Source organism: Erinaceus europaeus, chromosome 8, assembly GCF_950295315.1.
Source record: "Erinaceus europaeus chromosome 8, mEriEur2.1, whole genome shotgun sequence".
In the NCBI taxonomy this organism is placed as follows: Eukaryota; Metazoa; Chordata; class Mammalia; order Eulipotyphla; family Erinaceidae; genus Erinaceus; species Erinaceus europaeus.
Genome location: NC_080169.1, coordinates 110,069,448 through 110,332,661, shown reverse-complemented (window position 1 = coordinate 110,332,661; position 263,214 = coordinate 110,069,448). Strand labels below are relative to the sequence as shown.

The 263,214-nt window shown below is 42.5% G+C and overlaps 2 protein-coding genes across 4 annotated transcripts in view; both read left to right on the top strand.

The window, feature by feature from the left end:
• Nucleotides 1–29,372: 29,372 nt before the first annotated feature.
• On the top strand, nucleotides 29,373–215,403 carry CREB3L2 (cAMP responsive element binding protein 3 like 2). 2 transcript variants are annotated; one of them, XM_007525164.3, is made up of 12 exons: nucleotides 29,373–29,846; nucleotides 126,219–126,435; nucleotides 156,389–156,564; nucleotides 157,347–157,434; nucleotides 162,526–162,710; nucleotides 164,544–164,690; nucleotides 167,091–167,149; nucleotides 170,475–170,543; nucleotides 194,036–194,135; nucleotides 194,374–194,500; nucleotides 196,460–196,676; nucleotides 208,421–215,403. In XM_007525164.3, exons 1-12 carry the CDS (start codon nucleotides 29,745–29,747, stop codon nucleotides 208,494–208,496), a joined length of 1,563 nt encoding a protein of 520 aa, XP_007525226.1. In that variant the 5' UTR covers nucleotides 29,373–29,744; the 3' UTR covers nucleotides 208,497–215,403. The 2 variants fall into 2 exon arrangements, with proteins under 2 accessions (XP_007525226.1, XP_060052631.1); XM_060196648.1 differs by lacking the exon at nucleotides 29,373–29,846 and adding an exon at nucleotides 113,109–113,235.
• Nucleotides 215,404–259,717: 44,314 nt separating this feature from the next.
• Nucleotides 259,718–263,214, top strand: part of DGKI (diacylglycerol kinase iota) — a 593,672-nt gene continuing 590,175 nt past the window's right edge. For both annotated transcript variants that reach the window (XM_060196647.1, XM_060196646.1), the window contains exon 1: nucleotides 259,718–260,129. In XM_060196647.1, coding sequence (XP_060052630.1) covers nucleotides 259,909–260,129 — 221 coding nt within the window. In that variant the 5' untranslated portion in view covers nucleotides 259,718–259,908. The remainder of the gene's footprint in view (nucleotides 260,130–263,214) is intronic.

Sequence of the window (263,214 nt, the reverse complement as noted above, 5' to 3'; positions counted from 1 at the left end):
AGCTGGTTAAGGGCATGTGGCACAAAGTGCAAGGACCAGCTTAAGGATCCCGGTTCAAGCCCTGGGCTCCCCACCTGCAGGGGAGTCGTTTCACATGCAGTGAAGCAGGTCTACAGGTGTCTGTCTTTCTCTACTCCTCTCTGTCTTTCCCTTCTCTCTATATATCTCTCTGTCCTATCCAACAATGAACGACATCAACAATAATAATAATAACCACAACAAGGCTACAACAACAAGAGCAACAAAAGGGGGGGAAATGGCCTCCAGGAGCAGTAGATTCATGGTGTAGGCAATGAGCCCCAGCAATAACCCTGGAGGCAAAAAAAAAAAAAAAAGAGTGAACACAGGTAATGGTCAACAGACTTTGAGCCTAACATGAAGCCTGCCTAATCTGACATCCCTGAACTATGTCGACATCTCTGGTATAAGGAGAGGGTTGTCAGAGCAAACACAGAATCTGACATAATCACTAGGATTGAAGCTAACAAGTCTGATACAGTGTGAATAATACTACTAGGAGGCAGATTATTCAATTATGTATTGAATAATCCTTCAACTGCTTTATGTATATGTTTAAGATGTGTGTGTATGCCCATAAAATACTCTTGACATTTCTGTATGCACACATACCAAGTATATAGAAAGACAGTAAGCCATAGGGACATTAGAAATATTAGAGAGTGGGAGCTGGGCAGTAGCCCAGCGGGTTAAGTGCACGTGGTGCAAAGCACAAGGACCTGTGTAAGGATCCCGGTTGGAGCCCCTGGCTCCCCACCTGCAGGGGAGTCACTTTACAAGCGGTGAAGCAGGTGTCTTTCTCTCCCTCTCTCTGTCTTCCCTTCCTCTCTCCATTTCTCTCTGCCCTATCCAACAACAATGACATCAATAACAACAACAATAATAACTATAATAAAAAAAAAAACAAGGGCAACAAAAAGGGAAAATAAATAAATAAATATTAAAAAAAATTTTTAAAGAATGAAATACGAGAGAGTGAGAGAAATTAGAGGCACTAATGATTTAGAGATTTAGGAGACAGAGGCAGAAGATGAGAAACACATGTGGGAGAGAGTGCACCAGAACCTCATGGGGCCTGTATAGGAGATACTTAATAGAAAACCTTTTTCCCTCCTCACTACTAAGGGTGTGAGGAAGTTGGAAGTTTCTTTCTCAGCGCTGCAAGTCACACAAAATGCTGCATGTATGTATCCAGACAACTTTCAAAGGACTCCAGAGAATCAGCAGGTGATTTTTTTATATCTGGCACCCAGGTTTCAGCTCAACTTAATCTATGCTTCCCAACTCTCCAGTCCTACAAGGGCTCAGAGTATCCAGAAAGTTTGTTTGTTTTGCCTACAGAGTTATTGCTGGGTCTCATTGTCTGCACTATGAATCCACTGCTCCTGGAGGCTATTTTTTCCCTTTTGTTACCCTAGTTGTTGTTTATTTTTGTTGTTATTGTTGTTCTTGCTGTCATTGCTGTTGGATAGGACAAAGAGAAGAGGAGAAGACAGAGAGGGTGAGAGAAAGACAGATACCTGCAGACCTGCTTCACCACTTGTGAAGCGACCCCCCTGCAAGTGGGGAGCCCAGGGCTCCTACCGGGATCCTTATGTTGGTTCTTGTGCTTTGTGAGGTGTGCTTAACCTGCTGTGCTACCACCACCCCCGGTAAGTTAAATTTTAAAAGTTAGTGGCATTAAACCTTTATACTTCTTGAAGTGTGTGTGTGTGTGTGTGTGTGTGTGTGTGTGTGTGTGTGTGTGTGTGTGTTGGAACCTTATCTAGAGATTGTTTTCTTACTTTCAACCTTAGAATTTCTTCCACTGTACTTCCACTCTCTTTTGTAAACTCTCACTGTGGGAACTTTATCTTTAAATGAGGAAAATTTTGAAGACTTCCAGAGGTGTGGCTATGTAGCAGCAGCTACATATTCATATACCCATATTCAGTAGGGAAGCAATTACAGAAGCCAGACCTTCCACCTTCTGCATCCCATAATGATCCTGGGTCCATACTCCCAGAGGGATAAAGAATAGGGTAGCTACCAAGGGAAGGGATTAGATACAGAAGGGATTGTTGGTGGGAATTGTATGGAATTGTATTCCTCATATCCTATGTTCTTGCCAATGTTTCTATTTTATAAATTAAAATAAAAAAATCACCTAAAATCTCACCAATTTACAACTATGACTTGTTGAGTGTTCAATGCTGTTGACCCACAGAGGATGGAACAGCAGCAGGGAGACCCCATATTGACATCAGGGACATTGACCTGGCCTGGTGACTGCATATAAAATCTCCCCTACCCACCAAGATATATAAACAAGGAAATCAAATCAAACACCTTAGCCACAGTGCCTCCTGCTGGCATAACAACAAAAGAACAGTAAGTGCAGAAACAACAGCAACAGAAAAACCAAATGACCAGTCAGACACAGATCTAGAAAAAACAAAAACAAAACAAACAAACAAACAAAAAACAGAGTTAGGGTTCAGAAAACTCATTATGAAATCACTTCAAGAAACTAAAATTAAGATTTAAGAACTCAATGGTCATTTTACAAAAGAATTACAAAATACAGAAAAACTTTAAACAAAACTTCAGTGCCCAAAGGACACTTTGAAAGCAATTCAGGTTGAAGTAAGAGATCTTGGAAGTAAATTTAATCAGGTAGAGGAGAGAATATCAATACTAGAAGACACAACCACCACACCCTGTGAATTTGAAATGCTTGGAGGGGAAAGGTTAGGAAAAATGAAGCACTTCTGTGCAGGGCTAGCGTGAGGATGCCTCTTCCCCGGGCGCCTACTCTCTGGGTTGGAGAGAACTCGACCAGAGCCAGCCTGGGCTGAGGAGTCTCCTGAGCTCAAACTCACTATTCTTTTTTTCTTCAGAAGGAAGAAGAGAGACAGAGCAGAGATCCACCACCCATGGAGTTCTCTTGAGGCCATCCATGTGGTTCTTATGTGATTCTGGGGTTCAAATTCAGGGCTCCACACATTTTACTGGATAAACAACCTCTCCGTCCCTTTTCATTTAGAAAATTTTAACTTTCTTTACTTTCCCAGCAGGTGGCACTGCATTCAAATATTTTAAATGTTTGTTTTGTTTTCGTCTTCTAAACTGTCTGCCCACTTTGTGAGGTCTGTACAGTCCTGGGGGAAGAGTAGGTGTTGTCTGGAGCACTTTCTCTGATGTCCTCCTTGTCAGGGCTTGCTTGGTATAGAGCATCCATCACCGTCACATGGGCTTCACATTTGGTAAGGGCGTTTCCGTCTCTCCTTTCTCTTTCTTCCTTCCTTCCTTCCTTCCTTCCTTTCTTCTTTTCTTTCTTCTTATTTTATATTTATTTTATTGCCCTTGTTTTACTGTTGTAGTTATTATTATTGTTACTGATGTCGTTGTTGTTGGATAGGACAGAGAGATAATGGAGAGAGGAAGGGAATACAGAGAGGAGAGAGAAAGATAGACACCTGCAGACCTCCTTCACTGCCTGTGAAGCGAACCCCCCACACACACACACAGGTGGGGAGCTCCAACCGGGATTCTTATGTTGGTCCTTGTGCCTTAAGCCACGTGTGCTTAACCCACTGCACTACCACCCGACTCACCCTTCTTTTCTTTTCTTTTCTTTTCTTTTCTTTTCTTTCTTTTTTTCCCTTCCTTCCTTCCTTCCTTCTTTCCTTCCTCTCTTTCTTTTTCCTTGTCTTGTTTTGCTTACCAAAGTACCACTCAGTTCTGGTTTATGGTGGTGCTGGGAATTGAATAAGGAACCTTCGGTGCCTCAGGCATTATACTATCTCCCCAGCCCAGCCCTCTCCTCTTAAGGTCTGCTGTCTGCACCAGCTCTGTATCCCCCAACCTGGACAACAATAGCCTTCATGCTTCTCTCTCTCCCTACCCACCTATTGAGCAACTAAATATGAATTCCCTCCATGCCCTTTTCACGGAAGTCTAGGCTGATCTCTGAGTAAAGAGGGAACCTCAGTCTCATCCCAACTGTAAAATTCTTTGAGGAGCCTGGGTCCTTCTGGTTAACAAACTGTTCCCTTCTCTGGAGTGAAACAAGGAAATTCTCCTCTTGATCTCTAAGAGTAGCAAGGGCTTAATTGCTGGCACCAGAAGTGAGAAAGAGGCCTACTCAGTCTCAGAGGAAGTACACTCGTACTGACATTGTGATTTTGAACTTCTTTCTTTTAGTCCGTTCTGAGGTTTTTGTTTGTTTGTTTGTTTGTTTTGTTTTGTTTTTGCTCATGGTGTGAAAGAGATCCCCTTTCCATTCTCCTCCTCAATTCTTCCAGTCTAAAACTTCTGGTCGGCTAACTGCAATGTGCTTCTACAGTCACACGATGGCAGGATTGTAGAGATTAACTGTGTTTGACTGATGCAAGTTCCTGTTCTTCCCATTGATATTTCAGACATTTCCTTTCAGGTTGTGTCCTCCAGCCAACTCTAAGTGCTGACCTCTAGCAGCCTCACGTGTGACTCAAAGCAAACTGCACGCTCAGATGAGGACCCTGAGCTGATCTGAGAAATCGTTTCAGGGCAAAACATACCCATGTCCTCCATGCTCTCTCCTGGAAACTCCCCAGGGTGCTCCTAGACTATCAAACTCAACAGTCTGGACCTAATCTCCCTTTACTGGGAGGTCACTTATAGAGAAATTCAACTGAGAAAATCACATTATGGGAGCTGGGTGGTAGCACACCAGGTAATGCCCACACAAAGACCTGGGTTTGAGCCCTTGCTGCCCATCTGCAGGGAAGATACTTCACAAACAGTGAAGGAGGGCTCCATGTCCCTATCTATCTCTCTCTTCCTATTCTTCTTCTTCTTCCTCTTCTTCTTCTTCTTCTTCTTCCTCTTCTTCTTCTTCTTCTTCTTCTTCTTCTTCTTCTTCTTCTTCTTCTTCTTCTTCTTCTTCTTCTTCTTCTTCTTCTTCTTCTTCTTCTTCTTCTTCTAGCATTTGCCCTTCTTCCTTAGCCAGTCAACAGCGTCAGGTTGAGCCTGATGTAAAGTTTCGAGACCTCCTTTGAATCTGGAGAGGTGGCAGTCGTTGACTATGTGGGTCACAGTCTGTCTGTATCCGCAGGGGCAGTTCAGGTCATCTCTGGCTCCCCATCTCTCTCTATCTATCTATATCTCCCCCTCCCCTTTCACTTTCTCTCTGTTCTTTCAGAATTAAAAATAAAATCATATTATGCCAACTTCATAAATACTGATATTTCAGAATGTGAAGTCTAGAAACAGAATAAATCCTGATCAGTAATGAGATTAAAAAAATAATAAAGAAACAGAACTGTGTTGTCCTATGAAGAACAAGATTGCAGGCCCACAGTGAAGTCGCTTATCTGGGCTTTAGTTTAATTACATATCTAGGTTTCCTAGGAATGGAATCTGAAACCATTCAGTCAGGGGAGTTCTAATCAGCACCAACTAGGTTGGCTGCCCTCTAGATCTTTCCCTTCCCCTAAAACCAGAGGGGGAGATACCTTTTTCTTCTTCCAATCACCATTTAGATATTTATAAGATTATTCACCGGCCATACAGAATTATCAGCTGAAAAATGAGCACTTAATTTTGCAATCCAAAAAGCTCCTAGGTTTAATGAATTTCCAGTCCCACCTGTTTTTTGCCTTGCCAGGGCCAGACCAAATGATATACAGCTGAACTCAGCCCATTTCTGCCCTAAAGGATAGTAGCCTGACTCTAACTAATCTAACTTTTCTCTCTCTATCTTCCCACTATAAGTTCCTTGTTCTTTCTCCATTGTGTCTATAGGTCTCTCATTTTATACAGCTCCTCTGAGCTCTTTTCTATCTGCTTGGCTGCAAGTTTCTAACTCAAATTAAATTCTATTCAAGTATATGGCTCAAATTTTCCATATGCCTGAGTTTGTCTTGTAACAACCTTTTTCTGGTCAGTCATTAACAAGAATGCATATTGGAAGGTGTGGGGGACCTTCAAGACCTAGTAATGAAGGCAAAATACAGAGAAGTGTGATAATACAATAATAAAACACCCCCCATGTATGTAGATTTGTACACAATTAGTTGAGCCAGAAGTAAAGTGTAGAGATATTACCTACTAAGCTGTTTACACACACACACACACACACACACACACACACACACAAGAGTCCTATTAAAACTGTTCCTGCCTCATGGCTTTTTGCTTGAAGAGTATCTATTCATTTTCTTTCTCCTCTTTTCATACTTTAAAATTATTTCATATTTCTATGGCTTGTGTTCCTGGGTCTGCTTTACTGTGCCTCACCTTGTTGACAGCTAAATGTCCCTTGTTTCGGTCCCTGTGGCACTCCTTTCAGTAACTCTTGCAAGGCAGGTGTTAAAATAGCAAAATCTATTAGGTTTTGTATGCCTGGTGCTATTTTTATCACTTCTTCATATATGAATGATAGTCTTGTGGGCAAAGTATGTATCACTGTTGTTGTATTTTCAAATCTTGAATATACCTCTCCTGGCCTCCATGGCTTCTGTAGAAAAAATATGCTGCAAGTCTGACTATGCTAACTTTATTTACTTCATTTTAATAAATCTTTTAAAACTATTATTAATTTATTTATTTACTGGATAGAGACAGAGATAAACCGAGAGGGAAGGGGGAAATAAGGAGAGATACCTGTAGCACTGCTTTATAACTTGTGAAGTTTCCCCCACAGCAGATAGGGAGGTGGGGTTTGAACCCAGATCCTTGCACATTGTAACATGTGAGTTCAACCATCTGTATCACTACCCAGCCTCACCGTGCTGCTTTTATAAGTTACTTTCTTCTTTTCCCTGGAAACTTGCAAAATGTTTTCTTTTTCTTTGACTTTTGATAATCTTACAATGATGTGTCTTGGTGCAGCTCTATTTGGATTTTAGAAATTTGAGTGTTTTCTCTGCTTCCTGAAAATTTACATCCTCACTAAATCCTATATTTGAAAATTTTTCCACTATTCTTCTTCTGTTTCTTTCTTTCTTTTATTTTTATTTATTGAATAGAGACGGCCAGAGTTCAAGAGGAAGAGGAGAGAGAGGGAAAGAGGCAGAGAGACACCTGCAGTACTGCTTCACTACTCACAAAGCTTTCCCCCTGCAGGTGGGGACCAGGGCTCGAACCAGGGTCATTGTGCACTGTAACATGTGCTCTCAACCAAGTGTGCTACCACTCGCCACCCCCACCCCACCCCCTTTTTTTTTTTACCAGAACACTGCTTAGCTCTGACTTATGGTGGTGCAGGTATAGGGGATTGAACCTGAGACTTTGGAGCCTCAGTCATGAGAGTCTCTTTGCATAACCATTATACTATCTAACCCCACCCACTATTATTTCTTTGAATAGGATTTCTATCCCCTCTTTTCCTTCAGAGACACCCATAATTCTGATATTTGCTTTTCTAGGAGTCTTCAATCTCTTGAAGACTTGCTTCATTTTTCCTCTTTTTTCTCTGTTTACTTTAAAGTGAAAGAGTGTGGCCATTGTGTCTTCTATTTCTGATGTCCTCTCTTCTACAGGGGTAAATCTACTCCCTTGACTTGTTATTTGAGACTGGGGTCCATTCAAAGTGCCTTTCACAACCTGTAACTTGTTTTTAAGCTTTCCAATTTTCTATCAGATAACTCCTTGAGGTTATGAATTTCTTTCTAAACCCATTTCTCCAGGTTAAGTTGAGAGCCTTGTGTTTCCTCAAATTCCCTGACAATGTATACCCCAAATTCTTTAGCTCTTAGATTTTATGGATGAGCATCATTGAATTTCTGGCTGTCCCTTTGGTTTTGAGCACCAGAACCTTCCTAGTTTTACTCACATGTTTTGGCTTTTATTGCTGGCCAGCAGGTTATATTGGGTTCTGCTTTCAGTGGAAGAGGAGGACTTTTGAGGAAGTGATATAGTGTCATGGTTCTTACTGTCCTGTAAGTAAAGTTCTAATCTGGGAGTGAGGTGGAGTAGGGGGAAAGATTGCTGACATTCTTCTCTTCCTAGGCTAAATCCTGAAAAGAGGAACTCTGCTGTGAGGTCAAAGTTACTTTTCTTGCCTGGGGGCAATCTGATCTCACTCACCAGGGTTTCTGTGGCAGCTAGGACACCTTAAGAGTTTGATAGGTAGATTTCCCTGGTGCCACAAAGTTGCAGTGTTATTATTCCCCCAGTAAAGAAATTTTTTTTAAAAAATGCAGTGTTAATTTCCCTGGTTCCTCTGGATGGCTCTCTAGGGTTGAGTCAAGAGTCTTAGGCTTCTACAGCTCTGAACTATAATCCTTGGGCTTGTTTGTTTATTTGTTTGTTTGTTTTGCCACTCAGTGACTCAGTAGTTCTATGCAAACCTTTAAAGTCCACTGAGTGGATCTGAAGATATTGCAAATATGGCACTCACTGGTATTATAGTAAGTAGTGTCACCTTTCTCTCTCTCTCTCTCTCTTTTTCTTTCTCTTTCTTTCTTTCTTTCTTTCTTTCTTTCTTTCTTTCTCTCTTCTTTTACCAGAGGACTGCACAGCTCGGGGTTATGGTGATGCAGGGTATTAAACCTGGAGCTCAAAAGCATCAGGCATGACTCTTTTTGCATAACCATTATGCTAGCTACCCCCACTGTAGTACTATGTTTCTACCTGAGTATTTCTCTCCTTCCTTTCTGCTCCTGATGTCCACTTGCAGTCACCAACCTTAGGATGTTAAGTAATGTTCCTTTATTAACCAGAAATCCAGCTTTTCTCTGATGAAGTTTATTGGGTTACTTTGTTGTAATATGTATTTTCTGGAAGGAGGCAGAGAACCAACTTCTCAAAACTAGGTCACCATACTTCTGCCCTAGAAGTCTTTTACTTATTTTTTTAAAATTTATTTATTTATTGGATACAAACACACACACACACACACACACACACACACACACATATATATATGTAGAGAGAGAGAATACTAAGTAGAGGGAAGATTGCGAGGAAGAGAGAAAGGCAACTTCAGCACTACCCCATGGCTCATGAAGCTCCCCACCCCGCCCACCCACCCACACACACACAGGTGGATAAGGAGGTCTGAACCCTAGTCCTTGAGCATTGTAAAATGTTTGTTTTATCCAATGGCAACTGCCCAGCCCTTGGTGTACTTATTCTAAAGAGCAGAGCTTAAAAAACAACTACCATTGTTTTTAGATGAACAGACTTGGGTTGATAAAGATGCATGGACTTTGAATTGTTTTGAGAACCCCACTTCTGGTCCTGTAAAGATTCCATTGTTAGACAAAGACAGTTTTATCTGATTCTGGAACAATTGAAATTGTAGCCTGCATACCAAAAGGCTTATCTGCCTTTTTCCTTCTGCCTTGTTCTTCTTTTTCCTTCCAATCCACTTTTATATCAGAGAAAAAGATTCCAGGCCTGTGTGGTGGTGCATCTGATTGAATGCACACATTGCAGTGTACAAGGACAGGAACTGAAGCCCCCAGTCCCCGCTTGCAGGTAGGGGACTGTAAAACAGTGCTGCAGGTGTCACTCTCCTTCTCTATCTCCCCTTCCCGCTCAGTTTCTCTCTGTTTCATTCCAAAATGAATAAATAAATATTTTAAAAATCCAGATTTCGGGAGTGGGGTGGTAGCGCAGCGGGTTAAGAACAGGTGGCGCAAAGCACAAGGACCGGCATAAGGATCCCGGTTGGAGCCCCCGGCTCCCCACCTGCAGGGGAGTCGCTTCACAGGCGGTGAAGCAGGTCTGCAGGTGTCTGTCTTTCTCTCTGTCTTCCCCTCCTGTCTGTCTTCCCCTCCTCTCTCCATTTCTCTCTGTCCTATCCAACAACAACTACATCAATCATAACTACAACAATTAAACAACAAGGGCAACAAAAGGGAATAAATAATAAATAAATTAATTTTAAAAAAGAAAAAAAAAGCCAGATTTCTCATTAAAGTAGAAATTATGACTATCAGGACCTGGGAGGTGGCACAGCAGATAAATCACTGGACTCCTAGGCATGAGGTCCTGAGATGTAAAAATTGATTATGTTTATATTTGCATGGATATATGTTGTAATATAAAAATTCTAGTTGCATGAAATTCTCAAAACTGAATGCTTTACTACATTCTTTTAAATGAATTTTTTAATTTAAAAGACTGCTGATGTTTGGGAGTTACTCTGAAGTCTTACTTCTTTTTTAAATAGCATCAAATATAATAAAAAATATAGTAAAGTGGGGGAATATAGTAGTCTTAAATGCAACTTTGAAGTAGGAAACTGCCTTTAAGTTTAAATATATTTGAGTCCTTTTGTAGGATTCCTGTGTGGGTTAGAGAGATAAACATAGACACAGGCAAAGTCTTCATATTGAACATACTTCTAATACTGATTTGTTGGGAAGCAAAGTGAATAAAAATTAATCAAAGAGATTTGTAAAGAAAATTCTTGTTTAAAATCATAGGTTTCTGTCTGTCCATTTGTACCAATGTTTCTAATTCTGTTTTGGTTGAAGCCATTTTCCAGAATGCATAGGGACAGCTAGATGGGAAAGAAAGACTTTATTGAGAAGAAAACAAATTATAAGTTTAGAGGGGCCAGGTTGGTGGCACACCTGGTTGAGCGAACATATTACAATGCATAAGGACACAGTTCGAACCACCTGTCCCTACCTGTAGGGGGAATGCTTTGTGAATGATGAAACGGTGTTGCAGGACTCTCTCTCTCTCTCTCATTCCCCCTTCCCTCTCAATTTCTGGCTGTTTGAAAAAAAAAGTTTAAGTTGGAAAGGTAGTAGGATTAGTCAATGCTAGAGAACAAGTTTTGGAGATAGCTGACTTTATACTGAGTAGAGTTGAGGTAGCATAACAATTTACACATACTTAGGATTTTCCCAATGAAAATCTTGTGTATTTATGAGAGAGAAGAGTGAGCATGTACCCTGGAGTACTAAGGAATATGTGTGTTTTACTGTCACAGTGAAGGAAAAGATGGAGGTTTTACTACAGTCTCCACTGATGAGGGTCTGGAAACCTTATCAGCATAACGGTATTTGTAAGGTTTTGTTTTGGTTCAGTGAATGTCAAAAGAATGTAGCAAAGTAGTTGCTCTGGTGTTTTTTCTTCTTTAGTCTTGGAGGCTCTATATTAGTTTTGATGTGAAAGAGAGGAAACATAAAATTGAAAAAAAAAAAAAGTTGACCGCAAAACTGACTAGAACTAACTTTCATATACAGGTCTGTTTATTTCATATAAACTTTTAGAAACTTAAACTGGTTTCCTTTTCAACTAGCAGAAAATTGTACACTATAAGCTTGTAGACAAAGATGGAGAATCGGGGAGTCGGGCTGTAGCACAGCGGGTTAAGCGCGGGTGGCACAAAGCACAAGGACCGGCATAAGGATCCCGGTTCGAACCCCAGCTCCCCACCTGCAGGGGAGTCGCTGGGATGCATTGGATCGACCATCCCGTGGTGCATCCCGTGAGTACCCATTCATTGGGGAAACTGACGATCCTTCCTAGCCGACTGAATCCACATGGATCCCAGTCACTTTCAAAGCCATTAACTGGCTACGGAAGAAGGGCAAACGCTAGAAGAAGGGGAGTCGCTTCACAGGTGGTGTAGCAGGTCTGCAAGTGTCTATCTTTCTCTCCTCCTCTCTGTCTTCCCCTCCTCTCTCTATTTCTCTCTGTCCTATCCAACAATGACAACAACAATAATAACTACAACAATAAAACAACAAGGGCAACAAAAGGGAATAAATAAATAAAATAAATATTAAAAAAAAATGGAGAATCTTCTCCCTACTCATTTCCTCCAGAATTTGAAACTTAATAATGCTTATTTTTTAAAAAACTTATGTATTCACTTTTTTTATTATGAGAGAGAGAGCAGAATACTACTCAGTTCTGCCATATGGTAGCGCTAGGGGTTGATCTTGTGTTCTGTGCAGCCCCAGGCATACAAACTGGTGTTCCAACAAGCTACGCTCTCTCTCTAGCCCTAAAACTTAATAAATATTATTATTTTTATGACAATACATTTATTTACATGAATTCAACTAGAATTGGCTCTTCTTATAATAGGACACAATTAGAAGCATGTGTTATAGTACCAAGAGTTTAATTGGGGCATCATATTTGAGAATACAAATAAAATGAATGGTGAGCAGACTACTCTAAAGAAAAAAGAATGAGAGTTGGGGAGGTAGCATAATAGTTACACAACAAGCCTTTCATGCCTGAGGCACCAGATTCAAACCCCCTGTCTATTATAAGCCAGGGTTGATAGTGAGGAAATAGAAAAAGACAGAGAGAAGTGGAAAGATATTCCATGTTCATGGGTTGGAAGAATTAACATCATTTATTTTTATTATCTTTATTTGTTGGATAGAAACAGCCAGAAATTGAGAGGGAAAGGGGAGAGAGAGAAGGAAAGAGACAGAGAGACACCTACAGCCTTACTTTACGACTTGTGAAGTTTTCCCCCTGCAGATGGAGACTGGGGGCTTGAACCTGGTTCCTTGAGCACTGTAGTGTGTGCACTCAACCAGGTGTGCCACTGCCAGCCCAAGAATTAACATCATTAAAATGAATATACTACCCAGTATAAATGAATATACTACTACAAATTTAATGCAATCCCCATCAAGAGCCCATCTAATTTTTTTTTTAGTAACTTAGAACAAAAGCTACAAATGTTTATCTGGAACTAGAAAAGACCTAGAATTGCTAAAACAATCTTGAGAAGAAAGAACAGAACGGGAGGCATCACACTCTCAGATCTCAAACTGTAATATAGGACCATTGTAATCAAAACTGCTTGGTACTGAAAGAAAATTAGACAGTTATCAGTGGAATAGAATTGAGATCCTAGGAGTAAGCCCCCACACCTATGGACATCTAATCTGTGACAAATGTGCCCGGACTATTAAATTGGGGAAAGGAGAGTCTCCTCAACAAATGATGTTGGAAAAATTAGGTTGAAACATACAGAATAATGAAACTGAACCACTACATTCACCACACACAAAAGTAAATTCCAAATGGATCAAGGACTTGGACATTAGATCAAAAACTACCACATACTTAGAGGAAAATATTGGCAGAACTCTTTTCCACCTAAATTTTATAGGCATCTTCAATGATACAAGTGCAATTGCAAAGAAGACTAAAACAAAAATAAACCAACAGGACTACATCAAATCAAAAAGCTTTTGCACAGCAAATGAAACCACCACCCAAACAAAGAGAACTCCCACAGAATGAGAGAAGATCTTTACATGCCATACATCAGACAAGAGATTAATAGCCAAAATATATAAATAGCTCACCAAACTCAGCAACAAAAAAGCAAATGACCCCATCCAAAAATAGGGAGAGATTATGAACAATATTCACCAAAGAAGAGATCCAAAAGGCTTACAAACATATGAGCAAGTGCTCCACATCATTGATTGTCAGAGAAATTCAAATAAAGACAACAATGAGATACCACTTCACTCCTGTGAGGATGTCATACATCAGAAAAGGTAGCAGCAACAAATGCTGGAGAGGACAGCAAATGTTGTGGGGACAAAGGAACCCTCCTGCACTGCTGGTGGGAATGTAAATTGGTCTAACCCTATGGGGAGCAGTCTGGAGAACTCTCAGAAGGTTAGAAGTTGACCTACCCTATGACCTTGCAATTCTTTTCCTGGATATATCCCAATGAACCAAATACACCCATCTAAAAAGATATGTCTATACCTATGTTCATAGCAGCACAATCTGTAATAACCAAAACCTGGAAACAACACAGGTGTCCAACAACAGATGAGTGACTGAGCAAGTTGTGGTATATATACACAATGGAATGCTACTTAGCTACCAAAAATGATGAATTCATCTTCTTCCCCTCATTTTGGATGGAGCTTGAAGGCATCATGTTAAGTGAGATAAGCCAGAAGGAGAAGGATGAATATGGGAGTTGAAAAAATAAGAACAGAAGGGAAAACACAAAGCAGAACTTGGACTGGATTTGGTGTATTGCACCAAAGTAAAAGAATCTGAGGTGGGTGGTGGTGGTTCAGGTCCTAGAAAACAGAGGAAGACCTAGTGGGGTTTGAATTGTTATATGGAAAACTGATAAATGTTTCATATGTACACACTATTGTATTTTATTTTACTCTTCCCTGTAAACCATTAATTCCCCAATAAAGAAATTTTAAATATATATATATATATATATATATATATATATATATATATATATATATATCAATAGTGAAAATGTAGCACAGGGGGCCAGCCGGTTTCACATCTGCTTAAGTACACATGTTGCCATGCCCAAGGACCCAGGGTCAAGCCCCCAGTTCCCAATTGCAGGGGAGAAGCTTTACGAGTGGTGAAGCAGTGCTCCAGGTGTTTCTCTTTCACTATCTGCATCTTCCCATTCCTTGCCAATTTCTCTCTGTCTCTATCCAATAAATATAGAAACAAAATATTTTTTTTAAAAAATGTCTCATGTATCTTGAGAGATTTTGAAAAGTCTCATTGTGAATTTTCTTTCTTTTTTTTTTTGTCTCCAGGGTTATTGCTGGGGCTCGGTGCCTGCACTATGAATCCACTGCTCCAAAGGCTATTTTTTCCCTTTTGTTACCCTTGTTGTTTATCATTGTTGTTATTATGTTGTTGTTGTTGTTATTGTTCTTGTTGTTGCTGCTGCTGAATAGGACAGAGAGAAATCCAGAGAGGAGGGGAAGACAGAGGAGAAGAGAAAGACAGACACCTACAGACCTGCTTCACTGCCTGTGAAGCAACCCCTCCCCCTCCTGGAGGTGAGGAGCCAGGCGCTCAAACCTGGATCCTTAGGCCTGCCAGTGCGCTTTGCACCATGTGTGCTTAACCCGCTGCACTACCGCCCAGCCCCCTCAATGTGAATTTTCTTACCAAATGGTCCAGCAAAGTCAATTTCTCTGGTACTGAGGTTTCTGTAGCAATATGCCTGACTACTGCTCACCAATAGAAGTTTTACTCTAAGATTGTAAATGCAGGACTGCCTCGAGGGACAAAACGATTTCACTGGCTGGCTCTGCTTTCAGGACAGGTCTGCAAAATAATCAGTCTACCCACTTGACTAAGCTGGATGATGGCCCATCTGGTAGAGCACACATGTTACAGTGCACAAGGACCCAGGTTCAAGCCTCTGGTCTCCACTTTGGGGAGGGGGATGCTTCACAAGTGGTGAAGCAGTAATACAAGTGTCTCTTTCTCTCTTTCATTATCTCGCCCTTCCCTCTCAATTTCTATTTCTAAAAAAAGAAAAAGAACCAACTCAATTTCTAAATTGTGAAACATCTTGGGGACGTTTCCCAAAGGTAGAAAGTAGGAGAACAAAATTCATCAGTCTAAAATATGTCTCTTCAATGTTGGTTTATTTTCTGGCAGGAGCTCTGAAAGTTGTCTGGAGACTGACCTATGGTAGCAGGCAAGTAACACATTAAAGGGAAATTCAGTGGCTCCAGAGATTTTGCAGTGGCTAAAGCTCCAGATCCATCCTAGTTATTGTACGTGCCAAATTCATGTCCTGGTTCTCTCTCTCTCTCTGCTCTCTCTCATTAATAAACAAATCTGTTTTAAAATCCATGCAATCTGCACTCTTTAAATTTTTTTATATTTATTTATTTTCCCTTTTGTTGCCCTTGTTTTTTATTGTTGTTGTTATTGATGTCGTCACTGCTAGACAGGACAGAGAGAAATGGAGGGAGGAGGGGAAGACAAAGAAGGGGAGAGAAAGGAAAACACCTGTAGACCTGCTTCACCTCCTGTGAAGCAACCCCCCTTAGGCAGGGAGCCTGGGGCTCAAACTCAGATCCTTCAGCAGGCCCTTGCCCTTTGCGCCACGTGCACTTAACCCACCGGCAATCTGCATTCTTTAGAAAGATCCCAATATTTGCATTTCTCTGACAATCAGCGACCTGGAGCAGCTTATCATATGTTTGTTAGCCTTTTGGATCTCCTCTGAAGTGAATGTTTTGTTCATATCCTCTGCCCATTTTTGGATGGGGTCATTTGCTTTTTTGGTGCTAAGTTTGCTGAGCTCTTTGTATATTTTGGTGATTAGTCTCTTGTCTGATGTATGGCATGTGAAGATCTTCTCCCATTCTGTGAGGGGTCTCTTTGTTTGTGTGATAGTTTCTTTGACTGTGCAGAAGCTTTTCAATTTGATGTAGTCCCATTAGTTTATTTTTGCTTTAGTCTTCCTTGCAATTGGGTTTGTTTCATCAAAGATATCCTTGAGGTTTAGGTGGAAAAGTGTTTTATGAATGTTTTCCTCTAAGTATTTGATTGTTTCTGGTCTGACATCCATGTCCTTGATCCATTTAGAGTTGATTTTTGTTTCTGGTAAGATAAAATGGTTCAGTTTCATTCTTCTGCATGTTTCAACCCAGTTTTCAACATTGAGATAACACCTCACTCCTGTGAGAATGGTATACATAAAAAAGGACAGCAGCAACAAATGTTGGAGAGGCTGTGGAGACAGAGGAACCCTTCTGCACTGCTGGTGGGAATGTAAATTGGTCCAGCTACTGTGGAGAGCAGTCTGGAGAACTCTCACAAGGCTAGACATGGACCTTCCATATGACTCAGTAATTCCTCTCCTGGGGATATACCTCAAGGACTCCATAACACCCAACGAAAAAGAGGTGTGTACTCCTATGTTCATAGCAGCACAATTCGTAATAGCTAAAACCTGGAAGCAACCCAGGTGCCCAACAACAGATGAGTGGCTGAGAAAGCTGTGGTATATATACACAATGGAATACTATGCAGCTATTAAGAACAATGAACCTACCTTCTCTGACCCATCTTGGACAGAGCTAGAAGGAATTATGTTAAGTGAGCTAAGTCAGAAAAATAAAGATGAGTATGGGATGATCCCACTCATCAACAGAAGTTGAGAAAGAAGATCAGAAAGAGAAGCTAAAAGCAGGATCTGACTAAATTGAAAGTAGGGCACCAAAGTAAAAACCCTATGGTGAGGAGGAGGGTGGACATGAGGCTTCCTAAGCCAATGGGGGGTTGGGGGTGGGTGGGTGGGATGGGACACAATCTTTTGGTGGTTGGAATGGTGTTTATGTACACACCTATTAAAGTGTAGTCATATAAATCACTAATTAATATGAGAGGGGAAAAACTGATTGTATGTCTCAAACTTTTTAAAACACAGACTGAGTCTTTTTAATATATAGGCTAAGTCTTTGATATGCGGACTCTCTCAAAAGCCTAGACTAGCTAGATCAGAAGCAACCGGTGGCACAGCTATATACAAGATACTGGGTATTATACAGCAAACGCTAACACAGGGACTTTTCAAAGTTAACCCAATTGCCAAATAATGTGATGATAACAATAACCATCCATTGTCTTCTTGAACCCTAAGACAGTAGGAACCTCACATTTCCACTATAGAGCCTATATTTCCCCCAGTCCTGGAACCTTAGGGTAGGGCCCACTTTCCCACATGCTTCTTCCAATTCATATCAAATAATATGGATCCGCTGATCGCAACTTAATCAATGCAATGAGTGCCACCTCAACATGCTTCAGCTCAGACTGTGTCCAGAGACTTCAGTGTGGAATGACAACCCTTCAGCTTCATCACTAGGCCACCAGGTTCCAGATGCCATCTGGATGCCACCCAGGCTTCCCTGGACTGAAGACCCCACCAATGTGTCCTGGAGCTCCACTTCCCCAGAGACCCACCCTACTAGGGAAAGAGAGAGGCAGACTGGGAGTATGGATCCACCAGTCAATGTCCATGTTCAGCAGGGAAGCAATTACAGAAGCCAGACCTTTCACCTTCTGCAACCCACAATGACCCTGGGTCCATACTCCCAGAGGGATAGAGAATGGGAAAGCTATCAGGGGAGGGGGTGGGATATGGAGATTGGGTGGCAGGAATTGTGTGGAGTTGTATCCCTCCTATCCTATGGTTTTGTTAATGTCTCCTTTCTTAAATAATAAATAATAATTAAAAAAAGATCCCAATAATACAGGGAAATCTACATGTGTTGAGGCGTCTCCCACAGTGAGTGAGTTTAATGTTTACCAATGATGTCTGTATAAATCATATCCCTGTGTAGTGTGCCCTTCCTGGCAACTCAGGTACCTTTTGCCTCTCTTCTCCCTTCCCCCCACCCATTGTCTTTGGCTAAAATATGTTTCAGGAGGTGCAAGAGTCATTTTGGTGAGTTTCTCAGTTTCACTTGTTCTCTTTCATGCAGACATGCTACTGGGGCTGGCTAACTGTGGGTGCTTCCCAGGAAATAAAATAACCTGGCCCCAAATTCAGATTATAAGGAGTGAATTTGTTAGAGGCATGGGGTGGGGGCAGGGTACAAAAAAGTAAAGCTAGTGCCTATATCTTTAGATAGAAACAGTTGTGAGCACATGTGTCAGGAGGGCTTAAACAGGGATTTAGAAATAGTTGGATCCCTTTGAACTCTTCTTCCCTCAGCCATAATCATGACATAGTCATGTTCCACAAGGTGGGGAAAGTTTGTGTGGGGCTGGGGAAACATTTGGTTTTTCTAGTTCAACAAGACTTTTGTAAATGCAATAGTTTAATTTCTGTATCTGGAGGAAAACAAGATACATTTTTTAAAGTTTTATTTTATATTTTTATGAGGAGAGAGAGGAAAGAGAGAGATGGAGGGAGAGGAGAGAGAGATGCACTGTTCAGTTCTGGTTTATGATGATACCAGGGTTGAACCCAAGTCCTTTGGGACTTCAGGAATCAATATTAGTGATTTAATACCTTGACCCATCTCCTTGGCTTGGAAAATAAGACCTTTTTTTAAAAATATATATATATTACTTATTAATTATTTATTGCATAGAGACAGAGAGAAATCAAGAGGGAAAGGGGATTTAGGAAGAGAGAGGGAGAGACAGAGAGACACCTGTAGCATTGCTTCATCATTTGTGAAGCTTTCCCCCTGCAGGTGGAGACTGGGAACTTGAACCTAGACCCTTGTACACACCCTTGTAACAGGTATTCTACCCTTGTAACAGGTATTCTACCCTTGCACACACCCTTGTAACAGGTATTCTCAACCAGTGTCCTCACCACTCAGCACCTTGGAAAGGCGTTTATGTTTATGTGATATTTATGTGATGGATCTTCCTGATATTTTTCTTCACTTGAATTTTTCTGTTGTTTCCCCTGCTGCTGATTCCTTTCTGATGGTGCCATTGAAGTCATGGAGTCCCTCACATGGGGTCCCTACTAGGCTCCTGCTCCTTATGTTGTTGTTGCCACTACCAGGGTTATCAGTGGGGTTCAGCACCTATAAGAGAAGCCTCCACTCCCAGTGGCCATTTCCCTCACCCCTCCTTTATTTATTTATTTTTTTATTTTTACAGAGACAGATCAGAAGGAGCTAGAGAGGGAGGGAAACCAAGAGACACCTATAGCATTGCTTCACCACTAGTGAAGTTTCCTCTCTGCAGATGGAGACTAACTGGAGCCTCAAACCCAGGTCCTCACGCATGGTGATATGTGGACTCTACCGCATGTGTCACTGCCCATCTTGGCTCTTGCTCTTCTATTGGAGGTGAAGGGTGAGGGTTAGAATTTTCCATATTCCTGACCTTTTTAAAAAATTTTATTTATTGGGGAATTAATGTTTTACATTCAACAGTAAATACAATAGTTTGTACATGCATAACATTTTCCAATTTTCCATATAACAATACAACCCCCTTTAGGTCCTCTGTCATCCTTCTTGGACCTGTATTCTCACCCCCTCCACCCCAGAGTCTTTTACTTTGGTGCAATATTCCTGGCCTTTACTGATAACTCCCCCCCCACACACATATATTTATTAACACAATTATCCTAAGGTTCCTATCTCTTTAACTTACCTCTTTCTTTTTCTTTTTTTTTTTTAATTTTTTATTATCTTTATTTATTTATTGGATAGGGACAGTCAGAAATCAAGAGGAAGGGGAAGACAGAGAGGAAAAGAGACAGAAAGACACCAGCAACCCTGCTTCACCACTTGCAAAGCTTTCCCCCTTCAGGTGGGGACCGGTGGGCTTGAACCTGGGCCCTTGAGCATTGCAACATGTGCACTCAACCAGGTGCGCCACCACCTGGCCCCTTTCTTTATTTTTCTTCTTATTTTTTTTGGTCATCTATGGTGCTCACTGATCCTGGATGACTTTTTCAAATAAAAAGACAGAGACAGAGAGGAAGATGACACAACACCAGAGCTCACCCCAGTGCAGAGGGGAACAGGCTCAAACCTGGGTGGTGTTTATGGCAAAGCAGAGCTCACTATCCCAGTGAACAAGCTTGCTAGTCCTCGCTCCATTATTGCCTGATTTTCTATCAGTCTGCTGATGCTTGGCTGTCCACCTAGAAGAAAACAACAAAGGAAAGGAGAATTGCTTTCTTCCCATTCCCAAAGAATTAAGGGGAAAAGCAGTTTCACAAGTGGTGAAGTAGGTCTGCAGGGGTCTTTCTCTCCCTCTCTTTGTCTTCCCCTCCTCTCTCCATTTCTCTCTGTCCTATCCAACAATGATGACATCAACAACAACAACAATAATAACTACAACAACAAGAGCAACAAAAGGGAATAAATTTTTTTTTTAATTTTTAAAAAAGAAGTACAATTTATCACCCTTCAAAATGTGTTACCCACACTGCCTACCACTGAAGAACCACTAACTCTCCACCAATGTTTATTGTAACCCTCCACCCTATAAACCCTCTTTGCCCCTCCCTTTGGTGACCTTACTTCTTTAGTTCAAGTCTAAGAATGTTTCATTTGACATTGCCTTGTTCCACTGGCTTTTTTTTCCCTGTATATATCACATGTGAGGGAGATTATTCAGTATTTTCCTTTTATGGATGTCCACTGAGTATTTCTGCACCATGTGCGCTTTACCCCGTTGTGCTACCGCCCAACCCCCTCACTGAGTATTTTTGTACAAGGCCAATTAAATGGTAATGATGCCTTTAACTCTCTGAAAAGTTCCTTATCTTTTAAATCTGAGTGACCCCCTAGTTGTGTAGCATACTGCTGATTAGAGTTTTAGTTCATTCTGCACTTTGAATGTATCATACCTTTTCCCTTCTTTAAAGTTTCTATTGAAAAAAAATCTGCTGTGAAGTGTAGCACTCTTGAGCTCCTACTTCTGGTGACACCTGAGATGCAATTTGAAACTTTAGAATCTCAGGCATGAAAGTCTTTTGCATAATGGCTACCTCCTACACCTGGCTCTGAATTTAAAAAAAAAAAGTGGGAAGGAGAAGTAAAGTCAAGGAGTTTTACCCTTCAGAGAGAGAGAGAGAGAGAAAGAGAGGTGTGTGTGTGTGTGTGTGTGTGTGTGTGTGTGTGTGTGTGTGTGTGTTGGTTTTCAAAGATTCATTGCTATGGTTAATGTCTGTTATCAAATGACCTATAATTCTCTGAAAGACAACTACTGAACAGTTTTGCTGATATATGCAATATAAAGAATTGATATTAATGAACTTTTTTTTTTTAAGTAACCAAACTATTGGTAAGACATTGTGAAAACTATGGGGATTATACTTTTCTTTTTTATTTTGGTGGTAGGTGGGTGTGGTGTATAGTTATACCCCTGTAATCTTATAAACCACTATTGATTATTAATAAAAAAAATTTTAAATCTGCTGGGCTGTAAGGCGGTGTCACGCTCGGCTAAGCACACAAATCATGTGCAGGCAGGATGCTTCAAGAACACTGAAGCAGATCTGCAGGTGTCTTTCTTTTTCCCTGTCTCCCCTTCTCTCTCAATTTCTGTCTTACCAAGTAAAAATAAAGTAGAAAGGGGAAAAAGAAAATAATGACTACCAGGAGCTCAATCCAGACTGCCAGCACAGGACCCTAGCAATACTTTGATGGAAAAAAAAAAAAAGATGGACTGTTAATCTTTTTTTTTAATTAATTAATTTATTTTTAAAAGAAGACATTAACAAAACCATAGGATAGGAGGGGTACAACTCCACACAATGCCCACCACCAGATCTCTATATCCCATCCCATCCCCTGGTAGCTTTCCTATTCTTTATCCCTCTAGGAGTATGGACCCAGGGTCATTGTGGGATGCAGAAGGTGGAAGGTCTGGCTTCTGTCATTGCTGAACACCGGCATTGACTGGTGGATCCATACTCCCAGTCTGCCTCTCTCTTTCCCTAGTAGGGTGGGTCTCTGGGGAAACAGAGCTCCAGGACATACTGGTGGGGTTGTCTGGCATCCTGCTGGCATCTGGAACCTGGTGGCTGAAAAGAGAGTTAACATACAAAGCCAAACAAATTGTTGACCAATCATGGACCTAAAGGCTGGAATAGTGCAGATAAAGTGTTGGGGGGTACTCACTGCAGACTATGGTGTACTTTTGCTTTCAGGTATATATTTTGCCCTAGCTTATGGGACTGTTAATCTTAAAGGGGTTCTCTTATAGGGGACTCTGCTTTTACTTTGAGAATCATCTCTTTATCTTTGAACTTCTCTTTGTTAATAATAATTTGTCTTGGTGAGCTTCTGTTGAGGTTTATTTTGTTTGGAACCTCATTGAGCTTCCTAAGTATTAGTGTCTGTACTTCAGATAAGAATTCCGTCACTTTCTCTATGTCTTCTATTTTAGAATTCCATGATGTGAATACTGCCCTCCTCTATGCTGTCCCATATGTCTGTCTTTGTTTCATTTACACTTATATCCAAAGCAAATATTTTTGCAGCTTGGCACCCTGTCCTATCTAACAAATAATAACAATAATAACTACAACAATAAAAAACAACAAGGGCAACAAAAAGGAAAATAAATATATAAAAGAAGAAAGTAGCCTAGAGAAACTTCACAGCAGTGAAACAGTACTACAGATCTCCCTTTCTCTCCCCCTATCTTCCCTTCACTTCTTAATTTCTCTCTGTCCTATCAAATTACAAAAAATTATAAATAGTAAAAAAAAAAACAAAAAACCCTAGGATCTTCAGAGGCTCATCAGAGACAAATAATCAAAGAAGAAAGGAGAAATTTATTAGTAATATGTGTGCCTTCTGCAAAGATGAGACAGATCCGGCTAAGCAGATTAATTTACCAACCTGGTTTTCAAACACAGCTTAAAACCTCTTAGTTGAAGCAAAGGTCGGGAGAGAAAGGGCAAGGCTAGCTAAGGTAGTTATCATGGAAAGGTAAGCTAAAAACAAAGGTATACAGATTTAAGTTAAGCCCTTTCTTTTGGGGAAAAAAAAAAAACAACAAGGGAATTAGATCTTAAGTACAGTGGGAGAGATAACTCCCCAAAGTAAACTCTTCCTTTGTATATACAGAGAAGCACTTTTCCAAAGACAATCTCCAACCAGGACTCAGAGCCCCTCCTATGAAGTCAGGCTTTAATCAAACACATGGTTTGGGATGGCAGATGTCTGCACCTTTAAAATAACCGACTCTCCAGGTTTTCACAGTGCTGTCTCTCAAATGCACACACACTTGCTGCATTTCTCTATACTGATACCAAACTGTAAAAATAATATAGGGCTGCGGCTGAGGAAATGGTTCAACTGTGAGAGCACGAGACTTTCATAACCAATATTTTTGATTTGGTCTCAGGCCGCACATGTGCCAGACCGGTGCTCCGGCTTTCCCTCTACCTCATGAGAAACTCTCTTCTGCTCACATGCAATAGACTTTTTAAAATCTTTGAAAAACTTGTAGAGTAGGGGATGTAGGTCAGTATGTATGAGGCCCTGAGTTTCACTCCCTTAATGCCCCCTAATAAAGAAATGAAAAGAATCCATTTATAATTACATCAAAAAGAATGAAATACCCAGTAGCTCCAGTGGCACAATCGGTTAGTGCACGGTACTTATAAGAATAAAATACCCGGGCATACATTTTGTAGGAAGTGAAAGGCTGTATGTATACTGAAAACTGCAACACTGATGATAGAACCTGCAAAAAAAAAAAAAAAAACCAGAAAAATATGGAAAGATATTCCATACTCATGAATTGGAAGAATGAATATTGTTAAAACGGTTTAAACTACTTAAAGCAATCTAGAGATATATTGCCATTCTTACTGAAATACCAAATATGACTGGAGAAATAGTGCAGCTGGCAGAGGGCATGATTTGCATTAACTGAAGCTTCTGGTTTAAACTTTGGCATTACGTGAACTGGAGTGGTGCTCTAGATCTTTCTCATTCCCTCTTTGTTTCTCACTCTCTCTTATGTAAAACTCTATCTCATATTGAGTAAATAAAATAAATCTAGATATACCAATAGTATTTTTTCACAAAGAACAAATAATTCTAAACTTTGCATGGAACCACAGACAAGTTTGAATAATCAAAGCAACCTCAAGAAAAAACAAAATAGAGTATTATTCCTTTATTTCAAACTGTAAACTCATAGTAGTGAAAAGTATAAGGATCTGACATAAGACAGAAACATAGATAAGTAGAGTGGAATATAAAAAGCCCAGGGGGCAGGCAGTGGTACACTTGGTGAAGTACATACAATACCATGTACAAGGACCTAGGTTCAAACCCCACCTGCCAGAGAGAAGCTTCACAAAAGATGGAGTAAGTTCTGCAGGCCTCTCTCTCTCTCTCTCTCTCTCTCTCTCTCTCTCTTCCTACCTTCCTTCTCTCTCAATTTCTCTCTGTCCTATCAAACAAAACTCAATCGATAAATATTTTTTTAGAAGAGAGCCTAGAGAGAAAAAAAAGAAGAGAGTCCAGAAATAAACATGTATATGTACATTCAATTTGTAACAAAGAAGCTTAGATAAACAATATAGGAAGTAACAGTCTTCAGTAAATGGTATTTGGAAGCTGGACCGTCACATGACCAAGAATGAAACAGGGAGCCAACAAAAGTGCTCTATTGGATAGTGTGCTTCATGCAGACAGCTCAGGTTTGAGCTTGGCCCCCATCATACTGAAGCAGTGTGTCTCTCTTTATCTCTTTCTTCCTATTTGAAAACAAAACAGAACAAAAGCAAAAACAAAAACAAAAAAACAGAAGTTAGCCTGGAATGGCGAAGCTTGAAAATAGAACAAACTCCCACATGACCTGGCAATTTCACTTCTGGTTGTTTATAAAGGAAATGAAAACACTAATAGAAAAAAGACACATGCATCCCCCATATTCACTGAAGGATTGTTCACAGAAATGAAGGCATGGAAGCAACATAAGGGTTCGCCAGTGGACGAACGCACTGAGAAATTTGAGTTTTACGTAGCATGGTACTTTATTCAGCCATAAAGTCAACATCTTGTCATGAACCCACACATGAAACTTGAGGGCATGTGTCCTACATGAAATGCACCAGAGAGTAGAAGACAAACATTGTGTGATACGGGAATCTTAAAAGAAGAAGCAAAAAAAAAAAAAAAAAAAAACTACAGGTGCAGAGAACAGATTAGTGGTTGCCAGGGAGGAAGGAAGTAGTCGGGCAAAAATGGATGGAGAGGGTCAAAAGGTATGAACCTCCAGCTACAAAATAATTAAATACTGAGAATAGAATAGACAGTCCTGTGACTACAGTTAATAGTATTATACTGCATATTTGAAAGTCACTATGGATCTAGATTTTATTTTAGTTTTCAATATTTTTAGGATCTAGATTTTAGAAGTTCCCCTCGTAGGGGACTTGGAGGTGGTGTAATGTTAGAGCACTGGTAGAGTGAGGTCTGGATTTATTTATTTTAAATATATATTTATTTATTTTCTCTTTGGTTGCCCTTGTTTTTTTACTGTTGTGGTAGTTATTGTTGTTACTGATGTCGTTATTGGATAGGCTAGAGAGAAATGGAGAGAGGATGGAAAGACAGAAAGGGGGAGAGAAAGATAGACACATGCAGACCTGCTTCACTGCCTGTGAAGCGACTTCCCTGTAGGTGGGGAGCCAGAGACATGAATCGGGATCCTTCTGCCTGTCGTGGTGCTTTGCACCACGTGCGCTTAACCTGCTGTGCTACCGCCGGACTCCCGAGGTCCTTGATTTAATACCTAGCTCCATATGTTCCTTAGTGTTGTTCTGGCCTCTTCTCTCCTCCCACCTCTCTCTATTGACTTATCTCTTGTGCCATAAATATTGAAAATATTCCAATCATAAGAAGAAACTGCAACTATGTGATGGACTTTAGCTAATTTAACTATGACAGTCACTTTACAGTATATACAAATATTGAGTCATCATTGCTGTCACCTGAAAATAATACTATATATTAAATATATTTAAAAAAAAAAGGAAGGGAGCGATCCTGGTGGTAGCACAGCGGTTTAAGCACACAAGGAGAAAAGCACAAGAACAGGAGCAATGATCCTGGTTCCAGCCCCTGGCTCCCCTGCGGGGGGTTGGTGTGGGGTGGGGTGGGGTGTGTCTCCTCACAAGTGGTGAAGCAGGTCTGCAGGTGTCTATTTTTCTCTCTCCCCTCTGTCTTCTCCTCTCTCAATTTCTCTCTGTCCTTTCCAACAACAATGACAACAATGATACAATAATAACAATAAGGGCTACAAAAATGGAAAAAATGGTCTCCAGGAGAAGTGGAATTGTATTGTAGGCACATAGCCCCAGTGATAACCCTGGAGGCAAAAAAGAAAAATAAATAAAAGGAAGGGTGGGAGGAATGAAGGAAGTTACTAAAGAAAAAATAGAGAGGGTGCAAATTCTGCTGTTTTTTAAAGGATGTCTGAGATGCTGGTAGAAGAGTCAACAAATTCCCTAAGTCTTAATGAGAGGGGAGTGGGGTGGGGTAGATAGCATAATGGTTATGCAAAGAAACTGTCCTGCTTGAGGCTCCAAAGTTCCAGGTTAAATCCCCTGCACTGCCATAAGCCAGAGCTGATCAACGGCACTGGTAAGGAAAAAAAGAAAACAGAAAACAGAAGGACACTCAGAAGTAGCAGGTGTGACTTAGAAAGGAAGAGAAGAAGGACCATAGGAGAAGTGGGCAGATGTATAGAGAGTCATAGAAATAAAAGTCAGCCCCTATCTGTGGCCTTGGGAGAACTAGTGCAGTTTCCAGTGGAGGAAATGGGGACACAGAACTCTGGTGGTGGGAATGGTGTGGAATTATACCCGTTTTCCTATAATTTTGTAAGACAATATTAAATCACTAAAAATAATAATAATAAAAAGAATGAGAGAAAAAGAGACAGAGCCCATATTCATATTCAAGATAAGGGACAGGACACGAGCTGGGGAATAGTCTTATGAATGTAACAGGAGTGTCCACCAAACAAAGGAATCTGAAAAAAACAAAAACACTACTAGGAACTGTGGCATTATTACAGAATACAGACCTTTGATCAAATACATCAAAATACCTATTACTATATTAATTATTTCATGAAAGAAATAACTTAGTAGTTTAAAACAACATATATTTATTACTTTGACTTTCTGTGGATCCAGAATCTAACTCTAGATTGGACTTTAGGTAGGTCTGATTCCCTGTCCCTCACACGTTATTAGCAGGTGCTCAAAGGTTGTTGTAGGGGCCCTGATTTTGAAATTAATCTCCTTCCTTCCTTCCTTCCTTCCTTCCTTCCTTTCTCTCTTTTTAAAAAAATTTTTTAAATATTTATTTATTTTCCCTTTTGTTGTCCTTGTTTTATGTTTCTATTGTTGTAGTTATTATTGTTGTTATTGATGTCATCATTGTTAGGCAGGACAGAGAGAAATGGAGAGAGGAGGGGAAGACAGAGGGGGGAGAGAAAGAGAGACACCTGTAGACCTGCTTCACTACCTGTGAAGCAATTCCCCCTACAGGTGGGGAGTTGGGGCTGGAACCAGGATCCTTAGCCGGTCCTTGAGCTTTGAGCCACAGTGCAACCCACTGCACTACCACCGACTCCCTGCTTTCTCTCACTTTCCTTTCTTATATCTCCTTCTTCTTCTTTCTTTCTTTCTTTTTCTTTTTTTTAATAAGAGCAGTGCTCAGCTCTGGCTTATAGTGGTGCCAGGGATTGAACCTGGGACTTTGAGTCTCAGATGAATCTTTTTGCATAGCCATTATGCTATCTCCCACCATCTTGTCTTTATTTCTTCAGCTACATACTACCTAAAAACCTGCACTGAAACACATGGTCTATGAATTTAATTATCTTTGGATCACTGCTCCACTGAGCTAAATAAAGAAAACTATTGGAGGGGGCCAGGTGATAGCACCTAATTGAAAGCCTATGCTACTTGCTCTACTTGCATAATGACCTGGGTTCAAGTCCCTTATTCCCACCTGCAGAGAGAAAGCATCATCAGCCATAAAACAGTGCTGCAGGTATCTCTATCTATCTATCTATCTATCTATCTATCATCTATCTATCTATCTAATCTATCTATCTATCATCTATCAACCTGCCATCTATCTCCTACCCCTCTATTTCTCTGCCTCTATACAATAAATATATATATATTTAAAGAAAACTGTTGGGGGAGTCGGGGGGTGGCGCAGTGGGTTAACCACACTTGGCGCGAAGCGCAGGGACCCGCATAAGGATCCCGGTTCGAGCCCCCAGCTCCACACCTGCAGGGGAGTCACTTCACAGGTGGTGAAGGTCTGCAGGTGTCTATCTTTCTCTCCCCGTCTTCCCTCCTCACTCCATTTCTCTCTGTCCTATCTAACAACGACAACAATAATAACTACAACAACAATAAAAACAAGGGCAACTAAAGGGAAAATAAATAAAATTTTAAAAAAAATTAAAAAAGGAAAACTGCTCTCGTCGACAATGCTTATTAAGTGAATGAAAGAAAAAAAATAGAGTAAATGAAGCCCATTCGAATATATCAGGGAATCAACATAACAGAAATTGGGCAGGACATGTGAAGAGAAACAGTGATATTTTGCTAGAACTGAGCAAATCTTGCACTGGGGACTGTTTGTATCTAATACGTAATTTCCTCCTTACAAATTCCGGAAAACTTAAGTGGGTTAATCTAGTTTAAAGTGTCGCATAAGATAGCGCACAAATCTCCCCACGCAGAAGCTCTTTCTCCACAAGCGCTCGCGAATTTCTGTGGATACTCAGGTAGCAGCTCTCCCACCCCTTTTTAGAAAAATGTATTCTTGTCGCTATATAATTGGCTGTGTATCCCAGGAACTCCTTTTTCATTGGCTCTGCGCCACGTCCATCATTCTTGCACTAGCGCGTTCTATTGGTCTGTTGTTCTGGACAGCCGGCGGCTGGCCCTGCTCTGGGCGGGAGGCGGTTCCTGGTGTTGTCCGAGCGCTCCCCGCCCACATTCCAGAGCTTGGGCGGAGACTCCCTGCGGCCCCAGCCTGCGGGGGTGGGACAAAGCGGAGATCTAGACTTCCGATTGGTACAGACAGTAGTCAGCGTGTCTGATTGGCCACTGTCCTGGAAGGGGGTGGAGACGTAGTTTTTTGCAGGAGCCCTACAGAGGAGCTGCAGGGAGGCTCAAAGTTTGTGTCTGTAGCTGCCGTGCGAAGTGGGCTTACCGCTCAGGGATTTCATTTATTTTTTTCTTTCTCCTGGCATGAAAGCTGAACTGCCTTTGTTGGGAAGGCGATCCGCGCTGTAGCCCCTGCCTGCAACCATTGGCCGGATCTGTGCACCGCCTGTCTGCCCAGGGGACCCTGGACGGAGGTGGTGTCCTGGGCGGAGAAGGGAGCGTCTTCCTTACTCTAGTGCACAAGCTCCACACACGCACACAAGCGCGCCCCAAGCCGGGGTCCCCTCCTGGCGGCCCGGCCCTCCGCTCTCCTGTCGCAGCATCCTCGCCCCGCGAACCCAGGCCCGGCATGGAGGTGCTGGAGAGCGGGGAGCAGGGCGTCCTGCAGTGGGACCGCAAGCTGAGCGAGCTGTCAGAGCCCGGGGAAAGCGAGGCGCTCATGTACCCCACGGTGAGCACCGGCGGCCTGGCGGGCGGGGCGGGGCAGTGGAGAAGGCCCAGAGCTGTCACCAGACCTGGGCTCCCGGACCCGGGACAGGTGGCCTACCTGGGCGGCTCAGGTGGCCTACCTGGGCGGCTCAGGTGGGCCGCTGGCGCTTTCTCAGGATGTTTGGTCATGCCACTTTTGTTTTCTTTGTATCAACCTATTCCTGTTTTATCCCCGAGGCTACCTACCTCCCTTCCCTACACATCTGGAACCTCATTTCCTGTTGCTAAAAGTGCTGTAAACGAGGGAGCAAGGATCAGTATTTGGACATAATAGCCTGAATTTTGCTTGCTACTGGTTTGAAGGAGGAGGTTTTCAAACTGGGCGAAAGAAGGTTTTCTCTGTCGCTCTTTCTGTCCCTTGGTCTTTGTGGATCTGTTCTCTTCTCATTTTTTTTCTTTTTAAAATATGTATTTTAGGAAGCACTTCTGTGAGGTGAGAGGAAGAGAGAGAGAGAGAGAGAGAAAGACCCCTTCACTATAGGAAGAAAACTGCTTTATTTGACTTCTTGATACAGTCAAGAAATCCGCTTCCTCCCATCTTGGAGGAAAGACCAGCAGAGGATGGAAAATGTGAGGCAGTTGTATATTTCAGAAAGACTTGATGGGAAGGGGAACAGCTCACCAACTCTTGTCCTTTCCTTCTTCAAGAGACCCCTGAATGGGGTTCAGCTGTCACAGAGCATCCCTGGATCTTTCAAAGTCTTCAGTTCCTTTTTTTTTTTTTCTTTTTCTTTTTTGTTGTTGCTTTTGGCATTCCATGTGCAAAAAAAGGAAATTGTGTTAACAGCCAGCCCTGGGTGATTTGACTTTATGTGAGATCTCTTTGTCTCTTGTTCATAAATGCAGAAGTTTGTAATTAGAGAGGAAGGGAAAGAATGCTCTAATGAGAAAACGAGAGGCTTGGCTCTTTCCTCTTCTTTTAACCGGGTCAGTGCCAGGATATTTGAAACTTTAGCAAGATGGTTTAGCTTGCTGGCTCCACCTCTTTGGCCTTTGCCTTGGACTGACGTTATTTTGGGAAAAGTGCTAAGGGCCTCCCTGTGATTCCCACCAAAAAACTTTTGTGGTGGTTGGAAGTGACATGTTTAAAAAAAAAAAAAAGCGGAATGCAGGGCTGAGAGGGAGTGGTAGTTCAGGCTGGGGCAAAAGCCAGATGTGCAGTGTGATCTTCCAGGCCTTGCTCCCAGAGCCTGCTCAGGGAAACCATGTGGGCTGCATTTGGTGTGGGGGCCCAGATGTGCTTCCTGTCATCAGCATAGGCTTGGGAACCACTAGGTCCTCATATGGCTTTGGAGATTTGGGGTTCTAGATGTTGTAAGTGACCCAGGGTTGGGGGAGGGCAGGACTGGGGGGGTGTTTTAAGCATTTGTCGAAGGGTAGCTTTTCTCTTTGATTCACATTTTTAAATTAATGGTTCATTTGTTTTAATGTGTGTGTGAGATAGATAGATTGATTGATTGGTAGATAGTAGGAGAGATGCCAGATGTAAGGATTGAACTTGGGACCTCAGGCATGCAAGGCCTGTGCTTTGCCTCTGGATGTTCTCTGTGGTTCTACCTCTTTTATCCTTGAACACTGTGTGTGCATTTTAAACTGTGACAATGTCTCACCCAGCAGCTGGAATGCCAGAGAGAGACAGAGAGAGAGAGAGAAGGAGAGAGAGTGAGAGAGAGACATGTCTTTATCTATGACCAGTGGTGTGGGGTCCTTTCTTGAATCCTTGTAGCTTTCCTGGCTAAAAGCTTAGGAAAGGCAAAAAGCCTCCTGTGACTGTGACTGTGACTGTGACATTAATTCCAAGCAGAGCAACTTGGGAAACCTCTAACCATCATCTTTATGCACAGTTCTGGGGCAATAAATCTTACCTTCCTTTTGGTACCGAGGGTTCAGTTTTTCTTTGTTAATGTGATGAAGTAGTGATGCGTGGTTATTTCCCTTCTAATTGTCTTTGTAATACTAGTTCTTTGTCCACCACCTAGGGACATGTCTTTCTGCTGGCCTCACACTCATTTAACATGTCACTCACCATTCCTGTGTGTCATTACCAACAAATCGTGTGTATATGAGTTCTTATTGAAAGAGGTATTGGATTTAGTAGCACAGACGAAGGGATTATAGTCCTTCTAAACAAAGGGGAGTTGGATAGACATTTGAAAATAGATATTTCTCCCATCTGTTTCATGAACTCGGTTGGATATCCAGTTGCAGAACTGGGTATTGCCATTGGATCGTAATATTGAAAGGCCTGACTTCCAAGTGACTCTTCAGGAAAGAAAAGGCTGACGTGATTAAGTATTTTTTCAAAGATTTACTTGTGCCTTCAGTGACTGGTTATTAAATATCTTCTGTGTGCCAAACACTTGGGATAGAACAGTGAACAGAAGTAGACAGAAATTTGTGACCTTGAAAAGATAAACACCAAGTGATAAGCAGAATAAAGAAGTCAGTTATGTTGCAAGTATGTTAGACAGTTTAAGTGCTATGGGAAAAAGTAAAAGCAGAAGTAGGTAAGGGCCTAGAGAAAAACAGGACAGAAGGGCAAAACATGATATTATACTGAGTGGTCAGAAGAAGCCTCCCATAGAAAGTGGATGTGAACAAATGCTGAAGGAAGTAAGAATGTTAGCTTGGTGATCTGGGAGCTAGCAAAGAGGTAGAATTATAGATTTATAAATGTGAGGCCCCATGTTTGATCTAATCTATTTGTTCATTTTTTCTACAGTCTTGCCTTCACTTCCTTTCTAAGTTCCCATAGTGGGCTCAATGGCTTTGCTGCTACCGTGTTGAAATCCTTCATCATGTCTCTACAGGGAGTCCCATATTTCCAGGTTACATTGATCCCTACAGAGTATGAAATTTGTCTTGCTGAGAGGCATTGCTTTGGGCATGGAGACAGCATCATCTGTAGCACAACAGACTTTCATGCCTGAGGCCCCTGAGACCCTAGGTTCAATCCCCAATATTACCATAAGCCAGAGCTGAGCAGTGCTCTGGTGACTGTCTCTCTTTCTTTCTCATTAAAATTAAATAAAATAAATAAAATATTAAAAAATAAACTAAATGTATTGCATTTGCCACATAAAAATTATACTACTGAAAGGAGTTAGTAGGCTGGGGGAGAAGGATGTTACTTCACTGGATGTGGGCTTGATATGGCATAGTAGCAACACAACTTGAAAAAAGGTGAAACTGTAGCCTTCAAACATATCCAGTCTTGTTGGGGGCCAGGTGGTGATGCACCTGGTTGAGCGCACATATTATAATGCGCAAGGACCCAGGTTTGAGCCCCTGGTCTCCACCTGCAGGGGGAAAGCTTTACAAGTGGTGAAGCAGTGCTGCAGGTGTCTCTCTTTCTGTCACTGTCTCTATCCCTCCTTTCCCTCTCTATTTCTGACTGTCTCTATCCAATAAATAAATAAAGATAATAAAAAATTAAAAAAGAAACAAAAAATACATACCCAGTCTTCTCAACCAACATTATCTCAATTAAAAATAAATAGATATGTGGCAGGGGTAGATAGTATAGTGGTTATGCAAAGAGATTGCCATGCCTGAGGCTTCAAAGTCCCAGGTTCAATCCCCTTCCCCACCATCATAGGCCAGAGCTGATCAGTGCTCTGGTGTTTCTCTCTGTGTCTTTCTCTCTCTGCATCTCTCTCAAAAATAAAATAAATAAAATACTTAAAAAAAGAAATATTAAAAAAATAGATATGCTAGAGGCCAGGTATCAAGTGCACAAGGACCCAGGTTCAAGGACCTGCAGGGGGAAAGCTTCATGAATGATGAAGTAGTGCTGCAGGTGTGTGTCTCTCTCTCTCTACTTCTCTCTCCCTCCCAATTTCTCTCTGCCTCTATCCAAAATGAATGAATGAGTAAATAAAAAATGCAATTAAAATGATGTCATATTTTAAAAAGACCCTTAAAATTAGATATGCTGAAGTTATAATCCTTAAAAAGATGTTTGTACAGCCAACAATTTTACTTATTTTGTCTCTTAATTGTCAAACTCAGTGTTCTATTTCATATATATGTGTGTACTTATATTTTATGTATGTATATATATCTGAGACCTTCTAATGATCCAGTGAAGGAGCTATCTGTAGTATTATTTTTAATTCTCATTTTACATATAAGAAAATTGAGAAGGACCCAGGTTTGAGCCCCTAGTCCCCACCTGCAGGGGGAAAACTTCATGAGTATTGAAGCAGTGCTGCAGGTATCTCCCTGTCCCTCTCCCTCTTTACTCCCCACCCCCTGTCTATTTCTGACTGTCTCTATCCAATAAATAAAGATAATGAAAAAAAAAAGAAAGAAAATTGGGGTTGTGGTCCAGGAGTTGGCACATTGCATAAATCACTGGAATCTCAGGCATGAAGTCCTGAGTTCGATCCCTGGTAGCACATGTACCAGAGTGATGTCTGTTTTTTTCTCTTTCTCCTATCTTTCTCATTAGTGAATAAAATCTCTCTCTCTTTTTAAAAATTTTTTAAAAAATATTTATTTATTTATTCCCTTTTGTTGCCCTTGTTGTTTTATTGTTGTAGTTGTTGTTGATCTCGTTGTTGTTGGATAGGACAGAGAGAAATGGAGAGAGGAGGGGAAGACAAAGAAGGGGAGAGAAAGATAGACACCTGCAGTCCTGTTTCACCGCTTGTGAAACGATTCCCCTGCAGGTGGGGAGCCGGGGGCTCGAACCAGGATCCTTACACTGGTCCTTGTGCTTAGCGCCACCTGAGCTTAACCCGCTGTGCTACCTCCTGACTCCCTCTCTCTTTTTTTTTTTTTTTAAAGAAAAGCGGGGTCTAATGAGTTTGAGTAGGTGAATGTTTCACTATTTAGCGATGTAATCCAAATTCAAATGAAGGCCCACCTGGCCTCAAAGTCCAATTTCTTTCTGAGCAGGCTTCATGGATGAAGCATGTAGGTTGAAGAGGCTTGCGAGAAAGAAAGCTCAGCCTACTGGAGGCCCAGCTTGTATGTCTGAGGCTCCAGAGGCCACAGGCTCAACCCCCAGCTCCACCTTATGCCAGAACCACATATAATCTGGTTTGTTCTCTCTCTTCCTTGCCTGTCTCACACGCTTTTTCATATTCATAGGTTAAATGAATCTTGAAAAACAAGGACTGTCGACTTAAAGAGAAGGAACGCGTTAGGGGGATGGATGGCTAGGGAGTCCCAGGCTGCTGAGCCTCACTACAGCTTATGTTTAACAGAGAGGGAGGGTGTGCAGACCATCACCCCTTCCCAGCACTGTCATTCCATTTGCTCTGACTAGGGAGTCAGTTTCCACATGCATATTACTGATGTGCTGCTTTAGCAAACCTGACACCTACCTGGTTTTAAAAACACAGAAGGGTCGGGTTGCTTGAGGCTGGGAATGTGAGGGCTAGCAGGCACTCTCTGTGAGCTGCCAGGAGAGATGCTTTTCTCATTTGCTTAGAAGGGAAGAATTCTTGGTCCAGAAAGACAAAGACTTAGTGGAGACAGCTTCAGAGTCTTCAACAACAATATCACTTGTAGGTCCAGACAAATTCAGACTTGCTGGGTAGACCCGGGGTTCTTATAATTTTGGGCGTTTTTATTTGTTTGCTTGTTTGTTTTTATTTTCTCTTGTATCTTTAAAAATCATTCTCAGATGATGACATGTTCTAAGTCAGTGAGCAGTGCTAGTCTAAATGCTGCTGGACTGGATGAAAGCGAAAAGTAGGCTGAGAAGAGAAGACGCAGCTAAAAATGAGGGGGTGTCTCATGGTTTAAAATCGTCCTGAGAAACCCTTTCCCACTCACCTGCTTAGATCAGGGCGTATCTAACACAGAGGCATCTCTATAAATACTGGGCAAATGACATGTCTAGAAATTCACTGTGGGGCTTTGCAATCAAAAGAACCAAAGAGTCTAGAAATCGTTTTTTGTACATTTATTTTATTGAGTTTCTTAATGTTACTGAGTTCTTGCACTGTCAAATCATGCCTGAGAATTCAAAGGGAGACATGGTACGGGGGACCTGGATGCTGGCACACTTGGTAGAACGTATCCATTACCATGTGTGTAGACCCAGGTTCAAACCTCTAGTCCCCACCTGTGGGGAAGGGGGAGCTTCATGAGTAGTGAAGCAATGCTGCAGGTCTTTCTCTCTTTCCCTCTCTGTCTCCCATTTCCTGCTCAATTTCTCTTTGTATCTATCCCAAATAAATCAATAATACAAAATAAAGAAAGAATGAAATGGCACAGTGAACAGCCTCATCCAGCCATTATACAGTATATTAAATCTTAAATCTTGATCATGTGCATTTTGAGAATTTTACAAAAAAAGCTTTAACAGGAGTTAGACTTTTTTTTTATTATTATTGATTTAATAATGATTGACAAGACCATAGGATATGAGGGGTACATACCCTCCATTGGAAGCTTTCCTGTTCTTTATCCCTTTGGATAAAGACTCAGGATCATTATGGGGTGCAGAAGGTGGAAGTTCTGGCTTCTGTAGTTGTTTCTCCACTGGACATGTGTGTTGACACGTTGATCCATACCCCCAGCCTGTTTCTGTCTTTCCCTAATGGGGTAGGGCTCTGGAGAGATGGGGTTCCAGGATACATTGGTGAGGTCATCTGCCCAGGGAAGTCAGGTTGGCATCATGGTAACATATAGATGAGATTTGGGGTATCCATTTTGGAAAAAGCAAGTAGGTCTATTTTAGGTATTTTCCAAGGGGAGTTAGAATTTTAAATATCCTACAGGCCTTCAGATTTCTAGTACACTGTGCCATTAAATAACACTTCCACCAGTTCAGAAATTCTCTCCCTGGACATTATATATGCATGGGTTGTACCTGTAGGGATGCTTGAGAAATGGATAGTTGATTGTTTCTGTTAATGGGATTTGGGAGACTGGAGGTCAGGAAAAATGTGGGAGTTATTTCTACACTGTCCCTTTCATAGTGTTCACATTTTTACTTCCTGAGTGTATTTATAGAATCAACCATCACAACTTATACTGTAGAGAATTGGATGAGAAGTCTTTGTAGCGTAAGTTTTCTTTTGAGGAAGAGTTATTACAGTGTGACAGCACTTGTATCTGCAGGAGTTCTTAGTGGGAAAGGTCTCTCAGGGTAAAGAACTAACAGAGGGTCTACTGTGTGTAATGGACTTTTCAATCTTGGTATCTTTCTCCTGATCCAGTTTAGTAATGAAAAAGCCTTTATTTTTTTATTTTTTTTTATTTTTACTTATAAAATATTGACAAGACCACAGGATAAGAGTGGTACAATTTCACACAACTCCCACTACCACTTCTTTTTTTTAACACTTTTTTTTTAAATCAATTCTTTTGTGTGTGATGTGGAACCAAGCCTCACATCTAAAATTTTCAATAACTTTTGGGTGAGTTTTTCATTAACACAGAGGAGACAGAGAAAGAGAGAGAGAGAGAGAGGATATCACAGTACCAAAAGGAGAAACATTTATGTGGTTCCAGGGCTTGAACCCAGACCACTCATATGGCCAGACAAATACCCTACCCATTGTAAAATTTCTTCCATCCAGTTTTATTGTTTTTAAAAATTTTTTTCCTTTTTTTTTAAATTTATAAAATGGAAACACTGAAAAGTCCATATGATAAGAGGGATACAATTCCACACAATTCCCACCACCAGAACTCTGTGTCCCATCCCCTCCTTTGATAGTTTCCCTATTCTTTAACCCTCTGGGAGTATGGACCCAGGGTCATTATGGGATGCGGGAGGTGGAAGGTCTGGCTTTGTAATTGCTTCCCCACTGAGTGTGGATGTTGGCAGGTCTCTCTCTTTCCTTAATGGGGCAGGGATATGGGGAATCAGGCCTCCAGGACACATTGGTGGGGTCATCTGCCCAGGGAAGTCTGCCTGGCATCATGGTAGCATCTGGAACCTGGTGGCTGAAAAAGAGTTAAGATATAAAGCAGAACAAATTGTTGACTAATCATGAACCTAAAGGCAAGAATATTGCAGATGAAGATTTGAAGTCTCCATTTTGGAAATAACTAGTAGGTCTATTTTAGGTATATTTCAAGTGGCCCACGACTCTATAGTTTTTGCCTGAGCCTGACATCTGATATGCAGGTGGACCCAAGTTATTGTCTGGGGAGATGATGTCATGGCTGGAAAAAGGGCTAGAAAGCTGGATCAGGGAAGAGAGTAGCTACCAAATATGGGAAAAGTGTATAAATATTGTTAACTGTAAGCCCATCAATTTTATCTGGGGCCCATATGCTGAATATGGGCCCCAGATCAAATCGATGGGGTCTACAGTCAACAATATTTAATTTTTTCTTAACCAGAGCACTAGTCAGTTTTGGCTTATAGTGGTGTGGGGAGTTGACCCTGAAGTTTGGGAACATCAGGTATGAGAATCTCTTTGCATAATAAGCACTATGCTATCTTCCCTGCCCCTGCTATAATTTATTATTATTTTTAAAAATATGTTTTAAAAGCATACACAGGAGCTACAAAGTCTTTGTCAAGATGACAAGGGGGTCTGTTTGATTTGCATGGTAAATTAATGCAAACCCATCTATTTGTAAAAATTGTTTAGTGGTTACACTACTAACGTGTATCTAGTTGGTTCTGAATGTGAATAGACTGATGCCAGGCAGTGGTAGGTCAGCAGACAAGGGACTATTCCACGTGCTTGATGCCCGGATGTGAAGGCCATCTGCCTTGCACATCTAGCACTGATTGCCTGAGTGGAGTTGGCTAATCTCACAGACTAGTGGCTTCCTCTTCCCCTTGGCTGGCTTAGACTCACTGATATGGCTCCAATGGGATCTTGAAGCATTTGGTTTGTTTGATGTTCATTTCCTGTTGTTGGTCCCTGGCCAGGATTTAAGGGGGGGAAATCTGGCTCTTTGTGACAGGGTTGCTCTTCTGGGAGTTACCAACTTTTTCCTGGTAGAAACCCAGGTTCAAGAGAAGGAGTGGAGGGAAGAGCCAGAACATCACTCTGGCACATGTGATACTGGGCTTCGAACCCAGGGCCTCATGCTCTAAAGTCCCATGGTTTATTCACTATACCACCTTCTGGACTGCTACTCTTTTTCTTATAAGAACTCTGAATGATCAAACTCTGTGGAGGCAGGGAGCTCTGATGTCAAGCTTTTTATTTGAACAAGAAGTGAGGCATTGCGTTCAGACTGATGATCGAATGAAGCCCCAGTGCTTATAGTTGCAAGTGCCTGGGGGTTGATTTTGATTGTTTAATCAATAAATTAATGATTATGTCATGTCACAAGCATTCTAGATAGACTGAGCTTGCCTGTTATCATGGACCTAAATCATCTGTGCACTGCTTTTAGCTCTAGGTTGGAGGCAACTCCAACCCAAATGAGTTTCAGATGTTCATGTTTCAAATGACAGCTATGTTATCTTCTGTTAATTAATTGATTAATTAATTAAATTTTTGCCTCCAGGGTTCTTGCTGGAGCTTGGTACTGGCACTACAAATCCACTACTCCTGGAGACCATTTTTCATTTTTATTGGATAGGACAGAGATAAATTGAGAGGGGAGGGAAAGATAGAAGGAGAGAGATAGAGAGATACCTGCAAACCTGCTTAACCACTTGTGAAGCTGCCCCCCTGCAGGTGGGGAGCCTGGGCCTCGAACCTGGATCCTTGCACAGGTGCTTGCCTTTCATACTATTTGCATTTAACCAGATGCATCACTGCTTTCCCCCCTTTTAATTCATTAATTATTTTTTATTACTACCAGGGTTATCTCTGGAGCTTGCTACCTGTATAACAAATCCACTACTCTCAGTGACCTTTTTTTTTTTTTTTTGGTCCCTCTTTCTTTTATATGATAGGACAGAGAGATATTGAGAGGGAGGGGGAAATAGAGGAGAGACACACTTGTAGCACTTCTTCACCACTTGTGAAACTTTCCCCTGCAGGTGGGAAATGGGGGCTTGAACCCTGGCCCTTGAGCATGCTGCTAATGTGTACCTTCTTCATTGTGGTTCTTTTTAAGGGTGTAATACAGAAACCTTTTTCACAACTCCACCAGGTCTTCCATAATTTTTAATTACCAGAGCACTGTTTAGTTCTGCCTTATGGTGGTGCAGGGGATTGAACCTGGTACCTTAGAGCCTCAGGCATAACTATTATGCTGTCACCCCCACTCAGCCCACGTCTTCTTTCTTTAAACTCTATTGGCAAGGATAGGATCATATAACTTTTTTCTATTTTAAAAAATTTTTTAAAAATATTTATTTATTTCCTTTTGTTTTCCTTGTTGTTTTACTGTTGTAGTTATTATTGATGTTGTTGTTGTTGGATAGGACAGAGAGAAATGGAGAGAGGAGGGGAAGACAGAGAGGGGGAGAGAAAGATAGACACCTGCAGACCTGTAGGTGGGGAGCCGGGGGCTCGAACCGGGATCCTTACCTCAGTCCTTGCACTTTGTGCCACCTACTTAACCTGCCGCACTACCACCTGACTCCCCATTTTTTTATTTTTAAAAAGATATTTTATTTTAATGAGAAAGAGTAGATACAGAGGAAAAGATGGCAGGAGAGAGAGAGAGAGCAAGAACACTGCTCAATTCTGGCTTATGGTGGTGCTGGGACCTCAGAGCCTCAGACTTTAAAGGCTTTTGTGTAATTTTATGCTATCTCCCCCACCCCTACTTAACCATTTCTAAAACTGTGGTTGGAAAAGGATTTACACAAATAACCTTGATTATTCCTGTGGGGATGGAGGATACACTAGTTTGACTACTAGTCAGCAGTCTGAGTTGGCAACTCTTTTCTTAACTAGAAGGTGTGTTTGTGTAACCAATGGCTGTTTTTCCTCAAAAAGATGGGTTCAGCAAATAGAAAATGCTTTCAAATCCAGATAATATGTCTTGGGAATTGATGAAACCAACTACCTTGTCACTTGGAAAACTCTAAAAGTCACAGCCTTCAGCTGTGTTAATCAATGGAGAAAGACTGGAGAGACAAGAATAGCCATTTATTTATTGAGGGGGGAAAGGGGCGATAGAGAGGGAGAGAGACAGAAAGACATCTGTAGCCCTGCTTTACCACTCGTGAAGCTTTCCCTCTGCAGGTGGGGTCTGGGGGCTCGAACCCAGGTCCTTGCTCATTGTAACATGTGCACTCAACCAGGTGTGCCACCATCTGGCCCCAAGAATAACCTTTTTGATGTATAGAAAGGCTCTCAAGGAGAGGCAACTGGTGTGTTTCAGCCTGCTAACCAGAACATGTAGAATTCACTGTATTATCTGAGCTCTCTTCACTAGGGTCAAATGTCAGGGCTGGCCCTGAGCTTATAATTATTCTCACCACGCAAGACAAGAATGACTTGTTCTGTCTCAGACCTGCACAATATCACATCAGCAGGTGGAAAGCTAAGTGACATTTTCGAAGAAGCTGTTTTTCCAGTTGCACATGGCTATTCAGATATTGAGAAGGCTACATGTGTGCCTGTTTACAGCTTGAACTGCTTGCCTCAGCTCTGCCTGGCATTCACCCATCTTGGGGCTGGCTGGGCCTTTGGTAAGGTTGAGTGCCTTTCACTTCAGGATGTCAGAATTGTCAGAGTGAATCATCTGATAAAGGAGTAGTGCCCACATTCCTTGTCCTTGTACAATGGACATTAAAAAAAAATGATGAGACCCAACATCATTGGGTCAGAGTCAAGCCCATTCTTCCTTCTCCTTGCCAACTGAGTATTCTTGGATTCTTCCAAATGAAGCTCCAAGTTAACTGGTTTTCTTCTGAATTGTATAGATACTTCTTGAGGTATCTAGAAGCCAATGGCTCATTTCATTTTTGTGGAATCTGACACCTGCAACAGTAAACAGATTTGCTCAGCCAGAACTGAGGCTCTTTGAAGAATAAAGGCAAGGACTGTCTTTCCCACACTCCCGTGGTGTGATGGGATGGAAGCCCCAGATCCAGAGGTGCCGTTGCTGCTCATTGTATAACTACAGGAGATGGTCTTGGAGGTACTTTCAGAAAGTACCCTTTACAAAATCTTTGGCTTCTTTTGTTGATATATATATATTAAATTTTATTTATTTTTCCAATTTTTTATTATCTTTATTTATTGGGTAAAGGCAGCCAGAAACTGAGAAGGTAGAGGGAGATAGAGAGGGAGAAGAGGGAGAGAGAGAGACACCTGTAGGCTTGCGTCATCACTTGTGAAGCCTTCCCCCTGCAGGTGGGGACCAGGGGCTTGATCCTGGGTCCTGTGCACTGTAACATGTGCGCTCAACCAGGTGCACCACCACCCAGCCCCAATATCTATTTTTTAAAGTTTTTTTTTCTCATGCCATGTAGACTTTTCTCGTTTTAAATTATCTTTATTTATTTATTGGATAGAGACAGCCAGAAATCGAGAGGGAAGGGGGTGATAGAGAGTGAGAGAGATAGACACCTGCAATACTGCTTTACCACTTGCAAAGCTTTTCCCCTGCAAGTGGGGACTGGGGGCTTAAACCTGGGTTGTTATGCATTGTTACATGCATGCAACCAGGTGCGCCACCACCCAGCCTCAGTTTATATATTAGCTCTGGGTTATTATAAATGCTTCTGAAAATCAGAAAATTTATTGTGAAAGGGATTTGGCTATTTAGGTATCTGTGTCTCTTCTGGTTTAATTACTAGAATAAGAGGGAACTGTGGGGGGGTCCAGGTGGTGGCACACCAGGCTAAGCACACATAGTACTAAGTTCGAACCCTCATTCCCTACCTGCATCAGAGATGCTTCATGAATGATGAAGCAGGTCTGCAGGTGTCTCTCTCTCTCTCTCTCTCTACTTCTCCATCCTCTCTTAATTCCTCTCTGTCCTATTGAATAAAATGGGGGGGGGAGGAAAAAATGGCTGCCAGGAGCAGTGGATTCATAGTGCTGGCACTGAACCCCAATAAGTGGAGGCAGAGAGAGAGAGGGAGAGGGAGAGAGAGAGAGAAGTGCTAGAGAGATAGTATAATGCTTATTCAAAATACTTTCATGCAAGAGATTCTAAGGTTCCAGATTCAATTATAAGCCAGTGCTGAATGGTGCTCTAGTTTCTCTCTCTCTTTCTATGGTATCTTTCTCTCTGTATCTCTCTTTTATTAAAAATAGATACATAACCAAATGAGAGAGAGGGAGAGGGAGAGGGAAAGAAGGAGGGACCAAGAGGTAGCATACCTGGTTAAGTGCACACACCATAGTGCACAAGGGCCCAGGTTCAAGCCCCTGGTCCCCACCTGCAGGAGGGAAAACTTTAGGAGTGGTGAAGCAGGGCTGCAGGTGTCTCTCTCCCTCTCCCCTTCCCCCTCAATTTATCTCTGTCTCTATCCAATAATAAATAAGAGAGAGAGAGGAGAGAAAGAGAGACCCATTTCCACTAGCGTGGAGTTGAAAGCAGTACTGACCACAGAGTGGGCTTTTGCAAGTTTGGTGTCCTGGGCTACTGATTCTCTGGTGCTTCTGAATCAATTATTTCATTTCTTTGGACCTCAGTTCCTTCACATGTCACTGTCTGATGCAGAGTCGACACACTTTCCCACCCGCTCTCCTGTGTGAAAAGCCATCTCTCCAAGGAAGAGATATCTCAAACTCTGGAGTCTGACATCATTCAGAAAAAAGAGGGAGCCTCTGTCGGGCTAGCTTCGTGGGCGGGAGAGAGATAAGACCAGGGACTCATGGCTGAGTGGTACACAGTTCAGTCTTTATTCATGTGGAACACAGTGCAATCTAAACTATCTCTAACCACAATCTTGTCCTTATATATCCTGAGGCTGAAGAGTGAGGTCCGAAGAGGATGTATGTAGGATAGGGGGTGGGGAGAAGGAAAAAGCATGCAAAACAGTGAGGATTAAACCAATGCCCTGGAGGCAGGGCGGTGCTTACTTAACAGTGGTTATGTAAATAGAATACAGTGTTAAGCAGGGGGGATTAAACCAATGAAACAGAAGGGGTCTTAGAAGCAGAATTTAGAAGCATACCAACAAGCCTCTAATTATTCCCTCTTCTGCATCTTCATTTCCTGTCCTCCACAGCTCTTCCCTTCTCCCATAAACACAGGTTTCTACTTTGAACATGTTTCCCAGACCCTATGGTCTTTCTTGTTTACTGCCAGGTTTTCTCAAGTGAGTGGTCAGTAGTTCTGCCATGTATGTATGAATGTATGTATTTATTTATTTATTTTTCATGATTCCCATATCTGGAATTTATTTTTCATGATTCCCATATCTGGAAATTTATTTTTCATGATTCCCATATTCTGATTATACATGTCTATATCCTAAGGAATCTTTTTTAAAAAAATATTTATTTATTGCATAGAGACCGAGAAATTGAGAGGGGAAGAGAGAGAGAGAAGGAAAGAGACAGAGAGACACTTGCAGCCCTACTTCACCTCTCATGAAGCTTACCCCTTGCTGGTGGGGACCAGGGGTTTGAACCCTGATGTCCTTGCATGCTGTGATGTGTGTGTTTAATCAAGCGGGCTTCTGCCTGGTCCCCTCCATTTTCTCACTTCCTGTTTGCTCCTGCACCCTATGTATTCTGGCTCTTCACCTCTGCTTACAGGTCCTCCATCTCCTCTTGAACCACTGAATCCACTCGTTGAATCCTTCCATCAACTTCAGTACAAGTGACTCTGGGATCCTCTTATTTGTTGTTTGTCTGCTGATGGGAAGTGGAATATCTTTGGAGTATGACCCAAGATTCTTCAGGGCCCTCTTTAGCTGTGGGCCAGTTCTAGTTGGGCTGCCTGTGATACACTTCCAACTGAGAAAAGTGAGGGACACTTTGAGCCTTCTTATCTCTGTGCCTCATTTATCTCAGGAATTGTGTAGTGACTCAGCTCTAAGTGTGGTGTAAACCCACAAAAAGTTCAAAAAGGACACCATTGATTCTAGAATCAATATCACTCATCAGATGCAGGCAATGTTTTGACTGGGTTTATCTTGTTATTATTACTTAGCTTGGAAAGTCCTTTATTGGATGATATGTCTAGCTTTTTCTAGTGAAAGGTCAGTGCAAAAATTAGATGTAATGTCTTAGATCAGGGATTGTTTATTCCTCTGGTGTATATGACTGCTGTCAAGTACATTTACAATTGCCTCATGTTGAATTGCCTTTGGGTTGCTTTATTCTGATGTGATGTATTTGTCTAAATCTTGCTGACATTACTGAAGAGTTTTGAACATGTTTAGAACCAACTTATTAATTGATTAATGAGAGAGTGGGGGCCGGGTAATGGCTTATTTGGATGAGGTCACACATGTTACCAGGAGCAAGGCCTCTGGTTCAAGCCCACAGTCCCCACCGTCAGGTGGGAAAACTTCACAAGTGGTAAAGCAGAGCTGTAGGAGTCGCCCCCCCCCCACACACACTCTATCTCCTTCTCCCCCCTCAGTTTCCCTCTGTACTATCAAATAAAAAAGAAAGGATAAAGAAAAGGGAAAGAAGTCCCCCAGAAATAGTGGATTTGTCATGCAGGCACTGATCCTCAGCAATAACCATGGTAATAAACAAGCTAACAAGAAACAAGCCACCACACATGTGGTGGCAGGAATGGAACCTGGCACCTCTGTGATGCGAATTCTGTGCTCTTCCATTGTTTTACCACTTGGGATGAAAAATTTGCACTGTGTTTTTTTTTTGTTGTTGTTGTTGTTTTCTTTACCAGAACACTGCTCAGCTTTGGCTTATGGTGGTGCAGGGATTGAATCTGGAACTTTTTTTTTTTTTTTTAATTTCTTTATTGGGAAGTTAATATATTTTTTAATATTTTTATTTATTACTGGATAGAGGTAGAGAGAAATTGAAAGGGAGGGGGAAGATAGATAGATAGGATAGAGAGAGAGACAGAGAGACACCTGCAGCCCAGCTTCACCACTCGTGAAGTTTTCCCCCTGCAGGTGGGGACCAGGGGCTTGAACCTGGGTCTTTCCGCTTACATTGTAATGCGAGTACTTAACCAGGTGCACCACGCCTGGCCCTGGGGGATTAATATTTTACAGTGACAGTAAGTACAATAGTTTGTACATGCATAACATTTCCCAGTTTTCCACATAACAATACAACCCCCACTAGGTCCTCTGTCAGAACCTGGAACTCTGGAGCCTCAGGCAGGAGAGTCTCTTTGTATAGCCATTATGCTAATTACTCCTCCCATTTGTTTTTTAAGATTTGAGATGAGTTCTTCTGTGCAGCTCAAATCTCTGCATGCAGTCTTGTCAGAAGTAACACTGGTGACATTTGGAAGAATAAATTCTGGGGGGAGCATAAAGTATGTGGGGGGGCAGGGCGGGGCGGGGATGGACTCTCACTTAAATGATTTCAGCCTCAGTTTCAACAAAAGTAAAATGTTGCCTTTGTCTTACATCACCCCAAGGTTCTTTGGAGCTGCCCAGTTCCACGTGTTTCATGCTTTCCCGTTCCTTTAAAAGTCATAAATCTTTAACAAATCAGTCATGGAAAACAACAATAAGAAGATGGAGCTATTTTCGATTTCATTTGGCAACTCCATTGGCAGGTGTCGTTTTGCATTTTGTAGCCTCTGTTTTCATACTTGAAACAGTGTTTCAGTAAAACCCAGACAAAATAAAGAGTGGGAAAAACAGAGAGGCACAGTGGTAGGGCACATTTTTTTAACATGGGGGGCGGGGGAGAAAGAAACACATGCAACTCTTCAGACTTTTTGGCAAAGAAAATAAGTCTGGGAGGAAAAAAAAAAATCCACAAACAGTTTCCTAGTTGTCTGAGTGGAAAACCCTGGTTTTTAACATTTCATATCTTAGAAATGTCTGAATAGCTTTTGTTTAAAGGGAAATTCCTTTTTGGCTGAGAAAGTGCCTGTAGGATTCAGACTGATAGGGCAGTGTTTTCTTCTTTGAAAAACCTGGAGGAGATAAGGTTTTGTGATGGAAATGTGTTTCTCCCAGGCAAGTTTTGTTAGACAGATATTGAAATTCATGTTTTCCCATCAGTAAGGTTTTATAAGGCTGACCATTAACTTCTTGTTCCCCCCGCCCCCCACTTCCTGTCTGTGCATCCAGAGGAAGCATCTCTCTTAGCTTGTCCTTCCTCCAATTTGAGAGATTTAATGACCTGCATTACCTGGGTATGTTCTAGGCAGGAGGATATACACTTTTAACCTTGGGGTTTTCCCCTACGTACACTAGGAAGCGAGATATGTAAACAGGTTATTGAATTACAAGTCACCAAGAAGCACATTTTTGCACTGGAGCCATGTTCAAAATGTTTCTGGAGCACAGAGGATGGAAACACACCAGAAAAAAAAAAAGTCACGAGTTGGGAACACTTCCCAGAGCAGATTTCATATGCTGTGGGTTCTGAAGCTTAAATAGGAGTTCTCCAATGGGAAGAAGAACTGTACAGGCTAAGGATGTATTGGATGGCTATCAGGGCTGGTTCCTAGGAATCCAAAGAAGTTTTATGTAGTTTGAGGGCGGGGGTGCTCTAAGCTGGGATATCATGTCCTGGTAGAGCTCCAGTCCTGCTGCACTGTGAGGCCTCGCGCTGAGCCCTGCACCATGTGAGACTACCACTGACATCACTGCGGTGGTGAGGGCGTCTCCACAGGTGATGGATTTGTGTTGTGGTGCTCTGCTCTCTCTCGTTCTGCTTCTCTTTTTCTAAAAACTATCGAGTATGGGGGGGTGGATAAAGTATTTCACATGTACTAGTCCTTGGATTTATTCCCAGTTGCTGAGTGAGGGGCTGGTGGGAAAGGGAAAGGGACTCTGTGTGTGTGTGTGTGTGTGTGTGTGTGTGTGTGTGTGTGGTGGTGGGGAGGGGAAGGGAGAAAATACCACAAGATCATTAAAGACTTGTGTGCTTTGCTAGTTATTTGGATACTAATTCATAGGTAGCAGGTTGGGAAGCCTTTAGCAAGAAGGGTAGGGAGTGAAATGTGTTGTAGAAAGGAAACCCTAACACAGTGAGGATGGATTCCAGCACAGAGGTAATGGTGGCCAGAAGATCAGATGATCATTCCCACAATAGAACCAGCCAAGGGGGAGAGCGTGAATGCAAGAAAGGAGCTAGACTTGGTGGCCACGGGGAATGAGAAAGGACTACAAAAGACTTCTGTTGGTCAGTTGACTGGATGGTGCCACCAGGGATCTTTCCTCTAATATTTTATTTTATTATTCTTACTTTTTATTAATTAATTTTATATTAGTGATTTAGTAATGATTGATGAGATTGTGGGATAAGAGGGGGGGTACAATTCCATACAGTTCCCACCACCAGAATTTTATATATCCTCCCCTCCTGACTAGGAAGGGTCCCTAGTCTTTATCCTTCTGGGATGTTAATGAGAGAGAGAGAGACAGAGAGACAGAAAGAGCAGAGTACTGCTCAGTTCTGGGTTACCTTGGTGCTGCAGGTTGAATCTGGGACCTTGGGAACCTCAGGTATGAGAGTCTTTTTTACGTAACCATTATATTGTCTCCCCAAGTTCCATCTTGAGAGGGAATATTGGAGGGAAAAATGAGTTTGGTGAGGAAGATAACGCACTAAGCTTTAGACATAGTTAATTCTAGCTAGAAGACAAGTGGAACTTTGGGTCTGGAGTTCCAGAGAAAGGTCAGGCTTGGTGTAGGATAGGCTTGGGTTTAGGAATCTCATGGGTAATGAGTAGGGAGGGACAATAGCTCCTAGAAGGTAGTCTGGGGAAGTGAGGAGTGTGTGAGGATGGAATCTTGGAGGAGAGCACCTGATGGGTTGGTAGAAGAAAGGTAGATAAGGAGAAAATCCTGGAGAATTTCATCACAGAATCCCAAAGAAGGAGTTGCTAGAATGGTTCCTGTGCATAAGGGCCACGTGTGCTGTTCAGCTGGAAGCTGATGTCTCTGTGGTCTCTCTCTCTCTCACCTCTCTCTCTCTCTCTCTGTTAGCTCAGGCTGTGCCTGAGCCACAGAAGCCTCACTGTGGTCTGCTCGTGGGCAGCTGTATGGCACTGTGCCTGGGGAGCGGAGGTTTGAGTTCCAGGCAAGACTAGAAACTGTGGAAGGGCAGGGAGTGAAAAAAAATATGGAAACTATGGAGCATTCACCACACTGCTTCTTTCTTTCCTTTTTGGGGTACAAGATTGAAAGCTACCTTCAAAACTGGCCTGAGAGAGAGAGGGAGAAGGAGAGAGAGAGGGAGAAGAGAGGCTTTGAGAGTTGCTTACTGGTTTTCCAAAGGTCCTTTCTTCATTCTGTCGGGCCAGAGTCTGTCCCTGGAGGTTCGTCCAATCTGCCAGGAGGAGTTTGCACATGAAGTCCCTTTATATATGTGATATTTTGTGGTTCTTATGCCATGGGGGAATGTGAACGGCGTGGGGCAGGGGTGGGGGGATGTCTGCACTCATTATACCTGTGGAAGAGTGTGGAGATTTTATCAATGGCTACAAGGCTTGAGCCATTTCTTTAATCTCTCTCTCTCTCTCATTTTTTTTTAACTTTTTTTTATATTTATTCCCTTTTGTTTTTGTTGCCCTTGTTGTTTTATTGTTGTAGTTATTGATGTCGTTGTGTTGGATAGGACAGAGAGAAATGGAGAGAGGAGGGAAAGACAGAGAGGAGGGGAGAAAGATAAGGACAGGGTACACATATGGGATATGCATATGGTACACATATGGGATAAGCAGACCTGCTTCACCGCCTGTGAAGCGACTCCCCTGCAGGTGGGGAGCCGGGGGCTCAAACCGGGATCTTTACGGTCCTTGCGCTTTGCGCCATGTGCGCTTAACCCACTGTGCTACTGCCTGACTCCCTCTCTCTAATTTTTTTAAAATCATTTTATTAGGGGGTTAATGGTTTACAGCTGTTGACACATGGGTACAGTTTCTCATCTCCTTGTGACAGGTGTCTTCCGAGCACTCTTACCCCCAGCTTAGTTAAGTCCTTTCCCCCCATTATGCACCAGAACTCCATACTCCTTTCTGCCTCCACCTTCCCCCAAACTCTTTTGCTTTGGTACAAATATACCACAACCAGCCTTAAGTTTTTTAGTTTTCTTTTTTTTTTTCCTTTGTGACTTAGCATTGGTTTATAGAATAACAGGGCTTTAAATGTCTTGTTCCATATCCCATATGTGTACCCTGTCCTTATTTCTTCTATCTCATCCCACTGAGAAAGTATCAGGTGGACCCAGTGGTAGCCTAAGATAGCTCTGATCAGAGAGGCAGTGACAATGTTCAGATGGCAGGAAAGGCAGAAGGGAAAGGGACTCAGTCTGTTTTTGTATGCCCTAGCAACCGGGGCAGGTGAGGACAACAGTTTGGTACTAAGAGTATGAGCCTGAGGGCTTTCCACTGAAAGGAACATGAAAATAAACGACTCAGCTTCAAAGAAAATGCAGCTGCACATGGTGCCCCAGTGCTTGGGTTTTGGACCTGCAAAGGGGACTGTGGATGGACCCTTTGAGGCCTCCCCATGCCCTTTGGGTACCAGGGCTGGCTCTCACATTGTGTGTGGGGGGTGGCTGTGTTGTGCCCAGGCTGCAGTTTTAATGCCTTCTAGAGAGGAGAAGGGATAGAAGAAGAGCTCTGTAGCCTGGAGTGGACTGAACCAAGAAAGAGGAGGGACCCTGTTAGGAGAATTCTTCTTCCAGAAGGGAGTGAGAGAGGGAGGGTGGGAGAGAGAGAGAGAGAGAGAGAGAGAGAGAGAGAGAGAAGAGGAGAGGAGAGGAGAGGAGAGGAGAGAGGAGAGAGGAGAGAGGAGAGAGGAGAGAGGAGAGAGGAGAGAGGAGAGAGGAGAGAGGAGAGAGGAGAGAGGAGAGAGGAGAGAGGAGAGAGGAGAGAGGAGGTTGCCTTGCTTGGTCTGAAGCAGAACAGATGCCACACATTTCACAGGTTCAGTGGATCTGTTGGCTGTCTGCAAAACATAACTTAATAAATGTTATGGGTGCTGGCATATCCTGTGCCCCACTTAAGGTTCAAGCCCTGACATGGACTGAACCAGGGGGAAGCCCCACAGATGGTGAGACTGAGCTGTATGGAGTGCTTCATTTTCTCTTTCTGTCTCTCCCTAACTAAAGCCAGTAAGTTGAAGATTTGTTGGGACAGTGAAATCATGCGTGCAAGAGACCTTAGCATCACCAAAGATCAACAGGTAGAACGTCTTATTTGCCAGTGGACAATGAACTTGAGACCTTAAGATGAATGGTGTCTCTGTATATAAGTGCTCTGGTCCAGTTCCTTCATTTGTATTATTATTATTATTTTATATAGAGAGGTGGGGGGAGCAGGAGGCAGAGAGGAGAAAGGGAGGGACAGAGACATTTCAGCACCACACCATTATCCATGAAGAAGTCCTGCCTCCTCCTTGTGGTATTGGGACTTGAACCCAGGGCTTCACTCAGAGTAAGACACAGACTCTGGTAAGGCATCTCCCAGCCTCCAAACATTACTTTTTTCCTTTAATATATTTTTTTATTGATTTTGGATAGAGAGAGAGATATACCTGTAATACTGTTTCTTCACTTGTGCAGTTTTCCCCCTTCAGGTGGGGGCTGGGGACTTCCACAAGGTAATGTGTGTGCTCAACCAGGTGTGTGCCACCACCTGGCCCCAGAACCATACTTTTTACTATGTGATTTTAATTAGAAAAAGTTATGTAAAAAAAAAAAGGGAATCGGGTGGTAGCACATCGGGTTAAGCGCACGTGGTACAAAGTGCCAAGGACCTAGGTAAGGATCCTAGTTCGAGCTCCCGGCTCCCCACCTGCAGGGGAGTCGCTTCACAAGCAGTGAAGCAGGTCTGCAGGTATCTATCATTCCCCCTCTCTGTCTTCCCCTCCTCTCTCCATTTATCTCTGTCTTATCTACAACAATGACATCAATAATAACTATAATAATAAAACAACAAGGGCAACAAAAGGGAATAAATAAATAAATATTTAAAAAAAGATCTCCTGGTCTGATTTAAAAAAAAAAGAAAGAAAATGTTATGTGAGATTAAAGCAACTTCATTACCACTTTTCTTTAAGATTTATTTACTAATAATAGAGGAAGAGATGGGGGCCCAGGTGGTGGGGTACCTGGTTAAGCACACACACACTACAGTGTGCAAGGACCTGGGTTCAAGCCTCTGGTCCCCACCTGCAGGGGGAAAACTTCAGAAGTGATGAAGCAGAGCTGCAAATGTCTTTGTCTGCCCTCTCACTTTCTCTCTATCTCTATTCAATAACAAATAAATAAAGTTTGAAAAGAGAGAACCAAAGCATCACTGGCACATGTGAAGTCTGAGATAGATTGAACTTTGTACCTCATGCTTAGAAAAAGCACTGTAGTCACTCTGTCCCTTTTTGATTTTCCCTAACTTTTTTTTTAAGATAGACTTGATTTTTTTGTTGTTATTGTTAATTATTTTATATTAATGACAGAGAAATAGAAATAGAGAATACTGCTCTGCTCTGGCTTGTGGTGTTGCCAGGGTTGGAATGGGGACCTTGGAGCCTCAGACATGAGAATCTTTTGCATAAATTATGCTGTGACTTTTTTTTTTTTTTCAAACAGCTTTGGAATCACAGCAAAATCAGGCAAGCTGAACAGAGAGTTCCCACAGGGCCCCACCATCAACTTCCTGCAGTTACAAACTTTTGAAAGATGGATTCATAAGCTGTGGTGACTGTGGCTGCTTTTAATTTTGACTTTGTTTTTTAAGACTGGTCATAGACAGGCTTTCTTTTGTGAGCCAGAGAAGCAGCCAGATTGGCTCACAAGAGCCCTGTGTGTGAGTGTGCATGTGTATGTACATGTGCAAGTGTGTGTGTGTGTGTGTGTGTGCGCGCGCGTGCGCGCGTGTGCACGCAGGATGTTTTGTTTTAATAAAACCTTGCTTTATGGAACTGGGTGGTGGCACTCCTGGATGAACGCACATATTACTGTGCACAAGGACCTGGGTTCAAGTCCCCAGTTTCCTAAAGGTGGGAAGCTTCATGAGGGGTGAAACAGATTTGCATGTGTCACTCTTTCTCTATCTTCCTCTAGATATCCCCCTCCCCTCTCAGTTTCTCTCTGCCTATTTAAAACAGGTAAATAAAATATATTTAAAAAAATCTTATTCCAAACTATTAGAAACCAGATAGGAAGGACTAGAAAAACAGAATGATGGCCCTGAAATGTTGGAGGTAGGTGGGCTGTGTTATACACAATCACAAGGTGTAAAACTGTATTTCTCAAATTTTATAGTATAGCACATCAATAAAAGTGACCCCACCAATGTGTCCCAGAGCCCCGCTTCCCCAGAGCCCTGCCCCACTAGGGAGAGAGACAGACTGGGAATATGGATCGACCTGTTAATGCTCATGTTCAGTGGGGAAGCAATTACAGAAGCCAGACCTTCAACCTTCTGCACCCCATAATGACCCTGGGTCCATATTCCTAGAGGGATAAAGAATAGGAAAGCTATCAGCGGATGGGATGGGATATGGAATTCTGGTGGTGGGAATTGTGTGGAATTATACTCCTCTTATCCTATGGTCTTGTCAGTATTTCCATTTTATAAATACAAATTTTAAAAAAAGTGGGTTTAGGGGTCTGGGTGGTGGTGCACCAGGTTAAGTGCACGTAGTGTGAAGCACAGGGACTTGCTCAAGGATCCCGATTCAAGCCCCCTGCTCCGCACCTGCAGGGAGGTCGCTTCACAAGCTGTCAAGCAGGTCTGTAGTTGTCTGTCTTTCTATCTACTTCTCTGTCTTCTCCTCTCCTCTCAGTTTCACTCTGTCCTATTCAGAAAAAAATAAAATGGGGAGTCGGGCTGTAGTGCAGCGGGTTAAGCGCAGGTGGCGCAAAGCACAAGGACCGGCATAAGGATCCCAGTTCGAACCCCGGCTCCCCACCTGCAGGGGAGTCGCTTCACAGGCGGTGAAGCAGGTCTGCAGGTGTCTATCTTTCTCTCCTCCTCTCTGTCTTCCCCTCCTCTCTCCATTTCTCTCTGTCCTATCCAACAACGACAACAACAATGATAACTACAACAATAAAATAACAAGGGCAACAAAAGGGAATAAATAAATAAATAAAATAAATATTAAAAAATAAATAAAATAAAATAAAATAAAATAGAAAAAAATGGCCGTAGGAGCAGTGGATATTCACAGTGCAGGCACTGAGATCCAGCAATAACCCAGCAAAAAAAGAAAAAAAAAAGAATTAGGACCTGGGGAGTTAGTTCAGCCTGTTGGAGTACCAGCTTGCATACCTGAGGCCCAGAGACCACTGGTTCAATTCCCAGCACCACCTTATGCCAGACTGAGCGGTGCTCTGTTCTCTCTCTTTCTCTCTCGCACTCCTCTCTCATAATAAGTCTTTTAGGAGGCAGGTGGTGGCACACTCTGTTGAACAGATATCTTAACTTGCCTGGGGTTTCCAACCCCCACTCACCACTCACAGCGGGGAAGCTTCACAAATGGTGGGTGAAGCACGTCTGCAGTTGTCCCGCTTCCTGTCTATTTCTGTCTCTCCTCACAATTTTTCTTTGTCCTGTCCAAAAAGATTAAAAGAAAAGACCACCAGAAACAGTGAATTTATCTTGCAGGCACCCAGCCCCAGCAATAACCCTGGTGTCAAAAAAAGAAAAGTTTTCCTTTTTCTTTTCTTGAGAATTAGGATTAGGGGTTGAGCCTGGTGCACCTGGTGGAGTGCCCATGTTACCATGCACCAGGAACTGGGTTCAGTTCCCCCTTTTCTAGTACAGGGGGGAATACTTCACAAGTGAGGAAGCAGTGCTGCAGGTGTCTCTCTCCATCTCTGTCTTCCCTTCTCTTTTTAGTTTCTCTCTGTCCTATCAAAATACAATCAATTGTTTAATTTGAAGAAAATAATTAGGAGCAAGCCTCTGTGCTTCAGTCGAATGCAATTGAGAAAGGAAAATAATGTGTGGTCCCACCCCTTCCCACTTAGAAATGCTGCAGGATGCCAGCCACTGTCCTTTGGGAATGCAGGTGAGATCTGGTGGGGAAAGATTCCTGGTTTCTGCAGAGTCGGTTCCTAACTCTGACTTTTAACTTGCTACCAGGAGATGGAATTTGGTTCTGGGGCACAGCCAAGAGTTGTTTTTCTGGTTCTGCTCTGGATTTGCAAGTTTTTCTTTCAGCTCTCTCCTGTAGTCCCTGACCCACATTTGCAAGCACCTGGGAGACCTGGGGCAGTGGGCAGACACGGCCAAAAAGGAGGCTCGTTCAGAACAGAACAGTGGAGACAGACCAGCTGACTTGGACTCCAGGGTACTTCGCTCTCTTCCAAAGAACCCACTGACCTGGACTGTGAGGAAGAGAGGCAGAAAAGGAGCAGCAAGAAACATTATGCAGCTTTTCAGCTGTGCTTGCATATTGAGGAGCAAAAGGACCCAGCCTCTGTTTTCTTTCCATTGAAATACCAACTGTCCAGAGGGAACTGCAATGTGACCCAGGTGACAGAGGGGCTAGTGGAGTGGCTTGAGCAATCTTTTCTTTCTTTGTCCTGTTTCTTCTGAGGATTCTTCCGGTGGAATCTGAATGTTCAGAGCTCTCTCTGCTCACAGAGGAGGTGGGGGCAGGTGAGGGAAGAAGGGTGGTGAGAACTAGCAGAAATCTGGGGGGGGGGGACTCAGCTCAGACTCCATCGACCTAATCACCACCCTCAAATATTTGTTCCAGAGCTCCTCAACTCTGTGGACAGGACTCTAGAGATCCCATGATTGGGCCTGGCACTCACTGCCCTGGGGACCTTGCTGAGGCTGTATATGACAGTGAGTGCCATGTGACCCCTCCATCCTGGCACTCAGCCACTACTTATGGGGCACTGACTTCCTGTCCTCTACTTGCACCTCTGGCAACTTCAGGAAGGAGAAGGAAGAGTACCTTTGCAGAATTTTAAATTGCAGGAAAACAGCAACAACTGGAATTGTGGGGTGTCCCTGTGTGTGTGTGTGTGTGTGTGTGTGTGTGTGTGTGTGTGTAACTCAGTGGTAGACCACACACTTTGTAGGTATGAGGCCTTATTGTCCATCCTTAACACCCCACTTGCTCCTTAAAAGGGGACAAAAATTATGGTAGGGGAGCTGGCAGAGTAGCTCACTTAGACACTGCACTGCTTTACCATGTGTGCAACCCATGTTCAAGCCCAACCGGACACCTCTTTGAAGGAAACTTTGCTGCTGTGTTCTCTTTCTCTATGTAAATTAGTAATAGTAATAATAATAGCAACTACAACAATAGTAGGATAAAACCTCTCTAAAGTGAATTGGCTGTTTATTAGAACTTTATTGAGATATAGTTGGCATGTGGCATTTTATACAAAATGTACAATGTAATAATTCTCTCTACATATGTATACATATAGCTGATATATGTACACACATGTAATATTCAGTTATATATACTTTAATTACATATTTATATTTAATACTTAGTATATATTAAACCAGTACATTGTGTATTTTAAATATATATATGTATATTTGTCACTACAATAAGTTCAGCTAGCATCATATTTTACATAGTTTTTAAAAAATTTATTTATTTATTTAAGAAAGGAGACATTAACAAAATCATAGGATGGGGGGGTACAACTCCACACAATTCCCGCCACCCAATCTTTTACATAGTTTTTCTCTTATGATGAACCCTAGGCTTACTACCTAAAGTGACCACACACAATATCACATCCTCAGAACTTCTTTTTTTAAAAAAAATATATTTTTTATTTATTTCCTTTTGTTGCCCTTGTTGTTTTATTGTTGTAGTTATTATTGTTGTTGTCGTTGTTGGATAGGACAGAGAGAAATGGAGAGAGGAGGGGAAGACAGAGAGGGGGAGAGAAAGATAGACACCTGCAGACCTGCTTCACCACCTGTGAAGTGACCCCCCTGCAGGTGGGGAGCCGGGGGCTCGAACCGGGATCCTTAAGCTGGTCCTTGCTCTTTGTGCCACCTGCGCTTAACCCACTGCACTACCACCCGATTCCCTGAACTTCTTTTTAAAAGTTTTCTCTCTCTCTCTCTTTCTTTCTTTCTTTCTCTCTCTCTCTCTCTCTCTCTCTTTCTTTCTTTCTTTCTTTCTTTCTTTCTTTCTCCCTTTTACCTTTTAGTGAGAAAGAGAAACAGAAAGAACAAAAGACAACAGAGCAACAGAGTATCATCTATCACATGCAGTGCCAGGGATCGAACACAGGACCTCATGCTGGGGGGTCCAACACTTTATCCACTGCAGTGCTCCTCAGAAAGTATTTGTCTTTATTTTTATTTTTCTAATTGTCACCAGAGTGATTGCTGGAACTCAGTGCCTACATGACAAATCTCCTGTCCCCAGTGACCACCTGCTTTCCTTTTTATTTCTTTTATTTGATAGGACAGTTGGAAGTTGAGAGGAAAGGAGAAGACAGAATAGAGGTTAAGAGAGACACCTGCAGCTCTGCTTCACTGCTCATGAAGCTTCCCCCCTTGCAGGTGGGGACTAGGAACTTGAACTCAGGTCCTTGAGCCTGGTGGTGCATATTCTACCAGGCACTCCTTGGTCTGGCCCCAGAACTTATTTATCTTATATCTGGATGTTTGGGCCTTTGAACCACCTTTCCCTGAATGTGTCCTAACTGTGACTAGACACTTAGGGGAAAACAAAACCCTAAATATTTCCTTGGCTCCAACCTGAACTTTTGTAGCCTATGCTGATTTGCATGACCACATTTGCACCCAGACTTTCCAGACTCTTGCACCTGCAGAACTGAAATTCTTTGTAGATCTTTTTGGAAGGTGGGTGGGTGGCAGGTGTTAAGATTCTTCAAGTCACAAGAGGGGAGAAACAAAGAACCAGCTCCCTCTCTGTACCAGCCATTCCTGAAACTGTTATCTGAGTGTGGACACTGAGAACCCTTGTGTGGTCCTTCTCAGACATAAAGAGCAATTCTGGAGCAGACTATGATGACTAGGGAGGCATGAAGGTGACGAAAGTGGAGAGGGAAAGGCAGGTGTGGTGTAGACCCCCACCCCCAACGGCCCCTCTTCCTGGTGTCAAGGGAAGCCTTGGCGACTCTTCTGTGACTCTGCCTGTTCTCTAGGCCTTCCCAGCGGAGCAACTTTGGGTGCTGTTGATAAACTGCAGCCAGCACTATTGGAGCCGCAAGCTCGCTCTTCTCCCATAGGCTGCACATGGGCTAACCTTCAACCTCTCAAGCACTGATGAAACCAGCATTCCTGGGGAGCAGGGAAATATTACCTCGACTTACAGGTCCGTGGATTCTCTGACCTGAGAATAAACTAGCACTTTATATATTTCAGGAGGACTCTGACAGGGAACTATTAGAAATATGTATTGGGGCTAGGGAGAAAGTATATGATTAATTATATGAAAAGACTTTCATGCCTGAGCCTCCAAGGTCCTAGGTTCAATCCCCAGCACCACCTTAAGCCAGAGCTGGTAAACAAACATAAAAACAAACAAACAGGGGGAGTCGGGCGGAGGCGCAGCGGGTTAAGCGCACGTGGCGCAAATCGCCAGGACCTGCGTAAGGATCCCAGTTCGAGCCCCGGCTTTCCACCTGCAGGGGAGTCGCTTCACAAGCAGTGAAGCAGGTCTGCAGGTGTCTGTCTTTCTCCCCTCCTCTCTGTCTTCCCCTCCTCTCTCCATTTCTCTCCTATCCAACAACAACGACATTAATAACCACAACAATGTTAAACAACAAGGGCAACAAAAAGGAAAATAAATAAATAAATAAAAACTTAAAAAAAAAACAGGAAAAAATCTATGGGTACATCTACTCTGGAAGGAATATATTGTTATTTGATACAAATAAAAAAAATCAAGGGCCAGGTGGTGATGCACCTGGTTAAGCACATACATTACAGTGCACAAGGATGCAGGTTCAATCCCCGGTCCCCACCTGCAGGGAGAAAACTTCATGAGTGGTGAAGCAGGGCTGCAGGTGTCTCTTTCTGTCTGTCTCTCTTTCTCTCCCTCCCCTCTCAATTTGTCTGTCTCTATCCAATAATAAATAAACACAAATTTGAAATATTTAAATAAAAAAAACTTAAAAAAGAGAGTTGGGTGGTAGTGCAGCGGGTTAAGCACAGGTGGCACGAAGCGCAAGGACCAGTGTAAGGATCCTGAGTGGAGCCCCTGGCTCCACTGTGAAGTGTCTTCACAGGCGGTGAAGCAGGTCTGCAGGTGTCTGTCTTTCTCTCCCCCCTCTGTATTCCCCTCCTCTCTCCATTTCTCTCTGTCCTATCCAACAATGACAACATCACTAACAACAACAATAATAACTACAATAACAACAAAAAACAATAAGGGAAACAGAAAATAAATATATAAATATAATTTAAAAATTAGAAAAAAACTTAAAAACTTGGTACTCACAATTGGCTGCATGCCAAAGAGAAAACCCTTAGCCCTACAGGCAAACTAATTTTGAACAGGCACTCTGCTAGCATTCTCTGTGAGGCTACCATGATGCTTTGGAGGCTGGTGAACCCTGCAGCTTTGGTTTCTGATGAAATTCAGATGTCTTGCTCAGAGAAGTTGGTCCTTTGGTAATTTCCATACCAAAGGACAAATGTTCTGGTATAGATATCTCTCTCTCTCTCTCTTTCAACTATTATGTGAGCCAAATTCATTTTCAGAAAAAGAAAGAAAAGTTTCAAGATTGCACACATATAATCACCTAGCTTAATATTAATATATATATATATTATGTGTATGTGTGTGTGTGTGTGTGTGTGTTTGTTTGTGTAGTGAAGAGACTGAGACACTGCCTACTGAACTAAGATAAACCAAAAAGAGAAGGATGAATACTGGATGATTCTATTCATAGGTGGAACTTAAGAAGCAAAGACAGTCAGTGAGAGGATAAGGAACTTAGACTAGGTGTGATGGATTGCACCAAAGCAGAGAACTCTGAGGAAGGAGGGGGAGGGATGGGATGGAGGGGCATTGGGGTCCTAGTCATGATGGTGGAAATGGACCTGCACTGGGGGAAAGAGCAACTAGCCATCTTACAGACACCTATTATAGGGGAGCCGAACTGTAAACCATTAACTCCTTCCCTCCTGTAAAATAGAAAAAATTATGCATAGTGACTTAACCATGAAAAAAAATCTGCATAGTGACTTAAGCCTTCTAGGACTGGCTGAATAGTGTGGAGAGGGTACAACATTTCTCCCCGCTCTCCTTCTATCATCTTCAGCATGTAGCCATGGTTCTTCTAGGCATTATTGCCTCATGACTACAAGATGACTCTTTCTTCCCCGACATGACATCAACCTCCCCTGGCTGGAAGAAAATGCGAGAGCAAAATAGGGTGTAGTGTCTGTGTCAGACAAGCCAAGGTTTGCTTCAGGGTTTTTCCCAGAGTTCCACTTAGCTTTCTGCTGTCCTTAGTGGGCTGCAAAAGAGGCTAAGAACATGAGGGTTTGGGCTGGCTCCTTTGCTGCTGTGTTGGAGTAGGGCATGTGGTGGGGAGGAGGAAGGCAGAGGTAGGGCATGAGGGAGTGGGCCAGGGGCAGGGTCTGCCTCTATATAGGATCACACTTTCCCTCCCTGTATCCTCTGTGGAGTCCTTCAGAAAATCAAAGTGGAAATACCTCAAGATCTAGTAATGCCACTCCTAGGAGGCTTTAAAAACAAACAAGCTTGAAAAAAAAAAACAAAACACTAATTCCAAAGGACATATGCACCTCTGTGTTCACAGCTGGGTTTTTCAGAATAGTCAAAATAAGTATCAACTCCATTGTTAGTGACAGATGACCAAAGAAACTGTATCATCTGTATTTACAAGAACTGTTACTTAGCCATTTACAAAGATGGCATTGTGTCTTTTGGGGGGCAAAAATGGATGGAATCAGAATAGTTATTATGTGAAAAGAAATAAGTGAGGAAGGGGAAAAACAACTCCTGCATAGCTTCACTCACAGGTGGTATATTACTAACTAAAATGAATGACTGGGAGTCAGGTGGTAGTGCTGCGGGTTAAGCGCAGGTGGTGCGAAGCGCGAGGACCAGCGGAAGGATCTGGGTTCGAGCCCCTGGTTCCCCATCTGCAGGGGAATCACTTCACAAGTGGTGAAGCAGGTCTGTAGGTGTCTATCTTTCTCTCCCCCTCTCTGTCTTTTCCCCCTTTCCATTTCTCTCTGTCCTATCCAACAACGATGACATCATCAACAACAATAATAACTACAAGGGCAACAAAAAGGAATAAATAAATAATAAATATTTAATAAAATAAAATAGGGAGTCGGGCGGTAGCGCAGAGGGTTAAGTGCACATGGCGCAAAGTGCAAGGACTGGCATGAGGATCCCGGTTCGAGTACCCGGCTCCCCACGTGCAGGGGAGTCACTTCACAGGTGGTGAATCAGGTCTGCAGGTGTCTGTCTTTCTCTCCCTCCTCTGTCTTCTCCTCCTCTCTCCATTTCTCTCTGTCCTATCCAACAACGACAACATCAATAACAACAACAATAATAACTACAATAACAATAAAAACAATAAGGGCAACAAAAGGGAATAAATAAATATTAAAAAATAAAGTAAAATAAATTAAATGAACGAACTAATCTAAGACCTTGGGAAAACTTTAGTCTTTATTTAAACGAATGAGGGGAGGTGGGGGGAGGGGAAAGGGATCTGTTTGGTGTAATGATACTTGGAACATTGGTGAGTTGTATGTATTTGCATTTGTGAGGAACTATACTCCTGGAATCACATACTATTTTGAATTGAGGTTACATCAGCAGATTTTATTTTTTAATTGAATTGTTTTAATTATCTTTATTTATTTATTGGATAAAGACAGACAGAAATCAAGAGAGAAGGAGAAGATAGGGAGACAGAGAGAAACTTGTATCACTCGTGAAGCTTTCCCCCTGCCAGTGGGAAGCAGGGACTTGAACCCAGGTCCTTATACATTGTAATGTGTGAGCCTAACCACCTAACCCCCCCCCCCCCCAATCTTTATCTTCTTAACCAGAACACTGCTCAACACTGGTTTAGGGTGGCGCCAGGGATTTTGGAAGTTCAGGTATGCAAGTCTTTTACGTAACCATTATAGTACTTCCCCAATCCTTTTGATAAATTTTCTTAAATAAATAAAGTCTCTACATTTATATATAAAATATAAAAAAATTATATACATGTATATATTTCTATACATTTATACATTTCTTAAATGTATAGGATTTTTGTGAAGCCATTTTTTTAAATTAATGATTTATTCAATTATGGTGGTTTACAAGGCTGTCAGATTATGGGGCAGAGCTCCACACTCACCACCAAAAGTTCTGTGTCCTCACCCTCCCAGCAATAACCACCAGGGCTCTCACAGTCTTTTAAAAATACGTTATGTTTATTCATTTTTAATGAGAGAGATACAGAGAGAAAGATGAGAGAGGGATGGAGAGAGAGAGAGAGGCATACCAGAGAACTGCTCGGCTCAGGCTTATGGTGGTGGTAGGGATTGAAGCTGGGACCTTGGTGCCTCAGGTGTGAAAGTCTTTTTGCAGAACCATTTTGCTGTTTCCTCAGCTCCTCACAAAGTCTTAGAGACAGGAACATGTATAGGATCGTAGGTCTGCCAGGGACTTTTTGAAATGGCTGGAACACTACCATTTTGTGTCACCAGTGAAGGAAGCTTTTAGGTTTCTATCCTCTACTTAGAGTGCCAACCCCCCAGTGGCATTCCCCAGTGTGGGGCTCGGGTGGGGCTGCTCTGTGTGCACTGAGGCTGGGATGCGGCATTGCATGAAGAAGTCCCTTTCATGGCAAAGAGGTTGGCGGGGACAGTGTGTGTGTGTGTGTGTGTGTGTGTGTGTGTGTGTGTGTGTGTGTGTGTGTGTGTGTGTGTGTCCTGGAATCAAAAGGTCTGATTATACTTTCTCAGGAAAATCAGGCAGCCAACAATAATTGCAGGGATGCCTCTGAGCACAGAGCCTGGAACCTGGCCCTCTGGAAGGAGCACAAGAGCCACAGACGGCTTAGCCCTGCCCCAGAGGAGCCAGGCATTGCAGAAGCTCCAGGAGACTGAAGACAAAGCAAACATAGGCTTATGGCAAGGGGGTTCTGGGGCAGAGGGAGAGGTGGCAGTGGGCTGGGAAAGCACTGATCTGACAACAGGCAGTTTTGCTTGGTTGGAACCATGGTTTATTTTTAGCTAGAGATAGATGATAGATAGATAGATAGATAGATAGACAGACAGACAGACAGATAACCACAGCACAGAAGCTTCTTTCAATGGAATGAAGACCAGGTTTGAACCTGAGTCATGCACATGACAAAGCAGTGCACTATCCATGTGAGCTATTTCATCAACCCCTTTGGTTGGCCATTTAACAACACTGGTCTGCAGTCTGATGTCACTTCCTTTTATCAGAACAGACTCTGGTCATGTATACAGAGGGAATATTATGTTGACCAGAAGTATTGGGATCAGTCTAAAAGATTACTAGCTCTAGTCCAGTTTTTCCCTTGGCTTGACTTCCTTTCTTCCTGCTTGCTTTTTCTGAAACAACTTGTTTCTTTTTAAAATTTATTTAAGTCGGATAAAGATAGAGAGTACTTGAGAGAGAAGAAAGAGGCAGAGGGAAAGAGAAAGGGAGTCTATGGCCATACCACCCTGAACATGCCCGATCTCGTCTGATCTCGGAAGCTAAGCAGGGTCAGGCCTGCTTAGTATTTGGATGGGAGAAAGAGAGACACTGTAGCTCTGTTTCACCACTCGTGAAGCTTCCCCTCCCCCCCGCAGGGGTTCGAATCCAGTTCCTTGTGCATTCATTGCAGAATGTGTGCCTTCACTTTTTAAAAAAATACATGTATTATTTACGCATTCATATGAGAGAGGAGAACCAGAGCATCACTCTGGCACATGCAATATGGAACTGAGTACAAATTCTGTTGTTGGAATCTCATGGTCTGTTGGCTTGGTTCCAGGGGGTTTTCATTTGTCTGCTTGGCAGGTTTGTCCTGTCCTAACCCTGGGAGGGAGCAGAGGTGGTAGAGGTGGTGGTAGCAGAGTAAAATAGAAAGTTTCATGAAAAGATAATGAATAAAACGTAGAACCAGGAGAGCTGATGGTTGCAAAGCATGGGTCTTCCCTTCCTCTCCCTCTCCACAGACAGCAGAAAGTGCTGCTTATTTTTATTTTATTTTTTAAAATTTTTTAAAGGTTTTATTTATTTATTAATGAGAAAGATAGGAGGAGAGAGAGAAAGAACCAGACATCATTCTGGTACATGTGCTGCTGGGGATCAAACTCAGGACCTCATGCTTGAGAGTCCAATGCCTTATTCACTGCACCGCCTTATTCACTGCACCACCTCCCAGACCACTAAATTTTTATTTATAAGATGGAAATACTGACAAGACAAGACCATAGGTTAAGAAGGATACAGTTCTACACAGTTCCCACCACGAGAACTCCGTATTCAATCCCCTCCCTTGGTAGCTTTCCTATTCTTTATCCCTTTGGAAGTATGAACCCAGGATCATTATGGGGATGCAGAAGGTGGAAGGTCTGGCTTCTGTAATTGCTTCCCCGCTGAACATGGGTGCTGGCAGGTCGATCCATACTCCCAGTCTACCTCTCTCTTTCCCTAGTGGGGCAGGGATCTGAGGAGGTGGGACTCCAGGGCATTATTGGTGGGGTCATCTGCCCAAGGAAGTCATGTTGGCATCATGGTATCATCTGGAACCTGATGGCTGAAAAAGAGTTAAAATATAAAGTAGAATAAATTGTTGATTAATCATGAACCTAAAGGCAAGAATATTGCAGATGAAGATTGGGGTCTCCATTTTGGAAAAACTAGTAGTTCTATTTTAGGTATATTTCAGAGGGTCCATGACTTTACTAGTTAGTTTTTGCCTGAGCCTGACAGCTAATATGCAGGTGGACCCAGGTTATTGTCTGGGGAGATGTTGTCATAGTTGGGAAAAGGGCTAGAAAGCTGGATCAGGGAAGAGAGTAGCTCCCAAATATGGGGAAGGTATATAAATATTGTTGACTGTAAACCCCACTGATTTGATCTGGGGCCCATATTCAGCACAGGAGCCTGTGTAGCCTCTGCATCCCTGTAGGTCTGAGCTTGCATTCTGTGGTCATGGCTAGGAACATATCAGGCTGAACTAATTTAATTTTTTAAATTATTTGTTTTCCCTTTTGTTGCCCTTATTGTTTTTTATTGTTGTTGTTATTATTGTTGTTATTGATGTTGTCATTGTTGGAGAGGACAGAGAGAAATGGAGAGAGGAGGGGAAGACAGAGAGGGGGAGAGAAAGACAGACACCTGCAGACCTGCTTCACCACCTGTGAAGTCACTCCCTTGCAGGTGAGGAGCCGGGGCAGAACTGGGATTCTTATGCCCATCCTTGTGCTTTGTGCCATGTGCGCTTAACCCTCTGCGCTACCGCCCAACCCCCTCAGGATATATATATTTTTAAGCAAATATAGAGTTGGTATGGGGAGAGGGGGAGAGAGAGAACACAGTGGAGCATCCCTCTGGCACATGCAATAGATGCCAGGGAGCGAACTTGAGACCTCAGGCTTCTAACTCTATCCACTGTGCCATCTTCCAGGCTGCTGCTTATTTTGCTCTTATGAAGAGTGTATTGCTTCACCACTGACTTGCAGTTGTGTGCACATTTCCCGAGTAAGTGCCATACCCAGTCCTTTGACCCATGGGCTCACTCTGGACCCTCGCTCTTCTATCAGGAGGAGAGCTCCAGGCAGATGTTGCCAAGTTCTCTGGGTTTGCACTTGAGATCCTGCTGTCTTGAGTTTTCTTCTTCCCAGCACAGCACCATCTACTTCTCACATGGCGACCATTGAGATGTGTTGCACAACTTCTGAGTCTGGGAATGATCTCTGAGAAGCTACCAGTGCCTTTCACCTCATTTTGCCTCTGTGCCTCTGGGCCGTTGGTATTCCACAAACATGGCAGGTCCTTGAATAATGTTGCTTTATTTGGTGTGACTTTGTGGAAATGTTGATGAGAAAATAAACAAGTCAATACCCCTGGTTGGCACTGTACACAATGATGTTATCCCAGGACCTGCATTTGTTCTGTGGCATTTTGTTTCAAGTTTGGGCTTCTGAGAATTCACAGATGATGTGGTGAGGCCTGTTTTGGGAACGGCACTCTGTGCCTAGTACCACAGTGGGTTGGGCCTTGAGGAAGCAGGAATGATGTGGGGACCTTCCAGCCCTTTACTCTTGGTGCCCCCATTTCAGTATCCTTAGTGCTGTGCTTTTCTTTCTTTTCAGTTTCTTCTTTTCATTTTCTTTCATATATATATGGATTAGGACAGAGAGAAATTGAGAGGGGAGGTGAAGATAGACACACATACAGATCTGCATCACTGCTTGTGAAGCGACCCCCCTGCAGATGGGGAGCCAAGGACTTGAACCAGGATCCTTAAGCAGGTCTTTGTGCTTAGAACTATGTGCACTTAACCTGGTGTACCACCACCCAACCCCCAAATTTATATATTTATTTATGAAAGTGAGAAAGAGAGAACCAGAGCATCACTCTGGCATATACAACTCCAGGAATTAAACTCAGAACGTCATGTTTGAGAGTTCAACGCTTTATCCACTGTACTACCTCCTGGGCCATGTCCACTGGGTGAGAACATCAGTAGACAGGGAGGGCCATTTGGTCTCTTGTTCTCCACTGTCACTGCTTGACCACTGGACAACAGGAGGTTGAATTGTGTGCCTCCATTTATGTGTGGGTTTTCTAGTAACCAGACAACATCCATTGGTGATGTCGATTAATACACTCAAGGACTGTAAATATATTTGCTCTTCCTTATGAGTTTCTTAATGATTTTTTTCCCTCTAGCTTACTAGACTAGAATACAGGATATAGTAGATACAGCACATAGAATCTGTGTTCATTCATTGAGTGACAAAATTATCACTAAGGCTTCTCATCAACAGCAGACTGTTAATAGTTATGTTTTGGGAGAGTGAGACGTGATATGAGGATTTCTGATGGTAAAGGGCTTGGCTTGTGCACTGCAGTGTGAGCACTTAACCAGGCACACCACTGCCTGACCTTTCTTACTAGTCTTTCTATAATGCCATGACTGACCATTAGCACCTTCCAGAACTGTCTTATTTCATGTGGACTTGAGCTGGGGAGTCTGGCAGGTGACTAGTCAGGTGATCAGGGAGAGAGTGGGGAGCAGGAGAGACCAAAGAGACAGAGAGAGCTCACCAAGTGTTCTGGGGGAGCAGCAACCCTTCAGCTCCAGCAGTCTGACGCTGAACAGAAATCCAACCTTCTTACAATCTGGCCTTACAAGATAACCAGAAATAGTAGATACTTAGCATATGAACTTCTTGCTTTTTAAATTTTGTACCCCTTACGTCCTTACCCCTCCCCACTAAAATATAAAGGAAAATATTATAAGTAGATACATTACAGACCATACAGAGGTAAATCCTGGCCTCCAGAATTCACAGAAATCTAACAAGTGTTCCAGCCTGGTCCTCCCCTGAGGTTTCCCCACCCAGGGTGGCTCCTGCCAGGATGCAGTTTACACTCCTGTCATGAAGAGCTTGCCCGCTTTGTGCCCCTCTGAGATGCTTCTGCAATCAGGTGCAGAATAGCACCAGGGTGGTTCATTTAGCCCTGAAGCCCTTTCATTCTTTATTGAATGAATTATTTATTTCTTTATTGAAATTTCTTTTAAGAGCAGTCAGTCTGTTTGACCTGGATCATATTTCCTTCCTTCCTTCCTTCCTTCCTTCCTTCCTTCCTTCCTTCCTTCCTTCCTTCCTTTCTCTTCCTTTCTTTCTCTCTCTTTCCTTCTCTACCAGGATTATTGTTGGGGCTAGGTACCAGCGCTATGAATCCATAGCTCCTGGTAGCCATTTTTATTTTCTTTCTCTATTTTATTTGCTAGGACAGAGAGATGTTGAGAGGGGAGAAGGGGAGGGTAAACAGAGAGGGCCAGAGAGAGACACACCTGCAGCCCTGCCTCATTGCTTGTGAAACTCCCAACACACACACACACACACACACACACACACACACACACACAGAGAACAGGGTTCGAACCCAGATCCTTGCACATGGTAAACATGTGCTCAACTGCATGCACTACTGCTTGGCCCCACCCATCCTTGTCTTCCTCCTTTTGCTAGATTTCAAGCAGCCCTGCAGCCCTGTAACCTCCCAGGGTAATTGAGAGATTGTAGGAGGGAAGGGCGGTGGCAGGGAAAGGAGGGCAGCTCTGGAGCACTGTGGGGAGCTCAGGAAATTCCCCCTCTGTTTGCTCAGCATGATAGGAATCTGGGTCAGTCTTTCTCGTCCCTGCCCTGCTTTCTTTATCCTTAGTTTGGGTCTCAGTGCATAAGAATGCTCATTCCACTGAGCACTGACTGGACAGGTTGCACAGTTCATGGTAGTCTTTCTACTTACCCTCTGACCAGTCTCACTAGCCGGGGCTCATGGGAAACAAATCAGTCCTCCTATCCCTTTGTCTATACTAGAGCTCCGCTCAAGTCTTAATCAAGGGCTGGGCAGACAGTGTAATGATTATGCAAAAGACTTTCATGCCTGAGGCTTCGAGGTCTCAGGTTCAATCCCCAGCATCACCATGAGCCAAAACTGAGCAGTGCTCTATCTTTATCTATGTATTTTTTTTTTTAGGATTTTATTTATTTATTCATGAGAAAGATAGGAGGAAAGAGAAAGAACCAGACATCACTCTGGTACATGTGCTGCTGGGGATTGAATTTTAGGACCTCATGCTTGAGAGTCCAATGCTTTATCCACTGTGCCACCTCCCAGACCACTCTATGTATCTTTTTTAAAAAATGCTTTTATTGAAGGCTTTTATTTTTTTAAATTATCTTTATTTATTCATTAGATAGAGACAGCCAGAAATTGAGAGGTGCTGCAGGGAAAAAGAGAGACACCTGCAACACTGCTTCACCACTTGCAAAGTTTTCCCCTGCAGGTGGGTAATGGGGGCTCTAACCTGGGTCCTTGATTATCGTAACATATATGCTCAACCAGGTGTGCCACCACTTGGCCTCTTCTCTATGCATCTTTCATTAAAAGTAAATACATAAAATTTTTTTTCTTTTTTCTTTTTTTTGAAAGTTTTTTTTTTTATTTAAGAAAGGATTAATTAACAAAATCATAAGGTAGGAGGGATACAACTCCACACAATTCCCACCACCCAATCTCCATAACCCACCCCCTACCCTGATAGCTTTCCCATTCTCTATCCCTCTGGAAGCATGGACCCAGGGTCATTGAGGGTTGCAGAAGGTAGAAGGTCTGGCTTCTGTAATTGCTTCCCTGCTGAACATGGGCGTTGACTGGTCGGTCCATACTCCCAGTCTGCCTCTCTCTTTCCCTAGTAGGGTGTGTCTCTGGGGAAGCTGAGCTCCAGGACACATTGGTGGGGTCTTCAATCCAGGGAAGCCTGGCCAGCATCCTGGTGGCATCTGGAACCTGGTGATTGAAAAGAGAGTTAACATATGAAGCCAAACAAATTGTTGAACAAAATACATAAAATATTTTAAAAGAAGACTGAATCAAGTTTCCTGAAACTGGGGCATGTGGTTTTTATCTATTAACTAATATTTTATTTATTTATTGACACTGGGTTTTCACTGGGACTCAGTGCCTGCGAAACGAATCTACTGTTCTCAGTGGCTATTAATTTATTCGTGATAGAGATGGATAAATAAGGTAAGAGACGGGGAGAGAGAGGGAGAAAGAGAGATAAATACCTGCAGCACTGCTCCACCACTCGTGAAGCTTCCTCCTTGCAGGTGGGGACCAGGGGTTTGAACCTCGGTCCTCATGTATGGTAGCTTATGCACTCTACTGGTTATACCACCACTTGTTGCAACACTAGTTTTAGGGTTTTTTTTTTTTTTTGTTGTTGTTGTTTTCCCAGCTAGGGCCTTGTACCAGTATGGTTTTATCTCTCCTGGGTGGCCTTTTCTATTTGGATAGGGAGAGAGAGAGACCCCCCCAGAGCGCAGAAGCATCTTCTGGTGCTGTGGTTTTTCCTTTGTGCTGCCAGGGTTCACATATAGGCCACACATATAGCAAGTACATGCCCCAGCCTGTGAGCTAGCTCTTGGCCCACAGTTTCTCCAGAAGAGTTGTCAGGTATCTGCTTATACTGAGGTTTGAGTCTTCCCAAGTACCACAGAAAGAATAAAGTGGAGTGATGATTAGTAGAATGGTGACTGGATTTGTAATGCAGAGGAAACAGTGGGATGGTAGTGGCTGTACCTCCCTGTAGGCACATAGGATTCCCTTTACTAAGTCTCTGTCTCCTTCCTTCCTTCCTTCCTTCCTTCCTTCCTTCCTTCCTTTCTTTCTCTCTTCTTCTTTTTCTTTTTCTTTTTTTAATATTTATTTATTTATTCCCTTTTATTGCCATTGTTGTTTTATTGTTGTAGTTGTTATTGATGTCACTGTTGTTGGATAGGACAGAGAGAAATGGAGAGAGGAGGGGAAGACAGAGAGGAGATAAAGGAGAGACACCTGCAGACCTGCTTCACTGCCTGTGAAGGGACTCCCCTGCAGGTGGGGAGCCGGGGGCTCGAACCGGATCCTTACGCCAGTCCTTGCGCTTTTACACCACCTGCGCTTAACCCGTTGCGCTACCGCCGACCCCCTCTTCTTCTTCTTCTTCTTCTTCTTCTTCTTCTTCTTCTTCTTCTTCTTCTTCTTCTTCTTCTTCTTCTTCTTCTTCTTCTTCTTCTTCTTCTTCTTCTTTTTCTTCTTCTCCTCCTTCGTCTCCCTCCTCTTCCTATTCTTCTTTTGTCTTGTTGAAGGTTAGTGTGATTTTTAATAGAAGAATTTTATAATTCTTGGGACCCATAAAGTTGGTAACGACACTGTTTGCCCTGATGTCTACATGCAGGTCATACCCACTCAGTGGTCAGTTCCATTCCTGAAACCCAACCCATAAACAAAGTCAGTACTTGAGGAACCATCCCCCCCATAGGATTTCAGGCATGGTGGACTGAACTTGGAGTGCATTTGCCAACCAGTGTTAGGTTGCCTTCACACCACTGATAGTGTTTTGAATATATTTTTAATGCCTTTTCCCTAATGTGCTCTATACTGGGTTATAATAAAAACAGATGAAATGAATTCCACTACGGGGTGCACAGTATATGGTAATAGGGGTTGCACATTAGCTAATGTACACTGACCCACTATAGGGACGAGACTGAAACAGAGAGGGGTTGAGTGATGAGCTGCTTGAAGTTGAGTTCAGTGCACTGCTGTTTTTTCTTTTCTTTTCTCTTTCTTTCTTTCTTTCTTTCTTTCTTTTTTTCTTTCTTACTTTCAGGCTTATGGTGGTGTGGGGGGGTTTGAACCTGGGACTTCAGAACCTTAGGCAGAAGAGTCTCTTTGCATAACCATTATGCCTTCTACCCCTGCCTTGCACTGCTGCCTTCTACCACTGACATTCTCGTTCATTGTGATGGCAACTCACTCATCAGAGGGCTGGTCATCATTCCTAGCAGGCTGACAAGTGAAGACTCACACTGTGTATCTTTTCAGATTAGCATGTTAGAAGTGATCCCTTCCCCACCCTTCCCCCTACTGCCTCCATGCTTCTCCAGCTGAGTAATTTGGGGCTAACGATGGTGGGAGTGAGTGGAGAGAGGTGGCATCTTCTGTGACATGTGTCTGGTTTCTTGGGACCCAGAAAGAGACTCTCAAGATGGCTCCAGAGAGAAAAATAGGATGAGAGAGAACTCTTAACTGCTACGGTTTCCATGCTGAGCACCATGGATGCACCTCCCAGCCTAGAGGAAATAGATGCTTTTGAAAGATGCTGGCTCTCTCAAAGGGACATCTGGTTTTTAGCTAGAGGCCAAGAATCTTGGAGAAGCCATCAAAGGTCCTCTGGTCCAGCTTCTTACTGTGGAGCTAAATTGCATCCCAGCTGTGCAGCTGGACAGAATGATTCCAGTGGTGTTATTTCTAACACCAGCAGAAAGGGGACTGTGTCGAACAGTCTCCCTAAGAAGAAAAAAGAAGCTGTGTTGAGCAAAGCTTGATGACCTCTCTTTTCCCTGCTCCTTTTATTTATGTATTTATTTTACCAGAGCACTGATCAGTTCTAGTTTATGGAGGTGTGGGAATTGAACCTGGGAACCTAGGACTTAGGAACCTAGGGCATAAAAATCTCTTTGCATAACCATTATGCTATCTACTCTGCTGCCCCCCCCCGCTATTTTATTTTTTTTATAATATTTATTTATTTTCCCCTTTGTTGCCCTTGTTGCTTTATTGTTGTAGTTATTATTGTTGTTGTTATTGATGTTGTCGTTGTTGGACAGGACAGAGAAAAATGGAGAGAGGAGGGGAAGACAGAGAGGGAGAAAGATTGACACCTGCAGACCTGCTTCACCACCTGTGAAGCAACTCCCCTGCAGGTGGGGATCCGGGGGCTCGAATTGGGATCCTTATGCCAGTCCTTGCACTTTGTGCCACATGCGCTTAACCCACTGCGCTACCGCCCGATTCCCACTATTTTATTTTTTAAATGTATTTATTGCTTTACAGAGACAGATAAATTGAGAGGGAAGGGAGGAAATAAAGAGGGATAGGGAAAGAAAGACACCTGCAACACTGCTTGTGAAACTTTCCCTCTGCAGAGGGAGATCCGGGGGCTTGAATCTGTGTCCTTGTGTATTGCAATGTGTATGCTCTACCATATGCACCGCTGGCCACCAGCCCCATTTCCTGACATTTTATAATCAGATGCTAAGGCTACAGGAGAAGCAGGGCCTCAAGGAAACGCAGTGTTAGTGGGTGGTAGGGGTGTTGTATGGTGCTCCAGTGTTACTTCTCTGGAGATCAGTCTTTCCTCTCTGTGTGCAGAATGGAGCCTCTCTTTAATTCCCCTGATTCCCAACTTTTGTGGAGCTTTTTCAAAAGAAGTACAGAAAAGCAAAAGCTGGTCTCTCCTGCCTGAGAGGCCAGGGAACAAACGACAAAGGCTCTTTTCGGTAGAGAGGAAGGGAGGGCCCAGCAGATGTGAGGTTACAGTGTGTGTGAGCCAGGCCCCTGAGAGCTGAAACTGATTTGCAGCAGGGCTGTTTGTGGGTTCTAGAAAAGAAAGACCCTGCTGATCCATAGTAACTTGAAGCCCTCTTTCCAAGCCCCTGGGACTCACAGAACATCCAGATAGTCTCTTCTCTTACATTTTTGGGGATTTTTGATCTGAGTTAAACCTCTGTCCTCTTCTGTTTAGACAACTGGTGGCCTTGTTGAGGCCTGTCACCTCTGTTTCTACACCTACCACGCACAGAGAAAGACTTGTCCCCCAGCCTCCTTTCAGCATTCACAGAAGCTCATTTTTCACACTGCTTTGCAGTTTATAAAATTAATTCATGTCCAGAATCTCATTGGAGCCTGATAACCTTCTCAGAGTGTTTTAGCATCCCAGGAGTAGCCAGAAATGTCATCTCTTCTCTGTAATGTTTTTTTTTTTCTTTTCCTGCCACAAGGGTTATCTCTGGGGCTTAGTGCTGGCACTACAAATCCACTATTCCTCATAGCCATTTTTCCCCCTTTTTATTGGATAGGACAGAGAGAAGTTGAGAGAGGAGGGGGAGATAGAGAGGGAGAAAGATGCAGACCTGCTTCATCACTTGTGAAGCTTCCCGACTTCAGGTGGGGAGTGAGGGATTGAACCCAGATCCTTGTGAGGGTCCTTGCACTTAGTATTATGAGTGCTTAACTAGGTGCACCACCTCCCAGTCCCGTAACATATTTTTTTAAGATGAGATAGTGAAGTCAGAGAGCAAGAGGTACCACAGCACCAAAGCTTCTTTCAGTGCCGCGGGGGCCAGGCTTGAACCTGGGTCGTGCACATGGCAAAGTACTCACTGTCCAAGTGAGCTATTTCACTAGCCCAATCTGTAACCTTTTCCCTGTCACATCAGTGATCATCTCCTTTATCATGGGCCTGTAATTTATATCATTAGCCTGGATTTCTCTGAAATCCCTGTAGCCTATCTCTCCACGAGGCTGTCTCAGGGTGTCCTCAGTCTCACTTTCTGCCTGCAGAGAAGAATCACCTGCCCTGGGCCAAGTCTCTGATTCATCACGTGTATCTGATGTGTCTGATGTCATGTGGGCTCTGTGCTGCTACTTCTGGTACTAGGCTTCTGTTGTGGCATCATCTGAAGGGCATATCAACTCAGTTGAATTGTGCTTTTTCTTTCTTTTTCTTTTTCTTTTTCTTTTTCTGTTTCTGTTTCTTCTTCTTCTTCTTCTTTTTCTTCTTCTTCTTCGTCTTCTTCTCCTCCTTCTCCTTCTCCTTCTCCTCCTCCTCCTCTTCCTCTTCTCCTCCTCCTCCTCTTTTCCTCTTTCTCCTCCCTCTTCCCCTTTTACTTCATCTCCTTCTTCTTAGACCACTTTATGTGTGTGTGTGTGTGTGTGTGTGTGTGTTGATTTATGAGACTATTGTTGACACAAGAGTACAAGTTTCACATCTCCCCATGATAGGTATCTACACACCTCACCCTCCACCAAATTATCAGCTTCCTCCCCCACAGGACACAAGGTTCCCAAACCCCCACTCAGCCACTTTTCTCTTCCCCCTTTAGAGCCCTTGCAGCTGCCACAACAGACCGCAGATAAAGTTTTATCCTCTAATTGCTTTGCCTTTGTTTCTTAGGTCCCAACTATGAGTGAGATCATTTTTTTCTTGGTTTATTTCACTTACTGTGACTCCTTCAATTTCCATCCAGGGTGTTATAAAAGAAAATATTACATTATTACTTACAGCTGAGCAGTTTATTTATGAGAGAGAGAGAGAGCCAGAGCACTGCTTAGCTCTGGCTTATGGTGCTCCTGGGGATTGAACCTAGGACCTCAGAGCCCTAAGCATGAGAGTCTTTTGCATCACTGTTATGCTGTCTCCCCAACCTCAGATGATCAGTAGATATACTACAACTCATCTGCCATTGGACATGTGGATTGTTCTAATTTCTTTTTTTTTTTTTTGATGTGGTAGATATGCCATGAACATAGATGTGCTTTGGTCTTAGGATATTTTTGGTGGTTAAGATAATTCAGAGAGGTCTGGGCGATGGTGGTGGTGTGATTGAGCACACACATTACCATGTTAAGGACCCTGGTTTGACCCCCTGCCCCTGACACCCACCCATAGAGGGGATACTTCAAGAGAGTGAAACAGTACTACAGGGGTCTCTTTATCTTCTCACCCCCTTCTCAATTTCTCTCTGCCTTATCAAATTAAAAAAAAAAAAAAAGAACAAATGGCTGCCCGAAGTGGTGGTGGATTCCGTAGTAGTACTGATGATGAGCCCCAGCAACAAACCTGGTGGTAGGGAAAAAACCCAGAGATGTCCATGATTAAGATCAGAAGAATGGAGGATTGTGTGGTCTGCGGTGGGGGGAGATTCTTGGAAAAGAATTTGATTGCATAGAGTAAGCACTTGGATTCAGAGGGGTGCCCTACATCAATCACACCCTTACCCAGAGAGAACCAGAGGATTCTGGGCTATCTGACAGCTCTTTTGAGAGTCCTGTGTGACAACTCATATCTTCCAAGATATGCCTCAACTCTTGGGACTGAATGAGGGCAGGTTTTGGTTTTGTTGTGGCCTGCTGGTGTGTCCTTAGATGTGTGCATATCAGAACCCCTGCTAAAAACTAGTCAGGGGAGGGACCAGGTTCCTCCTGAGGCTGGAAGCCGGCCACACTCCATGCGTGTGTGTGTGTGTGTGTGTGTGTGTGTGTGTGTGTGTGTGTGTGTGAGATTCTGACAGCTTTCCCACTGAGACACAGCTCTAGAAAGTCAGCACGGGGTAGGTGAACGTGCAATGCATGGATAAGGGCCCTTCTATGAGCTGCAGAAATCTGCACGTAGATAGAACAAGGCGTCCGCTGTGGCTCCCAGACATTCATGCTTTTGCTGGAGGAGACAAAAGTGGTGTTTAAAGGCTGCTGGCCCCATGCCCACTCCCCAGCCCTCCGGAATGCTTCCAGTCTGGGCCCTACTCCCAGTCTGCAGGGCGGTTACCATGGGAAGGGGAGAGCCTGTCCCCCAAGTCTTGGGTCTGAGCTTCTCACTGCCTGTTGAAGTAAAAGAGACCAATCAGCTTTAGGTTGGGGCTTCCCACCAAACCCCCACTTTCTTGAAATGCCTGCTTATAGAAGAAGGTGCCCTGTTCTCTCTTACAAGTGCTGTTTCTCTCCTGCCAGGCCTTCACCCTGAACCTCAAGTTTAGGAACAGACACAAGAAGCTTTGATAGACAGACCTCTCCAGTTTCTCTGGCCTCCTTTGAAAGATGCCTGGTGTGGGTGGGTGCCAGTTTCTGTGGGGCTTGGCACGTGCCTGCTGTTCTGAGATGTCTCCTCAGTGTGTTGGGGCCAGAGGAGAGAGTGAAAAAAAGGAAAATTCTGAACTCAAAGAAGGTGATCCTTTAGGATTCTGTGAGGGCGATTTCAGTGGAGGTAGTATAATTCTTTTCTTTCTGGTATAATCAGAACTTTGTCAATGATTTCATTCAATGCCCTTTAGTTAGGCAGGAGTTTTGAACCCATTCTCATGAAGAGAGTAGGTAATTGGTCCTAGTCCTCAGTCATCAGTGGTATCCTCCTACTGGCAACTTGAAACCTGAACTGGATGGGTCTTTAACCTCCACAAACCAGTGCCTTCAAAGTAAGCAGGAGGAGTTTATAGGGCTTGTGCAAAAGGCCTGAGGTCTACACAGGCATTTGCTACTGCTGCCGCCTCCCCCCTTCCTCCTCTTCCTCCTCCTCCTCCTCCTTCTTTTATAGGGTCTGTGCAAATGGCCTAAAGTTTATGCAGGTGTTTGCTGTTGCCTCCCCCTCCTCCCCCTCTGCTGCCTCTCCCTCCTCCCCTTCCTCTCCCTTGTTTTTTGTTTGTTTATTTGCTTTTTGCCTCCAGGGTTATCATTGGGGCTTGGTACCTGCACTGTGAATCCACTGCTCCTAGAGGCCATTTTCCCCCATGTTGTTGCTCTTGTTGTCGTTGTTATTGTTATTGTTGCTATAGCTGTTGTTGGATAGGACAGAGAGGAGAAGAGAAATTGAGAAAGAAGGGAAGGACAGAGAGGAGGAGAGAAAGATAGACAACTGCAGACCTGCTTCATTGCTTGTGAAGCGACCCCCGTGTAGTTGGGGAGCAGTGGGCTCTGACCGGGATCCTTGTGCTACAGTGCTTCTTGCCATGTGCACTTAACCTGCTATGACACCGCCCAGCCCCTTCTCCTTCCTTTTCTGTTGCCACCAGGGTTATCATGGGGGCTCAGTATCTGCATGATGAATCCACCACTCCCAGTGGCTATTCCTCACCTCCTTCCTTCCTATTTATTAGATAGGACAGAGAGACATTGAGGGGGAGGAAGAGATCAAGACTGACACCTACAGACCTGCTTCACCACTAGTGAAGCATCCCCCTTGCTAGTGGGGAGCAGGAGTTTGAACCTAGGTCCTTGTACATGGTTATGTGTGTGTGCTTTTGTGGGTGTGTCACCTACCAAGTGTTTACATAGTCAAGGACTGCCACCTCTCCAGATTCAAAGGAGGTCTCGAAACTTTACATCAGGCTCAACCTGATGCTGTTGACTGGCTACGGAAGAAGGGCAAATGCTAGAAGAAGAAGGTTAGGGTGAATTCATGACACCCTTCCACCCCAATGGCTAGTACCTTGCCCTTTTAACTTATCTCTTTCTGCATGTGTGTATGTCTGCATGCTGCCAGCTTGTTTGGATTTTGCTGGCCCTTTGAGAGTGAGTCGAGGCATAGTGACATTAAACACTTGAGCAGATGTCTGAAGAACAGTTTCCTAAACAACCTTGATGCAAAGCATATCCTTCAAAACCGTTTAGCGTGGAGACACTTCTATTTTCTCAGATGCCCATATTTAAACCACCCCTTGTCCCCCAAATGTCTTTTGTAGCTGTTTTGTTTTGGATTCAGTGCCCAATGAATGGCTATACCTTGCTTGTAAAAATTCTTTTTTTATTTTTTGCTTCCAGCCAACTTTTATTTTTATTTTTTTAATCAATAGGACGGAGAGAAATTGAGAAGGGGAGGGTAGGTAGAGAGAGAAAGATAGACATCTGCAGACCTGCTTCACCACTTGTGAAGTGACCCCCCCCCTGCAGGTGGGGAGCCGGGGACTCGAACCAGGATCTTTGAGTGTACCCTTGTGCTTAACCCAGTGTGCTACTGCCCAACCCCCCAAAAATTGTCAATTGTCTTCTTGATCTCCTGCACTTTCTTTTTTCAGACTAGGAACAATTTGCTTTGGCTAGACTAGGGGATCCAGGGCTATCCTGCAGTGGCAGACCTTCAGCCCCTCCCGCGCAAGCAACCTCACCCGCAGGTATCCTTATTTGAACCATATTGGTTTGCTGGACTTCTTTCTCTCTTTCTTTCTTTCTCTCTCTCTCTCTTTCTTTCTTTCTTTCTTTCTTTCTTTCTTTCTTTCTTTCTTTCTTTCTTCTGCTCTATCCCCCAAATTGCTTCATTCTTTTGTTCTCTTCTCTCTTCCTCACATTCATGTTTCCCATCATCCTCTCCCTCCACCAACCCACTGCAATATAAACAAGACTTATTCATATAATCTGATGATTTTTAGCTTGAACTTAGAAACAGGGTGTGGTAGGTGGCAGCCCCCAAATTGGGTTCACTCATGGGCTGGGACTGAAACCAAATTATGGAGTTGGAAGAGATGGACTGGGAGACTGATCTACCTGTAGAACTTGTTAGAGGAGGCCCAGAACAAGACTAAAGAAAGTCTGTAAGAATAGCCAGAGAAGCATCAACGGTGAGGCTTGGGAAAGGAAGGGGCATAAGTAGGTGGAGTAGAAATGACACTGCGGTGTATTAGAAAGGTTGTTGAGGGACCAGGTGGTGACGCACCTGGGTAAGCGCTGACATTATAGTGCCCGAGGACCAGGTTCAAGCCCTGGTCCCCATCTGAAGGGGAAAAGCTTTGGGAGTGGTGAAACAGGGCTGCAGGTGTCTCTCTGTCTCTCTCCACCTCTATATTCCCCACTCCTCTTGGTTTCTCTCTGCCTCTATCCAACAATAAATAAATAAATAATATATTTTTTAAAAAAGGTAATTGAGGGGGTCAAGTGATGGCACACTTGGTTGAGCACATACAGTATAGTACGCAAGGATTCAGGTTCAAGCTCCTGGTCCCCACCTGCAAGGGGGAAAGCTTCACAAATGGTGAAGCAGGGCTGCAGGTTTTTCCCTGTCTCTTCCCCCTCTCTATCCTCCCCTCTCCTCTCAATTTTGCTCTGTCTCTATTCAATAATAAATACATTTTAGTTTTAAAAAGAAAGATCATTGACTTTAATGCCAGACAAATGGACGGAACAAATCAACCACTGACTTTCAGCATGCTCTTAACATTCTGATATTTTCAAAGATTACATTCTTCACTTACAGATGGGAAGAGTAGTATCTACTTTGCAGGACTATAGTGAGGACTAGGGGTAACGTGTACCAAAGTCAAGATTCTAGTATACAGTTGGTGCTGTGAGATATTTACATGTTGTCACAAAGAATGGAAGGAGACGAGTAGATAGCATAATGGTTATGCAAACAGACTCTCATGCCTGAGGCTCCATAGTCCCAGGGTCAATCCCCCACACTACCATAAGCCAGAGCGGAACAGTGCTCTGGTAAAAAAAAAAAAAAAAAAAAACAAATGGAGCACTGCAGTGAGATGACTCCCAGGTGGATTACCAGCCTGGGTCTAACCCATCAGTAGACTAAAAATCTTTTGGAATCTGGAAGAGTACTCCTTCTGTTCTGAGAAAGCAGCTTATCAGGCAGACTGATAAAGATCAAAACACCAGATGGAAACCAGTTGGGTATCAGAGAGGGAATTCAAGTGCAGAACTAAACTGTCCCACTATGACTTGTCGCTGAAGCAGCTCTTGTTCGGGTTGACATTAGGGAGGAACTAGGGCTGAAGGCTGCAGCCTCTGTGAAAGGTCACTGGGACTCTAAACTTGGCCTTTATTCTCTTCATAGCTCTGTTATGGCATGACAGCATTATTCCATTAAAAAGACCCTTTTAGGGAGTCGGGCTGTAGCACAGCGGGTTAAGCGCAGGTGGCGCTAAGCACAAGGACCCGCATAAGGATCCTGGTTCAAGCCCTGGCTCCCCACCTGCAGGTGTGTCGCTTCACAAGCCGTGAAACAGGTCTGCAGGTGTCTATCTTTCTCTCCCTCTCTCTGTCTTCCCCCTCCCCTCTCCATTTCTCTCTGTCCTATCCAACAACAATGACAACAATAATAACTACAACAATAAAACAACAAGGGCAACAAAAGGGAATAAATAAATAAAAATAAATATAAAAAATTAAAAAAAAAAGACCCTTTTATTCCCGGATACTTGGCCTAGATTTAGTGAAAGTGCCACTAGAAAGACAGTATACCTTGATGATGAGCTCAAAGACCAAACTTGCTGGGCTGGTTTAGAGGCAATCTCCATTTGTCTTAGTCAACTTGAGTTGCGATAACACAGTTCCATTGGTGGGGTGGCTTAAGCTGTAGACATATATATTTTTCCCATTGGAAGCGTGTACAAAGAGGAAGAGAGAGAGAGAGAGAGAGAGAGAGAGAGAGAAAGAGGGAGAGAGAGAACCCTCACCTCTTTTGATAGTGGCATTAATCCTCTTATGGAGACCCCACCCTTGTGTCCTCAGCCTAACCTATTTTCCACCCAAAGTCCCCATCTCTTAATACCTTTCCTTATGTTGAGGCGAGAAATTCAACATATGGAGTTCTGGAAGGTGGCACAGTGGATAAAGCATTGGATTCTCAAGCATGAGGTCCAGAGTTCAATCCCCAGCAACACATGTACAAGAGTGATGTTTGATTCTTCTCTCCCCCTAGCTTTCTCATTACTAAAAAATAAAAAATGAAATCTTATAAAATAAATAAATAAATAAATAAATAAATAAATAGAAATTCAACATATGGCAGTTTGTGTGGGGGTGGGTGATAAACATATATCCAGTCCATTGTACCCTTTCCCCAGATCCCTGAGAACTTGTATGCAATGAGAGATGTTACCTTGAGCAGAGTGTTGCTTCAACGGTTGATCTAGAAGCAGAGAAACATTTCAGAACCGGGAGTCGGGTGGTAGCACAGCGAGTTAATTGCACGTGGTGCCAAGCGCAAGGACTGGCTTAAGGATTCTGGTTCAAGCCCCCGGCTCCCCACCTACAGGGAAGTCGCTTCACAAGCTGTGAAGGAGGTCTGTAGCTGTCTATCTTTCTCTACCCCTCTCTGTCTTCCCCTCCTCTCTCCATTTCTCTCTGGCCTATCCAACAACGATGAAAACAATAATAACTACAACAATAAAACAATTAGGGCAACAAAAAAGAAAAAAATAAATATTAAAAAAAAGAAATATTTCAGAACCATAATTCTTACAGCTTGTCCACAAAAAGCCTTTGCATGGAAGTCATCACGAATGCTCATATCACATATGTGCTTCCTCTTTTACTTGTAGTTTTTCTTTTCTTTTCTTTTCTTTTCTTTTCTTTTCTTTTCTTTTCTTTTCTTTTCTTTTCTTTTCTTTTTTTTTCCTCCAAGGTCATTGCTGGGATCGGTGCCTGCACCATGAATCCACCACTCCTGGAGGCCGGTTTTTCCCCCCTTTTGTTGCCCTTGTTGTTGTAGCCTCGCTGTGGTCATTATTATTGCATTGTTGATATTGTTCGTTGTTGGATAGGACAGAGAGAAATGGAGAGAGGAGGGGAAGACAGAGAGGAGGAGAGAAAGATAGACACCTGCAGACCTGCTTCACCGCCTGTGAAGCGACTCCCCTGCAGGTGGGGAGCCAGGGGCTCCAACCGGGATCCTTATGGTGGTCCTTGTGCTTTGTGCCACATTCGCTCAACCCATTGCACCACCGCCCAACCCCCATAGTTTTTCTTTTGTATAGTTTATTTTTTGTCACTCTAGAGGCACAAAACCAAGACAAAAATATATCATTTCCCCCTGCAAAATCCTCAGATTAATTTTTCTATAGCTAAAAGTAAGGTATTCTACCTTTTTCACTCAAAAGGCCAGCTTGTTCCAAGATTTCCCTCTTCTGTCTGCATCACCACACACTTACCACACACACTTAACACACACACACACACACACACACACACACACACACACACACACACACACACACACACCTCCACCAAGGATAAAGCCACTCCTTTCTCCTAAGAACCAGTATGTCCAGTTTTGTTCTTGCTATGAAATTTTGTCTTTTATGTGCTTTCTGAAAGCACTAAATTAAATTGGAAGCATTTTAGGGCATAGCTTTAAAAGTATTTAATTACGCAAGATAGACAATCAGAATAGCATGCCATTTTTTTTTTCACAAATTATGGTGTAGTCGGCATCAAGGTGTAATTTCAGAAGATGCGACCAGCCCTGTATTTTCACTTTCTAGTAGAATTTCATGGCTCTTCCACTTGCATTTTTCTTTTTAAACATCAAAATTAATTGATTTGCTACTGGTTTGTGATATTACAAGTTTTCAGGAGCATATCTTCACATTTGGGTATGTAGAGAATCCTCACCATACCCAGCACCCCCATACCAGTACCATCCTCGCATCCCAACAGATGAAAACACATACCCCTCCATGCAGCCAGGGTGATGGTGCAGCAGGAGTAGATCACGGAGTTCAAACGCCTGCACTGCACATACTGGATTGGTACCTCTGTCTCTCTCTCTTGCTCTCCCTCCCTCCCTCCCTCCCTCCCTCCCTCCCTCCTTCATGGAATAAATACTTTGCTCGGATCCTTGTGCAGGTCCTTGCACATAGTATTATATGTGCTTAATTGGGTGTGGCACTGTCCCCGGGATGAGAGTTTCTTAACCTGTGTTCCATGGACCAGTGACTAACAGCTGCTCACAAATGACTGTTCCTCAGATACTGAGTTCCAAACTCCAGGGCTGAGAGCCAGCCACCGATGTTTAAATAGACCCTCTAGATGATTCTGATACTTGCTTACAAAGGACTGGATGTTTGTTTGTTTATTTTTTTCATTTTACTGGAGTACTGCTCAGCTCTGGCCAATGAATGGCCATTCTGGGGATTGAACCTGGGACCTTGGAGCCTCAGGCATGAAAATCTTTTTGCATAATCATTATGCTATCTTCCCTGTACTGGACTGAATGTTTATATCCCCCCAGATTCATTCATTCTTTCTTTCTTTCTTTCTTTTTTTTTTGCCACTAGGGGTTTAGTGCCTGCACAACTATTCACTATTCTACCTCTCCTGGTGGCTACTTTCACATCCCCCTCTTTTTTTTTTTCTTTTTATTTGATAGGACAGAAAGAATTTGTGAGGGGAGGGGGAGATAGAGAGGGCTCTATCCAGAAGATAGTGAGGTGGATTATTAAACAAGGGCAGATAAGAAAGCTGCAAGCCAGACTGAGATGCATACCAAGGTGGTGAAGTCTGAGTTACCAGGAAATCTCAAGAAAGGTGAGCACAGCATAGACCTTTGGAAAGCAGAAAGGGTGGCATTACTACCAGTGAGAGACCCAGAGCTGACTATCAGCCAGATCCTTGGTGAAGAGAAAGAGTGGAAGAGAGCAGGTGAGCACATGGATTGCGGAAGCGAATGTAGATTCTGGCTGAAAGCCACAGGAGGGGAGACAGGGAGACTATAGGCAGGCTTTGGCTTATTCTGCAGTTGTTGATAAGAGCTTGTTTATTCCAGGAGGAAAAGAGAGGGAGGGAGGGAGAGAAAGAGAGAACAGAGTACCAATCCAGTATGTGCAGTGCAGGGGTTTGAACCATCAATCTAGTTGCATGGAAGGGTATGCATTTTCATCTATCTTTTGTGGAATTTTAGTTTAGTTTTTTTTTTTTTTTTTTTTTTGCCACTAGCATTATCACTGGGGCTTGGTGCTAGCATTACGAATCCAAATCCACTGCTCCTGGTGGCCATTTCTTTTTATTTATTTATTTATTTATTTATTTCTATTTCATTTGATAGGATAGAGAAATTTAGAGGGGAGAAATAAGGAGAGAGATAAAGATAGATAGATAGATAGACCTGAAGATAGGTGTCTCTGCTCATGAAGTGTTCCCTCCCTGAAGGTGAGAACTAGGGGCTTAACCCCTAACACAAGAAGTTGACCTGATGTTACCCCCAACTGCCCAGCATTCACAATTTTGTTTTTAAATTTAAGCCTCTCTTTCAGGAAGTTTTTGTGTGAACAGGGCTGCAAGCTCTTGCTGCCTAATGAATTCATGCCTTAACATACACAACCATTTTGAGCTGGTTGTCTCAGTGACTGGGAAAAGGTTGGCTTAGGAGGTAAGAATTTTCCAGGTGGAGAAGCTGGAGGCATGGAATTCTGGTTGAGTCATTACCTAGCATCTTATGGAAAAGCCATGTCATTATGTCTGGCTAGACCAGAGCAGGGTCTGCCTAAATGGTCAGAGGCAGGCAGGAAGGAAGACAAAAATTTGAGGAATTTTAATGTGTGTCGCAGAAGAAATTGGATGAAATTCACACACACTCTATTTTGCCAAGTGAAACTCAGTTCAGCTCATAAAACAGTTCTTCAGCAATTGAATAACTGAATTTTAGCTATATCCCTGCAAGAAAAGGGAGGAGCCCTTCTACTAGAAATGGGGGAATAGATTCTAGTCCCAGGTTACAATGCTTCACCTGTTTGATTGATAGTAAGTATTGTGACTGATTGTGTACTTCAGAGCTTGGACTGGGAAATTCAAATAAAAGCAAAATGGTGCTAAGTTATCTGGTGAAATCTTTAATATGGTATTTCTGGGCATTGCCTGCTCAAAAAAAATCCAGCAAGGCACTGATGTGTTGTCAGGAGACAAAAGATCAGATCAATAATGAAGTTGGAATGGCCATCTCAGAGGAGCTGGGGTAAGTTTGAGAGCCTTTGTCAATAAGAGAGAGCTCAATTTTGATTTGGGGGGGAAGTTTTAGAAAATATAGCAAGAAATACTCAATTCTATTTAAATTGTACTCTACTAGTCCTGTCTTATTCATGTCATATAATTACTACTTTTAATTTCCTTTCCACTTAGCTTATAAGCAGTAGATAGCTGGTTTTTTTTTTTTTTTTTTTGCTAATTTTTTAAAAATTTCTTTATTGGGGAATTAATGTTTTACATTCAACAGTAAATACAATAGTTAGTACATGCATAACATTTCCTAGTTTTCCATATAACAATACAACCCCCACTAAGATAGCTGTTTGAGAGTAATCATAATGCCTCTAGAGTCTTTTTTGATAAGAAATTTTATATTTCCTAGGAGAGTTAATTTTTTCTTTGGTCTTGCTACCAGATATTTAGGGATCTGCTAGAAATCTGGGGTGACTGAATCAGAGTCATGGAACTGAACTGTTGGTCCATGTTTTAAAAGACCTGTTTGTTTTATTTTTATGACAGAGATAGAGAATGCCAGTGCGGTAGATAGCATAATGGTTATGGAAAGAGAGTCTCACACCTGAGGCTCTGAAGCCCCAGGTTCAATCCCCCACACCACCATAAGCCAGGTGTATAACTGAAGTTGTATTATTTTCAGAAACACTTCCTGTGTAGTCTTGGAAAAATTATTTAATTTTTGAGTTTCAACTTCCACCTTTGTTTGCTACCTATGTCTTTGAGTGGGATTCTCATTTTATTTGTAGCATTTCCCTTGATTTTTTTTTTTTTTAAGGATGACATCAACACAGGGAAAATAGTTCAATTGGTAGATAACAGACTTGCATGCCTGAGGCTCCTAGTTCCATCCCCAGCACCACATGCTTGCTCTCTATAAAATAAATCTTAAGCAAAAGAAAATTGAGGCCAACCTGGTGGTACCTGTCACACTACTTTCTGACTTGCTCTTTATTTTGAATTATCTTCATGTTAGTACAAAATTTTATTTGAAAATTTTCCCAGTTTATTGTTGTATAACTGACATAACAGTGTATCACTGTAGAAGTTTAAACTGCTTGGCATGATAGCTTGGCTTACATATATTGTGAAATAGTTACCATAGTAAATTAGCATTCATCTCACATAGTGTAAGAACACAGAACTTTAATTATATGCAGTTGTCTTTTTTTAAAATTATCTTTATTTATTTATTGGATTGAGACAACCAGAAATTGAGAGGGAAGGGGGAGATACAGAGGGAGAGAGAGAGAGAGAGAGAGACAGACATGTAGCACTGCTCTACCACTTGCAAAGCTTTTCCCCTACAGGTGGGGGCTGGGGACTGGAACCTGGAACCTGGGTTCTTGCATATATATATATTTTTTCCCTCCAGGGTTATTGCTGGACTCGGTGCCTGCACCATGAATCCACCGCTCCTGGAGGCCATTTTTCCCCCTTTTGTTGCCCTTGTTGTAGCCTCGTTGTGGTTATCATTATTACCATTGTTGATGTTGTTTGTTGTTGGATAGGACAGAGAGAAATGGAGAGAGGAAGGGAAGACAGAGAGGGGAAGAGAAAGACAGACACCTGCAGACCTGCTTCACCGCCTGTGAAGTGACTCCCCTGCAGGTGGGGAGCGGGGGCTCGAACCGGGATCCTTACTCCGGTCCTTGCGCTTTGCGCCACGTGCGCTTAACCCACTGCGCCACCACCCGACCCCCGGTTCTTGCATATTATAACCTGTGCCCTTAACCAGGTGCACCACCACCTGCCCCCCTTTTTTTCCCAGAGCATTGTTCAGCTCTGACTTATTTTGATCAAACATGGGATTTTGGAGCTTCAGGCATGAAAGTCTCTTTGTATAACCATTATGCTATCTACCCCCTGCCCCAAACTTTAATTATAGATAAATATGCAAGCAGCCTGGTATGTGGCAAGTGGATAAAACATTGAACTCCCAAGCATGAGGTCCAGAGTTTGATCCCTGGCATCACATCTTCCAGACTGGTGTTTTTGTCCTCTCAAACAAACAAATAAATGTAAACACTGAACACTGCAATTACACTAGAGGCAAATATGTATGTTAAAAGAATTTTGTAGGTATCTAGGAATTTGTTCATTTCTTCCAAAAAGAAATTAGAGGTGAAAACTCCCAAGTTCCCTTATGTATTTCTACATAAGTATTTTTCTCAATTAGTATTTATTTTTATTGAGGAGATGGCCTTTTAGAAGACTGTTGTCACAGGGGCACAACTTCACACTTCCTCCAAATATGTGTTAAAAAATTTATATTTATTTTCCCTTTTGTTGCCCTTGTTATTTTATTGTTGTTATAGCTATTATTGTTGTTATTGATGTCGTTGTTGGATAGGATAGAGAGAAATGGAGAGAGGAGGGGAAGACAGAGAGGGGGAGAGAAAGATAGATACCTGCAGACCTGCTTCACTGCTTGAGAAGCAACTCCCCTGCAGGTGGCGAGCCGGAGGCTTGAACCGGGATCCTTACACTGGTCCTAGTGCTTCACGCCACCTGGCAAATATCACAGTAATAATTGCCACCTGCGCTTAACCTGCTGTGCTACCGCCTGACTCCCTCCAAATATGTCTGAACACACCTCACCCACCACTGTCCCAGGTGGTGTCCACAGGTCCCCAGGGCCTGTTGTAACCCACCTTCCTCTGTATCTTTTTATAAGCCCTGTTTGTTTTTTGTGAAAGAGAGAGCAGAGCATTGCTCAGCTCTGCCAATATGGTAGTCCTAGGGATTGAACTTGGGTTATCTGGGGCCACAGGCATGAAAGACTATTGCTCTAATTCTGAGCTATTTCTCTAGTTCCCACCTGCCCCTTTAGTGTCCTTGGATCTTCTGAAATTAATCATGGGGTTTTGAATGGTTCACCCTATATTTCCATTTGCTTTGTTTCTTAATGCCCTCTTATGAGTAAGATCATCTGGTGTTTGTCTTTCCCTTTCTGGCTTACTTAGCATGAGCTCAATCTCTATGTTTGACTTGTTGAGGGGTGGAGGGGAGGGAAGTGCGGTGGTAACATTAGCAGGAATCCCATAGCTGCTTTATCTCATATCCTGTGGCTCTTAGCAAACTAGGATGCAGCTTTCTTCTGTTCACCTGGCCTCTGCTGCTGGCTTTGGAAAATAAATTCTGGTGGCTGGGGAGGTGGTTCATCAGCAGAGTTCTGAATTTATAAGAATGACATCCTGAGTTTGGTTCCTGGTACTGCAGGTATCAGAGTAGTGAGGCTTTGGCGTCTCTCTCTCTCCTCCCCCCTCCCTCTTTCCCTTTTTTAATCTATCTCATGAAATAAAATCTTTTTTTTTTTTTTTTTAGTGTCTATGGAGGAAAGCCTTTTTTAAAAAAAATATATATTTATTTTCATGAGACAGTTACACAAAGAGAAAGACACACACTAAGAGAAACCAGAGCGCTGCTCAGTTCTGACTTTTGGTGGAGCTGGGGATTGAATCTAGGACCTTAAAAGATGCAGGCATGAAAGTCTTTTGCATAACCAGTATGCTGTTTCTGCATTTCAAACCTTTTCTGTGCCTGTTTGAATACCTCTTACTCTGAGAAAATGGAAAATGGCTCAGGATTTTGGGAAGTTTTCTAGATGGAGCAATAGCAAAAGTACTTACTGCTTAGAAAAAGCCCAAAGAGCCAGAGCTGGAGGCCTGGGAGTAATTGATGGCTACTGATTATTAACGTGGAATGTAGACTGAAATGTCTGCAGAAGAGTGTTTCTCCCAGTGGCTGTGCCCGAGGAGTTCTATCCTTGAGTTAATTTGATGTTTACAAAGAAGCCAGATACCTGTGGTGTGTGTGTGTGTGTGTGTGTGTGTCTGTGTGTCTGTGTGTGTGTGTGTAGGTTGGGGGTTGGGGAGGGAACAAGAGAAACTCCAGCATTCCATCTGTCAGTGCAAGGTCTGGGTGTCCAGACTGTGTTCTCCATGACTAGGAGAGTTGAATGACTAAGCCCCTCTGAGCTTAGACAATGTCTGTGATTTTTTCCTACTCCAATTGCTCCTTTGTAGGCTGAGTGAGCAGTTGCCTCAGATTGCTAGGGACTGATGACTTCTCAAGATGTTAAAACCCAGAAGGACTGAATGAGTCAAAGTTCAAGGAAGAAGAGGATTATACATTCTCCCTCCCCCTAATGGATCGATGTCACTTTGCATCAAAGACTCCTGGTTGATGCCACCTTAACCAAGCAATCAACTTGTTATTACTATTATTATCCTTAGCCCAGAGCACCATTCAGTTCAGGCTATTGGTGATGCTCTGGGTCAAATCTAGGACCTCTCATGTGTAAGTCCTGTGCTCTATTGCTGTGTTATTTCCCCTCCTGTCAAGGTTAACATGAAGTAATAAAACATTAGCATCAGTGTTCGGTGGTGGTGGCACACTAAGCTCAGTACATGTGTTGTCATGTGTAAGGCCTCAAGTTCAAGGCCCAGGTTTCTACCTGCAGGGGGCAAGCTTCATGAGCTTGTGCAGTGCTTCAGGTGTTTGTCTATCTCTCTATCCCTTTCCTCTCAATTTTTCTCTGTTCTATTAAAATAAAAGAAAAGAAAAGAAAATAGAAAAATGGATGCCAACAGCAGTGGGTTTGTTGTGAAGACATCGAGCTCCAGTGGTAACCCTAAGGGCAAAGAAGAAACAAGATACACAAAATAAAATATCAGTATCATTTACCTTTGGGCAGTTTGAACTGAGGAGGGCTCACCAGTCCTGGTAGTCAATGTTTTTAAATTCTTTAACCTCAATAAAGATGGGAAAGTCCCAGGCAAAGTTGGGACAGTTGGTCATCTTCTCTTCTGGCCTTCCCACCTGCCTCTCCTCTTTCTTGACTTCTCATTTAACCACACAAAGAAGACAGCACTCCAGTCTCCTTTGTTTATTGTTCCCAGTGACTCTTTTTGTAGAGGATGAAGCTGCCCTTTAGTGGCAGAATTCTTTCACTCTTTCTTTCTTTCTTTCTTTCTTTCTTTCTTTCTTTCTTTCTTTCTTTCTTTCTTTCTTTTTTCTTTCTTTCCATCAGGGTTACCGCTGGGGCTCTGTGCCTGCACTATGAATTCATGGGTCCAAGCAGCCATTTTTTTTCTTTCTATTGATATTTGACAGGACAGAGAGAAATTGAAAGGAGAGGAGAGACAGAGAGGAGGAGAGAAAGTCACCTGCAGACCTGCTTCACCACTTGTGAAGCATCTCCTGCTGCAGGTGGGGAGTGGGGGCTCCAGCCCGGGTCCTTGTGCATGGTGATATGTGCATTTCACTGGTGCACTACTGCCCGGTCTCCAGTTATTTCACAGCAGTGTTTTTTCTTTTTCTGACAGTCCACAAAACTAGGAAACTGGAGCCATTTGTTGGTAGAACAGAACTAACTAACCAGTGCCTCCAGGATAACCCCAAGAGCCAGTCCCTTCCTAGTGTCTACTCCTCCTTGTCTTGGTCATCTGCTATTTCCATATGGAAGAGCAGACACATTTGGACATTGTGGGTTATATTTCTAGGACTGATTTTAAGTTTGGCAGGGGTGGAGTGGAGTGGGGAATAATATACAATAAGAATGAAAGGAAGTTAAGCACTAAAACTCTAAGCTTTTGTCTCTCCTTAATGTAAATGCTGCTGGTCATGTCTCCACTTGGGTTGTCACTTAATCTCCCTCCCATGCAAAGGTAGAACAGACATAGTTTACCTTTCAAGGACAATGGACAGGGAATTCTAGTTAAGCTTCCAGGTTTTTAAAATACCAGACAGAAGCTAGTGCATTGGGCCTCACAAAAATTTGATCTGGAGGGACAGGCAGTAGCTCAGCAGGTTAAGTGCACATGGCACAAAGTGCATAGACCAGAGTAAGGATCCCGGTTCGAGCCCCCAGCTCCCCACCTTCAAGGGAGTCGCTTCACAGGAGGTGAAGCAGGTCTGCAGGTGTCTGTCTTTCTCTACCCCTCTCTGTCTTCCCCTCTACTCTCGGTTTCTCTCTGTCCTATCCAACAACAACAACAAACCAGCAATAACAATAATAACAACAACAAGGGCAACTAAAATGAGGAAAAATGGCCTCCAGGAGCAGTGGATTGGTAGTGCAGGCACCAAACCCCAGCAATAATCCTGGAGGCAAAAAAAAAAAAAATTGATCTGGTTTCTGCTGAGTGACTGGAACATTTTTTTTTCTTCTTCATGATTATCAAGCAAGTTTCATTTATTCTCCCATGTGCTTGTTGTGGACAGACCTCTGCTTGGTTTTCCTCCTGGCCAGATTACATGGTGTGTGACGTTACTGGACTGTGTGAAAGCCCATGCTCACTCACATCAAACAGTTGCCTGGAAACAGCCACACAAAGCAGGATTATGAAGAGCTTTCTTTCTTTCTTTCTTTCTTTCTTTCTTTCTTTCTTTCTTTCTTTCTTTCTTCCTTCCTTCCTTCCTTCCTTCCTTTCTTTCTTTCTTCCTTCCTTTCTTTCCTTTTTCTTTTTTTTCTAGATTACAGCTGCTTTCTGATTAACAGGAGATGATAGAAATAGCTCAGTTGATACTCTTCCATGGAGTGAAACACATAGAAGTAGGGGAGAGGGGAGCTGGACAGTGGTGCTCCTGGTTGTTACATGCACACATTACCGTGCACAAGGACCAGGGTTCGAGCCCCTTCCACCTATAAAGGGAAACTTCATGAGCAATGAAGCAGGGCTGCAAGTGTCTTTCTCTCTCCTTCCCTACCTTCCTCCTCTCCTCTCAACGCCTTTCTGCCCTAACAAATAAGATAGAGAGAGAAAGAAAAGGAAAAAAAATGGCCACATGGAGCAGCTGATTTGTCAAGTAGGCACTGAATCCCATCAATAACCCTGGTGGCAATAAAAAAAAGAAAAGAAAAAGAATGGGGTAAGGGCTTTTTTAGCAGAGGTAATATGATTTCTGTCATCATATTTTCTGCAGCCCCCAACTTCAACATCTGTCCATCCATCATCTATCTATCTATCTATCTATCTACTTACCTACCTACCTACCTACCATCTATCTATAGTTATGACTGCAAGCATGCTTGACTTCACTAGTCTGGATAACTTTCCCACACAGATAGGGAGACAGAGGGAAGAGGGACAGAGATAGAAAGAGACACCCCCGCCACGGGGGTTTCTTCTGTTATCACCCAGGTGGTGCCAGGATTTGAACCTGGGCTGTGTGTATATGACAAGGCAGGTATCCTACCAGGTGAATGATCTCTCTGGCTTCCCCACCTCCCTTTCAGAGTTGATTTATAGATTGTTGGTAGTTTTAAAGGAACATTAGCATAATCCAACAGCAGATCTCAGATACTGCTATTCATCCATCAGTCCGTGGGACCTCAGCCAGACTGGAGTGTGTGCTGAGAGGTTCTGCTATTCCCGTCATTTGCTTATTAAGAAGGAATGTGTGATATAGGGTAGTGATTAATCCATGAAGTGATGAGCAGGTTTTCAACAAAGCACCATCAGAGTGTAATCCCACTTCAGACCAACTGCAGTGAGGACACAGTCTTTCCTTCCCAGCCCTGTTGAATCCCCAGAAATAAATCAAGATGTATAAATGGGAAGAATTTAAGCAACGACAGACACAGGGACCAGGCAGTGGTGCCTCTGGTTGAGCACATGTGTTAGCATGCACAAGGATCCTGGTTCAAGCCCCTGGTCCCCACCTGGAGAGGGGAAGCTTCCCAAACAGTCAAGCAGGGCTACAATTATCTCTCTTTCTCTCCCTGTCTCCTCCTTCACTCTCAATTTCTGTCTCTCCTATCAAGAAAAAAAGAAAAGAGAAAAGAAAGAAAGGAAGGAAATAAGAAAGAAAAGAAAAAAGGCACATTCGTAAATTCCTTCTAGAATAAGATAGGCACGTTCATGATGACAGCTGCTTTGGGGTCAAAGGGATAAATGGAAGAAATTGGGAGCATGTGAGAGACCATTAAGTCAGTAAATATTGATTGAGCTCTTACTGTTTTCCACCTGACCCTTCCCTATAGGTGTGGTGATAGGTGGGGTAAACTCTTCTGCAGTAAGCAAGACAGATAGTCCCTGTAACATTCTAAGTGAAGGACAGGGACGAGATAAATCAGTAAGTTAATTTCAGACAATGAATGGCCAATGCTGTGAAGGTGGTAAATCAGGGTCCCTGGCTATTGTGCAATCTATCGGCACTGCTTTTTGTTGAGGGGCTGAGACTCTGAGGGTCTGGAGGGGTCCTAGCTGAGGAGGAACGGAGACAAGCAGAAGTGGAAAGACAAAATAGCACCTTCAGTACTGCTGGGTGAGAAGTCAGCCTCACAGCTGGAAGACCATTTTCAGATTTGATCCAAAACATGAATCAAATCTCACCCATCCTCCAGCTGGTCACAACTGCCTTTTGGGAGGATTTCCTCAGCGTGGTGTTAGTCATACACTTGGCAGCAAGGATGTCTGTATTTTTCTCACAGATATTAAGGGTGGAAGTTATTTTACATTTAAATATTTATATAGTTATTGTCATTCCAGGGGCTTCACCACTCTGGGATGATTGTTTTTTTCAGGTAGAAAGAGAGGAAGACAGAGAGAAAGAGAGGGAAGGAGAGATGCTACAGCACCAAAAATTCACCCTAGAGCTATACCACTCTCATGTGGCATACCAGGGCCTTGTAACTGGGTCACTATAGATCAAAGCAGGCACCCCCACCAGGTGAACTATCTCATCAGACCCTAAATTTTTACTTATTTTGTGTTTTCAAAGTGTTTTAGCTTACTTTAATGAGAGAGAGAGAGTGAGAGAGATCTGAACACTGCTCAGCTCTGGCTTATAATGATGCTGGGGACTGAACCTGGGACCTTGGAGCCTCAGGCATGAATGTCTTCTGTGTAACCTTTATGCTGTCTCCCCAGCCCTATTATTTTTTCCAGCCATGATATCCTTCCCCAATCTCTCTCCCCCCCCTCTTTCTCTCTCTGTGTGTTTTTATTGTTATTATTATTTTAACCAGAGCACTGTTCAGCTCTGGCTTATGGTGGTGTGGGGGGATTGAACCTGGGACTTTGGAGCCTCAGGCATGAGAGTCTTTTTGCATAACCATTATGCCATCTACACTCCGCCTTCTCTTTGTCTTTTTATGTGGCTCTGGGGAATAAGTTAAGGGCTTTGTATGTCCACAATACCACAGAATGCCTCCCGGGATGAGTTTTCTTTTTTAATTTTGTATTAGTATTAAATCGAATCCACTGATGGTGAATCGAGCAGCTTCATCGACTGCTATATGTGTTTCTTGTAGGCAGATAACATCTGCCTGATGCTGTATCGCCAATTGACCAATAATCGATTTAATACGCCTACACTGAACTTCTCTGTTCCAGACTCTTGGAAACAGAGTTGGCAGTCAGCTGAGGTAAAGAACAAACACCTCATCACAGACCCCTGCAAGCGTCAACCCGGCTTTGACCTAGCACGTTATGATCGGGTCCTCCTCAATCGCTATCGAACAGGCCATGGCCGGTGCGCCGCTATGTTCCATCGCTGGGGAGCCAGAGACGACCCGAACTGCCCCTGCGGCTACAGACAGACTATGACCCACATAGTCAATGACTGTCACCTCTCCAGATTCAAAGGAGGTCTCGAAACTTTATATCAGGCTCAACCTGACGCTGTTGACTGGCTACGGAAGAAGGGCAAACGCTAGAAGAAGACAAATTTTGTATTAGTGATTTAATAGTGACTAACAAGATTCTAAGATAACAGGGGTTCAGTTCCACACGGCTCCCACTACCAGAGTTCTGTGTCCCATCCCCTCCATTGGAAGCTTCCCTATTTTTTATATTTTTTAATGTTTGTTTTTTATTATTGGATAGAGATAGAGAGAAATTGAGAGGGGAGGGGTATATAAAGAGGGAGAAAGGTACCTGCAGCCCTGCTCTATCACTTGTGAAGCTTTCTCCTTGCAGGTGGGGACCAGGGCTTAAACTTGGGTCCTTGCACATACTGTAGTGTGTGTGTGCTTAACTAGGTACCCCCCCCCCCCCCCGCCGTCACTTGGCCCTGAAGCTTCCCTATTCTTTATCCCTCTCTGGGAATATGAATCAAAAAATTTTATGGGGTGCAGAAGGTGGAAGACCTGGCTTCTGTAATTGCTTCTCTGCTAATATGGAAGGTTGATCCATACTTTGACCTGTTTCTGTCTTTCCTTAGTGGGGCAGGGCTCTGGAGATATAAGGGCACACTGGTGAGGTCCTTTGCCCAGGGAGGTGAGGATGGTGTCATTGCAGCATCTGTAACTTGGTGGCTGAATGGTAGTAAAATATAAAGCAGGACATATTTTTCAATAAACAGGAACTCAATAGATAGAAATAGAGTAAATGAAACTAGGGGTCTTTGTGTGGCCAGAAGCAAGAAAGTCTATCTGAGATATATTCCAAGGGCCCCGTGACTTTAGTAATTTTTGCTTGAGTTTGATGGCTAACATGCAGGTGGACTAAAAGTATTGTCTGGGATGATGGTGTCAGAGTTGAGAATAGGACTAGAAAGCTGGATTAGGGCAGAGAGTAGCTCCCAAATATGAGGAAAGTAAGCCACTTGGGGAAGACTGGTCCTGGGACCAATTTTACTTGTTTTTAAATTTTATGTCCAGAGAGAGAAAGAGAAAGGTTAATAACAGGAAAAACACCGTAGCACTAGTCCACCATCCATGGACATCCTTTGGTGCTGTGCTTGGTGTTCCTACATGGTGCTGGGGCTCTAGCACAAGACCTGACATGTGGAAAGGCATGTTCTCTGCCAGATGAGCTATCTTCTTGGACTTACAAATATTTATTTATTTATTTATTATTATTATTTTTTTTACAAATGTTGATGATTAAATATGATCCATTTTTATTTGGAGGGGATTTATGTTCTATGGAGTTAATATAAACACTGAATATCAATAAGAGCCACTATCCGGGGCTGGCGAGAGGGACTGGTGGGAGGATTCCTTTGAGCCACTGTGGCTCCAACGTTTCACCTACTGGTCAATTCCAAAACCTTGTGTTATACGTGTTTCTATTTCAAGACAGCTTTTAAAATCCAATTTGTTGATTCATGAATATGGGACTGTGCCAACAGCACTGGTGCTGAGACCCGAACAGCTCTTACCTCATGTGTATTTCTTCCATGGGGCCTATCATAGCCTCCTTGTGCTTGCAAACACTGACCTAAAGTCAGGCACTGTGCACAGAAGGGCACGAGGCCAGCAGAAAAGCACAGAAAGCATGTTAGAAATGCAACCCTCACTCAGCGGTGAAAAGGACCCCTGTCTACAGGCAGAGAGCTGGAACACAAAGAAAGGCTGAGCATGGCCTCACTCAACCTCAGCCAGGAATGTGCACTTCAGGAAACTCAGATGCTGCTGACAAGGCTGACAGGGCTGAGAGTAAGCAAGAAGTCAGAGCAAGTGGGTGAACTTGCACTTGTGGAATCTGCGATATGTTACCCCCCCTCACCCACCTCCCCGGAAGGCCTTTGCCAGGATGAACTGAAATGGCTGACTTTGGAAGGCTGCACAGATAGGCTTTGACTTGGGTGTTTGTGGAGCCTTCATAATTCCTGCATACTTCCTGCTCCCAATAAACAATATTCCAAAGAAAGCTCAAGTAAGAAAGTGCTCGGAAGCAAGGGGTGGGTAAGGAACAGCTGTGTCTCAGTGGGGGACACCCAGTTCATAGGGCTGATAGTGTTCTCCAGGCAATTTGTTGAGCTCTATGTCATTGGGTCTTTACAAAGGCCTATTGGGCAGTTGGGAAAGTCATGACATATTTTTCATTTTTCTTTATGCAGAAATGCTCCATTATTTTTTCCAACAGTCAGGTAGTTAGGTAGATGGAACTAGGACCAGTGTTTTCTCAGAGAAAGGTACCAATCTGTATCAATTTGCAAATACCAGCCCTCACCTATCTTTCTGATTCTCAGCCAGTTTTCCTTCAACAGAGACCCAGAGAATGAGTCCTGGTCCTTTCTTTGACCAATAATTCCTGCTGGGTAAGAAAACAAAAAAATCCTCAGGGACCAGGCACCTGGTTAAATACACATATAATAGTGTTCAAGGACCCAGGTTCAAGCCTCTGGTCCCCACCTACAGGGGGAAAACTTCACAAGTGGTAAAGCAGTGCTGCAGGTGTCTCTCTATTTCTCTGTCTCTATCTCCCCCTCGCCTTTCAATTCCTCTGTCTCTATCCATAAATAAATAAATAAATACACTTAAAAATAAATATAAAAGAAAAAATATATACCATTGGAACACATGGTAATTCACAAAAAAGCCCCCACCTGCAGACACTCTCATTTTGGCCATGAAGAATCAAGAAGCATCAGGTGTAGTGGGGAAAAAAAAAATGTGACTTTTCAGTCAGAGAAGTGCCTTTCAGTTCCTGACTATTTCCTCAGTTGTACAACGTTGATCTCTTGTAAGGAATCTCTCCGAGTTTACTTTGTCCCTCTCCCATTGATAATCTTGTGGATAATAATATGACTTATGTCATATGTTTGTTATGAAGCTATAAAGTACAGTATATGTAGCCACCCCCTCCCTTACACCTTCTGACCTTAAGAACTGTGTTGACAAAGAGCTTATCAGTAGATCCTTGGAGAAAATCAATAAATAATCTCCACCGTGACCTTTGTTTCTTAGCAACTACCTAGGTGACCACCAGCTTCCAAAAGTACCATGATTAAATCCACTCTCTCTATTGGCTTCTGCCTCAGAAGTGTCTCTACTGATAGTTTTCCTCTTCCACACTACATTGTTTCCCACTGATGTACTTAAATGGGGCCTGGGCAGTGGCACACACCGTAGAGCACACACATTACTATGCAAAAGGACCCAGGTTCAAACCTCTAGTCCCCCATGCAGAGTAGAAGCTTCATGTACAGTGAAGCAGTGCTTCAGGTATCTCTCTTACTCTTTCCTTTTCTATTCCTCCTTCCCTTTAAATTTCTCTCTGTTGCTATTCAAAAAGAAAGGAAGGAAGGAAGGAAAAAAGAGAAATAAAGAAGGAAGGAAGGAAATAATGAAAGAAAAAAAAAACCAGGAAAAAAAATATGGCCACTAGAAGTAGTGGATTTGTCTCACAAACACCTTGCCCCAAGGATAACCTTGGTGGAAAAAAAAATATATTAGAAGCCAAGTACTGCAGCCCTTGATTGAGCACACACATTCCCTTGCACAAGGACCCAGGTTCGATCCCCCACTCCCCACCTGCAGGGAGGAAGCTTTACCAGCAGTGAAACAGGTGTATATCTTTTTCCCCTCTTTATCTCCCCTGCCCCTCTCAATTTCTCTCTGCCTTAGTAAATAAAGATATAAAGGAAAAACTGGCTACCAGGAGCAGTGGATTCATAGTGCCAACATCAAACCCCAGCAATAACCTTGGTGGAAAAAAAAAATCAAATTAGATTAAATTAAATTAAAAAGAGAAAGACATGTTTCCAAATAAGCATGAATGAAGTCTCCCATGGATGACTGCTTTTGGTGAAAGGATAATGAAATTTATGTGCATGGTGGCTATTGAGTAAAAAAAATCAAATAGTCTTGTGGGGCTACCTACCACTGTTGTAATTCGTTTCATGAACTGCTTTACTTACTATTGAGGTCATGCTAGTTGACCACACTGCTTAGGCATCTAAGCTCATAGCTTCTCACCTAGTAGTGTAGATGTCGCAGCATGCCCACCAGCAAATGCCCAAGTCACTCACTATCTGCCACCAACCGCTGACCCCTTCTACCTGTTTCCTCCCCACCCTTCTCTTCTTCCAGTAACCACCATTCTGCTCCCAGAGTCCAAGGGCCTGCTTTTGGTTTGTCTGCTGATCTGCTTTTGTTTCTTTCTCTCCCACAAATGAATGAAATCACACAGCATTTGTCTTTCCTTTCCTGACTAATGTCATGTAGCATAATCTGTTCAAGGCTACTTCTTGTTGTTGCCAGGGCAGGATGAAATTTTTTTTTAGCCTCCAGGGTTATACTCCCGGAAGCCAATTTTCCCCTTCCTTCCTTCCTTCCTTCCTTCCTTCCTTCCTTCCTTCCTTCCTTCCTTCCTTCTTTCCTTCCTTCCTTCCTTCTTTCCTTCCTCCCTCCCTCCCTCCCTCCCTCCTTCCTTCCCTCCTTCCCTCCCTTCCTCCTTCCTTCCTTCGTATTTTCTTTTTTTCTCTCCATTTTTATTTAGTAGTATAGAGAGGAATTAAGAGGGAAGGAGAAGCTAGAGAGGCAGCCCTACTTCACTGCTTGTGGCACTTTCCCTTCTGCAAGGGGCTTGGACCTGTGTTCTTGTGCTTTGTAATATGTGCACTAAATCTGGTTTGCCACAACCTGGCCCCTGCAAGATTTCACCTTTGTTATAACTGAATAGCATTCTATTGTGTATATAGGCCACACCATCTTTATTTGCTTGTCCACTATGGGATACTAAGGCTATTTTCATGTTTTGACTATTGTAGACAGTGTTGAAATGAATATAGAAATCCATATATATATATATTTGAGATAGCATTTTCTGACTGAAAGTGGTGCTGGGGATTAAACCTGGGATCTCAGAGCCTCAGGCATGAAAGTCTTTTTGTATAATCATGCTATCTCCTCATCCCAAGTTAGCATTTTCACAGTTCTCCAGATACATATGAAAATGTGGAATCATTAGATCTTATTAATTCTAGTTTTACTTTTTTTTTTTTTTTTAAGATAGGTTGTTGTGGTTCTCATTTTCCTGATGGAAAAAGTGAAATCTAAGGAAATGACTTTCACAATAAGATCCTCCAAGCAGATAAAGCAACTATTGAAATTTGGGGGAATATAAAATCATTCTTTCTTCTATTAATTTTGCTAATTAATGGGAATATGTAGGCCCTTTGTAAGATGCTTTTGACATCTAGTTATGTTCTCTCCAATACAGTTTCTGGTGTTTTGGTATGTTCTTTTTCTTTTTCTTTTCTCTTTTCCTTCCTTTTTCCCTCTCGTCCTCCCTCCCTCTCTCCCTTCCTTTTTTTTTCTCTCTCTCCCTTTCTTTCCTTCCTTCCTTCCTCCCTCCCTACCTCCCTCCCTCCTTTCCTTCCTTCCTCCCTCCCTCCCTCCCTCCCTCCTTTCCTTCCTTCCTCCCTCCCTCCCTCCCTCCCTCCCTCCTTCCTTTCCTTCCTTCCTCCCTTCCTCCCTTCCTTTCTCTCTAACTTCCGTGTGAGTTTAGGAGAAGAGGAATCCCAATGACAGAATACTCTTACAAAGTTCCCATACACCCACAATGACAGGGAGAATGGGGCCAGTATTCTGAGAGCTAAACTCCACGTCCAAGTAACTCTTTCTTTCTGGATTTTGATAGCTGATATCTCCCTAAGGAAAAGACATTATTTCTTTGTTTTTTTTGCTGGCTTGATCTTTGAGATTATCTGGAGACCAGTGAGCTCTGGACTTTGGTGTGTGTTGTAGACACATTTAGAAGTGCCTCTGTGATTACTTGGCTTGGGATTTTTCACATTCTTGTGCAGATATCCCATTACATTTCCAGTGACTCAATCATAGCCATCCTTCAGCTTGAGGCAAGAATGACCAAGTGGACACAGTCAAGTTTCAGTGACCATGCTTGTTTCCACAATCACCACTGAAACTTAATTGAATGACCACCTGCTCGTTCTGCTGTGCAGGTCACAGTACAATAACAACATAATACCCTTGCTGTGTGTTATAAGGGTATGCAGATGAGGACAGATGTATAGATGGGAATGGTCTACTTATTTTTTTTAATATTTTATTATTTATTTATTTATTCCTTTTTGTTGCCCTTGTTGTTTTTTATTGTTGTAGTTATTATTGTTGTTGTCGTCGTTGTTGGATAGGACAGAGAGAAACGGAGAGAGGAGGGGAAGACAGAGAAAGGGAGAGAAAGATAGACACCTGCAGACCTGCTTCACCGCCTGTGAAGCGACTCCCCTGCAGGTGGGGAGTCGGGGTTCGAACCGGGATCCTTATGGTGGTCCTTGTGCTTTGCGCCACCTGCGCTTAACCCGCTGCGCTACAGCCCGACTCCCAGGAATGGTCTACTTATTTTCATGGGGCTTTTCAGTATTAAACTACTGTTCACATTTGTAGGTTCAGTGGGGGAAACGTAACCGATAGAATTCTTGTGTTGAGTCCAGCATGCATCTAAGTAGCCATGGACTCTCTTCAAGGTTTAGATTTACCTCTGTTGATATGCACTAAGGTGAATTTTCACTCAGTTTCTTTCTGCTATAATCAGCAAATATTTGCAGAAAAACAGTCTGACTACTAGAAGTCAAATAGGAAGATAGAACTTAGACACTGAATTTCTGTTCTACTTCCTTTCTTCCATCTTTATAGACTATGCATATAGGAGATGGAGAAGCTTCAGGAAAGTTTTGGCTTCCACTGTGATACTTTTTTTTTTTTTCCCCAGCAGAGCACTGTTCAATTCTAGTGTATAGCTTATGGTGGTGCAGGAGATTGAACCTGGGACTTTGATGCTTCAAACATAGAGTCTCTTTGCATATCCATTATGCTAACTACCTCCACCCTTGATACTTCTTAGGCAGAGTTTAATATAGAAAAATCTGTTGACCGTGGTTGAATTTTCAAAAAACTTTTATTTATTTATTTATTTGATAGAGACAGAGAGAAATTGAAAGTGAGGGGAAAATAGAGAGGGAGAGAGACACAGAGACACCAGCAGCACTGGTTCACCACTTGTGAAGCTTTCCTTCTGCAGATGGGGACTAGGGGCTTGAACCTGGGTCCTTGTGCACTGTAAATGAGCATTTAACCAGGTGCACTACTGCCTGGCCCCTCTCTGAATATTTTTTAAAAATATTTTTAATTTACTTATTTTGGCTAGAAACAGAGAGATATTGAGAGGGAGATAGAAAGGGAGAGTGACACCTGTAGCATTGTTTCACTGCTCATGAAGCTTCCCTCCTACAAGTGGGGACCAGGGACTTGAACCCAGGATCTTGGCCACTGTAATGTGTGTGCTCAATCAGGCATGCTACCACTCAGCCCTTGACCATGATTAGGTTTTGCATAACATGCTTTCTTCCCATCTCAGAATGTAACTCTAACTGTAGCCTTAATCCCTCCCTTTTCTGAACTCATAACCCTAAAACTAGACTGTAATTCTACCCCCACCCTATTTACAGACCAGATTTTAACTCCTAGACTTGAATTCCTAGTCTCTAATCCTAACCCTAACTCCCAACTATGACTCCTAACCCAAACATTGACCCCTAGTCCTAACTTCTGACCCTAATTTAACTCTCACACCACAATGGGAAAATTTGCAGTGGTCCTCCTGGGCCTTAAACTGTAGATTAACATCACCATATCTCCAGGATTTAGTGCCATTGTCAGACACACAATGGAGTCTTCATATATTTGAGCTGAGTTGAAGCCAAGAGGTCAGAAAACAAGGACAGGACAGGAGAGCACAGAAGCTGAAAGACAGTGAGTGATGCATGAGTGTTGTGTTGTAGGGGCCCTACTCTGTGATCTGGGAGAGAATCTGTGGAGTTAGAGAAGAGCCTCCTTCATCCACACAGGCAGAAGCCTGAGAGCCAGAGGATACCGGAGTGTGGCTATGAAGGAAGTCTCTGAGGCGTCAGTGCTGTAAATGCACCAACTCAAACATGGGGCTGGAGAAGGAAGCGGATGTCAATATTCCAGGAGCCACCCTCCCCCAGCCAGACCTTGAGGAACCTTTAGAACAAGAAAGGTGTCTTATGCAAATGTTTCTACTGCTTTCATGGCAAAGATTATTACTCCTTTCTTTTTTTAGTTTTTTGTCCATATTTTCTTTAAAAAAAAAAAGGTTGAAAGATAATTCAAGGCCTGGGTTTGAGAGGCTCTTCCACCATCTGGGAGTACAGTGGGGGTGGGGGATTTCACGGGTGGTGAAACAGTGTTGTGGTATTCCTCCTTCTCTCTTGTCCTTTTTCTTCTGATCTTTTTTTTTTTTAATTAATTATTTTTTATTGGGGGTTAGTGGTTTACAGTAAATACATTTATTGGCACATGTGTAAAAATTTCTTAGTTTTCGGTAAAACACAACAACTCCCAGGCCAGGTCCTCCTCCACCATCACGCACCATCTCCTTCTCTTTTGTCTTCCATCTGGAAGTGTTAGAAGGATTGACAGAAAGAGGAAGAAAGAGGGAGAAAAGGGAAGAAGGAAAGAAGCAAGGAAGGGAGGGAGGGGAAGAGGGAGAGGGAGAGGGAAGAAGAAAGGAAGGGAATAATTAACTAGTGTTGACCAGATTATGATGAATAACAGAATCGGCCATACCAAAGCTGTGCTCTGGGAGGCCAGGTATGAAATCACAGCCACCATCTTAGACCGGCCTCTCAGAGGGGCTGGATGGAGGGAGGAGGGCAAGGCATTAGGTTTCAGAAAAGAGGTGAGTGCTCAGACAAATAGAGGGAAGTTAGGGCCACCACACTCCCCAGTTCTTCACCAAGGATGTATTTAGATAAAGAAGCTTAAGAGACAGGAAGTCCAGAGCAGGACTGTGGCACATGCTGTGCTGAGGACAGAACTGGGAACCTCAGACATACAAGCTCTGCATTTTACTAATTGGGCTATTGGCCTTCTGCTGCCCCAGTGGGTTTTTAAAAAATATTTATTTGCTTATTTATTAAGACCAGAACATTATTTAGGCCTGGCAATTTAGTACTTTGAAATTTTAAAAAATAATAAATATTAATTTACTATTACTGTGATTACTGTTACTATTATTATTTTAATGAAAACTAGCTTTAATGAACATCCCCCACATTCAAATACATTATTTGGGGACCACATGGTGGCAGACTGGGTTAAGTACATAGTGTGAAGTGCAGGGACCGGCACAAGAATTCTGGTTTGAGCCCCCAGCTCCCCACCTGCAGGGAGGTCGCTTCACAAGCACTGAAGCAGGTCTGAAGGTGTCTGTCTTTCTTTGCTTTCTTTTTTAAATATTTATTTATTCTCTTTTGTGTCCCTTGTTGTTTTATTACTGTAGTTATTATTGTTGTCATCGTTGTTCGATAGGACAGAGAAAAATGGAGAGAGGAGGGGAAGATAGAGAGGGGGAGAGATAGACACTTGCAGACCTGCTTCATCACTTGTGAAGCAACCCCCTGCAGGTGGGGAGCCGGGGGCTCGAACTGGGATCTTTCTGGTGGTCCTTGTGCTTTGCGCCACATGCGCTTAACCTGCTGTGCTACCTCCTGACTCCCATGTCTATCTTTTTCTCCCCCCTCTGTCTTCCTCTCTTAATTTCTCTCTGTCTAATCCAACAACAAGAACAGCAACAACAACAATAGAAAAATGGCCACCAGGAGCAGTGGATTTGTTGTGCAGGCACTGAGCCCCAGAAATAACCCTGGAGGCAAAAAAAAAAAAAGATTATTTTGTTTAAGTGCTGGGATAGCCTGAGGGTGCTTCTTCCCCAGCTAGTGCTCTCTGGGTTGGAGAGAACTCAACTGGAGCCGATCTAGGCTGCTGCGTGGGAGAGGGATCAGGAACTCATGCCGCACTAACTTCACAGGAGATACACTCTGGAACTCTCAGAGCCGGAAAGCAATTTCCAAGTGTCTTTAATCAGAAGAGGAGCTGTATTTACACTCTCCAAGTAGGGTAGAAACAGGATGTGACATAGAGAGGGTGGAGTGAAAAGTGATTGGTGGAAGATCAGGGTGTGACAAGGAGAGGGGGCGGAACAGGTGAGAATTCTACCACTGAACCACCAATGCCCTGGAGGGAAGGTGGTGCTTTATGTAAATGTAAAAGTGATTTATGTAAATAGACCGCAGCTTTGAGTGGGATCAAACTAATCTCATATAGATATACTGGTGTTTAAGCCGGGGGGAGCTGGCATACTATCCAACATTTAAGGTGACTTCAAGTTTTGTTTTTTAAAATTATACATCCCTTTATGGGTTTCATGTCCACTAACAAGATTATTGTCACAAGTGTTCAGAAAGAGAGAGATGGAGATGGAGAGGGAGAGGGAGAGGGAGAGAGAGAAAGAGATGAAGAGATAATGAAAGAGATGAAGAGATAATGAAAATGAAAGAGAAAGAGAAGGAGAGACCAGAGTTAACTCAGGATCATGTGGTGCCTGGGATCAGACCTGGGGTCTTACTCCTGCCCCCCACTGCTGTGCTCTATACCTCCTCCCTCATCTAAGGTTTGACTCTACAGAAAGGACTCCAAGTTTCACATTTATTCTCCACCCATCCTGCCGGGATAGCCTGAGGGTGCTTCTTCCTGAGCAAGTGCTCTCTGGGTTAGAGAGAACTCGACTGGAGCCAACCTAGGCTGCTGCGTGGGAGAGGGATCAGGAACTCATGCCAGCTTGCGATGCAGGAGAGACTCTGGGACTCTAGGAGCCAAGGCAATTCCATTAGTGTTTAATCAGAAAAGCAGCTATATTTATACTTGCCAAGAAGGAAATAGAGGGGTGGAGACAGGATGTGAGGGAGAGAGGGTGGAGTGAAAAGAGAGTACAAACTAGTGGTGGAAAACGGTGTGACTAGAAGAGGGGGCGGAGCCAAAAGAGTGCGAACCAGTGAGATTAAACCAGTGCCCTGCAGGCAGAGCGGTTCTCAGGTAACAGTGGTTATGAAAATAGACCACAGTGTTAAGTAGGGGGAAGCTGGCTACTGCCCAAACCATCCTTCCACATAAACATCTTCAAAGGGTGGGAGAGAAGAATCAAGTCCAGGGAATGTGTTAGACTAATATTGGGTAGGTGTGCTAGGTTTTTCTTGTTATGATAAACGTTGTAGCTCAAAACATTTTCTTTCTTTTCTTTAACCAGAGTGCTGCTCAACTCCAGGCTGGGGCTTGTCTCTGTGACTTTGGAGCCTCAGGCTTGAAAGTGTTTTTGTGTAACAATTACGCTATCTCTTTGGTCTTCAAAACAACGTTTGAAGCTTTTCCCCCTGTAGGGGTACTGAGGGATTGAACCTGGGTCCTTGAGCATTTTTTTTTAGAAAGAGGGAGAAAACTTGAAAGAGAAGAAGGACACAGAGAAGGAGAATAAGACACCCCTTCTGCACTGCTTCACCACTAGTGAAGCTCACCCCCCCCAACTCCCTCAAGCAACAGGGAGCAAGGGACTTGAACCCAGGTTCCTGAGCACTGTAACATGTGCATGCACTCAACCATGTGTGCCACCGCCTGGCACCTGGTCCTTGAGCATTGTAACACAGATGCTCTACTAGTTATGCCACCACCCAGCCTCTCAAAACATTTCTTACCTTAGAGTTGCTCTGGGTCACAGTACGCATGTACCACTTAGAGGGTCCTGTGTTTGTGGTGGACCAACCTAGGGTCAGGTGTCAACTGGAACTGTGGTGTCTGATGAGCTGGGGATCCTCTTTCAAACCCACGTGGTTACTGGCAAAAATCACTTTCTGGAATCAATAGAACTCTTTGCAGCTGGCTTCCTGTTAAGTTAGGAGAAGAGGTGAGGTCAGCCCCATGTGGACTTATCTCCGTTTTGATGAACTCAAGAATGAATGGATACTTTAATTCCATCTGCAAAACAGATTTCATCATATAACCTGGCCCTTCTAGGATTACCACCCCTCACATTCCTCAGTCCTCTGGGCCACACTCCAGGGGTATGTTACAGGTGTTTACATGGGGGCGGGGCAAGCCTCTTGGGGTCATCTCAGCTGCAAGGTGCTGCATTCCAAGTGGATAAGAGGTAGTGAGGGAGTGATCAGTGCTCTTTCTCTCCATGTACCATACTGAGATTTGAGAGGGAGAAAATCTAATTGAAGAGCAGGTCAAAAATAGTATTATTATCATCACCATCAGACTGATTTTTAAATTATTTTATTGATTGGATAGAAACAGAGAAGTCAATAGGGAAGAGGAGAGAGATGGAGAAACGCCTGCAGTGCTGTTTCACCTCCTGTGAAGCTTACTCCTGCAGTTGGGGCTTGGAGACTTGAACCCAGGTGCGTGTACATTACAATATGAGAGCTACACCAGATGTGCCACCTCCCAGCCTCCAAGACTGATTATTTATTTTCATTAGACAAAGAAGGAGAGAGTTCTGCTTATTTATGCCATATAGTGGTGCCAAGGATTGAATCTGGGATGTCTGGAGATTTGGGCATAAAACACTGGTGTGTGGGCTGAGTGGTGGCATACTTGATAGAGTGCACATATTACCATATGCCAGGTCCTGGGTTCAATTCCCCAGTTCCCACCTATAAGGAGGAAGCTTCATGAGCAGGAAGCAGTGCTACAGGTATCTCTCTTTCTCCCTCTCTATCTCCTCATTCTGTCTCAAAATTTCCCTCTATCAAAAAGATAAAAGAAAGAGGGGGGGGGAAGAATTAAAAAGCTGAATGCTGGAAATGGTGGGTTCATCATGCAGGCAAGCACTGAGCCCCAGTAATAATCTTGGTGGCAAAACAAATACTGGCATCCTTCCCTTATGTTATCTCCCCTGGCCAAAGTTTATTTTATAAGAATTATTTACTTTATAAAAGAAGGTGGGGTAGGGAGAAAGACTAGAGCAAAAATTCTGGTGAAAATGATAGCAGGCATCAAAGCTGGTGGTCGCAGGTGTGCATGTCCTGTGTCAAATACTGAGCATGTTCTGCAGTCACCTGAAAAGGGTATATAAGATATTTGTGACTAAGGGCTTCATGTGAGAGAACAGAATCCACCACTAAATACAGTCTCTGTGTATAAGACAGTTTGCATTCAGTGAGGTAGAATTCTTTTACTTAAGAAAAAGAACAGTGTGACTTGTAGGGAAATTACTATGAGCTGGTTGGGGGCCCTACCATGGCCAGGAGAGGGGAAAATAAAGAGGTATTCATCTCAGTGTTAGCAATTGTGTTTCAAAGAGAGGTCCAGAGAAAGCTGTTTGTTTGGGAGATAAACCTTCCATGCTCACTTATAGGTAGTTGTACTTGTTGGATAAAGGCCAGTGGCTATAGCTTCTTCATTGCTCTCAACATGGGCACAGTTTAAGAGATTTCTGTCCATTTAACAGTGCAATGTCTGAGAGGAAAAAGAAAACCTTATAATTTGGGGTGTTATTGGCCTATTGGGTAAACTATCTTTTAGCTCACACCTGCCAATTTTCTGTGTCCTTTTTTCCTTCCAGATTTTCCACATTTATTGAGTACAATGGAGAGATAAATTTTAATATATGAGTAGAAAAATATATAATGACGAATAGAGACTTGTTAAATACTATCAGTGATAGTAAGCATTGACAAAACTACACACACACACACAATTAATACTTTCATTTAGCAGGGAAAAGCAAAGCCTTTTGGATACTATCTCTCTCTCTCTTTTTAATCAGTGATGAAATATAGAACATATATTTTCTGGGGAGAAAAATTTTGTCTCTAGTCCACTGTTGTCACTGTTCTTTGTCCCATGAAGACTGTTTAAATTGGTCTGACTTATTTTGATTAAATGAAGTCGATTTTTTAAAGCAAACATGTATTTTCTCCTACTAAAAACTCAAAAGATTTGCACTGTAGTAAGTATAGATAAGAATTAAAAACAGGATCCCAGTTTGGCCTCCAGCTCTCCACCTGCAGGGGAGTCACTTCACAGGTAGTGAAGCAGGTCTGCAGGTGTCTCTCTTCCTCTCCCTCTCTCTGTCTTCCCCTCCTCTCTCCATTGCTCGCTGTCCTATACAACAGTGACATCAACAACAATAACAGCAACAACAAAAATAAAACAACAAGGGCAAACAAAGGGAAAATAAATAATAAAAACACACACACAAAAAGAATTAAAAACAAAAAAATTGCTGCACTGTGTGGAAGTAGTGTTACTAGTTTGCCTATACATTTCTACACTTTAGCTTTTATAGACCATTATCTACTTTATAATTAGAAATATAGGGAATTCAGAGTTTGTAATATACTTTTTGTTTTGATATATAGTCAGCATTATTTTTAACCATTTTACTGGATGAATGGTTTACAGTACAGTTGTTGACACATGGGTCCGGTGTCACATGTGTCCAGAAACACTATATATATATGTATTGTGTTTCACTTATTGATTTATTTCACTTAGCAGAGTCACTTCCAGGTCTATCCATGTTATGGTAGAAGGACAATTCCATATCTCTCTCTGTCTTTCTCCCTCCCCCCTCCCTTTCTCTCATAGCTGGTTCATAGCTGCTTTCCCTGATAACCCATGCTTTATTGAAGCCATCTTGACTGAGCCGTTGTAGGTTTTAGATAGCTAGACAGGGAGTCAGGCTATGCATAGCTGATGGGTGTTTTCCTCAGTCGCCGGGCTTCTTCTGCTTCCAATCCCTGCTCATTTCCCTGGGCTGCCTCTGTTTTGTGCTCTAATGCCATCTTCACAGTGCTTGCAACATGCAAAAGCAAAACTTGCATTTTATATTTGCTTTTCCCCTGGTCTGTCCCCAAGGCTACTTGAAGAAGCATTTTTTAAATACCTCTTTTGTGAGCTAGGAGCCCTATAAACAAACCTGTGTGTTGAGACTGGAGTGTGGGTAGAACTGACTCATTTTACTGCCCGTTATGGACCTCACGAGTTGAAGGTGTTTCAGCCGCACTTCAGTTCACACACAGAGATTCTGTGCACAGCTTTGTGACTTGCTGATTTCCTTCCCCTCTCCTTCTAAATGGGCAGCTGGTGTTTATACAAAGGTGAGAAAAGCCCAGCTCAGTACAAGTGCAGACATTAAAAGCTCCATGAACGTTTAACCCATTAGAGACCCAAGTTTTGCAAATGGTGAGAATATAGAGACTCATGGAGGAAGTGGGGGGTGCTGTTGGATGCTGGGAGTCTGTAGATAGTGGAGCAAAGAAAAGCCAATGACTCTGACAATCATCAGGAGGACTTCTGAGGGACTGAGTGGTGGTGCACCTGACTGAGAACACGTTACCATACACAAGGACCCAGGTTCAAGCCCCTGGTTCCCACCTCCAAGGGGGGGGGGAGGCTTTACAAGCAGTGGAACAGTGCTACAGGTGTCTCTGTTTCTCTCTCCCTCCCTATCATACCCTTCTCTCTCAATTTCTCTCTGTCCTGTCGTAAATAAATAAAATTCAATAAAAACAGAATGTCTGGACACAGTGCTACACTTCATATGAATCATGAAAACAGACTCCAGGAGAGAGCCTGCATTAATATGCAGAATCCTCTCGACCCAGCCAAGTCTGTATATTCAAAGATTGCTTCCTTACCCCTTTACAGGTAGGCTAGTACTTTTGGTTGCAATCATGATGGGGAAGGGAAGCTCCTAGCATTTCTTGCTCAGGGACCATTTCATGTGAAGGACAGAGGCCTCGCAGGTGGCTCAGCAGTCAGATTATAGGACTTTCATGTATGAGGTCCTGAATACAATGTCGGACACTACTGGGCCAGGTGATGATACACTCAGTTGAGTGCACATATTACCATGTGCAAGGACGTGGGTTCAAACCTCCAGTCTCCTTCGACAAGAGGGAAACTTCGCAAATGGTGAAGCTGTGCTTCAAGTTTCTCTCTCTCTCTCTTTTTAAATATTTATTTATTCCCTTTTGTTGCCCTTGTTTTTTATTGTTGTTATTGATGTCATCATTGTTGGACAGGACAGAGAGAAATGGATAAACCTATTATCATTATTTTTTTGTTGTGCTGATACAGATCAGGGAAATAATCTGTCCCAATTTGAGCCAGGCATGCAGTCACAACAGTAATAAAAGCAGATACCATCTAAGTGGATTCTTATTTGTGAAAGGCACTGTTATAAGTCAATAGTGAAAGATCAAATCTTGCTCCATTTGAAGGGTGGGGTTTCCTTAACTTGAACTGCTTCATGGTTAAATGTTGAGCTTTGCATATATATATTCCCTTTTGTTGCCCTTGTTTTTTATTGTTGTTGTAGTTATTGTTGTTATTGATGTCATCATTGTTAGATAGGACAGAGAGAAATGGAGAGAGGAGGGAAAGACAGAGAGGGGTAGAGAAAGAGAGACACCTGCAGACCTGCTTCACTGCCTGTGAAGTGACTTTTCTGCAGGTGGGGAGCCAGGGGCTCGAACTGGGATCTTTCTGCAGGTGCATGTGCTTTGCGCCATGTGTGCTTAACCTGTTGCACTACCGCCTGACTCCCTCTCTGTCTCTTTCTCTCTCTCTCCCCCTCTCAATTTCTTTCTGTCATATCAAATAAAGGAAAGAATGAAAAAACAGAGGAAGAAAGAAAGGAAAGGAGGAAGGAAAGAAGAGAGTGAATTAAAAAAAAAAATAAGAGCTGCTAAAAGTGGTAGATTCATGGCAGTCACCAAGCCCCAGTGATAAACCTGGTGGTAATAAAAAAAAAAACTATTTATGAGAAATAAATATCTTTTTAAAGTAGTACTAAGCAGAACAGTCTCAGTCAAGGAGGATTTTTTTTTTTTTAACCTAGATCCCTGGTAAAAAAAAATAATAAAGTGGTTGGGAATCTCTCACCACTTGGGAACTTTTGGCTAGAAAGGTATCAGTCCATGTGAGTGGGTGTGGGGAAAGCAGTCCAGAGTTTTAGAGTCTGCTTTTTCTCCACCTTCCCTGGGCCTGCAAAAGCTGACTCACATTTCCTGATAGCAGCCTGTCTGCTTGTTTGTCTCATGGACCAGCTGTGTAAAGGCAGACCAGCCTGTTCTTCTGTCCAGTTGTTAGCTCAGCCATCCTCAGGGGAACACATTCTTGGCCAAAAGAGTCTAAAAAGGGGGGTGGGGGGCAGGGGCAGAGAGACAGAATTGCAGGGAACACTGACTCAGGCTCAAGATTTGTTTCCAGGCCTCTGCTCTCCTACTTGAATAGAAACTGAAGCCACCCCCAGAGTAAATGGTTTCAGAATGTCAGAGCTGCTAGGTCCTGGGAGTGGGCCCTGCTCTCTTCCTTTGTAGGTCCAAGAGACCTAGAGAGTTTAAATGAGCATTCCTGGGATCACAGAGCTAGTGACAGAGCTGGGTCTAAATCCAGGTCTTTTTGAATCCACACAGAATTTTTTTTTCTCCTCTGTCATCAGCAGTTACCTATGTGCCTTATGGTATTTTGTTTTTAAATGAATCTCTGCTGATTTTCTTTCTAGAATATTCCCATCAAGATATTGAGTCATTGTTACCATCAGACCTTGTGTAATTTCTGAGACCACTGGCTTTGATGTGGGTAACAGGGGAAAATAATTCTCTTTTTTTTTTAAAAAAAAAAAAACTCTGGCAACTTATATACAGATTTTTTTTTAAACAAGAGCCTTGATTTTTCTTATATTTTGTTTGTTTTAATGAGATAATAGAGAAGAAGAGAGAGATAGAGGTAGATAGATAGATAGATAGAGAGAGAGAGAGAGAATATCCAGAGCCCTGCTCAACTCTGGCTTATGGTGACGATAGGGGTTGAACCTGGGACCTCAGAGCCTCAGGCATGAAAATCCTTTCCAGAACCATTATGCTGTCTCTCAATCACCCAACACCCCCTCCACCTCCCAAAAGAAAATCTCTTAAGACCAGAAAGCAAATATTTCCCATTCATGGTGCAGTAAACAGTTACTCACAACCATCCAATTATGGAACAAAAATGTGAAAGAGCCAGAGAGAAGAGAGGGAGAGAGAGAGAGAGAGAGAAAGAGAGGAAGAGAGAGAGAGAGAGAGAGAGAGAGAGAGGGAGAGAGAGAGAGGAGGAGAAACAGTGTGTTGGAGCATGGGACTTGCACATCTGAAATCCCAGGCACAATCACATGTTAAAGATGAATGCTGTTCTGGCCCCTTCCTCTTTTTCTCATAAATATTGAGAGAGAGAGGGAGGGGGAGAGGGAGAGGGATAGGGAGAGGGAGAGGGAGAGGGAGAAAGAGGTTGGTTTAGGAGGTGGTGTAAACTTGAGGTCTCAAGTTCAACTCTTGGGAGCGCATGTACCAGAATAACGTCTGGTTCTTTCTCTTTCTCCTACTATCTTTCTTATTAATAAATAAAAAATTTAAAAAGAGAAACAGAAATAAAGAAAGAAACAGAGAAAGGAAGAAAGAAAGGAAGGGAGGGAGGGAGGAAGGAAAGAAGGACTAAGAAAGAAAGAAAAGGAAAGGGGGAAAGAAAGGGAAAGAGAAAAGGCAAAAAAAGAAAAAGAAGGGAGGGAAGAGAGGAAGAAAGAGAAAGAAAAAAGGAAGAAAGAGAAAGGAAGGAAGGAAGAAAAGGAAAGAGAGAAAAGAGCATTGCTCATTGTCTTTAGGGAGAAAAATGCCTTTTGGCCGCTAGTTTCACATGTGGTGTTTACACGTGCTCCCCAGAGGGACTGCAGAACCGCTTGGCTTTGCTTGTTTTCACAACAGCCAGGCGGTCTCTGGGTTCCATGTATGGTCTTTCTTAGAAGGGGAATATTGCGGCCCATGTTGTTCGCCTTCCTTGGACAAGTCCCAGCTCTTCCAAAGCCAAGTAAAGAGACAGGTAGGACGATGCAGAAGCTGGAGGACTGGGTCAGTCTGCCTGGTAGCAAAAGCACAGAAGAGGCCTTTATGAGGCCTGCAGCTCCTCTTCTAGAGCAAGACTTGTGAGCCTGACAGTTTTCCTCTTTGGTGGGGTTCTGCAAACTGCTGCTCAGAGTCAGATAATGACGCCTGCTCTAGGGCATTTTCTTACAACCACATCGCTGCTCTCTTTCTCTCCCGCCCTGCTAGAGCTTCCCTGGGTTGTCACTGCCCACTGGGTGAGGAAGTCATGCCTCTGACCAAGCATCTGTGGGCTTTCTTGCCTTTGTCGGCAGCGCCACCAAAGGAGAAATGTGAGAATGTAGTTTGGGTGTGGCCAGTTCTATTTAAGTGAGAGGTTTTGCAGAAAGATTATAGTTGCTAGTTAAAATGAAAGGTTATTAAAGAAGCATATGGCTGTGGTCAGAGTTTGGGGACGGTCTAGGGTGGGATTGCAAGAAATGGAAACTGTGTTTGAGACTGGTGATATAGGCCAGCTTTGATTTTTAGGGTTTTTTTTCTTTCTTTTCATCTCTCTCTCTCTCTTTCTCTCCCTGCTACCAAGGTTGTCACTGATGCTCAGTGTCTGCAAGACTCCACTGTTTCCAGTGACCTTTTTCTTTTCTTTTTCTTTCTTTTTTTTCCCTCCAGGGTTATTGCTGGTGCTCAGTGCCAGCACTACAAATCCACTGCTCCTGGCAGCCATTTTGTCCTTTTTTTTTTCCCTTATATTTTTTACTTGATAGGACAGAGAGAAATTGAGAAGGTGGGAGACACAGAGAGAGGAAAAATAAGATACAGTGGTCTGGGAGATAGAGCAGTGGATAAAGCATTGGATTCTCAACCATGAGGTCCTGAGTTCCATCCCTGGCAGCACATGTACCAGAGTGATGTCTGGTTCTTTCTCTCCTCCTATCTTTCTCATGAATAAATAAATAAATTCTTTAAAAAAAACCTTCCTAACAATAAAAGTCCTGGACCAGATGGTCATTACAAATGAATTCTTCAAAAACCTTCAAGGAAGAGTTAATATCTCTACTTTAAAAAAAAAAAAAGAAAAAAAAAGAAAAATAAGATACCCACAGACCTGCTTCACCACTCAAAGTGTCCCTGCTGCAGATGGGGAGCAGGGACTCAAACCTGGGTCCTTGTGCATAGTACTATGTGTGTTTAACTGTGTGTACCACCACCCAGTGTCCCAGTGGCTATTTTTTATTTCCCTTTTTCTTTCTGATAGAGTGTAAGAGACACAAGGAGATAGAACAGGAGAGAGAGACCAAGATGACAGAAACTGTTCTACTGCTTGTAAAATTTCCCCTTTTCTGGTGGTGCCCAGGAGCTTGAATCCATGCACTAGAGAATGGTAATATGTGTACTCTTACCAGGTGAGTTGCCGCCCCCTCCCAACCTCACTTTCTAAAGGAGAGGGGGAGACTTATTAGTTATGAATTGATGAACTAAATATTGAGCCCCCCTGCTAAGTAAATGGGCCAATTAGAATCTAGTACAAGAGGGGCTGGGTGGTTGCACAGCCTGTTGAGTGACCTATCATGTTACCATGCACAAGTCCCCAGGTTCAAACTTCCAGTCCCTAGCTGTGGGGAAAAGCTTCACAAATGGTACAGGTTTCTTTCTTTCTTTCTTTCTTTCTTTCTTTCTTTCTTTCTTTCTTTCTTTCTTTCTTTCCTTTGTCCTCTCTCTGTCTCTCTGTCATCCTTTCCCATTTAATTTATCTCTGTCCTATCAAATAAATAAATATTGATTTATTTTTTTAAAGACTCTAGTATGAAGTCATTAAGAATGAATGACCCCTCATAAGCCTCTTATCATTATTTTTTTGTTGTGTTAATTGGCTGATACAGATCAGGGAAATAATTTGTCCTAATTTCAGCCAGGCATGCAGTCACAACAATAATAAAAGCAGATATCATCTAAGTGGATTCTTATTTGTGAAAGGCACTGTTATAAGTCAATAGTGAAAGATCAAATCTTTTTTTTTTCATTTTTTATTTATTCCTTTTTGTTGCCCTTGTTTTATTATTGTAGTTATTATTGTCGTTGTTGTGGGTAGGACAGAGAGAAATGGAGAGAGGAGGGGAAGACAAAGAGGAGGAGAGAAAGACAGACACCTGCAGACCTGCTTCACCGCCTGTGAAGTCATTTCACTCCCCTGCAGGTGGGGAGCCCGGGCCCAAACCAAGATCCTTCCGCTGGTCCTTGCGCTTTGCGCCACGTGCGCTTAACCCGCTGCTGCTACCACCCGACTCCCGAAAGATCAGATCTTGCTCCATTTGAAGGGTGGGGTTTCCTTAACTTAAACTGCTTCATGGTTAAATGTTGAGCTTGACATATATATATATATATATATATATATATACACACACACACACACACACATATACATATACATATATATATATATTCCCTTTTGTTGCCCTTGTTTTTTATTGTTGTTGTAGTCATTGTTGTTATTGATGTTGTCTCGTTGTTGGATAGGACAGAGAGAAATGGAGAGAGGAGGGGAAAACAGAGAGGGGTAGAGAAAGAGAGACACCTGCAGACCTGCTTCACTGCCTGTGAAGTGACTCCCCCTGCAGGTGGGGAGCTGGGGCTTGCGCTTTGCTTTGCACCACGTGTGCTTAAACCCCCCCCCCCCCCCCCCCCCCCCCCCCCCCCCGCTACTGCCCAACTCCAGAGCTTGGCTTTTTAATCTCTTGTGCTATCAGGAATGTGACTGGGGTTCACAGCTCAGCTAGGTGCAGGTGGTTAATAGTTGGTGGTGCTTCTCTTTTCATTCTATCAAGACTCCCAACTTGCATAGAACACCTGGATCCTAGTAACTTTTGGAGGAAGAAGCAAAGGGTTCATTACCTCCACTGATTGAGTTTCCCAAGAGAAGGGAACTTACAGACAGGATCAGATAGTCAAGGAGTGCCCTCTCCCCAGCTGGGTCATCAAGATGAGAGAGGGAAGGCTACACAAATGACTGTAAGATCATATTCATGTCATTACCCATGAGTGGTTCTCAACCAGTTTTCACTGAGCAAAGCACCCTATTCCACCTTAATCAGGTGATTTGGATTTTTTTTTTTTAAATCTTCAAGATAGTTTTGAAAGGTAGGTTGTAATTTTTCTCATCTCAGAAGAAGAAAATGAGTGACCTGCCTACAGTCACTGCTAGTAATTGTAGAGTTGATCTAAATACTATGTCCGCTGACTCCTGTGTCCATTGTCTAAAGAGCTCCTTCAGTGGTTTGGGTCCTTCTGTGTGTTTCAACAGACCAGCATTCCAGAGAGGTGGGGCCATACATACATGTGAGATCTGACAGAGCAAGATTCTAATGGCTTGACTCCAAACCTGCCTGCATCTCTGTACGTGGTGATTTGCGAAATTCCTTTAGCTGTTATCAGGAGTGAGGGCATCTCTTTGAGTGACTCACTCCTTGTGCATTTAAACAGCTAGATAGAGGGTGCCTTGTACTTCTGAAGCACTTTCTCTTCTCCAACACAGCATTTGAGGGATGATATTATATAGTAATTTCTATGATGTAGCAGGCTTATAGGTAAATGAGAAGCTTTGAGTAAGCATGCTTTTTTTTTTTTTAATTGAAAACTTTACAGTTCCTCTTAATATTTCAACCCAACACCTTTGGCACTAGATCTTCACTTGGAGACAGTTATCACATGGCCAAACACAAAGCTTCTGGTCTCCACATGCAAGGAGAAAGTTTCACAAGCAGTGACATAGTGCTGTAGGTGTCTCTCTTTCTCTCTTGCCCTCTCACTCTCTCTTCAATTTTCTTTTTTGAAAATATTTTTATTTATTATTATATAGAGACAGAGAGGAATTGAGATGGGAGGGAGAAATAGAGAGGGAGAGAGACAGAGAGACCTCTGCAGCCCTGCTTTACCACTTGTGAAGCTTTCCCCCTACAAGTGGGGACCAGGGGCTTGAACCTGGGTCCTTGTGCATTGTAATGTGATTACTTAACCAGGTGCGCCACCTTCCGGTCCTTCCCTCTTCCTCTCTGTCTCTATCCAATAAAATATATTTTAAAAGAAGCTGGACTTGCTTTTATAATGAAAACAAAAATGGGTTGAAAACTGCAACTTAAAGGGACAGAACAGAGGGTGAGGAGCATCAAGCAGGGGTAAGAAGAAACTTTTAAGGAAGAAAAAAGTCTTTGAAGGCCTTGGGAATGATGGACAACCAATTTAATGCTGTTTTAATTCCAGACTGTGGGAATTTTACACTTAGATTGAGTTACGTGCCAGGTTGTTAGTGTGGATGGCTCAAAGCAAATGTTTTGTTGGCTCTGATGAGTGGGGTGGTCAGCACCCCCACTGAGGGCATGGGGTCCAAACTGGATTTAGGGATTAAGGGGAGAAAGACATGAGGGAAGAGTCAGTTAGCAAGATGGCCCCTCCCACACCTTCCAGTTTTCTGTGCCTCTCCCACTGTAGATGATGAGAACAGAGTGGCAGATTTTCTGCTGCTTTGTGTTGATCAAGATCTTGAAGGGCTCTGTGTAGTAAAAGAGGCAAAATAATAATAATAACTCCAAGGAATGGTTAGGGTTTCTCAAAACAAATCAAAGAGGATTATTCCATCGATAGGAACAAATCATAATCATAGCTCCATTTGCTTAAAAAGGATCCTGAGAATGCCCGCAGATATCACAAAGGGATGTCCCAATCTCAGGTCCGAACTGCAATTCACAAAGCATTTGATACTTAAAAAGTCTGGTGGCTGAGGTTGCTATTAGTACTGGTGTGTGTGTGTGTGTGTGTGTGTGTGTGTGTGTGTGTGTGTGTGTAGCTTTGCTGAAATAAATATTATTGATCTTTTTAAGATCAGTTTCAGTAATTATATGGAAATGTTTTGTCATGCGTACACCTTTAAGGGTTGAATAGGAAAGACACACTTATTGGCCTCACGGTGGAGAAGATGACACTGCTTGATGATGCTTTGTGAGCATATTGATCAACAAAGGGCATGGGACATACATCTCCGACACCATGTGGCTTCAGGACAGTCATATTCTTCTTCTTTTTTTTTTTAAATTAGTGATTTAATAATAATCAACAAGATTGTGGGATAAGAGGGGCACGATTCCATACAGTTCCCACCACAAGAGTTCCATATCCCATCCCTTTCACTGGAAGCTTCCCTATTCTTTATCCCCCTGGGAGTATGGTCCAAAGATGTTTATGGGGTCAGAAGACGGGAGGTCTGGCTTCTGTAATTGCTTCTCTGCTGGACATGGAGATTGACAGTTCAATCCATACCCCCAGCCTGTTTCTATCTTTCCCTAGTGGGTCAGGGTTTGGGAGAGGTGGGATTCCATGACACATAGGTGAGGTCATCTGCCCAAGGAAGTCAGGTTGGTGTCATGGTAGCATCTGCAATTTGGTGGCTGAAAAGCATTAAGATATAAAGCGGAACAGATTGGTTAATAATCAAGAACTTAAAGGTGAGAATATAGCAGGTGGGATGTTAGGGTCTTCATATTGGAAGAAGTTAGGAAGTCTATTTTAGGTATATTCCAAGGGGTTTATTACTAATTTTGCCTAATCTAAACAACTAACATGCAGGTAGGCTGGAAGTATTTTCTGGGAAGATGGTGTCAGAGTTGGGATTAGGACTAGAAAGCTTCATCGGGGCAGAAAGTAGCTCCCAAATATGGGAACTGTATATGTAGACAGTCATCTTCTTAGAAAAGCCTCTTCATTCATCTTCTTGTCCACTACCCTGCCCCATGAAGCACCTTGCTCAGAGCTGTGGTGCACCATTTTATTGAATGAGGAAGCTTCCCTCATGAAGCAGTGTTGTACATGTCTCTCTTTCTCTCTCCCCTCCCTCTCCGTTTGATTTCTCTCTGTCTCCAAATAAACAAACAAGTGAAATAAAATAAAATAAAATAAAGTAACACTGTTCCAACCTGAGCATTCTATCCACCACATCGCTCTACTATTTTATGTGTAAATAATCAGTTTACAAAATTCCTAGAAATTCAGATGTGAAGAGTCATGGATTTGGGGCTGAGTGATGGCACACCTAGTTGAGCACACATGTTACAATGTGCAAGGACTTGGGCTCAAAGCCCTGGCCCCCACTTGTAGGGGGGAGGCTTTGCGAGTGGTGAAGCAGGGCTGCAGGTATCTCTCTGTCTCTTTTATATTTCCCCATCTCGCTCAATTTTTGGCTTTCTCTATCCAATAAATAAAGGTAAAAAAATAAAAATAAACAAAAGAGTCGGATTTCACAGCTGTCATTCAGCTAAACTTCAGTGTGGACAAGGGACACAAAAACAAACATACAAGAAAATAAATAAAATATAAAAATTCTTTATGGTTTAGGCTAAACTCCCCCAACTTTCATGTACCTATGACTCACTGGTCTTTTAAGCCACGGATGGCATTACACAAGTCCAGATGGATCTGAGATTCAGTATTGCTAACCAGTTCCCAGGTGTGCAGCAAGGTCATGGTCACCCTTTACACAACAAGGAACTGTGTGGCTGCCAGGCTAAGCTGAGAACCAGGATTTCCTGATCATAGGAGAACCTGACATCAAGATCTGATTCCCCAGAGTCTTTTAAGAGGAATTTTATAGTTGCCTGCTAGTGAGTGTCCTGCTAGAGTTTTAAGGAATTCTTTTCATAATCAAGAGGAATGTTCAAAACAGATAACTGGACTACATACAATTAAAAAGCTCCTGCACAGCAAACTACCACTCAAACAAAGAGATCCCTTTACAGAATGGGAAAATCTCTTTACATACTATACATCAGACAAGAGGCTAATAATCAACATATATAAAGAACTCACCAAACTCAGTAACAACAAAACAAATGACTCCACCCAAAAATGGGGAGAAGATATGAACAGAATATTCTCCACTGAAGAGATTTGGAAGGCCAACAAACATGAAAAAATTCTCCAAGTCATTGATTTTCAGAGAATTGTAAATAAAGGCAACAGTTAGATACCACTTCACTCCTGTGAGAATGTTAGACATCAGAAACGATAGCAACAAAAATTGCTGGAGAAGTTGTTGGGACAAAGGAACCCTCCTGCACTGCTGGTGGGAATGTCATTGGGTCCAACCCCTGTGGAGAGCAGTCTGGAGAACTCTTAGAAGGCTAGAAGTGGGTCTGCCCTATGACCCTACAATTCCTCTTCTGGGTATATAACCTAAGGAACCCAACACACCCATCCAAAAAAGATCTGTTTATACCTATGTTCATAGCAGCACAATCTATAATAGCCAAAACCTGGAAGCAACCCAGGTGTCCAACAACAGATGAGTGGCTGAGCAAGTTGTGGTATATATACACAATGGAATACTACTCAGCTATTAAAAAGGTGACTTCACTGTTTTCAGCTCATCTTGGATGGAGCTTGAAGAAATCATGTTAAGTGAAATAAGTCAGAAACAGAAGGATGAATATGGGATTATCTCACTTATAGACAGAAGTTTAAAATAAGAACAGAAGGGAAAACACAAAGCAGATCTTGGACTGAAGTTGGTGTGTTGCACCAAAGTAAGAGACTCTGGGTGGGGGTGAGGGGAGTATTCAGTTCCTGGAACATGATGGCACAGGAGGACCTGGGGGGTATTAGAGTGTTATGTGGAAAACTGAGGAGTGTTACACATGTACCCACTGCTATCTTTTACTGTTGACTATAAGCCATTAATCCCCCAATAAAAAAGACAAATAAAAGAATCTCTCTTTAAATTCTCAAAAAACAAAAAAAAAAGAAAGAAGAAAGGAAGGAAGGAAGGAAGGAAGAAAAAAACAAAGAAAGAAAAACATCCCCATAAGAGTTGGGCAGTGATGTACCTGGGCTGGGTGGGAGGGTTCATTTTCTGGAACATGGTGGCAGAGGAGGACCTAGTGGGGGTTGAATTGCTATGTGGAGAACTAAGAAATGTTACACATGTACAAATTATTGTACTTTACAATTGACTGTAAACCATTAATCCCCTAATAAAGAAATAATAATAATAAATAAAAACAAGTAACTGAATTATAGAGGATGTAAAATGCAAAAATAAGAGCTGAATTCAACCTCCCTGAACTTATAAGCTCTGGTTCTGTCTCTTGAGCTACAATGGCAAATCTGGGCAGCCATGTTGGCCCTCTGTCTCTGGAGTCTGTTCTGTCGTGAGGAGAGGCTCTGGGATGGCCCTACTTTCCCATGTAGGTTGTCCACGTTGGGTTACTCTGCTGACTCTGTGTTTTCTTTATCCTGAACAGCACTAATGAATGTTTTCATGAACACTCCCCTGTAACACCCATCATAAACCTTCTCAGCACTGCTAGTGTTCCCTAATCCCCTTCCCCCACCCCGCACTCTGGATTTTGTAGTAATTATCACATTGCCCGGCACTTTAGCCCCAATGCTAGACAGTTCTGGAGAATCTACAGTGGTTATCAAGTGCATTATGATAACCTCCCTCTGTGGGAGAAGAAGGGACTGACCATTCCTAGACATTCCTCATATCTAGGGGCTTAACAAAGTGGTTAGCACTGAATAGATCAGGAGAGGTCTTTGAAATGGAAAAGATCAGTGCAACTTGTCCCAAAGACTTGCAGTGATTCAGCACATTAGCTCCAACTTGGTCTTCTTGGGCAGCTGTGAGCTCAAGCATTCAGCAAACATGTCAACATTTTATGGCTGGTGTAGGGGATAGACTAGGATCAGCCCATATTTAATGTCAGTCATTCTGACCTTGGAAGTAAAATATCTGAGAAAGGGGTCACAAAAAGAGGATCTATGTGAAAAGAAGCAAGCAAACAAAAGATTTTAGCAAATGAACTTTCTCATGTGAACTTGCACATGATAAAGTTTTACTTGATTCTTTCAGAGACATGGCATAATAACATTTTGTTCATATGAAGTTGACTTTAAACCCATTGTCTTAGAGTCTAGTTACCTAGTGCCTGAGCTAGACTTTGAACTACAGTTCTCTTATTTCAGATTGGATGAACTTTTCTCCTATTTTAAGGTGTTCTTCCTATCTGAGAGTCACAATTTAACTGCATGGAGAAGCTGTAATGACTGTACAAAGGTGATGATGATAATTATTACTGATGATACTGATAGAGTAGGTACTAGGCTCTTTGTCTGAAACTAAGTGCTTGCCATGCAGCCAGTTGGTTGTACACCAGGTAGAACACACACCTCACTAAGTTCTTGACATATTTGTATCCCATGAAAAGGAACGGAGAGTATTTTCCCAGAAAATAGACTGGCCCATTATATAGATGAAAAGGTCACCATCCCAACAAAAGAATTATCCAGTTCACAACTACCAGTTGTGTTGAGTATAACAACTTGTTCTACAGGTCCTCATACTGTGAATTGTCCCTCTCAGTGGGTGAGAGTGAATGAGGCTCCAGCCTCTTTATTTCATTCTTGTTTTTTATAGTGTGTGTGTTGGTGGGGGAGAGGGACAGACCAAGACACTTTTTTTTTTTTTTTTTTTGCCATTTATGATATTTTCTCTCATCTTGAACCTTCTCTTCATACATTTTAAATTTAATTTATTAGAAAAAGACAGAAAGAAGTCTGGAATGAAGGGCAAAATAGAAAAGGAGAAAGAACTAAAGACACCTGCAGTACTCATGAAGTTTCCTCCACCCCAGCAAGTGGGGACCAGGGGCTTGAACCCAAGTCCTTACACATTGCACCACTGCCAACTGCCCCCCACCCCTTTAATATGGTACCTAGGGATAGAACCTAGGGCTTTACACATGCAAGACATGCTCTCTACTGCTAAGCCACCTATGATTCTTTTAGAGTGAGAGCAGTGGAACAAGGATGTAGGAATCCCTGTGAATATGTCTATGAATATTCCATTCTTTACAACACCTCCGTGGCATAGTAGGAATAGGGAGTTTTTTTACATTGGAGATAGGAAGATATTAAGGTGATTAGGAAGAAGAAAAATACTAGGGAGAAGCAAAGTCAAATGGTGGGGAGACTAGGAAGAAGTTTCTTCTTTTTAAATATTTTTTATCCCCTTTTGTTGCCCTTGTTGTTTTATTGTTGTAGTTGTTACTGATGTCATTGTTGGATAGGACAGAGAGAAATGGAGAGAGGAGGGAAGACAGAGAGGGGGAAGAGAAAGACAGATACCTGTAGACCTGCTTCACTGCCTGTGAAGCGACTCCCCTGCAGGTGGGGAGCCAGGGGCTCGAACCGGGATCCTTACTCCAGTCCTTGCGCTCTGCGCCACGTGCGCTTAACCTGCTGCACTACCGCCCAACTCCCCAGAAGTGTCTTCTAATGCCTTTGAACTTGACCCCTTACTATAAATACCACCGTCATGCAATAGAAATGCAGGATAGTTTATTTAAAAATATCTTGAATGCAGAGTGGTATTAACAGTTCCAGTGATGACCAACAGTGAACCAGACTTTCCCCTGTCCACTCCTATCTGCACTGCACTGTGATTTTGCCACCCATCTCCTCTAGGGTAGGGCCTGTTTTCATATCCCATGAGGATGAGCTGGCCTTGTTACTTGCCTTGACCAGAAGAATGTGGAGAGACTAGTGATGTGGAACTTCTGAAGTCATTCAATTTTGCTTTTCTCCATCTTATGGGACACTCCTGCCATGCTGGGAGCCTCTTTGAGGAAAAGGCCTCCTAGGAGGGGCAAGAGGGAAGAGTCACTCAGTGGGATCTAACAGACAACAGATGGTGTTTCTATAACACCTGTTGCACCACTGGAAGGGAGGAAATAACCGGTTCTGCTCAGCTGTTTTCACACTTGCCAGACCCTTATGTTGTTGCATCTGGACCCATAGGCAAGAATTATCCAGTTCACAACTGGATAATATAGCCCAGGAAATATAATTTATTGAGGAAATGTGCCCATCTTGCAGTCTACAAAATCCAAAGGAAAAGTGGAATATGGCCCATTCTTTTTTTTTTTTTAAAGATTTTTCATTAGTGATTTAATAATGGATAACAAGAAAGTAAGATAACAGGGAAACAATTCCATATAGTTCCTACCACCAGATTTCTATGTCCCATCCCCTCCATTGGAAACTTCCCTATTCTTTTTTTTTTAAATTTATTTCTTTATTGGGGAATTAATGTTTTACATTCAATAGTAAGTACAATAGTTTGTACATGCATAACATTCCCCAGTTTCCCATTTAACAATACAACCCCCACTATGTCATTTATCATCCTTCATGGACCTGTATTCTCCCCACCCACCCCAGAGTCTTTTACTTTGGTGCGATATACCAATTACATTTCAGGTTCTACTTGTGTTTTCGTTTCTGTTCTTGTTTTTCAACTTCTGCCTGAGAGTGAGATCATCCCATATTAATCCTTCTATTTCTGACTTATTTCATATAACATGAATTTTTCAAGGTCTATCCAAGATCGGCTGAAAATGGTGAAGTCACCATTTTTTACAGCTGAGTAGTATTCCATTGTGTATATATACCACAACTTGCTCAGCCACTCATCTGTTGTTGGACACCTGGGTTGTTTCCAGGTTTTGGATACTACAAATTGTGCTGCCAAGAACATATGTGTACACAGTTGTTTTTGGATGGATGTGTTGGGTTCCTTAGGATATATCCCCAGGAGAGGAATTGCAGGGTCATAGGGTAGGTCCATTTCTAGCCTTCTGAGAGTTCTCCAGACTGTTCTCCACAGAGGTTGGAGCAATTTACATTCCCACCAGCAGTGTAGGAGGGTTTCTTTGACCCCACACCCTCTCCAGCATTTGCTGCTGTTACTTTTTCTGATGTATGACATTCTCACAGGAGTGAGGTGGTATCTCATTGTTGTCTTTATTTGCATTTCTCTGACAATCAGAGACTTGGCTCATTCTTGATAGCGTAGGGGTAGATAGCATAATATTTATATAAAGAGACTTCGTGGCGGCGGGACGCTAAGGAGAGAGAATCCAAGTGCAGAGGGAACACAAATCTTTATTGTTGGGTCAGATGGGTGGTTCAGGCCACGTGGAGCCAGCCAAAAATGGCCGTCCCCTGCTACCTCACAACCAGGAAAGAGAACGAGAGCACAAAAGTGGGAGGGCTTTATAGGGCAACAACCAGGAGTGACGTGTCGGGACAGGATTGGTTGAAAAAGGCACTGCGAGAATATTGCGGGAAGTGGCAAAGACTGCATCTGCATAATTCCCCAGCACTCGTGCCTGAGGCTCCAAAGATCCAGGTTCAATCCCCTGCACCACCATAAGCTGCAGTGAGTAGTTCTCTGGTAAATAATAATGGTAATAATAATAGCCATTATTATTGTTGTTGATGATATGAAACTAAATAAAGAAAAAGAGAAAGATCCATATATTCAAAAACGGGTGGAACTGGAGGTTATTATGCTTAACGAAATAAGTAAAGAGATGAAAGACAACTACCAGATGATTTCACTTATATGTGGAATCTAGAGATCATAAACACATGAACTTGAAAAAAACAAAATCAAACAAAGCAGAAGCAAGCAAGCAAACTATTTCAAAGATTTGTGAGAACTATGGTGCTTATCCTTAGGTGGTGGAAGGATATGGTGGACAGAACTTTGGTGGTGGGTGTGGTGTGGAACTATACATTATTATCATCTGACAACCTTGTAACATGCTATTAATAATAAATGAAAAACAAATCCGAGTATTCAGTCCCGCCAGTTTACCCTGCCATCACACCTTCCAGGCCAGTGTCCTTCCCTCAGTTGAACCCACTTGAGTTCTGCTCACCCTTTCAGCCTACCCCCATGGAGTAGAGGGACACAGTTGGTTGTGGCTGTTGTTGGCTACTAAGCTCTGGGGTGTTTTCCTCCACAACTCCAGGTAAACCAACCCTGAGTGACTTCATTTAAAAACAGTGGATGGTATATTTGTGTTTCTGTGTGTAAACACCATGGTGTGGCAAGAGAAAAGAACTGAGCCCTTCCTCCTTTGGTCCTTGCAGCACTTCTCAGAACTTCTGGATGAGTTTTCCCAGAATGTGTTGGGCCAGCTCCTGAACGACCCTTTCCTCTCAGAGAAGAGCACGTCCATGGAGGTGGAGCCCTCCCCAACATCTCCGGCGCCCCTCATCCAGGCGGAGCACAGCTACTCCCTGAGTGAGGAGCCCAGGGCTCAATCACCCTTCGCCAAGGTCGCCTCCAGTGACAGCTTCAATGACGGTAAACTCGAAGCAGAGGGAATGTGAGGGGAGCGGGGTTGGCACCTTGGACTCTGTGTTCCTCCAGGGTGTGACATGTGTGCTGTATTATTGTCAGCAGCTACTTATGCCACATGGTAATGACTCTGTGTCAAGCCTTATGCCTGGGTTGGGCAGGCAATGTAAAGAGACAGTGGATACATCTCTTCGTGTCCTGCACTGCATACTCTGGGGACCTGCTCTCACTGAGTGACTGAGATTGTTTTCCTTGACTCTGTGAAGCGGGCAGCATCCATTTACCAATGGGTTTGGCCTCTGTGGTTGATAATTTTAATTTGTTTCAAGAGGTCATATCCATTCTCTTTCTTTCTGAGAAAGAACTCTACTGATCACTCTTCCATAGGTTGCTTCTTGGGCAACTTCTGAACCCATGCAGAATGTCCCATTGACAGCATGTACATGAAATCTTGGTGCACATTCCTGGACTTTCTCCTTGGTTATCCTTCACGCCTGTCACGAATGGCACAAATATGGTGTCTGTTCAGGGTCAAGTTTCTCGACCTTGGGAACACTGAGTTGTATGGACTGTTATATTGGCCTTTGACTATTATATGCAGCATTTTCCAAGTCTGTATGCCTTGAGATATGTATAATTTAAAATTTATTTACTTGAAAAGATCTTGTTATTTTTTTTTATTCTAAATGCAGCCTACTCTACAAGGGTTTTTTTCTACTGCTTTTTAGATAGTTACTTTTCCTTCAAATTGAAAGATCTTCTTCTTCTTGGTTGAAGTTACCTCTGACCTCATGTTAAGTGCTGCTCCAAATTGATCTTCCACAATAAAAATGCAAATGAAGTAGCAGTGGAGTTACTCTGTGTGACCCCAGAGGAATATAAAAGCACAATTTAGAGGCTATATTTAAGACAAACCTCTCTCATAATCTTTCCTAGGAATTATAAATATAGGTGGGTGATTTCAGGTTATTAATTAAGAAACCTGAGGAAATTATTATTTCAATAGCCCTTGCCTTCCTTTTGAAAGGGAAAAAAATGGGCCACTTAAGTGAACATAATTGCATTTCTCTAAGCTGTTTAACATATTTTGGGGAGGGGCATAAGGGGACAAGTATAAGTTTCTGTTAATATGAGAAATGAAAGATTGTACATTATGCCAAAGAAGCAAGTGACATGTTAGGAGAAAATGTACTATGGGAAGCTTTATATACATTAGGAGGCTTGCCCTTGAATGGAATTTCTTACAAAGTGAACATCCAACAAATAAATTGGAATAAATTCATTTATTCAGCAAGTATTTTTTACTGTTTTGATTATATTTATTTTAAAATATTAGGTTACAAAACTGTAGCATTACAGGGTATAGTTGCACAGCACACATACCACCAAAGTTCTGTGTTCCCACATTCCCAGCTCCCAAAGATATCCACCATAGTTTTCAAAAGTCTCAAAACAATTTTCTTACTTTTTTTTTTTTTTTGGCAAGTTCATCAGTTCACTAGACTTCACATGAGTGAAACTATTGGTAATTGTTCTTCTTCTTTTTGCTTATTTCTCTAAGTTTAACCACCTCCAATTCCATCCAGCTAAAAAAGATTTAGTTATTTTTAATTAATTAATTTTTTTGCCTCCAGCGTTATTGCTGGGGCTCGGTGCCTGCACTATGAACCCGCTGCTCCTGGAGGCCATTTTTTCCCATTTTGTTGCCCTTGTTGTTGTTATTATTGTTCTTGTTGTTGGATAGGACAGAGAGAAATCAAGAATCAAGAGAGGAAGGGAAAATGGTGGGGGATGGTGAGGAGAGAAAAATAGACACCTGCAGACCTGCTTCACCTCCCATGAAGTGACTCCCTTGCAGGTGGGGAGTGGGGGCTTGAACCGGGATGTTTTCACTGGTCTTTGTACTTTGCATCATGTGCACTTAACCCACTATGCCACTACCTGACCCCCAATTTATTTATTTTTAAAAATTATTATAGAGACAGAGACAGAAAGGGAGAAAGGAAGAGAGAGAAAGATACTTTAAGCCTACTCCACCTCCCCTGAATTTTCTTCCCTACAGATGTGGATTGGGGGCTCAAACCCAGATCCTTTCATATGGTAAATTGTATGGTTTACCAGTTGTGCCACTGCCTGGCTCCTAAATTAAAATCCATCTTTTTCTTAAAATTATCAGGGGTTGTTAATGGTTTACAGTACACTTGTTGATACATGAATATAATTTCTCACCTCCCAGTGATAGATGTCTACAAATAGATGTCTGACCTCAAACAAGTCCTTTTCCCACCATTATGCATGAGGACCCCAGTGCCCTCTCCACCTACACCCCTCCTTCCTCCAGAATCCTTTGCTTTGGTGCAATATACCCAACCCAGTCCAACTTTTACTCAGTGTTTTCCATCCTGAATTGTTTCTTAGATTCCACCTATGGGTGACACCATCCAGTATTTACCTTCTCTTTGTGGCTTCTCTCACTTAACATGATTCCTTCAGGTTCCATCTAAGATGAGGCAAAGGAGAGGACTTCATTACTTTTAGCAGCTGAGTAAGAAGGGCTGGTGAAATAGTTCACTTGAAGTGTGTGCTGTTTGGTCATGTGTGCAACCCAGGATTGGAGGAAACTTAGTGCCATATCTATCTATCTATCTATCTATCTATCTATCTATCTATCATCTATCTATCTCTTTATCTCTAATTTTTTTACTTTTGAAATGTGATTTTCTATTCCTGTTTTTTTGAGATATAATCAGATACTTTAGTATATGATTAAGTATTATAAACTAAATTATATATATATATATATATTATTATATTTCTGGTTCATATAAACTTTCACAAATTTTGAAGAGAAGAATAAGCATGGGGAACAGACACTAACTTGACTTCCTCTGAAATGTCTTCCTCTGGTCCTTCTAATCCTTAACATATAACACCATTTCATTTTTTAAAAGCTATTTATTGTATAAGAAAAAGATCAGAGCATGGCTGTGGCATATGCATTGCTGAGATTTGAACACAGGACTCCGTGTGTGAGAGGAATATACTCTACCAGTTGAATCACCAGTATAATCCCATCAGAATCATTTTAAAAAAATTTTTATTTATAAAAAGGAAACTGACAAAAACCATAGGATAAGAGAGGTACAACTCCACACAATTCCCACTACCAGAACTCCATATCCCTTCCCCTCCCCTGATAGCTTTCCTATTCTTTAACCCTCTGGGAATATGGACCCAGGGTCACTATAGGATGCAGTAGGTGGAAGATCTGGCTTCTGTAATTGCTTCCCCACTGATAAATTTTTAACTTGTAGAATAAACACAACTCCTTTCAAAGAGCAATGAATCCAGGAACACAAAGCAGGGGCTGAGAGACTGTTCTGACCTATTTCTGGAAGCTATTGTGTTAGTCAACCTGGGAAGGTCTGACTCATTGTGGCAGGGACCATAGCCAGATGCAGATACCAGGAAGAGAGGATATTGGTGGGTGTCTGAGAAGTTAACCACACTTCTACCACATGGTAGTACCACTACCACACTCCTTCAGATGGTGACACGTATAAACTGACTTTCCTCAGCACATGTTATCAGTGCTGTTCTGATAGTGTGACTGGAGTTCACATGCAAGAAACTGAGGGAGACATAATGAAACAAAATTCTCAGAACTTAGCAGGTAGGGAACATTAGAAGTGTATACAACTAGGTAGTAGCACACCCCGCTTAAAGCACATGTAACCATGCACAGGGGCTCAAATTCAAGCTCCCCGGTGCTACCTACGGGGAAAAACTTTAGGAGGGATGAAACACTGCTACATGTATCTGTCTCTCTCCCTCTCTATCTCCTCTTCCCCTCTCAAATTCTCTTTGTCCCATCAAATTAAACAAAATAATTTTTTTGAGAAAAAAATGGGGCTAATCAATAGCACACTGGGTTAAGAGCATATGTTACCAATGTGCAAGGACCCAAGTTCAAGCCTCCATCCTCACCTGTGGGGGAAGCTTCACAAGTGGAGAAGCAGTGCTACAGGTGCCTCTCCTTCTCTTTCCCTCTAATTTTCCCCCTTATCTCTCAATTTTTCTGTCTCTACCCCCCCCATAAGTAAATAAATAAACCACCAGAGCTGTGGATTCATTGTGCAACCACTAAGCCCAGCAATAACCCTAGTGACAGTAATAAATAAACAAACAATCATACACAAGTGAGGGTTAAGAGATAGCTTACCCAGTAGAGCACATGTTTTCCCTTGTGAGGTCCTGGGTTTTAGCTCTCAGCACCACTATCCATGAATAACACCAGGGAAACTCCATGGATTTTGGAACAGTGCTGTGGTGTTTGTTGTCTCTGTTTCTCTCTTCCTCTCAAAAAAATTAATAATACAAAATTGGTTCAAGAAAGTCACTCATGTACCAGACTCTGGATTAATTATATTGGTGATCTAATAAAAAAGAAAGAAAGCAGCCCTGGGGCCAGGTGGTGGTGCATGAACAAGGACCCAGGTTCAAGCCACCAGTCCTTGCATGCAGGGAGAAAGCTTCATGAGTGGTGCAGCTGGGTTGCAGGTGTCTTTCTGCCTCTGTCTCCCTCTCTATCTCCCCTCCCCTCTCAGTTTTTATCTGTTCTATAAAGTTAAAAAATTAAAAAATAAAATTAATAAATAAATAAAAAGAAAAAAAGATTTGTTAAATAAAAAATAGCCCTTAAAGTTGTACAGTAAAATTTAAGGTCCTGGGTTCAACCCCTAAGACATTTCATGTGCCAGTTATTCCCCTTCTAAAAAGAGAGAAAGAAAGAAACATATATGGCTAGTTATAGATATAAAAACACACTAAGGGTCATAGAATTATGCAGGTAAAGTTCAAATTACTTCTCACTGCTTAACTATGGGAAAATTGCTCCATTTATCCACATCACATGTTCTTCTTGTATAAAACCATGATAAAAGTCAAATCTATTCTTATCTTGTCATGCCTAGTTCAAGCTCTGATTGGAAGTAAGGATATTATTATTTTTTTAAAAATCTTTATTTATAAAATAGAAACACTGACAAGACCATAAGAAGGATATTATTCTTAGTTGCTATTGCATTTATCATTTTTTAACCAAACTTCCAAGAAGACAGTAGGGATTTGGTGATCAGGAATGTTTTGTGAAAGATTTCTCAACTTTTCAATCTGTGTTCTATATTGAAATGTGATAGTGGCATCCTTACTGTTGGATATACTATAAGGTTATTTTATTATTTATTTTATTATTTTTATTAGTGATTTAATAATGATTGACAAGATTGTGGAGTAAGAGGGGCGCAATATCACACAGTTCCCACCACCTGAGTTCTGTATTCTGTCCCCTCCATTGGAAATTTCCCTATTCTTTATCCCTTCGAGAGTATGGACCAAAGATCTTTATGGGGTCAGAAGATGGGAAGTCTGGCTTCTGTAATTGCTTCTCTGTTGGACATGGACATTGACAGTTCAATCCATACCCCCATCCTATTTTTATCTTTCCCTAGTGGGTCAGGGCTTAGGGGAGGTGGGGTACCAGGACACATTAGTGAGGTCATCTGCCCAAGGAAGTCAGGTTGGTGTCATGGTAGCATCTGCAATTTGGTGGCTGAAAATCATTAAGATATAAAGTGGAACAGATTGGTTAATAATCAAGAACCTAAAGGTGAGAATATAGCAGGTTATTTTATTTTTGTTATTTTGTTCTCTGTTAGATTGCCTTAATTACGATCTTCAAAAGGGAAGAGATTAACTATGAATTCAGTATGAGTAGTTTCATAAGACCAATGAATGGAAATATTTTGGGGATAACAGGGTATTTAAGTCAATACTCTTAAGAAGCTATAGTTTGTAAAGATATAAACAGATTTAAGATGGTTCCTTATAACAATTTCCTACTACAAAAATCTCAGCTAGTTCTCCTTTATATTTTAAACACATGGTACTTATGGAACACACTAGTAAAACTAAGATGCTGCCTACAAGCACTTAAGAGTCTACTGAAACTGCCAATGTGTAAGATGCTTTTTCAGGCAGATTGTGAGCGATGTCCCAAAAGGATGTTGAACTGTAAAGGTTCAGAGGTAAGATAGCATTATGCCCAATGGAGATCACAGAAAGAGTACATGAATGAGGCAGTCTGAAACATTGAGGAGAGTGGAAATAGTGGTGATGATTGGTGAGAAGCAGGTTGGAGGGCAGAGAGGCTAGAATAGAGAGTCTTCTAAAATAAGATCCCTGGGCCAAAGGGATATCTCACCAGGTAGGGTGCCTGTATATCATGCAAATGACTCAGGACTGAGCCCCCGCACCACCATGTAAGGTACTGTGGCAATGAAGGAAGCTAGCATGCTGTGGTGCCTCTGTATGTCTCTGAATGAAAAATAGGCCCAGAGTACTGAAATAATGCATTTGTGAGATCCCTGTTCCACCAAAAAGGATTTACAGAAATGAAAAAATTATTGATTAAGAAAGGCATCCCTTGCTCTCAAAGACTCGCTGGATAGGAAAATGGAAAAGATGAAAATGGTGTTATAGGGTGAAGGGCAGTTTGAATGACTTCCAGTCTAAATAGCAAGTCATGGAAATAGAAGAAGTGAAACACATGAGCTTGTTTAAAAAATGTCAAACTGTCACAAAAACTGTGGAAACTATGCTGGCTATCCTTAGAGGAGAAGGGGGAGAACTAGTGGGGGGGGAGCACAGAACTGTGGTGGTGTGTGTGGTATGAAACTATACCCCTGTAATCTTATGATCCTCTAAACCATGAGAAGGCAAATAGTAAAAAAGAAATACAGAGACCTAAGAGATTAAAATGAGACTTTAAATATATTGACTGCCCATAACTAGGCTTTCAAAAAATTCAGTATCATTAATTAATTAATTAATTAATTTATTTTTTTGCTCTTAGATTCTAGTCAATATAAATGCTACACAAAAAAACTTGTGGACAGCACCTATGCTGAGACCTTATTGTGGGAAGAAAGGACTAGTTAATCTTTTCTAAGAAGCCTTATTTTATCGTTAGGTCAAAGCACACTTCCATTCAGTTCCTTCAGCTGGGCACCTCACTGTATCCTGCTGTTCAATCGGCTGTGCTAATAATTTTCTGAGAGCAAGTATGGCTGGGTCAGATATATTCTGCAAAAACTTTCTGGCTCACAGTTCATCTTTTTTTGACGCCTATTTATTATTATTATTATTTTTTTCTAAGTAAAAACCACCTTCCCGTGACTGTAAAGGAACTTGATTGGTAGGGGATAGTGAATCTGGATCTTAACCATCTGGGAAGTATAGCTTCAGTATATGGTGTACATGTATAGGGAGAGAACTTATCCTGGAGGGCTCTGTCTCCATCTTAGTTTTAATTATTTTGCTGAATTATGTCTGTCATTGTTTGGAAACAAAATTATTCCCTACATTTGAATGTCAGTTTGCTATTCCTGATAAATTCTGTCCTCTTCCTTTTTCTCTGTTGGTAGCAACAGAGGAATAGAGAGTGAGAAAAACAAGAAACAAAGACACCTGGGGCAGGGGAGATAGCATAATGGTTATGCAAAAAGAATTTCATGCCTCAGGCTTCCAAGTCCCAGGTTCCATCCCCTGTACCACCTGAGCAGTGCTCTGGTAAAAATAAAATAAAATAAAATAAAGAAAAATAAAACAAACTGCAGTGCTGTTCCACTGCTCATGAAGCTTACCCTTTGCAAGTAGGAATCTGGGACTAGAACATGGGTCCTTTTGCATGGTCCCACCACCTTAACCCTCACTATAAACTCTTTGGAGAAGAATAAGTTCACAGGTCTGGGACACAAACAGATTATCACCTTTTGAATAGATCATCTCCCTATTGGAAGGAGATGGTGATTCCTTAGGCAATGGCCAATTAGGCAGTGTTTCAAAATTGCAGTTCACTTTAATGTAGTATTATTCTATCTTTTGTATTATTAAAACCTAGGAATCCTTCTTTCTAGTGATGTATAGTGAATGTTCCATTAGACCTGGGGAAGTCAATGGTTGATAGCTCCTTACCCAATTTTACTTAGATTATATGTAGTTCTTTTGAGTTTGCTTCTACATCTGGGGAGGAAAAATTTGAGTAGACTTCTAGTTTATTCAGTTTTTTTCTTTCCTTTCTTCTTCGTCCTCCTCTATCTCTCATCATGACCCTTCTTTCTTTTCCTATTTTCCTGCATTTTCTCCCTCTTCTACCCTCTGGTAACCCCAAGCCAATTTATTTTGGGGCAAAAATATGTATCCCTATGCTGTTATCATGTGATCAACTTCAGATGGGTTGTAGAGCCCTGAAATTGTATATGCAATTTGGAGCTATCAACATGTGGTCAGTTTTTCCTGCTTATGCATTTATAATTTTTTCTTTGATCCTCAAAAGAGTCTGTGACTAGAAAAAAAAAAAAAGATGAAATCTTGGTCTAAGATGGCACAGGAATCATCTGTCTTCAGGGCTGAATTTGATTGTAGACTTCTCTAAAAGGCAGCAGCTACAGAACTTCCTGAGTCACGGTAGCCACAAGAGCCATTCCTGGGAATGTGGGCTCAGCTTCCAAAACCACCAGAAGGACACATGACACCCCCAGCTCAGACATTTTCTCCCATGATTAAGACTTTTGCTAGATGCTAAGTAAGGTTTTCATTTCTATTAAAAAAAAAAAAAAAAGAAAAGGCAGGGTAATGAAAACAGCTATTAAAAGAGATAAGCAGAAACCTTCATGTAAAATGGCTGTTGGTATATTTATGCTTTGACTGAACGATGAGAAGCTTGCATTTGAATGACTATGTCTTGCACCTCACTGCATGAGTTACTCTATTTTAGTTGTGAGTCTTTGTAATGAGGCTGGCATACTAGTCACTCATTTGCTCTGTTATTTCAATTCAGTCTTCTTTATAGAGAAGAGACTAAGTAGTGCTATGCCAGGGCAATTCAGAGAACTAGACAGAGTGCCCCCAATCTTCCAAGGTGATGTAAAAACTTAGAAACTCTAGGGGCCGAGTGGTGGCGCACCTGATTGAGCATACATGTTAAAATGGACAAGGACCTAGGTTCAAGCCCCCAGACCCCCTTGTAGGGGGAAAGCTTTGTAAGTGGTGAAGCAGTGTTGTTGGTCTCTCTTTCTCTTCCTCTTCCTCTATCACCCCCTTCCCTCTTGGTTTCTGACTATGCTTATCCAATAAATAAAGATCATATAATTTTAAAAAAAAAATTAAAAAATAAAAGAAAATCTATATGGGTGGGACTGGCAATGGCTTATTTGGGAGAACACACACATTACAGTGTATGAGGACCCAAGTTCAAGCCCCCAGTCCTCACCTCACTTCATGAGCAGTTCTTCTTCTTCTAGCGTTTGCCCTTCTTCCGTAGCCAGTCAACAGCGTCAGGTTGAGCCTGATGTAAAGTTTCGAGACCTCCTTTGAATCTGGAGAGGTGGCAGTCGTTGACTATGTGGGTCATAGTCTGTCTGGAGCCACAGGGGCAGTTCGGGTCGTCTCTGGCTCCCCAGCGATGGAACATAGCGGCGCACCGGCCATGGCCTGTTTGATAGCGACTGAGGAGGGCCCGATCATAACGTGCCAGGTCAAAGCCGGGTTGATGCTTGCAGGGGTCTGTGATGAGGTGTTTGCAGTAAAACAGTGCTACAGGTTTCTCTTTTTCCCTCTCTCACTCTCTCTCTCTCTCTCACCCATATCTTTCCCTATTTCCTCCTTCCATCTCAATTCCTATCTCCATCATAAATAAATAAAACAAATAACTCTATACTATATGAAAAAACTTAGCAAAGAAACACTCTAGTAATATGCTAGTAATGGGGTGACCTAATACAGCAATTGTGTCCAACACAGATTAAGGTAATTTAATTTTGTGTGCAGGAAGGATCCCCTGTCTATCACTATTCTAGATCTAGAGAGAAAGTAAATGAAATGATATATTAGAAGAAAGCAATCATAAGTGACTGGGAGTTCACCCAGTAGGGTGTGTGCTTTAACCATGTATGAAGCCCCTGGTTCAAGCCCCAACACTGGGGGAAGCTCCACAAGTGGTGGAGCAGTGCTGTGGTGTCTCTCGCTGTTTCTCTCTGTTTTTTCTCTTTCTCTGCCTATTGCCTCTCTATTTGAAATGAAAAAAGCAATTCAGGAGCAGAAGATTCATGCATGTGCCAGTCCCCAACTCTGTGCAGGGCATGGGTAGAAAAAGTATAAGAAAGTATAGTAGAAGAAGGCAGTATTGGAGCTCCAGTGGTGCAATTGGTTAGCATGTGGTACTTCTACAGAAGAAGGCTATATATATATATATATATTTTTTTTTTTTTTCCCTCTAGGGCTATCACTGGGGTTCGATACTGACACTATGCAACCACTGTTCCTGGTGGCCATTTCCCCCCACCACATTTTAGTGGATAGAACAGAGAGAAATTGAGAGAGGAGGGGGGAGATAGAGAGAGAGAAAGATAAACACTGGATGGGCTGGGTGGTGGCACACCTTGTTGAATGCATATGTTACAGTGTATGAAGACTCAGGTTCAAGCCCCCAGTCCCCACCAGCAGGGGCAAAGCTTCATGAGTGGTGAAGCAGAGCTGCAGGTATTTCTCTGTCTCTCTCCCCCTTCCCTTTAGATATCTGGTTATCTCTATCAAATAAAGACAGTAATAGTAATAAAGTTAGAGAAAGACACCTGCTTCACTGCATGTGAAGCGACTCCCCCTGCAGGTAGGAGCCGGGGGCTTAAACCCAGATCCTTGTGTGGGTCCTTGAGCTTCATACTATGGGTGCTTAACCCACTGAGCCATGGCCTGACCCCTGGCAATATTCTGTAACCTGGAAAGTGGCACAGCAGATAAGACCTTTGAACCTCAAGAAGGAGGTCCTGAGTTTAATCCCTGGCATCACGTGTACGAGAGTGAAGATTTGGTTGTCTTTCTCTCTCTCCCCTCTCTCTTATTAATAAATACATTACTCTTTAAGTAAAAGAAATTAATATTTGCACTTATGTAGCAATTAAAAAGACTTGGGCTATTTGCCTGTGAGGGTCATATAGCTCATTTTCCATGGAGGAAAGCAGTGTGTGAGGGTTTTGTATGAGTATGTACTAAATGAGTCTTTTGAAACCAGTCCATTCTTCACTCTGCATTTAAATAACATGCTAGTTACAGTCTCCCAGCAGAGGGCTGAGTATACAGAGCAAAGGGTAGAAATGAGTCAGAGGGTGACTCTGGTTCCTGGTTTGTGGCGTGGAAGAAATCTTGATGTTGACATGCTCCCAGGAGGTAGCACCTAAATTCACAGAGCGTTGAGGACTAGCTGTCCCTTCATCACATGGAGCTGAAACTCCTGACTAGAGTCTGTGTGAGCCAGCTGACAGGGGTGGGGGCCTGGCCTTCTCCCTACAGAGTCTCCCTGCGTGGGTGGAGGAAAGGGAAAGCCAGAGGTGGCTGGCTGGACAGAAGAGAACAGTCTCTTCTGAGGCTGATGCCTGGGCTTGTGCTCTGCTCTCTTTTGCTATTTGTCAGCTTTTGTGAAATTGCCTTTGGATTTTTTTTTAATGCATGTAGAATGTGAATTATACTTCCTCATTAAAAAAAAAATGAAGTAGTAACTTTGCCTAGTCACAGCAATACTAGAATTGCACAAGAAAACAGTAGTTGCATGTATCTATTCAAGTCACTTTGACCATTCATAGGTGAGAATCATAGCCATTCTTTCTTTCTCTCTCTCTCTCTCTTTCTTTCTCTCTCTCTCTCTCTCTCTCTCTTTCTTTCTTTCTTTCTTCCTCTTCCTCCTCCTCTTCTTTTGTTAGAGCATTGCTCAGCTCTGGAATATGGTGGTACAGGGAACTGAACTTAGAATTTTGTAACCTCAGGCATGAAATTCATTTTGCATGCTAGCTCACCCACTCATAAGCTTATATCCTATTATTATTATTATTTGCTGTTATTGTTATTATTAGAGGCAGAGAATCAGAGGGTCTGAAATTGACCACAGCGCCAACATTTCCTTGAATGCATTGGGAGCCAGGCTCAAATCTGGCTTACATGCATGGCAAAGCAATGCACTATCCAAGTGAGCTATTTGCCACTCATCAAAGCTGATTTCTGATGCAGGGAGACTGTTTACAAGGTTTCATTGTTTGATGTGTGTGTGTGTGTGTGTGTGTGTGTGTGTGTGTGTACACTAATTTAGTCCTTTGAAATAAACCTTTCATTCTACAGATTGTTTTTATGATTTTATTTATTACATATGTGTGGAGGAGAGTTTCACATGAGAGAGAGAGAGACAGAGAGAGAAAGAGAAGCTTAAGCACCACTTAATATATGTGGTGCTGTGACCCCAAACCAGAAATCTCAGGCATGGAAGTCAGATGGCCTCTGAGCTGGTTTAACTTCCCAGCTAGCTGCTCTGATGGCCTCTTAGCTGGTCTAACTTTCCAGCTAGCTGCTCTACAGATGTTCTCTAATCTACATGCTGAATGGAATCCACCAGGGGACCTGAGGCTATTGCAGTGTCACCTACCCTGTGGATCTATTTCTACAATCTATAATTTCCTGGGTTTGAATCTGGGCTCTGTTACTGTTTCGAATAGGTTGACCTTGGAGAAATTTGGTGAGCTCCTATGTCTCATTGCCTTGATCTTTAAAATAGGAGTAAAGCCTGCCTAGTAACTAGCTTACCAAGTAGAGTGTGTGCTTACTATGTGCAAGGTCCTGGGTTCAACTCACAGCACCATATGAGAGCACCAGGGGTGGCACCAGAGGAAGCTCCATGGGTGGTGGGGGTGGGGCTGTGTTGTCTTTCTTTTTTTCCTCTCTTGCTCTATCTCTCTAAAGAATAACAACAACAATAATAAAAGGCCTGGGGAGGCCACTTGATAGTAGTATCGTGTATGCCAGAGACCTTGGACTTGTTCCCCAGTGCCACAGAGATAATGGAGTAGAAGAAATAATTGGGAAAACAGTCATTGTTCACACTGTTGGGATTAAATGTATTAGTGCACACAAAGTATTTAAATCTCTGTGTAAACATTAGTTAATATTTTGTATCCATGCAGATATAAATATATAATTGACCAACAGATCAGAGAATGAATGGCAGGAGTGAGGAAGGCATCTCTGTGCCCACAAGCTCAGGAAGCACTAGGAGGCAGGACAAGGCCTGAGGGATGTCACACTCATGACAGAGGCCTTTCTAATACAGAAGCACGTTTAGACCAGAGCCTGGCACTACAAGGTCTTCAACCATTTTAGCTTATTATTACTTTTAACCAGGAATCCCCCCCCCCCGCCTTGTGGGTGTGGTAGAATAATTTATATCAACTCAGGTAAGAAGTATAGAAACACCTGTTGTTTCTACTTTGCAGCACAGCCCTGGGCCAACATTTTCATTTGGAACATTAACGACAGGGAGGGCAAAACACCACAGCTCTGGAGCTTCCTCCAATGCTATGGCACCTTGAATATGGTGCTGGTTTTTTTTTAAATTTAATTTAACTTAATTTATAAAAAGGAAACATTGACAAAACCATAGGATAAGAGGGGTACAACTTCACACAATTCCCATCACCAGATCTCTGTATCCCACCCCTCCCCTGATAGCTTCCCTATTCTTTATCCCTCTGGGAGTATGGACCCAAGGTCATTGTGGGTTGCAGAAGGTGGAAGGTCTGGCTTCTGTAATTGCTTCCCCGCTGAACATGGGCATTGACAGGTTGATCCATACTCCCAGTCTGTCTCTCTCTTTCCCTAGTGGGGCAGGACTCCGGAAAAGCAGAGCTCCAGGACACATTGTTGGGCTTGTCTGTTCAATGAAGTCTGGTTGGCATCATACTAGCATCTGGAACCTGGTGGCTGAAAAGAGAGTTAGCATATAAAGCCAAACAAATTGTTGACTAATCATGACTAATCATGGACATAGTGCAGATGAAGAGTTGGTAGGGGGGTCTGCTTTGTAGATAGCTAGTAGGCCTATTTTAGTTATATTCCAAAGGGCCCATGACTATACTAGTTTTTTTTCCCCTGGGCCTGAAATCTGATATGAGATGGATCCAAGTTATTGTCTAGGGAGATGATGTCATGGTTGGAAAAAGGACCAAAAAGCTGGAGCAAGGAAAAGAGTAGTTCCCAAATATGGGAAAGGTGTAAAAATATTATTGACTGTAAACCCCATCAATTTGATGTGACCTGGGATCCATATTCAGCTCAGGAGCCTGTGTGACCTCTACATCCCTATAGATATAAACTCATGGTGCTAGGGTTTGAACCTGGACCAGGTGCATGGCAAGAGGCATATCCTACCTGGTGAGCTATGTCTGGGGTACCAACACTGCACCATTTGTCCCTGATAATTATGTTCTCATAATATTGATAACATCCAGTAGCCATTCTGGCTACAGCTCCAATAAATCATTAATCTCATGAAAAGCAATTGATGGGGGCTGGGTGGTGGCACACCTGGTTGAGCACACATGTTACAGTGTACAAGGACCCAGGTTCAACCCCTACCCCACCCCTGGTCTCCACATGCAGAGGGAAAGCTTCACAAGTGGTAAAGCAGTGCTGCAGGTGTCTCTCTGTCTCTGTCCCTCTCTGTCTTCCCACTCCTCAATTTCTAGATGTCTCTATCCAATAAATAAAAAAAGTTAAATCAATTGACTAGTGTGGTCAAGTGTATAGACTGTGGAGTTGGCTTGCTTCCATGTGAACACAGGTCTGCCTATAAGCTGTACACCTTTGGGTGAGTTATTTAAGTTCCGAGTTTTTTTTACTTCAAAAACAAGGGTAATAGCAATGCTTGTCTGACTTTTTTTTAAGAAGCACACCCCTCAGGTTTTTATTAGTGATTTAACAGCAATTTACAAGGTTACAAAGTCTTAGGGGTGTAATTCCTCACCACTCCCATGACCAAAGTTTTGTATCCCCCTTACCCCCAAATGATAACCACCAAAGTTCTCCCACTATCTTAGAGATGGATTGGCTACTTATTTATTTTTTTTTCCTGTGGACATGTGTTTCAGTTCTCCACAGTACACACAAAAGTGAAACCATCCATTTCACTTCCTTCCTTTACTAAGCATAATCACCTCCAGTTTTGGTTTTGGGAATTGTGTGGAGTTGTACCCCTTTTAACCTATGGTTTTTGTCAGTGTTTCCTTTTTATAAATAAAATTTTTTTAAAAAATCATCTCCAGTTCCATCCATTTTACCCTTAAGGACAACATATCATCTCTTAATTGCTGAGTAGAACTCCATTGAGTATATGTCCTTTAACTTCTTTATTTAGTCAGGTGTTCATGGTTGCTTCCATACTTTAGCTATTATGTCACAGAGTTCATGTCTATATATACATATATATTCATATATATCGCTTAAATTTTGTGACTGGGGAGATGGCTCATTGGGCAGAGCACAGAACTTATATAACGATGCCCCATTCCTGGCACTGCATATGCCAGACCAGAGCTCTGCTTTGTTTTTCTTTTTCACAAATAAATAAATCTTTCTTTTTTAATGATATAATTAGCACCCTTAGAATAACACCTAGCTCATAACAAATACTCTAGTAGAGTGTTTACTGTCACTAACACCTTCCCAGGCCACTCACGACCTGACATGGTTTCAGGGATAAGGCACTCAAGGAAGGGACGAGGGACAGATGCGCTTCCGCTGGGAAATAGAGCTGGAGCCTGGTATAGGGCTGACAATTTCAGCTAGATTCCTGCTCTTCATCAGGCTTCTAGAACACAGCCTTAGCGTTTTTCCTTTAAGAGAGTTTGACCTCAGAGATTGGTCAGGATTGACCAACCATATTGAAAATGGCAGTGGGCAAACATAGTTATCAGATGTGGGGTGATTTAGGTGAAACACACATAACTGAGTTACAAAAATTTCCCCTTTCACTTCCAATGTGTTATGTAAATTACATGGGTAAAGAAGTGATGTTTGTACCATGCAGTGTCTCATTTTCAGATTTCTAATTATTCAGTGTGGGGGGGGGCAGAGCATCATTCATTCTAACATGTACTGGGGATCAAACTAGGGACCTCACACACATATAACTTCTATACTCTCCTCTGAACAACCCACCTGGCCATCAGTTTCTCTTTTTAAGAGTATATGGGGGCCAGTCGGTGGTATACATATCACCATGTACAAGGATCTGGGTTTGAGTCCCCGCTTCCCCACCTGCAGGGAGGAAACCTCACAAGCCTTGAAATAGGTCTTCAGCTCTCTCTCTCTCTCTCTTTCTCTCTCTCTCACTCTCTCTCTCCCCTCTCTATATACTCTTCCCTCTCAATTTCTCTCTGTCCTGTCAAAATAAATAAATATAAGGAGAAACAAGAGTTTATGCAGGTACTAGGCAGTGAATGCACGTTACTATGTGCAGAGACCTGGGTTCAAGCCTGTCTCCAGCTGCATGGGGGGAGAACCTCACAAGTGGTGAAGAGTGTTTCAGAGGTTTCTCTTTTTCTTTCTTCTGCTCTATCTCCTCTTTTCTTTCAATTTCTTTCTTCTATTAAATACCAATAAAAAGAAAGGGGGGTGGGTGGAGAATGACCACAGGGAGCAGTGAATTTGTTGTGCAGGCACTAAGCCCTAGCTGCTAACTCCCAACGTAGAGCTTAGCTTTTTACTTTTTTCTTCCTTAAAATCAGTTTCTAGTCACTACAATTACTTACATAGTACCTAGGGAAATCACCGATGATCAGTATTTTGGTATTGACTCAACACTGACTTAATTTTGTGTCTGTCTTAGCCCTTCTGTTCAGCCCGCTGTCCCAAATTTGGCCTTGAGCCCTCTTGCTCATAGCTGCTCCATTTCATTCTGCTGTGGACTCATCACCGTGGGATAGTGACTTAGTTTTTATTTTCGTGTTGATAGCTGAGTGGTGATGCTAAGGAAAAGTGCCAGTTGAGTCTGAGCTTCAACAGGAAGCTGTCTAAATAAAATCAGATGACAAGGCGTTGCCCTCCTCACTCCCCACACCACGCACCACTGACCTGGTTGGGTGATGTTTTCCTCCAGTGATGAAACTTCACAGGGCATGCAGACACAATCTAGGGGAAAAGACTCTTTTCCACTCAGTATCTGAGCTTCAAAGTTTAGAAATAAGAGGTTGCAGTATTGACAGAACCAGACATCACTTTGGTACATGTGCTGCCAAGGACTGAACTTAGGACTTTATGCCTGAGAGTCTAGTGCTTTATCTACTGTGCCACCACCCAGACTACCTGACTTGCTTTTGTAGTTTAGCCAATGACTCAGAGATTTAAAGATAATTCCAGTTATAAGTCATAGAGGTCCTGATTTTTTCTTTCCCTTTTTATTACTGATTTAATATTTAATATTTATTTACTAAATTACAAGATAACAGGGGTACAGTTTCACACTATCCCCACCACCGGAGTTCTGGATCCCTAATACCTCCATTGTAAGCTACAGCAGTTCTCCCAAGGTTGCTGATATGGGTCAACTATTATTTCTACAACTATCTGTTTATATTTAACCTTTTTTTGTTTTTGGAGGTGAGGCTCCCATCTTCTCTTCCTTTACAGGTCACACATACACCTATTATTACATCCAAATGTCCCTCCCTTGTTACTCCTTCCTCTCTCTCTCTCTCTCTCTCTCTCTCGTTACTGATGGAGCTGGAGTTCAGTGCCCTCTGTTCATCTTCCCCTTAACTTTTCTCCCCCTCTGGGAGTATGAATCAACATTCTTTCTGAGGGGACTTCTGGGAGGTGTGGCCATGGAATAAATGGGATCCAGTCATCTGTCCTCCCAAAGCAACAAATAGTTACAGCAAAAGACCCAACTGAAGTGATAGTCTACAGCTGAAAGACCTGCAGCTCCAGGTGGGTGCTTGCTCACGTGCATTTGGGGCAAAAGGGGTGCAGGCTGAAGAACAGCAGTCAAATCAGAGCTCCAGGTGGAGCGGACTGTGGGTGGAGCTGACTGCCGCTTCGGTGATTTCACTTTTAAATGCAGCAAGCAGTGAAGGTTGTTTCTAGTGTCGGAAGAAAAGAGAAAAGGGCTTCACGGTCGGTGAAGCAGGTCTGCAGGTGTCTATCTTTCTCTCCCCCTCTCTCTGTCTTCCCCTCCTCTCTCCATTTCTCTCTGTCCTATCCAACAACAAAGCAACGTAAACAATGGCGATAATAACCGCAAAGAGGCTGCAACAACTAGGGCAACAAAAAGGGGGAAAAATGGCCTCCAGGAGCGGTGGATTCATGGTGCAGGCACCGAGCCCAGCAATAACCCTGGAGGAAAAAAAACAAAAACAAAAACAAAAAAAACCTCTCAATCTGGGGGTCAGGTGGTAGCGCAGCAGGTTAAGCACAGGTGGCGCAAAGTGCAAGGACCGACATAAGGATTTTGGTTGGAGCCCCTGGCTCCCCACCTTGGGGGGGGGGGATCGCTTAACAGGCTGTGAAGCAGGTTTACAGGTGTGTATCTTTCTCTCCCCCTCTTTGTCTTCTCCTCCGCTCTCCATTTCTCTCTGTCCTATCCAACAACAACAATAATAACTACAACAACAACAACAATAATAAAACCTCTCAGTCTTTGACTTGGGATAGTTAGCCTTCTGAATTTAAGGCAAGGACATAACATAAAACAGGGCATTTGTAATCACAAGACAGCCCAAAGCAGCTACCTCTACACCCCATCCTACAGAACTCAATAGCACCACCTGCTGGCTATCAGAAAGTAACAGCAGTTGCATCTCCCCACTGCGACACAAGTCAATCCAGATTAAGTGTGATTAGTGGATTGAATGGTACTGAGAGAGAGACCTGCTAACACACCATATACAATGGTTAAACCAAGAAGAAACATTGCAGAAATGAACCAGGACAAAAGTCCAGATTTCCCCCCTCCCCAAAGGGTTTTGAGGACAAGATCCAAACACTAATTGAGCTATTAGTCACAGGAGTGAGGAAACATTTTGAAAGTAAGATAATCAGAAATGGGGAAACAGCAAATGAGACTCCAAAAGAAAACTATCTCCAGATAATCAGAGAGCTGAAAGCTGAAATAGCTGAGCTAAAAGCACAACTAGCTGAACAAGCTAATACAGTATCAGAACAGGGTAACAAAATAGCTGAGTTACATAAGACAACAGAGGGGAGAGACAATAGAATAAGTGAGGCAGAAAACAGAATTAGCAAGACTGAGGACAAATTAGAGAAAACTAAGAAAGAAGTAAGATATCTCAAAAAGAGATCGGGAGATACTGAAAACAACAACAGAGACATATGAAATGACTCCAAAAGAAGTAATATGCACATTATTGGTTTACCAGAGGGAAAAAAGAGAGGGAGGGGAAGAAAGCATTCTTCAGAACATAATAGCTGAGAACTTCTCTAGCCTAGGCAACATCAAAGACATAAAGGTTCAAGAAGCCCAGAGGGTCCCAAACAGAATTAACCTAGACTTAAAGACACCAAGACACATCATGTTTAAAATCAAAAGGAATAAGGATAAAGAAAGGATCTTGAACGCTACAAGAGAAAAACAAAGAGTCACTTACAGAGGGAAACCCATAAGATTAGAAGCATATTTCTCCACACAAACACTAAAGGCAAGATATATATTGAATGCTCAATGAGAAAGACTTTCAACTAAGACTACTGTATCCTGCTGGACTGTAATTCAAACTAGATGGGGCCATAAAAACCTCAGATAAGCAACAGTTGAAGAAATCAACCATCACAAAGCCTGCCCTGAAAGAAGTTCTGAAAGGTCTCCTATAAAGAGTCAGACCACCATAATATGCAATATATTAGAACACTATAAAAATCTACAAGAATGGCATTAAAATATCTTCAGTATCTGATATCAATGAATATCAGTGGCCTGAATTCACCAGTTAAAAGGCACAGAGTAGGAAAATGGATCAGAAAACACAACCCAACCATATATTGTTTGCAGGAATCCCTCCTAACTCAACAAGACAAACACAATCTCAAAGTGAAAGGATGGAAAACTACCACACAAGCCAATGGACCACAAAAAAGGGCAGGAACAGCTATTCTCAATCTGACACAATAGGCTTTAAAACAAAATTTAAAAATATAGGGATGGACATTATTTAATGCTCAGAGGATTAGTCTATCAAGAGGTCTTAATGATTATCAACATCTATGCACCCAATGAGAGGCCATCTAAATACATCAAACATCTACTTAAAGAGCTACAGCAATATATTAACAGCAACACAATAATAGTAGGGGATTTCAACATCCCTTGGATGTTAGACCAGAAACTATCAAATACTTAGAGAATTATTTTGGCAGAACTCTTTTCCATCTAAATTCTAAAGGCACCTTCAATGAAACAAATCCAATTACCAAAAAAAAAAATGTGAACAATAAATACAAAGCAGAACTTGGACTGAATCTGGTGTATTGCGCCAAAGTAAAGAGCTCTGGGTAGTAGGGGGTGGGTTCAGGTCCTGGAACCAATGGCAGAGGAGGACGTAGAGGGGGAGTTGTTATGTGGACAACTGAGAAATGTAAACAGGGGTAGATGGATGGCACAATGGTTATGCAAAGATACTCTTATTCCTGAGGCTCCAGAGTCCCAGGTTCATGATGAATTCACCTTTACCCCATCTTGGATGGAGCTCAAAGACATGTTAAGTGAGATAAATCAGAAACAACAAAAGAATGAATATGAGATGATCTCACTCACAGGCAGAATTTGTAAAACAAGATCAGAAGGGAAAACTCTAAGCAGAACTTGGACTGGAATTGGTGTATTGCACTAAAGTAAAAGACTCTGGGGGTAGGGAGGAGGGTTCAGGTCCTGGAACATGATGGCAGAGGAGGACCTAGTGGGGGTTGTATTGTTGTGTGGAAATGTTATGCATGTATAAACTACTGTATTTTACTGTTGACTGTAAACCATTAATCCCCCATTAAGGAAATATATAAAAAAATTGTTTTTGAGGTGTAGAAGGTGGGACTTCTGGTTTCTGTAATTACTTTTCTGCTGTACATGGTTATTGGCAGGTCAATCCATACCCCACCCTGTTTCTGTCTTTCCCTAGTGGGGCCGGAGTCTATATTGCTAGTAATATAAAACTGTAGAAAGAGGTCATGTGGAAAAATCAGGGTACATGTTCCCTTTCCCATCCACCCTATCCTTTGTGACGCCCCCCACACCTCATAGATTGCATTTGCCATTCTCCCCCTATTTGATATTATTTTCACTGAGGGAGAGAGCACAAGCCAACAACCCAACCGTTTTGAAAGAGGGCTCCTTTCTCTACTTTTGACTATCACTGGAATGCTCTCAGTATACTTGCTGCTAGTTGACTTTCTTTAGCTAATGTCACTGATACATCTAACCACACAGCCTACAAATATTTATTGATACGGTTCACAGCTTACCATTGAGAGGACTTAGGGAAACAAAGTACTGCTTAGCTTGTCACAATTAAGTTCTCATTCATCTGACAATGATTCTAACTTCCTGTATTTGCATTCAGCTTTAGTGCATCAGATAACTTTGTCATTGCCTAGCAAACTACCCACAAGCTCAGATTTAAACACAATCACTTTTATTTTATTTTTATTAGTTATTTATAAAGTTACACAATACCAGGGATAAAATTCCACACTTACCACCATCAGTTCATTGATCCCATTCCCTCCACTGGAAACTGCAGTAATTCTCCCAAGGTCACATATATGGTTTGCTTGGTATTATTATTATTATTTGCCTCCAGGGTTACTATTGGGGCTTGGTGCCTGCACTACAAATCCACTGCTCCTGGAGTCCATTTTTTCCCTTTTGTTGCCCTTGTTGTTTATTGTTGTTGTTACTGTTATTGTTGTTATTGCTGTCATTGTTGTTGGATAGGACAGAGAGAAATTAAGAGAAGAGGGGAAGACAGAGGGGGGAGAGAAAGATAGACACCTGCAGACCTGCTTCACAGCTTGTGAAGCGACCCCCCCCCGCAGGTGGGGAGCTGGGGGGACTCAAACCAGGATCCCTACAATGGTCCTTGCACTTTGTGCCACATGCTCTTAACCCTCTGCGCTATCACCTGGCCTCCTGCCTATTATTTCTATAACTATCTATTTATCTATTTCCCCCATTTTTTCCTATGGTCCCACCTTCTCTTCCTGTTAAGTTATAGCTACACTTGTTAGTACTTCTGAATGGTTTTCCCTTTTTTTTCTCTACTTAGGGTCCTGATGTAATTCTGTTTCAGTCATCTTCCCCTAATATTTCTCTCCCTGTGAAATTATGGATCGAAATTCTTTTTCGGGCACAGAAGGTGGGTGTTCTGCCTTCTATAATTGCTTCTCTGCTGGACATGGGTGTTGGCAGGTTGATCCACAGCCCCAGCCTGTTTCTATCTTTCCCAAGTGCTGTAGGGCTTCGGAGAGGTGAGGTTCCAGGGCACATTGGTGAGGTCATCCACCCAGGCTCTGCAACTTGATGTCTGAAAGGCAGTAAGTTATGAGGCAGGACAAAATGTTTATATATAGGAACCAGAAAGTAGGTATAGAGCAGGTGAGAATAGGGATTTTAGGGTGCTAGGAAAATCTGTTTTAGGTATGCTCCTTGAGGCTCATAATTTTAGTGAGCTTAATAGTTACCATGGAAGTAGGCTAAAAATATTGTCTAGGAAGATGTAGTTAGAGTTGAGAATAGGGCTAGAAAGCTGGATTAGGGCAGGGAGTAGCTCCCAAACTTGAAGAAAATATATAAATACAGTTAATTGTTTTCCACATCAATCTGACCCATGGCCCATGTATATATTCATATTTAGCACAGGAGCCTGTGGAACCTTCAAGTCCCTATCAGTCTGATGTCACAGTCCATGGTCACAGCTGGGAACATTATAGGCTGCACTTATTTCAAATCACTTTTTAAAAAAAGATTTATTTATTTATTTATTTATTTATTATTAAGAGAATGAGAACCAGAGCATCACTCTGACACAAGCAATGCCAGGGATCAAACTCAGGACCTGATACTTGTGAATCCAATGTGTTATCCACCTCCTATACCACCAATGATTTATTTTTATAGCTCATACATCTGTATCTTGACTGGATCTTGACTGGTGTAGGTAGGGGGAAGCTGAGAGATTTTTTCTTTTTTTTTTTCTTCCCTTTTTTCCTTTCTTTCTCCTCCTCCTTTCTAAATTTACTTATGTGTCTAAGACCATGGAGAATTAGAGAATTATCTAGTACAAATTGATCTTAGTGGGGTGACTCTGATGAATGTGTCTACCATCCTTCTCTTGAGATCTGTAGATTTTTCTTGGTATATACTTCTTTTTACAATGGCAAAAGTACAAGAGGTATGTACGTTCAGTCATGGAAGCATATTTTGGGACTTTTCTTGTGAAGCTAACATTCCACTGGTCAAAGGAAATCATATCATCCCCAGGGTGGGGATTAGCCACATTAAGAAGACACTGGAAAAATTACATGACAAGGGAAATAATTGGAAGAAAGAAGAACTGAAGCCAATAATGCAATTAATTATGTGTATTAAAGTGTTCACTGAACCAAGGGACTCTGAATGGTCTTAAACTATTAGGGTTTCTTTGTTTTATTTCTTGTATTTGACAGGACAGAAAGAAATTAAAAGAGTAAGGGGAGATCATAGATAGATAGATAGATAGATAGATAGATAGATGATAGATAGATAGATAGATCACCACTCCACCTGTAGGTGGAGCTGGGGGTCTTGAACCCAGGTCCTTGCACATTGTTACATTTGCATTCAACTGTTATCCTCTGCCCTCCACCCCCATCTACTGAAGCTTCTAGCTAGTATGTAGTATTAGGCAGAAGACTTAAGAGCAGACAGAAGCAAGTTGTTACCACATGTGACCATCCAGAGACAAAATAATCTCAATACAGAAGTTGAAAATTAATACGATACTGAAAGGGGGGAAAGGTCACTTGTGGTCTGAATTACTTTCTACAGATATTTCTACAGATATTTTTGCTAGTTTTGTATATCTACTATTTCAGTTTTTTTCTAACAAATCACCATTTATTATATATAAACTTATACCTAGGGTTTTTTTTTAATTCTATATGAATCTTTGCCCTACTATTACAAAATCTTTAGAGCTGTCTATAATTTCTCCCTAGTCTACCAGTGCACCAAAATTCATTGGTCTTTTCCTTGGTCTTTATATTTTTAGTGTTTAGTGATTGCAAATAATACTTATATAAGCATATCTGTGCACAAAACTTTCTCTGCATGTTTACTTGTTAGAAAGAAGACTGGGTAAGTGTATAGAGAATGAGTTCTGACACTGACTGACCATATGGTTTGTTTGTTTGTGGTTGTTTTGTTTGTTGTTGTTGTTGATATGTTTTTGCCACTGGGGTTTTTATCTCTGGGGCTTGGTGCCAGCACTATGAATTCACCACTTCCAGCAGGCTATTTCTCCATTTTCTTTCCTTTTTTATTTTATTTGATAGGAGAGAAACAAGTTGAGAAAGGAGGGGGAGATAGGGAGAGAGACAGAGAGACACATGCAGACCAACTTCACCACTTGTAAAGCATTCCCCACCTGCAGGTGGGGAACAGGAGCTTGAACCTGGGTCCTTCCTTGTTCATGGTGATGTATGCACTTAACCAGGTGTGCTGCCGCTGAGCCTCACTATGTGGTATTGACCTTGGTCTTGGTCATGGATGTCAGTCTTGTCATATATAAAGTGATGGCTTTGCACTTGGTCACCTTAGATATTTAACTGGGAAAATATACTTCAAGTTGTAGGATTAAATTTCTGTATTGGAGTGGAAGCCCAAAGGCAATTCTGGTGTTTGTCTTCACAAAAGCTTAGGGAAGAGAGGCAACTTCCTTAGGCTTATTTTTTTTATTTTATTTTTTGTTTATTTAAGAAAGGAGACATTAACAAAACTGTAGGATAATCCACACAAATCCCACCACCCGATCTCCATATCCCATCCTCTCCCCTTATAGCTTTCCCATTCTCTATCCCTCTGGGAGTATGGACCCAGGGTCATTGTGGGTTGCTGAAGGTGGAAGGTCTGGCTTCTGTAATTGCTTCCCCGCTGAACATGGGCGTTGACTGGTTGATCCATACTCCCAGTCTGCCTCTCTCTTTCCCTAGCAGCGTGGGTCTCTGGGGAAGCGGGGCTCCAGGACACATTGGTGGGGTCATCAGTCCAGGGAAGTCTGGTTGGCATCATCCTGGCATCCGGAACCTGGTGGCTGAAAAGACAGTTAACATACAAAGCCAAACAAATTGTTGAACGATCATGGACCTAAAGGCTGGAATAGTGCAGATGAAGTGTTGGGGTGGGGGATACTCACTGCAGACTCTTTTGTACTTCAGCTTTCAGGTGTATATTTTGCCCTGGTTTATGGATACGTGTGAACATATGCTCTATCACAGGGGACCTGGTTTATATCTAGGTTTGGGGACTTTATTAGGAAGTGGACCACCTGGAATGGAATTAGAAAATATTGTGAAAGGAAAGGTCTCACCCGAGTGATGAAGCTGAAGGGTTGTCATTTCCGCACCTGAAGTCTCTGGACACAGTCTGAAGTGAAGCATGCTGGGGTGGCACTCGTTGTGTCGATTAAGTTGCGATCGACGGATGAAATATTATTTGACATGAATTGAGAGAAGCATGCGGGAAAGTGGGCCCCACCCTAAGGTTCCAGGACTGGGGGAAATATAGGCTCTATTGTGGAAATGTGAGGTTTCTGCTGTCTTAAGGTTCAAGAAGACATTGGATAGTTATTGTTATCATCACATTATTTGGTAATTGGGTTAACTTTGAAAAATCCCTTTGTTAGGGTTTGCTGCATAATACCCAGCATCTTGTATATAGTTGTGCCACTGGTTGCTTCTGATCTACCTGGTCTAGACTTTTGAGAGAGTCAGCATATCAAAGACTCAGCCTATGTATTAAAAAGACTCAGTCTGTGTTTTTAAAAGTTTGAGACATACAATCAGTTTTTCCCCTCTCATATTAATTAAATAGTGATTTATATGACTACACTTTAATAGGAGTATACATGAACACCATTCCCACCACCAAAAGACTGTGTCCCATCCCACCACCACCACCACCGCCCCCCCTCCGCCCCCGCCGCCCCAGGAAGCCAAATGTTTGCCCTCCCCCTCGACACGGGGTTTTTACTTTGGTGCCCTACTCTCAATTTAATCAGATCCTGCTTTTAGCTTCCTTTTCTGTTCTTCTTTCTCAACTTCTGTTGATGAGTGGGGACATCCCATACTCATCTTTATCTTTCTGACTTAGCTCACTTAACAACATAATTCCTTCTAGCTTTGTCCAAGATGAGTCAGATAAGGTGGGTTCATTGTTCTTAATAGCTGCATAGTATTCATATATATATATATATATATATATATATATATATATATATATACCACAGCTTTCTAAGTCACTCATCTGTTGTTGGGCACCTGGGTTGCTTCCAGGTTTTAGCTATTATGAATTCTGCTGCTATGAACATAGGTGTACACATATCTTTTTGATTGGGCATTATGGAGTCCTTGGGGTATATCCCCAGATGGGAAATTCCTCAAGATAGTGGAATCCATATATAGCAAACCTACAGCCAACACCATACTCAATAGACAGAAGCTGAAAGCATTCCCCCTCAGTTCGGGGACTAGACAGGGCTGTCCACTGTCACCGTTACTCTTCAACATAGTATTGGAAGTTCTTGCCATAGCAATCAGGCAAGAGAAAGAAATCAAAGGAATACAGATTGGAAGGGAAGAAGTCAAGCTCTCACTATTTGCAGATGATATGATAGTATACATAGAAAAACCTAAAGAATCCAGCAGAAAACTACTGGAAGTTATCAGGCAATATAGCAAGGTGTCAGGCTATAAAATCAATGTACAAAAATCAGTGGCATTTCTTCATGCAAACACTATAACTGAAGAAGACATCCAGAAACCACTCCCATTCACTGTTGCAGCAAAATCAATAAAATACCTAGGAATAAAACTGACCAAAGAAGTGAAAGACTTGTATACTGAAAACTGTGAGTCACTATTCAAGGAAATAGAAACTGATACCAAGAAATGGAAAGACATCCCATGCTCATGGATCGGAAGAATAAATATCATCAAAATGAATATTCTCCTAAGAGCCATATGCAAATTTAATGCAATACCCATCAAAGTTCCACCAAGCTTCTTTAAGAGACTAGGCTTCTTGTTTTTTAAGGGTTCATTTGTCCTTCAAAAATGGAGGATTTTCTGTTTATTTGTTTTGTTTTGCCATAGTTCTGGTCTCATCATGGACACTTTAGTGTTCATGCCTGACTCAGCTTTATGATATATTCATTACATGGTATATCTATTAATATTATACTGTAAACAATGTATATATATATATATTTATTTATTTATTTTTTGCCTCCAGGGTTGTCACTGGGGCTGGGTGCCTACACTATAAATCCACTGCTCCTGGAGGCCATTTTTTTTCCCTTTTGTTGCCCCTTTCTTTTGTTGTTGTTGTTATTGCTGTCATTGTTCTTGGATAGGACATAGAGAAATGGCGAGAGAAGGGGAAGCCAGAGGGTGGGAAAGAAAGGTAGACACCTGCAGACCTGCTTCACTGCTTGTGAAGTGACCCGTCTGCAGGTGGGGAGCTGGGGGCTTGATCCGGGATCCTTAAGCTGGTTCTTGCACTTCGGGCCATGTGCACTTAACCCACTGTGCTACCACCTGCCCTTCCCATAAACAATGTATTTTAAAATATTTATTGTAATTTAATGACAGAGAGATACAGAGAGAGAAGAGAGAGACTACAGCCCTGCTCAGTTCTGGCATGTGGTGGTATTAGCAGTTGGACCTGGGACCTCAAAGTCTCAGGCATGAGAATCTGTTAGAATAATCATGATGCTGTCTCTCCAGCCCAAGATACAACTAATACTGTATATATGTGTGTGCACAGTATAGCATATACTGTATATGTAACTATATATTTCTGACAACTCAATGGATAATGTGTTATATAATATATACATTATGCAGTTATACAATATACATATTGTATGACTATTTAATATATTATAATATATTGTATATTTAACTGTATTATTTAACACACTATATGTTATAGATTACACACTATATAATATATATGCTATATATAATTGCATAATAGCTGTTATGTCATGGACTCAAAGTAGAACATATGCAATGTTATAAGAGGGGTATAGGTCACTGAATATGAAGATATCATCCTGGCCTATTTTTATGAATGTGAGTGCTTTGAGAGTGACCTAGCAAGACTGAAAGAGCCCATTTCATCAGCAGTTTTCATTCTGCCCTCCTGTTTTGCATTTGCCTCTGCTGTTTGTTTCTGCCTTCTATTTGGTTTACCTTGTGATTTAACTTCCTTCACAGTAAATCCAACTGCACCGTCCAAGTGAACTGGCCTTCCCTCCTGGTTTCCTGCTAACAGCCTATGGCCTTTTTTTCTTAGGAATGTGTCCTTATTTTAATATATGCACTGAGGCTGTATCTCATCTGACTATTCCTTTCGCAGCCCCTGCCAAGAATAAGTATGGCTCAGTGTGGACAGACCATTAAATGTGGAGTCTAAATAACAAGAAGCTTCACCCTATTGTTGCAGAACAGAGGAAGCATACTCTGTTCTCTCTGTCTCTCTAGCCCTTTCTGCCTTTGCCCAGAGTGTGTCTGTCCTGCAGTTGATGGAATCTTTTAGATTATGAACTCCTTTGGGGAGAGGTGCTAGAAGCTTCTCTGAGCTAAGCTAGAGCAACCAGATGGAACTCTTAACACAGCAGTGTTCTGTGTTAAGTACAAGTGTGGTCTCTTTCCTGGGTTGCTACAGAGGTCATCAAAAGACCCTTTGTTCCTTCCCCTGCCTCCTTAACCAGAATGTAGCCAACACCCCATAAGGGATGGAAACTCCCCCTCACCCCCACTCACTGGCTCTCTCTGACCAGCTCAAAAAGCAAACCACGGTCACCAACAGCAGTCTTCCCCATTTTTGTTGGGTTTCAGTAAAAAAAACTGGGACTGGGCTCGCAAATCAAGTGCATTATAAATTGGATTCTAGGAGTGGTTGTTATTTTCCTTTGTGAATGGAAATCTTTCTCTTTTAAGTGGAACCAGGATCAAACTCAGAGCCTCACATGTTGTAGAGCGTGCACCAACCTGACTCTCTTGCTTATTTTCTTTTCCAGTTAAACTCGTTTATTTTGAGAGAGAGAGAGAGAGAGAAAGGCCAGCCAGAGAACTGTTCAGCTCTTGCATATAGTGGTGCTGGGAACTGAACCTGAGCTGTCTCTGCTCCTTTTTCTTATTTTTAAATGTACTTTAAAATGTATAACACATTCACTTGTCTTGAAAGTGAAGATGTGTAAAACACAACACACTGGAATTCTCCCTCTTTTAAAAGAATTATTTTAATGAGAGAGAGAGAGATACAGAGAAAAAAATAACAGAGAGAAGAATGACCAGAGCACTGCGCAGCTCTGGCTTATGGTGGTGCTGGGCATTGAATTTGTAACCTTGGAGCCTCAGGCATGAAAGGTTTTTAGCAGAACCATTATGCTCTCTCCCCAGTCTGAATTCTCCTTCCTATCCTGTCCCCCCATTTAACCAGTTTCCTTTCCACATTCCTCATGAAACTATTTTGCCACTGAAAGTTCAATGAGCTATCCACTGTACTACAGAGCTACCTATCAGACAACTTTCTTCTTTTATCTAGACCCTCCTGGAGCTTCTTGGGACAGACTTACACTCAAGTGAATGCAAGTCCAGATTCTTGCATCTCCTCTCTTGCACCCTCACTATAGTTCCCTCTATTCTACTCTTACTGAATCTCAGTTGGACCTTTACTTATGGAGAAAGACCTGTGGCCATGTGTTTCCCTCATGCGTGATGCCCTGTTCTCATATGACTTTGTCTGTCCCCACAGAGGAGACAGAGAATGAGAAGTGGTACCTGACGACTGATTTCCCTCCAGCCACCATCAAGACAGAGCCGATTACGGATGAGCTACCCCCAGGGCTGGTTCCCTCCATCACTCTGACCATCACTGCCATCTCCACTCCATTTGAAAAGGAGGAACCCCTGCTGGACGTGCACACTGGGGTACACTCCCTTTACTTCCATTGAAGCAGGTTGGATCAGAATAACAGATCCATGTTGTCCAAGAAGGCAATTCATTTTTTCCTGGAGCTAGTGGTTGCATTTGTTTAAGGGTGTGTGTGTGTGTGTGTGTGTGTGTGTGTGTGTGTGTATACCTGTGTATGTGTTTTCTATGTATGTATCAAAGAAATTTTGTTTGGTGTCAACACTGATTATATCACTTCCTTTGAATATCTAGTCCTGGAGGGGCTGGATGGTGGCACATCTAGTTGAGCACACATATTACAATAACCTGGGTTTAAGCCCCTGGCCTGCAAGGGGAAGCTTCGCAAGTGGTAAAGCTGTGCTGCAGGTGTCTCTTTACTATCCTCTTCTAACTCCCTCTTTCCTCTCCATTTCTCTTGGTTTATATCCAATAAATAAAACTTTTTTTTTTTTTAAAGATATTGTTTAGGACTGGGATGGTGATGCACCAGGTTGAGTGCACACATTACAGTGCACAAGGACTCAGGTTCAAGCTCCTGGCCCCCACCTGCAGAGAGGACACTACATGAGCTGTGAAGTAGTGCTTTGGGGAGGTCTCTCTTTCTCTTACTCTATCTTCCCCCACTGTCCCCTTTTTTCTTTCTCTCTGTCATATCAAAAAAAATAGAAAGAAGAAAAAATGGCTGCAGTGGAGAAGCAGGGCTGTCCCAGGGAGAGGACTGAGGATGAACTGCTGCCCTGGGTATCTCTTCAGGGTTAGTGTGAGTTTTCACAAACAGTGTTTGACATTCTTCCTCTAGGTTGACTCCTCCTGCCAGACGATTATTCCCAAGATAAAACTGGAGCCTCATGAAGTGGATCAGTTCCTCAACTTCTCTCCTAAGGAAGGTTTGTCTGCTCACCCTGGATTCCTTGGGTTCACAGATGTCTAAGGAGAGAGGGAATGTGGTTGAGGGAGCTAGGGCTAATGATTCCTGGAAACAGTTTGCTTGTTTTGGGAACTAGCTCTGTGCTTTGAAATGGCTTCTGTGTGCAGATGCTCCAAGCTGAATGTTACTTTCCTGTTTATCTGCATGCGTAATTTCTAGCTAAATTCTTTTATTCTTTTAAATGATTTTTTATGATTAATAGGTTACAAGATTGTAGGTGACAGGGTATAGTTCCACACCACACCCACTACCAAAGCTTTGTGCTTCCACCCACACTCCCAATGGTAGCCATTATGGTTCACACAAAGTCTGTTTATTAGTAGTAGTATTTTATTTATAAAAAGGAAACATTGACAAAACCATAGGATAAGAGGGGTACAACTCCACACAGTTCCCACTACCAGACCTCCGTATCCCACCCTTCCCCCTGATAGCTCTCCTATTCTTTAACCCTCTGGGAGTATGGACCCAAGGTCATTGTGGGATGTAGAAGGTGGAAGGTCTGGCTTCTGTAATTGCTTCCCTGCTGAACATGGGCGTTGACAGGCCGATCCATACTCCCAGCCTGCCTCCCTCTCTCACAAAGTCTTAGAGACAGTTAGATTCTGGGTTTTTTCCCCCCTCAAGATCATATATTCCTGTTTTCTAGATTCCATGATAAGTGAAACTACCTAATAGCTTTTTTTCATCTCCTATTTTTTAAATTATAAACACGCCCAGTTCCACCCTCTTTGTCCCAAAAGATACAATATCACCTTTTTATCGCAGAGTAGTATTTCATGAAATATATATTCCATAACTTCTTTAACCAGCCACCTGTCAGTCTATCTAGGAATTTAGTTTGGTTCCAGTCTTTGGCTATTTCTAGCCAGAGTTTTAGTGTCCTCCTCACCCTACCCCCCCCCCCCCCCCGGCCTGGATTTGTTTTGCAAAACCCTCTGTATGCTTAGTGCTATGATTTGGGTGCTGAGGGAGAGAATGACTCTCCTACCAGCTTGGTTTGAGCCTGTGAGATAGCCCAACTCTCCCAGCACAGAGGAAAGACACAGACAGAAAGACAGACAGACAGACATCCATGGAAGCTTCATGCCCCTTTGAAATAGGTCAAGCTCAACCTTTTGTAAAGTGAAGGGGAATCTATTGAGACCCTTTTTAGAATGGATTTGTGGCATGATTAACCCAGTATTTCAAAGTAGTAACTGTGAAAAGACAGCAGTGGTCAGGAGGTGCACTCTCAGCTGAGCTGTCGTGATGGTCCTTCTTTGGATTTTTAAAAATTAATCCATCCTATCAAATGAAATTGGAAGAAAGGGGGGTGGGGAGACAGCATAAAATGGTTATGCAAAAGACTTTCATGCCTGAGGCTCCAAGGTCCCTGGTTCAATCCCCAGAACCACCATAAGCCAGAGCTGAGCAGTGCTCTGGTCTTTCTTTCACTGTATCTTTCTCTCTCATTAAAATAAAAGGAAAAAGGAAAAAAATGGCCACCAGGAGCAGTGTGGGTACCAGGATTCATCGTGTAGGAACCACACCCCAGTAATAACCCTGGTGGCAAAAAAAATAAGAGAAAAAATAAATAAGTAAATATTTATTCATTATTTGTGAGCAAGAGACCAGAGAACCTCTGAGCTCTGGCATAAGGTGGTACCAGGCATCAAACTTGGGACCCCAGGCAGTAAGTCCTGTGCTTTACGGTTGAGTTACCTCCTCAGCTCAGACTTCTTTTCATTTTTATAATGCTGGTTATGGCTATCAAAGAAGTCTTTTAATCTAGGCTGCAACATGAAAGGGGAAGTGCTTATGGCTCTAACAGTGTACTGAGGTGGTTTCAAAATCTGGGATCACCAGAGGACAAACAAGTAAACAGTGTCTTTTTTCCTCATCGCCCTGTGGATACAAGAGACCAGGAAATGCAATATTCTTGGTCGCATCTGAGCTGCTGGGTCTAGGAGCAAGTTGTCCCCAGCTCTCCCAGTGACCTCAGAATGGCATCTCAGACCATGCTGAGCTATTGGCTGTGGCTGGGTCAGCTCTTCCTCTGCTTCTCTGGCACTGTGCTGCCATGTTCATGTTCTGCTGAGTGGTGCCCTCTGCTGGGAGGGGAGTCCTAGCGTCATTTGGAATATGCCCAGTGAAAGGGGCCGGTGGCTCTAGTCTTCTCACAGAATCTCACGGGGCTTCATGGCTTTGGGGAAACATTTGTTGATCCTCTCCTCAGTCCTCTTTCAAGCCAAGCACATATTTGAGCCACATATTTACCTTCCTCTGCTGCCTGGGGCTGTTGGCAGAAGAGTTGCAATATGGTCGAGAGGAGTAGTAAGGGTTGAAAGAATCATTTCGGTGAAGCGGGGCTCCAGACCCATTAGGGAAAGAGAGAGACAGGCTGGGAGTATAGATTGACCTACTAGCAGTGCCCATGTTCAGTGGGGGAGTAATTATAGAAGCCAGACCTTCCACCTTCTGCACCCCATAATGACCCTGGGTCCATACTCCCAGAGGAATAAAGAATAGGGAAGCTATGAGGGAGGAGATGGGATACAGAGTTCTGGTGGTGGCAGTTGTATGGAGTTGTACCCCTCTTATCCTATGGTTTTGTCAGTATTTCCTTTTTAAAAATAAAAATTAAAAAAAAAAAAAAAGAATCATTTCGGTCCGGGTGGTGGGTTCACCTGGTTGAATGCACATGTTACCATGCGTTCAGATTGGGTTCAAGGCCCCTGTCCCCACCCTTGGGGTTAGGGATAGGAGGGTCAGAGTTTTATCACTGATGAAGCAGGGTGTAGGTGACTCTCCCTCTCTATCTCCCCCTCAATTTCCCTCTACATCTATCAAGTTTAAGAAAGAAAATCAAGGGGGTCGGGTGGTAGCTCAGCAGGTTAAGCGCACATGGCACAAAGCGCAAGGACCAGACTAAGGATCCCAGTTTGAGCCCCCGGCTCCCCACCTGCAAGGGGGCCACTTCACAAGCTGTGAAGCAGGTCTGCAGGTGTCTATTTTTCTCTCCTCCTCTCTGTCTTCCCCTCCTCTCTCCATTTCTCTCTGTCCTATCCAACAATGACATCAACATCAACAACAACAATAGTAAAAATAATGATAAAAAAAAGGGCAACAAAAAGGGGGGAAGTAGCCTCCAGGAGCAGTGGATTTGTAGTGCAGGCACTGAGCCTCAGCAATAACCCAGGAAGCAAAAGAAAATCAAAAACAAAAAAATAAAACTGGGAGTTTATAAAATAAAACTGGGAGTCACTGGGAGTAATAACACTGGTGTCAGTAAAAAAGTTTGAATAAAAAAAATTCAAACCAGGTTAGAGAGAGGAGAAAATATGGGAGGGAAAATGAGTGTGTGAACGGTGTGCACAAGGTGGGTAGTGCAGGCTCAGTCATCACCAGCCTTACCTCAGACATCTAGGTGTTTCATACAAGAGTGTGTCCCCTCATGGTGGCTTGTCATCTCTGAGGGTAGGTGAGGTGATTTTTCTTGAGTCCATGTGTGTGTCTCAAAAGGCTCTTCCCCCAGAAGGGATGGAAATCCTGATGTCTCACTGGAGGAAGACCTTGGGGACAAGTGCCCAGGTCTTCCACATCCAGAAGCTCTCTGGCTCAGCAAGCCTTCCCCTCCCCCCCCACGCCCAGGTGGTGAGTGAAGAGTGATGGAGGCCCCTGGGCCCTGGGAGAGAGTGGATATGCCTCCCTGTGGACAGGAGAGAGGAGGACTCTTAGTTACAGGGCAGCCTTGCAGAAACACACAACCCCAATACACACACATGCACACACACTTCCTACTGCCCGGGAATCTCGCTACAGAAGGAATTTGAATGATTGACTGACTAATTTTGAATAGAGACAGAGAGAAATTGAGAGGGGGAGAGAGAGATGGAGAAGGGGAGAGGCAAAGAGACACCTGCAGCCCTGCTCCACTGCTGGTGAATCTTCTCCCCTGCAGAGGGGGTTGAGGGGTTTCAACCCGGGTCCTTGCACATGGTCATGTGTGTACTCAATCAGATGTGCCACCTCCCACCCCCTAGAATGTTCTCAGTGAAGAATGCTCAGTATGTCACCTGCCAGCCCTACTGTGAAAATTTCTCTAGCCACAATTGAGTTTTTTTTTTTTTTTCCAAAGTAGTCTTATGGGCCCCCAGAGATTCTCATGTTGTGCTATTTTTCTTTTTAGATTTTTAAAAAATTTTCTTTCTTTCTTTATTGTATAGAGATAACCAGACCTCAAGAGGGAAGGGGGGGATAGAGAGGAAAAGAGACAGACGCCTGCAATGCTGCTTCACCACTTGCGAAACTTTCCCCCTGCAGGTGGGGACTGGGGGCTTGAACCTGGATCTTTGAGCACTGTAACATTAGCACTCCACCAGGTGCGCCACCACCCAGTCCTGCTATTTTTCTTGAATGTATGATATAGTAATGTGGCTTGCAAACTACAAGAACAGTAGGAAATAAAGGTAGTGAAAAGTTGATGCCATCACTAGTGTCAACTTTCTAATTCCTTTTGCTCCTTTGGGGTTATAGTTTTCTTAATTCCTTATGTATTTTCCATTGTTCTTTTATGAGGTTCCAAACCAGCAGGCGACTGTAGTCTCTTTCCTGTTTCTCAAGGAGGGGTAATTTATGTGTGGTTCTGCGCCTTGATTTAATTTTTCCTCAGTCTTCTATTTAATATGGTACTAGTCAGTGAATTTGGGGTTTTTCCTGTGTATAATATTGCTGAGTGGGCTCTCTGAGCCTATTTATTTATTTTATTTATGAAGAGTGAGAGAGAGGAGAAACATATAGGAAGAGAGAAGAGACCCCACAGTGCTGCCAGCACCATCAGTAGTGACCCCATGTGGTGCCAGGGATCAAACCCCAGGTATTATGCTCAGCTAGGTGTGTACTCTGCCAGGTGAGTCATCACTCTATGCCTGGTCTTTGCCTGCTCTTAAGGAGGTCACCTCAGAGATCACACCTTGTCAGCACAAAGAGATCCTTCTCCTTTTGTCTGGGGCCCGGGTTTTGTAGTACAAGGCTCCTCTCTGATGTGAACCCCGTTTCTGTTTTCCAGCCTCCGTGGACCACCTGCACCTGCCACCCACCCCTCCCAGCAGCCACGGCAGTGACTCCGAGGGCAGCCTGAGCCCCAACCCGCGCCTGCATCCCTTCAGTCTGCCCCCCTCCCACAGCCCTCCCAGAGCTGTGGTGCGTACCCCCTCCGCCCTCTCCACCTCTCCACTTCTCACGGCTCCCCACGTAAGTGTTCACCCCCAACTCAGAATCTGAGTCCTTCCCACTCTGCTCCTCAGAGCTTCTCCCAGAGTGAGGCCCTTCTAAGGCTGCTTGATTTTCAGTCTTGTAAAAGAGTTTTCGGTTGAGCGGTGGGGCAGTGGCATACCCAGTTGAGAGCACATGTTACCCTGCTCGAGAACCAGGGATCAAGTCCCAAGTCCCCACCTGCAGTGGGGAAGCTTCATGGACCATGAAGCAGTGGTGCAGGTGTCTCTCTTTTGCTTTCTTTTTTTTAAATAATATTTTATTATCTTTATTTGTTGAATAGAGACAGCCAGAAACTGAGAGGGTAGGGGAAGATAGACGGGGAGAGGAAAAGAGAGACACCTATAGCCCTGCTTCACCACTCGCAAAGCTTTGCCCCTGCAGGTGGGGATGAGGGGCTTGAGCCTGGGTCCTTGTGCATTGTAATATGTGCGCTCAACCAGGTGCACCACTACCCAGCCCTGATAGTCTCTTTTGCTCTCCCCATCTCCCCTCCATTTTCAGTTTTTTTTTCTCAGTCTTATCAAAAATTAAAATAAAAAATAAATACAATTAAGCCTTAGGTTGAATTGCTCAACTGGATAGAATAACAGCCCTATATGCTAGCTCTCTCTCTCTCTTTCTCTCTCTCTGTCTTCTTCCCTTCAGTAACTTTAGTTCTTCTGTCATGTCCCTTAGGATATTTTCTTCATATCAGCTTGTCTGTTCCTCAGTTTTATCTGTGCATCAATTTTAGATCTTGATTTTGTACACATTGGTGAAACCATCCAAATATGTTGCTTTGTCTTCTTGACGTATTTTGTTTCCCAGTATCTTCTAGAGCTGAGCCTTTTCCATTTTGCTATGAATGTCAGACTTTCAGTAGGGACTCAGCTATAAATACCTTGCTCTGATATGAGTTCAGTGAGATGAGTGACCATTATTATCTGTAGGGAAGACAGAGGATGTGGAATTACAACTGACACCCCCCCACACCCCCCATCCATGCTAAGTGCCTGCAGATGGATTCCTAAGGGTCTAACCCTTGGCTGGCAGTGAAAGCAGGCAGCAACAGTGACTCCTAGTATATAGACAACATCTTGCAAATTTCCTTTTTATTTTTTTTTAGGAGAATATCTGTTTGCCACACATAGGACAGCAAACGAATCCCTTATCACCCCAAGTCCAGGGAATCTCTAGAGGTGTATGAAATGCATTCTATGCTTTTAATTTTGATGGTTTTTCTGGGTAAGGGTACTTTTAGGGAGCTTCCATTCCTTTTTGCTTGAGTTTTCCTTTGTTCTTGAGTTTTACATTGACTATAGAGAGTGTCTTCTCCATTTGAAAGGACCCCTTTCCCACCCAGCATAGATGGGCATTGCTATTCATTCATCCATTTGCAAGATATCATCATGGCTTCTCCTCACTCACTCAGAAGGTATTTCTTTGGTATAATGCCTGGCTGGTTTTCGTTTTTAACATTTGTTTATTTTTAATTTGATAGGATAGAGAGAAATTAAGAGGGGGAGGGAGGACTAGAGAAAGAGACACTTGCAACACTGTTTCACTACTCCTGCAGCTGCTGCCCAGCAGGTGGAAACCAGGATTTTGAACCCCTGTCGTAGCTCATGGTAACATGTGTATTCTGCCAGGTGTGCCACCACCTTGACAATGAAAAAGCATGGCTGTTCTTCACTGCTCAGCTCTGGGTTCTGTCGGTTTTGGGAACTGAACCTGGGACTGTGGAGCCTCAGGCATGAGAGCCTCTTTGCATAACCATTATGCTATCTATCCCTGCTGCACTGACGTTTTTCTATTCCTTGTTCTGCACAGAAACTGCAAGGCTCTGGCCCACTGGTCCTGACAGAAGAAGAGAAGAGGACCCTGATTGCTGAGGGCTACCCCATCCCCACCAAATTGCCGCTTACAAAATCTGAGGAGAAAGCCCTAAAGAAAATTCGGAGGAAGATCAAGAATAAGGTGAGTCCATCAAATTGAAACACTTCTGTGGCCCCTTCAGTGAGTGGAACTGAACCCCAATGCCCTCCTCTTAGTGACCATGGTCCACTCATCCTTTAGACTGGAGGACTCCAGGGTGTACACACTGCTTGGTGCCCAAGATACTCATTCCCTGGTGGGAGAAGACTGTTCCAGCTCCCAAGCCCAGTCTTAACATCTCAACCTTTTCATTCTGTGTACAATGTGTCCAGAAGACAGATAGCTCATTTATTAACAAATAAATATAAATACATTGTGGGTGTTTGCTTCATCTTTTCTTTTCTCCCAATAGGAGTTTCATTTTCTTTTTATAAAATCGTTTTATTGAGGGGATCAGGCAGTGGCACACCAGGTTGAACACACATATTAATAACTGTCAGGATCCGAGTTCAAGCCCCTGCTCCCCATTTGTGGGAGTGGGGAAGGGGAGGCTTCACAAGCAGTGAGGCAGGGCTTCAGCTGTCTCTCTTTCTCTTCCCTTCTCTAACTCCCCCTCCCCTCTCAATTTCTCTCTGTCCTAGTAAATAATAATAATGATAATAATAATAAAACATTGCTTTACTGAGGCAATGCTGATTTACAGGACTGTTTTTATCACAGGGGTATGTTTGAACAACTCCCCAAGATGGGTATCAGCACACCTTACCCTGCACCACACTGTCAGTCTCCACTAGAAGCCACAAAAAGTTCTTCACACCATAGCTATACCTCTGTGATCTTGAGAACCCAAGGTTGGGAAGCCCCAGGGCCTTGACTAAGGCCTGGGCAGGGCAAGGGGGAGGAGACAGAGACAAAAGACTGACAGTTTATTGTCGTGGAACAGGATCCCAAAGATTGGCTCAAAGAGACATTAAGTTCTGTGTTCTACTGAGAGGCCTGAAGGCATCTCCATCATATGTGCATCCCTGTAGGAGGGGAAATAAATAATGGAGCACCCCTGTAAGGGCCAGAATCTTTTTATAGCAAGTTTTACATCAAGAATCCTAATCTCATGGGCTGGGAGACAGCATAATGGTTCTGCAAGACTTTCATGCCTGAGGCTCTGAGGTCCCAGGTTCAATCCCAAGCACTACCATAAGCCAGAGCTGAGCTGTGCTCTGGTCTCTCTCTCTTGCTCTCTGTCTCTCTCTCTCTCTACCATCCGCATCCTGGGTGCCTTTGCTCAGTGATCCTTTTATGTCTGAGGAGTCTGCAGATCACTTTACTGGGAACAGAGTCCTCCAGGTGCTGGGTAATGTGTGTGCTGAACGGGGTGCACCATCATCACTTCTCCCTCCCCCTCTCTTTGTTTCTTAAATCTCACCAATGAGTGAGATCATCCACTCAGATTTTTTTCCTTCTTCTGGCTCAGTTCACTTAGTGTGATTCCCTCTAGTTCCATCCAGGTTGTAGCAAAAGAGAAGATCTCCTCTTTTCTCACAGCTGAATAGCATTGCTTTGTGTGTTTGATCACAACTCACCTAGCCACAAATCTATCATTGGGCATGTGGGTTGTGTCCAAATCTTGCTTACTATGTAGCACTTCAGTGAATATACCAACTTCAATCCTCTTATTATTTTTTAAATGACTGTTTTTAAAAATATTTTTATTTATTTTGGATAGAAATAGAAGTTGTGAGGAATTCGGAATAAAAAGAGACACAGAGAGGCACCTACAGCACTGTTTCACTGCTTGAGAAACTTCCCCTAGCAGGTGGGGACCCAGGACTTGAACCTGGGTCCTTGAACACTATGATGTGTATGCTCAACCAGGTACACCACCACCTGGCCCCTACAACTTTCTTATTTAGTGTATATAGTTGAGTCATCTGAGCTGCAGAGAATTGAAATCATTTCTCTAAGGCCATGCAGATGGACTCACTGCCCTGTTTTGACTCTCTGTTCCTCCTTTAGGGGCTCTGTTTTCTGGAATATAGATGATAACAGACTGATTGAGACAAGGAAGGTGAGGAGAGAGAAGGAGACAGAGAGGTGGCTGGATTGTGATGCACCTGGTTGCACATGTTACAGTGCTCTGGGACCTGGGTTCAAGCCGCAGTCCCTATCTGCAGGGAGGAAGCTTCATAAGTGGTAAAGCAGTGCTGCGGGTGTCTGTCTCTTTCCCTCTGTCTTCTCCCAACTTCACAATATTCTGGCTGTTTCTATCCAATTAAATAAAGATAACAAAATTTAAAAGAAAGAGGAGAGAGAGAGAGAAAGAGAGAGAGGACATAAAATACCAAATCAACAGGCTAAACAAATGTGGAGCAGCCACAGGAAATAAAAAAGAGCAGAGTTTTGTCAATTCCTCTGCTAACAGCCTCTTTCTCATCTTGTGTTCACAAGTAGCTGGCTTATTTCTGTTGCTGAACCTTAACCCTGTCTTCTCCCCTTATATATCAGATTTCTGCGCAGGAAAGCAGGAGAAAGAAGAAAGAATACATGGACAGCTTGGAGAAAAAGTAAGCCTCCTGCCAAACTGGCTGTGTTTATTGGGCGTTATGACAGACAAATCCATTGCAAAGAAGGAGTCTGCTTCCCACTAGAAGCAGGAAGTCCTCTGTTGCCTGTGAAGCCCGGGCTTTATCTGTTATGCCTTGCCTGCCCTCTAGTGGGCATTAGAGGGAAAACGTCTAAGTATGGCAAGCATAAAATGCCCCATCTCCAGGGGCATTTGGACTATACTGTTGCCAATCGAGGATCCCTTATGGCTCCAGGGGAGAGAGTACTGTCAGAACACAAGGGAGCAGTGCAACTTGATCATCAGCTACCTGGCCAGGCTTCCTCTACCACAGGGAGGACAAATGAAATGGCGTTAGGCAGAGCTCCACTGTAATTCAGACTAACTTTTCTCAAAAACACTTATTCTTCTGAAATGCCTGGAAGGTCAGGAAAATATGAATCAAACAAACTTTGCACTGGCCCTAGGAAACAAGACTCCAGAAGTAGGAAAAGATGGCCTAGCTAGTAGAACTTAAGATTCTTGTGTGTGAGGAATCAGGTTCTATTCCTAGCACCAAATATGCTAAAATGACTCTCCCTCTCTCTCTCTCTCTCTCTCTCTCTCTCTCTCTCTCTGTCTCCCTCTCTCTGTCTCTCTATCTCTCTGTCTCTATCCTATAATAAATAACTTTCTTTTTTTGGCCTCCAGAGTTATTTCTGGGGTTTCATGGCTGCACTATAAGTTCACCACTCCCATCATCCATTTTTTTTCTCCTTTTTTTCCCCTTTTATTTTATAGGAAAGAGAGAAATTGAGAGGGGTGGGGGAGATAGAGACAGACACAGAAAGACACCTGCAGATCTATTTACTGCTCTCTCTGCAGGTGGGGGCTGGGGACTGGAACTGGGGACCTTGAACATGGTAAACAACTCTTTACACTAAACAACAGAAGAACTTTCCATCTAAAGAAGTTATGTCATTTTATTTATATTTAATTATAATAAAAAACTTCTTGGGGTGGAGCTATATTCTCCTGCAGGTACACTTTTGGTGCTGTGGGCCAGTTTTTAAAATTTTATTTTAGTTTTTATTGTTTTTTAAAATTTTTATTTATAAAAAGGAAACACTGACAAGAACTATAGGATAAGAGGGGTACAATTCCACACAATTCCCACCACCAAAACTCCATATCCCCTCCCTCCCCTGATAGCTTTCCTATTCTTTATCCCTCTGGGACTATGGACCCAGGGACATTATGGGATGCAGAAGGTAGATGGTCTGGCTTCTGTAATTGCTTCCCCACTGAACATGGGCATTGACAGGTTGATCCATACTCCCAGCCTGCCTCTCTCTTTCCCTAGGGGTGGGGCTCTGAGGAAGCGGAGCTCCAGGACATATTGGTGGGGTCGCCTGCCCAGGGAAGTCTGGTTGGCATCATGCTAGCATCTGGAACCTGGTGGCTGAAATAAGAGTTAACATATAAAGCCAAACAGATTGTTGACCTAATGGCTGGGATAGTTCAGATGAAGAGTTGGGGGTTCTCCATTTTGTAGATAGTAAGTAGTTCTATTTTAGTTATATTCCAAAGAGTCTGGGCCACTTTTTAATTCAGATTGGGGTTAGGGAGCAGAAAGAGAGAGAGATAACACAGACCCCAGCTTCCTCCAGTGCCATGTCTCTCCCTTGTGGTGTCAGGGTTTAAACCTGGGCTGCAGGCATGGAAAGGCACATACCCTAGCCAGTGAACTCTCTCTCTCTGGCCTCTGAGTCAGCACCCCAATCCCAAATCACAGAGAAGACTGAAAGCAGGAAGGAAGAAGTGAAAGAAAACAAGGCTGGGGTACCCGAAATAAGTTTATATTTGAGGGGGAGTGTTGAGAGAGAGAGATCACCTGGTAGAGTATAAACTGTCAAGGGGCTGTTTTCAGAACCCTGGTTCTCAACAGGAGAAGCTTCACTAGGGAAGCTTCATGAGTGGTAGGCAGTGCTTTGATGTTTTTCCTCCCTGCCTCTACCTTATGTTGAAAGAAAAAGAAAAAAAAAAAAAGACTTCCTGAGAGCCAGGGAGACAGCATAATGGTTATACAAAAAGACATTCATGCTTAGGTCCTAGGTTCAATTCCCAGCAGCACCATAAGACAGAACTGAGCAGTTCATAAATAATATGTATTTCTTTTTTAAGTATTACTTTTTGATTTTTTTTATTATCTTATTACGTAGAGACAGCTGGAAATCAAGAAGAAAGGGGTGATAGAGAGAGAGAGAGACAGAGAGACACCTGTAACACTGCTTCAGCATTTGCAAAGCTTTCCTTCTGCAGGTGGGGACACAGAGAGGCACCTACAGCACTGTTTCACTGCTTGAGAAACTTCCCCTAGCAGGTGGGGACCCAGGACTTGAACCTGGGTCCTTGAACACTATGATGTGTATGCTCAACCAGGTACACCACCACCTGGCCCCTACAACTTTCTTATTTAGTGTATATAGTTGAGTCATCTGAGCTGCAGAGAATTGAAATCATTTCTCTAAGGCCATGCAGAAGGACTCACTGCCCTGTTTTGACTCTCTGTTCCTCCTTTAGGGGCTCAAACCCCAGTCCTAGCACACTGCAACATGTGCGCTTAATCAGATGTTGTCGTTTTCGACGGGTTAGGTTGTTTTCGCCGGGCTGGCTTCACGGGCGGGTAACAGATGACCAGGGACTCATGTCTGGGTTGTACGCAGTATCTCTTTATTCATGCAGGACGCAGCACAATCTAAGACGAGCTAAGCTAAATTCAAGGTACAGTACTCTAAAACTCACAATGCTGTCTTTATATATACTTGCCAAGTAGGGTGGAAACAGGGTGTGACATAGAGAGGGTGGAGAGAAAAGTGACTGGTGACAATCAGAGTGTGACAAGGAGAGGATCAGGGTGTGACAAGGAGGGGGGGTGGAGCAAAAACATATCATGAAACAGTGGAGATTGAACCAATGCCCTGGAGGGAGGTGCTTGTTAACAGCGGTTATATAAATAGAAAGCAGTGGTTATGTAAATAGAATAGTGTTAAGCAGGGGGGATTTAAACCAAATGAAACAGAAGGGGTCTCATGCATACCAACAAGATGTGCCATCCCCAGCCCCATAAATACATCTATTTCCCAATGCTGAGGTGCATGCTACTCAGTTCTCTTTTCCTTTGTCATTGTGCTTTCTTCCCCACTCTGAATTGTCCAGGCTCTGCGCCTCACCTGCCAGAATCTCTGGCTCTCTCTCCATCCCTGATTCCCTCTTGCTGTTACCCTAGCCTGTCTTAGTGTGTGTTCTGTCTATACAACTCATTTCCTTCACTCTCTCCTCTGCAGGGTAGAGTCTTGTTCCACTGAGAACTTGGAGCTTCGGAAGAAGGTGGAGGCACTGGAGAACACCAACAGGTAAGTGTTTCTGCACAGAGTTGCTGCTTTGTGGGGCTGCCTGGTGGAAGTTGTGTATGTGTGTGTGTTGGGGGAGGGGGGGCGGGTAGGTGCAGGTCATGGCCAGAGCTGAAAAGGAAGGTGGAGGAGAGAACACACAAGGTGCACTGGGATGCTGAGGAGGGCTGAACTTCACCATTTTCTTGTCATTGGATCATAATATCAACCTTGGCTCCCACTTCTTGTATCTTCATGTCTGTTGTCTCTGATGCAGACCACTCTGGTTATAGATTGAACTTAACGTCACTAGGAATATTGGTCTTTATGAGCCTGCTGATTTTCCTCACCTTTTTTAAAAACTGCTTCACCACTCGAAAAGCTTTCCCCCTGTAGGTGGGGACTGGAGGCTTACACCTGGGGCCTTGTGCATTGCAACGTGTGTGCTCAACCAGGTGCACCACCACCCGGCCCTTCCCTCACTTCCTCTAAGGTAGACAAATGAGCGGGGAGGAGGCCGGCCTGGCTTCCCACGAGGAAGAGTACAAGGTTTCCAGCACTAAGTTCAGATTCCAGCTGCAGGGCTGGTCTTAGCCATACCTCTCTGGAAGCTTCATGCCTTCCATTCTTCACTCACTCCTGCCATACTGGTCCCCCTTCTGCTCTCACCCCACTGCCTGTGTCCATTTCCTTAGCATCCTGAGTCCATGAATGCCCCCATGTCCTTGTTGAATGAAAGTTCCATTTCCATGAGTTGGACAAACTCAGGCCTTATAGGGACCTAAAGGGGGAAGAGAAATTAATCAAAGATCCCTGAGGGTTTGGTCCAAGTTGTGTCCTGTCTTGGGACTCCTGGTGCTATATCTTTCTGTGACCACACAGGGGCAGCACAAGCTCAGCATCAGCTAGGTTGCGAGACCTGAATGTGTGTGTGTGTGGGGGGGGGTAGGGTGGGGGAAAAAGCAAGTACTTCTTAGTGTATGTCCACTGTAGGGGAAAAAAAAAAAGGAAAATATGGTGTAAAAAAAAGTTTTAAAAAAGGCTCACATTCTCATTTGAAGTATGTTTCCATCAGGAGATAGCCTACAGGTGTGTGTTTATATTATATATAGTTTTTGTTTGTTTTTTGTGAAGAACTTTTCCCACTGAGCTGGCAGAATAACTCAGTGCAGTGGTTTGTAAGACCAGACTCAAGTCTGGCCCCACTGCACTCAAGGAAGCTTTGGTGCTGCGGTTTCTTTCAGTCTCTGTCTCTTTGCCTTTCTGCCTCTATCTGAAAATAAACACATTTTCCCATTTAACAAAACACACTTAATATATTCCTATATGTATAACTGTATGGCTACAGAATCCTAATTTCTTTAGGGTTTTGAGAAAGAACTCCCCTCTGTGGAACACTGACTCGAGACACATCTTATTCCACAGAACAATCCATGTTTTGACAGTCGTTTTCTCTGTAGATACTGGCTATGTGAATCTGATATTGGTTATTCTGCAAGAGAAGTTATGGAATTATATGTCCATGTGATGTTGGGGCCAGAGTAGCTGCTGTTATCATGCCTGAGAGTCCTGGTCATTATAGTCTCCTAGAAATCTCATTAAAGAAAATCTACTGGATTGGGTGAGGTGGATAGGATTGTTTGCCCTGCATGTGTGATGTCCTGGGGTTTGATCCCCATAACTATATAAAGTGAGCAGAATTCTATTCTTCCTCTCTTCCTTTCTGTATCTCTTTCTTTTAAAACTGGTGTTCTTATTTCTGACAGAGTTATGTGCCAGGACAAGCATGCTTCTTACTCCTTAGAGGTCTAGGGAGAGAGAGAGAGAGAGAGAGAGAGAGAGAGAGAGAGAGAAAACCAGGAGGCCCACATAGAGAACACCTTCAAGTGCCTCCTTCTTAGCCTAGTTCAGGCCAGCAAACTCTGTCCATGTGTGTCCATAGCACCTGCTCCAGAACTCCCTCCATGGCTGGGTCTAGACTGAGGCTTCTTAGATTTCTTAGATTTCCTCACCCAAAAGTGATGGTCCAGGCAGGATGACTCCAGACCACAACCTGCTCCCTTCTCTTCCCATCTCTGGGCCTGCCCTCACACTGATGGGAGACAGTACTTACTCTCTTCTAGCTTCCTGAGCTCAGATAAAAAGGAACCCCTTTCCACCTGGAAGCCAATAGTATCCTAAGTGGCTGATGAATGCAGCACAAATTAAAAGATCTGAATTGGATCGTCAGCTAAGCACTGATGGAAGAAGACTCCCTCACAGGGCCCAGCACAGAGGTTATAATGTAAAGAAGTCTCACTTTTTTCTTTATTAATGCAGCACTGGGGCCTTGGACATATGCTGCTCCCCTGTCAATTTATTCATTCTTTTATTTCCATTTATTTATTTTTGACATTTTAAAAAGATTAATTCATTATTTCATTCTTTTGTTTTTAGAGAGAGAGAGATAGAAAGGAGACACATGGGACTGGGTGGTGGCACACCTGGTTGAGTGCACATGTTACAGTGCACAAGGATCCAGGTTTGATTTCCCCAGTCCCTACCTGCAGGGGGGAATGCTTTGCAAGTGGTGAAACAGTGTTGCAGGTGTCTGTCTCTCCTTCTCTATCACCCCCTTCCCTATCGATTTCTGGCGGTCTTTACCTAGTAAATAAAATAAAGATAATAAAAAAAAGGAGACACTTCAGTACTTCTTCACCATTCATAGGGCTCCCACAGTGATGTTCATGGTGCTGAGAAAGGAGAACCCCAAAGCCCTGCCCACCATCCATGCAACTCCCTGGGTGCTGTCCATGGTGCTGACACGTGATGTTGGGTTCCATCCTAAGGCCTTGAGCATGGTAAGGTGCACACTCTACTGGGTGAGCACTCTCAGGTCCATGATTGTTCTTTAGTGTGGTCAAGGGTCAAACACCTGCTCACCTTTCCTGCCATGGGCTACCCTCTCCAGTCCCTCTAGAGTCTGTTCACAGGCAGCAAGCACACCTGCCCACACCCCCTGTCCAGAGAACAGCGACACATACCAACACAAACACAGGTGTGTTTCTGTCATCTCACCCTGTCCTCAGTCCAAACATTGAGTTACTGACAGTAGAAGAGGTGTGATGGTCCAGAAGCTTCCCTGAACCACAGGTCCCAAATTCCTCAGCATGGCTTAGGTGAGGAGCTGGTCAAAGTTTTGGTCTTGGTCTAGGGCAGCAAGAGAAAAAGAAAGAAGAGAAAGAATGAGGATGAGATATGGAAGTTAGGGATGGGGGGTTGGGGAGGGGTAGGCTTATCTTCCTTGTCACAGTAAGATCAGATTTTCTGTCCATTTCCCTCCTTCTTTTTCTTCTTTAAAAAAAATTATTGGGTGAGATGAATGATTTATAGTAAATTGGGTTGATACTATATGTGTAAAATTTCTCCATTTTCTGTAAAACACTCTCACCCCCAGCCTAGGTCCTCTTCCACCATCAGCACCAGGACCTGGAAGTCCCTGCCCTCAGATTCTTTTACTTTGATGCAATATACAAAACTTAGTCCAAGTTATATCTGTGTTTCCCCTTTCTGTTCTTGTTTCTCAACTTCTGTCTATGAGTGAGATCATCCCGTATTCATTATTGGCTTCCAGGTGGAAAGGGGTTCCTTTTTATCTGAGCTCAGGAAGCTAGAAGAGAGTAAGTACTGTCTCCCATCAGTGTGAGGGCAGGCCCAGAGATGGGAAGAGAAGGGAGCAGGTTGTGGTCTGGAGTCATCCTGCCTGGACCATCACTTTTGGGTGAGGAAATCTAAGAAATCTAAGAAGCCTCAGTCTAGACCCAGCCATGGAGGGAGTTCTGGAGCAGGTGCTATGGACACACATGGACAGAGTTTGCTGGCCTGAACTAGGCTAAGAAGGAGGCACTTGAAGGTGTTCTCTATGTGGGCCTCCTGGTTCTCTGTCTGTCTCTCTCTCCCCCTAGACCTCTAAGGAGTAAGAAGCATGCTTGTCCTGGCACATAACTCTGTCAGAAATAAGAACACTTTACTTACCCTCTTTGACCTTTCTCTAAACTATCATCCACTTCTCTGAGCCTGTTGTGACTTTTTTTTTCTTTGAAATCAAGATCTGGTTTCTGGTAAAGGCCTTGGCAGCTGTGTCCACTGGGCTTTGGCCTCTGGCTCTTCTGGTTTGTTTGTTCAGCCACACAGCTGTGTCACTTGGACCAGCTTATGTGTTCTTTTCTTCTGACGCACTATTATATTCATCTAGGTGTGCTATCAGAGCTTGGCAGTCATAGCATAGTTTAGGCCACCTGTAACTAGGGAGGTCACCCCTAGCTGAGCAGAGAAAGGCCCTTGGACATGAATAGATGACCCACCTTACTTGTGCCTTTGTAGGCCTGACTTTGTTAAACTATGTTTTGATGTCTCCATGACTTTAGTTTCTTTTTTCCTTTGGTGAAAATTCTGTCTAAACCACTTATACTTTCCCCCCATTTTACTTGCATTAACAGCCTTCAGAACTTAAATAAAAAGCTTATAATGAGTATTATTCAAAGTCTAGGGTTTCAGCAGAATGTGATTGTCTTTTGTACGTGTTGTGGTTTAGCATTTAGAAGTATTTGAGGGGGCCAGGGAGATGGTTCAGAGGTAGAGTGCATGCCTTGCGTATATGTGACCTTGGGTTTAATCACAGCTACCACATAGAATGGTGGAGGGATGCTCTAGTCTTTCTGATTCACTATCTCAATTAAAGAGAATACTTTAGTGAGCAGGGAGATAGCTTATCCAATAGAGTGCATGTGTATCCATATATGAGATACTTGGTTCAAGTCCTGGTACCTCAGGGCAACAACATTAACAGCATGTGGAGAATCACATAGTGCCAAAGTTTCTCTTTCTATCCCACTCTATCCTGCTGTCAAATATAAATGGGGAAATGATTGCTTCTGGGGGCTATTCAGTACATATGAGTTCATTCCACAGGACCACATTAAAAATATTAGAACAATTTTTGAGACAATTCACGCACTCCTTCAATATCCTTATGTAGCATCTTGAACTCTTAATTATCTTTTTAATTCTAACATCACTGTATTGAGAAAATGTTAACATGTAGGATTTTGGTTGTCACAAGGGAACATTTTCGTGTTTCCCCAAGACAGGTTCATTTCACCCTCAACCAAGCCATCATATTATTCCACCAGAGAGACTGAGGTCCTCAACCTCCCCCTTAGCATTCCTCCCTTTCTCCTTCTGAGCCCCTGAATCCTCTGTGATGGCCTCTAGTGCATTGAGGTTTGCAGTGTGAGTTGATTGCTCTTTGCTTTGCTTCTTAGAGCCTGTCTGTGAGTGAAATCATCCAGTACCTGTCCTCCTTCTAGTTTATCTCACTCCATACAATCCCTTCTAGCTTCTTCTATGTTGTGGCAAAAAATATTCCACCATTTCTTATAGCTGTGCAGTATTTCATTGTGTGTAGATTTTATCTAGACTTTTTAACCATCTTAATTTATTTATTTGATTTTGTTTTGATAGGGTAGAGGGAAGTTGAGAGGGAAGTTGGCTAGGGAGGGAGAGAAAGATAGAGACAGAGAGACACCTACAGCACTCTTTCATTGCTTATGAAGCCCCTCCCACAGGTGGGTCTTGAACCCCAGTCCTTGTGCATGCACTCCACCAGGTGCACCTCCATCCTGCCCCTTACAACTCCTAATTACCAATATGCTTTCTGACTTCAGAACTTGGAGTGTTTAGCTTTTGGACATTCTTCTCTTAATTCTCAGAAGTTCGTAGGTATTAATTTTATTTATTTATTTATGTAGTTAGTTGATTTTACAGAACTGGTACCTGCACATGTATAATTTTACTACTTTCAAGTCTACTTTTTTCTTCCTCTTTAACTTCAAGTCATAGGATAGGGAGGGAGAGGGGTACCAGAGCACCAGAGTTTCCTCCAGTTCCATGGCATTCCCATGTAGTTCTAGGGCTCAAAACCTTGCCACAGGCGTAGTCAGGTGTGTGCCCTATGGGGAGAGCTGTCTCTGAGAGCTCCAGGCACTCACTCCAGAAGGCTGGAGTGGACTAGGCCTGGGATTTTACTCCAGAAGAACATAGGTCACTAGCTCTCCCTTCGTGAAGTCACCAGTTAGTCATTGAGACGTGTGTGTGTGTGTGTGTGTGTGTGTGTGTGTGTGTGTGTGTGTGTTGGCACTAGATAAGCAGCACTTGATCTTCTGTTTTGTAATCACTTCCCATTTTGTGTAGTGTTCAGATTCCCCACACACAGCTACAGCTCATCCACAGCTCATGCAAATGTTTCCCGCCTGAATACTGCATGACACACTCTGATATTGTGTGTCCTATTTCATTCTGTCTTACTAGGAAATATGCCTGTGACTCTGACATTGTGTGTCCTATTTCACTCTGTCTTATTAGAAAATATGCCTGTGACAGCCCAGTTGTTTTCACGACCCACTAAAAAGTTCATGCTTTGGATTTGGAAAATGTGACTTTAGAGAGTTCTTTCAGGATGTGAGAGAAGTACTTTATCTCTACTGAAGACTGAGTTAGCCAAAGAGCTGTTTATGTTCACTCATCGGAGCACAGCTGAGCTGGGGAGATAGCAAAGCAGCTTATGCAACCGACTCTCATGCCTGAATCCCCAGAGGCCCTCTGTTCAATCCCTAGCACTACCATAAACCAGAGATAAGCAGTGCTTTGATAAAATAGGGGGAAAAAGATGGAAAAAAGAAAGAAAAGAAATAAAGGGGAAAAAGAAAGAATAGAGATGAAGAGGACATAAAAAGAGAAAGGAAGGAAGGAAGGAAGGATTGATGGAAGGAAGGAAAGAAGAAAAAAGAATAAATAAATAACACACACACACACACACACACACACACACACACACACACACACACACACAGCACCACCACCAAGCTTACTGCATTTTCGATGAGGAGTCTTATGAAATTTGATGGACCACTGAACAGCATAACTCTGGGGAGAGCCTGGTTAATGCTCCTGGTGCAGAAGTAATTGGGAACCAACAGTTATTCTCTTGCTTGGATCCTGTCCCCACGTGCATGAAGATTCAAGTACCCAAATGTTCATTGCATAGCATGCAGTGATGCTCATTACCTCATAAAGAAAGGAAACAGAAGGGAACAAAATTAAACCAGCTACAAAGCAAACACATAAGGCTATCAGTGCACTTCCCGATGAAGATAGGATTGAGTCTCACACTCTTAGCTACTCTTGAATGTTTTGTCCAATTTCCTTTGCTACACCTCACTCCCTGGAGACAAGGATGTTGGTGCTTTATTCTGGGCAAGACTGGCAGCTGCTTTCAACTGCTTTTTTGCAAGGAATGGTATGAGGACATCCACGGAATTTATTTTTATATCTCACCACAGGACCAAAAATCTGCATTTTTCAATTGAGTGTTGGGCATTCTGATTGAACAAATAGTGAAAAAATTTCTTGGCCCAGTTAAATGTCTGCTAACTAAGAATATTCTTTCCTCTAAATTAAGACCTTGCTCCTGGTAGCCCAACAGTGCATTAATTCAAAAATAGCCATGGTCACTGATAGTTTAAAACATAGTGATCAAAGAGAAGTCTATACTGAATTTTTGAATTTACAGTTGGATGTGTCCTATGGTTGACTTTTATAGTTGTCATTTTTTTTTCATTTTATTGAGAGGTTAATGGTTTCCAGTACAATTGTTGACAATGGGTAAAATTTCCCATCTTCCCATGTTAGGTATCTGCATGCCATTTTATTTTTTAAGTTTTTGTACCACCACTGTTTTCACTGGAACTTGGTGCCTAAGTATCTCCACCATTTCAGCATTCTTTTTTTTTTTTTTGAGGAGAATTATCATTGTTTTTGTTTTGATACTGGAGCACTGTTCAACTGTGGTATATGATGGTGCCAGAGATTGAATCTGAGACTTTAGAACCTCAGATAAGCATTATTTTTTTTAAAAGAGGGTAAAGGACAGAGGTAGGAATGGAAGGACAAAGAAACAGAGAGAAGAGTCACCTGCAGCACTGCTCCATCGATTGTAAAGCTTTCTTCTTGAAAGAAGGAACCAGGGACTTGGTTTTCCAAGGTTTCTCCCTGTCTTTTTCCCTCTCTATCTATCCCTCCCCTCTCAATTTCTCTCTGTCTCCATACAATAATAAATAAAATAAAAAGATAAAAAATAATAATAAATTCTTCTTTTAAAATTTATTTATAAAATCAAAAATATCGACAAGACCATAGAATAAGAGGGCTAAGAGGGGTACAGTTCCACTCAATTCCTACCACCAGAGTTCTATATCCCATCCCCTCCCTTAAAAGCTTTCCTATTCTTTGTATCTCTGGGAGTATGGACCCAAGATCATTATGGGATGCAGAAGGTTGAAGATCTGGCTTCTGTAATTGCTTCCCTGCTGAACATGGGCATTGACAGGTCGATCCATACTCCCAGCCTGTTTCTATCTTTCCCTAGTGGCGCAGGGGTCTGGAGAGGTGGAGTTCCAGGGTACACTGGTGAGGTTGTCTGCTCGGGGAAATCAGGTTGGCATTGTAGTAGCATCTGCAAATTGGTGTCTGAAAAAACACTAAGATAGTAAAAAGAACAAATTGTTTAATAATCAGGAACCTAAAGGCAAGAATATAAGAGGTGATATTTGGGGTCTCCTTTTTGTAAGAAACTAGTAGATTTATTTTAGGTATATTCCAAGGGGGCCGTGACTTTACTAATTTTTGCCTGCTCCCGACATGCAGGTGGGCCCAAGGTATTGTCTGGGGAGATATTTTCAGAGTTAGAAATAGGACTAGAAAATTATATTATTATTATTATTATTGCCTTTAGGGTTATTGCTAGGACTTCGTGCCTACACCACAAATCCACTGCTCCTGGAAGCTATTTTTTTCCCTTTTTTGCTCGTGTTGTTTTATTGTTTTGTGGTTATTATTATCTTCTGAGTTGCTGAAGATTAAGTCAAGGTCACATTACCTGGCAATGTTTGCATCTAGAGGTTTCTGTGCTGGGCATCACAGACCTTTCTTCTTTGCTCTCTGCTTTCTTTCTTCAACTACACCCTGGTCTATCAGACATGCACACACAGCTAGTAGAAATGTTTCTTTCCTGGTGGTTATAGATAAGTAGAAATATGAAGAGGAATGTAAAAATGAAGGCCAAGGAACTGGTTGCTGTGATGAATTAGAGATAGTAGGGTGAGTCCAAAGTGAAGGTCATGGCTGGTGCAGAGTGGCTAAGTTGTAAATTCTAGTGGAGTCTGCCCTGACTACTTGGTTATATTAGAAACCTGTTCTTCTGTTCCAGTGATTGTGGACCAGCCTAGAAATTCTTATTTTTTAAATATAAAATGGAAATATCGACAAGTATATAGGTTAAGAGGGGTACATTTCCACACAATGCCCACCCCCAGAGCTCCATATCCAATCCCCTCCCTTAATAGGTTCTCTATTCTTTATGGACTCAGGATCATTGTGGGGTGCATAAGGTTGAAGGTCTGGCATCTCTAATTGCTTCTCTGCTGAACATGAACATTGGCAGTTTGATCCATACTCCCAGCCTCTCTCTCTCTTTCCCTAGTGGGGCAAGGATCTGGGGAGGCGGGGCTCCAGGACACATGCTGGGGTCCTCTGCCCAAGGAAGTCAGTTGGCATTGTAGTGTCATCCAGAACTTAGTGGCTGAAAAAGGGTTAAGGTATAATGGAGAGGGGGCTGGGCAGTAGCACAGAGGGTTTAGCACACATGACGCAAAGCGCAAGGACCGGCATAAGGATCCTGGTTCCAGCACCCAGCTCTCCACCTGCAGGGGTGTTGCTTCACAATCAGTGCAGCAGGTCTGCAGGTGTCTATCTTTCCCCCTCTCTGTCTTCCCTTCCTTTCTCTATTTCTCTCTGTCCTGTCCAACAACAACAACAGCAAAGACAACAATAATAACAAGGGCAATAAAATGGATAAATGGCCTCCAGGAGCAGTGGATTCATAGTGCAGGCACCAAGCCCCAGCAATAACCCTGGAGGCAAAAAAGGAAAAAAAAAGGCGGGGGTGGGGGGCATGGTGTATCCAGAACAGCTGCTTGGACACCAGGCCAAGGTTGTTAGCCTTGCTCAACGGTCAGAGTGTTAGATCAATAACAGGCCCAAACTATCTTTGGCCAAAAAAAAAAAAAAAGATATAATTCAGAACAAATTGTTGACTAATCATGAACCTAAAAGCAGGAATATTGCAGATGAAGATTTGGGGTCTCCATTTTGTAAAAAGCTAGTAGGTCTGTTTTCGGTATATTCCAGAGGGCCTGTGATTTCACTCATTTTTGCCTGAGTCTGACATCTAATATGTAGGTGGACCCAGGTTATTGTCTGGAGGGATGGTGTCATAGTTGGAAAAAGGACTCGAAAGCTGGATCAGGGAAGAAAGTAGCTCCGAAATATGGGGACAGTATATAAATACTGTTAACTGTAAACCCATCAGTTTGATCTGGGGCCCACATTCTGCACAGGAGCCTATGTAACCTCTGCATCCCTGTAGGTCTGAGCTCACATTCTGTGGTCACGGCTAGGAACATTCCAGGCTGCACTAATTTCAGGACCCATCTTCCTCAGGTAGTAGGTAGAGAATGAGGCATTCCCTAGCATTATTGATCCACATGTGGGAAAGGTCCTATGGGAGCCCACAAAAGGGTCCATTGTATTGTTCCTTATGGAGATGACCAGTTACAGTGGCAAGAGGGATCTGTTAGAGAACTAGGCCCATTGTGTCTGTGTGGGAACCCCGGGGCTCCCTGACCAGGGCCCCAGGTGATGGGGTGGCCTGATAGTGACTAAAGAGTCATTAAAGTATGCCAGTCTCTTGCCTTTGTCAGGTTTTGTAGTCCTTGCTTTGTCTGACATGGTTAGCTTTGGAGTGGTTGGGGAACATGTAATAGGAGGTAGGTGAGGAGGGTATCTAGGTCCAAGTAGAAACTGTTTCATTAGGTACTTTAAGGTGACTTTTTAGTTATTTATACTTTCTTCATTCATTGTCCCATTGAAAATTATTGTGCACTTTTACTTTAAGGTCTATATTTTCCCCTAACTTAGAGATACATGTACATATGCCCTATCCTATGGACCCTGGTCTATATCTAGGTTTTGAGGTTTTGTTAAGAAGTGTAGTTAAGGAGTCCTATGGAGTTAAGGAGTCCTATGATCTACAGCCTAGCAATTCTAATGCCATCCATTCGCTTTTATGATGTCAGAGAGACAGAATGTGTAGTTTTCACTTCCCCCAAGCGAAGCTCAGGATTGACTTCCTGATATCTGACTGGGTTATTTTACCGATCACTTGCATTTTCTGTTTGATATATTCAGAGAAATGCACTTGTCCTTCTTGGTTGTGGTTGTGCCACTATTATTGAAACCCCTAGATGCATCTCATGGCTATTAAACTGGATTTCACTGTGGCTGTGTCTTCTGTTGCTGTCACCCAGTGTCAAGGTCTAGATGCTTGCTGCACGAAGTGCAGTAAACTGAGACAAGGGTTGTTGTGAGTTTAGGATCTAGCAGCGTGGGAGGGTGACAGACTCATGTTGTGTAAGCTCAGGGTTTCATCTAGGGCCAACTCAGGAAGAAAAAGAGTAGTATAATGAGTCAGTGAGATAAATGAGACCTAGTTACAAATGCACCTGGCTGAATTCAGTGGTTAGATCAATCATCGGTCATAGTTTTTGGGACATGGTGGTCTGGTGTAGAACTTTTAGATATTATCCCGTGGAGAAACAATTACAGAAGCCAGACCTTCCACTTTCTGCACCCCATAATGATCTTGGGTTCATGCTCCCAGAGGGATAAAGAACAGGAAAGCTTTCAATGGAGAGGATGGGTTACGGAACTCTGGTGGTAGGAATTGTGTGGAATTATACCCCTTTTATCCCATGATCTTGCTGATTGTTATTAAATAAATTAGATATGTTGATAAGTGACATCCTCCCCCCAGAGACCTTATATTATACTTTCAAGATCTCTCCAGCAGCCAGGGAGATGGCTCAGCAAGTAGAACACAAGATTTAATGCCTGAGGCTCTGAGTTCAATCTCTGGCACCATCTATGCCAGAATGATGCTCTGGCCTCTCTATTACCAATATATTAATAGATAAATAAAGAAATAAACATTTTGAGATAAATGAACCAGAGAGGGATTCTGGTTTTTTTTTTTTTTTTCTTAATCATTATTAATTTATTTAGGAAACATTGTTCCACAAGATTTTGTCTCAAGGGTAGAGTTCATACCCTGTCCCCCAACAAAATGCCATTTTCCTCCTCTGTAGGGCACTATGCACCCGGGCACCCTCTCCCATAAAGTCCTTCCATCCTTGCCTTTAGTAACCTCAGATCTGATGAAATAGATCCACAGGTTCATTGATGTTTCACCATGTCTGATTCCTTGCATTGCTTCTCCATTTCTACTTGTGAGTGAGATCATCTAGTATTTGTCTTTTCCATCTGATTTATTTCACCCTGGATGATCCCCTTTAGGAAAAAAAAATTCATTAATTTTTTTTTTTTTTTTTTTACTCACAGCTGAATAGTATTGCATTGTGGTATGTAGCACTGCTGGGAGAGCCTGAGGGAGCTTCTTCCCGAGCAAGTGCTCTCTGGGTTGGAGAGAACTCAACTGGAGCCAACCTAGGCTGCTGCATGGGAGAGGGATCAGGAACTTGTGTGGAGCTAGTGTTGCAGGAGAGAGACTCTGGGACTCTTGGAGCCGGAAGGCAATCCCAAGTGTGTTAAAACAAAAGAGCAGCTGTATATATATTCACCAAGTAGGGTGGAAACGGGATGTGACAGAGAGGGTGGAGCGAAAAGAGACTGGTGGAAATCAGGATGTGTCTAGGAGAGGGGGCGGAGCAAAAAGACATGTGAACCAGTGGGGATTAAACCAATGCCCTGCAGGCAAGGTGGTTCCTAGGTAACTGGTTATGTAAATAGATTGCAGGGATAAGCAGGGGGAAGCTGGCGTACTGCCCAACATAGCACAACTTCCTTAGCCACTCATCTGTCATTGGACACTTGGGTTATTTCCAAATCATGATCATTATATATAATATGATGTAATGCACATAGGTGTGCATATACCCCTTTGGATAAATGTTTCTGGATAAATCAATGCATGAGATAGGCATCACTGAATAGGGTGGTAGGTCTATTTGATTTTTGTCTGTTGAATACTTTTTTGGTAAATTTTTTTATTAGTAATGGTTAAATAGTGTTTTGCAAAAATCATACATTTTAGGGATATGGTTAAATATTCATATGTGTGTGTATAAGTCATTGCACTTGCCACCAAAATTCTGTGCCCCCCCCCTATAATCATCATAGTTCTCACAAAGTTCAAGAGACAGTTTGGTTCCATTTTTTTTTCCCTAGTATGCTTGCTTTAGTTATTTATATTCCATGTCTGAGTAAAATCACCTGGTAGATGCCTTTCATTTTTCTACTTATTTCACTATTTTCACCTCCAGTTCCATCCATTTTGTCCCAAATGTTGTAGTATAATACTTTAGCCCCTTGAATAATATACAGTGTGCAAATATTTTCTCCTCTCCAGTGGGATATGGTTTTTTTTTTGGTGATGGATTTTTTTTTATTTCTTTATTGGGGAATTAATGTTTTACATTCAACAGTAAATACAATAGTTTGTACATGCATGACATTTCTCAGTTTTTCATATAACAATACAACCCCCACTAGGTCCTCTGTCATCCTTCTTGGAGCAGTATTCTTGATGGCTTCTTTTTTGTTGTGCAGAAGCATTGCAGTTTGATGTAATCACACTGGTTTATATTAACTTTTGTTTTTCTTGCCATTAGACTTGAGTCTCTGGAGAAATTTCTGAAGTTGACATTGTAGAGTATTCTGCTGATGTTTACCCTATGTCTTTGACAATTTCTGGTATGATAGACAAGTCTTTAATTCATTAAAAAAAAAAAATCACCCCAGTGGGACCTGGTATTTGTTCCTGTTTATTCTTTCCACCCACCCATGACTGACTCTAGCTAAGCAACATTAAACACATAATGCACGGGAACAAACATTCTTTACTGTTAAGAAACAAACACGGGTGAAGCCAAGAGGGAGAGTGAGGGACCATGGGGAAAACAAGACAGACTTTAATGTCTGCTCACTTACACTGCATGGTCCTTGTTGATAAGAACCTTTTCTAGTGGTCCGGGAGGTGGCGCAGTGGATAAAGCATTGGATTCTCAACCATGAGGTCCCGAGTTCGATCCCTGGCAGCACATGTACCAGAGTGATGGCTGGTTCTTTCTCTCCTCCTATCTTTCTCATGAATAAATAAATAAATAATGATAAAAAGAACCTTTTCTATTTAGCAGTAGGCATGACTCTCACTTGAGTTTTTCAATGTGTGGATGTCATTAGATTTAAGACAAGTCTATTTAATTAAGAGATATTTTGCTTATTGACTTAGTTTTATTTTGTTGTTTTTATTTATTGGATATAGACAGTCAGAAATCAAGAAAGAAGGGGTGATAGAGAGGAAGAGAGAAAGAGAGACTCCTGTAGCATGGCTTGACCACTTGCAAAGCTTTCCCCTACAGGTGGGAGCCAGGGGCTCAAACTCTGGTCCTTGGACATTGTAACATGTGCACTCAACCTAGTGTGCCACCACCCGGCCCTTGCTTATTGGTATTATTTTATTTTTTTAACATTTATGTATTCCCTTTTGTTGTCCTTGTTGTTTTATTGTTGTAGTTATTATTGATGTCATTGTTGGATAGGACAGAGAGAAATGGAGAGAGGAGGGGAAGACAGGGGGAGAGAAAGGTAGACAACTGCAGACCTGCTTCACCGCCTGTGAAGCAACTCCCCTGCAGGTGGAGAGCTGGGGCTTGAACTGGGATTCTTACACCAGTGCTTGTGCTTTGCGCCACGTGCGCTTAACCTGCTGCACTACTGCCCGACTCCCGCTTATTGGTTTTATTAAGTGACTGTGATTTACCACGTTAAGCATTATATGAAGCATTATATGAACCTATCTATCAGCTAGATAGGTTCTGGTTTTCCTCCTCTCAAGTCTTCCACTTAATAGATCTATCCCATAGCATCTCACATAGTTCTAAAACTCCATCATGCCCCCTCAATTCCTGCTGATTTTCTTCCTTTATGACAAAAAAACAAAACAAACAAGAACAGTGCTTCTGTTGCATAAGAGTTATAGATTTCCCAAACCTTTTTTTATATTTATTTATTTATTTATTTTCCCTTTTGTTACCCTTGTTTTTATTGTTGTAGTTATTGTTGTTGTTATTGATGTTGTCATTGTTGGATAGGACAGAGAGAAATGGAGAGAGGAGGGAGAGACAGAGGGGGAGAGAAATATAGACACCTGCAGACCTGCTTCACTGCCTGTGAAGTGACTCCCTGGTGGGGTGCCAGGGCTCGAACCAGGATCCTTATGTTGGTCCTTGCGCTTTGGGCCATGTGTGCTTAACCTGCTGCGCTACCGCCGGACTCCGAATTTCCCAAACTTAACTGGATTATAGAAACCTGTTGAGGTACTGGTACGGATGAGCTAATAACGCCCCTCGGGTGAGATCACTTCGGCTTTCTTATGGGAGGAACCCTCAGGAGCCATCATTTCCCCCATCCCTTCAGTTCACCTTCATTAATCTGAGGAGGAGAAGCAGCCACAAACAGCACATTATCAATCATCGCTGCTTCCCATCCAACTTGCGCACTGCAAAAACTGTTTGGAACAAAGTATTTACTCATCTTAAAGAACCAGATTATAAACTGTTAGAAATCAGGGGCCATTAAACAACCATTTTCATTTGCAGTGGATTCAGAATATAATTACTTCTGAGTTTGAGAGGGATGTGCTGATGAATAACAAGTGAAAAGAGCCAGCAGCTAGCGGGCATGAAGCCTTCTCTGTTGTGCCAGCCACGCAGAGATGGTTCTTCCTAATGTATGACACTGATTTCAGCTGGGTTCCCACCGTGAGCCTCCATTACTTCCAATGGGGTTTGGGCAGATCTGGGTCTGCTTTTTGGTGACAGTGGAGAATCATCCTTGGGGGCTTTTCTTCCTAGGGAAGAGGGTTCTAGGTCTAGCCATTTCAATCAGAAGCTAGAAAGGAGTCTTTCTGAGTATTGGATATGATTTCTATTCCTCTGGATTGGACAAACATCCATAAATGGCCTGGAGAGAAATATTTTCTCAAGGGCTTTTTAAAATTTTTATTATTTTTTTGAAAATACCTGGGAGTCAGGTGGTGGTAGCACAGCAGATTAAGCGCACATGATGCCAATCGCAAAGACCGGCGTAAGGATCCCGGTTGGAGCCCCCCAGCTCCTCACCTGCAGGGGAGTCGCTTCACAGGTGGTGACATCTTTCTCTCCCCTTTCTGTCTTCCCTTCCTCTCTCCATTTCTCTCTTTCCTACCTAACAACCAGGTCTATATTATATAATCATGAAACGAATCAATGTGCAACTAAATACCAGCATGAATAATGTAACATATTTGTGTGTTTGTGTTTATTGCCACCAGGGTTATAGCTGAGTCTGGATGCTTGCATGATGAATGCACTCCCCCTGGTGGACTTTTTTTTTTTTTTTCATTTTGTTGATAGAGAGGGAGAGAAATTGAGAGGGGAGGGGAGGATAGTAAGGGGGAGAGAAAGAGAAACACTTGCAGCACCACTTTACATTGCAGGTGGGGACTTGGGGGTTTGAAGCCAGATCCTTGCACATGGCAAGGTGAGCCACCACCTGACCCCTCTTAATAGAATTTAAATTCGTGACACTAATGATACATTGGACTGAGATTATTGCATGGAAAAATCTAGTGTCCATGCTGCCACATGGTGTTTGAGTTCAGACTCATGTGCTATGAGCTACCCTGGTTCTTCCCCACTGGCATTAGTTTAACTGCCAAGAGCAAATATCATTCTTAGGGCCAACCTGTTCTCAGCTGACTTAGGTCAGGGAGAACTGGTTTCATAGACCTTTGTCAGGGAACAACTGACAGTTCTGCCCAACCTTAACCTCCTCCTCCTCCTTCTTTTTCTTATTTTAATTCTTCTTCTTCTTCTTTAACTTTGTATTAGTGATTTAACAAGACTGTAAGATAACAGGGGTACAGCTCTATATAGTTCCCATCACCAGAGTTCTGTGTCCCATCCCCTCCATTGGAAAACTCCTATTCTTTACCCTGTGGGAGTATGGACCAGAATTCTTTCTTTCTTCCTTCCTTCCTTCCTTCTTTCCTTCCTTCCTTCCTTCCTTCCTTCCTTCCTTCCTTCCTTCCTTCCTTCCTTCCTCCATTCCTTCCTTTCTTTCTCCTTCTTCTCCTACTTCCTTTTTGTAAAACTTTATTTTTTTTAATTATCTTTACTTATTGGGAAGAGACAGTCAGAAATCAAGAAGGTAGGGGGAGATAGAGAGAAAGAGAGACACCTGCAGCCCTGTTTCACCATTCACAAAACTTTCCCCCCTGCATGTGGGGACCAGGGGCTCAAACCTGGGGCTTTACACATTGTAACATGCACACAACCAGGTATGCCACTATCCAGCCCCTGAACCTCAGTTCTTTATGGGGTGTAGAAGATGGAAGGTCCCATGGAGAAGCAACCACCTTAACCTTCTTGTTCTTCCTGAGCTCTGAAAGCTATTCAGGAGACAAACTGTGGTGTAGAAGAAATCCAGCTATGAAATCCTAGAATCCCTCTGGAAAGCAAAACAGTGACTAGCTGACATTTTTCTATGAACGAGTCTGGTCTTGTAATGTGATTTCACAGCATGCATTTTCTGAAAAATCCTTTAGACTCAAGGAAAAGGAAAAAAAAAAAAGATCTGCTTGTGAAGCCTTTCCACTTTACTCTATGTGTTGGTCTCGGGACGGGGGGGAGAAAGCTGAAGGCAAGGAAGAATTTCAACTCTGACTGTTCAATAGAAATCTACCCCAAAGGTTCTAATTCAGTGTAGTGGGTAGTAAGAGCTTCCCCAGGTAACTTTCAGTGTCAAGAGTTTACAAAGAATCTCATGGTAGGAAAGGGTAAAAGTGTCTTATAGTCACTCATCACAGAGAGGTTGGATCCATGTGTTAACAACTGTATTAAAACTCATAAACCCCCTAATAAAGAAAGGAAGAAAAAAGAATCCCATTGCCTGCTCTTTCTGTGACCTTGTGTCACCAAGTATATACTCTTTGGCCTTCATATATATATATGAAGAGTATATATACTCTTTTGCCTTCATCCTTTCTCTTTTAAACATGTGCACACATGTCCAAAATCAGGGCTAGAATAGCTAAGCTTTACTTCTCTGTCTTCTGCTGGAGGAAGACCATATTCTGTCACAGGAGTGTTTCCTGGATTTCAGCTCTTAGCAGGTGCCCAGTTGGAAGTCTCTCTCTCTCAATCTCTCTCTCTCTCTCTCATTTTCCCCCCGTTTTTTTAAGTGCCACCAAGTTTATCTCTGGGGCTTGGTACTGGCACTATGAATTCACCTCTCCTGGAAGGCTTTTATTTTTCTATTTTTATTGATAGGGCAAAGAGAAATTGAAAGAGAAGGGGAAGGTAGAGAGGGAGAGAGAAAGAGACACCTGCAGACCTGCTTCACTGCTCCTGAAACTTCCTCCCCCCCACAGGTCTTTGCATATGGTAATATGTATACACATCCAGGTACACCACCACCTGCCCCCTTCCCAGTTTTATTGAAGTAACATTAAAATACAACACTGTATAAGTTTAAGGTGTACAGCATAATGGTTTGACTTATGTGTGTTCTGAAACAGTTGTCTTCTAAGCTAAATCAGTCCATCATTTCATGTAGTTATGAAAAGAAGATAAATAAAGACTGTGGTCTTCTTTCCCTTGGTGATGAGAATTCTTTCAGGACCCACTGTACTAACAACTTTCAAATATACCATACAGCAGGGTTAACATGGGTTTCCAGCCTTGCATAAATTCTAGGTTTATCGTTTTTCCAGTAAGGGGCTGAGGAGATACCATAATGGTTATGCAACAAACTTTTTTTTATTTATTTATAAAAAGGAAACACTGAAAAAACCATAGGATAAGAGGGGCACAACTCCACACAATTCCCACCACCAGATCTCCATATCTCATCCCCTCCCCTGATAGCTTTTCTTTTCTTTATTCTTCTGGGAGTATGGACCCAAGGTCATTGTGGGATGCAGAAGGTGGAAGGTCTGGCTTCTGTAATTGATTTCCAGCTGAACATGGGCATTGACAGGTCGATCCATACTCCCAGGCTGTCTCTCTCCCTAGTGGGACAGGGCTCTGGGGAAGTGGAGCTCCAGGACACATTGGTGGGTCATCTTCTCAGGGGTCAGGTTGGCATCATGTTAGCATCTGGAACCTGGTGCTGAAAAGAGAGTTAACATACAAAACCAAACAAATTGTTGAATAATCATGGATCTAAAGGCTAGAATAGTGCAGATGAAGAGTTGGGGGTTCTCCATTTTGTAGATAGCTAGTAGGCATATTTTGGTTATATTCCAAAGGGCCTGTGTACTAGTTTTTTTTTCTTCTTCCCTGAGCCTGAAATCTGATATGCAGGTGGATTACAACAGACTTTCATGCTTGAGCCTCTAAGATCTTGAGTCCAATCCCCAACAGAAATCAGAGCTGAGCAGTGCTATGGTGGAGGTAAAAAAGCCATTTCTCTTCAGTTGTAAAAGCCATGATGTATTTTTACATAGAAAAACATAGAAAAAAGGGGCCAGGTGGTGGTGCACCTGGTTAAGTGCTCACATTACAGTGCACAAAGACCCAGGTTCAAGCTCCTGATGTTGGCTAGTATGCCAGCTCCCCCTGGCTTCTGCTTAACCATATGCCTATATAGGGATTGATTGATCCCATTCAAAGCTTTGGTCTATTTACATAAATCACTTTTACATTTACATAAAGCACCACACTCCCTCCAGGGCATTGGTGGTTTAGTGATAGAATTCTCACCTGCTCCACCCCCTCTCCTTGTCACACCCTGATCTTCCACCAGTCACCTTTTGCACCACCTCTCTATGTCACATCCTGTTTCTACCCTACTTGGAGAGAAAAGTGACTGGTGAAAATCAGAGTGTGACAAGGAGAGGGGGCGGAGCAAAAACATATCATGAACCAGTGGGGATTGAACCAATGCCCTGCAGTGGTTATGTAAATAGAATACAGTGGTTATGTAAATAGAATGAAGTGGTTATGTAAATAGAATGAAGTGGTTATGTAAACAGAATAGTGTTAATCAGGGGGGATTAAACCAAATGAAACAGAAGAGGTTTTAGAAGCATATCGACAATTCCCCCTTTCTTTTTCCAAAAATGTCCTGTAAAGAGGATTTGTATTTTAATTTAGGAGATGATGAATTGTCACATTGAATATTTAGAGTTTTACCTTAAACACTCAGTTACTTTAATGAATTGTTTTTACCTCTCCTGGTAAGAATGTAGCTTCAAAGTTACACTTTAACCATTAAGTTAATGTTTACCAAACTTGAAACACGCATATTAAACATATAGTTTACAACACACAGGAGGAGATAAACTTGTAACTAAGACATATAATTTCAAATGCAAATTTAGATCTACTGTCATAGTTGAACCATAGTTAAAAAGGAAGGGGGAATTGTCGGTATGCTTCTAAAACCTCTTCTGTTTCATTTGGTTTAATCCCCCCTGCTCAACACTATTCTGTTTACATAACCACTTCATTCTATTTACATAACCACTTCATTCTATTTACATAACCACTGTATTCTATTTACATAACCACTGCAGGGCATTGGTTCAATCCCCACTGGTTCATGATATGTTTTTGCTCCCCCCCTCTCCTTGTCACACTCTGATTTTCACCAGTCACTTTTCTCTCCAAGTAGGGTAGAAACAGGATGTGACATAGAGAGGTGGTGCAAAAGGTGACTGGTGGAAGATCAGGGTGTGACAAGGAGAGGATCAGGGTGTGACAAGGAGAGGGGGTGGAGCAGGTGAGAATTCTACCACTAAACCACCAATGCCCTGGAGGGAGTGTGGTGCTTTATGTAAATGTAAAAGTGATTTATGTAAATAGACCAAAGCTTTGAATGGGATCAGTCAATCCCTATATAGGCATATGGTTAAGCAGAAGCCAGGGGGAGCTGGCATGCTATCCAACACCTGGAACCCACCCACAGAGGGAAAGTTTCACAGTGGTAAAACAGGGCTGTAAGTATGTGTCTCTGTTTCTCTCTCTATCTCCCCTCCCCTCTCAATTTCTCTCTGTCTCTATCCAATAATAAATACATAAAAGTATTTAATAGAAACCTAGAAGGGGCCGGGTGGTGGCGCACCTGGCTGAGTGCACATATTACAATACACAAGGACCCAGGATCAAGCCCTTGGTCCCTCCCTGCAGGGGGAAAGGTATGTGAGTGGTGAAGCAGTGCTGCAGGTGTCTCTCTGTCTCTCTATCACCCTCTTAGTTTCTGGCTGTCTCTATCCAATAAATAAAAGAATATAAAAATATTTTTTAAAAAAAGACTCTCATTAAAAAAGATAGAAAAAGACATCCTGACTTTCCCAATAGCCAAATAATTTCTCTATTCATCTACTCATCTAATTTCTCTATTCACCTGCCACCATCCAACTGACCCCTCTACCTGTTCTAGACCGTCTCCTCTGTCAGGAGAGTTGAAGGGTCTGTTTTCATTTTCTTTTTTCACTTGCCTTGTTTCTTCATAGTTTATAAATCAGTAAAATCTCACACAGAATTTCTCTTTCGCCTTCTGACTTATTTCTCCGTCCCTGCAGGTGCCAGGTTTCATCTTTTCTTGCAGCTGAGCGCCCTAAAGTGCATATGTCCCTCTACAGCTGCATTCACTCTTCAGCCCGCAGACCCTTGGGTCATTCCATATCTTGCCTATTGTGAGTTGTGCTACAATGCAAATAGAGGCACAGATATCTTTTCAGATGAGTGTTTACATATGCTTCAGATAAATTCTCAGAAGTGGGATGATGGCTGGATTGTACACTAGATCTGTTTTTAATTTTTTCTTATATTTTTATTTATTATTTCTTCTTTTTTCCCTTTTACAGCCCTTGTTGTTTATCATCGTTGTTGTTACTATTGTTGTTACTGATGTCATTGTTGTTGGATAGGACAGAGAATAATGGAGAGAGGAGGGGAGGACGGGGAAAGAAAGATAGATACCTGCAGACCTGCTTCATCGCTTGTGAAGCAACTCCCTGCAGGTGAGAGCTGGGGGCTCGAACCGGGATCCTGATGCTGGTCCATGCACTTTCTGCCATATCTGCTTAACCTGCTGTGCCACAGGCCAGCTCCCTAATATTTTTATTTTTATTGGATGGAGACAGAGAGAAATTAAGAACGGAAAGGGAGATACAAAGGGAGGGAGATGGAGAAACACCTGCAGTACTGCTTCACCACTTGTGAAGCTTTCCCTCTGGAAGCGGGGACCAAGGGCTTGAACCCAGGTCCTTTCACACTGTAATGTGAGCACTTAACCAGGTGCTGGCCACGTCTGCTTTTAATTTTTGAACCACCTCCATACTGTTTTCCATACGGACTGTACCACTTGACACTCCTTGGTTTGGCCAGGCAGTGGAGGTGCCATGAGTCTTCAAGAACCACAGACTTGAAGTGCTCCTCACTGCCCTCCTGCCATGCTTACTTCTCTCTTTCACTCTCTTTCTTTCAGTCTATCAGCCATGTGCTGGTGGACACAACCTGTTTTCTCTCTGGACATTTTTCTTCTTTTTAGTTTATCGTTTTTCTAGTAATGGGCTTTTAAAAAATATTTTATTTTTTTTATAAAAGCAGAAATTGAGGGGGGGAAGGAGTGTGTGTGTGTGTGTGTGTGTGTGTGTGTGTGTGTGTGAGAGAGAGAGAGAGAGAGAGAGAGAGAGAGAGAGAGAGAGAGGAGAGAGGAGAGAGGAGGGGCCAGGTAGCAGCACACATTCCAATACACAGGGACTCAGATTCAAGCCTCTGGTCCCCACCTGCAAGGGGGAAAACTTCACAAGTGGTGAAGCAGGGCTGCAGGTATCTCTCTCTCTGTATCTTTCCCTCTCTATCTCCATGTGCAAGGACTCAAGTTCTCTACCTGTAGCGGGGAGGCTTCATTAGCAGTGAAGCAGTGTCGCAGGTGTCTCTGCCTTTCTCCCTCACTATTTTCCCCTCCTCAATTTCTCTCTGTCCTATCAAATAAGATAAAATAAAATAAAATAAATCTCTGTCTGATATACAGGTGTAAGCATGTCAGAGAGAATTTGGGACACTCAGACACAGCTTGGGCACTGGAAAGGCTGTTAAAATAGAATGAATCAGAAGCCCAGGAAGCTCTGCATCCCTTGGTGCTCTTACTCAAATCCAGGCACAAAACCACAGTGGCTTAGCTGGCACTTGGGTCAGACTTGCTCCCACCCCACCCCCACCCCCAGCACACACACAAAGCAGCATCCTTTTCATCCTCAGACTCCCTTCATGGTTGTGGTCTTGCATTTTCAGAACTCTCCTGCAGCAGCTACAGAAACTTCAGGCTTTGGTGATGGGCAAGGTTTCCCGCAGCTGCAAGCTGGCAGGCACACAGACTGGCACCTGCCTCATGGTGAGTTTCCCAAAAGAATGGCACACATCCTCACCACCTTGGGCTCATGCCCCCAGCCTCCGGTCTCTCCCTCACTTGCCGAGTCCAAGTTCTCTTAGTTTGGAAGTGGCATCCAGCTCTCTTCAAAGCTGTTCACCTTCTGTGTCTCACAAACTGAGTCTCTCTGTCCCTTCTAGGTGTTGCAGCCTTGTGGACCTTGGAATTGACAGCTCCCCCACATTCTCTCTTCCTTCTGCAGGTCGTCGTGTTATGCTTTGCCATTGCTTTTGGCAGCTTCTTTCAGGGCTATGGGCCCTATCCTTCCGCCACCAAGATGGCACTGCCCAGCCAGCACTCCATGTCAGAGCCCTACACAGCCTCCATTGGTAAGACAGCACTTGAGAACTTGGGGAATGTCTCCTGCATTTCTAGAGCCTTTGAAAGCCACACTTTCTATATGTTGTCTGAAGAGAATGTCGTTTTATTTTTTTAATTTTTATTCAACTGATGGAAGTGTGACTTCTCTGTTGAATCTACATTCAAGAGGAATGTGGGGGCTTCTGGCTCCCAGTCTGCTGGGTCTCCCTGCTGTGCCTCTCATTTCCAGCTTAAACACCACTGGCAACCTGCAGAATTCAACAGAGCACAGTTTGCAAACTACTGCTCTTGCCTTTATGTTTCCTGGCATATTCTGCTACCTTACTTCTGAGTTCTAAGAGTGGTGTCTATGGCTCTGGGAAGAGGGGCTGTTTAGAAGACTGATCAGCTCTTCATGCCAGTTTTTTAAAAATATTTTATTTATTTATTGAGAGAAAGGGTGAGAGAGAGATATCAGAGCACTGTTCAACTCTGGCTTATGGTGGAGTTGGAGATTGAATCTGGGAACTCTGAGCCTTAGGCAAAGCATGAAAGCCTTTTGCACAATTTCTGTGCTGTCTCTCCTGCCTTTTTCATGCCATTCTAAGGGAACCCATGTTGTTTCTGTTTCTACTGAATGGAGCTGTGTGTTCCAACAGCAAGAATGTATAAAATGAAATGAAAGAATCACTCTGTCTCACAAAGCATTCTGCCCAAGGTTTAGAACATATGGGGACTCTAGCATTAGATAAGAAAGGTGTGATTTTATCACCTAAGTCGACAATCACTTTTAAACATGTAGGAAGTAATAACAGGGTTTGTAGGGACCATGGTATATGTACATAATATAGACAGCAGTAACTATATCTTAAGAACACATGTGGGTAAAGGGGCATTGAATTTGGTGTTGGCACAGTTTAACAGTTTAGAGAGGTCTGTGGGGTGTGTTGTATTTCTACCAGGTAAATTATAGAAATGCTGACAGTTCAAGCAGATAATTCCAATGATCCCTTGAAACACACACACACCTACACACATTGGGGGGGGGCTGGGCTGTGGCACACACAAAGATCTGGGTTCAAGCCCCGGCTCCCCACCTGCAGGGGGGATGCTTCACAATTGTCAAAGCAGGTCTGCAGATGTCTATCTTTCTCTCTCCCTCTCTATCCACCCCCTCCATTTCTCTCTGTCATATCAAAAAAAAAAAAAAATGGAAAATATGGCCACCAGGAGCAGTGGATTTGTAGTGCAGGCACCAAGCCCCAGCGATAACCCTAGAGGCAAACAAACAAACAAACAAACAAAAAACAAGCAGAATACGCATACATGCACACGCACACGCACACACACACACACACACACACACACACATAGCTACATTTGTGTATATATGTTTTGTTTGTTTTGCTATGGCAAGGTCTCTCTAAATTCATATGGAAGCCAAACAGAGCATCCTATGGACATTGCTATAGAGCCATCTAGCACTGCTATGAAACAAAAGAAACTATTTCTGTTGCTTGATTTATAACTTTGGCTTTGTGACTTCAGCTGCTGGGTGGCAACACAGTTTTCTGCCCTTGTACCTTTTCTCCATGTGAGACCTCCTCATTAGGAAGGTTTCCCTTTTAACTGGGTCTTGGAGAGTTCCCAGTCTTTGATTCCTCTCCCCAGTCATTGTTTCCCCCAGATGGTTATGGGTAGGCAAGGAGGGGAGTTTTATTTTCAAAGGCATGGGGGTGGCAGTTTGCTTCCTGTTTATTTGCTTTCCTATTGTTCTTTCAGCGCTGTATAATTGGTATAATTTTTCAATGCACCCAAAACTCCCAAACCCCAAAGCCTTTACAGAAAGCCAACTCCTGTTGGCAGCCTCAGCCCTGGGCAATAACAACCCACAAATTGTTATTTGCCTCCAGCCCCAGGCCTGGTGTGAGGGAAGGGGTATTTCTGGTGAGCCCTCCCTGACACCTGTCACTTCCTGTTGCCCTCAGTGAGATCCAGGAATCTGCTGATCTATGAGGAACATTCTCCCCTGGAGGAACCTTCAGGCCCAGCTGGTGCTGGGGAGTTCGGGCGCTGGGATAGAGGACCCTCCCTGCTCAGGACGTCAGGAAAGGAACCCCTGTCAGATGTGGAGCTTCCTCACTTCCTTCTCTCCAATGAGAGCAGCCTGGACAAGTCAGTGCTCTTGGAGTTGCAGCAGCACTTGTGAGTCAAATAGATCAAAATAAATGGTGGGGGATGGGAGTTGAACAAAGGTCTATTATCTAGGGACACAGAAAGCCAAGCCCTGTTAAACCAACTGTCATATGAATGGGATCATAATCATGTATATATATGATTGTATATATATATTATATATAGACATACATATACATGTGGCTTATGGTGGTGCTGGAGAAATGAAAGCATTTTGCAAAACCAGTATCTTATCTCTCCACAGCTCCATTTAGTATTACTATTTTTTGTCTTTTTAAATTTTTTTTTTATTGGGGAATTAATGCTTTGCATTCGACAGTAAATACAATAGTTTGTTCATGCATAACATTTCCCAGCTTCCCATATAACAGTGTAACCCCCACTAGGTCCTCTGTCATCCTTTGTGTATTCTCTTTTACTTTGTTGCAATACGCCAATTCCAGTTCAGGTTCTATTTGTGTTTTCTCTTCTGATCTTGTTTTTCAACTTCTGTCAGAGAGTGAGATCATCCCATATTCATCCTTCTGTTTCTGACTTATTTCACTTAACATGAAATTTTCAAGGTCCATCCAAGATTGGCTGAAAACAGTGAAATCACCATTTTTTACAGCTAGGTCCTCTGTCATCCTTTTTGGACCTGTATTCCCCCCCTCACCCCCCACCCCAGAGTCTTTTACTTTGGTGCGATACACCAATTCCAGTTCAGGTTCTATTTGTGTTTCCTCTTCAGATCTTGTTTTTCAACTTCTGTCAGAGAGTGAGATCATCCTATATTCATCCTTCTGTTTCTGATTTATTTCACTTAACATGAATTTTTCAAGGTCCATCCAAGATAGGCTAAAAACAGTGAAATCACCTTTTTTTTTTTTTTTTATAGCTGAGCAGTATTCCGTTGTGTATATGTACCACAACTTGCTCAGCCACTCATCTGTTGTTGGACACCTGGGTTGCTTCCAGGTTTTGGCTATTACAAATTGTGCTTCTAAGAACATATGTGTGCACAGATCTTTTTGGATGGGTGTGTTGGTTTCCTTAGGATATATCCCCAGGAGAGGAATTGCAGGGTCATAGGGTAAGTCTATTTCTAGCCTTCTGAGAGTTCTCCAGACTGTTCTCCACAGAGGTTGGAGCAATTTACATTCCCACCAGCAGTGTAGGAGGGTTCCTTTGACCCCACACCCTCTCCAGCATTTGCTGCTGTTACTTTTTCTGATGTATAACATTCTCACAGGAGTGAAGTGGTATCTCATTGTTGTCTTCATTTGCATTTCTCTGACAATCAGAGACTTGGAGCATTTTTTCATGTGTTTCTTGACCTTTTGGATCTCTTGTTTGGTGAATATTCTGTCCATGTCCTCACCCAATTTTTGGATGGGCTTATTTTTTTTTTGTTGTTGAGTTTGGCAAGCTCTTTAGATATTCTTGTTATTAGCCTCTTGTCTGATGTATGGCATGTAAAGATCTTCTCCCATTCTGTGAGGGGTCTCTTGGTTTGGGTAGTGATTTCTTCTACTGTGCAGAAGCTTTTTAATTTGATGTAGTCCCATAGGTGTATGCTTGCCTTAGTCTTCTTTGTAATTGGATTCGTTTCATTGAAGATGTCTTTAAAATTTATGCAGAAAAGAGTTCTGCCAATATTTTCCTCTGATAGTTTTTGATAGTTTGTGGCCTAACATCCAAGTCCTTGATCTACTTGGAATTTACTTTTGTATTTGGTGAAATATAGTGGTTCAGTTTCATTCCAACACCATTTGTTGAAGAGACTCTGCTTTCTCCATTTAATAGTCTGGGCACCTTTGTCAAAAATTAGATGTCCATAGGTGTGGGGGCTTACTTCCATGTTCTCAATTCTATTCCACTGGTCAGTGTGTCTATTCATGTTCCAGTAGCAAGCAGTTTTGAATACAGTGGCCCTATAATACAACTTGAAATCTGGGAGTGTGATGCTTCCAGTTCTGATGTTTCTTCTCAAGATTATTTTGGCAATTCTAGGCCTTTTCTGGTTCCAGATAAACATTTGTAGCATTTATTCTATTCTTCTAAAAAATGTGGTTGGGATCTTGATGATGATAGCATTAAATTTGTAGATGTCTCTGGGTAGTATACTCATTTTGATGATATTAATTCTTCCAACCCATGAACATGGAATATCTTTCTACTTCTTTGTGTCTTTTTCAGTTTCCTTGAGTAGTGACTCATAATTTTCAGTATACAAGTCTTTCACTTCCTTGGTTAGGTTTATTCCTAGATATTTTATTGTTTTTGTTGCTATAGTAAAAGGAATTGATTTCTGGATTTCATGTTCTTCTAACTTAGTGTTTGCATATAGAGGAATGCCACTGACTTTTGAATGCTAATTTTGTAGCCTGACACTTTACTGTATTGCCTGATGATTTCCAAAAGCTTCTTGCTGGATTCCTTAGGTTTTTCTAAATATACTATCATGTCATCTGCAGATAGGGAGAGTTTCACTTCTTCTCTTCCAATCTGTATTCCTTTAATTCTTGCTCCTGTCTGATTGTAATGGCGAGAACTTCCAACATTATGTTGAATAATAATGGTGATAGTGGGCAGTCCTTTCTAGTACCTGATCTAAGGGGAAATACTTAGAATTTTTCACCATTGAGTATGATGTTGGCTGTAGTTTGCTATATATAGACTCTACTATCTTGAGGAATTTTCCATCTATTCCCATTTTTTGTAGTGTTTTGATCTTAAAGGGATGCTGTATTTTGTCAAAGGCTTTCTCTGCATTGACTGATATAACCATGTAGTTTTTGGTCTTGCTTTTATTGATATGGTGGATCACGCTGATTGATTTACATATATTGAACCAACCTTGCATTCCTGGGATAAACCCCACTTGGTCATGAATAATCTTTTTTGTATACTGCTGTATCCAGTTGGCTAGAATTTTTTTCAATATTTTAGCATCTATGTTCATCAGAGATATTGGTTTGTAGTTTTCTTTTTGGTTGAATCCCTATCTGCTTTTGGTATCAAAGTGATCTTGGCTTCATAGAAGCTGAAAGAGAGTATTCCAGTGTCTTCTATCTTCTGGAAGACTTTTTTAGAACTTCTTTTCTATTTATTAATTAATTAATTTATTTTTCCCTTTTGTTGCCCCTCTTGTTTTATTGTTTTAGTTACTATTGTTGTTGCCATTGTTGGATAGGACAGAGAGAAATGGAGAGAGGAGGGGAAGACAGAAAGGGGGAGAGAAAGACAGACACCTGCAGACCTGCTTCACTGCCTATGAAGCGACTCCCCTGCCGGTGGGGATCCCAGGGCTCGAATCAGGATCCTTACACCAGTCCTTGCACTTTGTGCCACCTGCACTTAATCCGCTGTGCTACCGCCTGACTCCCTGACTTTTAAAAATGGAGGTATTAGTTCTTCTTTGAGTGTTTTGTAGAATTTATTTGTAAAACCATCTGGTCCAGGACTTTTATTTTTGGGAAGATTTTTCATAACTGTTTCAATTTCATTAGCTGTGATGGGCCTGTTCATATTATCTAGTTCCTCTTTACTTAATTTTGGAAGTTGGTAGGTATCTAGGAAATCATCCATTTCTTCCAGGTTCTTTAGCTTGGTGGCATATAGTTGTTCATAGAAGCCTTGCATGATATGTTGAATTTCTGCAGTGTCTTTTGTGATATCTCCTCTTTCATTTATGATCCGATTTATATGGGTCTTCTCCCTTTTTTTGTTTTGTGAGTCTGGCTAAAGGTTTATTGATTTTGTTTACTCTTTCATTTTTTGTATGGTTTTCTTATTTTCAATGTTATTTATTTCTGCCCTAACTTTAGTGATTTCCATCTGTCTGTTTGCTTTGTTCTTCTTCTAGGTCTTTAAGATGTGCAATCAGGCTGTTTATTTGTGCTTTTTCTTGTTTCCTAACGTGTGCTTGTATGGCTATGAACTTCCCTCTCAGTACTGCCTTAACTGTGTCCCAAATATTTTGATTGCTTGTGTCTTCATTTTCATTGAGCTCTCAACACATTTTGATTTCTTCCTTGATTTCCTCTTTGACCCAGTAGTTGTTAAGTAGTATACTGTTGAACTTCCACGTTTTGGGACTATTTCTAATATTTTGTTAATTGTTAAGTGTTTTAATTCCACTGTGGTCTCAGAAGATGCTTGGGATGATTTCAGTGCTCTTGAATTTACTGATGCTGTCATTGTGGCCTAACATAATGGTCTATATTTGAGAATGACCCATGTGGACTTGAGTAGATTGTGTATTCCAGTTTCTTGGGATGAGTGACTCTGAAAATGTCCAATAGTTCTAGTTTATCTGTTTCCTCATTAGTTCCCTCATTTCTTTATTGGTTTTCTGCCTAGATAATCTTTCAAGTTGAGAGAGTGGGGTGTTGAAGTCCCCTACTATTACTGTGTTGCTGTTCATATATTTCCATAGCTCTTTCAGAAGATGTTTGATGTATTTAGGTGGCTACTCATTAGGTGCATAGATGTTAATAATTGTTAAGTCCTCTTGATTGAACAATCTACTGAGCATTAGGTAGTGTCCATCCCTATCTTTTTTAATTTTATTTATTTTAAAGTCTATCATGTAAGATATGAGAATAGCTGTCCCTGCCCTTTTTTGTGGGCCACTTGAATAATAGTTTTCAATCCTTTCACTTTGAGTCTGTCTTTGTCTCGTTGACTTAGGTGGGTTTCCTGTAGACAGCATATTGTTGGGTTGTGTTTCCTGATCCATCTTCCTACTATGTGCCTTTTAATAGGTGAAGTCAGTCCATTGACATTTATTGATATCAAATATTGAAGATATTTTAATGCCATTATTGTAGATTTTTAGAGTGTTCTGATATATGACCTATTTATGGTGGTCTAAAGGAGACCTTTCAGATCTTCTTTTAGGGCAGGCCTGGTGATAGTTAATTCTTTCAATTGTTGGTTGTATGAGGTTTTTATGCATCCATATAGTCTGAATGACAGTCTATAGGATATAGTAGTCTTGGTTGAAAGCCTTTCTCATTGAGAGCTTCAGAGATATCTTGCCATTCTCTTCTGGACAGTAGTGTTTGTGTGAAGAAGTCTGCTGCTAATCTTATGGGCTTTCCTCTGTAGGTGACTGTTTTTCTCTTGCAGCCTTCAGTATCCTTTCTTTATCCTTATTCCTTTCTATTCTAAATATGATGTGTCTTGGTGTCTTTAAGACTGGGTTAATTCTGTTTGGGAACCTGTGTGCTTCTTGAACCTTTATGTCTTTTATATTGTGTAAACTAGAGAAGTTCTCAGCTATTATGTCTTGAAGAATGCTTTCTTCTGCTCCCTCTCTTTCTTCCTCTGGTAAGCCAATAAGGTGTATATTATTTCTTTTGAAGTCGTCCCATAGGTCTCTTGTTTTCAGTATCTCTTAATCTCTTTTTGAGATCTTTCACTTCTTTTTTAGTTGTCCCTAATTAGTCCTCACTTTGCTAATTCTGTCTTCAGCCTCATTTATTCTATTCTCTCACCCCTCTACTGTTTTCTGGAGTTCATCTATTTTGTTACCCTGTTCTAATACTGTTTTAGGTTGTTCAGCTAGTTGTGTTCTTTGCTCAGCAGTTTCAGCTTTCAGCTCTTTAATAACATTGAGATAATTAGTGTTCTCTTCCAGGGTCTCATTTGTTGTTTCTGCATTTCTAATGACAATTCTTTCAAATTATTACTCACTCCTATGATTATTTCCTTAACTAATGTTTGGATGTTGACCACATTATTTTGTGCATCCACTTTTTGGGGCTTTTAGCTGGACTTTTGTTCTGGTTCATTTCTCCAATATTTCTTCTTGATGGTTTAACCATTTTATATATTATGTTATGAAGTCCCTCTCTCAGTACTTTTCAAATTACTGATCATTATTGCCTGGATTGACTTGTGTCTAAGTACGGTAATTAAAGTCTTCACAGTTGTGGAAATTGACAGTTGTTTCAATATTATTTTAATCCCTGAGTTGGAGCACAGTGGCTTAAAAGCCTCTTTTGTTCTTTTTCCTCAATGTAGGCTATGGGATCCTGAGGGCTTTTAAACTATAAGTAGGCTTCTTAGCTTAATTACTGACTCCTGACCAATAGATAAAGCAGGGTGGGGCAGAGATAACCCAGTGGTTATGCAAAGAGACTCTCACAGCCCCTATGCTAGTCCACCAAGGTATAGATCTTCTCCTGAGGTTCCTGGTTAGTTCTCTGTCTCCTGGTGTCAGCACAGCCCCCCCCCCCATGCTCCAGATTCTGAGAGCAGTAGCACTGGTGACTCACAGTTGCATTTGGTGACTCTTAAGGCAGTCCTCTCATCCCTTCATCTGTCTTTTTGTTGGTGAAACAGATTGGAGGTGGTGTTTCAACTGGTAAACTGTCGAACTGTTACCAGCCACTTAATCTCTCCCTAGGCTCCTCTCTGTCCATGAGCCACATGTGTTTACAGTCACCGGTGATTTGGTGGGTTCCTGAAGTTGTTCTATTCCTGTATTGTTGCAGTCCCAGGTGGTCTCCTCAGTATTACTATTAAATATTATTATTTGACATTCTTTGGCTTCATACATATGAGATTATACTGTTCCCAGTCAACTTTTTTTTTTACCTTTTAATTTCAGAGAGAGAGAGAGCAAGAGAGAAAGAGAGACAGACATATAGCAGAGAGACACTACAGCATTGTTACATTGTCTGTGGAGCTTCTCTTGTGTCAGGCATGGTGCTCCCACCTGGTAAAGTGTGCTCTCTATCTGGTGAGCTAACTTTCAGCCCACAGAGGGAAATGTCTTATTTAATTTATTGACACCAGGATTATTGCTGGGGCTAGGTGCTTCCACTTGGCAACAGCTTGAATGGAGGTCCTCCACATGGCAACAAGTGTGCTCAACACACCCAGCCTCCAGAAGGAAGCTTATTTATTGCCATTCAAACCTATAATCAGAGGCCAGAGAATATTATCATAAATCTCCCTCCAGAGAGCTTCCTGCCACTCTCTGACTCCAGAGAGTGTTAGTTTTTTTGTTGTTGTTTGTTTTCTCCTTCTCCTTCTCCTCCTCCATCTCCTCCTCCTCCTCCTCCTCCTCCTCCTCCATGTCCTCCTCCATCTCCTTCTCCTCCTCTTCCATCTCCTCCTCCTCCATCTCCTTATCCTTCTCCTCCTCCTCCATCTCTTCTTTCTCCTTCTCCTCCTCCTCCATCTCCTCCTCCACCTTTTCCTCCCCCTCCTCTTTCTCCTCCCCCTCCTCCTTCTTTTTCTACCAGAGCACTGTTCAGCTCTGGCTTGTGGAATCTTAACTTAGGAGCCTCAGGCATTAGAGTCTCTTTGCATAGCCATCATGCTATCTCCCAGCTGGAGTGTTAGCTTTTTTATTTTTAATCTTTATTTATTGGTTAGAGACAGTCAGAAATTGAAAGGGTAGGGGAAGATACAGAGAGATAGAGAGACACCTGCAACACTGCTTCACCACTCACAAAGCTTTCCCCTGCTATTGGGGGCCAGGGGTTTGAACCCAGGTCCTTGCACACTGTAGTATGTGTACTCAACCAGATGTGCCACCACCGAGTCCAGAGTGTTAGCTTTTTATACAAGTAGAAGTAGAGGAAGGCTGGGAATTCAGGGAGTAGATTTCATGGCAGTCAGGGAGGAATCAAAGGTCTCCAGATCTCCCAGCCTCCAGGACCCTAGGATTTATCAGATTTCCATTTAGAATAAAACCTACATTAAGTCATCCCTACTCTGAGCCCTTTAATAGGGCAAACCCAGAAGGAAAGGGATGGAGATAAGTCCCTAAAACTGTCCTTTTTTTCCTCCAGATTTTGAGACATTAATTATCCCTTTGGGGGGAAAATTCTATAAGCAGCTCATGTCTCAAGTCACTTCCTGTCTTTTGGGGGTACACTTTCATTATAAGCCAGCAATCTGGATGGTACAGGCAAAGACTTCCTTAAGTTTGATCCAGTTTCTCTTTCCCAGTTCTGAAAGTCCATCCCTAGCCAAGGAGAGGGAGAGAGACAGAGGAAGGACAGATACCTGCAACACTGCTGCACTGCTTGTGAAGCTTCTTCCCTTGCAAGTAGGGACCAGGAGCATGAATCCTAGCCCTGGTGCATGGTAATGTGTGTGCTCTACTGGGTGAGCCAACACGTAACCCCTGTGTTTTTGTTTGTTTTTTAATCAGAGCACTACTCAGCTCTGACTTATGGTGGTGTGGAGAACTGAACTTAGAACTATGGAGCCTCAAGCATTAGAGTCTTAGCCATTATGTTATCTACCCCTACCCAGGGACACCATCTTGGAGACTGGCTGCATGTACATGTTTCCATCTTGAAAACTGCATCCATGCTGCCTATTTTCCACTTTCTTTCCCTTCCTTCCTTCCTTCCTTCCTTCCTTCCTTCCTTCCTTCCTTCCTTTCTTTTTTAATTTTCTATCATCTTTATTGGGTAGAGATAGCCAGAAATTGAGAGGGTAGGGGGAGACAGAGAGAAAAGACACCTGCAGCACTGCTTCACCACTGGCAAAGCTTTCCCCCTGCAGATGGGTGTTGTTTAGCCCCTGCTAGTTTCACGCTTCCCCTTCTCCCTGCCCCCTATCCTATGTACTTCCAGGATCTGTCCAGACTTCATAGCAGGAGGGCCGGCGGGCTGGCCGTGCAGAAGGCACGGGCCTAGGTGCCCCGAGGTGACGGCCAGGATGGGCTGCAGCCCTGCCCGCCATGCCTGCTGCCCTGCTCTTGGTGGCCAAGCAGTGTGGGGGGAGCCCATGCCCAATGCCCCGCGCCACGCGGCGGAAAGCCGGCTCATGCGGGCTGGCATTGGGCTCCTGCGGGCTGGCATTGGGCGGAAACCACAGAGTGGTCCAGAGATAAATGTTCCAGAAACAGCGAAACAGTCTCGTGAAGAAAGGGCAGAGGCCTTTGGAGATCTCTTCACAAGCAGAAGAGAAGGCCATAGTGCATAGGTAGCCAAATTGTCACTTATCTGGGGGATGGGCAGGTCACGTCCCAACGTTGTAGCCACCATATGTTGTTTTAGCCCGGCTGGCTTCACAGGCAGGTAACAGAGACGACCAGAGACACTCGGCTGAGCTGAGAATGCAGTTTAATCTTTATTCGTGAGCGGGCAAACATGTGTTCCTCCATCTTTCTCCTCCGGCGGCAGAGAGGGACTCCTAAACTAATCACCACACAGATCTGTCCTGCATCTTTCTCCTCCAGCCTCCAGTGGCTGCTGCAGGAACTCAGGAAGTATGTAGGATAGGGGGTGGGGAGAAGGGGAAGCGCAAAACTAGCAGGAGCTAAACCACAATCTCCCAGAGGCGGGGTGGGGGGGGGGGCGTGAGACCAAACCAATGTGAAGCATAGCAACAGATGGGGACTGGGCATCCTTGCACATTGTAACATATGCACTCAACCAGGTATGCTGCTGCCCAGCCTCCCTCCCTCCCTTCCTTCCTTTCTCCCTCCTTCTCTCCTTCCCTCCCTCCCTCTCTCTCTCCCTCCCTTTCTTCTTCCTTCCCCCTCCCACTTTCTCTTTCTTTCTTCCTCTTTCCCTCCCCTCCATTTCTTTCTTTCTTTCTTTCTTTCTTTCTTTCTTTCTTTCTTTCTTTCTTTCTTTCTTTCTTTCTTTCTTTCGGAAAGAAAGACCCAGAGTGTCACTGTGGCACAAGTGAGGCTGAGGATCAAACTCAGAATCTCAAGTCTGAAAGTCTAACATATAGGTGCCAAGTAGTGGTGCACCTGGTTAAGCACATACACTACAATGCGCTAGGACCCAGGTTCAAGCCCCCCCTACCTGCAGGGGGAAAGCTTTACTAGCTGTGAAGCAGGGCTGCAGGTATCTCCCTGTCTCTCTCCCTATGTCCCTGCCCCTCTGTCTCTATCCAATAATAAATACATTTAAAAAAATTAAATTAAAAAAGTCAGGAAGTCTATAAAAAAAAAAAGAAGAAAAGAAAGTCCAACATGTCATCTACTGCACTCCCTACTTAGCCACGGGGGAAGTTCTTTCATAAATATACATGATTAAACAACTACTAGGTCTCTCTGTGTAGTGAGGGGAGCTCCCTGGGAGCATCAAAAGGCAGGGGGAGGAGGGCCCCCAAACGTGCTCCTGCTTGTGTGTAAAGTGACTGAGTCGTGGCATTATTTTGATGAAGTGGTAGAGGCTGTGTTTTAAATTCTTCAGCCCTCTTCCCTTAGTGCTGGGGGCAAGGTTTGTAATTACAGGTACTTACTTGTGTTTGCCTCTTCAATGCATATGTAACATTTACTCATTTTCAGTGTTATGCAGATATGATACAGAAATCCTTTTGAATATTTCCAGAGGTTAGGCATTACCATTTTTTTTCCATGCTGGGGAATTACAGAGCCGCCAGTGGTACGCAGAGAAGACTTGATTCCTTGACTCATGACCCCATTAGCTGTGCTAAGATTGGTCCCATTGACATTCCCTTTGATATAGGCCATTTCCCCTTTACCAAAGCCCCCTTAGCTCTTCTCTAGCTCTGTGGAGACTTTCTAGAGTGCTACTCAACTTAATAGCATATTTATTTTCCCTGTTATACTCATTGCTAATTTGAATTACTTTTTGTTTACTTTTTTAATGATTGAATTTTGATATTTAACTATTGGATTGTTGGAAAAGTCATTTCTGGGGCATCAGGTGGTAGTGCAGTGGGTTAAACGCACATGGCATGAAGTGCAAAGACCCCCTGGGCCCCCACCTGCAGGGGGGTTGCTTCACAAATGGTGGAGCAGATCTGTAGGTGTCTGTCTTTCCCTTCTCCTGTCTTTCCCTCCTCTTAATTTCTCTTTGTCTTATCCAACAACAATAAAAAGGGCAACCAAAAAAAACAAAAGAAAGAAATAAAAGTCATTTCTGCGTGGAAGAAAATATGTCATGACTTTACTGGCAACCCAAAAGTTCTTTTTGAATGTTTTATTTATTTCTTAGATAGAGACAGAGAGAAATCAAAAAGGAAAGGAGGAAATAGCAAAGGAGAGGAAGGAGCCACAGCCCTGCTTTGCTACTCATGAAGCTTCCCCCCTGCAGGTGGGGACCAGAACCTTGAACCTGAGTCCTTGTGCATAGTAATGTGTGTACTCAGCCAGGTGTACCACATCCCAAGCTCCTCAGTTTTATTTTATTTTATTTGTTTATTCTATATACCTAGAATATACAGTAGTGAGAAATGGGGACAGAGGCTGAGGAGAGAGGGAAAAGGCATACAGAGCAAGAAAAGAGACACAGAGAGGCACCATGGCACTAGTCCACTATCTGTGGATTTCTTTTGGGTGCTATCAATGATGCTTTTGTGTGGTGCTGGGGATTGAACCCAGAGCCTCATGCATGCTATGGCTGGCTGAGCTACCCATGAGCCTTGTTTGTTTAAATCTTTATCTGAATGATTATGTAGATCTGGAACCAGCCTTTATCCATTTAGATTTTCCTGCATAGGGTCTAGCCTAGGGCTAACCATCTCAATTGATGTATAATGTGTAGCAATTTATAACAAAGCTGTATTAAACTACCACACTCATCATCAAGGTTGAGATGTCTCCTCTTAGGTGTAGATAAAGGTAGGGAGGTGGCCAGTGGTCAGACTGACAGTAGCCAAACTGACAGCAGGGAGACTGGGAACACTCAGAATACTCCCACTTGGAGGAACAGGAGCAAGAACTCATTTAGTCCAGCCCTCAGCATCACAGCCATGGATGGGGGACCACAGCCACAGGTGACTAAGGTTTCTCTTTCCTCTCGATGTCCTTACAGGGTCAGCACCAAACTGGAGGGCAACGAAAGCCTCAAAGTCGTGGAACTCGACAGGAGAGTGAATGCCACCTTCTGAAGAGGCGAACCCCATGCTCCCCAAACCCCTGCTCTCTACTCTTCCATGTACGCCCCCAACCACCTTTGTCTGAGCTTTTCTTCTTGGCCATCCAGGTTGGTGATGACTAGAACTTGGCGTTGGATGGGAGCACATCCTGGTGTGAGAGCACCTTCCCTGGATCTATATCCCTCTTTGCAGAAGGAACCCACGTCACCTGCTCACCCTCGCTTGCTGCCATAGAAAATAATCAGAGGGCCTCAGGTGGGGCAAGCAGGCACCAAAAAGTTGCCTCTTGGAAGAAGAGATGCCACTTGTCTGTTTGAGAGCCCAGACTCCATTCAAATACACACACACACACACACACACACACACACACACACACACACACAACACACATACCTTCTCTCTCTCTCACTACCCAGATCTGGCAAAGCACTGACTGACAGATGTCCTGCCTTCCTCTCACCTGGGGCTCCTGTGTGTCCATTCCCCACCCCCATCAGTTCTGGAGGTGCCAGGACTTCCTATAAGCAACCCCTCCACACATCTGACTGTGGAGTGAGGGCGCCCCCTTCCCATCTTAGGCCGCAAGTGCAATGCCTGAAGGACTCAGGCTTCTCCAAAACAACCTGCCCCATCTTGTTGCTTGTAGAACTTCTAAACCTTTGGCCCCACAGACCTTTAGTTCTGCCTCCTGGCTTCTCCTCTCCATTTGTAAATAGTATTTATTAGCTTATTGAGGCTTCCCTCTTGCAAACCCTCTGATACTTTCCCCTGACCTAGCAAGGGCTTCTGTTGGCTTTTGGAGCAGTGAGGGGACCCTAGGTTCTGGAGCCCCCAATCTTTCTGGATTATAATGTGTTTGCTTTACTACTGCTGCTACTCCTGCTACAACTACTGCTACTAATTCTCCTCCTCCTTCTCTTTCTTCTTTCTCCTCTCTACCTGTTCCTCCTGCTCTTCTACTCCCTTTTCCTCCTCCTGCTTCTTCTCTGTCTCCTCTTATTCTCCCCTTCCCCTCATTCTCCCCATTCATCAATTCTTCTTCAGTTCTTCTTCTTCTTCAGTTCTTCTTCTTCTTCAGTTCTTCTTCTTCTTCTTCTTCTTCTTCTTCTTCTTCTTCTCCTTCTCCTTCTCCTTCTCCTTCTCCTTCTCCTTCTCCTTCTCCTTCTCCTTCTCCTTCTCCTTCTTCTTCTTCTTCTTCTTCTTCTTCTTCTTCTTCTTCTTCTTCTTCTTCTCCTTCATCTCCTCCTCCTCTTCCTTCTCTTTCTTCTCCTCCTTCTCCTCCTCCCCAACGTTCTTATCTATATTAATCATTGGGGGACCCTCCCTCTTGGAGCACCAAGTCATAGAGAAAGATGGCACAGGGCCTTGCCCAGCACCTGTGTCTTTGCAGTCAGGTGCTCCTCTGTCCTGTGTCCTGGGTAGCAAAGGGAAGCCTTGTCCCTGATAACAGACCACCTTGCTAACTTGTCCCCACACCTGCCCCCTCCCCATTGTGCTTTACCCTCCTCTTCTGCCTTGGCATGGGGGTGGGTGTGAGGCCCATTCCTCAGGAGGAGGTGACATTTATGTCCCCACAGCCTTACCTTTTGTAGTCAGGTTTGGCTATTCTGCAGCTCACCCAAAGAGATACAGCCTAAGCCCCCTGAACCTACCTTCACTGTCTTTTTTAAAAATTTTTATTTTAATCATTAAAGGTAACTTTTATAGTTATAAAAAGAACTTTTATCTTTCCTACAATGAAGAAATGGAAACAATAGCCTTTTTTATTGTATAATGTAGAAGATGTCTCTTCAGTGTTTTTTTTTTTCTCCTGAGTTTGTAAAAGATTTTGTGTAGAGAATTTGCCTACATTTTGTATTTCATTTAAAAGAAGAAGAAGAAAAAAAACTGGCTGACAGGCCACTAGCTTTAACTCTTCTTTCTCTGTGGGTGTGTGTCCCAGCTATACTGTCACTGTGCTTTGAGAGGCTAAGTCCAGACTTGGTCCTTCCATTTCTGCATCAGATGCAGAGTCTGGCCACTGGAGCATTTTCTGTCCTAAGCAGATTGTTGCTTTGTCAGCCTAGTTACAGTTGGGACTCACCATGAGTGATTTTTCTCTTTCCCTGCTATGATGGGCAAAAGCTGGGGTCAGGACTCTATTAGACCCAGAAGTGGTTCTTCTGTCTGCTGGCTCTGTGTTGCCCCAGAGAGAACTGAGACATTACCAGCTGTGCAGAAAGAACAAGGTCCCAGCCTGCTCCCTGCCTCTGATTCTCTCTCCTGGATAGCCCTTCTCTCTCTCTCTCTCTCTCTCTCTCAAATATCATTTGATTACTAGGCACAGGCAGTCTGAGAGCAGGGGAGGCTGAGAAGGTAACATGATAGAATTCCTAGAAGGCACTATTTGGAAGATAAGAAAAGTTTTGCAGTTAAGAGCAGAAGAGTGAGGCTGGGCTGCCCACCTGCCACAGTGGAGTCCCGTGGGTTTTGTTTGTTTGTTTTTCTTTTGAGAGAGGCAGAAAGAGAGTGAAAGAGTCCACAGCTCTGAAGCTTCCTTCAATACAGCAGAGACTGGGCTTGAACCTGGGCTATGTGTGTGGCAAGGCAAAGCACTAGCCTAGTGAGCTACTTCACTGGCCCAGCCCCATTTTTTAAAATAAAGATTGATTTCATAAGAGATAGAGTTTCACATGAGAAAAAGAAAAAGAGAGAAAGAGGAGAGAGAGAGAGAGAGAGAGCGCACCCAGAGTGCCACTCTGCTACATATGCTCCTTGGCATTGAACCAGGAGCCTTAGACATGCAAGCACAGCTAAGCAATTCTCTCACCATGTGAGTGGGGTTTTGTAGACCCCTCCTCACAGACCCAACCTGCACACTTCTAGCTAGTGTCCTCCTCTTACTCAATTTGCCCCCCACCCCACACACCCCTGCTCTAGTCATTCTGGCTAGACTGTTGTAGGCCTTTGTCTCTAAGAAGCTGTTTCTTCCAGAACTGAAACTGTATCCAGACACATGAGTGGCCATCCATCTGCCTAAGAGCTCAGATGGCCATTTGCAGGCAGTTGCTGCTGGTTTGAGAAACCACCATCCTCCATCCTGGATTTGGAGCTAAACATTCTCTCTTTAGGAGGATGCAATGAGTTTAGCAAGTCACCAAACATGTGGAGTGGATGAGACTGGTTCCATGTCATTAGTGGACATACACAGGATTAGGAAGCCCAGGATATTGGTGGGATTTGTGGCATCTACCTACCCCCAGAGTGGTTCTCTAGTTTGAAGGTTATCCTTGAAGATTTCAACCAGGAAGAGGGACTGATGTTGGCATCTGAACTTGAGTTTTCAAAGAACAATAAGCTGGGGCCAGGTGGTGGAGCACCTGGTAGAGTGCATGAATCATAGTGCACAAGGACCCTGGTTCTAGGCCCTGGCCCCCACTTGTGGAGGTGTGTGTGGGGGCTTCATGAGTGGTGAGGTAGTGCTACATCTCTCTCTCTCATTCTCTCTTCTTCCTTTTTTTTCTGTCTCTATCCTAAAAGGTAAAAATAAAATTCAAATAAGTAAGAGACTGTCAGCATGAACTTAAACCATGAAATATGAAGGTGTTCAAAATATACAAGTGAATTTTTTTTCCAGAATGGAAAGAGGTGTTCCTCTTTTTTTTTTTTTTAAAAAAAAAAAACATATTTAATGGAAAAGAGATACAGAGTGAAAGAAAGAGAGAGAGAGACACCAGATCAACTTGGGTTTTTTCACAGCTCTGAAACTTTGCTCTTGGAAACAGACCCTGTAAATGAAATGCCCCACTTGCAACTTCAGAGAAGAATTTCTCTGACATGTTAGGACTCTGGGGTCTTATTCACATGAAGAAGGGCTCATCTGGGAGGGGGATGGGAGGGCAGGGTTGGGGTGAGGTGTGACACAGCATGGGCTGTGTTAGCTCTGAAGCCCTTTGGGTTCTCAGGAAGGATCTTGGCCTGGAAACTTGATGTTAAGATCTGTGAAACAGCTTTCAGCTCAACATATTTAAGAAGCCTTTTTTTTCTTCCTAAATCCCTGGGTCTAATCTGAATGTCAAAAGGGCTGTGAAATTTGTGTGCCCAAGAGTAGGTATGCTGGACTAATTCTGCTTTATTTGGCGGCCTACATCAATGTACAGAATCTTTATCCTCAGCTACTCATTAAAAACTCTCAGTATCCCCACCTGTAGGGGGGTCACTTAACAGGCAGTGAAGCAGGTCTGCAGGTGTCTATCTTTCTCCCTCTCTGTCTTTCCTTCCTCCCTGGACTTCTCTCTGTCCTATCCAACAATAGCAATGACTATAATAGTAATAACAATGGTAAACAACAAGGGCAATGAAAATGGGGGGAAATGGCTTCCAGGAGCAGTGGATTCATAGTGTAGGCACTAGCCCCAGCCCCAGCTCCAGCCCCAGCCCCAACCCCAACCCCAATCCCAGCAATAACCCTGGAGGAAAAAAGAAAAGAAAAGAAAACCCTGTCATTACACCACCCCCTTCCTCCAGTTTTGTCAGACTGAGCCAAAGCAGAACCAGAAGAGATCATATGCATATCATGCACCACTCTGTGCCTAGCACAGTGCAGAACTGGGGGTACTGCACCCCCCACACACACACTAAGAAATGGACCCTACAGGCTGGCCTCACTCAATTGCTTCAGATTGGAGATGGAGGTGAAGACTTTCAACCTCCCGTGGCCAGGCAGTGGCACACTCGGTTAACCATACCTAGTCCCTTGTGCAAGGATCTGGGTGTGAGCTCCTGGCTCCCCACTTGAGGGGGGGGGGGGGCACTGAGGTATGCTTCACAAGCAGTGAAACAGATCTGCAAGTGTCTCTTCTTTCCTTCTCTACCTTCTACTCCTTTCTCAACTTCTCTCTGTTCTATTCAATACAATGGGGGGAAAAAATGACGTCCAGGAGCAGTAGATTCATAACCCTGGAGGCAAAAAAAAAAAAAAAAAGACTCCCAACCTTTTTGCCTGCCAGGAGTCACTTACTCATTTGTCTCTGGGGAAACCCGCCTCCCAGAACAATGTTTATTAAAGCCACCACCACCAGTGCTCTTGCCAGCCCTGCTGGAAGGACCTGTGAAACCATTAGCAGATAGTGCCCTGGTGAGAGTCATTTATTTCAGTGCTTTTCAGCTGAGACAATTAGTAGCAATGTGATAGGATTAGTCCCTCTGGGAGGGCAGATACAGGCAGGAGTAAGAGACAGAGTTTGGTTTATCCACATACCTGTGTTCATTGGTTCGTGGCTGCTTCTCCTAGGACTTTACACTTTGGCAGGAGGCTCTAGAGAATACTGAGGAATAAGAGACCAAGAATGCTCCACTAGTCATTAGCTGTTCACCCAACAGGTTTTCTCTCTCTCTCCTCCCTTTCTGGAGATACTCACTTGTGCCTTAAATGTGTCTTGCATGACAATCCAGGAATGCCTAAGGAATCCTTTGTCTCTGGGAGGTTTTCTGTATAGCCCGGTACTTAGTCTTAGGTCAAAGTGAAAAAAGGAGAAAAGACTGTTTCCGAAGGTTTGAAGCTGGTTTCCTAAAAAGGGAACTGGGGGCCAGGTGGTGGTACACCTGGTTAAGTGCACACACTACAGTGTGCATGGACCCAGGTTCAAATTCCTGGTCCCCACCTGCAGGGGGGAAAGCTTCACGAGTGGCAAAGTAGTGCTGCAGGTGTCTCTCTTTTTCTCTCCCTCTCTAGCACCCCCACCCTTGATTTATGGCTGTCTTTAGTCAATAAATAAAGGTAATTTAAAAAGCAAAATAAAAAATGGAACTGTGATCAGCTTTCCACATTAGGAGGAGGGGAACCAGGCAGTATACATTAGGAAAATTCCATGCTGTAGAATTGCAACCACATCATCAAATGGCCCAACCTGGATTAGAGCTTTGAGCAGTCCTCATAACAGAGAACAATTTGGCTGTGCCATTGGAAGATGTCTCCATGACCAGCACTTATGGCAGGAAAAACTGAGGCAGTACTTCATATTATTATGCTGGAGAGTGTGAAATCCAGAAAGGCTCTGCTTTGGTCTTGGTTTCTACATGTCTTAATCACTCACTAGGTCCTGGTTGCTGGGCTAAAGGCATTTTAGTTGGTTTGTTTTCATTTTGTAGCTACAGAAAAAGAGTGCAATAGAGTTATTACATGATATACCAATAGCTGGTGTCATGGGAGAGTAAGTGTAGCAATTAGTGGGTTAGGTTGGGCAGATTCCTCTCTGTGAGCACACTTTGGGGGCTCTCTGGACAGGAAGCACAAGCGCTGCCCTCTTTGCTGGCCCTGCTGAGCTGTGCAATGCTCATTTTCTTTGCTTCACACTGAGCTGGTTGACCAGATGTTTGTGTCCCTGTCTTGCTCATCCAGTCTTCTGCAAATCCCAGCAAGCAGCCTTTGCTTTCCAGAAAAAGGAAAAACCAGGGGCTTTAGTTCCGTTCCCTTTAGTTCTCTCTGTGTGATCCTCAGCTGGATAAGAACATGAACTTTTTATATGGCTTAGAAAAAATTCTCTATTCCTGATGAAACCCTTTCTGAGTCTGTAGAAAGCACCAGTGTTCACTGACAAATTATGAGTGGCCTTTTAAAAATGATGTTGAGGATACTCTGGATTAAGCAACCCTGAGCTTTAATGCCCAGACTGATGGGGTGGGGGTGGGGGAAACTCTTATTTGTTACAGGTTTGATAAATCAGCAGCTTTGAAATTTAAACACACCTGGAGTCTATTGTATCCACCATAGTGTGCGGTGCTCTTTATGCCTTTGTATTCTTTATCACAGCTATGTAAACACCAAAAAGAAACAAAAATACACTTTGTAGCATACTTGTTCTTAGTCTGAAAAGAAATCATTATTGCTTTTGTATTTCCATTTCTCAAAAATAAAAATATTTTTTCTTAAATAGTAAAATGGTGTTCGGTCTGTGAAGGCCAGCTGATTTAATTTTCAAAACATTCTGCTTTTCCTGTGAGAAGAATTTTACGTCGCTGTGTCTAGTCACACAGAAGGAAGAGTCTCAAACCAGCAATTTGTATGTTATCTAATCCTGAATCCAAGTCTCAGTAGGGAGAATATTGAACAATGTATTTTTACCCCTTTCAGTCAGTCAGAGGAAAATAACAGCACTCTCTTGAGATGTCTGCAGCCTGACGGTTGCTGTTCTCATTGTCTCTCCTACAATGATTTCCTGATGAAATTTCAGAACTCTGTGAATTTGATTTATCTCTCTCAGTCTTAAGATGCTGGAAAGATGTGAGCTTGAGTTGATTGCTAGAGGAGAAGGACCCTTTTTCCTCTGTGTGGCTGCTCAGGATCCCAGATGGTCTCCTGGAATCCCACTGAAAGGACTGACAATGAAAGGATTGCCAATAAAGGTCAATGCACTCAAGCTTCACACTCTTCACTTCATCCCACCCCCAGCATTCAAATGTAATTTCCTCTGCTCAGCTCAAGCAGAGATTCACTTAGCCTCAGAGGATGCGTCCAGGATGACTGAGACCAAAGCTATGGGCTTCCTTTTTTTTTCTTTTTTCTTTTTGGAGGAGGAGGAACTTTTAGGGTTAACTGCTGGGGCTTTGCACCAGGGATTTCCCCAGTCCCATTGGTCTCTTTCCTTCTAGAAAAAAGGTAAGACATACAGAGAGAAAGAGAAGCAATCAAAAGATGGTTCACCCAGTAGACACACACTTTGCGATTTAAGCTCCCAGCCACCACGTGGAAACACCTGCATGGGGCAGCTTTGTGAGCAGTGAGCCATGCTATGATGTCTCACCTTTCTCTGCCCATGGGCTTTCTTGGCAGCCTGCTTGCCTTTGCTGGAAGGCTATAGATGCATTAATAAATTAATCAAATTTATTAAAAAAATAAAACATATTCCTTGAGTACAAAAATAAAATGTCAGCTCAGAGGCTGGTCACAGTGCCTACAGGTGTCATGGATTTCACATCCGGATCTGCTGTGATGGAGGGTAACAGGATGTAGAGTTGTCATCTCATTTCATGCTGTGTGTCATGGCTGTCACAGAGAAGACAAATGAGATCTATGGATAATGGTGGGGCTCATTCCTAAGAACAGAGGTAAATGCAGAAGTGGGTGCTGAAAGCTCTTGTGCTGGGCTCAGCTTCCAGGCAATAGTGTGTCTCAGATCTCTGAAATGGAGAAGTGCAAAGGCAAGAAAACAAGGAGGCAGTGGGAGAAAGAATCATGCTGACATCAGAGGACATGGACTCTTACATAGTTCTAGTATTAATGGACTGGCCTTAAGAAGAAGAAATATGGGGGCCAGGTGTTGCTACACCCAATAGAATGCACATATTACAATATTCAGGGACCCAGGTTCCAGATCCTGGCCTCCACCTGCAGCGAGGAAGCTTTAGGAGTGGTAAAGCAGTGTTGCAGGTGTCTGTCTCTACCTCTCTGTAGCTCCCCTTCCCTTTGGATTTCCCTCTATCCAAACATCCATAAATAAATTAAATAAAATAAACATATTTTTTTAAAGAGGAGACATTTAATGCCTACCTACAGTATTTTTGGACTTGAGCGTTTTCATTGTTTAAAAAAATACTGGGTTTAGATTATACGGGAGACTATAAGCCATCAACTCATGTGCAGATGTTTCTTGTTTTATCTCTAAAGGTTTCAGACATTTTTAAATGACTGGTCACCAGGACCTGGAACTTCTATGACTAGAACCTTTGCTTTTGCCCCATCACTGGAGGGAAGATGATCTGGAGAATATGTGAAAAAATCAGGTGCTGTTTCCCTTATTTGAGAAGGAAGAAGAAAAAGGAAGAAAAAGTTGTAATAGGTGTAGGTGTGCTTTAGAAAGGAAGTGAAGGCAGGGCCTTAGAAGTGAATAAGAATGATCATCAGCTTGCAAAAAAAAAAAAAAAAAAAGCAACAACGACCAACCAAAAATTGGGGCCAGGTGGTGGCACACTTGGTTAAGTATTTACATTAAATGCACAGGACACAGGTTCAAGCCCCTGGTCCCCACCTGCAGGGGGAAAGCCTCATGAGTGGTGAAGCAGGGCTACAGGTGTCTCTCTCTCTCTCCCTACCATCTTCCCCTTCCCTCTCAATTTCTTTCTGTCTCTATTCAATAATAAATAAAGGTATTTAAACAAAAACAACAACAAAAGATTGATGCACATTTCAATATGCAAACATTTCTCACAAAACTCCCATTTACCCTAACAAAGCCACAGAACCTAGATATAAACCAGGGCCCAAGAGATAGAGCACAGGTATACATGTATCCATAATTGGGGGAAAATAGATATCGTAAAGTAAAAGTGCACAATAGTCTGCAGTGACTCAATAAGTGCAACGAGCAAGTAAAATAACCTAAGAAAGACACCATAAAGTACTAAATCATATAGCTTCTTCTTAGACCTAGACACCCTCCTAACCTACTTCCTACTTCACTTCCCTCAGTCACTCTAAAGCTAGCCTTGTCAGATAAAGAAATGACTACAAAAGCTGCATAAGGGCTTACTTCAATGTTGGTCCTTTTGTCTACACCAGCCCATCATGCAGGGCCCTATTTAGGGAATCCTGGGATCCCCACATAGATATTATGCGCCTAGATCTCTAACAGATCCACCTCTCCACCATCGCTAGTCATCTCCATCAGGAACAGCATTGCGGACCTGCTTGTGGGCCTCTACAGGACTTTGCCTTCAATGTGGAATAACAGTGGTAGGGACTGCCCCTCTCTCTGAAGGGAGACTGGGTCAACATACTCTGCCACTAGTGGAACACGGGTCCTGAAATGAGTGCAGCCTAGAATGTTCTTAGCTATGGCCATGGAATGTGAACTCAGACCTACAAGGATGCAGAGATTACACAGACTCCTGTGCTGGATAGGAGACCCAGAACAGCTCAATGAGGTTTGCACTTAATGGTACTTACATACTTCTCTCATATTTGGGAGCAACTCTCTATTTCAAACTCTGACACCATCTCGCTAGACAATACCTTTAGCCCATCTGCATGTGATTTGTCAGATTCAGGCAAAATTAGTAAAGTCGTGGGACCCCTTTGGATATACCTAAAATAGACTTCCTGGCTTCTTCCAAAATTGAGACCCCAAAGATCATCTGCTCTATTCTTATCTTTAGGTTCTTGATTACTAAACAATTTATTCTGCTTTATATCTTACTGCTTTTCATCACTAAGTTGCAGATGCTACCATGACCTGACTTCCATGGGTGGACAACTTCATCAAATGGTCCTGGAACCCCACCTCCCCCAGAGTCCTACCTCAATAGAGAAAGACAGAAATAGGCTGGGAGTATGGATTGACCTGCCAACACCCATGTGCAGCTGAGAAGCAATTACAGAAGCCAGACCTTCCACCTTCTATACCCTATATCATGTATAACATGATCCTAGGTTCATACTCCCAGAGGGATAAAGAATAGGAAAGCTCCCAATGGAGGGGTTGGATTATGGAATTCTGGTGGTAGAAACTGTAGAATTCTACCCCTCTTATCTTACAGTCTTGTTGATCATTATTAAAAAACAAAACAAACAGAAACCACCAATAACTCCTATTTCCATCTTCTCCTGAAAGATGGAAAACTTGGTGACTTCGGAAGCAGAGCCCAGGTGATCTCTTAGCTGGTTTAGGTCACATCTGAATGGCCAGGCTGATTCATCCATTTTTGTCATTTTTAAAACTTATATATATTTTATCTATTTATTATATAGAGACAGACACAAATCAAAAGAGAAGGGGGGCTATAAGGAGAGAAAGACACCTACTGTAGTGATTCACCACTTGGGACGCTTCCCCCTGCAGGTGGAGACAAGGGGCTTGAGTGTATGTCATTGTGCTGTATAACATGTGTATTCATCAGCTGCATCACCTCCCAGAACAAAGGGTGTCAGGCTGCGCCACCATAGAGGAGAGAGAGGAGATCTGGAGTGGAGAGGGAACACAAATCTTTATTCACACAGGCACCTCAGAGTTGGATGAGAGCGTGAGAACACAGCGGTTTGGCCCACGTGGAGCTAGCAAAATGGCCACCTCCCGCTATGCACAGCAACCCTCCTCTGCTGGTGAAGGGGCTAAGAGAGCGAGGGACAGAAGAAAAAGGGCATTTATGGGAGAAAGTCTGGACATGATTGGCTAGGAAACAAGGCACTCGGGAAAGGATCACAGCTCTGGCAGGAATGGGAAGAGGGAGGAGTAAACAAGGCACTCTGGGATTATAATATCAACTCTCTGGGGGGAATTGACAATGCCCTGAGGGGACAACACAGTGGATGTGACCAAATCTGCACAATTTCCCAGCACACAGGTTTTCATGAGGGGAGAAGTTAGGAAGTTTATTTTAGGTATATTCCAAGGGGCCCATGACTTCAGTAAGTTTTGCCTGAGCTCAATAGCTAGCATGCAGCTGGGCTAAAAGTATTTCATCATTCACCTGGTTCTTCTATCATCTGAAAAGATGATCTCTGTACTGGAATGGTGGCTAACTTCCTGGAAAGCACATGGAAGGGAGTAAAAGAAAAGCTAGCTTATTGGTGGTAGGACTAGGAAGTAGGAGGATGGCAACTTTGGGGCTAAGGGACAAGATTTAAGCATCTGAAATAGGGTGGACAACTGGGCTGTGAGAAGGAGATATGTCTACATACCAGTCACCCTCCTTTGAATCACACACACACACACACACACACACACACACACACACACACACACACGTTGTGGATCTATTTTTCATCCCAGGGACAAATCTCCATGAATCTCTAATTGTGTTAAAGATCTTCTCAATGAATCCTCTTGTATAAGGCCTTATGCTTTGTTTAAAGCTCTGTCAGTGATCATCTTACTTACCTGCTGCCCATCAACAAGGACTTTGGAGCATTGATTGCTGCCCCATTGCTCAGCTGAGGTGACTGAGGTTATAGATCCCCGAGGAGCTCCACATTAGGCTACACAGAGAGTGACGCAGAGCAGAATCATGAGCCAAATCTTCTGTCTTCCCAAATAAGGATGAAATATGGTTATCTCAGACCTTGTTTTCCCTTGACTTTTCTCCTCTCCTCTCCTCTCCTCTCCTCTTCTCTCCTCTCCTCTCCTCTCCTCTCCTCTCCTCTCCTCTCCTCTCCTCTCCTCCCCTCTCCTCTCCTCTCAATTCACCCTTTCTCCCTTCTCCTCCTCCTTCCCTTTTTTCTTCCTCCTTCCCTTCCCTTCCTTTCCTTCCCCTTCCCTTCTTTTCCCTTCCCTTCCTTTCATTCCCCTTCCTTTCTTTTTCCTTCCCTTTCCTTCCCATGCCCCTTCCCTTCCCCTTCCCTTTCCTTCCCCTTCCCTTTCCTTCCCCTTCCCTTTCCTTCCCCTTCCCTTTCCTTTCCCTTCCCTTCCCTTCCTTTCCCCTTCCCCTGCCCCTTCCCTTCCCCTTCCCTTCCCCTTCCCTTCCCCTTCCCTTCCTCTTCCCTTCCCTTTCCCTTCCCCTTCCCCTCCCTTCTTTTCCATTCCCCTTCCCCTCCCTTCTTTTCCCTTCCTTTCCTTTCTTTTTGTCACTGGAGTTATCACTTCTTCTAGCGTTTGCCATTCTTCCGTAGCCAGTCAACAGCGTCAGGTTGAAAGCTGTCAGGAGCTGCTTGTTGCTGGCTTTGAAAGTGACTGGGATCCATGTGGATTCAGTCGGCTAGGAAGGATCATCAGTTTCCCCAATGAATGGGTACTCACGGGATGCACCATGAGAAGGTCGATCCAATGCATCCCGGGGTTATCACTGGGGCTTGGTACCTGCATGACTCTACCATTCCTAGAGATCATTTTCTCCTTTCTCTTTCTTTTTGATAGAATGAGTGGCAGACAGATAGAGATAAAGAGACATCTAAAAGGAAAGGCACCTTCAGCATTACTCCAAGGTTCATAAGCTTCTCCTTGTGTAGGTGGGCACTGTGGGGCTTGAACTAGGGTCCCTGAACATGGTAACAAGTGCACTCTGCTGGGTGAGTCACCGCCTAGCTCCATCTCGGTCATTTCATGCTACAGCATACAAATCACCATTTGAGAGAGTCTGACTGCATGGGTCCCTCATCATTAGATGATCCCGGGTACATTGCATGAGTTGATGCTATCTCCCAGTGGGCACAGCACTTGCTGCATCTTCTGGCAATTCCAAAGAAGCATTTTTGGCCCCATGAGAATCCCATGTGTCCTCTTCCTCCTCCCTCTAGGCTGTTGTTTGGAGGTGGAGGGATAAAAATAATCAGGAAGGGATGCCATAAAAGCTGCCAGAGAGGCTGTTGTCATGTTCTACAAGAAGTCTATTTCAAAATGTTTAATGTTTCTTAAGTGAAAGTTATTTGAGAACCAGGGCTACCAGAAGGTTCATAATTAATGTATTCACAGATACTAGTGCAAAAACAGATGGCAAGTTCAAGTTCCTAATGAATGCATGGGGTTCATGTACTTAGGCTGGCGCAAAGACCCCCCTCCAAAAAAAAAAAAAGAGAAAAATGTTAACAGGAATCTACCTACTTAGCAAGTGGTGCCTTTGGCAGAGCAGACATGCTACAATGTGCAACACCCTAGGTGCAAGTCCTTGCTCCCCACACTGCAGGGGAGAGGGAGCATCACAAGTGGTGGAGCAGAGCTGCAGTTGTCTTTTTTTCTCTCTCCAGTCCCCTCTCAATTTCTCTGTCTCTACCAAAAATAAATAAAGTAAATATATGTATATATACATATATATTTTTTAAAACTACTTATTTAGCAATCATCAGGACAGAAAAATGCCCTCTTCCCCATACCTATGGACATCTAATCTTTGATAAGGGGGCCCAAAGTATTAAATGGAGAAAGGAAGCTCTCTTCAATAAATGGTGCTGGGAAAACTGGGTTGAAACATGCAGAAGAATGAAACTGAACCACCTTATCTCACCAGAAACAAAAATAAACTCCGAATGGATAAAGGACCTGGATGTTATACCAGAAACTATCAAATACTTAGAGAAAAACATTGGAGGAACACTTTCCCACCTAAACTTCAAGGGCATCTTTGATGAAACAAACCCAATTGCAAGGAAGACTAAAGCAGAAACAGACCAGTGGGACTACATCAAATTGAAAAGCTTCTGCACAGCCAAAGAAACTATCACAAAAACAAAGAGACCCCTCACAGAATGGGAGAAGATCTTCACATGCCATACATCAGACAAGAGACTAATCACCAAAATATACGAAGAGCTCAGCAAACTTAGCACCAAAAAAGCAAATGACCCCATTCAAAAATGGGCAGAGGGTCTGAACAGAACATGCACTCCAGAGGAGATCCAAAAGGCTAACAAACACATGAAAAATTGCTCCAGGTCGCTGATTATCAGAGAAATGCAAATTAATACAACACTGAGATACCACCTAACTCCTGTGAGAATGGCATACATCAAAAAGGACAGCAGCAACAAATGTTGGAGAGGCTGTGGGGACAGAGGAACCCTTCTGCATTGCTGGTAGGAATGTAAATTGTTCCAGTCTCTGTGGAGAGCAGTCTGGAGAACTCTCACAAGGCTAGACATGGACCTTCCATATGACCCAGTAATTTCTCTGCTGGGGATATACCCCAAGGACTCCATAACACACAGCCAAAAATATTTGTGTATACCTATGTTCATAGCAGCACAGTTCATAATAGCTAAAACCTGGAAGCAGCCCAGGTGCCAAACAACAGATGAGTGACTGAGAAAGCTGTGGTATATATACACAATAGAATACTGCGCAGCTATTAAGAACAATGAACCCACCTTCTCTGACCCATCTTGGACAGAGCTAGAAGGAATTATGTTAAGTGAGCTAAATCAGAAAGATAAAGATCGGTATGGAATGATCCCACTCATCAATAGAAGTTGAGAAGGAAGAACAGAAAGGGAAACTAAAAGCAGGATCTGACTAAATTGAAAGTAGGGCACCAAAGTAAAAACCCTGAGGTGAGGGTGAGGGTGGATATTCGACTTCCAGGGCAACAGGGGTGGGGGGAGGAGGGGATGGGACACAGTCTTTTGGTGGTGGGAATGGTGTTTATGTATACTCCTATTAATTTCTAGTCATATAAATCACTATTTAATTAATATGAGAGGGGAAAAATTGATTGTATGTCTCAAAATTTTTAAAGCACAGACTGAGTCATTTTAATCCATAGGCTGAGTCTTTGATATGTTGACTCTCTCAAAAGCCTAGACCAGGGAGAACAGAAGCAACCGGCAGCACAGCTATATACAAATATACAAATAATGTCAAAGTACATAAATTATGGTCATGTTGGGTATGATACAGCAAATCCTAACAAAGGGATTTTTCAAAGTTAACTCAATTACCAAATAATGTGATTATAACAATAACTATCGTTTTCTTGAACCCGAAGTCATCAGGAACCTCAAATTTCCACTATAGAGTCTATATTTCCCCCAGTCCTGGAACCTTAGGGTGGGGCACACTTTCCTGCATGCTTCTCTCAATTCATACCAAAGAATATTGCATCCACTGTTCCCAACCTATTGAACCAATGAGTACCACCTCAGCATGCTTCACTTCAGACTGTGTCCAGAGACTTCAGGTGTGGAATGACAACCCCTCAGCTTCATTACTAGGGTGAGACCTTTCCATTCATTGTATTCTCTAATTCCATTCCAGGTAGTTCACTTCCTAACAAAGTCCAAAAACCTAGATATAGACTAGGTCCTATGAGATAGAGCATATGTACACAAATATCCATAAACTAGGGAAAAATATATATCTGAAAGCAAAAGTACACAATAGTCTGCAGTGAGTACCCCCCCAACACTTCATCTGCACTATTCCAGCCTTTAGGTCCATGATTGTTCAACAATTCGTTTGGCTTTGTATGTTAACTCTCTTTTCAGCCACCAGGTTCCAGATGCCAACATGATGCTGACCAGATTTCCCTGGACAGATGACCCCACCAATGTGTCCTGGAGCTCCACTACCCCAGAGCCCCACCCTACTAGGGAAAGTGAGAGGCAGACTGGGAGTATGGATCGACCTGTTAACACCCATGTTCAGCAGGGAAGCAATTACAGAAGCCAGACCTTCAACCTTCTGTACCCCACAATAACCTTGGGTCCATATTCCCAGAGGGATAAAGAATGGGAAAACTATCAGGGGAGGGGACGGGATATGGAGCTCTGGTGGTGGGAACTGTGTGGAGTTGTACCCTTCTTATCCTATGGTTTTGTTAATGTCTCTTTTTTAAAATAAAAAAATCAATTTCCCTTTAAAAAAAAAAGAAGAAGCCCTCTCCTCAAAACACTTATGCCACTTTTGGATAGTGGATTGAGATAACTGAAGTTGTAAATAAATGCAGAAAAGAAAATACAGTTGAAGTGGTATCTGCAATGCTGTGCATGCACACACATCCTCCCCCAGGATAGAGCTTGACAGGGGATGTAAGCGCAACCAGGAGGCATTCTAAGGAAAAAGTCAATTCAAGTTAGGAGCTGCATACATGGCACAGCAGGGAAATAAAGGACTAGAAAGAATGTTATTGGAATCACAATTTCCCTATAGTACAATGATCATTTTAAAAAATTGCAGTGAGACTGTTCATTACTAAAAAATGCTATGCTGCTAAAAACCTTTTATTGAAAAATAGCAGGCCACTGAAAGGTTTCTAATACTCTCTTTAAGCTCTATGCAATAACTGCAGTATTTTTTAAAGATGTTTTTGTGTTGAAAATTTTTTTGTTCCAATAGCTCTATCTCATTCTCTTCTCAAACACTTTTATTGAAAAATAGCAGGCAGGGCTGTGAGACAGCTCACCTGGCAAAGAACATGCCTTCCTGGAGTGGGGTGAGAATATGGGTTCCTGGATTGGGGTGGTGGCACCACATGGGAGCACAACGAACAGTACCAAGGGAAGCTTCATGGATGGTGGAGTGGTGCTGTGGTGCCTCTCCTCTTTATCTCCTCCTTCCCTTCTTTCTCTTCTCTTTAAGACATAAAATGAAATATTGGGCTAAGGATACTGTGCATCAGTGATATCATATACACTCAAGTTTCTGGGTTGATTTCCTGGTGTGAAGAAAGAGGAGGAAGAGGAGGAGAAGGAAGTGAAGGAGAAGAAGATGATGATGGAGAAGGAGGAGGAGGAGGAGAAGGTGAAGAAGAACAGGTAGGGGAAGGAGAAGGAGAAGAAGGAGAAGGAAAAAAGAGGAGAAGGAGGGGAGAAGGAGGCAGCAGCCAGGTGGTGGAGTATCTCATTAAGCTCTCACATTACAAGGACCCAGTTTAAAGTCCCTGGTCCCCACATACAGAAGAAAACTTTACAAGTGGTGAAGCAGTGCTGCAGGTGTTTTTCTGTCTCTCTTCATCTTTATCTCTTCCTCCCCTCTCAATTTCTCTGTCTCTATACAGTAATAAATAAAATATTTAAAGAGAAGAAGGAGGATTACTTTTGACAGCAATCTATTTCAATTTATTCTTGCATTTAGCTTTACAGCCCTAAATAATGTATTTATGTGTCGTGCTGCACCATGGAGAAGAGAGAGAGAGAGGAGATTCAGAGCAGAGAGGGAACACAATTCTTTATTTGCGCTGGCACCTCAGAGTTGGGTGCTAGCGCAGCCATTCGGGCCACTTGGAGCTAGCTAAAATGGCCGCCTCGAGCTGCACCCTTCCCTGCATCTAATCACCGAAGTGAAAAGTGGGCAAGAGAGAGAGGGGTGGAAGAAGAAGGGCTTTATAGGGCAAAAACCGGGAGTGACGAGCCAGGACAGGATTGGTTGGGAAGGGCACTTCAAGAATATTGTATTAACTCTTGCAGGAACTGGCACTAGCCTGAGGGGACAACATGGCGGAACAGGCGCTCCGAGAATGTTCCAACTCTCATGAGAACTGGCACTAGCCTGAGGGGACATCTGCACAGCATATCCCCCTTTCTTTTTACCTAATGGCCACAGTATAGGAAATTTAGAGTGGAGCAGGCTTAAATGTTTTTTAAGGAATGCCATGCTCAGGTGGGAAGATGTAGGATGTTTTTGTGGGGGAGGGAAGACTTACATGGCCGCCATCCTTGTGAGATTTATGTGTCCCCCCTGTGCTCAACCCCTCTGTAAAGAAAGACTTACCTGGAAGGACTCATCTCATAGGTTAAGCTCTGCCAGGCTCCACTATCTCCTCACAACATTTCTACATCTTTTCCTATCTTTCTATCTAGTCATTGCATTAAGATGGTTGAATGTCTGTAAAAGACTCCATCTGTCTAGCAGTTGATATGTCAACATTAAACAGTTCCTTCCTTCCTTCCTTCCTTTCTTTCTTTCTTTCTTTCTCTCTTTCTTCTTTCTTTCTTTCTTTCTTTCTTTCTTTCTTTCTTTCTTTCTTTCTTATTTTTTAAATAATTTTTTTCTATTTATTTATTTTCCCTTTTGTTGCCCTGTTGTTTTTCATTGTTGTAGTTATTGTTGTTATTGATGTCATCATTGTTAGGACAGAGAGAAATGGAGAGAGGAGGGGAAGACAAAGGGAGAGAGAAAGATAGACACCTGCAGACCTGCTTCACTGCCTGTGAAGCGACTCCCCTGCAGGTGGGGAGCTGGGGGCTCAAACTGGGTTCCTTACGCCGGTCCTTTTGCTTCATGCCATGTGCTCTTAACCTACTGCACCACTGCCTGACTCTCTTTCTTTCTCTCTTCTCTCTCTCTTTCCCTTTCTTTCTTTCTTCCTTCCTTCCTTCCTTCCTTCCCTTCTCCTCCTCCTCCTCCTCCTCCTCCTTCTTCTCTCTCTCTCTTTCTTTCTGTCTGTCTTTCTCTCATTCTTTTGTTGTTTTACTGTTATTCTTTCTTGGTGTGGAAGAATTCTACCACCTCCAACTGATCCCCAAAGTATATAAGGAAATAAAATAGTCAGCAAATGTAAGTAGGCAAAAACTCAGGCAATTCTTTAGAGGAGACATACAGATAGTCCATAGACACATGAAAACATGTTCAACATCACTTATTAGGGAACTGCAAAATACAGCCATAAAGAAACACCACCTCATACCAGTAAGAATGGCTTACATCAGACAGTTCAGAAACAAGTACTGAAGCTCTGGTACACCATTTAAACTCCATTTCTCTCTTACATTTCTAAGCCTGCAGTAGTCTCTGAGGCTTCCCATAACCACATATATGCCTGGGAATTTTAAAAATATGTTTTATTAATTTATTGAGGAGAGAGAAAACCATAGCATCATTCTGGAACATGTGGTGACAGGGATTGAACTTGATGCTTGCAAGCTCAGTGCTCTAGCCACTGAACTAACTCATGGGCCACAGTCCAAGATTTTACATATAGGTGAAGTATCCCTATATGTCTAAAAGAGTAGAGGCTACTAACTACTGAGAGTTGGAATTTTTGACAGACACTTAACTACAATTTTCTTTTTTTATTCTTTTATTATTAGTGATTTAATAATTATTGACAAGACTGTAGGTTAAGAGGGGTACAATTCCATACAGTTCCCGCCACCAGAGTTCCATATCCCCTCCCCTCCACTGGAAGCTTCCCTATTCTTTATCCATCTAGGAGTATGGTCCCATGATCACTATGGGGTACAGAAGGTGGTCTGACTTCTGTAATTGTTTCTCCACTATACATGGCCATTGGCAGGTGGATCCATACCCCCATGCTATTTCTATGTTTCCCTAGTGGGGTAGAGCTCTGGAGAGGTGAGGTTTGGGCACACATTTGTTGAGGCTGTCTATCCAGGGAAGTCAGGATGGCATCATGATAGTGTCTGCAACTTGGTGGCTGAAAGGCATTAAGATACAAAGCAAAAAAAATATTTTAATAAACAAGAACCTAATTGTAAGAGTAGAACAGATGAAACTAGGGATATTTGCATGGGAAGAAGCTGGGTAGTCTATTTTAGGTGTGTTTCAATGTAGTCAATTATTTCAGTAATTTTTGCCTCAGCCCGATAGCTAATGTGCAGGTGGACTAAAAGTACTTCCTGGGAAGATAGCGTCACAATTGAAAATTGTACTAGATATCTGGATTAAAGCAGACAGTAGCTCCAAAATATAAGGAAAGTATATAAATACCACTAACTGTATACCCCATCCATCTGACCCAGGGCCCACATCTATTCATATTTAGCACAGGAGCCTGTGTAAGCTCTGTATCCCTCTAGGTCTGAGCTTGCCTTCCACAGAAATAGCTAGGAACACTCTAGGCTGAACTCATTTCAGGACCAGTTTTCCTTGAGTGGCATAGTAGGTTGCCCCAGCCTCCCTTCAGAGAGTGGAGCAGTCCCTATCATCGCTGTTATACACTGAGGGAAGGGCATGTAGAAGCCCACAAGAGGGCTTCTTCTTCTAGCGTTTGCCCTTCTTCCGTAGCCAGTCAACAGCGTCAGGTTGAGCCTGATGTCTGCTTGTTGCTGGCTTTGAAAGTGACTGGGATCCATGTGGATTCAGTCGGCTAGGAAGGATCATCAGTTTCCCCAATAAATGGGTACTCACGGGATGCACCATGAGAAGGTCGATCCAATGCATCCCACAAGAGGGCTTATGATGATTAAACACCATTTTCAAACTAGGATCCAAAATATATTAGAGGCTGAACATGTCCTGGGTCAAAGCGGGAGAAGATTACTATCTGGCAAAAAAGAGAGCCTTGTCATCTTCACCAGGGCTTTGGGGCATGTCACAGACCTTCTGTGACTCCCTTGGGCTCACGGATACCTGACTGTCAAAGAGCTAAGAGTGTCAAGTGAGTGGGAACAGATAGAGGCAGAGCACTTGGTGTCTGGAATAACTATTTTTAGGTCCAAAACCTTGTCTCTCCAAGAATAGGTTGAGGAAGCTCTGACTTGGTGATCCATCTGAAAGTTTCTGTCAACACATTGTGATGTGACTATCATGAAGCACGTGCAAAGTTAGGCCCAAGCCAATGGCAACAAGAGAGCTCTCTAATCTGAGTGAGCGGTCACATGCATATAGAATTACTTTCAGTGCTGGGCACCATATTTAAATTTTCTTTGGTATTGACAAACCTTTTAGAAAGCTTTTTATTTATTTATTTTGAATAGAGACAGAGAGAAGTTGAGAGTGAAGTGGTTGGTGGGGGTGGGGTCAAGAGGGAGAAAGAGACACCTGCCGTACTGTTCACTGCTTATGAAGCTTCCTCTCTCTGCAGGTGGACACCGGGAGCTTGAACCCAAGTCCTTCCACACTGTAATGTGTGTGCTGAACCAGGTGGGTGTAGCACTGTCCAGTCCCCAATTGTTTTATTTAATTGATTAAAAAAATATATATGATATCCTTGCCCCAATATTTCTACCAGTGTTATAGGTGCTTCCATTTTCCAATACTTAACCCCAATGTTTGATGTTAATCCAATTTAAATTTTTTTGCCAGCTTACTGAATGTAAGATGACATCATGTAATTACTGTTGTTTAAGATATAATTTTTAAATTCCTTCGAGGTATACTTATTCTTTTAGTGCATATTTTAAACTTAAACCTTTTAAAATCTTAAGTTAGTTTTATTCATGGTAAGTCTACATTACAAGAAAATATTAATTTTTATGGGAAATGAATGTAAAACATGGAGGTAGAAAATTATTTCCTTTTTTATTGGCCATATGCTGTAGAATTGGCTAATATAATTCACAAATATAAAAATACAGTGATACAGAAAGAACAAGAATTTTCCTATGGAAAACCAACATGTGCATGTTCCCCCAAAGAGAGACTGTTTTGATAATTTAATACCAAAACAGAATTAGTCAATATATCTATTCTTTTATTTAAACAGCTTAGGAATCCCCGAGTCTCTTAATTTTGAGCAGCTATTCCATTTTCATGCACTATTCTGGCAATAATTTAGTTTTATACTTAGTACTCAGCATTCAGTTATTTACTACTCAGTCCGTTTGTGAATTTGTCTATTCCCTAACACTTATTTGCAAATTTGAAATCAATTCTCAGTTTCTCTGTCTTCCTTTCTCTTTTCCTCCCACTCTCTCTCCCTTCCTCCTTCTCCTCTCTTTGTACATTCTTTCCTTCTTCTTCTAGCGTTTGCCCTTCTTTCGTAGCCAGTCAACAGCGTCAGGTTGAGCCTGATGTAAAGTTTCCAGACCTCCTTTGAATCTGGAGAGGTGGCAGTCGTTGACTATGTGGGTCAGTCTGTCTGAAGCCGCAGGGGCAGTTCGGGTCGTCTCTGGCTCTCCAGCGATGGAACATAGTGGCGCACCGGCCATGGCCTGTTTGATAGCAATTGAGGAGGGCCCAATCATAATGTGCTAGGTCAAAGCCGGGTTGACGCTTGCAGGGGTCTGTGATGAGGTGTTTGTTCTTTACCTCAGCTGACTGCCAACTCTGTTTCCAAGAGACTGGAACAGAGAAGTTCAATGTAGGCATAGGGCACCAGATTGGGTGACGAGACGTCAAGCGTTGGACAGGGTGGGCGAAGATATCCGCGTATATTGGCAGGTCCGGTCGAGCGTAGACGTGGGAAATGAACTTAGATGATGCCGCATGCCTACGAATATCTGACCCAACACTGGCCGCCAGCTATAGACCAATTTCTCTCCTCTCCGTGTGTTACAAACTCCTTGAGAGGCTGCTTCTGTCACATATTTCTCCTCTTACAGAGAAATTCCTATCACCCGCCCAAGCTGGTTTCCGCCCAGGAAGATCTACCTGCGAACAAGCCCTGGCCCTCTCAACTTACATTGAGAATGGATTCCAGAAGAATTTAAAGATGGGTGCTGTCTTTGTTGATCTCACAGCAGCCTATGACATGGTCTGACACCGTGGTCTCCTAGTCAAGATCTCAAGATGCCTGCCTCCATGGGTGGCCAACACTATATCGTTTCTTCTCCAAAACAGAAGATTCCAGGTGCATCTGGGTGACAAGTCTAGCAGATGGAGACTTGTCTCAAGTGGCCTCCCCCAGGGCTCTGTTCTGGCTTCTATGCTATTTAATATTTACATCAGTGACCTCCCAGAATCTTCTTCAAGGAAGTTCATCTACGCTGATGACATCTGTTGTGCAACTCAGGCATCCAAGTTCGACATCCTCGAGGAAACACTCACAAAAGACATGTCTCTGATATCTGATTACTGTAAAAAATGGCGACTAACCACTAGCACTGCAAAAACGGTATCATCTGTTTTCCATCTACACCATGCCTCGGCCTCGCATGAGCTTAATGTGCAGCTTGGCAATACGAGAATCCGGCATGAAGCCCAGCCAGTCTATCTTGGCGTTACTCTCGATCGCACTCTGTCATTTCACAAACATCTCATAAAAACTGCAGCAAAGGTGGGCGCGAGGAATAACATCATTGCAAGACTGGCCAGCTCCTCATGGGGCGCGAGCGCTCCCACACTACGATCATCATCTCTGGCATTACTTAGCTCTGGCTAACGGTGGTGTGAACTATTGAACCTGGGACCTTTGGTGACTCAGGCATGCGAGTTATTTCACATAACCATTATGCTTTCTCTCCACCCTTATGCTCAGTGCTTTCATGCTAATTCAAGAAGTTTATTCAATCACTTGATATACATATTCCCAGCTAAAGTCGAACAAGGACTCACTGCCTTCTTGTTTCAGCTCTCATACGGGCAAGTGTTCATTTGGTGAACCATTTAATGCCAGGTCTTCTCCATTTTGTGCACCTAACTTTTTTTTTTTTTGCTTACAATGATCCCCAAGCATAGTACATTTCAGTACTAGTTTGTTTATAAAAAGGCTTCAATGTGCTTTGCAGAGGAAAGATTGGTTAGGTGGACTTCATCTGGGTGTGAGTTATTGCTGGTTATAAGTTCAATGTGATGAAATCAGCTATACAGAACCTCCAGAAAAAAAAAAAAAAAAAGGAAGAGGAAATACCAATCCATACACACGATTCCTCTGGACAGTGCTAAAATAATACCTTTCATGAGTAGTGGGACTGTGGAAAAGATGGAAAAGCCACCACAGATTTGGATTCATAAGGATTGATTTTTTAATGGTATAGTGGAAAGCATTGTTACAAAGCTAATAAAATGTACAATTGCCTTATACAGGGTCAGGGAAAAAAAAGTCAATTTATTCTTAGTTCTCCCTGGCTGGATCAAATATTCCAAAAACTATTAAGGTAGAAAAAATGTTTTAAAATGTGCAAGAACCATCATAAGGCTCTAGAAGAAAATTTAAATACCTACTGGTTTTTATCCAGGCAAAGGGTTGTATGTGGGTCTTGCACTCTGTAACTATATTTCAAACTTCCTCATTCTTAAAAAGATCATTTTTCTAGGTATATATCTTTTAGTTGAGTTTTATATTTGAGAGGTAACTTAGACATAATATTGCAAACATTTAGATATAAATTGGGTTGATTTGATGCACTTATGTATTGAAATTTGGTCACTGTAGCATTAACATCTCTATCATTTCACATTATTATCATTGATTTTTGACAATCTTAGATCAACAGATTTCTTACTTACCTGAAAGTAACCTGACTTTTACTTCTGACTATGTCGTGATCCTTTCTTTGTTTTTTCTGTCTTTACTTTAGATTCATTATGTTTTCCCAATTTGAGGATGATGAGTATACTTCATCCATTTTGGAAATCTGTCATCAATATTGGAACTCCAATGGTGCAATCGGTTAGCACACTGTACTTAATGCAGTTTTAAAAATATTTTCTCTTTTTCCTTTATTAACTTTTTTTCCTTCCAGAGCACTGCTCAACTCTGGTTTTAGTGGTGAAAGGGATTAAACCTGGGATTTCAGAGCCTCAGGCATGGAGTATTTTTACGTAACTATTATGCTGCCTCCCCAGCCCTTTCCACCCCCTTTCTTTTTTCTTTCTTTCTTTCTTTCTTTCTTTCTTTCTTTCTTTCTCTCTCTCTCTCTCTCTCTCTCTCTCTCTCTTTCTTTCTTTCTTTCTTTCTTTCTTTCTTTCTCTCCTTCCTCCTTACAGCAATCTAGCTATTCTTATTTCATACTATCTTCTGTCTGCAATACTTTCTTTTTCTTCAAATTGTTTTATCATGAAAATAATGATTTATAGGACAGTTGTTACATGAATACAATTATTTATCTTTCTGTGAAAAGTGTCTTCATACCACTTCCATCACCAACTTAGGTACTCTTTTTTAAAATAAACATTTTAATTGTTTATCTATTTATTGGATAGAGACAGAGAGATTGAGAAAGGAAGGGGAGCTCAAGAGGGAGACAGAGAGACACCTGCAGACCTGCTTCACAAATTGTGAAGCATCTCCCTGCAGATGGGGCTGGGGGCTCAAACCTGGGTCCTTGTGCACTATAAAATGTGCTTGAAACCAGATGCACCACCACCTGTCCCCCTTAGATCCTCTTCCTTCACAATCAAGCACTGTATCTCCCAACTGTTTTTCTACTCACTCTTGCCCCCCCCCCCACAGAAACTCTTAGCTTTGCTGTAGTAGACCACACCTCATTTATTTCACCTTCTGTTTTCCCTTTCCGTGTTTCTTAAATTGTACCATTAAGTGAGAACATCTGTTATCCATCCTTCTCCTTCTTACTTATCTCACTTAACATGATTTCTTCAAGTTCCATTCAAGATGTAGCAAAGAAGATTTCATCATTTCTTATAGTTGAGTAGTGTCCCATTGTGTAATAATTCCACAACTTTATTTTTCTTTTATCATTTTATGGAGGGCAGTTAATGCATTACAGTGCAGTTGATGACACATGGGTACAGCTTCTCATTTCCCTGTAACAGGTATCTGCAAAGCACTCTCACTCCAACTTCGGTGATTTTCCATTGCAATATCTTTGATTGTCATGTTTATTGCTTAGTGGGATAACATTTTAGATCTACTCCTCAGCCTAATGACTCTCACCTAACAATTTAGGTCAAAAACATTGTGTCACATGCTGTGGAGCTCAGAAGCAAATGATGGAATTTAGTTTGCAAGTGAGTATAAGATTAAAAGCTATGAAAGGAAAAGAATCAGAACTGGGAAGAGGGAAAAGAGAAATTATAATGGAGTTTGTTTTTTTTTTAAACCCTGGATAATCCAAAAGAAAATCTGAAGTGAATAGTCCCCATCAGAATTGTTCTGTCTTGGGGGAGTCAGGCAGTAGTAGCTTAGTGTAGTGGGTTAAGTGCATGTGGTACAAAGTGAGGATCCCTGTTCGAGCCCCCTGGCTCCCCACCTGTAGGGGGTCACTTCACAGGAGGTTAAGCAGGTCTGCAGGTGTCTGTCTTTCTCTCCTCCTCTCTGTTTTCCCCTCCTCTCTCCATTTCTCTCTGCCCTACCCAACAACGATGACATCAATAACAACAACAATAATAACTGCAACAATAATAAAAAAAACAACCAAGGGCAACAAAAAGGAAATAAATAAATAGGTAAATATTAAAAAAAAAGAATTATTCCGTCTTGGGAAGAAGCTGTCAGGGTTACCATAACCATTCATTGCTCAATCCCTGAAGCAGTGACCTTGGGCAAAGACTGCCTGATATCAGAAGCAAATTGTAAAGGTGTTGAAATTTTGGGCTGTGTGATTACTACAGACCTTTTAATTGGATAAGTCTTTTCTTCTTTTTTTTTTTCAAAAATGCAAATTTTTTTCAAAGTAACATTGGTTTACATCACTGTATGTGTTTTAGAAGCATAGCCTCACACCTCTATGGAGTCCCTTCCTGAAAGGAACTCTTGACAGCTCATTTTTATCTCAGTTATGTGCTGTTTAATGTGTCCCTTGCTTTTCTAATTTCAATTATCACTTTTTTCTTGAAGCCCACGATGCTTTTATTTTAAAAGAAAATGCCTAGTTGTTTTGATTTACTCTTGATCTTGCATCACACTTTCAGTGTTTCCTTTTCCTTGTTGAGCATATGAACTATAAATTATTTGATATTCTGCCTAAATATTTCCTAGGTCTTAATTTCTTTTCTCAAAATCACTCTATTGACTCCCCTCTCTTTTGCCCCTCCGAGTGTCTTGATCATGGATCCTCCCTACTTTATGGAATCTGTGGCATTTGATTTTGAGCTCCTCTTCTCTCACACTTTATCTGTAGAAAAGGAGACCTACATTGCAGCTATGCTCACCCAACAAGAATCTGCTCTTACTTTGTAATGGATGTCAAGATTCTATCTACCTGACACACACTTAAGTTTCTAGTTTGTGTTCACATAATTATGTGTGCTCATATACTTGTCTTTATATGGTTAGTGTGAATTCTGACTCTAAACCTAGACACATGTGATTAGGAAATTTCTTAAGAAACATTCTTCTACTTTCTCTCCTTGGTCATCTTCTTTTCCATCCTCTTCCACTATTTCTTTTTTCTTCTTTTCCTTTATTTTGGTAGTAGTATTTAACTGCTTACTAAGCTTTCACACTTTTAATCAATTATGAGAGTCTTCTAGATCCCTCACTGTGGATGTTATGCTCCAAAGATTTTGGCTATGTGTTCACTTTCCACTCAACTTGTCATCCTAATTTTAGACTTGACCTCCTGTCTCCCAATTCCATATTCCCTTAAGCATCACTTTGTAGTTAATAAGAGATGATCAAAATACATTCAGTTTTCTCATTATTTCTGCTTGAGTTAGTATTTCCCTTTCAAAAATATCTCAATAAAAGAATCGAATATGTTTTTTTAAATTTATTTATTCCCTTTTGTTGCCCTTGTTGTTTTATTGTTGTAGTTATTATTGTTGTTGTCATTGTTGTTGGGTAGGACAGAGAGAAATGGAGAGAGGAGGGGAAGACAGAGAGGAGGAGAGAAAGATAGACACCTGCAGACCTGCTTCACCGCCTGTGAAGCAACTCCCCTGCAGGTGGGGAGCCGGGGTTCGATCCGGGATCCTTATGCTGGTCCTTGTGCTTTGCACCACCTGCGCTTAACCCGCTGCACTACAGCCCGACTCCCTCGAATATGTTTTTAAAGTTGCTTTCTTTTTTTTTTATTTTTTAAAAATTTTTTATTTAAGAAAGGATTAATGAACAAAACATAAGGTAGGAGGGGTACAACTCCACACAATTCCCACCACCCAATCTCCATAACCCACCCCCTCCCATGATAGTTTTCCCATTCTCTAGCCCTCTGGGAGCATGGACCCAGGGTCGTTGAGGGTTGCAGAAGGTGGAAGGTCTGGCTTCTGTAATTGCTTCCCCGCTGAACATGGGCGTTGACTGGTCGGTCCATACTCCCAGTATGCCTCTATCTTTCCCTAGTAAGGTGTGTCTCTGGGGAAGCTGAGCTCCAGGACACATTGGTGGGGTCTTCAATCCAGGGAAGCCTGGCCAGCATCCTGGTGGCATCTGGAACCTGGTGATTGAAAAGAGAGTTAACATACGAAGCCAAACAATTTGTTGAGCAATCATTTTATCTAGAACTGGATGTGACCCATACTAGGGCAATTTTCTCCTGATACCTAGTCTACCATATTAATTTTAAAAAGATTTAGGTAAAGTGGACCGTGAATAAAAGAGGGGGGAAATCTAGTCAACGAGAAAGCTGAGAGTCCTGTACTGTATATAAAAGTAACAAGTAGGCGCCAAGTGATGGTGCACATGGTTGAGTACATAGCTACAGTGTGAGAGGACCCAGGCTTAAGCCCTTGGGCCCCACGTGTAGGGGGGAAGCTTCACAAGCAGCAGAGCAAGTCTGGAAGTATCTATCTTTCTCCCTCTCTATCTTCCCCTTCCCCTTCTCCTTCTCTTCCTCCTCCTTCTTCTTCTCCTCCTCCCCTCCTCCTCTTTCTTCTCCTTCTCCTCCTACTCCACCTCCCCTGCTCCACCCCCCCCCTTCTTCTTTTTCTTCTGTGAGAGTGGTGGTGCTTGAGACTGCACTCTCCCAGGGCAATTGTGCATGTGCACAGTGCTGCTCCACCATCTTTGGAGCTTCCTTAGAAAAAATATTTGAGAGAGAGAGATTACAGAGAGAAACATCAGAACTCTGTTCAGCTTTGTCTTACAGTGGTGCTAGGGACTGAACCTGGGATCTTGGAGCCTCAGGCATGAACGCTATTTTGCAGAATCATTATGCTGTCTTCCAAGCCCCACATTGGAGCTTCCTATGGTGTCATGGTGCTTCTATTTGGTATTGGTACTCAAGCCCAAGTCTCTCTGTATGGTAAGATGTGCACCCGACAGAGTGGGCTATCTCCCAACCTCAGCATCTCATTTTTGTTCCTCAGTTTTGTGATCTTTAAAATACTTGTTGAGGGGCCTGGCAGTGGTATACCTGAATAAGCTTACATATGACATTTCACAAAGACCCAAGTTTAGCTTCTAGTCTTCACCTGCAGGGGGGACGTTTCACAAATGGTGAAGCAGTGCTGCAGGACTCTCTCTCTCTCTCTATCTCTCTCTCTCTCTCTCTTTCCCTCAGAACTTCCACCTTCTGTACCCCATAATGATCCTGGGGTCCATGCCCCCAGAGGGATAAAGAATAGGAAAGCTTTCAAGGAAGAGGATGGGATACAGAACTCTGATAGTGGGAACTGTGTAGAATTCTACCCCTCTTATCCTATGGTCTTGTTGGTATTTTTATTTTTTGAATAAATATAAAAAAAGAACGTTATGTGGAAAACTGAGAAATTTTACTTATATACCAACTTTTTTTTTTTTTTAAACCAGAGCGCTGTTCAGCTCTGGCTTGTAGTGGTGTGGGGGACTGAACCTGAGACTTTGGAGCCTCAGGCATGAGAGTCTGTTTGCATAACCATTATATTATCTACCCTCCACCATATACCAACTATTTTACCAATATTTTACAGTCAACTGTAAACCATTAATCCCCTAATATAGAAAAATTAAAATATTTCTTTCAGTTAAAAATTATATGTCTCTATCCCAAGCATATAAAACTAAATTCAAAAAAGAACCAATGAAAGACAACGAAGCCTTGAAAAAAAGATACAAGTTGAGAGACAAGGAAGTAGCACAAAAAGTAAAGTGGACAAAGTTATTGTGTTCAAGGACCTGGATGCAAGGATTTGAGGTCCCATCCCAGTTTATTTGTTCTGGGGATAAAAGCTTCACATGTTGGATCAGTAAATTTCTCTCTCTCTCTCTCTCTCTCTGCTTTCTCTCTCTCTCTCCCTCCCTCCCTCCTTCCCCCTTTTCATTTATTTCTCTGTATATAATATTGGGGGAAATTAAAAGAAAAATATAGCTTCCAGGAGTCATGGAGTCGTCATGCTGGCAGATGGCAGAGAACTTTAGCATTAACTCTGGTAGCAATAAAACAAAACACAGGTTGATTTACTAGACCTTTCCATTTTAACATCCTATAATCTTAGCTGTATAAATCTTACACTACACAAAGCAGATTTATCTTTAAAAGGCAAGGTTAGAAACCACAGATAGAAATGGAAAAGTGGAAATGTTTGGTTCTTCACAAGGAAGTCACAGATAACTTTCTATAAATTCACAATGATAGCACAAAATTTTCCTTAACAACCCTATCCACCCCATAAAAGGAGGAGAGGTCACCTCCAGGAAGGACTATAACATCTCCTATTGTTCACAAGAGTCCTGGAACCATGCTACATAGTCAAGTACCAACATTCACTTAATTTATGATAAGTGTTGGGATGATTGTGCCTGGGAGACATCCACAGTCTTTCAGATTAATGGTTCTCAAACCTGACTGGTTATTAGAATGACCTGGGAAGTTTTTTCTTAAAATAGTAATGGCTAGGATCCACTCCATGAGATTCTGGATAATCTGATCTAGGGAGAGAATCAGCCATCCATATTTATTACACATTCCATTGAGACACTTTTTCACATTTGAAATATCTAAATATTCCTTTTCAGCATAAAAACTGAAAAACCTGTGCAGAAAAAAATGAATGGGTATGTTTTTTCTTTCTTTTTTTTTTTGCATGAGAAAATGATATGTTGTATAGACAGTAAGTGTAACAAGACAAGTTCTAGGAAATGAAAATAGGTGTATGAAATTGTGAATGGAAAAGAGAATGAGAAAAGAAATGATAAATTAGAAGTTCCAAGATTTTTTCAAAATTAATATAACATTTTCCTCAGAATTTTCTCAAGCTTCAGGTTAAATACATGTCCTAGGAGATTTGGGAACTGTGATGACTTGAGTGTTATTGTCACCAAATGTTTTTGCTCTGTGAATGGGCAACTCAACCAATAATGTAGCTATGGTCAAACATTGCTACTTGATAGATAGTCCATGTAAGATAACCCCCAAGTCCAGAAACTGATGACCATCCTGGACTATGATACCAGAAAAGATAACTTCCAACTGAGGAAACTGCTAAGGTTCTCTGTTTAGCTTCCTTGGGTAGCTAATTGATTAAGTCAATGGACCATTAGGAAGTAGTGACTGAAGAAATCTGTTGACTAGCACAGAGGCTTCCCTGCTTCTTCTTACAGGAACTAAATGTCAGAAGGACAGTTAGAGTCATTTCTCCACTGACTACAGTCACTGGAAAGAGAAATGTTCAGCCTTGAATTTCTTGAGTCTTTTTCTTTAAAAAAATTAAATTATCTTTATTTATTCACTGGAAAGGGCAGATAGGGAGAAAGAAAGACACTTTCAAAATTGCTTCACCACTTGCAAAGTTTCCCCCATGCAGGAACTCAAACTTGGGTCTTTGCACACTGTAACATGTGTGCTCAACTAGGTGTACCACTACCCAGCCCCACTTCTTGAGTCTTTACTTCTTCTAAGAACCCTTGCAGCCTGACTTCCTTGGTGTCTAAGTGTCAGACAGGTTGACTGGCACAAGAGATAAGGAGCATCTTTAGCCATTTAAGGAGACAAAAATAGAATTTTAAAATCTATTAGAGGAACACAAGAAGTTTACTTTCTTTTCCTTTATTCTCTGACAAATCTACTGGCATTCACACCAGATAATTACTGAGAAAAACATTAGCTGTGTCCTTTTCAACCACAAAAATTCCCAAGCACAAAGCTTTGGTGTTGATTGTGGTGTAGAACTATACCCCTGTAGTTTTTATACTCTTGTAAACCACTACTCGATCATCAATATCAATTTAAGAAAACAAAACATCACTAAATCTTTTCATTTTCCTTGTTATTATTTTAATAGTTATTATTACTTGCCATAGACCTTTTGATATAAGTCTCCATGTCTTCTTTTCAAGAGTTAGAACTCTAACAAATACAGTGGAGCAACTGAGTTCAGGGTGATTATATCATTACAGGAGGACAAAAGCTTTCACTTCATCACCCATGAGATTAACACTCTTAAAAAACAATATTCAAAGATTCAAGGAAAGTCATAAAGTTCATTTGGCAACTCAAGATCTGTTGAGAGCACTTGTTTTTCTTTTTATCTGAGATGCAACTTTTCTCCTAATGTGTTGTCTCTTCTGTCCTACTTCCTTACATCTCCAAGATATCAACCAATGTGATTTTAACAGTGTAGTTTCTGTTAATGCTATTTAATACTTATTGAGTAATGGAACAGGAAGCACATCAGTGAACTCTTGACTGCTGGCTGCAATTACTCATTAGCTTTGATGAAGTGATCTTCTGGAAAAAGTTCAATGTTCAGACTGGCAAACACCCTCACAAAGTTACATTCTGAGACAGAAAAATCATGAAAATTATTCCTATCTATTCCTGAGAGAAAAGGAGCACATCTGTATCTTTAAGAAGTCCTGTAGTTATACTCTTCAAAATAGTTATTTTGTCTTCGTTTTTATCAGAGCACAGCTCAGCTTCAGTTTATTGTGGTACAGGGGATTGAACCTAGGACACTGGAGTCTTAGGTATGAGAGTATCTCTGCATAGCCATAATGCTATCTTCCCCACCCTGAAAATATTCATGACCAGGAAGGATAGATAATAGCATAATGGTTATGCAAAGAGCCTTTCATGCATAAGGCTCCAAAGTCCCAGGTTCAATCACCACCATAAGCCAAAGCTGAGCAGTGCTCTGGTAAAATAAATAAAATAGCATAAAGTAAAATAAAATGCCTATGGACATCTTATTTTTGATAAAGGGACCCAAGATATCAAATGGAGGAAGTTCTCTTCAGTAAATGATGCTGGGAAAACTGGGTTGAAACATGAAGAAGAATGAAACTGAACTACTTTATATTACTAGAAACAAAAGTCAACTCAAAATGGATCAAGGACCTAGATGTTAGACCAGAAACTATCAAATGCTTAGAAGAAAATATTGATGGGACACTTTTCCATCTAAATCTCAAGGACATCTTCAATGGTCAAACCCAAATGCAAGGAAGACTAAAACAAAAATAAACCAATGGGACTAGATCAAATTGAAAATCTTCTACACAGCAAAAGTAACCATCACCCAAACAAAGAGACTCTTCACACAATGGGAGATCTTTATAAGCCATACATTAGATAAGAGGCTAAAAACCAAAATATATAAAGAGCTCACCAAACTTAGCAACAAAAAATCAGATCACCGAATCCAAAAGTGGGGTTAGCAAATGAACAGAATATTCACTACAGAAGAGATAGAGAACATATGAAAAATTGATCCAGGTCACTGTTTGCCAGAGAAATAAAGTCAACAATGAGATGCCACCTCACCCCTGTGAGAATGTCATACATAAGAAATGACAACAACTACAAATGCTGGAGAGGTTGTGGGGACAAAGGAACCCTCTGGCACTACTGGTAGGAATGTAAACTGGCTGTGTTGAGCAGTCTGGAGAACCCTCACAAGGCTAGAAATGGACCTTCCTTATGACCCAATAATTCCTCTCCTATATATATATACCCTAAGAAGTCAATCACACCCATAAAAAAAAGGGTACACCTATGTTCATAGCAACACAACTCGTAATGTCCAAAACCTGGAAACAACCCAGATGCATAATAACATATGAATGGCTGAGAAAGTTGTGGTATATATACACAATGGAATACTACTCAGCTGTTAAAAAATAATGAACCCATTCTCTCCAGCCCATCCTGGATGAAGCTGGAAGGAATTATGTTAAGTAAGATAAGTCAGAAAGAGAAAGATGAGTGTAGGACAATCTCATTCATAAACAGAAGTTGAGAAGGAAGAACAGACAGGGAAAAGCAAAATAGAATTTGACTGAGTTTGGAGTATTTCACCAAAGTAAAAAACTCTGAGTGGAGGGTGAGGGTAGATTTCAGCTTCAGACAATATCTTTAGCCCACTTGCTTGTTAGCTCTTGAACCCAGGCAAAAATTATTAAAGTCATGGACCCCTTGGAATATACCTAAAATAGATTCCTAGCTATTTTCAAAACAGATACCCTAAATCTCATCTGCTCTATTCTTACCTTTAGGTTCCTGATTATTCAACAATTTGTTCTGCTGTATTTGTTGTTACTGTTTTTCAGCCACCAAGTTGCAGATCAACCTGTCTTCCCTGGGAAGACAACCTTACTAGTGTACCCTGGAGCCCCACCTCACCAGAGCCTATCTCTATAGGGAAAGAGAGAGACAGGCTGGGAGTATGGATTTACCTGCCAACACCCATGTTCAGCGAGGAAGCAATCACATAAGCCAGACCATCCACCTTCTTTAGCCCATAATGATCCTGGGTCCATACTCCCAGAAGTATAAAGAATAGGAAAGCTTCCAATGGAGGGATGGAATACAGAACTCTGGTGGTGAGGACTGTGTAGAATAGCCCCCCTCTTACCCTACGGTCTTGCTGATCATTATTACATCAATAATAATAATAAAAAGAATAGGAAAGCTTCAAAGGGAGTGGATGCGATGCAGAACTCTGGTGGTGGGAATTGTGTTGTATTGTACCCCTCTTATGTGATGAACTTGTCGATCATAATTAAATCAATAAAAGATTAAAAAGAAAAAAGAGAAAATATTCTTGATGTCATTCCTTTTTTGTCCTTGGTGTTCGCCATGGTGTTCACCATGGTGGGCGGGTGGGGGAATTAATAGAGGATGAGGGAAGGCAAGAAGGAAATAAAAAATTGGGAAGTATGGTATTATTCAATGTATTTTATACCAACATTCTTAATTTTAATTACTTTTTATTTATCTATTGTATAGATAAAGGAATCAAGAGGGAAGTAAAGGATAGAGAACAAGAGAGACACCTGAAACCTTGCTTCACTACTCATGAAGCTTTCTCTTGCAGGTGGGGACTGGAGGCTTGAACCCAGATCCTTACACATTATAAATATGTGCGTTCAACCAGATGCACCACCACCTGGCCCCAACATCCTTTTTTTTAATGATATTCTACCTTAACTTTTCAGTTTTTATCTAGTTCATTTCTGGAGTGGGGGGGGAAAAACTATGCAAAATGAAACAAGTAAAGAAACACAGGACAGTTTCTGGATAGTTTTGCTCCTCTGTGGACCATAGATGACTAAGTCAAATGAATTAAAAAACAAAAAATAACCAAGCTGCTTCTCAGACTCTGTGAGAACTAAGGTGGTTATTGGAGTAAGACCACATGACTTTGGCAGATGCGATGGTGACTTCCATAAACCAGTATCAATTATGCCTCTAAAATCATGTAATTTTGTAAGGTACTATTAAATTAATAATCAAAATAAAATTTCAAACAAAAATTAGGCAGAGAATTTCTATTTTAACTCTTTCATTGTATAAATAAATGCTAGAGAAGTTAGGTGGCTTGTCTGAAACCACCCACTGTATTTGTGAAAAGACAAAAAAAAAAAATCTCTGGATTTCCTTCTTTTTCCTTTCTTTCTTTCTTTCTTTCTTCCTTTCTTTCTTTCTTTCTTTTCTTCCTTCCTTCTTCCCTTTCTTCTTTCCTTCCTTTCTTATTTCTCTCTTTCTAAGCCATTTTATTGGGGTGGCAGGTGGTTTACAAGTAAAGTTATTGACACTCTGGTGTTCTAACCCAGCATCTTTTTAACTACAAAATCCTGTTAAGCTAGGCTAAGCCTACTGGATGGCAGCTGAGGTTTTACCCTCTTGCCTTTAAAAAAAAAAAAAATCAGTTTCCATGTTTCTAGCTCAGAATTCTGGCTGAAGGAAAGTTACCAAGTTCTAGGGGCATGGTGTTATGGATGATTGGAACTTGTGGTGAATGGAGCACTTACAGGGTTTGAACTATCAGAACTTACTCCATGTCTCAAATGAGTCCATATAGACTGAACCTGCTTCCTGGGTAGCAATGGTATACTCATCATCACCATTACCACCATCAACACCATCACCAGAACCATCATCATCACCATCATCATCATATCTTCTTTAAACTGTGAACTGAGTTCTACAGGCTCTAAAGAAGTCAAGCATTCATGAAACCTTAATCAGTTCAGCAACATTTGAAGCTAGTAATCAACTGGCCAATTATAGTTTTTTGGGTGCTATGGGAGAAGCCATGGAACCAGAGGACTTACTGCCCTTAAGTTCCTTATGCTCTGACTGGAATTCCAATTAGGAGTTCTTTGAACTTCAGTTAGTGTATATAGGAAACATTGGAGGTTTAGTGTTGCTATTCACCTGATTCCAAGAACCTAGAGCTTCCATTGCTTCTCTTCAACATTAAAAATTGGAGTAGTATGAAGACATCTATCACAGGAAGGTCAGAAACTATCCTCATGTGACAACTGTCTTGTAAGTCATTATTCTCCCGAATAAAGCAATTTGAATACAAAAGTATTTTATGGCTGTCTGAAACATTAATTGATACATGTATTCTTCCTTATCTTGATTATCCTCTCAATATTAAATGATCTGTGATTTCAAGAGTCTCATTTACACTGAGAGCCAAGTAGCACTGTTTTATGACTGTGGGTTAGTAGGTGAAGAGTAAAATAATTATTCTGTAAATCATGTCTTTGTGCTAAGAAAAGCTACATGACTGATATTGGTATGGACTATATGAGCAAGGAATTTAGAGTAATTGCAGTATAGAAATATGGCCAGAGGAGCTAGGAAGATAGTATAATGGTTATGCAAAAAGCCTTCCATGTCTGAGGCTTTGAGGTCCCAGATTCAATCTCTAGAACCACCAGAAGCCAGAAATATGACCAGGGAACTGATTCATGTTCAAAGTACCTGTTTTAGAGGAAATAAGACTATATTCTTGATTTAATTAGGAGAAAAGCAGTATTAACCATCTTACATCAAAAGTGTTCTTTTTGAATATTGGCATTGTGTACTTCTGGATTATACTTGAAATCCAGAGATCTATTGTTGTGTAACTAATATAAGGACTTTATGTCTTATTTTGTGAAACTATTAAAATTATAATTGAACAAATTTAATTGAATCTGTGGGAGTCTGTAAGAATGCTTTCTTTTCTTTTCTTCTTTTTTTAAAGAGCTCAGTAGATGAGTGAAGATTGAGAAACAGTAGTATAAATTAGGAGTCAAAGAGTAGTACAAATAAATGTAATAGGGACTGCTTTCAAGCCCCTTGGACAGGAGACACAATGTTGAACTTGGAAGGTTAAATTACCACAATCCAATTAAGGAGCCGATTCACTTCAATCAAAAGGGAGAAATGTAAATGTTCCATGTGTTGTTTCCTAATGGTAGGTTGGCCTTAATGGGAGTTGCAGATTGCATTCTGCTCACCAGTGGGACTGAACAAAAGTAACAAAAGCATACCACTGAGAACTCTTGTTTTTGTTGCAAGCAAATGCTTCTCCTTAAGAGCATGCGCAATTGTCCTCAGGGAACTTTTCTCACTCCAATCAGCATCATCCCAGAGAAGCAGAGAATGGAAAACTCTTTGGCAGGCACTTCCACCCTGTAATTCTGCATTATCTTTGATTAAAGCAGAAGGAAGAGCTGGCTCCAATGTTCTCAACTCTGGTGCTGGAATTGGAATCAAAGTTTCAACGGTTTCATCAAGAAATGATTTCTTTCCTTGTCTTGCAATTGCTCCATACCTGGCTCTTACTCATTTTGGATCCATCTGCATTGGAACTTTTTTTCCTTACTGACAGTCTGAGACCTAAAGTCAAAGACAGCTTTCAATCATTTGTGGTCTCAGCAGAAATTCATTTTTGTTTTCCCCCTGAATTTAGTTCTTTATTCCTAATTTCAAAGTCTTCCCACAGTATTTTTGTTTAATTGTGGTTTTAAAAAGTATTACATAAAATTTGCCATCTTAACCAATTCTAAATGTACAATTCAAGGTTGTAAAGTATGTTTATTTTGTTATGCAATAACCAGAACTTTTCAATCTTGCAAAACATAAACTCTGCTTTTCATGAAATAACCACTTCTCATTTCCCTTTCACCCAGCCTCTGGCAATAACCATTTTTCTTTCTGCTTCTATGTACTTCACTTTTCTGAGTACCTGATATAAGTGGAATCATATAGTATTTGTGTTTTTGTGACTGCTTTATTTTGCTTAAAGTCTCAGCACACCCAGCAACATTAATGTCTTCAGTGTTCATCTATCTTGGAGACTGTATCAGGATTTGCTTATTTTCAGGTTAAATATATTGCAGTATATATGCACCACATGAGTCCACTCATCTATTGATGAGTATATTAATTGCTCCCAGCTCTTTTTTTCTATTGTATATAATGCTGTTATGAATTCAGGTGTGCAAATATTAATTTGAGTCCCTGCTTTCAGTTATTTTTCTTCTATGTCCATAAAAGAATTTTCTTTTTTTTTTATTGATTTAATAATGATTGACAAGACCATAGGATAAGCATGGTACAATTTTACACAATTCCCACCAGCAGAGTTCTATCTCCCATACTTTCCACTGGAAGCTTTCCTATTTTTCATCCCTCTGGGAGCATGAACCCAGGATCATTATGTGGTGCAGAAGGTGGAAGGTCTAGCTTCTGTAATTGCTTCTCTGCTGGACATGGGCATTGGCAGATCAATCCATACTCTGAGCCTGTCTTTCTCTCTCTCTAGTGGGTTAGGGCTCCGGAGAGGCGGGGTTCTAGAACACACTGGTGAGATAATCTGCCCAGAGAAGTCAGGTTGGTGTCATGGTAGCATCTGCAACTTGGTGGCTGAAAAAACATTAAGAGATAAAGCAGAACAAATTGTTGAATAATCAGGAACCTAAAGGCAAGAATAAAGCGGATGAGATTGAGGGTCTCTATTTTGGAAAAAGCTAGGAATCTATTTTAAGTATATTCCAAGGGGTCCATGACTTTACTAATTTTTGTCTGAGTTCCACAGCTAACATGCAGGTAGGCTAATGGTGTTGCCTGGGGAAATGTTTTCAGAGTTGAAAATAGAACTAGAAAGCTGGATGGGGGGTAGGGAAGTAGCTTCCAAATATGGGAAGAGTCATAAGTGGATTTTCTGATTCAGACAGTAGTGTTATTTTTAATACTGTGAGGAACTGTCACATTATTTTCATGGTGTTTGCCTTTTCCTTCCATGTTCTCACTTATAGTGGAAAAGATGTTCAATTTTTCTGTCTTCTCAGTAACTCTCTTGTTATTTTCTGGGTGGTGTGTGTGTGTGTGTGAGCACAATTTGGTAGTAGTTATCCTAATGAGTGTGCCAAGACACCTAACTTCCCTACTGGTTAGTGATAGTGAACTTTATTTCACATGCTTGTTGGTAATGCTATATAATCTTTTGATAAATATCTAGTTAGAGTTAGTGTATATTTAAAAGTCATGTTATTTTATTTTAATTTTTTTGAGTCATAGGCACTCTTTATATATGCTGACTAATAGCCTCTTATGATATATATGATTTGTAAATATTCCCTTTCATTCTTTAGGGTGTCTTTTCTCTTTATTGATTGCATCGCTACACAGAAGTTTTCCATTTTGATATAGTCTAATTTGCCTGATATATATATATATATATATATATATACACTTTTGTTGCTATCTTTTTATTGTCATATCTAAGAAATCCTCAAATTCAATATTATGAAATTTCTCCCTTATCTTCTATTCTAAGAGATTTGTAATTTTAAATATTTATTTATTTATGAGAGAAAAGGAGAGACTGAGAGAATCAGAATATCATTCTAGCATGTGTGATAACAGGGATCAAACTTGAGAGTCTAATAATTTATCTACTGCACCAACTCTCAAGATATTCTAAGAATCTTTACAGATTGTGAGATTCAGTCTTGTTCCTTGGTGCATCTTGAACTTTTTAAAAAGTTAATCAGGGTATAACTTCTATGCAAGCTAGTTATGCTGTATAGTACATGGCTTGAATATTTGTCATTTCTGAAAATTTAAACTTTAAGTCCCTAATCAACAATGTAGTAGTACTAGTAGATAAGACTTTTGGAAGATAATTAGGTTTAGATGAAATCACTAAGATAATCAAAATAATCAAAAATTTTATTGTCCCTGGACTAGCAAAATAGTTCACCTGGATAGTGTGCCTGCCTTGTTAAGTGTAAGATCCAGGTTAGAGCCCTGCTCCACCACTTTGGAAGAAACATGGAGTAGTGACAAGAAGAAAAATTAAATTTGCCCATGATGTGTAAAGAAAACAACCTATTTCTTTACTGCTTTTGGTTTAATACTTCATGTTATTGTGGGAAGGAAGCATCTTAATCTGAATGAGCTTGTCAAAATTTTAGAAGCTAAAGAAACAGTTCAACCACTATAACATTGAACTTTCATTTTTTATATAGTCATAGGTTTATTCATGAATAGAAAGACTACATCGTTTTAAAACTTTTATGCCCATGAATATTCATATTTAGCACGGGAGTTTGTAAAACCTCTGAGTCCCTGTCAATCTGAGCTCCCAGTCTCTGGTCACAGCTGGGAACATTCTAGACTCCATTCATTTCAGAATAGGCTGATCCAGCCTTCCTCCAGAGAGTGGGGCAGTCCCTACCGTTGTTGGTTTATAGTGAGGTTTAAGTCCTGGAGAGACCCACAAAAGGGCTTAGGATGAACATTTCTGATGAGGATATGTTAGAGAGGGATTTTTTTAAATTTTAATTTATTTAAAAAAGGAGACATTAACAAAACCATGGAAGAAGAGGGGTACAACTCCACACAATTCCCACCACCAGATCTTTATATCCCATCCCCTCCCCTGATAGCTTTCCTATTCTTTATCCCTCTGGGAGTATGGACCCAAGGTCATTGTGGGATGCAGAAGGTGGAAGGTCTGACTTCTGTAATTGCTTTCCCGCTGAACATGGGCATTGACTGGTTGATTTATACTCCCAGCCTGCCTAGAGAGGGATCTTTTAGAGATCTGGGCCAATAGTATCCATGAGGGAATCCAAAGATTCCCTGATAAGGACCATAGGTGACCTCATTTTGGCCAAAATCACCTTCATTAAGTGAATCACTCTCTTCCCTTTTTTCCAGTTTTTGTAGTCCCATCTTTGTCTGGTGAGCTTAGACTTTTCTCCCAGTTAAAACCTTGAGTGTCTTTTGTTGTATCCTAGCTGGTTTACAGAGTGTGGCTTCAAGTTAGGGAGGAAATAGACCTAGGTTTTTTGTGTAATCTAAGTTAACCTCAAGTCATTCTTTGCATTTACTTGTGTGATGATTCTAGTCAAGGTTGTCAAAGGGATAACAGTTGTCCTTTACTTGATATGTATTTTTTTTTTTTTTTTGCCAGTATATCTCTTGGCCAACTGTATATGATGGTGCTCCTTCTAAAACTTGTCAAGTGGTTATGATAATGTTGATGCTCTGTCAGAAGAGATTAAAAGAAGGAAAAGTGGATCTTACTAACTTTCTTTTGTATAGTTAGTTGACTAGCTAGAGTGAATGCAGGAAGTGAAGTAGGGAACAGGAGAGGAAGATATCTAGGCCTAGGCAACAAATATTTGATTAGAGAATTTATTGTGCCTCCTTCAGGGCATCCCACTAGATTGCCAAGCTTATTATTTCCAAGTTTAATCACAGAGGACTATTAATCACTTTTATTTGAGGTATATAATTGCCCTAACTTATGAAGACATGGACACCTGCACATGATATCACAGGCCCTAGGCTGTATCTAGGATCTATAACTTTGTTAGAAAACATGGCATCATGGTGCTGCAGGTATCTCTGCTTCTCTCTCTCTGGCTTTGGGAGCTGTGAAATGGTTTCTCAGACACCAATCTTCAGTGATAGCCCTGGCAACCAATAAAAAAAAGTAATATCATTAGTATCATAATTAAAATTTTGATTTTCTTTTTTACAAAAGTGAAGTTTTTAGAGGGATAGAGTCCAAACACCCCACTGATTTCATTAGCTTGCTATGAAAATTTCAATCAATATACTTTTTAAATTTATGAATCTATTTGTGCCAATGAAAAGTTTGATTTTCTCTGGTAATAAAACATCTAGTGTTAGGGAGTCGGCTGGTAGCGCAGCGAGTTAAGCGCAAGTGGTACAAAGCGCAAGGACCAGTGTAAGGATCCTGGTTCGAGCCGCTGGTTCCCTACCTGCAGAGGAGTCGCTTCACAGGCGGTGAAGCAGGTCTGCACGTGTCTATCTTTCTCTCCCCCTCTCTGTCTTCCCTTCCTCTCTCCATTTCTCTCTGTCCTATCCAACAATGATGACATCAGTAACAACAACAACAACAATAACTACAACAATAAAACAACAAGGGCAACAAAAGGGAATAAATAAATAAATTAAAAAAAAACATCTAGTGTTAGACAAGCTTTCTGGGCTGGCAGCTGCTTAAAGTAGTCATCAAGGGCCAAGACCCATGGCAGCTGAATCTTTTATCCTTCGGAAATGGTTTTGTTTTCATGATCGCAAGATGGTTATAACACCCCTAGGCATTGGATCATCTCTCTCAGAATGGACATAGAAGAAGGGCAGAGGTCTAAAGGGGCATATTGCCTTTCTGTACCAATAGAACACTCCCCCAGAAGTCCCATCTAGTTATTTTGGCTTCTATCTCACTGTTTAGAAGCAGGTTATATAGTCACACTTCACTGCAAGACAGTTTGGGAATGAAAGAACTTTGTCTTTTGTATCTACAGTTTAAGAAGATGTTAAAGAAGGGAGCAGGAAGAGATTTTGAGTAAGGAAGTCTGTAGTGTCTGCCATATGATTTTCCTGACCTTATGTGAAAAAGAAAAGCATTGATTTCCACTGGTTAACCATTAAATAGCAACCTCTTTCAAAGCAGCTGTTGAATTGTACCCATCTCTGAATCATGGACATGCACACAGTGATCACATATGTGAAGCTCAAAGAATGTCCATAGCATGTTGAAAAAGTGAATGGCTGGTCCTTAGAAATTAGGATGGGCTGGTTAAAAAGTGAGCTGTATTAAATTTGCCTGATTTTCTTTGATGGAGGCTCTTGTTTGATGCTTTGAGGAAAAAGCTATAAAGTCTTGCTTTATAGAATTCTCTACACACATAGAGAAATGTGGACTCAGTGAAACCTAACTGGACATTTTAGTTTAGGTTTTAACAACTGTACACTAAAGTTACTGATTAATAGAGTGCTAAGATGTTTAGCACCTAGAGAGCAAATTCTGTCATTTTTTTCCCCTGGTAATTTCCTTATGCTTAGAACAATGTATCTAATACATGATACTTAGCTGCCTGTGAACAAAAATCTACCTAAATTGAGGTTTCTAGACAGACCAAACACACTCTGATTCAACCTTATTCTTTTCAGGGAATTTGTTAGTGACTTCACAGTATGAGGCTGAAACTGTATACACAGCAATTCAGCTTTGTTCTTGATAAGAAACCAAGAGGGATTGTGAATGAAATAAATGGTATGCCTCAGATGCCCAAGATTCTTGGATAGATAAATAATGCTCCAAATACAAAAGGAGGAAAATAAATGTTAATTCTTTCCATTTAACCTCCAAACCAGCTGCTTAAGTACAGGAACGTTATAAATGATGTTATTTATTTATGTTGATGCATTAGCAGTTAGAATAAGGTGAAAAATTAAAATATAGGAATATTTTTATGATAAAACCTGTTGAATATGCCTGGTGATCTCAAAGAGTGATGACTTCCTTGTAACTTCAGTTGTTGCTAGCTCTAAATGTTTCACACTGGGGGAATAAGGTGGGAGGAGCATATGTGAATAAAAAACTGAATTGGATGATTTTATATATCCCTTTCCTCTGAAAGCTATGATGACTCTCCTTTGAATTAAATCATGTTTAGAAACCACTTGTGATAATGAATTCTTACAAATTCTTGTCGTCAGTTCTTAAAAGATTTTCTTCATTCTTTTTTTTCTTTTGCCTCCAGGGTTATTGTTGGGGCTTGATGCCTGTACCATGAATCCACTGCTCTTGGAGGCCATTCCCCTCCCCCTTTGTTGCCATTATTGTTGTATTGTTATTGTGTTTATTATTATCGTTTGTTGCTATTGTTGTTGGATAGGACAGAGAGAAATTGAGGGGAAGGGAAGATAGAGAGGGGAGAGAAATATAGACACCTGCAGACCTTTACTGCTTGTGAAGTGACCCAGGTGGGGATCCAGGGGCTCGAACCAGGATCCTTAGGCTGGTCCTTGTGCTTCACACTATGTGCACTTAACCAGTTGTGCCACCACCCGACCTTTTTTTTTTTTCCTCGTTCTCATTCAACAGACTATCATCTTCATAGTTCATGTAACAATGGTGTTAGCCTGAGAATCTTGGGTGTAACATATTCTGTCCTCTTGTAGATGTTGTCTTCCATTACTGGCTAGCAAAGTTTCTATCCCACCACTTTCCCAATGGATCCTTTGCCCTTCATTCTAAATAAATGAGTGTTGGATAGCACTTATTCCATTAGCAAATATTTGTTTTATACCTCTGTATGCCAAGTACAGTTTGGTTGGAACATGTTACACTTAGAATTTACTCTCTAATGAGTTCTTTCTTTCTCTAAAAGGAGAAATACAAAAAGAAAATGGAAAACATAATTTAGAAAGCAGGAAGTGCTATGAGGAAAATAAAAATTTTATATCTGCTTTAGTTGAGAAGGGCATTTTGGGGAGTATGAGGAAGGCTTCTTTACAAAGGTGATATATGAAGTAAGAGTTGAATGATGAAAAGAATGTGTATGACGCAATTTAGGTGCCTCTCTAGAGTGTCTATCTTGCCCACAAAGAACACACCATTATCACCATCCTTGCTATTGCCTCATATTCGACCTCTGCCTGCTCTCTCTCTCTCAGCCTCCCCCAAGGAGAAGGGCTGGACTCCACTATAGCCTCCATTGATATGGTTTTGTCAGATTTAACAGTTCTGTGCTCAAACATCTCCATGTAGAGCCAATCATATTTCTGGAATCCCATCACACCCAAAAAGGAATGAGGTATCCATAATGTTCCCCTGAGGCTGTCATAAAGACCCAGGATCACAAATGTCAAGTGCAGGTCAGATAATAGCCTAAGAAACAAATGTCAACCAGTGAGGAATAGGAGAGAGGAAAAAAAAAAAAAAAACAAAACAAAACAGAAAAACAGGCAGAGAAATTCCTTTTCCTCTTACAGACTGTTTCCAGAGGCAAAGCTATAAGAAATTCTGGCAACCAAGCAGCCAGGGAATGTTTATTTGTGAGGATGTGCCCACTTCCTCACTTACTACTTTAAATTTATTTCCCTACATTCTCTGCCACACTTCTCTCTTCCATTCCTAATTTTCTAAGACCACGCTTTCTCATAAAGTCTTGACTTGTACACTTTGCCACAGGAAGTGATTTGAAGCAACCCCACAAAAGCAAAGGCTGTGGAAAAATTGGGGGAGAACCACAGTTCCTGAACCATGTGTAAGATACTTGGTTCTCTCAAGTTAATGCATAGCAACCTTGTAGGATATTTTAAATTTTTGAAGGAAACTCAGTGATACTTGGCATCTGTTAGACACCATACATGTTATTTATTCAAGGTAGTTGACAGTTTCAATTCTGGACCATACTGTATCTGTGCAGAGATACTATGACTGGTAAAACTGGGTTTGCCATGGTTCCCCTGATAAAAGCAATCCAAGTGAAAAATCAGTGTGGAGAAATAAGGATAGTGCTATCTAATCTGATTCCAGTGTTTGGGAAGTTGCGCCAGGCTCATTATTATCTCATCAAGAGATAGTTGTGCCTACTTAAGAATGAAATGCAAGCATCTTTTTTCTTTAAATGTATGTGTATCATTTTTAAAACATCTCCTGAGGTTGTTAAGGCATAATGCTTATTAAATTGTTAGGATATGACTAGCTAATAAACATTAGCTTCTTTTTTTATGACCTAGAGGGGTCAGGGCAAATAAATATTATAAAGATTCTGGGAACTGAGGTTGCTTGGGAATCTCCAAGACAGAACATTCTAAGCAACAGAAGGAACAAAGGCAAAGGTTTGGAAGCAAAAATAAGCATTTATACACATCAGCTCAGGTCTGGAAACTTCTTTGTTTTTATTTTTTGCCTCTAGGATTATCACCAGGGCTTCGTGTTAGCACTATGAATCCACTGTTCCTGGAAGCCTTTTTTTTTTTTTTTTCTCATTTTATTTGACAGGATGGAGAAAAATTGAGAGGGGAGGGGATATAGATAGATAGATAGATAGATAGAGAGAGAGAGAGAGAGGATAACTGCAGACATGCCACTTGTGAAGTATTCCCCCTGCAGGTGGGGAGCAGGTGGACTTGAACCCAGATTCTTGTGCAGGTCCTGTGCTTAGTACTATCTGGGACCACATCCTGGTCCCTCTCATTTATTTATTTTTTTGAGTGACATTTTTCAAAAGCTCTATTATCCTGATACTGATCTGTAAGTAACTCAGTTCTTAAATATGTGGGTGAACATTTTATGTGCAACTACTTGCTTTAAAAAGAACACAAGATTTTGTGCTATTTTCTGAAACTTTCTGATAACTACATACACTGAAAAAATGAGAAGTACAGTGTTTTCTTCAGTTTGGGTCTTGACTTCCTATCTAAACTCCCCAAATTTTCCTTCTTTATTTGAAACTGCATGCATGAAAACCTTTTATGAGTATACCTAGACTTTATCAGATGCAAGTCTGACATTTAAGCCTGGAATGAGGGTTTGGATGAAAGCTCACCCGGTAGAGTGCACACTTTGCCACACATACCCAAGGACCACCTGGGTTCCAAGAACCTGAAAGGGGGGACGCTTCATGAGCTGTGAAGCAGAGTTGCAGATATTTCTCCTTTTTTTTTTTTTTCTTCACATTCTTCCACTTCTATTGTCTTTTTGTCTGTCACCTCAGTTAAAAAAAAAAAGGACAAGAAAGAAAGCATGAGAGAAAAGAAAGAGGAAAAATTGCTGGATATGGTGGAGTTGTGTAGGCACTGAGATCCTGGTGGGAACTCTGGTGCCTCAGGCATGAAAATCATTTTGCATAACCCTATACTATACTATCTCCCCAGCCCAAATTATGATGATTTTGTTTGAATGTATGTTTATCAGTTCAAAATTTTCTTTTTAAGGTCAAACATTTAATGATGGCAGACAATAGACCATTGTTACACAAATTACTATGAGACATAGTGATGAAAGCACAGGGCTGGGGGTAGATAGCATAATAATTATACAAAGAGACTTTCATGCCTGAGGCTTTGAAGTTCCAGGTTCAATACCCCCACACCACTATAAGCCAAAGATGATCAGTGATCTGGTAAGAAAAAAAAAAAAAAGAAAAAATTCTGAGTGACAAAGAGCATATAGTCTCAAAGGCCAGGTGGTGGTGCATCTGACTGAGCACACACATTGCAGTCTTCAAAGCCAGGCTCAAGCCTCTGGGGAAATGTTTCAAGAGTGGCAAAGCAGTACTGCTGGTGTCTTTCTCTTTCTCCTTGTCTGTCTTCCACTGTCTCTTCAACTTCTCTCTGTCTCTATCCAAAGTAAGTAAATTAAATAAAAATATATAGCTTCTACATATGTGTGAGACAGATGCAGAAGAGATGAGCTGTTACAGTGGTCAATATTTAGTATAATGTTGCTCTGGGACCGTGCTGGAGGTACACACATCAGAGGCCTGAAAGAGAGATCAATAAAGGATTCTAGGAGGGGAAAGATTAGTCTCTCGATGCTTTCTTCTCCTTCTTTTTTTTTAAATATATATTTTAAATATTTATTCATTTTCCCTTTTAGTTGCCCTTTTAATTTTAATATATATTTAATATTTATTCATTTTCCATTTTTGTTGCCCTCTTTCTGCTTTCCTCTTTACACACAGAGATATCATCTGGGATTGCACAGTTTAGTTCAGAAAGGGACTACCCAAATCTATGAAGGGAAAATGATCTGGGCTGGCAAGTCACACAGAAATGTGAGGTTGTGGGGGGAGTGGTGGTGGCGAACCTGGTTAGGCACACATGTTAAAATGTGCAAGGATTTGGGTTCAAGTCCCCTGTCTCCACCTGCACGGGGAGAGTTTTGCAAATGATAAAGCAGTGTTGCAGGTGTCTCTTTCTCTCCTTCTCTGTCTCTCCCTTCCCTCTCAATTTCTGGCTGCTCTATCTACTAAATAAATAAATATAATGATAAAAAGAAATGTGACCTTGAAAATCAGATGAGATTGTATGCAAATTTTGTCCCAATGACAAAAAGACATAATTGGAAGACTTTTTTTTTTTTTTTTGGTAGTGAATAACAAATCTGGAATGTCTTGAGGGTCTACTTTGAGAATTGGTAGGACAGATGTGCAGAACTGTTAGAAAGCTAACTAGAAATTCAGGTAAGGGAAGGTCTTGTTAGTATTAATGATACTTGTGGATATTATTTTATATTACTGTCAGAACACCTAGTGTTTTGTTCCCAATCCCCTCTTAAGATGGGACACACTGTAAGGGGTAAAAAACAAAGACCTACAACTCTGCAGCCTTAGAATGCAACCCTTTCTTTTTTTACTATTGTTTTAATTTTTAAATAATTTTTATTTAGAAAATGGGAACACTGACAAGACCATAGGATAAGAGGGGCACAACTCTACACAAATCCCACCACCAGAACTTCATATCTCATCCCTGCTCCTGATAACTTTCCTATTCTTTATCCCTCTGAGAGTATGGACCCATGATCATCATGGGGTGCAGAAGGTAGAAGGTCTGGCTTCTGTAATTGCTTCCCTGCTGAACATGGACATTGACAGGATGGTCCATATTCCCAGCCTGTCTCTCTCTTTCCCTAGTGGGGTGGGGCTCTGGAGAAGCAGGATTCCAGGACACATTGGGAATTCAGGTTGGCATCATGTTAGCATCTGGAACCTGGTGGCTAAAAGAAGAGTTAACATATAGAGCCAAACAAATTGTTGACTAATCATAAACCTAAAGGGCTAGAATATTTGCAGATGACTATTTTGGATCTCCATTTTGGAAATAACTAGTATGTCTATTTTAGGTATATTCCAAGGGACCTTGACCTCAATGTGAATCAACAATGGTAGAGACTGTTCCATCCTTTGAAGGGAGGTTGGGTAACATACTCTACCTACCACCTGAGGAAGATAGGTCCTGAAATTGGTACAACCTGGAATGTTCCTACTCATGACCACAGAATGCGAGCTCAGACCTACAAGGATGCAGAGGTTACATAGGCTCCTGTGCTGAATATGGGCCCCAGATCAAATCGATGGGGTTTATAGTCAACAATATTCTCACACTTTTCCCATATTTGGGAGCTACTCTCTTCCCTGATCCAGCTTTCTAGCCCTTTTTCCAGCCATGACATCATCTCCCCAGACAATAATTTGGGTCCACCTGCATATCAGATGTCAGGCTCAGGCATTCCTTTCTTTTACCTATCTCTTCTTGCCAGAGCCTGAGCAATTGGGGAATTTGCTCACACTTGCTGGGAGCTGTGAAAATGTAGAGAGAGAGAAGTGTGAAGTTCTTAGTTTTTCATTTAAAAAATGAAAGTTAATACCCACTAGCTGTGTTCTTTAAAATAATTCTGAGGGGCCTAAAGGTGATATATCTGGTTGACATATCTGTTGCCATGCACAAGGACCCCTGGTTTAAGGCCCCAGCCTCCAACTGCATGTGGGGAGTTTTACAAGTGGTGAAATGCTGTAGGTGTCTTTCTCCCTCTCTGTCTTCTCTTCTCTCTCAACTTCTCTCTGCCTTATCAAATTAAAAATAATAAAAATATTAAAATTATATGATTACCTTTTTCTCACTCTGCTCTAAAGAAATGCCCTTATCTTTGACACACTAAAATGTATATCTGAAGAGAATTACAGGGTGTGGGAGTTGGGAGGAAGTTCAAATTAGCTTGTTCAAGTTTTCAATTTTCCTAAGGAAAGAAATCAAGTAGCTTACATGAGGTAGCACACCACCAACCTGAGATCCTTCTCTCTTGTGCTTCTCTCTCCGCAGTCAAGTACAGTGCATATTTTGGTCACAGTTTACACAGCAATCTCCTTCTGTGTTGGTGGATGACAACTTTTACTTGGGTTGGAGCTTTTAGTTTTGGAAACCAATCTGTCTCCTGCACTTTGTAGCACACTATTACCCTTCCCTCTCAGGAGGAGTATTTTAATAGTTTTAGAAACAAAACCTCAGGGTGTGAGGGACAGTTAAGCCTGCAGAGGTTGCAAACTTGGATTCCTCTCACAATGGAGTTAAAATTGGATTGAAACCCTGCCTGGGGCAAGCCCCCTCTATGCCCATAAACTCTGAGAAGGTGGCAGTCTGTGCTTTCTGACCCTCAGTTCTCCTACTGGTTTTACGCTTTGCCAAAGGCTTAGCGATCTGATTCAAGGGAATTGACAACTGGAGAGAGAAGGGAGTGTGGTGGTGGAGGTGGAGTCGGAGAGAAAGAGAAGGTGGGGGGAGAATGTTGGGTTAATCTGGGAGGTGGGGAATTCAGAATGAAGTCTCTCAACCTTTGTCCCCAGGAGGGAGGTAGTATTTTTACCTCAGGCTCACCCCTTCATTTACATTGCGCACGAATTCTCTGCTAGACTTGCACTCACCACGCACCCTTCCAAGGTCCCCGCCTGGGAGGGCTTCAGCTTGTGTCCAATTCTGGGAAGCAGAAGGGCCAAGCTAGAGAGACGTCCCGTGGTGAAGGTGGTCACAGGGGGTAGGGGAGATGGACCTGATTAGGTGGGCGCAGGAAGGCGTCTCAGGGGTTCTGGAACTGGTTTGCCAGAGTCATCTCTGATTTTTCCGAGTTTCCCTCGGTTCTCTCCAGCAGCCTGGCTGACTCCCAGAGCCACCAGTCCGGGGAAGACTCCTCAGCAATGTTCCCCTGTGCACTCCCCCCCTCCCCCGCCATCCCCAACCCTGGAGACTCAGGGCAGAGTTCAGGTTCAGCCCGGGCTGGCGGAGAAGACCTGGAGAGGCCGGGCGCCCGGGGAGGGGAGGGGGGCGGAGGGGGGAGGTAGAGGGAGCTGGCCTCTGATTGGTCGGGTGGGGGGAGTGAAGGCACGGAGTTTCCCACAATGCCCCGGTGCGGGGCCGTGGCGGATGGATGCTGCGGGAAGGGGCTGCCATTTGCTGCCCCTGCCAGTGGCGCGCGGACCTGCCCGCCCCCCTGGCCCGGCGGCCGCCGCCCGAGCCCGCAGCCCGCCCGGCCTCTGCAGCGGCGCCACCTCGGCTCCCCCCGTGGCCGCCTGAGGTGCGGGCGCCATGAACCCCAGCTCCTCTTCGCCGGCGGGAGAGGAGAAGGGGGCGACGGGCGGCCCCGGGAGCTGCTGCCTGGGCGCTGAGGGCGGCGTGGACCCGCGGGGCGCGGGGGCAGCTGCGGCCGCTGCCCTGGAGGAGCCCGGGGCCACCGGACCGAAGGAAAAGGAGGAGGCGCTGGAGGAGAAACTGAGGAACTTAACTTTCCGTAAGCAGGTGTCTTACAGGTAGGCGTGGGAGCCCGGCTGCTGGAAGCAGGTGCCTGCAGAGGCATGAGACCCACCCGCTCCCCTCAGAAAGGCGCTGCTTACAGATTTGGGTGGCATTTATTTCCCTTTCTCTTTCTCTCCTTTTTACCTTCGTTATCTTCCCCTTCTGAGGAGAGGTTCTCTTTTCATGCACTGTGCCCGGCTCGAGGGAAGCTTCGTGCGCGCCAGTACAACGTTCCCTGTAAGAGGGGTAAAGAAGTCTGGGTTTCTGAAGTCAGAAAATTGTGTGTGTGTGTGTGTGTGTGTGTGTGTGTGCGCGTGCACACACACACACACACACACACACACACGGGATGAAGGCTGCTAGTGCAGACACAGGGGTGCGTAACTTTCTTGAGAAAAGTCCTCAAAATTGTTCCTACAAGCCCGGGGGCATCTTCAGTCACCACCCTCCTACCTCCCGGGGACTTAACCTGACATGAAGCTTTGGCACTTATTAAATAGTTGAGAACACCAGGCGCGCAGAAAATAAAAGTCCCTGTGTTGAAGTGCAATCCATAAGGAAGTTTGGACCCGTGTCGTCGACCCCTGCCCCCAGTTAAGGAAGAGTGGGTTGTGGGTATGGGTACTTAGAAACGCCAGTGGTTAAGGACAATCAAGCCAGCCTTTGCAAGGGGGTTTCATTAATTACACGTCCGTTTCTCTCTCTCCCTTGCCCTCCCCCTCCCCAGATGATAAATGAAGAGAGGAGCCTGTTAACAAGCTAGGGGGAAAGCTAGGGGATGAGGGCAAGAATGGGGCCACATATAACCCTGAGGATGGATGTATTTCCAAGATAAGGACAGTGTGGGATAAATATCCCCCTCCCCACTATGGGAAGAGGTTACTTACTTCCAATTGTGTCCAAGATCCACAAATGAGAACTGAAGATTTAGTGGGGCCCCTCCCCATCCCTCAAAACTAAAGCCGTGTTGAGGTTCTGAGAGTTTCTGAGACTACCAACACTGTTCTGTCATTTTAAAACCCAAGAATACAAATTAAAAATGTATGCTGGCTAGGGCTCAGAGTATCCTGTTCCTTCTGAATTTAGCAGTCCTTTCCAGAAAGCCCTATAAAGTCCTAAGGTGGTCACACCATGTGCTGTTATGTAAGCAAAAGCCAATGACAGTGGTGTGTGGGTTCATGAGGGTGTGTGGTTGTATTTCTGGGGTGTGAGTGTGAGTCACCTGGGATCCCCCATCCTATCTGCCTGGCCTGGAGCCTGGGTCCCCAGGGTTTGTGCTCTGTGTCTCTGGGTCAAAGTCTGTCTCTCTCAAATGGTCCCCTGGTGAGGCTTTCAATCTTCCTCATACCCCTACATTGCTGTGTGAATTTGTTCACTGAGCACCAAGGGAGCTCCCCATCTGACTTGCACTTTTAGTTACTCGCAAGATCCAGAACCAAATGGATCTTGCTCTTTGTGATTTTTTTTCCCCAGTGTCTAAATATACGTGGTAGAGAATGGGGGGTAACTCTAGGGAGGTCTACTAGGACATTGTCAGTTCTCCTTCCTAATTGCAATGGTTTGCCTGGCCCTCAGGGAGGTAGGGACTACACTCAGTCTAATTTGGGAGCTGTGAGTCTGAGGGGGGTTGATTGCCTGAAGTGCTTTTTTGGTTCTGGGGCTCCTGTGTCACTGGTATTCATAATCTGATCCAGCAAACCAAACGAGTTTGCAAGGAAAATCATTCTCTCTAGCCTCTTGGCAGGGCTCATTCTCTGAGCCTCTCTCCTGAAAATGGGTGTTGTGTGGAGCTGTGGCTTTCTGGATTGCAGTCTCATACACATGTACACACATGTGCATGCACAGAGACCTGAACCCAGACACAGCGTTCTGCAGAGAAAGAGTACTGTCTCTGCCTTCCAGCCGAAAGATCCTGCCTTACAACCACATTTCCTTTTTAAACAAGGCTCTTCCTTCTCCAAGTCAGAAAGCCACCTACATCAATGTCACCTCAGGTGGCTGGATGAAAATGCTAGCCACTCCAGACTTGCAAAATCCAAATGCTCTGTGGGTGGGAGTTGCTAACAGGCTCCTCAGGCAGGGCTCAAGTACACTAAGATCTGAGGATTGCTGCCCTAGTTTTTCCCCCGGTGGCGAACCAGTTGATCTTTGAACTTTTAAACTGGGCCAGCCAAACAAGGCTGGGCAGTCCCAAAGCCAGAGGAGACAGACCAAAGGTAGTGGGTTTTCATCTGTTATATGTTCTGCTGGGTAGCTGGGAACACCCATTTGTTTCTCCTCCTCCTCCTCCTCCTTCTCTTCCTCCTCCTTTCCTTCTTCCTCTTCTCCTCCTTCTCCCTTCCCCTCTTCCTCCTCCTCCCTCTTTTCCTTCTCCTTCCATCCACCTCCTTCTTCTTCTTCTTTTTTTTTTTTTTAATTTAATAGGACAGAGATAAACCAAGTTGGAAGGGAAAGATAGAGAATGAGTGTTGGGAACATGTGTGAGCCTGATAGAGCTTAGGGAGAACCACCCCCATCCCTGGATGGAGGTCTGAGAAGATAACCTCTTGGTAAGTCTCTCTCAACCGAGGTGAGCATAAGGGGGGAAACTCAGACTTGGTTCTTTCCTTCTTGACTCTCAGGCCCACAGAAAGTCCAATACTTCCCTCCATTAACTGCAGGCCACATGGCCACAGATTCACTTATTCAAAGTCACCTTCTGATCACAGAAGAACACACCTTATCACACACTTCATCACACACCTCAGACCCCAGACAAGAGAGATTCCAAACTATATGGCCTTTTGATATTCATCTTCTCTCTGTCTCACCCTACGGGTTTAACCCCTATGCTTCTCTCAAATACCTTTGGATAATTAAGTTGCTTGTGTTATGGAAAATAACTGTCTTGTATCTCATCAATTGCTGTCATACCAACCCCCTACCTTAGGGGCATGCTGACCGTTAAGAAACCTGTAATTTCTGTCATATTGCAACAATAATTACCTCCATTGCTTTTCTATTTAACTCATGTCCACTTTGCTAATAAACGGACTCTAGGATTCTGGGACTCAAGGACTCAGATTCTAGATTCACTCTAAGAGTCCCCTGGTGTCTTTT

Excerpts from the sequence above, each read along its gene's own strand:
- CREB3L2 (XM_007525164.3), top strand. The coding sequence starts at position 29,745 with ATGGAGGTGCTGGAGAGCGGGGAGCAGGGCGTCCTGCAGTGGGACCGC. Across the intron at positions 164,691-167,090 it reads GGAGGAAGATCAAGAATAAG|ATTTCTGCGCAGGAAAGCAG; the intron begins GTGAGTCCATCA and ends CTTATATATCAG. Across the intron at positions 170,544-194,035 it reads GCACTGGAGAACACCAACAG|AACTCTCCTGCAGCAGCTAC; the intron begins GTAAGTGTTTCT and ends TTGCATTTTCAG.